Genomic DNA, 288,358 nt, shown 5'->3' with positions numbered 1-288,358 from the left:
AGAACGATATTTTATAAAGACATTTCGTAAGCTAGCAAAATAAATTCAATCAACCCATTTTACTGTTACATTTTCAGGAAAACTACAGTAGAACCGGCGTTCGTGTCCTCGTGTTGTGTCCCAGCTTCACCGACACATCGATCCTGAAAACTGTAACTCAAAGAACGCTTGATTTCATCGATGAGGACCCAAAGAAGAACACTTACCATCGCACGATACAGTCGTAAGTAAACGTTTATTTATTCCCTACTTTTACGCATTATTTTCCTACTGTTTACTTCGTCAGGGCCGACCACGTGGGAAAGGCCATGGTGGGTCTGATTCAGAAAGGAGGAAACGCTGGTATTTGGATCGTCGAGAATGCAGAACCACCCTACGCCGTTGAAATCCTTCCTGCCAAGCGGGTGGACACACCTCAGTGAAAACAAATGTACCGTTTAATATCTCGATTATCTATACAAACTTTAACTGTACTTGTGCTGTTGAAGAATCGATCTCCATTTTACACATTTGTCTTACAAAGTATTTTGTAACTCCGTTATTTCGGCAGATTTTACCTGAAAATTTTAGTTACCTCGTTTTTGAAATATATATTTGATTTACAAAAACACGAAATATATTTGAAAACTGATATGGGTGAATCCCCTCCCTTGACAGAAATAAATTTCTTCTTTGGCACAAACAAGTACTTATCGGTGTCTGATTTCACTCGCATAATTTTAGTTAGGCGTGCTAGAATGTGAACCTTGATATTTGTATTTCAAGGATTGATAAAGTTAAGACGGAAAACAATCAGCATAATATGGATTTAGTAATCTCTTATATTCGGAACGTAAATACAAAAAGTATCTTTGGGGATAGTCGGAGATGTGACTTGTTTTGCATAAAAATCCGATAAGCATAATCTGGCTTCTCCATACTAATCTAATCGCTCGAGTTAAGAACAACTGAAAATATTTATAATCTTGAGCGATACTACATATACATATTTATATACATGGTCTGTCTCAGAAGTATCAATGATTTCTCGTAAAACAATAATAACTGTTATTATCGATTATTATAAATACGATTAAAACGATAAAAAAAAAGCAATTGTAGCCATTCGAATCATTATTATTACACCGTTTGTATACTAATAAAAATATTTCACACGTATATTAAAAATAGACACTTTACTGCCTTCAGCTTTGCCTCAACGCATAACGTAGTGGGTTTTTATACTTCCGATGGTCCGATGTGAAAGAAATCAGAATTTTTTTGAAGGCTAGAAGAACTTATTGAATAATAGAGAATGTGATTTCGTGGCAAAATACCTAATCAGTTTCGAGAGAAATGATTGAACTATTCTAATCGAGATTATGTAATAATAATCACTTCAGTCTCGATAAACTTTCTGTAACTAATGAAAATGCTTCGATAGCAATTCTCTTTTGTTTCTTAACTATCTTTTCAATAATTTTCTCCCGGAACAGTTGCAATGATTCGACAAAATTTTAATTCTCGCAGTATTTTGCATCCATCCGTCGAGCTCGAATATTTATTACTTATATACTAATTAGCAGACTTTGTTCTATCGTTAACTTTTTAGGTAGCGTAATAAATCATATTTTCTACGATGAGAGCACGACTTTCGTTGCTATTTCACGCGAAACCGTCGAAACTGCGTTTCAGTAACGTCTCGTTCCTCAAATCTTCGTAAGTTGGTGCATCGATGCGATGGTAAACGCAAAGAATTCGCGACTAAAGAGACCGCTAAACTTTTGTTATCGTTTCAAACTTAGTCTTAATATTTTAAGAGCATTCTAAATAAGTTTTTTGGTCTGCGTCGATTCGAAATTCCAACGAAATATGATTTTCAGAGCATGGACAACATTAAGAACAAGTCTGCCGTGATCACCGGAGCCGCCAGAGGACTTGGTTACGCGTTTGCACAGATACTGCTGCAAAACGGAGCAAGGGTGAGCTTTCCTTATAAATTAAATAGATTTTATGATATAGCCATTTTCTATTCGAGCGTAGATCGATAGATTGTTTAACCACGTTAAATATCGGTGGACAAAGTTACACGTAATTTTCACATAATTATATCGTGAACTTACGTTGGATAGTTTATTCAAAATTCTTGATCCAATTTTCAGGTGGTGGCCATTCTCGATTTGACCTCTTCGCCAGGTCAGGCGTCGGCGGCCACTTTGGAGAAAGAGTTCGGAAAAGGGAGAGCAGTGTTCTTCCCTTGCGACGTGTCCAACAGAGAACAGTTCAAAGGTACTTCATTTTTTCACACCATTATTACACAAATGCTCTTTTAGACATATAAATTATTTCAATAACTCTCAAACTTCTTCTTCTTCGCCTCCTCTTCCATCAAAATACTGTAAAGATTCGTACAGATCGTTTCTTAGCAATTTAATTTCAGTTTCACAATTTATCTTACCATAGAAACGTTCAGGAGGGTTGTGAACGCTTTCAAAGGCGTGGACATTTTCATTAACAACGCTGGTGTGTACGATGAACTGAATTGGGAGAGGACTCTTCGTATAAATGTTGTAAGTATAATATTCTATGATCCAAAGAATATTTATGATATTTCCTTTGGTTTTATGAAATGAAATAATTTCGATCCCAGGGTGGAGTGATCCAAGGATCGTTAATGGCTATAGATCACATGGGCAAACACAAGGGTGGCAAAGGCGGTATCGTGGTGAATATTTCGTCGCTTGCTGGCTTGTTGAACCTACCTATAAGCCCGGTCTACTCTTCCGTCAAACAAAACGTCATCTCGTTCAGTCAGTGTTTACAGGTAAATTCCAACGTTCTGGTATCTACGATCAATAGAATTAATCGGAATAATAATAAATGTGTTCCTCCTGTTCATTTATTTATTTGTAATTCTCTTCTGATAAAGTAACGTTTAAATTTCTATGAATTATAATTAATAAAAAACACTTACAGGCGAGTTTTGAGACCACCGGCGTTCATGTCATGGTGTTGTGTCCTGGCTTGACGGAAACTACGATCACGGACGACGCGTCGATGAAATCGTTCGATTTTATCGATTTTGCCTCATGGATGGAGAAGCTGAATGCTGCAAGCCACCAGAAGCAATCGTTAGTAAACATTTATTCACGTCGATATTCTCTACTCTTATTCGATCGATAACTCTTATTTTTTACTCGATCAGAGTCGGCAATGTGGCTCGAGCCTTGGTCACTCTGATCCAGAAAGGCGAAAATGGCGCCGTTTGGGTCACCGAGAACGAACAACCACCCTATGGAATCGACTTTCCCCCTATCAGTACAGTGGACCTCCATTTGTGAAGACAACTGCTTACTTTATTTAATTACCGATACACTCCACTTACAGAGTATTTGAAAAATCATTTTTGCGACGATATTAAAATTTACTCGAACGTCCATACTGTATTACGAATGAAATAAAATAAAAGCAATTGTATCATAAATTGTAACGATCATCTTCAATTCCTCTTCTGTACTTTTCATTATGAGTCACAATTTATGACCTCGTTTTTACAGATTCGTTGCGTGATTTTTCTGCTCCGTTCATCGACATAATAATACGTAATCAAAATTATGTCATATGTGGATTTTGTTTTCCCAATTCTTTTTATTCACATCTCGCTGGTATTAGGTCGACTAACTGATTTACATTCGTACCAATGTTTCTTTTTACTCCGAGCGTAATGCAATCTTATCGTTAGCTTTTCATGTATTCGACGATGACCTGGCTAATGGTCGAAACCATTCATATTCGTCTTGCGCAAAGATACTGTATCTAAAGAAGAAGATCGAACGAATGCCTCGATCGCTATGGAAAAACCCTTAATTATCAATTAAAATTTGTTTTTACTCTCTTCTTCTTGTCTGTACGAAAGATAAGTGCCCAAGGGATACGTTCTTTTACGATAATATGCAACTCTTAAATATTAATAAAAGATATCTGCAACGTTATATATAAAAATATATGGATTTTATGATTTCTTGCATTTCTTAACGTACGTTTATGTAATAATGATTCTAAATAGATAATACTGTTAGTTTTAAAAGGTTCTCGTATATAAAATATGCAAGTAACTCTCAAATTTTTTTTCGAGCAAGATACATCAAAGTGAGAAATAGGAAGATAAGTAGTTTTTATAATCGTATAATTTCGTTGTGTAACTACTTTTAACGAGGTTCTTCGTAGACTGTTTCGACTCGTTTCGTCGTTGTTTACTTGACGAAAATAGAAATGTATCAAGATATATTATCGTTTTTGTACCATGTTACTTCACTCAACGTTCGTCCTACAGACCAAAGACCTACGGGTATAAATATTCAGCCTAATTTTCACGACAACAGAAACGACGCTACGTTCTTCGACAACGTGTCTAAACGCGATCAGCCAGAAAACACGATTATTAATTCGACTTCGTCTCGCAGAACATGGAAAACGTTACGGACAAGACTGTTTTGATCACCGGCGCCGCCATTGGAATAGGATACTCGATCGCGCAGAAACTGTTGCAAAATGGAGCTAAGGTAAATATTGTCGTGAAAAGTTCAATGGATTTCCCGTGTATAATTTCGTCAAACACAAATGGTCGCGTTGTAATTTTCAGGCTGTCGCGGTTGTCGATTTGAGCACCTCGTCTGGCCTAACATCCGCGAGCAATTTGGAAAAGGAGTTCGGGAAAGGAAAAGCAACGTTTTTCCCATGCGACGTGACCGACACTAAACAATTCGAAGGTATACATTGTCACCTTGCATCCCTTTTTACCGTTTCACGACTTTATTTTATCGCTTCCTTTTCGCAGAGACTTTCAAGGAGGTCGTGAAAGCTTTCCAGGGCGTGGACATTGTTATTAACAACGCTGGAATATTTAACGACCGAGCCTGGGAACAGACGATCGATCTAAACGTCGTAAGTACTTTCTCAAAACGCGCGGCGAAAGGTTCGTTAGAGTTACCGATAGCGCCTCGATAAAACGTACAAAGATCGTTGCGTTTTAACGAGGTAGTGGCGTTTATAAGGGATAGTCCTTACGAATCGAACCGCTAATTTCTTTCTAAATAATTCAAAACGATCTCAATTTCAGAGAGGCGTCGTTCAAGGCTCGCTTCTCGCCGTGGATCATATGGGTAAACACAAGGGTGGCAAAGGAGGAGTCGTAGTAAACATTGCATCGATCATTGGCCTGTCGATCTTCCCAGGATGCCCAGTGTATTGTGCAAGCAAGCACGCCGTGGTCGCGTTCAGTCGTTCCCTGCAGGTAAATTTTATTAAATTCTTAATAACATATACATTCTCGACATAAATTTTTCGTGATTTGTTCTTTCAGGAGCACCACCATAAGACTGGTGTTCGAGTTTTGGTGTTGTGCCCCGGCTTCACGAATACTACCCTGCTGGCTACCTACCAGACGAAGATGCTCGATTTCGTCAGTAACACGGACGTTCAGAAATTGGTCACCGACCATCCGTTGCAGTCGTGAGTGAAAATTAATTTTTTACATCGATAACGAACGATTCTTCTTCTTCAAAATTTATATTTCTATTCCTGTTTTGTCAGGGTCGAAAACGTAGCGAATGCTTTGGTCAGTCTCGTCCAGAAAGGTCAGAATGGAGCAGTCTGGGTCAGCGAAGGCGGAGAACCGCCGTACGATGTAGAATTCCCGCCAGTCAAGAAGGTGAATCACTGAGGACGTTAAACGAACAAAATTATGCACGATAATCGACGGAGGACCATTTGTATTTTTACATTAATTTATATTAGAATATTGTTCCATTTAAATAAATTACAAAAACCGAAAGTTTACCATCGACTTTGAGATACCTGTCCTCGTAATATACGTGATAATTTCACATATCTAATTTTAACTTCCACGTTTAAGAAAGACAAGAAATGAATAAAACTACCAGCTGTTAATGATACTAACGTATTAACAACGAATTCTAAGTACCGTCTTAATCAATATTTAAACAATCATGTAAGAAACACGTAACTCAAAACATTTACGATGACGAGACGCGAATAAATAAATTAAACAATAAATATTTTGTGAACTTTAATGTTTCGTTGCGTAACTTGTCTTATCAAGGTATACTATTTTATCACGAAAAAAGAAAGGGGAACGTTTTGACGCCGTCGCGTACGATAAACAGCGACATATCAACAAGCAACACTCGTGTTTTCTATTTAATTTGGCAAGCCACAGAAAGCTTTCCATTCTTCGTTTAGTAAACCTCCCGAACGCATCGTGTTTCTCGAAAATCCACGAAACAGCCACTACCAACCCAGTGAGTCGAATCGAACATTAATTTCTTTTAGTTCCGCGTATCGACATTCAACATTCATCATTTTTTAAATTGATAAAGAATCTAAAAATTTCGAAAATCTTACTTCGACTGAATTTAAAAAATTTTAAATTTAAAATATATTACTCGAGCGTCGACGTTTTCACGAGAAATTTATTCGCAGACCATGGACAACATTAAGAACAAGAATGTTTTGATCACGGGAGCTGCCAGTGGACTTGGATACACGTACGCGCAACGAATGCTGGAAAATGGAGCAAAAGTGAATTTTTTTTTATCAACGCCGGACGAATTTTCCGTTTATAATTTCGAAAGTGTCGCTGGAATACTTTTCTTATCGTTTTTAGGCTGTCGCCATTTTAGATTTGAGCACCTCGCCCGGCGTCGCGTCGGCAGCCAATTTGGAAAAGCAATATGGAAAAGGCAAAGCTACGTTCCACCCTTGCGACGTCACCAACACCCAACAATTCGAAGGTATTTCGCGATTTATAAACTGTTCTAACAACTAGCGTAGATTGTTCGATATTCGACTGTTCGAATAAACGAGATCTACTACTTGGTTAAAATTTGATATTAAACGTGAACGATATTAGGGGTGACTTAAATATTCAGAGTCTAGGAAAGTGTTGAGAAACGAGCTTTCTTTTCGCAGACACCTTCAAGAAAGCTGTAAGCGCTCTCAATGGCGTGGACATTGTCATTAATAATGCTGGTATGCTCAACGAGAAAAAATGGGAACAGATGATCCGTCTGAATGTTGTAAGTACAATGCAATCAAATACATTTGAATATCCTCAAATCTTTTAGAATTACAATATACATATCCAAGCTGATTAGAAACGATTCGTAATTAACAAACGACGTGAGTGATTCTTTTAGTTGATAGAGAAACATATTTATGCAAGAAATACTATAACGAGATAATAATTCCCTCAATTAGTTCTGCAGTAATTTAATAATAACTTAATATATTTGACTCGTAGAAAAAATAATATTGCGAAGCATTCGCTTGGAAACATGTTCTTTTTTTTGCTGGTTACTAGTTATTGCTTCAGTCACGTAACATGGAATAATTAAAATTTCAGGGTGGCGTGATCCACGGTTCTTTGCTCGCCATGGACGCCATGGGCAAACACAAGGGCGGCAAAGGAGGTATCTTAGTTAATATCGCGTCCATTGTGAGTCTCAAGATCTACCCAGTGTTTCCAGCGTATAGTTCCAGCAAACACGATGTGCTCGCGTACAGTCGCGGTTTGCAGGTGAATTTAGAAAACAATTGTATACGATTAAAAATTTTAACTGCGTCAAATGTAATTTTTCACTAATTCTCGTGTTTGTAATTATTATTCCAGGCGAGCTATAAGAAGACTGGAGTTCAAGTTCTCGTCATGTGTCCTGGAGTCACAACAACATCATTGTTCGACGAAATGGAGGCAACGACTCCCGACTTTGTCGACCTAGAAGATCTCCGAACAACCATGAAGAACCTGCCATCGCAGACGTGAGTTTGTCTGAAATAGAATTTTATTAATTTAACTTGCATCGTGCATTGTTTACTTACTTTTTATTCGTTCAGGGTCGAAAACGTGGGAAACGCCATGGTGGAACTGATTCAAAAAGGAGGAAATGGGGCTGTTTGGGTCAGCGAGGGTGGAGAACAACCATACGCCGTCGAGTTTCCGCCTTTCAAGAAAGTGAATCTCAAACTGTGAAGACAGATTCTCGCTTTTCCTAACGCATCTGAAAAATATACGCAAAACGATTGAATGAGCAAAATTGTTCTTGTAAAAAACGATGGGAATTTTAGAGTAACTTTTAAGACCGATTTGTATCGAAACTCTTTTTTTTACGATCGAATATTCGCTTGCGCTGAAATAATTTTGCAACTTTGACATTTGTCCACTGTCTTATTTCGATTAAAGTCTAGAAAATGTTTATGGGACAAAGAGACGAACGAAATTGCAATTATAACGATCCGTACTTACGAACCAATTTTTATTAAAAATTGAATGTCCGTTTGGAAGCTCAGAATGTTATTTAACGAATAATATCTCTGATGACATAATTTTTAAATATCGTCATTGCGTGGAGTTCGTTCTCTGTTTTGTAAGGAAGTTGAAAGAGAGTATGGAACGACTGAACTGCTTTTGTAGTAAATATATATTTGCAATAGAAATTAAATTTACTGTCTGCAACACCGTCTTTCGATTCATTTTAATTCCTACTGTAATGGAAAACAAGTCTCGATATATTCCACTAGATTTATAATTTTTTTAATCAGCATCCCCGAATAATCTTCTGAAGTTCAGATTCTTTAAATGGAATTTTTTTTAAATGCAAATTTAAAATTTGATAATTTATAAGGTATTTCATATTCCGTACGCGTGTACGAGAGTTCAATCTTCATCTCAAAACTCTATTTATTGTACTAGATCGCGTAGCATTGATAACCGTGATTATAAGTATTAGGTAAACAAAACTATTCGCAAACAAATCGGTTCCTGGTAAATTTGCGTTGCAGTGCTATTATGCTGAATCTAATCTTTCCTTCTACGGAAAATGGTGTTATTGCAACGCGATAAATATTGATTTTATTTATAAAGAAGTTTTCACTGTCAAGGACGTAAATTTCCTTATGACGAACGTATTATGAAAATGGCGCAAGTCCACGAACACAAATATTTATCATGTTACCTGTATAACTATTCCAAGAACTTTCACACTAGCAAACGATGATAATGAAAAATGAAAATATATCTACGAAACTCGAAATGTGGCTTTGTTTCCATATTATTTTCACAATTATTTTCAAGAATCAAATCAATTTCCATAGTGAAAAAATCAGCTTTCGTTCGGATTAATCGTTCGACGCGTTTGTTTTTTGGCGGGAACATCGAGGCTTCCGGAAGCCGGCGAAAGATCAAGGGGCGAATTGCGTTGCAATGCTGATAGAAAGAGACTCGAGCGTCCGCGAATTCGAAACGTCATGGCGCGGGAGGTCGAAGATCGCGATACGCGAGCCAAGAGGTTTCTTCCATATCAACTCGAAGAAAAGCAGCGAGAACCGAACGGCCACCAGTGACAACCGAGACGTTGCTTGCCTTGTCGTTCGGTTCTCGCTTCCCGTTAACTAAACCTTCCACCCTGCCCGACGGAAATCGAAATCTAATTCGCTCGAGGTGGCCATCTTCTTGTAAATGAACGCGTCGAATCGACGACCAGCAGTGAATGTCCCTCCAAGTTGCTCCACAAACGTTACGAGGGTAATTCGGTTCCAAAACTATAATCTTCTTCCTTAAAAAGGTAAACTGGTATCCGTGAATCATCTTTCATCATAATATTTCTTTTTGGAGTCACTTAAAAGGGTATTATTAGAGCGTCGAGTGAGTGTGATCTTTAAAAACGAGTCTAAAATAATTTCAATAGCTTTAAAAATGTTCTCTTTCTGTTCGTACCCACGACGTTTCTCCATTTTTGGAAATAGAGGAGTGTTTCGAGAGTCCTCGAGGAGTGTCCAATCGTTCTTTGAGGGGGAAAAGGAGACAGTCGAATCGAAATCATGCAGATCAAGGATAAAAGAGCGATCGTGACAGGAGCTGCGAGTGACTTGGGTCTGACCATTAGCAGAGAGCTGCTGCGAAATGGCGTCTCTGTAAGTTGTGGCGTTAATGGTCGCAGGGGGGGGGATCGCGACTTATCTGAACGAGATAAAATTCATGTGAATGCATTGAAGACACGTTTTTAAAAAGAACGTATACTGACGTCAGAAAAACATGATCGCGTTACTATGAATGCACCGAAGCCATCAACGTCGTATCTAAAAATTTAGCGAGGGGAGGGATACGATTAAAAATAACGGGGACAAATACGTCATGTTACTTTCCTACGTTTTACAAAATTTTAGTAGATAATATAGAATGGAATTTTATTTATACGATTTACGATCGTAAGAATGGGGTTTCAGATGGTCGCCATGATAGACATTCGCGAGACCCATGGGATGCAAGCGATGAACACGCTGAACGCGGAATTCGGTCGCAATCGAGCTGTATTCTTTCGTTGCGACGTCACCAACAATTCCGAATTCGACGGTAATTATAAACAAACTAAAATTTCATTATAAAACGAACGATCCTGCTCGGTTTCGTTTCGCGACGACAGGCGCTGCGGTGTCATCCGAATTGATTTTTATATCTTCGCGGATACTGGCTATCGAACTTTATAGTTAGTCAAAACAAGCGTCGTTAATTAAGATGAAACAAAGGTCGACGTTTGACAAACAATAAAGGAATCGTCCGTGGCCACTGATATTCGGTTCACCAGATTTTTCGTTGGTCAAAAAATCATTGCATTGAATTAAAAGAACTGAGAATATTTCGAAACCAAGTTCTACGGAAGCATTTGGAAAACTATAAATATCTATCACGCGAACGTTTATGTAATTTCTGAGAAGAACAATCGCAATCGAATCGTTTATCTGATACTGTGACAGAGACATTCAAGAAAGCTGTAAGCACACTGGGCGGTCTGCAAATTCTGGTAAACAATGCCGGCGTGATTAATGAAAGCGACTTCGCGAAAGCCATCGACGTGAACGTGGTAAGCAACAATGTTGCGAAGATAGTATATTTAAATCGAAATTGTCGCGATACGACGTCATAATGCGTTAATCGAGGTTGATTTACGCAGACCGCCGTGATACGCGGGACGCTTCTAGGAATACAACAGATGCAAAAGGACGCCGGAGGCAAGGGTGGCGTTATCGTAAATGTTTCGTCTGTGGCTGGTCTCTGCTCGTTATCGCAACTTCCGGTGTATTCGGCCACGAAACACGCAGTGGTTAGCTTCAGTCGTTCGTTCGCTGTAAGTTTCAACTTAATTTTAATCTAACTCTTAACTTAACACCGACTGACGAGGGTAGTACTGTACGAATGCATATATATTTTTTATTTGCAATAAAATATGCACTTAAAAAGCCTACCGTTTTCTATTATACTTACAATACCTATTTTGTTTCTTAACTTCAGCAACCCTATCACTATCGGAGAACAGGCGTCAGGATAATAGTCCTGTGTCCCGAATTCGAGCCACTTTCGAACGATCTTCCGGAGGGAGAACCGATAAACAAATACCAACCGCAGAAGTGAGTTTCATCGCGAATAGTTTCGACGATTCCAAGTTCTAGCTGAAACGATAATTAATGAAACGAATTTATTTATTTCGTGGCTCGTAATGGACCCTGGATATTATTGTTCTTACGGTGTTTTATTTTCGTAGGGTGGACAGCATCGCTCACGGGCTCGTTTACGTGATCAGGTGCGCGCAAAATGGAAGCGTCTGGATCAGCGAGGACGGAAAGCCCGTTTACGAGATTCAGATGTGCGACAGTCTGCCGCAAAAGCCCGACGATCTCGAAAATTAACATAGAATTAGGGGATTCTGTACATACAATCTTAGTATTATTATTATTATAATTCCTGATATTCATGATAGAATTGTAAATCGAAATACATTTATTTCGGAGCTAATAAAAGTTGTGTTAATAAACAATTTGTTAATCGATCGGATAACAATATTACTATCGAGACAACGCGTTCCGTGAATGAAAGAAAATGGATTTAATACATTATGAAACCACGAAAAGGTTCTAAAGTTAGCGACAGACTGTCGAAATTGTATAATCAGGCCCCCCATCGGTAATTTTGGAAATCCCTCGAAGCAAAATCCTCACGAAGCTACGAAATTCTCATTGGACCCCACATCCATAATGGCACGATATCAGAGACCACTAGAGATTCGATTAAACGAAAAAAATTGGACCGCTTGAACTTTGGTTCCCTATCTTTTATCAGGCATTTTAATGAGTAAAAATAGGATGGTATAAAGACGCGAGATTTTTTTAATTTCTTACGTATCTCAACGACTATTTAACAGAGTCTAAGATAAAATTATCAATAATGAACATCTGTAAAGCTTCTTTATAGACTCTATAACAGCATCGTAGGGAGAGAAGTTAAATCTTTGTAAAAAAGTAAGAAGTTGCTAACTTTTTAATTGGAGATTTCATATTGTACAGCTAAGAAAAAATAGTGTACGATTCATTAACTAATCTGTAATTATCAAGGCTATTAAATGATTAAAGCCAATTATAATTCCAATCTGAATTATAATAGAATAAAAAAAGTTGTAATTTCTTTTCCATATATACTTTTTAACAGCAGTGTCAAGATAGTAGAACCTGTTCCCTGAGTTCATTTTGTCAAGAATGGCTCTACTAGCAATGGTAATCCGTAGGTTTTCTCCGACAATTACTCACTGCAACGTGTTTACATAGTTGCACGTGGCAATAAAGAATCGCATCGTTGGCGAATCGTTTTGTCATGTGCACAAAACTATACAACCGGGTCGAATAAGCGATAACCCGTCAACACGCTATTCAACATTCTATGGAAACGTCGACGAGAATTAAGAGTGTCACTCTGCGGAAAAAAACATTTATCTATGAAATGCGCCAAGCACGCGAATTCTGTCGTCTCAGGTTGCTTTCTCGTTTACTATGAAATTTTTCACCAAGATATCTTGGTAAGTGTATTACTGTAAATTTCCAAACCCAACATTTTTATATCGATACTAAAACCGTAGGGATAACTTTTCTAAAAGACAGGATATCTTTCAGAGCTGTATTCTTCGAAATAGGTGTCGCCTGTCTCTAACAGCTATGATCAATTTCGACAATTTTTCATCGAATGGTGAGAAAATATTAAACAGGATCGTCAAGGGGCAACTCGATAAACACTGATAAATTTCTTCGATTTCGAGCGTCGATGGGCATTTAGAAAAATATATAAATTGAGAAGAGGAATGTTTTTTTGGCAAACGCCTGTTCGGTGAGCCTCTGCGTATACTTGGGCAGCGAGTGACGGAAGAAGAAAAACAAAAAATTGCGCACGCGTCGTGTCCAGTTCGTCGGTCGATTATTCGGAGTAAAGTTCACCGCGAACCGATTGCCACTGGTTTCTAATCAATTGCAATATCGCAAAGACGTACAGTTCCTCTGTGATTTATGGTCCGCGCGTCGAGACCGACATTAAATGCACTTCTCCCCCGATAACTGACCGCGGAGCACGAGCTGCGCGTACGTCGATTCTTTATCAGCCGTGCGCGCCACACGACTCTCTGGTAAATTATGTTTGTCCAACACTATTTACTCGCAACCGTCTCCGATCGAGGCCTCATAACAGAACAAAAAATTAAAAAAAATGCAGACTCAACTTACACCGTACTTATTTTCGTTATCGAAACTAAAATGGTGCGTTCCAAGCGTTTACCCCTAACGATACTCATCACCGAGGGTATTAAGTTCAAAAAGAGAGCTTGCAACTTTGTTGCAGAATGTGTACATTAGTCTGGAAGGTATCTAAATGTTCTATAATGTACAAAAAGAGCTGTAAGATTTTTGAGCATCGATGAATATTTGGCTGGACTTTGATAGACGGAGGAATCGGAGTAAGAAAGAAAAAATTACAATTAGTCGACGATTAGTTAGTAAGAACATTATCGAATATATCGATAGAATCTATCCACGCATAAGGAAAATGTTGAAACAAATGACGCGTTGGAAAATTCAGAGAAAACGAGTCAAATAAAAATACCCCTGATCTCTAGTTCTTTTTTACGCAATATCGCGTGGGAATTACAGAAGTCACGATCTCGAACGATATGAGGATTGACCTACGACGATAGGTTTTTATTACAAGGTCGTTGCACCAGGATCTGCGTTGCATAAACTCTTCCGCTAATCGAATGTTGATATTGCACGATGTTACGTCGAATGACCTTTACAGCTACCTTTTGACCACTTTCCGTTTCTTGGAATGATTCGTCTGCGACGCATTTACTATCTAGAAAGCAAGCATCGAGAGCAGGTGGACTCGATCTTCCCTAGAAAAAAAAATCCATGTAGAAATTTAGCAACAGAAACTGACAAAATGATCTAGATCGGTGGTTACCCCCTTAGGGTCCGTGGGCCACTGATTTAGGTCATAGGTTCCCAAAATGTGGGTCGCCAGCTAACTTCGAGCGAGTCCTATTGAATATTAATATTACTTTAGAAGTAGTTTCATATACATGAAATCAGTTATAAAACATTGAAACTCTATGGGAATATGAAATACAATAAAATAGAACCAATAACTAGGATAGGTACTTTTCCAGAAAATATAAATATTTTTACTTTCAAAACTTTCAGCCTACCAGTTTAAGTCCTTTCCAATAACATTGATAATACCTATCAAATAATTTAACAATATGATGTCTTCTAATAAAAAAACAACACTTGTATGATAAGAAAAACTAAGATCATCTGATCTCAAATCACCAAATATCGAATTCATATTCGCGAATATCTTTCTTCAATTATTAATAAGGATATCACCTCAATCTTCTTCACGCGTGTGAAAAACAAATAGTCAAAACAACGGATTAAACGTTATTAAATAACCATTGTGTAGTATTTTTATACTTCGATAAACACCGCGTTCTTAATGGACGTACGCACTTTAGCTCGCGTGAACAAGATTAAAACCGTAGCCAACAGGGAAAGGATAGCCACCATTACCAAGGATTAAAAGTATTCGATTACTGGGCATTTACCTTACAGATCCCGCCAACGATCCTGCCCACCGAGGGTAAACGCGATACGAACCGCGACTGAATTAATTAGTTTAGACGGGAATGGTTAATTAACGGCCCTATCAATTGTTCGAGATCCGTCTATCCCAGGGTGGACGCGGAGAGGAGCGACTGCACGGTCGTCAGCCATCCACGAGGCTCCTTGGAGATAAAAACACGCGCCCTGACGTTATCGTCGCGACGAGACACTCCTCCTAGAGTATAAATACCAAAGTAGAAGACCAAACGAGCTTCAGTACGCCGGGACACGTTGACCCTCCTCGTGACACTTCGCCTCTGACCGATCTATCACTCGTGCTTCCGGCTCGTCGCAAACTCCGAAGAGAAATGGGTACGTTCGATCGTACACGAAACAGTGCGAGGATATTCGGAAAATAATGAAATCTGGATGTAAATTGATTGCAAATTCGATGCGGCAAACAAAACACCTAAGAAACATTTCTTCTATCTCTAGACATACTTCGTTAACGTGATTATTGAGATTACTGCATAAGAAATCAGATTTTTCCTACCGGAATTTACTGCTGATTCTATTCTTCCTTGAATTTTGTAGACTTCTCCTCTTGAAGATTTTTAACTTCATAGTGTCGAAGAAGAGAAAACGACCCTGAAACAATTAAAGAAGAAAATTAGAATTTAAGCGCGGTGGAGCCTATTCTTTGTTTATTTATTCATAGACTATGGTGTGAACCAAGCTTGTTGGGCTTTCTCTTCTTCGGTAAAGATTTAATAAGCTTGCTAACGTCATGGTGTGCAGGAAAATGGTTCTGAAACAACTAAAAACCTGACTAGATTTGACTTGCATTTCTATTTCGGTATCTTGAGAATTCACGTTCCAATAACGAGTTCTGGGGTATAATTTTACAGAAAGAAACACTGGTAACAACAGACGCAGAAGTTCTTCTTCGTCCGACAAGGCAAAGGAAATGGAAGCGATAAACGGAGTGGTTTCTGGAAAGAACGTCCTAATCACTGGCGGTGCTGCCGGTTTGGGACACGCGTTCCTCAATCACTTTTTGAAGCACGGCGCAAACGTAAGAGTTTAAATAAACTATACATTACTCACGAAAACACTGCACTAATAATATTTTGCGTGGGTTTAAGAATCGAGTTAATCCTTTTCGAGCAAAAATCTTAGTATATATAATTAAAAGTAATTGAATAAAGTGGTAAAAGAGATTCTAACTATATTTGGAATCGCTGTACAAATTTCGTTCGATTTCAGAGAATAACTATATTGGACATCGACGCCGAGGCTGGGAAAAGGATAGAACTAAGCATAGAGAAGTCCTGCGGAGAGAAGAAGGTGCATTTCATTCACGCCGACGTGTCCAACTACGAACGAATGACTGGCAAGTCATTGATTATAATTAGCTCAGAGAGAACGCGATAAAATGTAATCGCCAACCCCAGATAACGTCGTCGATACCAATTACCGGGCTCCTGAAACGTCAGCAGTTCTAATCGCATAATTGATAACGGCGCATACGCTGCTCGAACCTTGATCTAATGAAAACATAAATATTTTGATTATTCGAAAAAGCCTGACTGCTTCGAATCGCGTGCACTACTCGTTCTACCTTTCGATCCATTCGAAAAATTATAAGATATTAACTTGTGTTTAACGGTGAAGCAGAGGGTTCAAAGAGCCTTCCTTCCACCCCTACACCCACTGCCAGCCGCGAGTCGACCGCGTTAGAACCCTCAGTATTCTAACTTGAAAATAACAAATTTTAATAAACGTAAAATTCTAATAAAAATAAATTTGTGAATTACAGAGGCTTTCGCAGAAGCCGTAAGACTGATGAACGATATCGACATTGTTGTGAACAATGCTGGTATACTGGACGAACGAAGATGGGAAAAAGAAATAGCAGTGAATATTGTAAGTGACGAGGGGACTGTTTTCTTTCCTATTGGTCAGTTTTCGATCCAGTGACGTCAACGTTTGCGATTAATATTTTAGGGAGGGATGATTTCTACCGCGTTGCTAGCCGTGAAATACATGAGCAGAGACAATCTTGGACACGGCGGAACTTTGGTGAACGTGAGCCAGCAGATAGACATCAGAAGCACGGCCCAACTTCCGGTTTACACGGCGACCAAACACGCCATCATCGGACTCTCCCAATCTCTCGCTGTAAGATAATTTATATATTATTACAAAATATTTGAATCTTTTTCGCAAGAAATAATATAAAATTTCATAATTACCAATTTTGGAGGCTCGAAATATGTTGACGTGCTGCTCCATTATAAAACACATTATTAGGTACACGAGACTAAAATTTTGTTTTACACTGTTCGTTCTTATTTCACTATTGAACACAATTAGACACTTGGTAAAAATTATTTTTTATTATCGTACAAAGAAATTCTTCGTACGAGTAAACATTGAGAAGTAAAATAAATTTTATAACTTTTCCGTTGGTTTAGGGCACACGAAGCCCGAGACAAACCCCTCCACTATCTAAGCAGTGATTCGCTACTGCATACACTATGTCTATAAAATAAGAGATTAAAACGTATCGCGTGTAGTATCGCAACCTGGTCAAACAATATTTGTTTAACCCTTAGTTCACGGATACAATACGTATCTGAATTTAGAACTTCGAACTTAAAATAAAAAATTTATGGAACATATACAACATTTGAATTTATCGATTCTGAAGAATAATTCAAATAACTTTTATTATTTAATAAAACGACGTTTTCTGATCGACAATATTGAAAAGCTTGGTTTCAATCTACCAGTTTATGAAAGACCAACTCGATCGCCTCACAAAAATTTTGGAAATCGCTGTATTAAATCGTTAAAGTTTTCATTATAAAATCATTGTGTATTCTATCCCATATACAATAATACAAGAGTACAATAAATGTTATAAAACTTGGAGAGCCACAAAGCAGAGGCAGAGACGTCGTTTCGTTACATAATAAGATTTGTTCGAATAATTTCGTACCGAAAAATCAGCTTAATTTGCTCATAAAGACGAAATTAATTTGTATCAGGATTCTTATCAGTACGAGAAGACCGGTATCCGCGTGATAACTCTGTGTCCAGGCTTGACGGAGACAGCACTCACGGTGGACAGTCCGAATAAATTACTCTCCAGGGTCATGAAGGCGGACTTCGTAAAGAATCTTGAACAATTCTCGATACAAACGTGAGTGTTTCTCCTTCGGATCGTTGGCCGTTGTCCAACAAAAAAGAATGCTTTTTATCGTGTTTCTTTATTTGTTATTCGATGTAGGCCTTACGTAGTGGCTCAAGGTCTGATGTCGATACTGAGGATCGGAGAATCTGGTAGCATATGGGTCGTCGAGAACGGTCGGAGTCCGTACGAAGTTTACGTACCGAATCCGCGCACATTGCGTCGCACTTACAAGAACAATTTCACGCTCGTCGAGACCAAAGTGACGTCGAGAGGTCGCCCGATAAGAGAGATCTGCGACAACACGCGAACAGGTCTGATGAGCTGCGCTTGACGAAACGACGACGGGACGTCTCGGTTACGATCGGGATATTCCGTGTTCTATAAGAACGTCAGAAACGTCGAGGTCGCTGCACGTTGAACGTCAGGATTTGCAGGGAATTGGCAATCTTTGAAAAGTTGTCAAAGGACGATCGGAAGTTACAAACACAAGGAAGTAGTCAAACCTTAAAATCTTCGAAGGAATTCTGAGATTTTTGCGTATCCCGAAAGCTTTCTATTTCGAGCACCGATGTCTTGAAAATTACGTATCAGACATGCAACATATGAAATGTTCGTTTTTCCTTTCGTTCGAAATAGACAGGCTTATATTTTTTACCACGACGACCTTACTCAACGAACAGAGAAAAAGAGAAATTTTAACAAAACATTAATCAAATGTTTCTCGGGTATATAAAGTTAACAAAAGGTCGATATTTCGTTCTAAGGCTTGGCTACCCCCTTAAACCACGCAGATCGAGGATAGAAATTTAAGCTATACTGCTTGGTATTCTTAGTAATTGATGTAGTGTAAAGCAAGCATGTCAAACTTATTCTGATCCGAGAGCCAATTTATTTTACAGCATTTAAAAACTATTTCAAACGTGTGTACATTTTTGTTTAACTAAGAATTACATTGTACACATTCTTTTATCAACTGAACGGATCAAACCGGCCACAAAAACAGGCCGGACCGTGTGTTTGACGTGCCTGGTATGAACATCGCACTTTGTACATAAATCAACGCCATCACACTCAATGTCATAAGATTAAACTGAAAATAATTATATTTTTATATATGATCGTGTCTCTTTTATTTCAAACTTTTTAGTACTGTCAATTTACAAGTATTTATGTCGAACAGTTCTTCATACGAAAAATCAACGATAATTGACAAATACTTTTGGACAAATCTCACTGTGTAATTGGTGGGCTTAAAGAGTACAATAAACGTTACTTTTATTATTTCAGTATTATTTCAGCATTGGGAATTCACAATATTCGCTGTAAAAAAACAAAAATTTATTATCGGAAAACCGCATACAGCGTGGATTCTTCAAACACGCAATGCATAAAACTTAAAAGTTAATTTTTTTTTTTTTGTCTTTCCCCCATATTCCTTACTTTTACTTATCTTTATTCATATATGCATTCTTTTTAACTTTACGTTGCAACTTTACTGATAGCTTATGGAGGTTTCTTTCGACTCACACGTAACTAAATCTCATGTTATGTATGTTTATATCTGTATACGCTTGGGACTCCATACGAGTCCATAAGAAAATAACAGTCGCAAATAATATACCTATTCTGCCTTTCTCTTTTGCGTCTTATATTTTTAAGGACATTATCATGCTTGTAGAGTCTCACTCACGTAACACTATCCGCAGTCTGCGCACAGCGTTCTCGTACATTAAACGATTTCTTCGAAACTCGAAGCTATTAAATGTAGTCGAACTACAGGAAGGCATTCGCACTCTCATTTTCACTTATATCTAACATACCACGTTCAATATTTCAAAAACTAATAGTCAATAAATCGATGTACGATTCGGCTTCGTTCGCCTACCTCTATGAACCATACAAAATCAATTTCTGCCTTTTTTTTTCTTTTTTTTTTCCTTTTCTCGTTTTCTTTCTTCATACGAAACAATTTAATGTTCCTGTTCGAAAATCAAAACTCCCCGGTAAATATACGAGTAAAATAATTATTTCACCTTAACCCGCATATATCGGTCATCATCTTAAATAAATAAAGTTTTGACTTTTCGAAATTAACCATAATATATTGTCCTATACTATTTGCGATTGTACGCATGTTCCACTTGTTTCCACTGTAATAATTTTTATTCCATTTACTCGCAAAGAGCTGCAATCGAGAATAATGTTTTACGTGTTTTCGTTTCAACCGAATCACAATACATGCAACACAAAAAATTAATTGGTCATTTTTATTACCATCCTCCTCGAAATCTTTATAGATACCTGTCGTATTACAAAAATTTCCCTTGAGATTCTTATTGTTCTCTTCTTAGTCGTAGTTGCATACTTGTCGAGTTAATGACGTTCGTACGAGTATAATTTCAAGTGTTTGCAACGGTTACTTCACGTATGTTTTACAAACATTCTACCGTCCGGCGTGTATTGTACTTGTTACATTCATAAGCATTCGACGATTTTTCTCTTAACTCGTAGGACACGACGGCTCTGAATATCGAGTTTTTGAAAATTAACTACTTACAACAATAAGATTCATATTTGTTTTGTCGAGAAACTCTAAACGCAAATCTTGCAAAGCATCGATTAATACCCTACGATATTCCTGCATGGCAATACAAAAGACTCTTAGAGATAAAGTTCTCTCAAAGAACTTTTTATCTTTCTTGTTTGTTCTTTTATTTTATTTTCTTGAAATCATTGAATCCTTTTCAAACTCGAATTCGAATCAGTCCGTAAGGGCAGAGCACGTACCGTAAAAATCTTAATCTAAAGTAAATACTTATATATATATTTATAGTAGCACGTTGCTCGTTCAAAAAGATACAACGCGACTATTCTGCTGCGATTGAGTAGTGGATTGTTCGTTGGTCGTGCATTGATTTTGACTGCCAGGATTATCCGGTTGTTGTTGGTTAACGGGTTTACGATTTCCGCCTTTGGAACCTCTGTAACCACCGCGGAAACCGGTACCACCACCGCCTCGATACATGCCTCCCATTCCACGGTTATAATAACCACGTCCGCGAAAACCACCACGCCTCGTTGACGATACACCAAATGTTTCCGAGTTCAATTTGCGCTCTGTCCTCCAATCCGTACGTTGGAAACGACTGTAATAAAATTTTTGAACGCAACTTTTTTATTTTGTTTCATTCATATAAATGAGCATATATAAATAAGCAACTTTCGATCATTTTCTGAATATGAATCATACAGGGTGTTTGGTCACCCCTGGGAAAAATTTTAATGGAGGATTCTATAGGCCAAAATAAAACGAAAATCAAGAATACCAATTTGTTGATGGAGGCTTCGTTAAAAAGTTATTCAAAATTAAATTCAAAAATTTCAAATCGTTCTGGAAAAATTATTTTCGGTTGCGGGGGTCAATTGCAAGCATTTTTGGTCAACAAACATACCCCCGAAATCCTACTCAGTTTCGAGAAAAAAATTCATTACCGAAAATTTCATGTCTGACCATAGCGTCGATATGTTTCACTGAAATTTCATGCGTATCTTTAAAACATCATAACTTCTGAACGGATTGGACGATTTTAATGTTTAAAAAAGCAAACTACGCGTATTTTGATGGAGAATATGTACAAATCGCAAAAATATTCGAAAAGTTGGTCTTTGACCCCGCAAAATGAGAAAAACCCCATAAAAATGGTCCAATTTTCAAACAGCCATAACTCCTATAACAGTGAATATATTTCAATGAAACTTTTTTCTGAAGTAGAGCCCATGGGTACCTACAAAAAAGTATTAGAAAAAGTAATTTTTAAGAAAAATCGACAGGGGGTAGGTGCCTAAATTTTTCGACGAAAAAAAAAATTTTTAATTAATTCTGAAAAAATTATTTTCGGTTGCGGGGGTCAATTACAATCATTTTTGTGAATACACATACCCCCGAAATCCTACCCATTTTCTAGAAAAAAATTCGAGAAGGTGTGAAATTTTTCGGCAGAAAAAAAAAATTTCAAATCGTTTTAGAAAAATTATTTTTGGTTGCGGGAGTCAATTACAATCATTTTTGGTCAATAGACATACCCCCGAAATCTTGCGCATTTTCGAGAAAAAAATTTAGTACGGTCGGAACTTTAAACGTTAATAACTTTTTAACGAAGCCTCCATCAACAAATTGGTATTCTTGATTTTCGTCTTATTTTGGCCTCTAGAATCCCCCATTAAAATTTTTCCCGAACACCCTGTACACATACCACTATAATAATCTACGATTATACTACATTATTAATACTTACACATATGGTCATTAGAACGAGTATTGTTTATGGTCTTCTTAGATATGCAATTATTTGATTTAATCACGTTTAACTTCAACTGGTACGCGGGAACGTTCACTTAAAATTTAACTTTCCTAACTGGTACATAAATTTGTACAGACTTCTTCTATTATTGACTTATTAATGGGAATTCGTAATAATTTGTGAATACATTCTTTTTGATTATATTTTAGTCAGTATAAAAAGAGTAATAAAATGATGATAATTATAAAAATAATGTACATAATTTATCGAAGACATTTCGATTGTATAAGTGTCACCTAACCCCCATTTCTGGCCGACGGCGTCATTTACCCCATTAGAAGTATATTTCAAAAGTATTTATGAAATAAAAGTAACAAACCGTTACAAAACTAATAAACTAAATTTGTATAAAACAAAATTACTCGACATAAAGTTATTTCACGTTTGCAGATTGAAAGCACACGTTGTCGTTACTTTTTTATTGGAATCTTTAGCGTGTAATAATCATACGTTACACGTTTGCCATTGCAGTAGATGCTTTTCGACGCAAAACATCGGTTTCATAGTTTACATTAGAGGGGATTACGATTAGATTAACAGACAACGAGTATATAAGAAGTAATCGATCGATCGAATGCAGTCGATCGTTTCGTGTGTATATCACGCTCAGAAAACCATGATTTGGCGAAAGTCACGCGTGGATTTAGCATGGGCAATCAACATCTTAATACTATATGTATGTTTATTTGTTATCTGAATATGATAAGCAATATATAGTATTTATTTAATCTATAAAATGATCCACTTACCCTTTACTTCTCTCGACAGCTTCGCAGCTAATGTTATCAAAGAATGATTTCGACTTATCGTAATGAACAATTTCCGGCTCCTCCTCAGGTTCTCCCTCCCCTGCTCCAGTCTCGTTACCGCTGTCATCCTTCTTCTCGTTATCAGCACCAGAATCAATCTTTGTCTTCGCCAACTGCGATCTGGAATGTATAACAAAAAAAAAATTGATAATATCACGTAATCTTGAATTCTTTCAAAACAAGTAACCATTACAAAAGACGAATGCATCTGTCGGTGCGTTGCGTAAGCAAAACATAAATCATATTATATGTATTACTTTAAAAACGCATAAGACGTTTATTTTGCATAGTTTCCACATTGCTCGTTTCGATAAGTGCTTGAAACGAATCCGGCACGACCATGCTAAATAATAGATTTGTACAAGAAACACAAGTGCATACCTCAATTCCTCAAACTCGGTGTTAGCTTGCTCGAAATCGTAGTCGTTATCAAATTTCAATGTATTCTTCGGTTTGGCGCCAGTATTACCAGGTTGATTTCTAAAACCACCGCGACCTCTTCCTCTTCCTCGCATATTTCCACGATTTATCCATCCACCACGATTCCCTCGGTTACCTTGCGCATGGTTACCTTGACCTTGCATTTGACCATCTTGCTTCATCGGATCACGCTTTCCTTCGTTATACTGGTGCACAATACCTCCGGGCTTGTTACCGCTGTGACTGAAAGCAAAAAGTGTGAAATTATAAGCACAAATGCGACGAACGTCTCTAGAACAGTAGCATCAGTTCAAGCGTTTTGAAATAGCGTAACTTGAAAAGAAAGACTAGTGACGGACACTGGTGTCCGCCCTAGCGCTTAGCCTAATAAAAGTATGACTCGTGAATTTTGAACATTAATAACTTAGTGCCGATAAAAACGAATATTATAATTTCATTACCTGTCGTGATCACGTCGGGTAGATTGAATGTTTCTCATGTTTGTCTTGTCATTGAGTTTGCCAATATTACCGCCTTGTTGTTGCTGCTGCTGATGGCCTACCTGAATACCCTGATCCATGGTTGGGCTTTTTCGTGTCAATAAGGATGAAGTTGGAGTTGTAGATCGTGAACCACCGCTAATAAGATCTAATACACCTATGACAATTAAATAAACTGTCATATATCTTGTATTCGATACATTGGATTAATAACAATTTCAAGGCCAAACATTTAAATGTTTATTTAAATATTTCACATAATATATGAAACATTTAAAAGGTGTTCAATATTATATTTTTATATCTAGCTTTAAATCAAATATGATTAAAAGGTACTACACTGAATATACATTACATGAGAATTAATTTAAAAAAGAAATTCAACTGTTCTTGCTATTATGTTACTTGCTACTGCATAATACTTCTGATATCATTTAAATAAAATTCAAACAGATAACTTAAAAAAATACTGTGATTAATGCAATAAAAAAAATTGTCATGCACGAATTTTTGGTGAAATAGGTAAACTATAATAACAAATTAATTAAAAATTTCGTAGTAAACACTCACTTTTACTAAAAAAAAGAAAAAAAATACATAGCTACATATTAAATAATAAATGTAAATACTAATTTCTATAACACTATTTGCAACTGCTTAAGCAAGCAATTTTTAAATCAAGATAATGTACAAATTGTTAAGAAAAAACAACAATAATTTTATTATAAAAGCATAACTATTAGAAAGTCAGCAATTCGAATTGTAATAAAGCATAAAAAAAATATACAATTGTATATTACTTTACATGTACTGCATATTTTTGAATATCTACATATATGTATATTGATAACTACAAATTTAAGTCTACTCAAAGCATTAATAGTTTCACACAAAATTCGCAATGTAAAGGTCAAGCACAAGCTAAGTAAGTTGCAATAAAAATGTAGTTCATAGCATAAGTGAGAGAATGTAAGCAATTAAAAAAGCAGAGGAAAGGCAATAATAGGCTTTTTGTGTTATGTAGGTGCATTAGATGTAATTTGCAATCAATATGAAAACAAAGTTTTGATTTTGAAAATGAAATTAACAAGCATTACCAAAGAGTAAGCAGCAAGCATGCCATTGGCAAAGGATAGGTCATAGCAAAAACAGTTTACCATCTTCCAGAGATTGGTCTTTTGGTAATGGGTTGACATTGGCCGTTGGTAGTGAGTTTGGGATAGAGATGGCATTGGGTTCGGCAGAGCCCAAGCTCAACTCACTTGGCTGTTTATTTATTGGTCCACGAGGATCCCTTGCAGCAGTTGGCATTCCCATTACCGGCCCCATGGTACCCATTGTCATGCCATAGGGTGTCCCATATTGTCCACCCACAGGACCCATCTGACCCATCATTGGATGAGCATAATTAGGTTGTGGCTGGTACGACTGCTGGCTCATAGACGGTTGCACCGTCATCTATAAATAACCACAATTATTTAGCAATCGTAATTACAGATGAGATCAAATTATATTTTTGTATATAATTTGAACACTGTTGATATTTGATTTAAAATACATTAACAGAGTAATCTGATATTGTTTATAATTACCTGCACAATGGCTGGATCATTTGGAATAGAGCTAACATTGTTAACCACTCGAATATCTTTTATATCTGAACCACGGAATAAAATATACTCATATACTTGATTCTGTGGTGCCACTGGTAGTTGGGTCTCACGATCTTCAGTTCCAAACGAACGTACTATATTACAAGAAAAAGAAAGTAATATATTACGTATTTTGGAAAAACATGGATTTATTATATTTTAATATTAATTAAACCTAAGAAAAATCTAAAATATATATCCATTTAATGTAATAACAAGAAATAAATTTTACATAATAAGTTCAATTGTACAAATAAATTCTAAGTATGATGTTATAAAATTCAAATTTAACGATTCATTGTAACAGTTTTGTAATATGGCTGAAAAAAGAAAGGACAAGAGATATAAACAAGACAAGCACAGAACAGAAACATTCCATACACTGGTGGATATAAGCAATGGCTTTCATACAACCTAAGTTGATACAAACAGTTATTATCATTGAAATAATTTAGAATTCAATGAAATATACATTTCATGTTTCAAATTTAACCTAGTCAATGTTTATTTTTAATTATAAAAGAAAATATAAAATACAATAATATGTTACAATAAAAATAGTAGAAAATTGGATACTTAGATTATTCTACAAAATTTTCAAAAAATTCGTATTACTAATCTTATTAAAAGCTCTATAACAGGAAAATAAATGCTTACTCAAATAATATTTAAATGATATAAGTTTGATATTTCTACTTTACTCCTTTGTGTTCAAGTACAAATTCTTATAATTCTGGAAATATCGAATAAAAGTTTGCAAAAGTTGAAAGATATATTAAACGCGGAATTACGTTTCGGAAAAGTACATTTAAATTACGAATATTGTGCAAAACACCCGTTATAAGTGACGGGTGACCCCGGTTGTTTTGTATCGAAGCTTGACCGAACGATCAAATACCGACAATTTCAAAAGCATTTTCGAATACAATATGTACAGAGAGATTGCCGAACTTTCGTGTACGATATGTAAACATAGCATATTAAACAAAGAAAAGATAATAATTGACAATTAATTGCGTTGGGAGCTAGAACGAAATAACCGGGAAACGGAGCAGCGGCAAAACTGTGTTCGGTATCCATCTTGATTTGAGACTCACCATTAGCTAAAGCAATCGTGCATTCTTGAGGATCAACAGTAAACAGCCGGCCCTCGTAACGAATATCCGCTTTCGATATTAAACTAATCTTCGAGCCTAATTCTGGCATTCCTCCGCTCATCTTGAATCTTTTTCTTCTGCGCGATGATCGATGTGATATTATAGGATTCACGATACCATCTGACGAAACCACCAGCTGATACCAATGGTCGACAGCGAACTGCCAAGTCTACCAACAGAAATTGCGCATGCGCCACACCCCTCCACGAATCCAGAAATGGTTCATAAGTTCCAAACTTAACAAAATTGTAGATAAATAAGATATTTAAAGTTTAACATAACCGAACATTGCAAAGAAAAATTATAACGATACGATTTACGTATTGTGCTAAAATATTACACAGCGTAAAAAATTGAATTGTTCTATATATTTATATCCATTTTAAATGTTTCATATACGAATAAGTTAAGTAATATTGTTATGCACACATATGAGAAATACAATACATACAATAATATTTTCAGAATTACAAAGGTATTGCTTACAGTGTAGACAAGTGTAGATAAATTTAATCTTTAATAGTTTTAAATTTAGTCTTTAATATTGGTATCCTTGATTAGAGTCGTGTTAGCGACTTGAAAGTTGTGTAAGTCCTTTTCATTTGGTCTAATCGTTGAACAGTTCTGTGTACTCAATTAAAAAATGTGTATATTGTAATAGAAAACTTTAAATGATACAAAAAAATATTGTTTTATCGATTTATACAAATTTTTTTTACAGACAATTCATTGACTAGTGGTCTGTGCACATTGTACCTTTGGCCAACATGGCGGCTTCGTTGGGTCGGTTTTGTAAATCTGGTCTTTTAAAGACAAATTATGGAACGTTATTTAATCAGGTACGTAATTTAAAATAGCTATGAGTTTTTAAGTCCATTCATTAGTCTATTCCAAGATTATCGTTCTTTGTTGAGGTGTTGACTTTATATTATTGACGTTCTGAACGGAGTCTGAAGGGTTCCTAAGGAACTGCAGAAGTTGTCGGCTGCTATGACATTTTTTTCCGATGATACCTTAGTTTTACGTTGTCTGTAATTATTTCGGTTCCAATTAGCTCTCTTTTATAGCAGGATAATAAATTAGTTAGGTTTCAAAGACTTTTTATCTCATGTTATGTAATAGTGATCAGCATAGAAAATTGTGATGCTGCCATGCATGAATACTGTGTGGGCAGTTCCACAAAATCAAATCTGTAACCTAAAGTATTTCTAATTTTTCATTATTCAAACAATTGTACATTTTACTTAAATGACCGATAATAATGCTTTTCTATAATTTTACCTATTTTAATATTGGAAGATAAACTTGTCTAATATTTACTTTAACGATATAAATTTAATTAATATTAATAATCAAATCTAGGATAGGAATACTTTTTTATATTCATCTAATAATGTAATTTCAATTTTAGCCGGTACATAATTTTTCCACAGCAAATCAATGGTCTAGGGGTAGGAAAATGGTACGTGTATATTTTTAGTTGTTTGAAGGTGTCCTTACCAATCCTGATCCCAATGTGCAATAAATAAAATGTTATTCTCGTTCAATATATACAATAATAGTAAGTTTCAGTTGTATATTAATACAAAGTAAGTAAAAGATAAATAACTATTAAAACATTGGTATTATTAAATATATTACAGTTGTTGACTTGCTTGGGAGTAACAGCAGGAAGTATTAGTGCACTGATCTATGCCTTGGATAGTTCTGTAAAAGCTTCTGCTAGTGCTCATGCACCAACTTATAATTGGTCCTTCTATGGTTTATTGAACTCATTGGATCATGCAAGGTAATTAAAAATAACAAAGCATAATGTAATAGATATAAGCATAATAAGTGTACATAAATGTCTTTTCATTATTTAGTATGCGACGTGGTTGGGAAGTGTATAAAAATGTATGCTCAGCTTGTCACAGTTTGCAATACGTAGCTTACCGCAATCTTGTTGGTGTTACGCACACAGAAAACGAAGCCAAAGAACTTGCTGCAGAAGCTCAGGTATTATTTTCTATTTTTTAAACAGAATAATATGATTTAATGTCACTGAAGTGGTCTAAATAATAATAAATCTAATAAGAAACACTTTTATCAATTCAGATAAAAGATGGACCTGATGATAAAGGGGAATACTTTATGCGTCCAGGTAAATTATCCGACATTATTCCATCTCCATATCCAAATGAAGAAGCTGCCAGGGCAGCTAATAATGGTGCCTATCCACCAGATCTATCTTTCATTATCAATGCAAGGCATAATGGAGAGGTAATATTATTCCTTAAAATTTGTTCTAAATTTTATTTAAAATAAAATAAAATGTATTTTTTATATATTTCAGAATTATGTATTCTCGTTATTAACTGGCTATTGTGATCCACCTGCTGGTATTCCATTAAGAGAAGGTCAGTATTTCAACCCGTACTTCCCAGGAGGTGCTCTTGGTATGGCACAGGTAAATAAGATTAATTATATAAAACATTTACATAGAACCGTTACTTTAAAAGTTATGCATAAAAAAATTATATAAATGTGTTAGGTTATCTTCGATGAAGTCTTAGAATTTGAGGATGGTACACCTGCAACTGCTTCTCAAGTAGCAAAAGATATTACCACATTCCTAATGTGGACATCAAATTGTGAACACGACGAAAGAAAGAGATTATTCTTGAAGGTAAACCAATTCAATAACTAAAATATTTTTCTTAAAAGATTATTAATTTAAACATTATATCATCGTTTTATTTCCAGGGTTCTCTCGTATTCATAGCATTATCGGCTTTAACAGCCTACTTGAAGAGACACAAGTGGACAACAGTAAAGAATACTAAATTATTGTTCACACCAAAACACAAAAAGTAAGGACTTCTGAATACAGTGGTTAGCTAAAAAGAACTGATTCGACAATGTTTAGCATCATTTATTGGAGTGTAGTTTTATATCTTGTTTGGAAGTTGCGGCATTAAAACGTAATTGCCAGCAGACTGACATACATTCACATTATCGTCAATCCTACGTTAAATCAAATTACACATTGTACATATAACTACAACCAATGATACCGTCGTCTGGTTTAAATAAATTGTTAAACACATTTAATTATATATTAATTTATTCAAGAAATATTCCTGAAATACTGGTATTAAAAGGAGTAAAAAGTAACAATGTGGAAATTGTTTCTAAAGAAATCCTTTTATTCTTTTCAAGCTTGACTTCATCGACATAGAGTAATAATTACTTAATATTTTTAGTAGTATGAATTGGATTACACTATTACATAACCTATAGTGTAATACTGAAATGCGAAGCTGATGAAGAGGTATGTATAATGTTTCAGGTAGTTGAGAATTTCATATTACATGATAAATGTGGAATTCTGTTAAAAATCTCATACTTTGGTTTGGATTTACTTTAAAAATAAGGACAGACATTGCTATAACTTGGATAACAAAACTCCAAAAAATTATATTATGTTTGAAATAATTTATGATTATATTTCTTTTTTTTTTTTTTTTTTAATGTAACATAATTATGGAAAACTTTTTTCCGTTCTCAACGTAACTTTATGGGAACGGTATAATTTTAGCAATTCATAGCAGAATTGCGCTAGCGTTACAGATCTGATTTCCTAATGATTGGAAAGCTATTTATGATACTTTGGATTGTTATTAAGAATTAAGTATGATTTTACTAATACATCAATTATGAAGCTCAGATCAAAAAGTGAGTAATATGCGTGCATTTCATCTGTATTATAATGTCCAAATAAACCTAAAGTATATTTCTAATATATAAATAGTGGAATGGAAAACTGAAGATTTTTAATATACTGCTTCATATATTGATGTACTCACTGATCCAACACTATACCATTTACCACATATGCTACTAAAAATCAAATTACTACTTGGTATGCATCAATCGTAACATAATTTGTTTTTTATATAGAATAAGAGGCCGTTCTTGGATGATGTCTCAACCAAACACGCTCTATACATGCTCATTTTTATGCTGCTTGCATAAAAAGGCACATTATTATCTCAAAATATTGATCTCAACAACCTGTTGTTAGCTAAAATTGTAATAACAACTAACAGAGGAAAAGTAAAGTAAAGCTTGGTAAAAATGAGCACACAGAAATATAAATTATTAAAATTTAGAATGGTCTATAATAGTAATTACTGAGACACCTCCACAGATTATGAAATGGCACTTATGCACAAACTGAAATGTATACTAATCCATATTCAGGCATTTTTTTTTTTTTTTTTCGTTTTAAAAAACTTTGAAGGCATAAGTTGTTCTTACTGATTATTACTTTTATTACACAGTCTGTGTTTCCAGTTTTTAAGGTTCAAAATATGACTCTTGTTTTAGATTGTATTTATAACCTAAAAAGTTGAAACAGCATTTTCATAAATTAAACGCGAGTGCATATTTATACAATAAAATATTGAAATTATAATAATAGTTTCACATATACATGAAATGTGCTTTAAAATTAGGAAATAATAAGTAAAAATGTAAATTTCCTGAATTTTGTAAGTAAATATTTCTGTAAATTGAAAACACCGATTCAACTTTTATAGTCATCATCACCTTCTTTTTTTTACACAGGTGTTACTTCTTAGCGCACATCTTTATTGGGCACCCATTTAATAGTATTTGGTACCTTCATTGAATCTCGCCCTTTGCTACCACAGAAAGGAAGAGGTGTTGAGTTTACATGTGGTTAGGCTAAAAAGTGCTACCTTCTGGAGGCTGAAGCAGTTTCATATTTTCCTTCAGCGTCATCAAACGGCGGAGCTCTTGAAGAACCGTCTTAATTGTGTATTCTCGTTGCCACTTTGCAAGCACCGGCACACTGCGATTATCAACCTATAAAATTTACACATTCAATAAATGTTACAAGTATGTGATTCTATTATTAATCAAGCTTAAATGAAATTAAATACTTACTGCACCAGTACTGCTGTTGATACAATTCATATTAATCTTGCTTAAAAATCTTACATTAGGAGCATCATCTGGATATCTTTGACCACAATCAATTTTCAAACTATACATCCTATTTTCATACGGTGTCTAAAAAATATTATATAAAGCTTCAATAAAAATATAGATTTTATTAAGACTGTTTTAATTTGTACAAAGAATAATAAAATTATATGGGTATTTGTAAATGATCAAAGTAATCCATTAAATTTAAACTTAAATGGAATTAGAAATTTAAGAAAAATTACTCTAGGTGGTCCAATTATCATTCCAGTCCAATGCGAAAGAGTCATGTCATCGTCATTTTCCAAGCCCCAACTGATTGTACCATCACCTACACCTTTCTGACCTTGTTCTAATTCCTCTAGTAAACGAAAATTTCGAGGCACAACTAAAAATGCAAAATAACATTTATCTCCCACAGGACTGCAAATAAAATACTTTTAATCAAAAAGTCTGGAACAAGTATAGGTTATGAGTCTGTGACTTTTAGGCATGGTGCGACCTGCTACTCGTTAATACTTTCATAAGCTTCTCTTAATTTCATTATGCTGCAAGAACAAAATAATAACGTTTTCTACAAAAACTTGACTCTAATCGCTGACTACGTTTAGACACGTTTACAATATTTAAGAACTTATTATAAAAGAAATACGACAGATCGTATATTTTTTCGAGATTATGTGAATTCAGTTATCGTCGTGAAATTCAATATATGGCTCATTTAATGTTTTCCATGGAAGTATTTGATTTCTGAGGAACGATAGGTCCGTCCGTCGTTTGCATTTTTAGCTCGTAAAGTAGACATAAAATACTTGCCTACACCGGTAGTGGGTACCGCCATGATATCTTATTTTTGTGAAGCGCTGTATATTTTTCTAAAGAATAGCAATTATCACCAAACAATGTACTGCGAACTGATCCACTTTAAAATGCGCGTATTAACTATAATAGGAATCTCTCATCACCCAAATCTAAGGCAAGGAAAATAATATTCAATATTCAAGCGAAATTCACTTTACGAAAATTCAGTTAACCTCCGTGAGGTTGTCTGTTTCCACAGACTACTCACTTTCTAGACGGGTTTATTGCATCACAAGTTTCACATCTCCGTTGCCGGCGTTGTTTTTACAAAGTTCTAGACAAGTTTTATATCTCTGTACGTTAAAATATATTCGTGTTTTTCTTTCATTCGAGACTATACATAAAGTTATAAATTGTAACATTTAATTTGTTTTAAGCGAATTCAATTTATACCCAACGATACAGTTCGTATCTTTACAAATCTAAAAGAGAAACATGATTCTCGATAGAATGTGTCATTAACGAATTTTGCTGTAAAGATCGTAGACGCGAAATTTTTAATGCGTCATTTGTTATCAATTCTCGTAAGTTAGCATATTCGTCGATGGGATTTAATTTACGACTAATTTTGTACGTGACATTCAGTACAGGTAACGAATTCAATACAAGGACCGGGTGCCATATTTTTTTGATACGGATATGAACAACGCGAAAGCTAGAGGGAAGCAAGGTTGGTACAAATGGCGTTGGCTAGTAGTGGGGAGGAAGTCGGTAGTATCGTGCCGGCTGCGCAAGAGCAGCCTGCAAGGTAGATTTTCCAATAATGAACAACCCGTGGTAACTGTCAGTCTGCTCGTGGTGCATTTCGTTGACTCTTGCTGCGCACAGTGTGTTCCGGCGTGTGTTAAAATGTGCTGTATGATTAATTAAATATCCCACCGAACGCGGATTACTCGAAGATCGTCGAGGGTCCTGCTGTGAGACAGGTATGTGGAATAAAAAAAAATATATAGATTTTTCACGTTATAAGGAATTGCCCCCAGCAACTCGTGTGCTGTTTGACATTCGAGCAGATACACCTACCGGAGTGTCCACCATAATAAACAAACGAACGCCATTGACCTTTAGGAACGCATTGTCGTCAATTTCGAAACATCCGAAAGGATTATTGTTTCGATAGACGATAGTTCCGATTCTAGTTTGTTTCCTTTTTATGCAAAACTTTTTAATTTAATCAACGTACCGTGTCATGTAAACTGTAAACAGAAAATATCGATAAGCTGACATTTTATACAAGCAATCCAAACAAGTTTGCATTTAATTACGTGTTTTGCGATAATTTCTGTTTCCAATGTCTCGCATTCATTCGCTAAACGAAAAATATTTCTTCCGATCGAAATTGACAGCATCATTTTTCATACACGATGATAGCTTATTATCATATACAGTGTGCATACGGCCTTTTTAAATCAACGCACGATCCAGAAACATTCGATTTCAAAGCATCGTAGATAAATATTAAATTTCCATTTATCGATACGCTGGGCAAACAGCACGCTCGTTTGCCGTCCGTATACACGTAAAAGAAGAAAAAAAAACGCACAGGTCGGCTATCCGAAAAGAATCTCCGCTGAAATCTCGCATTCCCGACAGCGTCTTCGAAATATTTAAACGCGTCGTTCTCGTAACAACTCTATCGCGTTTCGTAAACGTGCAACTGGGCTGTTACGAAGGCGGCCAGTAAATATTAGCCGAGAGTCGAAAGAGAGAGCAAACAGATAAATCACTATCGATGTAACCACGGTCAAGTTTCGATAGTTTCGTGTTTCCGGTAAACTCATAATTAACTTCACGCCAGTCGGCCGGGCCGTTGTCAATGAATTGGCTCGGCAACGAACCGTGAAAAGGAGATCAGAGGCAATCGACGAAAGTAAAAGAGCAACAAACGTGTCCTTCGGCACGAAAGCTACGACGAGTGACCGCTACACCTCGGGCTCAGGTGTAATACCGTTATAATCGCGATTAGCTTTGGAAATATTCGATTCCGTGCGGAATCGTCGGACAGGAGGCGTCCAGGGGGACCGTGTTCGACCGAAGCTGGTGCACGGTCGCCATGAACTTAACTTTAATTGAATATCTGTCGTGTCGTTGCGTGGCGTCGTCGGCACGCGCGTGTGGAATTGCATTCGCTAGCTTTCACCGAGAGCAGCACGCGCCCACTTTGCAACGTGGATTGACCGTTATCGTTCGCGTTCGATAACATTGTGCCGCGGACGACCAATGTTTCTGTTGCTGATTGTACGGGGTGTCTTCAAATACGCGAGTCACATGACCCACAGGTAATTCTTAACCAGTTAATAAGTTATCTATCACGAAGTAAAATCTTTTCGTACGAAACGAGAAATTCCGTTTGAAAACATCGAGGGAGCGCGCGCGCGCCAAACGAAACATGGCAGTGATTCCTAACCTCGATTTTTTTTGGAAGTCCCTTTTAACACTCGACTGAAATTCAGTTTTGGTGTAATATAACCTTGAAAATAAGGTACATTTCTAGCAAACGGACCGTTCATCGATCGAGGTGAGTTACACATCATTCGATTCGTCTAATTCAGTACATTATCAATATGCATTTCATTATTTGCGGAAATTCGTTATTTCTGTTTAAACTTGACGTAAAGTTGCAGTAAAAACGTAAGATTAAGTATATTTTAACAGGTTCACAGGTACAAACAAATGACTGTCGTTACTCAGTGTTTATGGCGTGAATTAGAAATGCCAGGTAGTCAAATGCTAGTTTGTTAAACATGTATGCATAAAACTCATTTTTTAATGCACATACTATACAGGAGTAGATCAGGTATACAGTATCTGCAGCAACACTACAAAATATAGCCCACCTCCCTCCGGCTCCTAACCTAACCTAGATCTAACTCAGCTACAGATGTCTTAAAATTAACATACAGAGAGTTCGGCTACCCCTGGGAAAAATTTTAATGGGAGATTTTAGAGGCCAAAATAAGACGAAAATCAAGAATATCAATTTCTTGACTGAGGCTTCGTTAAAAAGTTATTAACAATTAAATTCAAAAACTTCAAATCGTTCTGGAAAAATTATTTTCGGTTGCGGGAATCAATTACAATCATTTTTGGTGAATAGGCATACCCCCGAAATCCTGCGCATTTTCGAGAAAAAAATTCAGTACGGGTGGAACTTTACACGTTAATAACTTTTCAACGAAGCCTCAACGAACAAATTGGTATTCTTGATTTTCGTCTTATTTTGGCCTCTAGAATATAGGGGAACACCCTGTATATTCTAACAGACAATTATGAGCAATGGCATATTATTATATAACTAAAATTAAATAAAAATATTGTTTTGCAATGGTCTTATTTACGAACCTATCAAAATATACTTAACCTTACTTTTTTATTGCAACTTTCCGGCAAGTTTAAACAAAAATAACGAATTTCTGCAAATAATGATATGCATATTAATAATGTATCGAATGACGTATAACTCACCTCGATCGGTGAATGGTCTCTTTCCTAGGAATATACCAAAAATTTTCGTTGGGTGTAGGTTGATCACCCTGTACATTCGCCGGCGTGTACGCCTCAAACTTTTGCCATTGACTCGTGAAATGGTTCACGCTATCCGCGAACGGATCTGCGTGTTGAAAGTTGAATGCAGATTTGTTGTCTATTGTAGCAGGAAAATTGACCTAATTTCTCTCTATCACGATTCCTTTAAATAGCAGATCTGTTGTCGAATGCTTTTGGAACTCGTGCCGGAAGTATCGACATGGCGGCAATTAACTTTCTACGTCGTTCGCTCTTTTGTGCATCGGAAGCGATATGGAGATTTCAATTTTATTCGTACCAGGGAAATATTCATCAGGATGACCTCGATACAAGTAACACCACAATAATTAAATACAATGGGATCTCTATTATCCCGATGATCGATTATACATTATAAATTTTTATTTACTTCTCATTCTTATTTTTTAGGGCGTCAGGATTGTTAACGAAACCACTCGAAACGAGTAAAACGATCTTCTCTCTCGAAGTAATCGCTGTTTTTTCACTGTTTGCGATTAGGGTCGTTGGAAGCCCACGGTTTCCGGGAACAGGTGATTCCACGGCTGCTCTCGGCACCGTCAGAAATTTACGAGTGCTTTTCTCTGTCCTGTTTTATCGCGATACAGTAGGAAACGTGCTCTTTCGCTTGTGTACACTACGCGTGGCCACGTGCGTTAAAGTATCCTCGGATGCAACGGTATAAATGCTCGTTCGAGAGGTTGTTTTATCTTTTTGGGGGATTCGACGAACAGTCGGGCGTATTGTACCGCGTGGAACACAGGCATCGATACGCTTCACGAAACGGAGGACCGAGCGTAGGATTTCGTACGAAAAAACGAAGCAAAAAAAAGCATTAATGTAGGAAACGTAGCCGCCCAAAAATCACGGTCACTTAGCGTTCGCCGCCCACTGGTGACATTTGAAAGATACGAGACCACGCGCGTCAAAGTGGCTTTATAAATACAACGAGAGGCGTATTTGTGTCAGTTTCGAATGAGTTGCGTCAAAACGGTTATTAAGAGAAGTTTGGCAGGCGGTGGAAGTCGTAGCAACATCCTCACTGATTTTAGCTCCAGATGTAATCATCCTGGTTACACGATCAATTTTCATAAATCTTAAAAACTCCTGTCACGTTGCGTTCCGTGCATGGAACTTCGGTCGAGCGATCTTGCACGGAAAGCGGGGCAACGGAACTGAAAGTTTGCGATTCAGTATTGGGGAAAAGCGATGTCGCGTACATTTTTAACCGCCCGCCCGGAATAAGCAAAATACCCTGACTCGACGCGGTACGCTTTACGAGGTCAGTGATTACATTAATTAGGCGCGACGATGAATTGCCACGGGAACACGCTATGGAGATTTAGGGTCTTTCAGATCGCGTCCAGGCACTTAAGAGCTCTTAACGTCTTGGCAGTTTCAAAAGTTTAAAATATAATTTTTCAAAAAGAATTTCAGAAAATAGCTCCACTGTCTCTTATTACATTTTCTCGAAATAACCCTCCTCGTTTTCGAGTCGCGTTTTAAATGCAAAACACTGCACCTTGCGAGCACCGTCATTTAACGTCGAAACGAACCCATTAAGGGATCTTCTGGTGTCCTCCATTGTTCCACGGCCCGGCCATTGTGCTCGACTTTCGAAAATTAGGAAAATTCGTACTTCATTAGGCCTTTGCTAAATATTAGCTGCGCCCTTTGTTCCGCGCCCAAGAATTGACTCAAGTCTTTTTTTCTCTCCACTGTCTATTATAACTTGTTACGAATTAACAATTTTCCTCGTTTCATATATACTTTCGCAACTAGCTTGTTTCTCTAAAGAGGGTGCTCGAGAACTTTCGAGCGACAGTGTACATATTTCTCGACTCGAATCGCGGAACCCTGTTCCTCGTTTAATTATAGCAGTTAATTTTTTCCCCCCCGTTTACCAGCTGTAAAACGTTTCGAATCGAGGATCAACAGCACTCCTCGGCCCGGCGAGTTTGCTCGCGCAAAAGGCAACAAGCCCCAAAGGTTTGCACAACTCCTACGCCGTCCACTTGCAGTCACGCGGTAGAGTTTGTCGCGAATTTCTTGCCGTCCAGAACTTTTCGAGGCCCCGTAATTCAACCGGCCCGTCGTTGTAAATGCAATTTTTGTCCCTTCGTCGGCGATATTTACGGTCGCGGAGCGAATCCTCTGCGACCGGGAACTTCGTGTAAATCTGACCCCGCGCGCAGGACCTCCGGCGGCCGTTAACCGTAGAAACGCTTCCGTTGGATTCGTGCCAGTCGAAAGTCGCGATTTAGAGGGCGGATACGCAACCTGGAGTTTTCCTTTCTGTCGCGGAGGGTCCTTTGTGCCCGCGGAGACTTCATCGACTCGGTTACTACGGGCGGTCCCGCGTCCCGGAAACAAGCAATTCGACGTGTTTGCGCGTTTGCCGCGCTCCTCGTCGTTGACATTATCGGATAATAAGGATACGTACTTTTTCATTTAGATAATACGCCGTAGACGTACCCGTGTCAAATTTACAGGACCCTCTTCGACAAGGAAGTTATCATTTTTACTTGCCAAATGGTATCAGAGCTTATACCATACGTGTGAATTCAACGAAGCAGTCTTTTATCTACAATGATATTCCCACTTGTATTCGTACACTATAATGGTGATTATATTTCCCATTTATTTTTTTTTAAGTCGTTCATTACCACTGTGTAATTTTCTTTTATCTTTTAAATATTAATATAACAACAACTAATGTCCAATTACAGAATCCATCAAGAGGTAATTAATGATATAAACAGTAGTATAAATCAAGAACACGTTGTTTTTTTTCCCTGGAGCGGTCACCCATCCTAGTCTGCAGCACGCCGCCCAATGCAGCTGCACTTCGCTGATCGTACGAGGCCCAGTGTTTCTAACGTGGCCTCATTTTTGACAAGTTTTATTCTTACTTTATTCAAATATAAACCCTTAGATATCTCGATACATGGCAAAATGGACTCGTATACCAGTTTCATAAAACGCAATACGTTATAGTGTACGAACAGGAATGGAAGTAACTGTATACATATAATTAAGAATCACTGTTCCCACGAAATAGAAAGCGCAACTGCACGAATTCTCGATGTGTTTTTTGGTCTTTCGTTTCGGAGGGTTCGTGCACGGAACCTTATCGTTGAATCGTTATTTATTCGTAGACTCGGAATCACTTTATTCCCTGCCCCGGCACGAATTAAATCGATACTCTTTTTCTCCGGCGAAACATTCGCTAACCATTTCATTGCTAGACGCTCCCCCGTGCGTTATTGACGCAGCCCTGCCAGCGTTTCAATTATTCGCGCCGCCAATGGCGATACTGGAACGCAGGAATCGATTTATTGACCGTTCCGCGCGACGTTTAATGTAAAATAATATCCATCCGCGTAATTCCCCGCGACCGGAACAGTTTCGATGAATTCTGCATTATTAACACCGCGACCGGCGTAATTTGCGACACCAACGCGACAGATGTATATACAAGCGGCGTCGATAAGTTGAACGGTTGCTTGTTCAGCTTGGAAAATGCTAATTAAGATAAATACAATTTTTTCGAGCGACGTTATCTTACTTTCTTGCGTTTATTTACTTCAATCACGTGAGATTTGTACTCGAATCTTGTCGTTGCTCGTAAGAAACTAAACGCTGTTTATTCTAGGGGTGAAAACTACGCCCTCAAAAGATGTCGATAAAAAAGTATCTAGCTATCTAAATTTTTGAAAAGTTGAGATTTTTATTCTTCGATTTTAATGATGTTCCGAGTCTCGTCAGCCGTCGATGTCGTTAGCGACTGTACAAATAGCGGGTTAATATGCATAAATATCATTAAAAATATTTGATATCGCCGCGAAAATTAATTACGTTTCGTAGTCGATGCGAGTATCAGCGAGGTTGTCCTTGGCGTCGTATTTTCTTCTTTCTCGAGCGTATTTATGACGTTCGGTAATTACACGATTTAATGATAGGCTTGAGTTGCAGGCGTCGCACATGATAGGAGGGCTGTTATTCCATGTACGCGAATGAGTCATATTCGCGTGTCCTGATCGATTCTTGCCTATTACAAGGTACTATACGTACTTTCGAATCTTAAAAAAATCAGGGACTGATTTATGAAGCGGACATCCCCTGCATGATTTCCAGACATTTCACTGGGACTGTAGAAAATATTATTTCGCTCATATAGCCGACGAAAAAGCTTTTTCTTGTGGGTTGCAATGGCGGTTTGCTGTCTTTTACCGATGGATCCTGTTGTTATCCTTAGTCCAGTGTCGTGAATTATTTCAAGCTTCGCAAGAGTTACCGATTTGGCTTAGTTATAGACCATAGACGCATAGCTTGGAGAGAATTATCGATTCATACGGCTGCGAAAGGACGGTTTCATCTCCCCAATTATCGCCTGCTAGTGGCTTCATTATGTTCCAACAGAGTTACGGGTCTTTCTTTTAATTTTTTGTCGAAACGTGAACCCTGAATTTTAATATATCACCCAAAGAAGGTTTCCTCGGAACAATTATATTCGTCAAATTTGCTCAGAAGCCAAATATATAATCTGGGTTTCAAAGTAATCGTTAACTTTTCGCCAGGGTGGAAGTAACCGATTTATTTATCGATCGACATCGTTTTGTAACGTCAGTCTTATCTTATTTTGCAGGAACCAAGCGACTCGTGATTGTAGGTTGTTCCAGGATTAAGCCATTTTGTCCGGAATGGCGGGAAAATCGAGAACAATGCGTCTGCACCGATTGCCGATGAAAAACCTCCGGGAGAAATCGATCGTCGGCCATTCTCCTCGTTTTCTCCCTAGCCCCTGTCTCCAGGGGTTGCTGGGAACCCTTCTGTGATGCGTCCTTCGAGACCATCCTTCCTTCACCCTCGAAATAGTTAACGAGATTCGTTCGTCGTTGGCGGAAAGGCTTTCTGAAAAAACGTACAAGCCGCCCTTCTAAACTCGCGTTTACTCTCGCTTTCGCAGATCGATAGTTCTACGCGAGGCACGCGAACAGCTTGTTTTCGCTTCCCCCCTTTTTCGGCGTTTGTCTTGTAACTTTCGTGAAAATTGCCTTTCGTCCCGAATTCCTTCGAACGTTTTATTGAGGTAACAGGAAACAGCCGTCGATCTCGCTCGATAATTCGTTCCCCATGTTTCGCGCCAGAGCAAACTGTGTTTTCCGTGAAAATCCGATGAAAATTGCTTCTAGCAGCGCGGTTCTCTTCGTCGACGCGCCGATGGAACAAAAATTAATTCGTTATTGAATACCACCGAATCCACTCGTTTCTTCAAAGTGGTGAATAAAGCGAAGCATCGCGTGGGATTTTTAATTTCCTGCGATTCGAGATAGCTTAGAAACGCGTGACCCCCCCAAGGTATAGGATTAAGGGGCTCGATTACCTAAAATAACGAGTGTTATGTTCGATTAAGTAATGGACGAAATAACTGGGGTCGTAAAGGTAGTAATTTAGTAAACGGTTCTAAAATATATTTAACGCGTTCGCTACCAGGTCTCCGTTACAGCTTAGACGTTTTATTAGCAATTTAGCAATTTTATTATATATTATTCTTGTATACGTATAGAGTCGTTACGTATATGTGACGCTGTCAGCGAACGCGTTAAGGAACAATAATTTTAGAGGGTTTCCGTGAGAAGGTAAAGTTTGAGAAACATTGGTTTAACCATAAGCGTCAGGCAAATAGGTTGGCTGTTCTCATTAAGTATACGAGGTTGAAAGCTCGTCGTTCTGGCGTGTATATATGCGCGTTAAAGTTAGGGGACCCCCCATTGGGGTAGTTGTACTATTGATTTTTTTCGCCCTGTCCCGTTGAATTATCGAGAGGCTCTCTTATGTGGGCGATCCTGCTGGCACATTGTGCTGTCCGATGACGAAGGCGCGGAGAACACTGAGCGAGGAGAAGTGATAAAGGACCGCGATAACATCTGCGAGCGATAACGACGGACCCCTGCACGGTGGCTGCTGGAACGGAACAAAACCAGAAGATCTGGAGCGGACGAAATAATCGCCAGCCTTCGTTTACACTCGGTGTCACGGGATACCTACACGCGATACTTCCAATTTAGGCTCCTCTTGTCCACCGATCGTCAAACGTGGAACACTTCACTCTATAATTATAAGTTTTATTCGATTATTAATGGATAGACAATTGTTACGTCAGTTGGTTGGGAGACGTAAAGAAATTAGTTACTTCCACTTCGTATACTATAATGATGATTCACTATATATATGGGAAAAACTTATTTCTTATGAATTGAAATATTTTTGATACTGGTACGAGTTCATTTGTTCGTACATTGAGGTATTTGAGGGTTTATATTTGAATAAAGTAAGAATAGAACTAGTCAATGGCGACGCCATCTTGGAAACATCGGTTCGCGTACGATCAGCGAAGTGCAGCTGCATGGGTGACCGTTCGTGAGGAAAAAAGCACTAGTTTGTAAATACAAATAACACACAGTGTGTGTAATAATCAAAGGTAAAAATAAATGGGGGAAGAATTCATAAAGAAAGCAAGTTTCTTTCCAGATTTATAGTGAATCACCCATTACAATGTACGAGTACGAGTAACTAAAATTGCATATGGCGACGCAAAGACCGAGTAGAACGAAATAGGGATCTGTAGAGTGCCCATTTCCGAACAAAGGGTTAAAGAAATCCCCCGGTGGCTAATAATAATGGTAGTGAAAAGTAGAAAGAAATTGTTTAAACGTTTTAAAGAATAAATTAGCGCGTATTAGGTGTAATCGTGGCGCGAGAGCCGGTGTCTGGGACGGGTAAAGGTGGAAAGGAACGGCTGTCGAGGCGAGGACACGACGCAGGCATCATCCACCCCCGTCGCTTTCCAGTCTCTTGCACCACTGTATGGTATTACATCCAGCCGGGGCGCAGTTTAACCGTAATAACCGGCGGAGGTGTGTTGCACAGCGTTAGATTAATCGAGCGAGTCGCCTACGTACGGCGTATGGCACGTAGAACATTTCTCACCTGCCCGGGGTTTTATTTTTTTTCTTTCTTCCATCGTCGCGCGCATGGGCACGTGTGGCGACGAAGAACCAACCCGGAGCCAGTCGGCCGGCAAGAAGTGAACGTCGTCTCTCTCGCCGAGGCTCGTTAGGCTCGCGTTCGAGTCTCGGCCGATTTGTCGGTCGTCTCGTTGCGATTGGGAAACCTTCCAGCGAGGCTACCGCGTGTGCAGTCGCGAACATACCTGAGCGACTTTTATTACGAGACACGCGAAGGCCGATTTATCCACGGGAGACACATTCGTTTCGACCGTCGGAGCTCTCGAAAATATTAATTAAATAGCTTTACAGACTATTACGATTATTTTTCGTTACTCTCTGCCATTTAACGGTTCCTCGGCACGAATTGCTAAATCGTACACTTTCCCCGAACGCTACAATTCTCTTTCCACGCTCCCAGACATTATATCGCTCGTCCGTTTCGCTGAAACGCCGATCGAAAGCCAGTGTTCTCCGAGCGTTTCCCCGCTTCCATCCTGGCGGGTTTCGCGTTTGCATTAAGCGTCTTTCCTTTGTCCCGACGGTCCCGGGAAACGATCGATATTCTAAATGCATTTTCACGGATACATCGATCCGTCGTGGCCGCGGTTCGACGATCAGGCTCGCAACAAATTGGAAATCTCGTTCGTCGAGGCGAGGCCTTCAAAGGGGCGAGGGTCGAGCCGCGATCCTCTGCTTCGGCGAGTGCCACTCGATGGAGTCGAGTGAACGGTACAATTTCATCGACGGCTGGGGCAATAATCTCGTCGACAATACGGCCGTTCTGCCGTCAGTACCGAGTCAGCTGGCATCTTCGATCCGCCCTCCTCGACAGTCTTCGACGATCATTCTTCTCGCGCGCGATAGAACATTTTACATTTTATACTCTGGTACAAAATGTACCGATAATTGACCCAGTTACGACTAACGTCCTTCCAAAAGAATAGATTTAGTACCATCTGTGTTATTAATTATAATTCGTATTAGCAAGAACTTATTTACTATTTTTTTTTTTTTTGTCTACGAGCACCAAGAGAGGCCATTTTTGTAACATTGTTCCCCTGTACGTCGTAGACGTTTAATTCGCCATTGTGTCTCGCACTTTTGTCAAAAGAGACACGTCGTATCCGACAGATTTTCGTCGAGTGCCCGGCTTAATAGTATGCGATTAAACTGCACCGTAGCGGGGACAATAACTCATTATAATTTTAAACTCGCCGCTGGCCGTCCGGAGTCTATTTAAGGCTATAAGCGAAAACGTTGCCTCGTTTCGTGCAGCGGAGCGCGTTGCTTTTCGTTTAAATAGAACCCCGGCGTGCCCGGCTTAGTATACGCTCTTGCCATTCGTTCAATTATTAAACACGCCAAGAATTTACTTGCACGAGGCCAGTCTAGAAGCTGGATACGCGTTATCCGATATAATTAATCGGTCCATGGATTGCGATTAGTCGTTCCGGAAGTACCATTAAGATAGAGTGGAAGAAATATATGTTTAGCAATAATTTATTTGATCCTAGATTGTATCGTTTCTTAAAGCACAAAACTAACATTTATCATACTGTCGTATTTTAAAATTATCCTCGAGTTTCGAATTTCTGTTGCTCGACTAGAATAGGGGCGCCCAAACATGAAAGCGGGCACAGTCGGATCGACGACACCTCGTCACGCGAACGTGCACTTTTTCGTTTCCTATTATCAATCTTGGGGCTAAACATATGCTCGGAAATCGTGTAGCAACGCGGTTGTTAATCCATCGAAACGAACCGATCGCCCGTCCCCGACAGCCATTATAATATCGAAGGGGGTAGTTATTTCGTCGCGTATTACGAGTATCGTAATCATCGCGTTGACAATGGGCCCGACACGAAGCACAGAAACCGGCCCAGCTGGTCCCTCGATTTTTACCGCTTATTTACCACTTTCCTGCACTCTGGCCACGTGAACCGTATAGTCACCCTAGCCCACGACCACACTCACGAATCCTTACACACACACGGGTGTCTATATGCGTACACGCACGATCGAATCATGGTATATAGCGTGCTCCCTCTCTTTACACGGCTGGTAACACATGTTGCGTGGAGTGTGTCCCATTGTCTCGAGTCCCGTGGTCGTTCGCGTAACATACCGGGTGACTGACGAGGACACGAGGGATTTTCGATCGACTGGCCACCAGAGATTTTCGATACGACGTCGGAGCGCGTTCCGACGCCCGGTGCCTTCGCTCCGACGTCGATCTTACGCAAATTGCCCTCGTCCGGTTCGTATAATGGCCTCGTGAATATTTACCGCGAGTTTGCCACGGCAATCTCGCTGTTTGGAACGATTAGATTGTCTACCCGAACGAGGTAATTAATATCTTGAAAGGTAATCGTGTTGTACGAGTCGAGCGTTTAAGGGGGTTTCAATCATGTCTCGAGCGAAACACTCTTTTTTGTAAGTTTTCTGAGAGCATATGATTTTACACGACACGCGTTTGAAGGTGTTCTCAATTTGAAAGTTTTTCAATGTTTTCTAGTAATTTTGCGTCGTACGGTATTTAGCACTAGATTTATGGAAGCCGTGAATACATATTCTAATTAAAAGAAAAATCGTATTTTAAAGCAATCGTCAACATGAAAGGTATCGATAAATATACGTGCGATGTTAATAGAAATTTGTTGCGTTTCGAGTGTATTCTATGATACTTGATTCAGACCGTAGACAGGAAATCCTCCGACGAGAGGAAGTCGCGATACAGACGAGCGCTTTTCGAACAAACTGGAGGAACATTGAGCGTATCAAATTCAATTTCTTGTTTTACATCGGGATAGCGAATTAAATCTTATAAAAGTGACTGAAATATTAGTTTCTCAAGAATTAAGTTAATTGAAGAAAACTCGTAGACCCCCCAGGGAGCCCTAAGAGTCGTGTTTCTACAATATTCGGTCATTAGTCAAATATATTCATTGAAAAGCATTAATAACGGTCCCAGAGTAAGCATTTCAGGTCAGAATATGGTTGCATTATCCAGTCACACAGAATGAATCACCGCAAAGAGATTTTCTAGTTTGACGTCATCCGTGGAACGTCGGCAAGGGGACGTTGAAAAAAGAGAAGTTTAAAAAGAGCATGCTCGAAGGATGACGAGAAATTGACGAACAATCGCGACCGATTTTTTAATACGCGTTTGCATATTTTCTTAAACGCGATAATTATCCCTTCGTCAAGGTCTGACCCAGTTGCAATTAAACGAGAAAAGAGATCCGATTCGCGTGCCGATAAAAGACCGGAAGGACGGTCCTAACGACGGAGAGGAAACCGGTATCGGACAGTATTTATACGTATAGGCTGACGCACGAAATCGTAGCGATGATATCTTCCGAAGGTTCAATTCCAAATGTAACAAAAAAAATATTGGAAGAATATGCAAAATACTACAATTCGTGTACCTAATATTGCATATTGCATCTTGCATTTTTATTTCTTTTACGATTCTAATAACACCGTAGGACTACGTTTATCGGAACTCGTCGTGGTTCGTATAACTCGATCGTATATGTAATGGGAGTTCACTGATTCTCCCCAGTACTTATTGATCTTCCGATAAATAACCGGAGTCCACGTTCGGATAAGTGGATCCAATCTTGGAGGAGTTCACTGAATCGGAATGGAGTTCTACCGTAGTCTGATACCATTTTTATGTAAAACGAAATAATTGTACGGAGACCAGATGGAAAAGTTAGGTACTTCTATGTTTTAACATGTACAGTTGTATTCGTACACTAGAAGGGTGGTTCGCTATGAATAAAAAAAAATTTTTTAAGGGTTTATATTTGAATAAAGTAAGAATAAAACTTATCCACAGTGACGTCATGTTGGAAACAGTGGTCCTCGTCCGATCACCAAAGTGCAGCTGCATTGGGCGACGTGCAGACTAGGATGGGTTACCGCTCCGGGGAAAAAATACATATTCTTGATTTGTATTATTGTTTATATCATATCTGTGGCTTCTGTAATTGGGCATTACATGTTTATTAATATTAAAAAACAAAAGAAAATTACTATTGTAAATAGAAAAGTACCCCACAGTGTACGAATACCAGTGGGTTGTTGTAACTCTGTACAACAAAAAATTCCGGTAGTTTCGGGCTCACAGAGTACCGTCGAAAAAGATTCGAGAAGTCCTACTCCGTCTGGTCCGTCGTCGAGGTGGCGTAACCCCGTTAATTAACCTCTGGCCTAATTACCAAACTCCGCGGAGTATCTGGTGGCTGTTGGAAAGGTGTATCATTCGTAGATGTGTCCTTTGGCCCATTGATATTCATGGCATCGTCACGACACCGGACAATCAAACGCGACCGAAGACGACTGGAGAATAGATGAAGCGAAGGGCGAGCGCCGGAAGAGCCGATGGAAATAAATAAAACATGGAATATTTTCGAAGGGACGGAACGTTATAACTTACCTTGTACGGGAAGAAGCCTGTTTAGGGGATCCGGGGAACGCGTCGGAGGATGAGAAATGTAAAACATTGCATTTAATAGTATTGTATTACTTCTGTTGTCTTTGGTCTTCTATAGGGGAATCCCGTGGTAGGGGATGGTGTATTGTTTGCTAATGTTATTATCAACGATGTTAGGAAACGTCGAGCAGTGTTTACTTGGGAATGAGGGACAATTGTCTTGGAAATTATACTCAGCAATTTATACAGAAAGATCTTCGCAGGATTCGAAGTATTTCTCCATTCTTTGTTCGACCGTACTGAATTATCCTGTCTTGAGAAATTGTGAATTCATAGTTCTCTATAACATTGATTATCTGCTATTCGAAAACATCATTGGCAGTATTATTCTGTACGGGGGACTATTGTCCCGGAAATTACAATTTTCAAAATTTTTTGTAGACAGATGGAAAACGTAGAACAATTGCAATTGATACTATTATTTTATACGTGGCATTGTTTGGTTACCGATGACGCGAAAAAATGAGAAAAATGCAATGTTCGTGAAAGTATCAACGACCATTTGGAAAATGCATTTGTTCGTCGCTGAAAATGGAAAGACCAATATCGAACTGGCGGTCGTATAACAAAGAACATTATAAAGCAGGAGCAATTTTTGAAAATCTCAGCTAGCCTGTAACAATAGTTCCGGCGAACAATGAAATTTGGGGGAAAAATTGAAATTGTCGGTGTCTGCAAAAATTTCATTAGCCTCTAATTATTTTTTTTCTTTTTTCGATTCCCCTTTCTCGTTATCACTTTTATTCCAGCGCCGAATGTTTCTCTTTCTTCTTAAATATTTCCGCGTCGTTAAGTGGAACTATTAAAACTTTTAAATTGCCTGTTCTTCGAGGCACCAGAACTACGAAGATTTCTTCTCCCGCGATGGGTGTATTTAAGATCGAAAAGTTTCCTCGTCAGATTTAAACGCGAAAAATGAGAGTCGAACTTTGCGGGGAACGATACCCAGGGAACATTGTCTATTTCACCGATTCCATTATTCTTTAATCGACAATCGATAGTCGATTCCAAGTATCGCTCTCGATTGCATCGAGATACCGCTATCGAACTCGAAGAATTTCTCGCGAAAGGAAAACCAGAAAAGTTGTTTGTGCGTTCGTGCGTTTTCATTTAACGCGATCTACCATTAACTTACACGCGAATAAGAAGAAAACAAGGAGTCGTCACTTTATTATAATCGAGCATTGCTAAACCTCACGCTGCACTGGAAGCGTTAATAGACCAAAATTGCTGATAATTAACGGCTGTTGGGGCTGGATCGTTATAATTTAGCATTCTCGCCTTTCAAGATTTACGTGCAAGGATCGTTCGTACGATCGTCGATACGCGAAACTGTTGGCGTCCAGGTATGCAAATCGCGCGATCACGGTCACCGAAAAATGCAAGGAATGGCTATCGTTCGTCGGTAAATCGATCGAGCAAAGTAACCCGAAGCAGATAGGTTGGAAGTAATCGTCTCCATTCAAGTTAAAATGCACAGGGGCAGCTTGGGAGCGTGTAGGCGACACGTGTTTCGCGAACGGACGCGACTCCTCGTAAAATCGTCGGCGAAAATTCGCAAGAACGACCTCGAGCGCGAAACGATTGGCTGTTAAAGGCGCGACGAAAATGGTAACCGTTTAATTTCCGCGTTGATTGCGCGTTAAATATTAATAGGTTGTTAAGGGAGATTATATTGCAGAACAGGGATGCACGATTCTTTGTAAAGATTCGCGTTAAAAGTCAGGAGAAGTCTTTTATTAGGGATCGATGGAGGTCGATTCTGATTGAAGTGATAATGCAGAGTTCGTAGTTCCAAATTACCGATTCTTCTGTGACGACCAACGAACGTAAAACACGTCTGATATAAAACGGTCGTGAGTCGTGTTATTTTTAGCGATTAACAGAGGTGCCATTCCGGCCATAAACTATGGCTGGAACGGATACTTGGTATTCGAGAAACCCAGCGTAGAGTGATCGTAGATAATAAAACAGTATTTTAGTTGATTCGACGAAAGAAAGTTCTGTTCTTCATAGAAAATGGTACGAATTGGTAAATAGAGAAGGTAACACGAACGTCTAGATCCCGTTAATGCATTCTTGGCGCGAAACTATGAATCGCGTAGCCGCGGGGCACCGTATAGGGCCAGGTACGTCTTTGAGCACGTTGCGTTGATCCCATTGTAAGGTGAGCGGCCGTATACACCGGGTGGCCCGATGGATTATTCATGCGAAGAGCAAACAGGCCGGCACACATGGTCACGGTGGCACACGCGGCCAATGGAGCGCAGAAAATGGGCCCCGGTAATTCCTGGGACCAACGGGGACGCATCTGGACACCACGTGCTCGTGCCCCATCCCTTGGCCAGCGTGTTCCGCCGAGCGAACAGGGCAGTTCGTTAATGGCAGGACATACGACCGAGTGCTGTACAGATTTCGTCTTTTTCTGTTTCCATCTGGCCAGCCCGCACGTGTTTATCGGGGCCATTGGACGAAACGTGCCTCGAATCTGCCGATCCTCTTAACGCATCGCCCTCGCTCAATGGCCCAAAGAATTCCAAGACGCCATTGCTTGAACGGAGTAATCGGAAGACGAGATTATTACGATCGTTCATAGGAATTTGTTTTCGAAAAATTGCTGCAACGACAACGTTCTGTGAGTGGCCATTTTCTGGGATTTAATCGACGAAGAAATTTACTCTTAACCCTTTTGAATAATACAAACGTCGAAACGATACCTGATTCAGACCGATTCCATGGAAGAAACAGAAGAATTTCACGAGAACGCAAGGAAAAGTAACGATGATGTTGCAACGAAAAAATTTAACGAGCATCTGGTAATGTTAAAAGACATTAAGACGCTACGGGTCGAGTCGTCCGAGCGTAGACTGGGATTCTGGAGCATCTGCAGACGCTTATCGTGATACACGCTTGCGGAGTTTTGGATCATCAGCGAACAACATTCAAGTTCATTGAGCTCCTCGGTGACATCGTTAATAATAAATTGATCGGAGACCCAAGAGATGGATACGATAGTTCTAGATGAAAAATTTAGGTGATTTGCTAGACAAATGGCTGAATAAAATTTGTTACAGTACGCTGCAATCAAGAAAGAATGTTATTCGATCTATTGATAAATTGAAAGTTGTATATAAAATACCTTTATAATTGATACGGATACAACATTCTATCCGTCTTATTATGATTGCAGAATATAATGTGAAATTGTAGTCGAAGAAACTGTTATATAAAAAGTGCATCGCAATTAAAAGTCGTGTTCGATTACGTTCACTTTAGAAATCCGTTTTGCAAATGTTGCGTAGAATTTCCTGCGCCGCTTTTTAAACAATAATTCTGATCGTAGTAAACGTATTTTATGGGACTTTGAATGAATTAACGACGAAAGCTGGTCTTCTTCGCGAGTTAAACGAAGGAGAAACAAAGATGGCGGACGGTTTGGCAGCCAGTGTAGGTCTTCCGAGGTTCTTTCGTTCTGTTTGGGGGAATTAAAGTTTTACTCGAAGGAGGGTGTCGATGTATTTTCTGTGTCTGTAAGGTCGTTTAACGCTCGACTGGCGAAACGAAGCATTTGTTACGTAAGTGGGATCGAGTCCGATCGGACGAAGTTTGCGGAGTACACGGTCGATTTAACTAAATACGTAGCTGTACTCGGTGGATCGACTGCTTACGAAACGGTGAACTGTAAAATCGATGCAAAAATTGCCAATAAACGGTGAACTTATTGTTTATCGGAGATTTAACATTTTCGCGCTTCGGTCAAAGTTCAAGAACGGCTCGAAAATGGCGTCGTTAAAGGGAGAAGATTAAAATATGGTTTCTTTGACTTCGGGGGTTCGACGACGCGTACGCGTGAATTTTCCTTGTTCGAAGTAACGTGTGCTTGTGTTTTCATAAAGTAGGCGTTAATGAATAATTTATTTTCATCAACATCGCGCGTGCGTTACCACTGTGGCATTGATGGAACGAGTTCCGTGTTCTTTCTTAACAACATAAATATTAATTTCGATGGCCCCGATGACGACGAAATATTTCTCAAATTTTAAGAATTCAAGCCATTTGATCGCGACTCTCGATCGTAAAATTGTAACGTTCGATTTTTATTCGCGAGTAATAATATTAATTTCCTGGAAATGTATACACAAATCAAAGTCGGTTCTTTAATAACCGGGAAACGCAAACGCGTTGTATAATGGAATCATTTAACGAAACCGGGAAGTGGCATCGCAGAGCAACGAACAGGATTTTCGAAAGTACGGAATATTTATCACGAAAGTCGAGCGAAATTGTTAGCGCATAAAGTTTGATTGGTTCTCGTTGTCAAACTTTCTCGCGCGTTTCCTATGGCCGACAGTTCTAAAAATCAGTTTTTTATTACCGTTCTATTAATTTTCCAAACTTTTCGAAGGAAATAGAAAATATCCGAGAAATAAGTGGCAGAGTTAAAACGATGGAAAAATACACAACGACATAAAACACGTACAGTTCGTCGTGTCTGTTGCAATCGTATTTAATTTGATTTCCCAATGTTTCGGTTTCAAAATATAGACTTTCGAGCACTGTTTCTACAATAAATTTTTCCTTTAGATTTTCATTTTCCGCGATACCCAACCCGTATACTTTTTATTTAGTTGTTTGCAACGCATAAGGAAGGTCTCCATTTTGGAGAACGTTGATCTACGGAAATCACGGGTCGACTAATAAAAGAAAATTCGTAGGATTTGGAACAAACAGACCGCGAAGGGTTTTGTTATCTAATCTTGGATACTCCCAGCTGCGACCACTCACGAATATACACTGAGTTCGTTCTTTTTCTCCTGCTGTTCTTCCGAATAAGATATCACCAGAAGGGAAATGTAGATTAAAAGACTTGATTTAGGGAATCCCCGTCGCGCGTATTTAAAATACAATTCAGCGACAGATGCTTCGATATCGGCTGCTTTGAGATTGATAACGCGTCGTTATCGTCCATTAATCGAACGTGCACTGGTTAACCTGAAGTGTGACTTTACGAGATTCATTCAAGTACCATGCAAGTTTTAATTATTATTTTTCATATACGAATTGTACCCTTTTTAGATAAAATTCAACTGCATCTTGTACACTCGATCGAGCAACGAAAGAAATATTTTGAACCTCTGAATTCCTTAATAATATTCTACGTCGACTACTTTGTTATAGTGCTAATTCTTCCCTGTTTAAGCTCATCGATTTATAGGAAAAACCTTTTTCCCGACGTTTGGAAAGAGCCTGTTGGCAACTTTTTCGAACAAGGGTGGTTTGTTGTTTACGTTTCAAGGTTCGACATACCGTGCGAAAGTAGTTCGAGCCTCTAGGGGCGTGGCCGCAAATGGGGGTTGAATTGATTAGTTTTTAATTCGAGGCGATCGCGATGGAAACGATCGGTCAATTAGACGCCCACCGAGATTAATCGAGATTAGTCGTGATAAACGACATCTCCAATCTGTCATCGTCAACGAGCAATTTCCAACCATGAAAGATGCTATTAGGGTGTCCCGTGAAACATTGTGCGGTTTAAAATTAATTATACGTATCGACTTAGTTATACGGATCGTTTGGTTCACCGATATCGGGCACGATCGTATAATCAATTTAAAATCATTTCACTAGATTTCTCGTACGTAGAAAAATTACGAGCAACGGATTCCTAAGAGTCGCAGACTGGCGTAAGAAAAATTATGCATTGGTGTCCCTGAGAGACATCCTGCCATAGTATGCTAAAGGTTGACCCCCTAACGGATGGCTCGTAAAACTAGGAGAAAATAAAACTCGCATAAATCGCAGAATAGAGAGGCGTGCAAGCTATATTTTCCGCGGCTCGCATTTCAACGAGGTCTCGAACGGTCCTCGAAAGTACGCCAAAAGTTTTCGCACTTCCGTAACTTCTCGTCCCGAATTCGAACTGGTGCACGCGCGAGTTATGTTCCCCCATTTTATTTTTATTTTTTCTTTTTTTGTCACGTAAACAAGAGAGGGTAGCGCTCGCGTCGAAAGATCCAGTTTCCGACGAGCACTTCTCTATAGTTTCCTCGTCCACCCCTCCCCCTATTTTCTGTCCAACGTCTACGAAGTTCGGCGTTGCACACGCAACGAGGAAAGTTCGTTGAAAGGGCCGCGAAAAATGGCGGAGCGAAAAGTCGAGGTTGGCCGAGTTCCTCCTATTATCCGATTTCCGCGAGTTCCCGGCCTATTTTCATCCCTATTAGGCTCTTTATGGACGCGTCAAGAAAAATATCTCGCTGGGAAACTCTCAAATTTTACATACGACGAACGATAAGATTCTTATTTTGCTATCAACTCGATTTATCCGAGCATCGAATTACAGAAACTCTCTTGATTTGCTCGTAAAATTATCGATAGTTAGCGCAGGGGTTGCGCACCACTGACGTATAGATTAACCTATTTCGATAGTTTCGAAGACGGGCAGAAACGGTTGGCCGAAAACCTCCCAACGGGAATGACGAATCGGCTCGTTACGGTTGCGTTCGATGTTATTATTTTCTCTCTTTCCCTAAATACGGTAGAGCCCCGTGTCGCGTTTAACATTTTTACGTGTATTCAACTGGTTGCCGTTCGGAAGGGTTCCTACTCGAAAACTTTAATAAACGAGCCATCCAGCCGTTCGTTCCCCTCTTTTCTCCCCCCTTGGTCCCCCACCCTCTGGTCTAGTTCCCTCCCTCTGTTTCCACGGTGAAAGCGACGCGGCTGGTCGTTCTGTCTCCCTTGCTCCTTTGTGTTCTCTACGTCTCCGTCTCTCTCGGTCGTTCCCGTTCGCTCTCTAGCCCGCACCTTTCGTCTCTGGGACACGATCGATCGATACCCATTCCCCAGGGGGAGGTAAATTTTCGCACGGCAACAAGATATATCCGGAAATAGGCCCGCGACGTTAATAGACACCGGCAGCATGGTAACACACCCTTCTCGTCTCTATGTCGCTTTCACCAGGACTCGGACGATTTTCCAGGAGCGTAGTTCCGGTCTGAGATCGGTAAAACTTCGCTGGAACGATCGACGACGGAATAAAATTAACGCTTTATATGGCGAACGATTAAATAGGCTACCGGTCGGTGAAGCGTTAACGCCAGAAAACCGATTAATAGGTCACCGATCGGTAAACTATTAACAATTGTTTGATGTCAGAAGACACCATTTGTGTATTCTACAAATAATGTAATACTGAATCTAGTAAATATTATACTCGATGATTTCGTACAAGTGAAATTTTCCTAGAGTTTCATTAAAAGATCGTCGATGTTAAATAATTAATTAGAAAAGTATTCTACGATTCAAGTTCTAATCCTCGAGCAATGGAAATTTATTTATCTTGCATCCATTAATTGCGATTCTTATCTGTAGTTTTGCCCCATCTCTGGTTTCGATCGCGTGCAATTCGCGCGGTTTCCGATTCCACGCGTCCTGTTCGCATCAGGAGCACACGATTTGCTCGTGGGAACGAGGAGACCGACATCGATTCCCGTCGACGACGAATTAGTCTGTCCGGATGACCGCAGCGCGGAGGGACGGGGAAATTAAACGTAGCGGGGGATGTACGTATCTGCTTTTAATCGCGTTGTTTCTTCTGTATGAAAGTTTTCCCGGCCAACGTGGGAGAGAATCGAACGGTAGATCGTTATTAAACCACGCTTCGTTCGGAATCACAGTATCCGGATTTTCTATACGTAAATTAAATTCTTCTTTATCGACATTGTCGATGTTTAGATATCGGTCGATAACGTTATCGATAGGGGCAACAGGGGTCGCGATATATCGAACGTATCTCGATATCTGTAACATCGAGATTCCATCGATTCATCGAACCCCGCACGGACGGGCGGTTCTCGCCGGAATTCCAACTAATAATGCGACCGAAAACAATATCGAGAATCGTAATTACGCTGAAACGCGTTTCGCGCTTGTCTCGAACGATCTGCATATGGCAGCTTATTCGTTATCGAACTTGTGGTTTGCAACCTGTGTTCGTATCACGCGTACATTGTGCGTACACGATCGGAATAATGGCGCCGCGGACGTTTATCGCGAATTTACTTTCCCGCAAATCATAAATATCGCGCGCCGCGCACAAAACGGCCCCGTAAACAGCAAACGATCATCCTTGTTTCGAGGGCTCTTCATTAGTAGGCTTTGAACGGGCGAAAAGTTATTGTTCGACGTCCTTTCGAACGACCCAACGTTTCCAATGATTATTTATTCATTAAAAATAAATATTATACATATTGTCGTTTATAAATGGTCCCAAGGCATAAATCTGCAGCTAAAAAATTTCGGTTCGGGCAAATTTGATTCACGATGCGAACAATTCCGAGTCTCGTTCCTCTCGAGTTTAATTTATTTCGATGCTGAGTCGGTAATTGATATTGGAAATGCGTGGCTTACGACGCGGGTCAATCTTCGTACTCTTCAAGCGAACGATAACCTTTGAAAGAAAACTTCGTTCGATAAGTGGTTCGATAAGTCGTAAAAAAAGCACCCGCGCGAGAACGAGTTGACCGATACTTTATTTTCCGTCGAAGATAAAAAAACAAACGCTTTTTTTTAACGGTAATAAATTGGAACTGCATTCGTAAATAATATTACCCCTTTCACCGAGCAGTTTATTAATATTAAAGTCAGAACGACGGTTGCAATTCATTTTCCTTTCGATTTGTTTTCGTGGAAATCGGTACTATCCGAATTTTTACGACGATTAATTTTCCAAACTTAGAATCGAGAAGACGTTCGAAGGATCGAACGAGCCGGGAATAGGGAAACGAAAGGACGCTTGGAACTATTTTCGTGACCCAGGCTATTTCGAGTTTCCGCAAGTTAAAATAAATTACACTCGCGCCCTTATTCGAGCTGACGTCCCTATTCGTCTTTACAAATTTAGTGGGTAGCATTTATTTTTTATATTAAAATCAATTAGATATACGTTTGAAGAATTATTTGTAATTAAATCGTACGCGAAGGGGTTGAGTATCGAAGTTAAAAAAAGTATAAAATGGCGAGTAGAAAAATACTTACGCGACTCACTGAAAATGAGAACCTTGTGTTACCCCAGACGATACGTTAATTATTTTGGAGGAGGTATCTTTGACCCGAACAACTTGTGAACAACCACAAAGGTAGCTGCCTATCCAATTTAACCCTTAAGTAGGCGCGCGGCGGTCTCCCATAGACCCAGTTTGTTTTTTCTTCCTTAATTATGAATAAACACCAGTATTTCCGGCACCTTTCACCCAGTACAACGCAATAATAATCACGGTTACGTCAACTTTGGACATTTTCGAATCACCTTATGCCATAAGGGGCCATCATACTCTATCATCAAAATTATATCTTTACGACAAAATAAAAACTGAAAAGATCAATTTTTCCAAAGCGTCCATTGTCAACGCAAACTCTACTAAAACAAAATATTAAAAAGAGAATTTCTGTTGCCAATTACACGGTTTGCTTGAAAATAAATGGTAATGCAAGGGGTTAATGAGAAAGAGTGTTACTTGAATAGAGTATCGCTTGAATAGAATATTATTCTATTGGGCACACGGAGCAGAACGATCTCTCCCGCGCGATATCGAGCGCGCTCGAAGCATTATACGAATTAAATAAAAGCCCAAGCATATTGTCTAGTTAGGAGCAATGAAAATAACACGACCGGTTACATAGTCGAGACTTCTGTCGACGGTTGGTTACGCACGCTCGCTGTTAGGGACACGCATAGTAAACGCGGGACAGAAGGCGTACGAGCGGGGCCGAGACGAATGTTTGAAAGGCCACGTTGGTAGTGCTATCAATAGTTCACCGAAGTACCTACTTTACCCTCCAACCTTTTACACGCAGTGGCGTAGGGAAAACCGTCGTAGGGTCCAGGCGTGTGGAACGTCGAGGTTCAGACAAAAGGGACGTGCCCCGATGAGCGTTTCTTTGTCGAACCTGGTCGGCGTTAAGAAGCTTTGGAAAAAGATCGAACGACGCCCGGAAGGCTTCCTGGTATCGGCAACGATGAAAAATAGAAGTCACGATATTATTGGATACGGGATAGGGGTGAAAGGTCAGAGAAAGGGGCAGGGAAAGGTGCACCTGGGTTCTTCACGCCGGACGAAACTTATCCTCGTTTATCAAACGGTCGACCAGTGGGTCAAATGCTTCAGCCGCCATTTGTTATCCCCTTTTGGGGAGGGGAGCTGAAACATTCATCAGTAGGACTCCCAGACACTGGTACAAACTAGGTAGCTGATAGGGAACCATTTGCAACTGGTGAAATTAAATTGCTCCAGGTTTAGGAATTAGTCAATGATCCATAACTAACAGTGTATTTTGGTTCTTCCTTTCTTCCGAGACCTGAAACCAAACATTCATCCATGAGAAGAACTTGTACAAACGGTGACAAACTGAGTAACTGACTGAGGACACTTTTGCAACTGCAGTTGCACCAGATTCTGCAATTTAATGTCATCGGTTGCAAAACTATCCATCAGCTACCCAGTTTGTACAAGTTCTTTTCATTGATGAATGTTTACTTGAGTTCTTCCTTTCTTCCAAGACCTAAAATCAAACATTCATCCATGAGAAGAACTTGTACAAACTAGAGAGCCGATGGACGCTTTTGCAGCTGGTGAAATTAAATTGCACCAGGTTCTGCAATTAACCAATGATCCATAACAAGCATTGTACTATAGTTCCTGTTCTTTAGCGAGTGTTAAACAGTCACGGGGAGTTCCTAAGGCGTAAATTTGAGAGACACTGGTAGAAAGACGCAGTCGAACTGTTCAGGAAGGCTCGACGACGACGACGACGGTTGTTTTGCATCGCGTTGTCCTCGTCTTCCGCGATGCAGAAGGTGTTCTACGAGTCCGTTGTCGGGAAGCGCAGATCGCATCGCGAACGCTCGCCAGAGGCAGGAAGTCGTTTCGCTGGCGACCTAATAGCATTTTAGCGATATCGAGCGGCCCCGCGTAACTCGCGACGCTATGACGCGAGGTGGAAAAAGGTTGTCGACCTCTAACCCTTGTGTCGCTATCTTAAAACGGTTCACGGTTGCTCGATAGTTGGGCTAGCCGGGCCCGTCCAGGATCGAACAGATTTCCAGCGACGATTTCGCCGCCATACTGTCCTGAAAACTCTCCTACGATCGACTATCCACTATCGACTTAAAACCTAGTCCAGGTGATCCATAAACCGTAAATTCGCCGAGGATTCGATCTGGTGCTCGTCCCGTTTGAAATCGGGGATGACGGTACTATTTTCGGAGGGAGAGCTTACTTTACTTTTGTCGTCGAGTGGTCTGACGCTTTCGAACAGTTCGACCACTAGAAATAAGACGATCGTGGCGCGCGTTCGATGGGATGCTAAGTTTGAGATCTTAGAGAGCTTAGGGTCGTGAACGAAGGCTCTATTTGTAGGACATCGTGTTGCTATGGTCGCCTCGTCGGATATTCATGGCTTCTTAATCCGTGGACCAATAGTAGACACCCCAAAGAAAGCTTCTTGGTCCCGGGATGGGCTTAAAATGGTACCATGAAAATGTACTTCAACGATCGTTTCTCTTCTCTGCGGTTTCGTTCCGCTAATTATTTTATCCTTCTATTTCGGTTGGCGAACGTCACGATCGAAAGTTCGATTTCTGCCGGTCGTACGCGCGTGCCTGATGACACGACAGTGGACAGAGATGCGTTCATATGTCAAGCTTAAAATATCATAAAAGTAGCAGCGCCGGGATCGATTGGTTCTCGTCGAAGTGAATAATGCAGTCCTGTTCACGGTTAGCTCCGCCAAATTGCTTCCCCGTTCTGTCCCTGTTACCATGGCGTCAAAATTCTGCTCCATCCACCGTCCTTTGACCGGAAAAATGCATGGCCGATGCGATTACGCCCATCGAAACTCTGCCGTGAAAAATATCGATTTTTCTATCTTTCACCAACGGTAATAAAATCCCCACGAGTTTCGAAATTCACTGTTTACTCTGCATCTTCGAGAATTCATTTCAATCGAAGCGACCAGGTACTTCGATGCAATTAAAAAATGTTTCATTGAGTTGGTAATCGCACAGAAACGAACCTTATCGAATGATTTATGGTAAAGAAAAATATTGTAATTCTTCATTTACGCCATCTGACACGTATCTTTCGTGTTTCAGAATTCAGGTTATCTCGATTCATAGGTGTGTGCGCAAGATTCCTATTATCTTTTCTTAGTTCTTGATTTTACTTACAGATAAAGCGCGCGACTCGACGCCGCCATAAAACGATTATTAAATCATTATCCCGTTAGTACGTAGCGACGAAGATGATCGCAAACTCGCAACCCACAAGTATAATATTACGTTTTCAAAGGTAAAGTGGAGTCTCCTAGCATCGTTTAATATTCTATACTCGGGAATAATTATTTTCGTAAGGTTTAAAAACAGTTTACCGTAAATGCATCGCGTAAATATGGTTTCCAAGCGTAATGAAGCATTAAGATTCGAGATGGAGCGGCTCGAAATTAAATTCTGGCCCGATTCACCCGGAAGGATTTAATTCCGACGAGTGGCAGCGCCTTTTCGCGAAAGGGCTTGCGAATCGCCAGGTGTTTCAACACGGGACCGCGAATTTTCGTTATTTCATCGAGCCTCGGTCACGTTCCTGGGAACCGAGAAGAGCCTTTCAACGATGGCCGACTATCCCGGAAACCCCGAATCCGCCATCGAAATCTCACCACCCGATATTATAGTTTCGCTTTATCCTCGTATTCCCTTTTAATTTAATCATCGTATATTCATACGTCGAACAAAACACGAACTATTTGTCCAATCCTCGAATAAAAATTATAACGTTTCGCGTCGAACAAATAAAAATTTTCACCGTTCTATCGAGCAAACTGTATAAATTCCCAACACTTGATTGCACACGCGTTCTGCTGTTCGAATAAAATTTTTCACAGTCGATAAATTAGATTCTTTCGACCGTTATATCTTTATTCGAAATAATGGGTTCTGATTTTTTTTTCGCGAATCGCCAGATGTTTCCAAGCGTCCGTCTGAGCCTTTCAGAGATGGCCTACCGTTCCGGAAACCCCGGATTCGCTAACGAAATCTCGCGAACGACGTGCCTTCCGGTCAAATCCCCGGCGTTCCGTTCAAACGATCGCGAGCCCAACGGACCGTTTTCCCGCAGATTTATCTGTGGAAAGAAGTCTCCTGGCAAACTGGCCGCAATCGATGCGATTCACCGCCTCTTCCGGCATCCGTTCTTACACACCGGATAACCGAATCCGTTGGATTGTCGCGAATACAGTTCCTGGCGAGAGTTTATCGAGATCGGCTGAGAAAAAGTTGAGATTATTAAAACTCTTACTCGATTCGAAATTATTTACGATTTAAGATCGTACGATCGAAAAATTAAAATCAAGAACCAAAGTAATTTAAATTTGCAGCGGTCAATGAAACCGTGCAACTTTTTAGAAATATATCCCGTTCGCGATAAAAAAAATAGCGTCCGCAATTTCCAAGAGTTTCGAAGCCATCTGCCGCGTAAATGGAATCAGAATTTCAAAGGTCGCATTAATCTCGACTCGTCCGTGTTCTCTAAAGGTATTAATAACGAGGTTATCCGCATTAAAGGATGATAAATTTTCATGTGGGAAATTGAACCTGGGTCTTGCGGTATGCCGTGTCGCTGACCTAAGTTCAATTCCGCCTCGTCCGCTTTCTGCATCGTGAAAGGGTCGTTAACACTAATTTCATAGTTGCTTAAACTAAATTGCGAACGATAATAGGACGGAGAGCGACGATTACAAAGGCGTTGCACGACAAACTGTCGATAAAAATAGAGAGGTGGAGCCAGAGATTAAAAAACTTTGCGAGGGAGATCGACGGACTTAATAGAAAAAGGTTCTTCTCGCCAATTATTTTTCAATAAATAAAGACGTTTTTCGATCGATAATAAATAGGAAGAAACCAGTGATTTTGTTACGAAAAGGAGAAAACAATACATAAAGCAACGCTCGAGGGTTTCTCGTGCTGTTTCTGAAAGAGTCCAATAACTCTGAAGACCAATACTGCGAGGGTGGAAGACCTTTGACACGTTGGCACACGTACAGGGGACCCAACAGCGAGGCACACCGGGCTACTAATATCCTATGGGAGGTTTTGCTGCCCACCGGTTATAATTCTCGGAGGATATAACTCCTGGAACGGTTCGAGGCGAGTTCCGTGCACCGGACGCCCTCAACGCCCGAATCCAACGAAACGCCGTCGAAGGGAACAAGAGGGAACGAGGGACAGACCGAAGGAGGAAGGAGAAATCTCGACAATCGAGACTTAATGGCGAAATAGACGGTAAATTAAAAGTAATCGCCGAGTGGTCGATTTCCTGTGCGTGGCGCGGCGAAAATCAGCGGAACAAGCCTCTACCGACTTCTCCACTCGTCATCGGTCCGCCATCTTTCTTCGCGACGCAACGAAATATTAGAACTTCGATCGAAAACACGACGTAACAAACTTTGAAAATACTCGACCATTATTTCGATAAAACTCTCGATTCCGCCATGTTTTTCAGCTCGCGATCGGTCCGCCATCTTTCCTCGCGACAGAACGAAATATTAGAACTTCGATCGAAAACACGACGTAAAAAACTTTGAGAATACTCAATGTTCAGAACATCAATCATTATTATAATAAAACGAACGTTTACAACGCTGTTCCTTCCGAGTAACGAAGCATATCCCGATTCGGTTCCGCCATGTTTATCAGCGTCATTAAACGCAGTAAAGATCGTGCGTTATCGCGATGGAGGCAAACTTCTTTAGCGATGATTTACCGGCGCGTTCTTTGGAATCATTCGTTTACCCGGTCTAATAGCCGGTACGGTGAACATCAGAATTGATGGTTTGCTTAGGTTCGGAGAAGCTCGTAATGAATTATTCCGTGCATGCTCTACCGGACGCGGATCATTAGGTTTTTTTCTTCGGAGCGTCGTCTTCAGGGTCGACTGGCATCGTTGCAATTTTTCAACAACCGTCCGTTTCTCGCTGGCAGCGTCTCGTCGACGAACCTGGGGGGGGGGCAAAAAACACTCGTACGCGATACAAGGCGAGCTTTTCCCCCCGGTAGTTTCGATCGTATTCGTTCTCGCGGGACTCCGCGGTGCCCGCGAACCCGTCTCTGGTTTCCCATACTGCCGTGATTGCCTTTTTCCGCGCCTTTTTTTTTATCTTCGTCCATTTTTTTTTTTTTTTTCTGTACCGAGGCATTCATCAAAGCTTTGTCGGCGCGTTGGCCGGAACAACGAGCAGATTCGAAATTAGCACGGCCCGATGGAAGAGAGACGCGTTTCGCCATTCCCTCGGAGCAGTCGGTCGAATCGTACCTTTCCCTTTTCCAGGCGCCGTCGAGTCTTCCTCGAGAGCCTTTACACTCCTCGACTACGTCATTACCGCGTTAAACGTTTCTCCCCTTATCGAGGGAGGCTAGAGGCTATCGATCTTTCCTCGTGCACGAAGCCACGCGACTCCCCCGTCATCGACGAAGGGTCGACGACGGTACGATTCTTACGACAAGCGGAAGAAAACCTCTTTGAGATATTATATGCCCTTTGTTTTCCTCGATAACGATAAATTACTTTCAACCCTTTCGTTCTTTTTACCCGCCAGGGACACCGTAGAAGTGGATGACCGATCCCGAGCGAGGCTATAAAAATACCGAGGAAGTCCTTTGGTCGCGTTCGTCCTCGATGTCGGGGGATTCGTTAACGTCGTCGACGAGCATTCGTTTGCATCGAACTTGTTGCTTCGCGGCGCATTCGACGAGGAACTACTTTCGCCCGAAGTCTCTACGCCATTTTGTACCCCCTATTTCCGCAATGACGAACGATCTGATTCGTTTCGAAAAACGGGGACCACGGAATTGGAACTAGAAAAATTCTCAGATGGACAGAATTTGTCAATTTTAGCAAGGTTACAGATTTTAGGTTATGGTAGTTTACGATGGTCCAAAATCAAAATTTTAGTCTTGCAGAATATTCTACGGTAGGGTGGGAATTTACGTTCAGTTGGTTAGTACTGTCTTTTGAATTTCGATTTTTTCCCCGCCATTATGGTGCTCGAAAGCTAGTAGACGAAAGAGTTATGATGATAACTGTTGAATAATTACGGGAACTAGGATGAATTAGAAAAATATACAAAAAATTCGTCATCTAATATTCTACGATTTTCTTCCCACTCGTAACCCACATTTTAAGTTCGATTTGATTGTAAAAGCCCCCGGTTCGTCCTCCTGGCGTTCTCCTGTCGGTCGATGAAAGGAACGAGAGAAAGAGTAATGTCACTTAGCCGTGTCCGTCGCATCCGGATTGCTGTTTCCCGCCGAAAAGCAAAAAGAAAGAACCGAGCCAGACGACGCGATTACAAGCACCGGAGCATGCCTTTCCCCGGGTGACGCGACAAAACGTCCACGCAAAGAACTTCAGGATGTCGCACAATCGCTCGCGAGTGTGTGAATAGAGGGGAAAAGGCGCGGGGGGAGGAGGGGGAAGTCGCGCTTAACTTTCCTAGCATTACGATTCAGTAGACAACGGGCAACGCACAGCTTTTGGAAAAAAAGATATATAAAAAAACGAAGAAAAAAAACAAAAAAGAAACGCATCGATCCTCACCTTACTGGTTACGGGCATGGTTGACTATTCTTCGTTCGGTCGTCGAGTATGCTAACCGCGTGCGCGAGGAACTTCCTTCGTGCATCGGTGATGATCGGTCGCAGTTGGACGTGGCCGTCTGTGTTCGAAGACGTCCAAGTACGTGACGATTTACGTGAACACCGGAAGCTGGCACGAACGTGAGATCAAATTCAACGGAACAATACCGAATAATGGTAATCCTAGACAATGGCGCCGGGAAACGCATCTTCGTCGAAAGATGACGGGAAACTTGATTTTTTTCGACTGTGATTCGCTTGGACGAAACGTGTACTGAATGTTCGAATTGGGCCAGGCTTATCGTCTGTCTTATTACGTCTTATTATCCGCTATTAAGTAAATAAAGATTGAAAATCGTACGAGATCAATCGGAACTTATTTGCTGTCTGTTCGAGTAAAATGTATTCGTTTCTATTCGAGCTAGGCACGCTCTATTTGCCGCCTGAAAGAACTCTGTAGATTCGATGCCACTCACGGAGCAAACGAATGGCTAACTTTGTAGAGCTCTGAGCAGAATATAATGCGACCGTGGATCTGGGTTTTCCTTTCGCATCTCGTCGATGCAAACGTGTCTATTATTTTGAAAAGAAACGGAATCGACTCCCAGGAGTACTGAACATTCCACTGTAAAACTCTATTAAAACTTACATTGAAACTGTGAAAGAAATGTTTGAAATTTTGAAATTGTCATTGCTAGAAATTATTAGGTAAAACGCGTGACCGTCAAAGCGCTCAGGTGGTCCTACTAGGACGCTCTAAATGCAAATTACGTCCCACGTAAACTACAATAATTTAATCTCTGAAATTACCAAGCACCCTGCGGCTAATATTTCGCGAAAACCAGGAACACTGCACCAAAGGGGCATTTGGGGCCAGAGATGGGCAAGATTGTATTAGAATAATAGATACCCAACAACGTATAGCAATTTATTCGAGTTTATCCGATCGAAAGGTCAAGTTTTTATTCGTTGATCGTGAAATATTTTACTTTTCTTTGACTAGTAACAATTGATCGTCTCTGGGGGCCATTTTGGTTGTTCAAATACGCAGCGCGCCATCTCGAGTGGCGGGAAATTCGAAACAGTGGCCGCGAGCCAGCTGATCGGAGTCTCCCCGGGGTCGAGATTACTCGTGACCTTCGGTCAATTCATTCGCGATGGCCTTCGACCGACAGGGAACGATCGATTTCGTCGAAACGCGGCCGCCGTTATTCCAAGCAGCCGGAGATTCCTTTCATTCGAACCGAGAAAAACCGCCATTTAGTCGCGAAACGGGGTCAAGAGCTTTTCGCGGTTCCGCTTTGAGCTTTTCCGCTCTTTCCAGAATTAATAGACCGTCTCGCGGGAACACGGTTGCTACGCGGACTGTTTCCTTAACAAAAAATCGATCCTTTTCGCTCGCGACATTTTCTCGACTCTCGTACTGCAAGCACCATTATTTCGTTAATAATCGTCTCGATCGAACGAGTACTTTCTAGCTGGCGCAGAAAAGAAATGCTTTGACCTCTCACAACTGGCGGCCATTTAATACGTTCGCTCTATCCAAAATTGATACGAAGTCATCGTTATTTCATCGTGGTCCTCTATAAACTCCGTCGCGTACAGTGCGCAAAATGGCGTGGTCGTTCGAGGGTTGGTGTCGCGTGACTGATTAAAGGGCGGATATGGAACACGTTACTTAAATGTATTAATGTCCACGCCCCGCGACCGACGTACCGTGTAATATAAGAGGATATGACTCACCCTAGAAGCAAACATCTTCGAAGTAAGCTTGTCCAGCATAAATATGATTTTTAAATCTAGATTCTTTAATTAAAATTCAATTATTTTTAAAAGAGAATCACAGTTAATCGATAGTCGATTCGTTAGAGAATCGTGAGGGGTTCGAACGTCCCTAATACGTTCCTGGAACCAATTTCGTGGATCGTGAACTCATAAAAGCTCCAGATGGAGTCCATGCACGCGGGCAAAAGGAAGAAATTGCTGATTAGTCGGTCGTAAACGAAAATTGGAATTTCCCGAAGCACGAACCAACCGCGATGGTTGCTTTTACGAGTCCGGGTCCGGTGTTGAAACATAACAGTGCCAAGGGCCTCTCGAGTGGGTCGGTGAAGTTCCCTCTTCGAGCGTGTTCCGCGTTTCTGACGTTTTGGGTCGATAGGTCGTCGCGCGGCCGGAGGATTCCACGCCGGAAAAGGAGGAATTCCGATAGGTCGATCCATCTTCGCGATACATTTGCGTCGTGCGTTCCGGGGGGACCCCGGAAGGGCGGAAGATCGACGAATCCGATCACTCGCGAGCCAGGAACACCGTTTTCTCTCCAACTTTTCCGTCGCGAGGAAAACTCGATCCGAAGTTTCGTCTCGAATAGCGTACAAGCCTAAATAGAAGGTAAAGCGAATTCTTTTATTCGCCGAGATTGTCAGGAACGCTAAATTAATTCCTATCTCTGACTTCGCCACCTTTTTTGTTCCAGGTGAGTCCTCAGGGTGTTTCGATCGAGGACTGCCTTACGTAAGTAATGGCTTCAACGTGTTCGATTTATTATTCTTGAGAGACGGAATTAGTTGAACAACTATGCCATTTGGAATTCCCACTCGAGATAGCGCAAGTTTAATAAGAATCCCCGAGATAGCAGACCGAGCGTGAAGGCGCGATTGGCGGGAACGAGAGTAGGTAATTAGGCTATCGATTACCACGAAAGCCAGTGTTATCTGGTGCCGGTTAGAAGAAGTAGAAACGGTGTAGAATTATCAAAATTAATTGTCAGACGCGATTCTTCTCGGTAGCTTAGTGCAAAATTAATGATTTCGACTGTGGAAGTCTGACAAGGACTAATGTCGGACGCACGAATCTTGTTCCATTTGCCGAGCCATCGCCAATGCGATTGTAACGCCTGTGATCGATCGATTCCTTCTCCTTAAAGGGTCACGTTTGACGATTTAAAAAAAAATTTGTTAATTATTCAAAGAAATCGTACCTCCAAAGAAGGTACGATAGAATGCCACCTTGAGGACGCCGCCATTTTGCATAAATTAAAATATTTTTGTCTTTTACAGATTTTTATTGCAATTAAATCTTGAACAGAGTAAAAATCAAAATGGCGTAACCCTTTAAACGACCCACACACGATTTAATCCATCGTTATACCTCCAACAAATATATTATCGTACCTTTTGAACGATGCTTATCAGTGTATTGCACATTTTACGGTTCCAAAATGCAGTAACCTTCCAAACCATAGACGATCGAGATTCATTCTCGCGACAAATACATATATCGCATCTTCGAACAACGCCTATTAATGTATTACAACTTTTCGAACGCGCTGTTCCCCTGGCTCGGTCGATACGGTCGCGAAGATCTATGGAAGGAGATAACGGATCGAAGCGAGTCGGTCGGTCCGATCCCCGCGGGCCGATCAGCGATAGATCGATGACCACGTCGCGGGTCCAATTTGTGTTTCCAAGGCGAACATCGACCTCGTTTAACCTCATGACTTCGATCGTCGTCGGTTGTGTTGTACCTGCTACGCGTCTACGTCACCGCCTCGTCGAGAGAGAAAGAGGAGAACCGTGACTAAGTCACGGAACATCCGTGAGTCACGAGAGCACGCCGGGTCACCGTAGCCATCGTTCTTCCTCGGGGTGGCCAAAGAATAGACGTCGTTAGACGCGCCTCGAGAGCCCAACCCGAAGCTTTAAAGCGCCACTTAACCCTCGTCGTGTCGCGTTATGCGCCCTTGCGTGCTCTTCGTCGCCGCAGTCACCGCGATGGGAAATCGAAGGAACGACGGGAACGTAAACGAAACTTGGCGTTTTCGCAGCTCGTCCACGAGCACCTGGAGGAGACTCTGATTTTCCGGAATTGCGAAAGCCAACGACCTTGAATTCCCCGGGTCTTTACCACTTACTCTCTGGTTTCGTTTAGTAGGTGTAGCAGGGTCGTTCCGTGAGACATCTGTGTGCCAGATTTGGATGTTTCCTCTGGCAGACAATGCTTCGTACAAAGGCCAGATTCATGGGCCTGGTGGTCCTAAAAGGTTTTATGTAGCGGTTTTACAACCCTCGTTTCCCCAAAGTACGCTGGTCAACAGCTCACCCTGCCTGACGTAAGCAGATAGTTACTTGTTCGTTCTGTAATTCCTACTCTAAATTTTCTTCGCCTCTGTGTCTCCGTGAAAATAACATTTCCAGACGCTCGAAACACTCGTGGGATGTAAATGTTAGCGAAATATCCGACGCTTCCGGCAGGCCGTCAATATTTCTCGAGCACGCGTATTTTATAATTACAAACGTTCGGAAAAATTCGGTGAAAATACTAGGAACTGGGTGTCGATTTCACGCAATATCGGTATCGAATGGTCGACGGTGGTCTCGAGTTACTATTGACTTTTCCTTACGAGCCTAACTCCCCGCGAATGGCTGCACAGAGGTGTTTCCAGCTCGAGGGAAGCCCTCGGTGTTTCATAATCGATAAAGGGGTCCTACGCTTCCTCTTATTTATAAGCCCCGTGTCGATATCCGCGGTATTAAATTCGCTGGCGGGCTTAATCGCCAACTTTCGCGCAACTAATTGAGTCGCTTTTACGCCGGGCCAAAGTTAGCCGTGTTGGAAATTTCGCCTCGCCCGCGAAATTTCACGAAGAATTAACCTTCTGAAAACTGCGACGCTTCTCTGGTAAATCATAATATCGCGATACGACGGTGGCGAGGCTATTATAAAATTCAAATAAGAGCCCGTTTTATGCACGCGTTTTACGATAGCTGCGAGATTCTTTGTCTGCCAACAGAGATGGGCGAGATCCTAGGTACGGGCTTCGAAGAATAAAAGAGGGATTTCTTCGGAGGCTCTGTGAAGAAACATGATTTATTATTGGTCTCTTATTCATTCCGACAGATACACTTTTTTGCGAAAACAAAAAGGAATTCTAGTATTTTACATTTTTGTATTCTTGCGAATGGCTTTTGTTATGTGAGTAAAGGCGCAGACTCTTTTTACTGAGTGTACATTGAAATTGATGCAATGTAAAGTATCACAGGGTCATAAGAGAATTTAATGCGAATAAAAATAGGTCAGAAATTGAACGTAATCAGTTTCGAAAGGCTTAATGGTGCGTATTATCGTGGCAGAAATGATGATCGGCGTGGGCGTTAGTATTCGTCGCCCCGCAAAAGTACGGTCAAGGACCGCGCGTTTGGGGCAACCGATAAACCCAAAGGAGTAACGTTGATTTTGCCCAACGACGCGGAACAAAGCGTGTCCCGAAGAAACCCGGAGGTAGAGTGCCTCCGCTTTGGCTCCTCTCACGGAACGTTGCAGGGGTGAATCACCTCCGAAACTTATTCTTTCGGAATAGTGGACGCTGACCTGACCAGGTAAGCGCCACCCGCAAACTTCTCTCGACCCTCTCTCTCCCCTACAAACACGCTCGGAGAACTCGTTCGAGCGAGTAGACATTCATAATCTCTGATCAACAATTGTATGAAGAGATAGCAGACGTATCTATGCTTTCCTAGAATAAATTGTGCAGAAACAGACCCCGGAAGCGTAACTCATTCATATATTATTTCCAGTTACTGTTGCAGTGTTTATCTCGGAATACACGTTATGAATTTATTTAATATTATCTTCTCCTTAGTCACTCTACCCCCCTCCCCATTGTACTTTGGATCACTAATTGCATATTATCTTCTTTATCTACTTCCGGCTTGGCTATCGCAAGGACGAAGTAAGATAACAGGAAAAAAGAAATAGAAAGTAGAGCGTTTCGTCGAGCGCTTGCGAGAGAGTCAAAAGCGTGGCCATCTGGCAGCGAGCACGGGAACTTTCCCAACGAAAATTTTCCTTTGCTGAGAGGGAGGGTCGAATTAATTCAAGAAGAAATTTCAGACCCGTTTGTCGACCTATGTAAATGACGGAATATATTCAAGCGTGGTGCCTTTTTCTCGACCCTCTTAACGACCAGGCCAGGTAGGCCGACGCGTTTACAATGCGATTACGCGCGAAAGTGGAATATTAGCGGGTGGGCCCGTAGGCTGGTAGGAAACAGTGTCACCGTCCCATGAATAATACCCTGGTCATTAGGCCACGGTACGTCGAGGGCGGTCGTTAGCCACGGAGTTCGAAGTAAAAATACTACGGGTTCGGATCGCGGACTTCCTGTCGCGGATAATTAATCATTGGGTAGTGGCGGTGACTAAGGACGGGGCGGTTTTCGCGGAAATCCACGTGGATCCTATTCGTCGCGGAGAAGCACTCCGTGCGTTTCATCATCGACGATGATCCTTCGGGCGTTAGAACGACGAACTGGGAACAGCGATTCCCCGGTCATCGTTTCAGCTATGACGCATTTGCATTTCCATCGAAGTTGCGCGCCCGTGGCGCTTTCTCCGCCTATCGCCGTTTCTATCTTTGCATTTGCTCGGGCCTGGAAACGATCCCAGCGGCGCTACGACCGTTTCATCTAATTCCGTAAATGTCCTCCAGATACTTTGGACGGCGTAAATAAGACTCGTTGCTATTCCCGGAACCGTCCCTCTCGCGACGAAACGCTGGACGCCGCGATCGCCTCTGTCTTCGGTAACGAGGATCGTTTCCCATCAGATCTTTCGTATCTAAATTGCCAGAGATGGATTCCATTACGAGATATATGGCATCAATATTAATTTCTAAAAGAAAAAATATAAATTTATAAGCGAGTAGCAAGATCTCTGTAACGAGGTCTTAATTAGGAACCGTTCATTTTTATTTGCATTCAATTCGATTCCTAGACTCTCCAGAGTCTATTCACAAGTTGAAGAATTCTGTATTAAGGCAGCCTATGCGGGCAATAAAAGGATTCGTAGTCCGCGGTAGGGCTCTCGAAACATTAGGTTAGGCCTCTTAACCAATAGAAATTTTGAAGCTTTAGTGCTCCCGATCCGACTAATGTAGACCATCAAAGGGCCTATTATAAAAACTAGGGTCGCCCCTTAATGTGTTTGCACGCGCTGTCAGCCAACGGGGCACGTTACTAGATAAAAGAATTCGATACTGAAAAGCCCACAGTTCGGTTGCTCCAAGTAGGTTAATGTTCGAATCGCTCGATTCTTCAGCGTCTCAAAACCTTTGAAAGTTGGTTTTCACCCAGCGAATCGAATCTAGAGACTCGTAACTAGCGCTGCAATTATTTATTTTTTTATTCATCGAGGCTGAAATTCAATTGACGACGTTTGACACAAATTGGCTTAGAGGGATTAAAACTTCCCCCGTTGAAAGTCTGTCCACTGGACGATGGTGCACCAGCCATTCCAAATTATTCGTAATTCTCATCGTGCGTAGAACACGACGAGATTTCTGAAAATATCTACTAGCAATGTTTCGCAATAACGCGTGAGTTTAAGACACCTTTCGAGCCCCTCCCGAGGAACGTAAAATCGATCTAACGGGGGTAAATCGACTCTAGCTTATTGGCTATATTCCCCTGAATATACCAAGTCGAATCGGAAAAACTGAACGTATAAAGCGCGTCCCTCGGAACAAGTGACTCATCCGTACGACCCGCGAGGGAAGCACACGGATTTCCATTGCACTATCGATCGCGTCTAGAACGCGAAAGGGAGAATATTATGCGAAGACATATGATCCAGAACCTAACGGTTTCGTTAACCAAGACGATTCGCCAAGGGAGACGGAAGGAGACGTCGTCGGAGGCGTTGCAAATTACAGTTTCTGTCCCCTATGCCCGAAATGTTCGCCCGTAGTCGAGGGGAGAGAGTCTTCAACCCCTAATTTTCGGACGAAGCTGGGGGCAGCTCCGGGATTCGAAGCCAGTAACAACCCCCGGCGTCGTTTCCAATGGGTTCGTTTACTGGCCACCATAACTGGATTAGAAATATTGAACCTTTTTCCGGAGAAACTCCGTTGACGCCATTATAGTGGACAAACTATTTTAAAACACCCTCTACATACATTTACTCCCCACTCGTATTCGTACACTATAATGGTTATTCGCTATAACTGAAAACAAACTTGTTTTTCTTATGTTTGATAAATGTTTATTACACTACTCTGTTTATTCTATTTACTAAGTAGTTTAAACAAAATTTTTTCTTCAGTATTAAATAGTGAAGGTGATGCCCAATTATACAGTAACAGATAGAGAAGTATAATAGAAACTTTATACAAAATTAACAGGGGTAGGTGCCTAAATTTCTCGGCGAAAAAAAAATTTCAAATCGTTCTCAAAAAATTATTTTCGGTTGCAGGGGTCAATTACAATCATTTTTGGTGAATAGACATACCCCCGAAATCTTACTCACTTACGAGAAAAAAATTCTTTACCGAAACAATAATGTCTGACCAGAACACTTATTCTACTGATCCTACTGAAATTTCAGGCCTATCTTTAAAATATCATAACTCCTGAACGGATTGGAGGATTCTAATATTTCAAAGTGCAAATAACGCGTATTTAGATGAAGCATATGTAGAAATTCCAAGAATGTTCGGAAAATTGTTCCTTAACCCTGTAAAGTGAAAGAAACTGAAAAGCCAAAAAGACACATTGGCTGTAAGGTCTACTCGTATATCTGGTCTGTGGTACTGTTTATATTTGTCGCATCCCAGCAACGGTAATTGGGTTTCCATAGGCGACCGACATTCTAATGGACACGCGAGCACATTATTTGCTCTGCGCGATTCATCATCGCGTAATCGCGTTTCGTGCGCGAACTAGACGCGGAGAATTCATTTGTGTGTCGGATGGAGGGGGCAGAGGGAAATTCAACTGTGCACACATCGGCGCAATAATGCTCGATCGCCACCCATGGTCGTCCCAGAGTTGCAGGAATCGAGCATAAAGGGAGAAGGGCATAGTCCCCCGAAATCACAAGCTTATATATCCATTCGGGAAGACGATATTCGAGGGTTCGAGGCGAGCCAGACAAATCTGCAGGGTTGCTGGACGCGTGCAACCGAAAGCTCTCCTTCGATTCGTGCGTCGAAACCCCCGTGGATTATCCGTGTATATATTTTGTACTCCGTACGGAAGCCATTGATAAACGATCGCTTACTTACTCGGCGACGAGGGTCTTCGTTTTCGATGCTGCAACCATGGGGGTTGTCGAGATTTTATTTTTCCAAACAGGCCACGAACGATCAGACATACAGAATCATCGGAAGTGTGCTTTTTTTTAAAATTAAATACTCTGGTATTCGGAGGCTAATTACTTCCGGTGCACAAGACTCCGGAGGGTTTCTAAGGAGTGTATAAAATAATTTTTATTTCGCTTCTTTTTTATTGTAGTCTTGGGCCTGTTAGGAAGCCATATCGACAAGTCTATGATCTTTCGCCCCACGGCAGAAAGAATTGAACCCTTCAATAATTTATTGCTTTAAAACATACAGTAAGAAAAGGAAAATGAACCAGCTTGATAGAAAAGGTCGCCGCGACCCGGTGACCCAGCGACGAATTAAACGAAGCGAAAGGTTTCGATCGTTGACCTGCAAGCCGGGGTCGTTTGTCACGCGCATTGTTGGAACACATTTTTCCGGGCGGGAAAAGCGTCGATGCAGTTTCCCTCGCGGAGATTCCCTCCTTTCATCCACCCAGGTCTCCTCCCTCTTCTCATCTGGCATTCTCCTAAAGCGATGGCAAAGTGCGTCAGGACGAAATTTTAATTCGTCTTTGTCCATCGCGGCACGAAACGTCGCCATTGTTCGGCGCATAAAAGCCCCATCGGATACCGAGTGTACGCGTGTACGGACCACCGTGGGATATCGACCGTCCCTCTGGGTCCGTGCGTGTGTTTTTGTTGCGTGGGTGTACTTGCCTTGGCCCCGAACACGAACGCAAAACGAGAGAGGAAGCTTTCATCCCGATGGTGGCTCGTTTCCGTACGGGCTCGCGCCATCATTTCATGGGGTTCGTAGTCGTGGGGTGGGCCAGGCTACGTCCAAATCGACCGCGTCGTTCTGTCCACGTTTGTTGGTCGAATATTCGAGACACCGCCCCTCGGGCTGTTTAATTAAAAACTTTTACCCGCGAGCGCGAACGCTTGGCATCTTCTGATTTACGGAAACCCCCTACCGCCGTTCGTAAAGTTCGCACCGTAGCCCGGGACCTGCCTCTTCGACCCTCCTTTGTCCACCTTCGATTCATACACGATGACTATTAATTAATAAATTCATTTTGAATACCATAAAACTAGGAAACAAAATTAATTTTCTCTTTAGGTCGCTCTCGTCTTATATTTTATATGAAATTCCGCATTCATCCGGTGCAAAGGAACTGTTAAATAAGCAAACGAATAAAATTGATGACTCAAACCCTATATCGTAATTTTAATTTTTATCCAGATGTCTAACGTCTGAGTGCAAAAGTGGTCGATTTGGAGGCGGAATGGCTCGTTCTTTCTGTCTTGGAACGGTCCTCCAGCATTGCTTTTAAAGTCTCTCCACTTGTGCAATCCTCTTCTTTTCCCCCTTTTGCAGCCACTATTTATTTCGTTCCAGATTTCCGGCATCTTGTTCTCGCTATTAGTTTCTGACTGCGCCTTTTCCCAGGCTTTGTTAAATATTCCGCTTTCTCTTCGCTTAGGATGCATGCATATTTATTATTATACCTGGATTTCCTTATTCATTTATTGCGCTGGGTTTTGCGCATCCCTGCTTCCCCTGAAAATAATTCAGACGAGCCAACGTTCGTTCGAACACAATTTAATTATCCAATTTAGATTGTTTTTTTTTATCGTAGAAATTAAAAATTGGATGAGATATTTGTCCGCGTCAATACGCGTACCTCTTTATAAATTCATTGACGTCACTTTTGTACACCGTTCTCGTCGTGGAGAAACCGTTGCTTAGAATCTGTTTTCGTCACAGTTACCGGGAGAACTTTCGTCGTGTCGATCGATCTCGGTTCTCTCGGTCTTCTTATAACTCGTTTTGCTCGTTCAATTATTAACCGTGTTGTCCAGTCACGAATATTGTTATTACGCTGATAAAAAATAGAACACGGAACGCAGGAACTGGAGGAACGCGTGTTCTGAAACCTTTGAGGCTATAAATTGTTAAACTGTAAATTAAAAAAATAAATCCAAATACCAACGTTTATTTATGGATGTTGCAGTAAAGGTTAATCTGGAATGTCGAGATGCAAAAATAAATTGTCAAGTTAATTCCACGAGACTTGTCGACCCGTTTTACAGAAAGCATCGACGCTTCCTGTTACATGGTTCACAGTCAGCTGACATTCTCCATTTGTCAACCTTTCGCGAACCTATCGAATTAAATTTTCTTGAACTATCATTTTACGTTATATTTCTTTTACCTAAATTTTGACTTATTAAAATCTTAAATTCAAGGAAACCGCGAAAAGTCCTGCGAGAAATTCCAGAAATCCCGAATAACTGTGAGAATCGTCTCGACAGAAGCGGTTTCGACTATATTTACGAAGGACAGACGGACCATCGTGTTCTCGAGGCACCTTCGACCTGTCTGAAATGGTCGAATTAAAATTTCAACTCTCTGCGTTACGTCATTATTCTCTCGCATTCCTTTTAAGCGATGATTTCATTTCTCGTCGCTTCGACGCGACCGTAATTTGTTTATCGGCCCATCGGGAGTGTTCCGTGGTTTCCGGCCAGGAGAGAAAGACACTCGTGTGGGACGAAAATCGTGGAAACGTGGGCTAATTTGAAAATAACAAAAATTATTCCCCGATAGATTCAAGTTTAGAATTAATTTACGGTTACTCGACTTAAATTTATATATTTTCGTTCCGACGAGGAAGAATGACAATTCGAGTCGTGTTACTTACGTTCTAATTTGGCATGTTACTCGGAAACGCAGATTTGTCTCGCGTTTGAAAGGGACACGTGGTCTTAGAGAAGACGCGAACGCCCCAAAGTCTTCTTTAAATACAGCATGATCGATGATCCAACCGAGTCCGTAGAGAACTCGAGACCAGTTTCATAAAATCGAGATATTAGATCTGTCTGCGAAAGTTCCCTCGTTTTTCGTCCTACGTCCCGGAGATAATAAAACGCGTCCTGCTCGATCTTAGTCACCGTGAAAATCTCCACCGTTTTACACTGGAGCGATCGTTCATCCAAGATGGGAATTTATCAGAACAATTTTCTACCCCGCAATTGATATATTGGCGACGTTTTCAAAACTTCTTGTCGTCTTCCGAATTGTCGACGATATTTTTCATATGTTTGCAGTTTTCCCAGGCACGTAGTCGACAAGAAATCTCTAATAATAATAAAGCGTCACGGTCGAAACGTTATCGAGCCACGTTATTTTCCACGGCTGAACGATCGTCTCTCGTAACCGCGAATTATGACAACGCATCCTGTGCCTGACCTGAAAACTGTGTTCGTTGGTCTCGCGCAGCCCGATGGGCACCGGAGGAATCGCTTATGCACTTCTGGTTCACCTTGCAGGTGCGCAGCGTCGATAAACACGCGATGGAGAGAAGAAAGTGATCCGAAAAATCGCAACGGAAGCCTCCGTGGTACGTCCTCGAGAGTGATGGAGACTTTCCTCGGGGTCTGCATCGCTGTAGACGGCGCGTAGAGCCAGGATCGTACGACGAACATCGAGCACGAGGTGTTCCAAGATGGGCAAGTGTTGCAGCAAGCGGCAGGAGCCGCAACCCCTTGGTAAGTACCTCGAAAACTTGTTCCTCCGTCGTTCGCTCGCGGCTGTTTAGCGATAAGTTTTCTTTTACAACTCCATGGGAACGTTTTAAGTATACTTCGAAAAGTTTTGAGTGGCTGTCAAGGTCTTGAACGTAACGAACCAGAGGTTCGAGAATTCCTGGTATCCGCGTAGCTTGGAAACATAATCCTTCGATTCCATAATCGATCCAACGATGAAATTTTACGTGATTTACTACTGAATGCAACTGTGCTCGTAAAATTAATTATTATATAAGCTTATAGCATTTTTCCTTCGTTGCGTTGCAATGAGTTTTATTCGATTCGGGAAACGATATTTCTCGCAACCTTCGATATTTGTGTTTAATGATAATTCGCAGATGTCAGCGCTTGGCGTAACCGCTCGGACCGCTGGAAAATATTCAATTGCCCAGTGCAGCCCATTCCCATTTTATAAGAATCCTTACGATTCAGATAGAACGAAAGAAATTCAATACGAAGTTAAAGATAAGTATCCCCGTAAAATCTAATAAAAGAGAAAGGAGTTCTTGGATTCTCACGGGACGAATTCAGCCCTGATCTTGCGTCTCTTCGTGAATGTTTGAAGTCAGCGTGCATCGTTAAGAAAATTCGTGGTGCATTTTTTATTTACAATTTTGCTCGACTCCGTTACGCAGGTTATAAGAAAGCAGACACAGGACTGAGCTCGAAGCACAGCAATGGAGGTTCCTTGGATCGGTACACCGCTGACCCGAATCAAAGGGGTGTACAAGCGAGGGCGGACATCATTCGACCGAGGCCCACACCTTGTAAGCTACAGATTCCGCATCAACCCCGTAAAACAAGCTCGCCTGTCGTTATGCCTGCATGTGTGTATTTTATGTTATTTTATTTCGTTTCTTAGCATTATTTACGTTTAAGTTTACTCTTAAGTTTCGATGGATGATTTTAGCTTGTAAGCTTGCCGAGTTTCGCTCCGTCTTCCGATCAGACATGGGGAAAATTTTTATTTAACGAGAGAAACGTTTGTTCGTTCGACATTTTTCCCATCTCTGTCTTCGATACGACGACGAATTAGATTCTGTTACGTTGGGCTTAAGTAAAATTATATACACGATGGTGAGTTCAATGACATTGGTCGCAAGAAAACTGATTTTATTTGCCGACAAAACGCTTTTAAGCACACGGTTCAAACGTTAATATCATAAATGGCGGGAGGAAGAAAGATCAGTCTCGGGCTGAAGAGGAAGTAGAACATGACGGAGCAGTTACTCCTTAGTCAGACAGTCGGACCCAACACGAGTAATAATCCCCTTCCGATCTTTCTTTATTCCTGCAATAGCTCAACAAGCTTCGTAAGGTCCCTAAGATTACAGATTATTTTAAGCAATTTAAATAAATATTCTTGAATTTCTATATAGTACAGATGTTAGGTTAAAAATTGTCTGCACGAACGCGTGTAAATTGGTTTGTTCTGTGAAACAGCTCACTCGCAAAGGTCCAACAAGATCGTGGTGGCACTTTACAATTACACCGCGCGCGAAAGCACGGACGTCAGTTTCGTGAAGGGCGACCGAATGGAGGTATTGGACGACACGGAGCCTGACTGGTGGAAAGTTTTGCACTTGACGACTTTACAAGAGGGTCTCATTCCTTGGAACTTCGTGGCCGTCGAGCGTTCGGTCGAGAGCGAAGAGTGAGCATTTCCGTTGAACGCTAGTTTATTCGTCGACACCGGGTAACGTCCCCACTTAACGATAAACGAACTCGTTCTTCTCCCTTTGACGCAGTTGGTTCTTCGAGAACGTCTCGCGCAAAGAGGCCGGCAAGTTGCTCCTGGTGGACGAGAATCCCCGAGGAACGTTTCTGGTCAGACCCAGCGAGCACAATCCCAGAGGCTACAGCTTATCCGTGAAGGACTGGGAGGAGGGCAGGGGCCATCACGTGAAACATTATAAAATTAAACCGCTCGACAATGGAGGCTTCTTTATCGCCACCAGCCAGAAGTTCCCCACCTTGCAAGCCCTTGTCATGGCGTACAGCAGTAAGTATCTTTCAGATCTACCCTTTAATACGCTTCAGTTTCCTTCGACTGTCGATCGATAAATAATACTTTTATTATCCCTTGGGCTTGTGGGGTCCTGTTGATGAGAGATGGAGGAGCGCTTGCGAGAGAAATGGCCCCTCTGGCGGCGAGTATAGAAGGCGACCCCACAGACTCTACTTTAGCTTCTCGCGTTTTAGAAAACTCAACTGTTGCATTACGCAAGGAGAGTTGACTGTAATTTAATTATCTATTTAACGTTTCTTGTCTGTAATTTTCCAGAGAACGCGTTGGGTCTCTGTCACGTGCTATCGAAACCGTGCCCCAAGCCGCAGCCGGACATGTGGGACCTGGGACCCGAGTTGCGCGACAAATGGGAGATCAACAGGAACGAGATACAGCTGATACGGAAGCTGGGTCACGGTAACTTCGGCGAGGTTTACTATGGCAAATGGCGAAACAAGATCGAGGTGGCGGTGAAGACTCTTCGACCGGGGACCATGTCGACGGAGGCGTTCCTTCAGGAGGCAGCTATCATGAAGCAATTCCGGCACAGACACCTGGTGGCGTTGTACGCCATCTGCTCGAAGGAGGAACCGATCTACATCGTGCAGGAGTACATGTGCAACGGTAGCTTGCTGGACTTCCTGAGGACGGGCGACGGGAAATACATGCAATTCGAGGATCTGATTTACATCGCTGGACAGGTGGCTTCCGGCATGGAGCACCTCGAGAGCAAGCAACTGATACACAGAGACTTGGCCGCGAGGAACGTTCTCATCGGCGAGAAGAACAAGGCGAAGATCTGCGATTTCGGTCTCGCCAGGGCGATCGAGGACGACGAGTACTGTCCGAAACAGGGAAGCAGATTCCCGGTCAGGTGGACGGCCCCCGAGGCCATCGTTTATGGCAGATTCAGCATCAAGAGCGACGTATGGTCCTACGGTATCTTGCTGATGGAGCTATTCACTTATGGCCAAGTTCCTTATCCCGGTGAGTCCCGACGGATACTTTGTCATCCACCGATTCCCTCATTTTTTTAACGCATTGTCGAGACTATAATCAGATCTTCCTGCTTTAAGATTCCGTCCATTGTACACGATCGAACCGGGGAGATCTCTCCCCCTTTTATGCTCCGCGTTCTATCGTGCTAGTAATACGAACACGATGAGCGCGCGTTTAACTCGAAACTGAAGTCAGAAGATTTACCTCCTCATTTTTAGACGAATAGAGATTTTGATTGCTGTCAGGTTATAACGCTTCTTGAACTTGGACAAAAGCTGTTGCTGCAGCAGAAAGAAAGACAAGAAAAGGGAGTTTCCCATCCTAGTACACTCTTCCTTAGATTCTGGAGCGTTTGATACTCTCGAGAAGTGTATATACATATAGGAACAGATAGTCGGAGGAGTACTTGCGAGAGAGAAGAGTTGAGCGTCTCCCTCTGCTGGCGAATACGGGAAGTGTCGCCATAAAGCACATAACAGAAGATTGCGTTTCATCATTTTTTTTTATTTATTCGTAAGAAATTTTTTCCTATCTTTTTTTTTGCTTCGACACGATTGCTTGACCTAGTTCTGTGGAACATTCAGTATTTAAAATGTTATCACTCATTGCTTATCTGAACAATTAGACGCATGAAGACACAATGTATCCAGTGTTTCCAAGTTGAGTTTCTACCAGCTAGTTTAGCTAATGTATTAATTTCACAACAAAAATATTCATACATGAAATTGTTCTAGAAAATATCAAATGAGAATTTCTCAATCTTTGAAGTTATTCGTCGAACCAGTCGACAGTGTTCTTGTATTTTCAAGTGGCCTCCAAAGTAAAGCTAGTGGATTTAGATCTGGGGCACGAACAATACCTGCACAACCTATTCATCTGTTAAGAAATCGTTTGTTCAAGAATCGTCTGACTACTCGGCTCGAAATGGGACAGTGCACCATCGTGCATAATAATTCATGCAATTGATTACTCAAGAACTCGGGCCAGTGTGTTAAGAAAAATAACAACTGCTTATGGTCGTGAGCCCAATACAAAACCGAGGATTTATCGGTCGACGTTTCGGCCTTTGACGAAGGTCTTCTTCAAGACATTGAAGTACAGTCATACTAAACGAAGCCCAGTAGTGTGTAAAAATAATTAAGACTATCACGATGTTAAAAAACTTTGAATATCTGTACAGTGTAATTAAAAATTAGTCTAATAACAAATGAGAAAGGGATTAAGCCATTGGAAACTGCAGGATATTTAGGCTCTGAGGACAATTGTCTGTTCAACCTCTGCCATGTAGTTCGTAACAGACATCTACAGTTTCACGCGCGACACGTTAAAAGAATGAGATAAACAATGGCGTTTCCGGGCGATCGACAATGCGTTAATGTCACTTTCTCCCTTGCGCACGTTCTTAAATTGAATCGCTTTTGTTTCTTCAGGTATGCAGGGCCGTGAAGCTATAGAACAGATAAACAAAGGCTACCGAATGCCGAAACCATTGAATCACCCGCTGCCGGACAGCATTTACCGATTGATGTTGCAATGCTGGGACGCCAGCCCCGAGAAGCGACCCACGTTCGAGTTCCTGAATCACTATTTCGAGTCGTTCAACGTGACGAGCGAAATACCGTATCTGGAACCGCCAACGGACTGATACACAGCTCATATGCAGAGTCACCTGGTGCCGCACGGTCATTTTCACCCAGCGCACATCAATTGTGCCATGGAGTTTTATGGTATTTATTGCTAAAGCTCTCCGGCCAGATCTACCCGGGGGGGGGGGGGACGTTGTCGCCATTCATTTTGCACATCGCAGATTGTCCGGGCGAAGAGTGAATTCCAAATCGAAAAATTAAAAAAAATATAGAGGAAAGAAAAAGAGAGAAAGAACCGATCCAGAACAAAAATAAAAAAAAAAAAAAAACGAGTTAACATTTCGTGAGCAACACGGTGGCAAGAATTCTGTAAACGTTACCAGACTTCTCGAAGCAATCGTTGTTAAACGCTGCCAAAAAATTTCTACGACGATCGCGAGTATACCGACAAGTGTTCTTTTCGTTCGTAAATTTTTCTTAAATCCGGCGTCGTAATCGGCGCGAGCATCTCAAGAACAATGATCTTGTGTGCCATGGAACTTTATAAAGAGAGGGAGAAAGAGAGAAAAAAAAGAGAAATTATTAAGTCATGTTGATGCTCGTATAGGGCGTATACAAGGCTCTTGAAACTTTGTGACCAATCGTGAATAACTGCCGACTAATACTGAGTCAGACGACTGATAATAAGATTATAGAATCTCTATCCGTTACGTATCCAGTATCTATTAAGGTTTAAACGAAATCGTTCGTCGTTCGAGCTATTTAATAAGCATTTTCATAATTCGGAGAGTATAATAATTGACGAAGTTGGTATTGATAATCTTACAAAAGTGTTTAGAGGTTAGAACGGAACGAGTCGAGAACTAAACGTAGAGTTTTAAATGGTAGAAGATGTAACCGATTTATATTAGTCCGTCAATGTACGATCGCAGCGCAGAAAAGGGAAGCATTCGCGCCATTTTGTGTAATCCGCGCGATTACTTCTCATTGATCTCGAATCGGTCGCGACTGATTTTTCCTACGATCCAAAATTCCATTTGGATGCAGTCCTTGTAAATCCGGGAGCACCGTTTGTGCGTCGATGTACGAACGGTTTATCGAGTGCACAAATCTGCGATAGGACACAATGACGTTCTACGATATATGTAAACTAGGAGCGAAACGAGTTCTCGTTTCATTTCGAACGACTGTTCGCGTAGAACAATATTTTATACCAGAGATTAATACGTTTTATACGTAGACAAAGAAACTCTTTTCGATGTACTTTTGTTTTGTGAACAATGCGTTCCAAATACACAATTCGAAAGCACACGATCGTTTCTGTAATATACATATTATTATTTTTTACTGTGATTGCGCCCCTTAAAAGAAAACAGAAAACTGTCGTGTTCTGCGACGTCGGTAATACGCCTCCATATCGATCGATTTCAACATCGCGTTTCCCTGAATTTCCGTTTTTAAATTCGGTGGAGTTAAAATACAAAGAAGTTACTTGATACGAAACAAACGTTAACAGAAATGCGAGACTGTTTTGTGGAAACTATTCTACGCGTTAATATATAATTTATTTATTCAATAAACGGGAAGCCCCATTAGCGTACAGAGTAGTAGAACATGATAATCAAAATAAGGTTATGAAGGTAATTTTAACGTGAATTGCTCAAACAATGTAAGGATGGGCACATTGCATCATTCAAAAACTGTGTATTTAAACTTTTTTAATACTTTGCCCTTAAGTTGGTTACCCAATTCTCGTTAAAATTACCTTTATAACCTTATTTTGACTATCATGTTCTATTACATTGCCCACTGATGGGGCTTCCCGTCTATTGAATAAATAAATAAATAAATAATGTTAAAAGTTCATATACATGTACGTCCGACAATGTTCAAATTGGGTTTGTGCTTTTACCATAGAATAACCTCCAAATTTCTTAAATTTTTTATCGAAATCATAGACAAACATATGCAAAAGGAATGCTGTAAATCAAAAATAAATATTTCCCAACATGTTGTACTACACTCTGTAAGCAATTACTTTTTTCGTGATTCTTAAAAGTGTATATTTTTACTTCAATCGTAATCGAACATTTATGTGGCGCCCAGCAAGTATGGCAAACCAACTGATATATGTATACCGGATTTATAGTTCTATAGGCACTCCTCTACTTCGAAAATTGTTTATATTTAGAAAACAAAAGTTTAACGAACGTACAAGTGAGAGTGAACTTCTTTCATTATTTCGATATGTAGTATCGATTCATAAAGAATATATCGCGCATTTGTTAACGCTTTGTAAGAAGTACGTTTTCGTGTCGCGACAAGAAGCGACACCTTTTTCGATGTTTATGAGAATCTAGAGAGAAAAAAAGAAACTAGAAATACTACTTGAGATAAAAGATTAAATCATCGATGTTGCTCGTACAAAGTGTCTGAAAAATTGTAAATTTTCTACTAAACATACAAAAAAGATAGGTTAGGGTAGAGTTTAGACGGTAGACCCGTGAAGTAGGTGTAAAAAAAAAAAAACTCTCCTCGGAATGTGAAACGCGGTCGTGAGAATTTTTCTTTCGTAATTTCGTCGTGCAAGTGTTTTCGGGGAAGATGTTTCGATTCCGAGGACGTATTTGTTGTCATGGTCGTCCCCCGTGGAACGTATCGTTAGACTAAGTCCCTAGACGTACATTGAACTATGTCACGATAAACAGGATGAGCCATTATGACACTTTTAGATATTAACGTTTAAACGAATAAGAAAACAATTAAATGTATGGGAGGGAGAGAGAAAGATAGAGGAAGTGGAAGCGTGAAAGTGTGAGAAACGCGAGATTATTACGTACGTGAGTGTAGTGAATTGTTACACTTGTGTCTGTGCGGTATTTTTTTTTTTTCACGCGCATTGTGCCGTGACATTAAGGGACGAGCAATAAAATGTCAAGCTCTACGTACGCCCCGTAACCATTGCTCAATAGAAGAATCCATCGTTCTCACGAGATCACGTTTACGAAGCAAACAGTAATACCCTGAAATTCGACGAGCCAGACAAGTGGTAGGTAGAGGCAAAAGATTTTGACTACTCATAATTTTGAAAATCTGAAAACCAATCGGTGATTTCTGTGACAAATACTAAGGCACGCGGTGAAACTGTAAAGTTTAAGGTCGTTCCAAGCGTAATGCATATGCAAAGAAACAGTCTTGAGCGATTAACATTTTTTGCGACTACTTTTACGACCACGATCGTTCGAAGAAACGTCGATATTTATAATATCGATTCAGCGGAATACTTTTACGGCTCACGTTTACCGGGACTCGTCGCGAACTCGACATTATATTGCAACATTACATAGCGTACCGATAATATAATGTTTTCTACTATGATTAGCAAGGCGATCGCCATACCCTTCGTTGTGTGAGTTGACTAATTTATTCTATGTAGTACGATGCGGTGAATGCACGTGAAAAAGCATCATGTTTACGTAGAAGTTAGAAAGTAGCTGTATTTCGTCCAGTAAACTTTTCTATGAGCGTTTTATACCGATCAAAATGTTGTTGTGTTTCACACGGAGAATGGTCATTTTAAGGGTTCGTTGACGATCATGTTGTCGCCATAATTCGTAGACCTGAAGCAATTGTGGATGAATTTCGATTCGCACGAACGGTGGAGCGTCCTAACGGACAAGAAGTACGTTTGATTTCTCCATCTTGAATGTCGCTGTCGCGTAACATTATTTCATCCGAGCAACACAGAAAAGAGAGTGGTATATTTAAAAATGTTATACCGGTAAGGGCATCGTGTGGCCTTTCCACTGGACCTAGAGACTGATATTGTTTAGACGAAGAACAGAAACAGTTACATTTGAATGTATTAATATGCTCGACAAAATTTTTCCCGCGAACGTTGAATTATCGAACGTAAACTTAAGTCTTAAAGTTTTTCTTACGACCTTAGTACAAGACGATAAATTCTGACGGTAGTTTAGAACTGTTGTGATTTTACACGTGCCTGCTCGGCTATTATTATCCGTTTGTCGATATTTAAATGCCAATTATAAACAGGCACAATCTCTCCCTATCGTATTTGGTGTACTAGATATCGAGGAATTTTTCTAAGGAAAGGAAAATAATCGAAATTTTCCGCCGACGTTTTTTCAGATGCATTCGAAAACGAATTCTAGTCGGGAGACGCTGCGTGTTCCGATTACGAAAGTAGCCGTTACGAATGCAATAATGCTATTCATCGTTATGCGTCCGGTAGTCCAAAGCAAAGTATACTTAATATGCTGGCTGGTTTACGCAACAATGTAAGGCTATCAACTTTTTTAATACTTCTCGACCATTCGTTGCGACGGACAAATATAGAATATTAAGATTGTAGAATTTAAATGATTCGAGCTAAACTTTCGTAGTCTGTAAATGTTTGTCGTCATAGTTATCGATCGAGTAGCAATTCGTAACTTTAACTCTATTTTTACTACCATTATCAAGTAGTTATTTTTATCACTTTAATCGATTTAATTAGTTACGAAATCGTGATACATTGAAAATAATGTTTTCATTTTTCGATACCGTTCACATTAAATCTTTAATCATACATTTACCACCGTAGCAACCACACCTTCATGATTATTGTTAATACATATCGCGCAGCAGTGTTCTTAACTCGTCTTTCGGATCGAAAATCGATTTCGTTTTAATCGAAAGGTATTTTACTTTTTTTTTTTGTCTAAACACTGCGTCTCTCGGCTTGGAGACAAGTTTCGAATATGACGATAATAAACGACAAAGTTTTTTCGTTTCCGTATCGTTCGTAATGACTTGTCCAATTGTGAGTTGCATTCTTTCGAAGGAAAGTCTGATTTCTCTCTTGAAATTCGTTTCGTTGTGGCTCCGTTCAAATGAAATTTTAATAAATCTGTGATATAGCGACAGACCTCATGTTTTGATACAGAGTTTGAGTGTTGCGCGGGGCTACTACGAAATCATCGTACCAGAAAACTGCTGAATAACCGTTCGTAGATGTTAAAATGAAAACAGTCGTCACGTGATGCGCACACCAAATAGATGGATATTTTTTAATGCATTTAGGCTTTCGTCGAGGTTTTCACAGTACACGGCGCGTCAACATGGTTCACTCGTACCTAAAGTAAAATGGATCAATATATCGTCATTGTTTACGTACCAAAGCTTATTATCATTAAGTAATTTAACGATTACTTTGTATCATTGTATTAAGTATCATAAGCCTATGCAGATAAATATATTATGTATCATATTAACAGAAGGGTGTTAATGACCTCGTCAAATGATATATACATATATATTTTCTCCACAACACGCAACATTATTTTCTCGATATACGTGTAGTAGAAGAACGGGAATTTAAATGATACAATATATTAATTTCAAGAAATTTATTCTAGTACCAATCTTTCATCTCACAATACAAAAATTTGTAAATAAAGATATTAAATTTTTTTTCATTAGAAACTAAATAAAATAGCTGGACACAAACGGTTTTAGAAAACAAAGAAACCCGCACATCGTTTTATTATTTTCGTATTTTTTTCTTCATTTTTTTTTCTTTTTTTTTTTCTTAACCTTTTATCACTTTTCTCTAAACCGATATTGAAATTGTATCACTTTTAATACTTTCCTTCTACACAGATGCAGATTCTTCTTATCATTTTTTTTGTTTTTTTTTTTTGTTTTTATTGTATATTATGTATAATTTAGGTACCAAGTTAAATGGTTTTGTAGCAAACATATAATATTTAGACTCACGATCATGCATAAACACTGCATGCTAGTCCTTGAAAAACTGTGTAAGAAATCTGCCAGTTAATAATTCAATACATTACAATTAAATATACATCATTTCTGCCATGTGTGACATCTTCTTTGGAATATGAACAAACTCCTCAAAGTAGCTGGCAAGTTCGTCGATAGTGACGTCGCACGAAGGTGGGGATATTCTCGCTTGTACCGAACATGTATTTGAACTTGAAGGCTGACCGGACGAATTGCTCGTCTCCGACTGATTGCTATTACCTCCGCCTGGACCAGGCCCCCTCTTTAAACTCGGCATCGTATTGCTACGCGCTCGTTGAAAACTACTAGCTTGAAAATTATCTTGAATGCTGGTATCGTCTTTAGCTTGTCTAGAATCTTGACTAATGTTCAGTGCTTTAAAGTCCTTTGCCACCGAACCATGACCAAAAATTTTTGTGTTCTTCCAAGAAATACTAAGTTTACAAGATTCTTTAAAGAGTGTATTTGCTAGATTATCGCTAAGACAATTAGTGCCAGTATCGTTTAATTTTAAAACAGCCTCTTTGATTATCGAAGATTTCTTAGTTTTATCAAGTACTCTTTCATTTCTTGACGGTTTGAAGTTCGTTGTGCTTTTTATGCCTCTAGGACTGACCGTGGTTAACACCGGCCTGCCAGGCATCGATCTTCTTTGAAATAAGTAACTGCAGTCGGAACCAGTGCTTTTACTGGTTGTCCTGAATGGATTCGGTGAGTTTGTTTTATCGGTGGACGTAATACTGAAACAACAAAAAAGTAACGTTTACAAGTAATACAATTTTAAAACGAATATAATTATCATAGACATTAGCAATTATTTCAAAAATCATTTATTATTTCTAAATCCTTGGCACACAGCCTGGAATTAAGTATTGGCAAATATTTATTTCTCTGCATCTTATGCAATGACATGAATCAAGAAAATGCCCGTTTGAACTATCGAAAGTGTCGCGGTAAGCCGATTAAAAACAAATGTCAATAGAAATTTACTTCACAATAAACGCACTTTAACTAGTAATATAAACTTTAGCACTGCACTTGTACACTCGACGTTTTGCTACGCAGTTCTCTCAACGCGTAAATGATTCAGGAACAACAGTTCGTGAACCGTGCACAGCGTCGTAACGCTCTATCGAACTCGTTTCTATCGTGTAAACAATTCGATTGCCTTACGGGTGACAGTTAATCGTGTTGTCGACTCGCACCATCGAGATCAAGAAACGACAGTCGTTGAAATGCGTGTTCACGAGCGTTTGCATCGTTAATAACTCGAAAACACGCGCAATGTAAACAGAGATGGTCACGTACTTTGCGAAACGAGGCAACGTTAATCGAAGACCTTGACCGCGCGTGAAAAGGGGTTGAGTCGCAAAACCGCTACGATCCGATACATCGAACGTGCATACACATAGTAGGTTCAGCACGTTCGAGGGAATTGGGAGGGATGTTTGCGAGGAGCAGGCGCTTTGAATGATCAATGTCAGGGAACCGAGAACGTTCAGTGGTAAAATGCTTACTGAGGACAACTCGAGGAAAGACGATCAATTTCGAGTTTTTCCAAACTCGCCGGCAGTACTTCGTCGGCCATGCTCACGATTTTGCACGGTTCTGTGCTCAAAGTTTGCGGAAACATGGCATCGTGCCGAACCACTGTTGGCAAACAAACGTTGACAGCGCGTCGGAAAGTTCCAGAACGCAAGGTACAATGTTTCGGTAAATAGGTTAGAATGACAACGACGACAGGCTGAATTTGTCGACGACGGCATTCACCGCGTTTCCCATTTAGTAGCGTTTTAATTTTCAGCGTATGTCACGCGTGCACCATTTCGATCTCGTTATTACGAGGCACACTTAGCAAATATCGGTCGTGGATTCGACTTTGCGATCAATTAATCATCGACAGCACGTAAATAAACAGACTTTTGCGCGCAACTGCCATTCTACTGCTGCTCGATACGGGGAGCAACGAACTCCAGATGGCGGTTCGAGCGTATTTTCATCGCGCCATTTTAAATACTTCGAAGCAACTTTCTATCGATGGACGGAACAGGAACCAACAAGAAATATTTAAGGGGCTAAACACGGCACGTGACCTCGCCGATTCGGTAGGACGGTATTACAGCTTGCTATTCTCTGCACAGAAATGGTAATACCACCAGATACGCGGTTGCCTGAAGAAACCAGAGGGTGCTGCTTGCTATTGCCATATACCATTCTGAACAGTGTGGCCAGATCAGACATAATTGAGTGCATCGAAATCGACAATAGTGACGACGAACTTCCTTAGCGTCTAACGGAATGGTGGGGATAGCAGGCATGTATATACTACCGCAAGAGTCATGTGTACGTGAGCTCGACACTTCGCACAATTTCGGGAAAACGATAAAGAACGCTAGCGGGAGCCTTTCCTTCTTGCTCTTGTAAAAGAGAAACAGCTGAAATACAACCTCGATAATCGGCATACGGTTCCAAGTCTCGATTGCCCCAGCATTTTTACTTTCCGACCTATGTAAGATATAAGCACAGACGAGGTATATGAATAGACTTTTTACCTTATGGACTTTCGCGGCCGAATCTGACTGCCATACCGACGTGAAAATTCGGAGGTGAGTTTAGCGGCCTCTTCTCATGGATGGCGGTCAGTTGAGAAACTATTCACTGAGTTAAATTTGTCACGTGACTTGATCTGTTATTACACACTTAGTAAATATCGGTCGTGGATTCGACTTTGCGATCAATTGATCATCGACAGCACGTAAATAAACAGACTTTTGCGCGCTACTGTCAATTTACTGCTGCTCGATGCAGGAAGCAACGAACTCCAGATGGCGGTTCAAGTGTATTTTCATCGCGCCATTTTAAATACTTCGAAGCAACTTTCTATCGATGGACGGAACAGGAACCAGCAAGAAATATTTAAGGTCCGCTTATTAACGACAAATATGTAAGTAACTCGATACAGAATTTTGATTAGACATCTTAGAGTTATGGTGATATCATTAGTACTCTGTGTATTTGCTTCGATGTGCAGTCTTATGAAAAACGGAATAGGAAAATGTTTTATTGGTTATTAATGAATTCGTGAATATTTGTGTCAGTGAAATATAAAAGAAGTCAAGGAATACTTGATAATATAGTGGGATTCCAGCATACATCAGTTTTTCAGTATTACTCGTTATTCTTGGTAAAGAAACCCATTTAGGTTATGGCCGTGTTCGAACCAAGGTCATTGTCAGAGTTCAAAAATTGACAGCTTTGAGAACTGCTGTCGTTCGTATTTTGTATTTATAATACGTAATTATGTCACTGCGACGATATTCTTGTTTAAATAAATTCGCGTGTGTAGATTTTCTTATCAACGTACGAATTGTGTGTATACATTGCGTAACAATTAATTCAATTACGAACAAATGTCGAGGACGTCTCTAGACACGGAAAACTGGCAACAAACGTGTTAATTGCAATCGAGTTCTATCAATCCGCAATTTGCAATTACGGTTGATGCTAATTACGATTAATTATTTAATTGATTATTGTCCAAGTCTGGTAAAGTGATGTGTATCCTGTTAACGTAACAATATGGCGGTATCGCGTGCGATTCTCGAGCGAGCTGGTCTCTTGCGTTGCATTTGCAGCCGTCGCGTAAGTTGCCAAGATTTAAGTGGAACGAGAATATGGGCGTAATATTGATCAAACGTATCTTTGCGTCATTAAGTATGTCGTGATTACCACGATGCTCGGAGCAAAGCCTCCTGGGATCGATCTGAACCGTAATTAAGATCGAAATATCGCGAAACGAGGTAGAACCGATTTAATTCTTCGAACATGAAATCGTATCGCGCGCGCGGTCGCGTATATCGCGTGCAACTACCGAGATAAGACGGAACTGGAAACGAAATTCAACTCGCTAAGGAGGCCATAAAGTACAAAACAAGATATACATTTACCATATTTTACTCGTACCTTTAAACTGCACAACGCGTCGACCTTTACTAAAGTCGTAAAAGTACGTTCGAACGAAATACATACGTTACAAAATATGGTAGTTTTAGATAAGTAAATTTACTGCTTACGTTGATAAATTATTTATAACTACCGAATAAATTACAATTACCTGTTCTGATTTTTATCGCCATATTTGCACACGATTTTTAAAACAGTCCATTCAACGATACTCGTTTAGGAAATTAGAAATACGCGATCACGTTCGTTTTTCCGACCTTGTATTAGAAATAAAGTTTTATAAAATCACAAACGATTTCGAAAGACTCGATGGTGAGATTCTAACGTCGCTTCGCGCCTGGTTTACGACCTACATATTTAATTTAATCGATTCATACTCATTTATGAAACACATCCGAAAATGGGTCACTCTGGATCTAATACCCCCAACAGTTTAAATCGATTGATTTTTTCCTTCATCGCTTCCGGGCTGACAAATTGTTATTTGTTTATTTCGCTGGCAACCACGGTACTCGAGTAATATTTTAAAGCGAACCGAGGAAATTTACCAGCGAAAGAGTGTTCCGTTTCGCGTATAACAATCGATGAATCAGCCAGCGAGGCCTCGCGAGGCCCGATGCACTTCGCGAAAGACTTTATTTTAGCGTGCGAGCGAAATATTTACGAATTCCTCGCGCTGGAAAGCACTCAAGAGCCGCGGAATGCGCCAGACAGAAACAACGGGAGCGATCGTTGATTCCATTCAACGATTTACTTACGTTTCTTTGCTTGTTTCTTCTGTCCTCGGAAACTGGAGTACCGCGGGTCTGCTTTCGAACGATTCACCGATCCTCAACGTTTCGTAAAAATGCGATCGAGTTTCGTAATTTTGAACAAAGGTCAACGACATGCCCACGCACGAAAGAAACGAGGTTCTGTTGTGCTAGATTCGCGAAACGTAATCGAGCTCGAGGATAAATACGGTGCACGATCGGTCACCGAGCCAATGGCCGAAATCGTAAACATTCGAGATCACCTGTTCGCGAGCGTTCGCGGAAAAAAGCGACGTCGACGATCGCGATCGACTATCGTGTCGATAGTCTTGGTCTGTGACCGATAAAATGCGCTCCAAATATGCGTGTGTCTGTGTGTTTGTGTGTCAACTACAGCGATAACAACTGCTCTAAAAGGATTCTCTACCCCTTGGATCGCTAATTAAAAAAAAATATAGAGATGACAAAGTCGATGTCTTCATTGATTTCTGGAGAAAACACAATATGTATTTAGGGATTCGTACCTACAGAATAAATAAATAAATAAAATTCGGTTTGTACACGGTAATCGTGTTTCGTGTTCATTTTATTGGGCGTTGATTTTTTACTTGCAAACGGTACTTGGGTTCAATAAAGCGTATAAAGACAGCAGCGATAACTGTCTAGGTGTGCCACATGCGGCTCACGAGTCGCGGTTCAATCGCGTTCGATGCGTAAAGTTTGTTACGTGGCTATGCGCCGAGACTTACGCGAGATCCGCGGACAAAGTCGTCCCGACGAAACGTGTGTCGCATTTCTTCGTTCGAGCGGCTAGAAACACGCGTTGGAGCGACGCCAACTGCCACGGAACACGCACCCACGCTCAGGCGTCGTTCGTTTTCTACGGGTTTGCACACGGGCTGGAAAACACGAGCGGGAAATCCGCGGTACCAGCGATAAATTTGCGTTTCAAGATCGCGGGTCGATCGCGCGATCTTTACGATCCCCGATATATGTCCCACGGGGCAATAACGAGTCCACGTTTGTGGCAATAAACGACAGATACTCTTCCGTCGCGACGGAATAACTTGCCCAACGAACGCGAGAAATTGGGCTGCCGCATTCCCACGAACGATGCACGGAATTTTGTTTATTCCCCCCCCCCCCCCCCATATCTCCTCTGCGCCATCGCTGTATCTTCCACGTGCTTTACGCACAATTTTATTGCATCTTGTTCGGTCCTGATCCTTTATCAATCTTCTCTTGGAAATTTATGTAAAATTCTGTAGATTCTAGTCTAAAATCGTCAACAGTTCTAATAGAACTCCCGTTCTATCGTTTCTCAGTCTATACAATTCTTGTGGATTCTAGTTGTTGGATTTAATCGGAATACATTTATAAAATAATTACTAAATTAATGTGTATAACGTCAGAAAAAAGTGTTGCAGCTTTCGTAGATGTTCACAGTTATTCGTGCACCTAGAATATACAGCTTACCTGAGGAGTTGTCCTTTGTATTTTCTGTGGTCCAAGATCATCTAGAACGGAACATAGAATAAGCAAATAATTTCCAATGCTCCAAAAAATTGTATAGAATTTTAAGCCTCCCCTACCTCCAAGAGAAACAGTTCTCTGCCAGAATTTCGAGCCAAATCCGCCGCCCCCTCGTAATTCTGATTGGGCCAACGTCTCGAACGCCCTTTTCGACACTCCGATCAGTCGAATACCGCGTCCACGGTTGCAGTTTCGCCTAGAAAATCACGAAGACGACACGCATCGTCGACAACCGCGACCAAAGCCATCGGATGATATTTATGAGAGCCCTTATGGCGCGAGACTACGGCGGGGGTGGCACGACAGCCATGACGGAAATAGTTTCTCGCTCGAAACGACTTTCATTTTCGACACGTTCTCCCCGACCACTTCCTCGTAATCTGTCCAAAGACTATGTTTTTTATCCTTTGCCTCTACCAGTTTTCGTTTTAAATGTACAGGATGTTTGCGCTAACTGGGCCAGGCTATAGCCGAGTTTTATGCGAACATTAACCAGTATCTAACTTGGATCACAGCTGCAGCCTGACCCAGTTGTTGAAATCACCCTCTATACACCTCGTTCATTTACAATTTCTGTTTTCAGTTCCCAAACTGGACCACTTTCACCGATAACGGAAAAATCGTTGCTCCCCGAACACGTTCGAGGCAGGTTCGTGGGCTATTTTTGTGGAACAAGAATGATCGGTGCGGATAGGGAATAGCGAACGATTCATTCCCCCCAGTAAACAAAACGATTGCTTACACGGAGGAAACTAAGGACGATCTGTGCCGTGCTTAAAGCGGAAGCCCTCGTTGAGTGACGATTAGGTCTTAAGGAGTCTTCTCAGATTAGCCATTAAGAGAGTCTTTAAGAAATAATTTAAATCTCTGCGTCTAAACCTAGCGTAACGTTTCAAAGAGGTATTATTATCGACAGTATCGGAGGAAGATGTTCGCAGACAGTTATTTTTGACTTTCTAAACCAGAAGGCGCGCTCGAAAATGAATCACCGCCCGAAAAATTTTGATTCCGCGCGAGGTACGATCGAATAAAAGAACAGTGTCGCCGCGTGGATCGCGGTAAAATTAGACACGGATGCGATCCGATACGTCACGCGCGAGATACTTCTTTCTATTCGAAGATTATGCCCGCGAAATTACTCGGTCGTTACATCGAAGCTGGCGGCGAGTAAAAATAAAAAGCTTATCCCCGGCGTCGATCTCGAATTCTTTCGCAAAGACCGGGGTGATTTAGTGGCTGGAGACGTTGGTCGGATTCCAAGATTTTTCTACGAGGATAGGGTTGCGGTCCCTATTAGCCAGCTAGCGCACCAAGCGTACCTTAATACTTAAATAAATGACCAATAAAAACCTAAAAAAATAACGAAGATATTTTAGAAACTTCCATTTCATATTTACAAACTATTATAGCTAAAATTTTGTCCAAGAATTCAAGGGGGGGAGGTTTCCCCCTCTTGGCCTCTTCTAAATCCTCCATTAAGGGTGTTGCATATTTTTAAAAATATTTAATTGTTTCCTCTTAAATGAACTTTACCAAAATAGTTAAGAATCGTTGAGAATGGTCTTTTTTCGAAGGTAAGTTAAACGCGACAGGTATTCGGCCGCGATCAGGCGCGTTTATAATAAATCTTTTCCGAAATATAATTTTCAATCGAGGGGGCGCGTGTCGTCGTAAATTTTCTCTCTGACTTCGAAGTGCAAGTTTCGTGCCCCAGTAAAATTGCTATTCTCGTATCAACAATATGGATACACGATCTATCTTTGTCGCCACCACTGTGTATACTTCATTCAGTGGGAAGCAAGCAATTGCTCCGAAAAAGATGATTTACCGCTGTCCGGTCGACGGTTCAACCTAAAGTACCGCAAGATTTACGACTTACAGGGAAATCATCGGGGCGACCGTTATCTAAACCCTTAGATGACCGTTTTCCGACCACCAGAGTCCACATTATTTCCTTAATAACTCGTTAGCAATCATTAGTAGCTACAGGATCGAACATTTTTGATGCATCAATTTTTTTAAAAATTTCTCTTCATTTTTATTTTTTAATAATCTTCTACACTCGTTGCAAAAAGGAAAAATTAAATATTTTAACTAAAAGTTAGCACGTTTGGTAATGTTTATAGCTTTCCAAGAATCATCGAGGACGTCGATGGCGGATCTTTATTACGTTTCGATGGACAGGGTCGTAAAGCTTCCAGGAACAGGATCGTATCGTTTCCTGGGACGTTAGGAAATTCGCGGAACGGTTGACGAATATTATCGGAAGCCATTCGAACGACAGCAAAACAAGTACCTGGGACACTAACTCTCGAAGGTGCGTAAATCATTTTTACGACTGCGAAATAAAAAGGACAAAAAGAGGAACGCGAAGCTCGGCGATTCATTCCATCGGTGCGCGTTGGTCTAATCTCTGTTCCGTCGGAGCAAAGGACAAACGACGTTTAGGACTCGTAAATCAACGAACAGAGGGAAGTTTATCCCGAGTAGGTAGCAATTCAAAATCAACATTGACAAAATGATGATTTAAGGGCCGTTTCTGTCACCTTTCTCTTCGAATAAGCGAAAGCTTGTATCGAAAAATGAATTACGATTCTCGGCCACCTGTATCTCTCGATATAACCGATATCGTATTCTACAAATCTGCAGAAAGATCAAAATCGAAACATCAAACGTGACCTAAACCCGTCCTCGTCAGAAATAGAATTGTATTCCGTAATTCCATTGGAATATTTTTCGTTAGAAAAAATTAATCTTAAGCCTTTAGAATTTACAACCCCGACAATCGCGAGTTTTATTCGCAAACATAACCCGCGGTCTGCGATTACGAGCGAGCGAAGATTAGCGTAAATCAATCCTGTAGCACGTTTGAAGTGCAAGCGAGCGTAATACTCGAGCGAATCGTAACTTTAGCCTAACTAGACCAGAGGTACAAATCAAAGTTGATGCTCGATATTCGAACTTTACTTATAAGATTTATCTTACTATAAAAATAAATTTCTTCCGTCATCCAATCATTTTTTACGAATATAAAACCGTAAGCGTCCCACGCGCCAAACGGATCAACATGGCGGCGATACGCCGCCACCGTGTCGAAAGATCAAACGCGCTAATATTCGCGAATAAAACGTTCTCAAGTATCCCCCAGTTGGCTCACTCGTCGCCTATCCGTGTTTCGGGTAATGCACGTGGACTTAGCAGCGAAGTGCCCCGGTCGTATCTTTAAACGAGCCGGTTACCAGGCGCGAGGGCGACAGCGTTCGTCCGTGAATAATTCTACCGTTTGGCGACATTGTACAGAAGCGACGGGTTTCGCTTTCCGCGTGTGCGTCCGCCGTGTCAGTGTCCCGTATGTCACGCGCGGAACGACGAAACGCTGAAAGCGAGAAGGAGACACGTCGGTGACTGTCGCGACGAGCAAAACAGCGGGGACCCGTGGTATGCGGTTCGCGGACCGACGACCACCCTCCAACAATGCATAACACGCTGCCGGCTGGACCGCGTGTCGCGATAAAGTAAATTTCCGACCGCGCGTTAGGCGAAAGACACGGGGGGAAACCGCGTGTTTGTAATTGCACGGTTCGAATGATTGATAAACTAGCGCCCGCCGCTGCACTCTCGCCTAACGACGTCCACGAATATGGCGAGCCGGAGGGCCGTTTAAAGATTCGATTAAGACTCGGGGCCCGGGGGATCACGAAGCGTCGAGACTCGAACGGGGCGGCGGGAGAATTCGAGGACTCTTTGGGATTCGGTGGAATTCCGCGCGAGCGAAGGTGGTGGCACGAGACAGTGATTGGGAGAGAAAACTTGGATGCTTTTCCGTGGTCGTCGCGCAACGGGAGAATGACAAATACTCCCGCGGCCGTTGTCATTTGTCAGGAAAGAATTATCGGTCGTCATTTGACATCCCCGGGTGGCTCTTTGTTCGCGGCGATAATTTGCTAGCAAGTTAAGTTATTTGGCAGCGAACATGGACGAAACTGAAGATAGTATAAGCCCCCCCCCCCCCCCCCCCCCCCGTCTCTGGGAATCTGGTTGTTTTGGGTGGAATTACTGTTGAGAACGAGCAGAGACTAAAAAGACTGAATTTTTGTTTCAGATTCGATATTTGAAATGCGGCGGCTTGGAAAGGAGAAGAGACTCGTCGGCAAAGCAACTCTAGCTGACTCTGCCTTAAATGCGATGGTCAGTTGAGTGTATATATAGTACTCGCGAGAGAGAAGGGTTGAGCGTAGCCCTCTATTGGCGAGTGCGGGAAGCATCAGGTACCCACACGTTACAATAAAGAATGAAGGTAAGATTTGGATACTTTAAATACCACACACACACGATACGTGCTTAATGAGAATATTACTCTATTTAATATACAAATATCCGTGTCTATTTTCTAATTATTTTCGAATGTTCTAATTATCAAAAGCAACGATAAACAGTAGTTTATGGTTAGTTAACGTCTACGAATAGCGAAAGTGAATTCCTGCACGTTATACCGTTTCTCGGAACCATCTGTGCGGATATCAAAGCTCGGGAATTAAATTCTGTCTGACCAGCGACAGCCCTGATTCTACTAGAATTTTCATTGCTCGAAGACGCAGCGAATTACTATTGCAAATAATTCTGTGGACGAAGTGCATATGTTTACGATCGCGTGTGCTCGCATACTTCGTCAAATGTGTATCATATGCTAAATTAAAGACTTTATAGCCTCGCAAACATACTTTATACGTCCATTAAACCGTAAACGGTTCGACCTCTTTTTCAGGCCCCGGTACGGTCGTCTGGAACCATGTAGCATTGAAAATACAATAAATAATATACAATTTAGGCTTACAGAGCACGATCCTAGTCTATTACTAGCCTTTATTAAGTTAATCTCGACCATACATTTAGAGAAAATTAGTTTACGTTTCGAGATTCATATTTGAAAGTTCCTTCGACCACCCGGGCATTTAAAATATAGCATTTAACAAAAATTATGATCCAGAACGAAACGTGGCCTCCCATTGTTCGCGCCTCGATATAACAAACGGTGCAGTTGATTATTTAAGTTCGCGTAGAATCTCCTCGGGAGACCGGGGCTCGCGATTTCTTCGAATAATCATTTTCGACGCGGGTCGTTACCGTGCCCAGTTGTGGGTAAAATAGCGTGACAAGACGATAAATTAATTACGTTTCACTCGGGGTGAGCATTGTGCGAGCCGCTTGAGCGTTGAATGGTGATGCGCGAACGAATCTCGTTTGTCCTATTCTCCTCCTGCCTCCCGAACGTTGTTCGTCGAATGAAACGTCCTTTTCATACGACGCGTAAACGACGCCATTCTATATTCGACAAGTTTACGATCCGTTTTATGGACTTGCTCGGTGAATGCCGGTCGCGCGTCGAAAATAGCAAAAGGGATGAAATGAACGATCCTTCGACCGCGTTGGTAAGTGAAAGGAATGAATACCCCATTAACGTTAACGACATCGGACGCGTATCAAGGGAAACCATAAAGCAGACGGTTCCTTCGCGAGAGACGTAACAACGTCGCCTACCTGGAAGTATTTTCCAAATTGATGTGCAACTGGTCCCGATAAATACTGGAACACTTACACTTACACTTGGTGGGGACCAACGTCTCCCGTACTCGCCGCTAGAGGGACCGTTCTCTCGCAAGCGGTCGCCCAATATCTCAGCGTCTAAGCCAGGATCTATTAGGATGCCATGTCTCGAATATTTAGGCGTTTAAGACGCAGACTCGACCACTCTTCTAATCCACGAGACTCACGGGCGCTCTATAACTCACAGGCGAATATCCACAGTCGTTTTTAACGAAACGGAAACAGAGATTAAACGTAACAGGGTAATTTTGGCTATTTCGACCGTCACGCGAGCCACGCGGCATTTTAATGATCGCATTTGCACGTACTTCGAATCTTTCTGATAAAATGCTTCGACGATGGCGGGATCGGATTCCACGGAGGACGGCCTAGGCGTAGTTGCTTCCAGTCTTTAACCAGACAGCGAATTTCTTGGATGCAGAAGCAGCTCATAATTTACGACTATTCGCGAAAGGAAACACAGGGAGGCGAGCGAGAGTGAGCGACGGCTAACACGCGGTCCGAAGCAAAACGCTTTACACCAACATCGGTCTCTGTCAAGCGAGGGCGTCTGTCCCCCTTCCGGCTGGATAATGAGCAGAATCTGTCCTCGAGATATCCAGCGGAACGACAACCGTGTCTAAATCGACAATGTTCGCATAACTGCCGGTCAGCATCCGAAATACTGGCGGAACAGGTTTCCCCATCAATTTTTTACCTCGAAAAGCGTCCGACGTTTGACGGTCGTTTTTCGACGCGTTGCAAACACAAATTATCTATATTAAATAAACATTAATATATTATAGCGGTAACTTAATTCAAGGAACGAGGAACGATCTCGAAGAAACACCTGAAAGAGACAAAAGACCACTAATTTTTTTTAGAATTAAACGCAATGTTTTCTGAAGATCTCACGATCGCCATAGGGAGTTTGGAAGATTCTTGATGATGTCTGGATTAGACATCATTAGTCTGTAACAGGGAATTGGGAATCAATTAGAACGTATCGAGCGAAATCCAATTGTCTAATCGTGGCAGCTGAGCAAACCGCGATCGTTGCCAAACGCAACAGCAGATCGCGAATAATCTGCACACAAAACGAGCCTCGTTTCGCGATGGCGGTCCTACTAATATCGTTACATCGGTGGTCGTGAACAACGTTCCCTGTCAGACGAGAACAGATTCCGACCAGTACCCGAGATATTAAAGACTCTGTTTACAGACTGTTAATCAGACTAGTATAGCGAACGACACTAAACCTCGCCCCCCGACTGAAAATGAACGGACATTAAACACCTGTCGGACCAAAGGGTAAATATAACTCGCGAAATCAATCTTACGATTGATAATTAATTTGTTTTTGGCTTCTTGATTCTGCATACGTATTATTCGACTATATTTAAAATTTTGCTTTATATTTAAAAAGAATTAAACAGTACCAGTTAGCATCGCAATTGCAAAATGTCAGGTGTTAAACTATAATTAATTTCGACCAAACGAAGAAACTAGAGTTGAAAAAGATGTGACAATACGTAAAGTACAAATGCCCCTGTTTGCATACGTCACACGATTGCACGTAAACCGAAGCAAAGTTTAATTTAGTTCGAGGTACGTGTCGTAGAAGACACTTGTACTCCATTCTGTTTTTTTTGTCTTTAATGATTTCACGCGTTGCTCGAACAGCAAAGGAGTAAACACGCGTCGAGTAAGTCCCACTTGTCTCTTAATGTTCCGACGAAAATACGCGTCAAAGAGGCGGACAGTTCGCGCTAATTTCTTAGTTAATCCAATAAGAAGAGGCCTCTTTATCGTTCTCGTTTACACGCTCGAGCGACGCCCATCATGGATATAGACGTCGTTATTTCGATCGAGTGTTTCCATAAATTTCGCGAACCTGAACGCTTCCGATAGGATGGAACGAACACGGGGCGTCGTAACCCGATCGAAATAACAAACGAGTGCTCGAAACGGCGCCGTGTGTTCCCTCAATTTCTAACAACCATCGGGGAATCCATCGCTCTGTTTTTTATATTTCTACTCCCACGTCTATACTTCCATCTTCGACAGTTTACTTCGTACATTTCAACGATGATTCTTTATTAATGTTAGATTTAACGAAATATCTTTCTCGACAAATTCTCGACGAGCCTGTGAATTAGAAATTCGTGTTCCCACAGATGTTTGAAACGTGAATTTATCCAGGATGCACCTCGATGCACCTTGATTAGAATGCATTTGAAATCGATGGAGACGCCAATACCGTTTGCGCGCAATTTTCCCAATGGTTTAGCGTGACCAAGGACTGATACACGCAGAAAACACGAGAATATTAATAGAGTGATAAACAAGCCGGACGCGGATGCCGAAATTAGATGTGGGTTACGAGGAAGGCGGAGGATCGCCGGAAAATAAAAAATGGCTCGCCGGTATTTCGCAGCAGGTAAAAATATTGCCAGCTTACGCGTGGAACGTGGTAGTGTGATATTATCGAATTTATAGAACGATTCCAGCTGGCAATATATTCACATTTCTTCTAATTATAGCGTAGAAAACAATAATACTCGGTGATTCGATGATATATTTTCAGCATTCCTAACAACAGTAGTGTTATTTACTGTTTTACATAAATTGTCTCCTTCTTTGCGAACGATTTTGGAACATTGTTTCGAGTGTCGGTCACCGGTGACCACCATAGTCAAAATGTTAACAGTGCAAAAATTTCTATCGAAAAATTTTGGTACCACAGGAGACGAAGGATGAGATTTCTTACCAGTGATATTTTTCTATTCTAAAATTGTTTAACGATACGAGAAATTAAATAGTGGTGTTTTTAGTTTAATAGTAACATGCCCCATATGTGACTGGAATTGTGTAGTAACTCTGAAATTATTTTAATTGAAAATAAGATCGAATGACCGACGTGCACGTCCAGAATCTTCAACTTCCTCGCCATTAAACTTGCACTAACGAAATTTATTAACGACAAGGATCGCGCGATCCGCGTGAAAATGTAGTAACGGCAATAACCGTCGTTCTATTAACGCGCAACGGTGAAATTTATCGAGGAAAAAGACAACAGTTTATCCGTCGCGTGCCTCGATAATTTCGCGCGCTGAACGTCCAACAGTCTCACGTCTTCGAAGGTTTCGTTTTTAAATAAAGCGTGACGCGGTTCTTCTTGAACAATGATTTCAGTATGAGTTGCAATAATAATAATACAAAAAAAAATGCATCGATAATAAATATTTTTAAATTACTGACCGCGTCGGCGTCGCGTATTTTCCTACGTTTCGACGTATAAATTATGGTCGTGGATTAATAAATCGGCGGATCTCGATGATTTACGTGCCCAAAAAATACTTGGTGCAAACAAAATAAATTTTTACGTTCGCGTTTGCAATTTTTCCGTCACCGTATCACGCTGTCGATACGAATACCCGACTCGACGTATTAAATACATTTGACTCGAAACGAGATCTAGACATAGTGGCTGAATATACTATTTACACAGTGAAATAGCAGGAAAAATATTTCGAGTTTCACCCTTGCACTTTGACCCGACTCTGAAGTTCGTGCCACGTCCCAGCGTAAGGTTTAGAGTGTTCGTAAGTTTATAATTATGATTCTTTATTTTAACAAATTTTGATGAAGTTCGTAAGGGTCAAAATAGACCCGTCCTCGCTGGACGTTGGATAAAGGACTCGTCTCGCTCGTTTGGGCGTCTAATAACCAGCGGCGCGTTCGAACCGGGGTTGAGACGGTGTTTTTCCACGGCCCTAAATTACCCGTGCAGCAAAACAACCGTTAACGGCGTCGCGACGCCGCTCGTAGCCGGGACAAACGGCTGAACGCGAGCCAGCGCGAAAGAAACGGTGGTCGTTTCGACCTTAAAACTGACTTACCGGATTGACGAGATTTATATCGAAGAGAAAGTTGCGTCGGTTCCGGGGCGACGGTGTCCCCGATAAATCACTGTCGTCGAATATTATTTAGTTGGTGCGGGAGGGTCGGCCTGTTCCCCTTTGCTGGCGGACTCCATCTCAGCGGCAGCAAAGCGGAAAAAGACACACCCTCGGCCAACACTCCTGCCAGTCGGACGATCCACGGTGTCCAAAACGAACACCGTCCGATTTCTGCAAGTCTCTTCTCTTCTCTTCTTCCCCCTCCTCTCTCTGTTCTACGTCTTACCTTTTTCACTCGACGCACGGTGTCTCTGCCTCGAGCGTCGTCGCCTAAACGCCGCGCACGCGATGATATATAACCGATCCAACGAAGATGAAACGGCCCACGGAGAGTGAGACACGCTCACGAACAGAAATACGTATTTGCACAGTCGATCCTGCAAAGTGCCCTTAATAGCGCGATACAGCGACTCCAACAACCCTCCAACCATGTTTATTCGCGTAACTCGATATACACATTTTTGTTGAAAAACTCCCTTCTCTTCCGTCATGTAGTTTGCTCGAACCATGTGTTTACACCTCTTGTATCTCTCAGGGAGACATTTTCAAATGATCTTTCTTCTTTTGTTTATCCTTGTATTATTTATTATAGAGTCTCTTTTATTTATTCCTGTGATCGATAGAAGTTCTTTCTCATTTATTTGTACTACACTGTAATTACTTCTCTGTTTATGAAGTATTTTGTTTTGTTTTTTAATATTAACAGACAAGCAATTACCTAACTGATAATTGACAGAACAAATTAATAATACCATTGTTTTTTCTCAGGAACGGTCACCCATCCCACACTGCACGGTGCCCAATGCAGCTGCACCTCTGTGATCGGACAGTGACCAGTGTATCCAACGAAGTATGAGCATTGATAAGTTTTATTTCTAATTTATTCGCATATGAACCCTCAAATGTCACAATGTATGAAACAATGGACTCCCACCAGTTTCAAAAACGACTAAATTCATAAGCTTTACAAGCTCTTCTTCATTTATAGTAAAGAAATATAAATTTGTCTTAATCCAAAACAAGAAAACATTACCGATAATCCAAGTTATCGATAGGGTTCAATACGTTACGGTTCGTTCGACGAGGTATTTCAATTTACAGTCTCGTGTTTGTTAATTTGCGATGCACGGGGTACCCGATAGAGTTCCTCCGTCGAATCGACGCCTTTTCTCGAATTGCCGCGCACGTGTTCGCGGCCACTAATTGGACCACCCACGACGGACGCGTGCACACGCATCATTTCGATAATTGGATCGCATCGCGTTTTCCTTCGACGACGTTTCACCATGCCACGAAACCGCGGGTGGCAGTCATGGTCCATATACTTGTTAACGTTCGTTGACACGCGTCGACAAGTGGACGCGAGGATAATTTTACCGGATCGGAAAACGGTTCGCGTGGATATTGCGCCGAGAAAATTGCCCGTTCGATCGGATTTCCTCGATTTTTCGTGCTCATTCGCCCATCGATTCATTCGATATAGCGCCAGAAATCTAAAAAGAAGTCTGCAAAATTGTCCATAAATTTTATCAAATAAATTTCGTCTAATACATATTTCCTTTTTAAAAAAAATGTATACATATACAAGGTGTTCGGCCACTCCTGGGAAAAATTTTAATGGGAGATTCTAGAGGCCAAAATAAGATGAAAATCAAGAATACTAATTTGTTGATGGAGATTTCGTTAAAAAGTTATTAACGTTTAAAGTTCCGCCCGTACTGAATTTTTTTCTAGAAAGTGGGTAGGATTTCGGGGGTAGGTTTATTCATAAAAAATGATTGAAATTGACCTCCGCAAACGAAAAAAATTTTTTTAGAACGATTTGGAAAATTTTTTTTTCGCCGAAAAATTTAGGCCCCTGTTGATTTTTCTTAAGAATTACGTTTCATTTTTAGTAATTTTGTTTGACGCCCTACAGAAAAGTTGTGTAATACTTTTTTAAGGTACCCATGAGCTCTACTTCAGAAAAAAGTTTCATTAAAATATATTCACAATTGTAGGAGTTACGGCTGTTTAAAAATTGGACCATTTTTATGGGGTTTTTCTCATTTTGTGGGGTCAAGGACCAACTTTTCGAATATTTTTGCGATTTGTACATATTCTCCATCAAAATACGCGTAGTTTGCTTTTTTAAACATTAAAATCGTCCGATCCGTTCAGAAGTTATGATGTTTTAAAGATACGCATTAAATTTCAGTGAAACATATCGACGCTATGGTCAGACATGAAATTTTCGGTGATGAATTTTTTTCTCGAAACTGAGTAGGATTTCGGGGGTATGTCTATTCACCAAATATGATTGTAATTAACCCCTGCAACTAAAAATAATTTTTTTAGAACGATTTGAAAAATTTTTTTTTCACCGAAAAATTTCAGGAACTAATCGATTTTTTTTCTCGAAAGTGGTTGGGATTTCGGAGGTATGTCTATTCACCAAAAATGATTGTAATTAACCCCTGCAACTAAAAATAATTTTTCCAGGACGATTTGAAATTTTTGAATTTAATTGTTAATAACTTTTTAACGAAGCCTCCATCAACAAATTGGTATTCTTGATTTTCGTCTTATTTTGGTCTCTAGAATCCCTCATTAAAGTCTTTCCCAGGGGTGGCTGAACACCCTGTATAATAGTTCATTCACTCTATTGTAATTTGTAAGATAACTTTATAATATTCCACCTTGTTGGGCGAAACTAATTTTCGTCAATGAAATAACAATCGATTTACTCAGAAAGTAGTGTTATAAATTTGCCAATATCGTTTAGTATTTTTCCTTCCCGCGCTAACGTCGATTAATATAGAGGGAAACGAGTGTCCAAAATATAAAATTACGGTCGAGACATTATTCCCGGTCCCCGTTAGTTTCTAATTGCAAGCAAACCGCCAGATAGATGTACCCGACGGACATAATTTATCTGTCAGGAAAACGTGTAGCTACCTAATTGCGTTTAGTAACCTGGCTCCCGTGGTAATTATATACAAATTATTTTCCGTAATTAAGTAGCTGTACGTCGCCGGGGATCGCGTTTATAACATATAACGGGGATTAAATTGGTAGACGGGATTCATTGTTGAAGTCGTAGCCGGTAGCGAGCGGCCATCGCGCGAAAAGTGGCTAAATTTAAATTCCAAACAGCCTGCTGGCCTTCGAAAAAAGGACTGGCCTCGTCGATGTGGATTTTAGAGATTTTTCTCTTTCCTCCGCGAACATACTTCCCGCGTCAAGCTTTTGTATATTTTTCCGTCTCACTTCGGTCAAGATTTCTGATCTTACGAGTCTTTGTTTAGGTTTCCATGCCTTTTCTCGTCGTTTCTTCATTTAGAGTCGAAGGTTACTGGCAATCCTCGATCTTTTCCATAATTTTCGCTCGACGATAAGTCGAGGGGGGCCTTCTCAAACAACCGTGCGAGTAATTAAAGCCCTGGCGTGCCACGGAAACGTTCAAGTACCCATTAAGTAGCGGACGGTATTTAAATACGACTCGAAGCGGGGTCACATAAAACAATCAGTGGCGTCGCGACGCCCGGTGAGCAAATGGAATACCTGTTGCTTTTAACTGCCTCCCACATCGAGCGGCGATTCGACCGCCACGAGTTTACAGGCTCTCTTGCATCGTGTTCGGAATCTTGGCACAATTCGTTAAGTCTAAAATACACGTAGAAGACGCGACTGTCCGCCGATGCTTGTTTTTGTTTATTAAACCCGAGGGAAATTTCCGCGACCGACCACCGAAGTTTTGCTTCTGCGAAACCGGACTTTTTCTAAACCATGGGGGATGCAATCTTGGCTATTCCAACAAACCTGAACTTTGTTTCCTCGATATAGTACAGGAATTTATGCAAATTTTATACTCCTCTAGTAGTCGTTGACCACCCGCAATTTTCTCTATTCTCAACCATTTTTTCAAACTCTACCATTTGGACAATTTACTCCCACTCGTATTCGTACACTATGATTTTCTCTAAATTTTCCCTCCATTTACTTTCACCAAATCTTATTTTTATTACACTGTGTTAACTTTTCTATTTACAATAGTAATTTTCTTTTGTTTTCTAATATTAATATTCAAGTAATACCCAATTACAGAACCCATAGAGAGGTAATAATAATGTAAACAGTAATACACAAATCAAGAATACGTGTTTTTCCCTCCGGAGCGGTCACTCATCGTACGAGACACAACCCCTGACAAATTATTTGTAATTTATTCCAATATAAATTCTCAAAATATCTCAATGTACGAATACTAGCGCGACTAACTGTATCGTTTTTCAGTATTTCTAACGTCAGTATCGTTATTAAAGAATTTACAGTTCGAGTTCATTTATCGTAAGCTTTCAAAGACACGTCGCTGCTCGCTAAGGGAGACAACGCGTGAAAAGTTTGTAGACGATGCAGTTTCCCGGGTACGCGACGAGAGGATAAATCTTCCGACTCCAACGTTGTAACTTATTTGGAGGACACCGTTGATTCGTCGCGCAGGAACGCCGCCAGATAGTTCTCGGTTGCGTTCGTAATCATAAATTTCCATCCCCCGGGCGTCAACGCGGGCTAGAATCCCTCGAGGACGCGTCGCCGTGCGTGCGGATTAACCGTAACTCTGTCCACGTGTGGCGAACGCGGTTAACCTTAACTCGGGAATTCGCGTGACGCCGCGTGAAATCGAGTTTACGAAGCCGCAGCAGTTTGTTTTCACGACGCGACAAGTTTCCTCGCGACGCACAGAATACCGTACCATCCCCCAAAACACGACGACGCTCAAAAATGACACTTTACGTGCCCAGTAAATATTCAACAAAAAATCCTCATCGATGAGAGACAATTTTTTAGCGTCCCTCGAAGTAGAATCAACCCCTCGATCAAATATTTTAATTGCCAGCCTGTTTATTAAATTTTTTGACGTTGAATTGCTATTTCAAATTAATTTTCAGAACTCGATTCTGTGGAAAATCGTCGTGGAGTCCATTGCCTTTACTTGCCACCACCAGAGGGCTACGCTCTCGTCTCTCTCGCAAGCGCTACGCTGTCCTTTCGTTTTCCATCTCTCATCAACAGGCCACAATCGTTATATCGTAAATAAACTAAATTTCTGGTTATACTTAGCCCTAAGAGCAGGTCTTGATCCTGGCTACTTAGGCTACTTCTTAAACTACCGCCAAATGGTGGGAGTTCAAAGCGAATCGGGAATGAAAAAGTCTGTAGTGGGCATTCGAAATAGACGCTAGATTTCAGCAAGATGTGTGTTTCGACTCGTGCTAATTTTGTGATCACGATAACGCGATGGAAAGTGCAAGTTAACGTTGATAGGCTGATATTTTTAAACGTTCTCCAGTGCCTTTGAGAATCGGAGCTGTCGAGATTCAAGAGATTTTACTCGGCTCAGGAAATTAAGTTTCGACTCCCGGAATTGGGAATCTGATTAATAATAAAGGGAATCGAGGTTGACACTTGAGCGACGCGAACGACGATATTGACACGAAAATTGACGTTTAATCTTAAAAATTAAAATTCCCTGTAACTAAATATAAATACCCAAATCGTATTGCGTATCGATTTGGTCCAATTTCGCGTTGCATCAACCGCGATTCCCAACGATGGCTGACAATATTCCATCGTCGGTGAAATAACAATCGAGAATGGCAAACAATTGCTAAAGGGAGTTTGTGCTATTCACGATTGTGCTACAATTTCTTACAGAAATTTTCCAAAATGCAGATTGCATGACTTATATTCTAGCCTCTACGACCCAAATTGTTTCTACCTTCTAGACAAAAATTAGATACCTAGATAAACATTGATAATGGGGCGTGAAAGGTGAAATTTAATGGAAAGATTATAAATAACACGAGAAAATGACTGAAAGCTATATAAATTGCAAAATAATTGCTTCCAGAATAAAAACTATTCCAACGACGGGGCGTCTGGGCGGCCTCCGCGAAGGACGCGGATGACTTCCGGTATCGCGTGTCCACTCTCTCGGCGTTTTCTCTCCAGAAAACTCGTAATCCACGGCGTCCTTCCTTCACCGCGAACCCGATCCGCGACGGTTACAAACACCGTCCATAGGTTAGGCCCGCTACGTGCTGCTACGTGGCTAAGATCCAGAGTGTGTTCCCGCTATATTAAGACCGCCTTATATAACGTTCAGTCATATCCGCGCTGTTCCTCGTATGAACCTTTAATATGCTCGAGAGTGGACCGCGGACCGCGAACGACTTCCTGCGTGAACCTCGCGACGCCCAGCCACGCTTTCGGTCGCTTAATTAGATTTTCCGAGAAACCCCCTGCCAAACGGATCTTCCCGGGCACCGACCAACTTCCGGTCAACCCGTCGAACATGGAATTATCACGAGATTCGACCCTTCCCAATCATGGACTTAACATTTCTTTAACGCTTCGGTGAGATTAAAATTCACCAATTCCTCTTTTTCAAAGGATTAATCGATAAGTGTTGATATTATTGCAATCTTTGCGTCGATTTCCTCTTATTTTGATCTGCTATGAAACAGGAGGTTTATAAGAGGTTCGAAAATGGAGTTTTATAGAGGGGACGTCGTCGAAGGGGACAAATAATTCCCAGTTTGCCAGAAGTTGGCCGAAGTCGTATTCGGGGCGGTCGAATGCGCGTCACGTGGTAATCGTTGAATATATGAGCGACGGGGAGTGCCCCGGAGAGAGCAGCTCGTATTTTAGCTTGACAATTCTCCCGGTGGCAAGCAAGTGTCCAAACAATTAGCGGTGAACCGTGCCCGCTAATTTGCACGTCTCTAGCCGCGACACCGTACATCAGCCGCGCCGGCCAGATCCTAATCAAATCGTACGATTGTTCGCGTGTCTGGCCCGATTTCTGGTCGATCGTCTTCGTCAATCCACCGCGAAGCGAATTATACTTGGCCGTCGAACAAAATCGTACGCCAGATCCATTGATAAACGCTAATAATAGGACGCGGATTGAAATTTAAATTTCGACCAGCGAGAACTTTCATTTGTAAAATTGCTAAAACGTATATAGAACAAAATATTCTATATTTTCTATTAGAACGTAAGAATTAAAAAAAAGCTAGGACAAAAGTGGAGACAGCAACCACTCAATCTTTAAATTCTACATCAATATTTGATTTTGCTAGTTTTATTTTCACTCCACGTTGGTTGGAGTGTATAAATGTATATAAAAACATTCGTGTAATGAATAATTCCGTCCAGAGGAAACGTTTTCGGATCCTCCAGTGCAGAACCTCGCGGTAGAAGATTATTGCCAGTAACTCGGTTCGACGGTTACTTGTTATTTTAATATTATTTTCAAGGCAGCGATGCTCGATTGTAAAAGGAGTCGGCGAACGTCAAAGGATCCTATCTTCTGACTTTCCTCGAAGGCTGAATTGTTTGTTCGTTTCCGTTCGCGACGCTCGGTTTGTTTGAGTTTGCCGCCACAGAAACCGCAAACACGTTCGACCAGCCGCGCGATCGACCAGAAAGAAAATATCCAGACGAAACTGGTTCGCCGAAAAAGTTTGAAAAAACTGGAACCCGTAAACTTCGTATTTTCTTGTTTGATTTCGATTGTTCGAGCACGAATCTCCTCGCAGTGGATCGAGCGCGTCATAGTCAGACTAATCGATTTTTGGTAGATTAAAATGTGAAATAAGCCTCTGTACTGTTTCGAATAATATAACGATGTTAGTTTCATTGGATTATGTTTGAAATTCTGGACCAATATTTTTGTCGAAATCATTACTTTCGACGCCTTTTCCTAAATTCGAAATTACCCTTCGCTGTAATTCTTTAGCAGGATTTTGACAGAGATTAAGGTTTAGGTAATCGGTGAAACAATTTTTTTGGGATTGAAAAATTAATCTATCTTTAATTGCAAAGAGATTTTATGAGAAATGGGGAGTCCCGAGTTTGATGCGTTTATCTAATGTTATTCTTTCATGCAAAGTTGGTCAAACTTCGACCCCGTTACCTTAACGACGTGCAGATGGCGGAGCATTGTAATAATTCAGCATGGCCGTGGCGATATTCGCGTATATTCGTGGCGTATACATACGTCGTAAACATGCAAGGGTCCTCGTATATCACAGTAACCGTACTCTCCGAGAGCATAAATTGCACGTGCAAATGACTTCTTCACTCTCTGCTGTTACGCGTCCCCATTCGTTCCACGATTTTATCACGCTGTCCCCTAACAATTAATTAACTTTCAAATTATTTTCCATCTTTAGTACTCAAACAATATCCGTTTGCAAAAATTACGGATCCCCGGATCCTCGGAGGTTTCCATCGGAGTTAAATTTCATTCACGAACGGCCAATAGAAATTTCATACTCGTTCGTGAGCTTTTAAAAATCCATAAGTGAGAATTTAAAATTTCTATTTCTTATTCGCGAACGAAATATATTCCAAGCACTCTTTACGGAATGTCAGACAATTTTTAACGTCAAGACGCAAACAAGTTCCAACGATAGAGTATAAAAAAATCGTTAAATAGTCGTCGGTGTGTTCAAACTTCTCTTCGACACGGATGGTAGTACATTGAAAAATGAGTTTTAGACTGTCATAAAAATGTTCTTTGAAACTATAAAATCCCATATGAAGAGTATAGAAGTAATTTTGGATAAAGAAAAAAATTTTAAACAAACGACGATGATCTATTCCGAACGACCCATTTCCCGATGTGGGTTACGGTTATATATAACTCTCGAAGCGACGTGTGTAAAATGTACGAAAAAAGTGTTGCACCAAACGGAACGAAATTCTACGCAAAGATCACTCTGGCCCGGGGGCGAAAAGAAAGCGTAACACTTATTTTCAAATCTCGTAGCCAATTTCGATCGTTCGAGGAGCCACCGGAAACCACCGAAGCGTCCCCGAAAGGGCACGAGGACTGCGGAAGTTCGAAAGTTCGAGCGCGCGCGAATCGTCGCGGGTGGGTTTGAATTCGAGAGAAAGTAAAAGGAAAAAAATCGTACCTGCCTTGGTTCTGTTATCGGGACCGGGGAATGCGCGAACGGAAACGAGATTTATCCCCGTGGAAAATTGTCACTGGACCGTTCCTCGGCCGGAGAATTCGAAAATCCGTGAAAGTCGAAGCGAGGGTGGACGCCTTGATGCGAACTGACTGCAACGGTTTCATTCAAGAAGGCGTCGGCGGTCGTCGCGACGCCCCTCGCGCAAGCGCCCCGACGACGCTCTTTTTTCTTCGTTTCTACCTACGACGCACGCGCGCCAGCCTCGCGTCGCGTGCCGATTTATTTCGATTAATTGAAACATACCCCCCCACCTCCCCCTCCGCCCCCGATATTAATAGGCAATGGCCGCGACCGATGTTGGTCCCTCGTCGACCAAACGAAAGAGATCGGTGCATTTCAATTAGCCCGAATTGCCTCGTTACCGAGATCGTCTACGGGTTTCCAAGAGACTCCATTTTTAATTCAAAGGACGAACGGTTTCACCCGCAACTCGGGACGGAAACCTTCTTTGCTTTGATCATTTTTTCAATAGAAATCAATGGAATTTAGAGATTCTATAATAGAGAAAGAATTGCGTTTGCAAGTGAATTAGTCAAGGGTCATATTTTCTTTAGTATAATTTTTATTTTGGTTTCCCTTAGGTGCCTTAGGTCCCTGAATAAATAAATAATATACATAGCTAAGAAAACAAAATATTAACTGAGCTGTTTCTTCACAGTAGAAGAAATACTAAAACATTATAATATTGCAATAGTCTGGTCCAATTGATGAAATATTTTTTTAAATATTTCGAAATTAAACGTCGAATTAGCGACTCGTTGCTTTCCTGCTTTCGATTCGTGGTTTCCTATCATACACCTATGTTTATATATTTTTCGGAGCATCGTTTCCGCGATTTCCACGTACGGAACAAAGTTTGGCGCGCCTCCAGAGTCGACTGTGCATCGCGTAAAAATAAATATTATCGTCGGAAATGGAGATGCGTTTTGCACGTTGTCAATCTAAACCGTACCGTATTATAATTCTTCGACAACGGTTTAAAGCGATTCCACCGTGACCGTAGAATTTCGAAAGCGTGGCCAAACGAATTCCCCACCCCCGTTCCGGTCGATGAATAAATTTTACAAATTGGCAGCATCGAAGATTATCTCGTTACGAAGATATTTTTGCATCGGTTTACGACGTTTTGTCCTCGCTCGTAGCACAGTCTCTAGCAACGCGAACGAATAAATTAGGGGGAAGAATGCGCGTCATTTTACACGAATTTCGCAAGAATGCCAAAAAGCATTGTCGCTGATTAATCGCGTGTCACGGTATACTAGCCCGGTCATGCTGAATTTCAGGCGTTGAAGAAACACGGAGATTAATCAAATGCAACCATGTCGACAATTTTGATGCTTCGAATGTAACAATGATTTCACGAGACTCGAAACTCCCGCGTCAAGAATTTGTTTCGCTTGTTGTTGAGATTTGGGCCACCTGGATTTACTTTATTCCCCGAAATTAACAATTTAATGTTAATTTCGTACTTTGGTTTTAATCGAAGCTTAGCTTTATTATTCTAAGGATCATTAATATTTAAATAAAACTTTGTTTGGACCTGGGGAGGGCCATCGGTGATTTCAATAACTGGACTCGCCATTTTATTTTCCCTTCGAAGATAACTACGAGGTGATTTCATAAATTATAAATTTAAACTAAGCAAATTCTACAATTTAATGTTAATTTTGAACTTTGGTTTTAATCGAAGCTTAGCTTTATTATTCTAAGGATCATTAATATTTAAATAAAACTTTGTTTGAACCTGGGGAGGGCCATCGGTGATTTCAACAACTGGACTCGCCATTTTATTTTCCCTTCGACGATAACTACGAGGTGATTTCATAAATTATAAATTTAAACTAAGCAAATTCTACAATTTAATGTTAATTTTGTACTTTGGTTTGAATCGAAGCTTAGTTTTATTATTCTAAGGATCATTAATATTTAAATAAAACTTTGTTTGAACCTGGGGAGGGCCATCGGTGATTTCAATAACTGGACTCACCATTTTATTTTCCCTTCGATGATAACTAAGAGGTTATTTCGTAAATTATAAACTTAGACCGAGCATCTTCCACAATTTAACATTAATTTCGTATTCTGACTTGAATCGAAGCTTAGTTTTATTATAGTACGGATCACTACTAAAATTATTATTAAAAATTGATCGAAATGTTTCAATTTTCGCGATCGTAAGGTGACCGTTAATTTTATTCTGCGCGATTCGAGCGATTGATCGTCCCCTTTTATTGAGAATTGCAAATGGCGCGCAATTACAAGAGATACGGACTCCTGAATGGAGATATCGTGGAAGATCGCCGGGAACGGAGAAGAAAGTTAAGTTCGCGGTGGATGGAACGGAGGAGTCGAACGCCCCTAGAAGCTTCTACTGGTCAAAAATAGACGTGGAATGACACGGGGAAGCGGATACCGTAATATTTTAGTGTCACCGAAATAAAACTGGGAGCCATCTGGCCAATTATACGAATGCATAAATCTGTACCGAATGCCGGACGAGAAAACAAACCGATCGCGTTTCGTCCCAGTTTACAACTTCCGATCGGTCCGTGAATCCTGGACGCGTTCGTCTTGCGATCCTCTACCCAACGAAGAACAGGATAAATCGTATCGAGGAACGTTGGAAAAAATTACGAGATCCATCGATCGATACGCGAGAAGTCAACTCTCGTTCGTTCGAATGCGCGTCTGATCGACCGTACTTTCTCTACTTCCGACCGTACTTCGTGTCTGAAGAGGCTCGAGGAGATTGGTACGACGTCTGCAAATAAATCAGATACGTTAACGAGCTCCCACCTTGGATCGCGTGGTGGATCCAGATCTTTTTTAAGTTCGTACGAAACTTTACCGGATAGATCGATTTTAAAAAGGAACGAAGAAGCTCACGAAAAATTTCCAAACCGTTAATTCTCTAATGTGCACGATAACGCGGGCGAATATTATTCCCCAATTTTCTCGATGATTTGATAATGAAAGGGTTCGTCGCGAATATGCAAATTCCATCGTCGAGAGGAACGCGTCGCCCGATGATTTATGAAATTTTCCGCCAGCGAACGGTGGAAGTAATTGGCTCGGCTCCTCGCGGAGGACCCGCCATTTTTAACTTGGACGAAAATATCGATGTACTCGGTACGTTCAGATTATCGTTTCATTGTCACGCGATGACGTTTGTCAACTGGTCGGTCCGTTGACAGTGCAACACGGTTCTTGATTGTCGACCACTGCCAAGGGAATGATGTATTGGAAATGCAGCCATGGTATTTCACGCCGATTTCGAACTCGCCGCGAAAATATGATCCGCCCAACCGTGATGCAATATTCTTGATACGGATAAGAAGCAATATTTCCTTTGCTTTGGCTGCATTTCGTTCCGAAGCGATTAGTTGACCGTGTCTGAGGCAGAATTTGTTAAACGATGACGTATATTGGGCGATGCTAAGTCGAAAAATGGTACACTTTTCCTTGAAACCTACTAAATCAGTATGAAAGCTGGTAGCATTCCTTGGAACATTTGTATCGTATGATGAAATGATAAAAATGGCACTCTTCGCTTTAGGACATATTAAAATGGTCTAGAACTTAGTAACACTTTTAAATACCGAATCTTGCGTTGTATACCGAGTGTCACTAATGGCAAAAATGGCACCCTTATCTGAAAATGGTCTGAAACTGGACATATTATAATTTTGTAAGTTATTTGGTTGGCCTTCTCCTTAGAACATAGTAAAACGAATTGCCTTTTGATACCATTCTCCCAAATATCGACCAGGTCAATTTAACCCGTTTATAGGGAAAATGGTACCCCCGTTCGGTTCGAGAAATTCCAGCCACTTGCGTGCCATTCCCCGCTCGCTGAACGAATTCGCTCGCGCCTCGTTTGCTCGACGATTTCGTTGCACGCGTCTCGTCGACTTACACTTCCGGCTGAGAGACGCGTCGTTTCCGTCGCGCGGCGCGAACTTCGGTAAAGAGGTTGGTTGGTGCGTGGCAAACGGGGATCGGAAGACGGGAAAAGAGTCCACGGAACCGAGCGAGGGCAGAGCGGATCGCGTTCACAAGGTAAGGTAGGGAAAGACGTCTATTTCCGAGCGCGCGCCGCTCCAAATTTAAACGACGCCACCCGCCCTCGGGCTCCGTTGCTTCCACTTCCTCCCTTTGCGTCACTTTCGTTAAGCCGCAGCCACCCGTCGCCGCCTGTTCATTAAGCGCAAGGCAACCGCGCCCGAAACGTTTACGACAGTGTTTCTCAAACTCCAACATCCACTAACCCTCTCTTGAGGGGAACGTTTCGCAAACTGCTTCCGTAACTCCTACATTATCGACATTGACAACGTGAAAGGGAATCTTAACCTCTTACACTGGTACCTCCATGGCAACAAACAAAACAAAATTAATTAAAAAAAGTAATAAAATTACGATTACAAACGTTTTTTATTCTTTTTGTGGAAGCAAGGGAACTCGAGTTTTCAAAGTAACATTAAATTGCAAAGGGTTAAGTATACAGAGTGGTCGGCCACCCCTGGGAAAAATTTTAATGGGGGATTCTAGAGGCCAAAATAAGACGAAAATCAAGAATACCTATTTGTTGATGGAGGCTTCGTTAAAAAGTTATTAACAATTAAATTCAAAAATTTCGAATCGTCTTGGAAAAATTATTTTTAGTTGCAGGGGTCAATTGTAAGCATTTTTGGTCAACAGACATACCCCCGAAATCCTACTCAGTTCCGAGAAAAAAATTCATCACCGAAAATATAATTTTAGGCCAGAAATGCTTCCCATTTTCATGCGAATCTTTAAAACGTTATAACTTCTGAACGGATTGGACGATTTTAATGTTTAAAAAAGCAAACTACGCGTATTTTGATGGAGAATATGTACAAATCGTAAAGATATTCGAAATGTTGGTCCTTGACCCCGCAAAATGAGAAAAACCCCATAAAAATGGTCCAATTTTCAAACAGCCATAACTCCTACAATTGTGAATATATTTCAATGAAACTTTTTTCTGAAGTAGAGCTCATGGATCCCTACAAAAAACTATTAGACAAAATTCCCGTACAGCGTCAGATTTATTAAAAATCAAAAACGAATTCTTATGAAAAATCGACAGGGGGTAGGTGCCTGAATTTTTCGGTGAAATTAAAAAGTTTAAAATCATTCTGAAAAAATTATTTTCGGTTGCAAGGGTCGATTATAATCATTTTTTATGAATAGATATACCCCCGAAATCCTACCCAGTTTCGAGAAAAAAATTCGAGAAGGTGTGAAATTTTTCGACGAAATTAAAATATTTCAAATCATTCTGAAAAAAATATTGTCAGCTGTGGGGGTCAATTATAATCATTTTTGGTGAATAGACATACCCCCGAAATCCTACCCACTTTCTAGAAAAAAATTCAGTACGGTCGGAACTTTAAACGTTAATAACTGTTTAACGAAGGCTCCATCAACAAATTGGTATTCTTGATTTTCGTCTTATTTTGGCCTCTAGAATCCCCCAAATGTTTCCCAGGGGTGGCCGAACACCCTGTATAAAATTATTTTTATTCTCAGGTCGCGGAGTTTACGTAAGAATACCTTTGGGCAAAAATATAAAAATCGAAGAGCATTTCCAGATCGTTGGGACCCCGACGGGGTCCACGGGCCCCAGTTTGAGAGCCGCTGTTTCAGGACATTGCCCTCCCCTCCCCTCCCAATCCCTCCCGAACCACTACGCCCCCTCCACGCACGGTTTCCCGCGGTTTCACTACGTACGCGTTTTGACCTTCTTTCCGTTGGAAATTCAGTGGCCCGACGATAGGCATTACATTCACCGCGGGTATTATGTTTCACGTCAGTATTTTTGCCACGCGTGTTTATCGGGCCAAATTCGGCGTAGCACGGGAAACGCTCGTCGCGCGAATTACGCCGCCGATTCCGCGAACGTTCGTTGATCTCGATGAAAACGAAAGCGAGACGTTCGAGGGATTTCTCGAACGAATTCCGCGGCAGACTTGTGCGTTGTTCGTATTGACCAGCGGTGCGCAACTCACGCGTCGCCACAAATTAACAATTTACCAACAGTTTCCTTGGACTTTGGAATTTCGTACGCGATTAACGCCAAAAGGAATTTTTTCAAACCCCAAATGCATCGCCAAGATTGAAAAATCTAGTCTCCCGATGGAAAATAGAAATCACTCGGACTTATTTTATATTTCGAAATTACTTTTGAACGAGGGATCGTCTCGTTCTCGGTTGCATCGTGATTTTGCAAAAGTTAAAAAATTGATAGTTGCACGAGCGTGACGACACCTTTGAGTATCCAGATCTTATTGTTAGGCTTGATCTACCCCCTGCTTCGCTGCAGCCAGACGCTTTTGGATTCGAAATAACTAGCCCTCTCTTCGTTATCCGAGTCATAAAAGGAACGGGTTTTGGGAAGACCAAAAAACCACCCTAAAATGGCAGTAAGGACGTTCTCTTTGAAACCATTTTTAGTCTATGTATCAACTTCCCCAGAGACGCAACCCCCTGCACAGTCGCTGCACTCGAAATCTGCATTAAGAATGCTACGTACACGTTTTGCTACTCCTGAAAAAAGGCAATAGACACATGTCAGAAACGGGCGTGAACCTTTCTGACAACCTAATGCATCATTCATATTTTTATCCATTGAGAGTTTCTTGGGAAACATGTTTTTAATAACAAGAAACAATGTTCTATCGAATAAACTTTTATTTCATCGTTATAAAATTTGATGGAAATTTTATTTTATGAATTTGTGATATTCTTACTTAAGAAGCAGGATAAACAACCTAACTTATAACTCGCAGCGACCTATCATATCTGAAACATCATACGAAACTTGTAGCCATCGAATTCCTTGCTCCGCGCCATTCTTGTACTCTCCATTGAAAACTGAAATATCTGCGATTCGCAATATTCTTACCTTGAAGCATAATTCCATTGCCAACTCGACTCCTAACTCCTATTATAATAACTGGTAGTGGAGAAGTGTTATTTTCATGGATATACACGATGTCGGAGGATCTTACGAATTCCTCGATCCGACGACAAGCTTGACATTATGTATTAAATAACTTTTAGCTTGCCATTTCACTATATTTCTTGGGAATAACGTCACAGTTGCAAGAATGTTGAAAAGACTGGACAGGGAAAATGTATAGGAAGCAAACGCGACAGAGTCCCTTTGATTTTGTAATGACTTTGTATTTAGGATGACGTGTTTAAACAAAGCTAAAGGCCTCTCAACGCGTTAAAGCACTGGAGTAATAAAATATGATATTTATTTCGTGTTTGAGGTCAGGTGTTGCTGTCAGGTATCATCAGTGAAGTAGCAGACGTAGCAGCATCGGTAATAGACCAGTTCGAGCACAATATCGTTATCCAACTTGAAATAATATTATAATTGTTCGCGTCTACCTTACGTTGAAACATAAATTAACAAAGATTTGTTTGAGACGGATAATCGAGGTCCTGAAGATGAACTCGTTCCACGTTGTAAACTCCAACGCCATGATGATCCATATTCTCGTGATTATCAAACGCGATGCAACCGAATTTTTTTCATTCGTCGGAACTACCCGCTTGTCTTGCTCGATTTAGCAGCTCGGTATCGGTGGCTGCTGAATGAACGTGACGTTAAATTTAGCTACGTAAACGGTTTACATTACTTATATTTAGTTTCGTATAAATAGCTTCGCGTTATCCCGCTTCGCGAGTCCAGGTTGATCCCGGGTTACGATATTAAAAAAATTGCGAACGCTACGACGTTGCTTCTTGGACTTGGCCACCCTTCCAGGAACTAGCCAGCAATGGTTGCTTGCATTTACCACCCACGATTTCAGAAATCCTCGCTGCTTTCACACGGAAGTTCTGTGTACAATCTTCACTTATACCATCGGTTACTAAATTCACAAAAATGTAGTGATAATGTTAAAGAATAAAAGGGTTTGTCGACGTGAAAGTCGGTTCCTGTTATTAATAGAACTGTCTTAGTAATTCGTAGTAAGAATAGAAAACTTCTGTAACTACTCTACAAAGATGTCACGATAGAATATTAAACATTACTTTGCATCGATTACTCATTGATCAAGTACTATTTCGCCACAGACTAGGTATACGAGTAGACCTTTCACCTTATGGACTTTCGTGGCTCAAAACGACTGCCATCTAGCGTCGAAGACAGCGAACTATTTCACGACAAACTTGGACGTTTTCCCACCAGGTTTTTTTACATTGTGCTTTTGGGAAAAGAATTTTTTTCTCAAAAACGCATAGGATTTCGAGGGTACGTGTATTCACCAAAAATGATTGTAATCGACCCCCGCAACTAAAAATAATTTTTTCAGAATGATTTGCTTAAGATTGAAAATTAATAAATTAAAATGAGAGACCACTCTTTGCCAGTATCGTGCACACTGTAACATTTTTCAATAAGAAGTGTTCTTATTTTTATAATATGAACAAAACAGAAAAATCAATTGTGGCAGACATTAATTAATAATGATTTTCCTCGATATGTTTTCAGATAACTAATTAAGTTTCTGCTGGCCTCTAACATGCCTCCACTGATCTCTGCTTGTCTCTGCTGGACTCCAATGGCATCTGTTAACCGCTACTGACCACCCCAGATACTTCTGACAACATATAACGATAACGACTGGATACTGCCAGCCTCTCCCTGCCTCTGCTGACCACCACTTATATTTCTGACAACGCATAACGATGATTACTGACTTCTGCCTGTCTCCGCTGGCCTCTACTGACCGCTGCAGACCACTTCTGATACTTCTGACAACGTATAACGGTTACTACTGTCTACTGCCAGCCTCTCCCAGCCTCTGCTGGCCTCTGCTGACCACCGCTTATATTTCTGACAACGCATAACGATTACTACCGACTTCTGTCAGCCTCCGCTGGCCTCTGCTGACCGCTGCTGGTTTCTACATGCCTCTACTGGTGGCTAACTTGAATTAGCAGGTAATGTCATAAAACTGTTTTACACAGTTATGCCCCTTTTTACCTGAAGTATACGATTAAAAAGTACGAGGTACAAGATACAGCTACATGTACTTTTTAATTTTCCTACAGACCTCCGCTGGCCTCTGCAGACCGCTACTAGCCACTCCCGTTACTTCTGACAACGTATAACGATTACTACTGGCTACTGTTAGCCTCTCCCAACCTCTGCTGGCCTCTGCTGACCACCGCTTATATTTCTGACAACGTATAACGATTACTACTGACTTCTGCCTGTCTCCGCTGGACTCTGCTGACCGCTGCTGACCACTCCCGTTACTTCTGACAACGTATAACGATTACGACTGGCTACTGCCTGTCTCCGCTGGACTCTGCTGACCACTCCCGTTACTTCTGACAACGTATAACGATTACGACTGGCTACTGTCAGCCTCTCCCAGCCTCTGCTAACCTCTGCTGACCACCCCTGATGCTTCTGGCAACGTACAACGATTACAATTTGCTACTGCTTGCCCCTGCTAGCCTCTGCATGCCTCTGCTGACCTCTGCTGACCACAGCTGACCACCCCTGATGCTTCCGACAACGTATAACGATTACTACTTGTTACTGCTTGCCCCTGCTGGACTCTACTTGCCTCTGCATGCCTCTGCATGCCTCTGCTGGCCTCCGTTGGCCTCTGCTGACCGCTGCTGACCACTGCTGACCACCGCTTATATTTCTGGCAACGTACAGCGATTACTACTGGCTACTGACAGCCTCTGCTGTCCTCTGCCAGCATCTCCCGACCTAAACTGGCCTCTGTCAACATCTCCCGACGTCAGCTGACCATCGCTGACCACTGCTGACCGTTGCTGACAACTTGTGACATGATATAATACAATATAATATGTTTATATGTATTAAAGTTTTGTATAATGTAAATCTATGACAATAAATGATATAATTTCAAAGTATTCAATGTGTTCTCATCATTTTTTACCGTCCTTTTCCTCTCCAAATCATTCTCCTACCTACAAGATGCGTGCCACCTTCTTCGCAAGTTCACCAGCATTTTAGAAATGTTCCGGGAACTTTGGAAATCCGAATTTGACCTTGACCTTGGCCCAGTTTCGAAAGTGGGTCAAGGCCATTCGAATCTTAGAAAAATTCCGGGCGCTTTGGAAATCCGGATTTGGCCTTGACCCAATTTCGAAAGTGGGTCAAGGCCATTCGAAATTTTAGAAACCTTCTGGCCGGCTTGGAAATCCGGATGGCCTTGACCCAATTTCGAAAGTAGGTCAAGGCCATTCGAAATTTTAGAAATCTTCTGGCCGACTTGGAAATCCGAATGGCCTTGACCCAATTTCGAAAGTAGGTCAAGGCCATTCGAAATTTTAGAAATCTCCGGGCCAACTTGGAAATCCGGATGGCCTTGACCCAATTTCGAAAGTAGGTCAAGGCCATCGAATCTCAGAAAAATTTCGGGCGCTTTGGGAATCCGGATTTGGCCTTGACCCAATTTCGAAAGTAGGTCAAGGCCATTCGAAATTTTAGAAAAATTCCGGGCGCTTTGGGAATCAGGATTTGGCCTTGACCCAGTTTCGAAAGTGGGCCAAGGTCACCGGCATTTCAGAAAACGCTCCGGGCACTTTGGAATTCCAGTTTTAAGTAGAGAAACGGTTTCTTATAACTAAGGGAATAATGGGGAGAGAAAAAGAAAGGTAAAAGTGATGAGAACACATAGAATTCTTTGAAATTATATCATTTATTGTCATAGATTTACATTATACAAAGTTTTAATACATGTACATCATGTTAGAAGTTGTTAACAATGGTCAGCGTGGTCAGCAGGGGCCAGCAGAGGTCAGCAGAGGGATGCAGAGGCATGCAGAGACTAGCAGGGGCAAGCAGTAGCAAGTTGTAATCGTTGTACGTTGCCAGAAGCATCAGGGGTGGTCAGCAGAGGTCAGCAGAGGCTGGGAGAGGCTGACAATAGCCAGTCGTAATCGTTATACGTTGACAGAAGTAACGGGAGTGGTCAGCAGAGTCCAGCGGAGACAGGCAGAAGTCAGTAGTAATGGTTATACGTTGTCAGAAGTAACAGGAGTGGTCAGCAGCGGTCAGCAGGGGCCAGCGGAGGCTGGCAGACGTCAGTAGTAATCGTTGTTGGTTGTCAGAAATATAAGCGGTGGTCAGCAGAGGTCAGCAAAGGCTGGGAGAGGTTGACAGTAGCCACTCGTAATCATTATACGTTGTCAGAAGTAACGGGAGTGGCCAGTAGCGGTCAGTGGAGGCCAGCGGAGGTCTGTAGGAAAATTCAAAAGTACATGTAGCCGTATCTTGTACCTCGTACTTTTTAATCATATACATCAGGTAAAAAGGGGCATAACTGTGTAAAACAGTTTTATGACATTACCTGCTAATTCAAGTTAGCCACCAGTAGAGGCATGTAGAAACCAGCAGCGGTCAGCAGAGGCCAGCGGAGGCTGACAGAAGTCAGTAATCATCGTTATGCGTTGTCAGAAATATAAGCAGTGGTCAGCAGAGGCAGGGAGAGCCTGGCAGTATCCAATCGTTATCGTTATATGTTGTCAGAATTATCTGCAGTGGTCAGTAGCGGTTAACAGATGCCAGTGGAGGCTAGCAGAGACAAGCAGAGGTCAATAGAGGCAAATACGTTTTTGCGGAGATATTTTTTAAATAAATGATGTATTACAATGTAAAATAAAAATGGAAGATTTGCGGTACGTATCAGTGAGATACATCCTTAGATATTTTAATAATTTTGAAATCTTTAAATAATCTTAATCGATTGATTACTCCAATGAAATTAATGATGGACCGTACAGCTTTCATTCCGTTAAAAAATAATAAAATTTCTGTAATTTCATTCTCTGTCTCACTTTCTCTTGCCTTCATTTCTAAACAACGTTGCGAATGACACGGAAATGGTAATGGGGCTCTAGTGCCCCAGAAAAATGGGCCGAAAAGACATTGGCTGAAAGGTCCACTCGTATACCTCGTCTGTGATTTCACGTTCTCCAGCAGAACCTAGAATCGACCCAAAGTATACCATTGGAGTTGCATGCACGTTCAGCGCCATCTCACAAGCAACGCGTGCAACGTATTACCGTTCAAAATATTCGATAACGTCGGGTATAGCTATTTTTTAACGTTCAAAAGTGTAATCGGGATCAATAACGTTTCAGGAAGCGTGGAGAATGGTGGAAGAACGGTAGCGTGAAACAATTCTCGTCTTTTTTTTTTCAAAATCGTTTTCTTTATTTTGTAGAAAACTGCGTGATAAGTACACCAATAATCTTGCAATGTCGAAATGTTGCCGATTCATACCGGGGGCACGAAGGGGACTGTCCGGAGCAAGTTCTCTCGAATGAATTACGCTCGTTTATTGGTCAACAGTCTTTTTGTTTATCGCGCCTCTCCTGGTCCGAACAGCCTCCGAGAGGCCCTAGTTATTGTTTTGCTGTTTCCTAGCAAGCCAGAGCAGTGAACAACGAACATCATTATGTTTTTTTTTTTTTTTTCATTTCCTATGTGGTACAATTGGTACAATTCTACTGTATAAAAAATCGTTTACTTTCCCGCGCGTTCGTGGCACGCTCGAAGAGCTCGAGACCTTTCGCGCGGTTTCGACGCGCAAAGAAAAAAAGATCGAAGAAAAAGAAGAAGACAAAGAGAGATCGAGGAGGAGCGGACAGAAGTACGAAACGGTCTTCCTTCCCGCGCGTTTTTCGAATCTCGCGCCGCTTCGAGCGCCGCCACGCGGTTGGCGCGACTTTCGAATTACGTGAAACCATTTTTTACTCGTCCCGAGATGTGACTTTTCTTTTGGTAGAAGCAACCTACTACTTTAAATGACACTGTTCCTACAACATCGATCGATTACCTTGAAAAAAGTTTCTCCAATTTCTCCCGTATTATTATTATTTTTTTTTCTCTTATATCCCTTCGTTCTCCTGCTCGTACATCACGATAACGAAACGATGATTATTCGACTCGAATGACACACGTTGGCTAGTGATTCTTCTTCCCTTTAATCGTCTTTTTTTTCCTTTCAATCTTCCATACATTCTCTCCCCCTCCCACGCACACGCGCACGCATCCTCCTCGTTCTTTTGGTACCCAACACTCTCTCACACGCACGCTTGTCTGTCTCTCTCTCTCTCTCTCTCTCTCTCTCGTTCTCTCGATACACTTGGTAATAGTCTCGCTTCCGTCGAAACGTACCAAAAGACGTTCATAAGACACTGCGTCCTCGAGTAACCACGAGACGGTCTAAAATTTTGATTCTCAGATTTGCATCCATATCAGTCTGCGGGTCTGTGCATTGATTCGTTTTCAACTTCCACCTCGACCTACACATTTTCGGTTACCTAACAACGTAAATTTAAAAAAACAAAGAAACGTAATTTACATCCCAAGACGTACGGGGATCCCCATCGCGTTGCTACGGTGATTGGCTAAAGGGAACGACGAAATATTCTCGATCGTTTCGCGTCGGTGAAATGAGAGCAACGCGAACCCGGGACGGTCGGATCCCCTAGTCGTGGTGGACTAGACACACCAATCTTATCGACGTTTACGATGATAATAATTGCAGCTTCGCTGGAAGCTCTGAAGCAGAGTCGAATTCTCGTTAGTTGGCTTTGAGCGGCCAATACGCAATTTTGGAACACCTCGTGTAATCACAATCATACTTGCGCGGGATCCAATTATTCGGGATCCAACGATTAATGAAAACGACCGATTGATTTCATCTTCCGATGGTACGCACGGCTCAGCATGACTAGACGAACCGGAAGCGGCCAGTCTGATCGACGGGATCGTGGACGTCCGGTCGATCAACCTGAACACAACGCTTCCGCGAAGACATACGAACGGTGAGAATAAAGACAAACGGGCTTTCGTTCGCTCCTGACGCTCGAAGAAGCTTTTCAAAATTCTCCTAGGAGGATCTGCCGTATTCCGGGCTTTGATCTACCAATTGAACTATCCCCCAGATCGTTAACACGTTCGGAAGGTGCTGAAGGACAACTCTAGCATCGTCCAACCTTTTTAAGGTGCCCGGGGCCATCGTGTTCCGAATTCTTTAGATTGCTACTGCTTGAGATTCCGAAGCTTAATTCCTTTAGAACAGTGCCCCAATATCTGAGGATCCACTGACTTAACTATTACTTAAGGGTGTCCACGTTTGCGGTCTACTAAGTGACCTAATCTCCAAAACACTGGTCTCGCGCGGTCTTACAGTCTGGGTTCGTTCCAGTGGATACTGTTTGGATTTTCGTATGTGACTCTAGCAGACAATGATCTGCATCTTGGAGGTCTCGACTATTAAAGATCCGTGTTTACGTCACTGTTCAACGATGCTCTAGGGATTGAACTATCCTCCAGGCCATCTACACGTTCTCAGTCTATGCACAGCAACACACAGTCTGCTTTTTCAATATATCTAAGGCCTTTACATTATTAACTCGTGTATCTTTAGAACAATGCCCTCCTGTCTTGCAGGCCTACTATTGCTTAAGGCTGCCCATGGTTATGTCATGGTTCGATAATGCTCTACCAAACAATTCGAGGCCTCTCTAGGTTTAGATAATTGGTGTGGATTTTGAGATTGTCCTCTGTTATGTACAGAACTGGTCAGCAATCGCCATTAACAGTTTTCAATTACATAAGAAAGCACAGGGAAACCTTGAGAATGTTTAAATAGGCTCTCGACCACCGGCTAGGAAGTTCTTAGATAGTCATCCATCCGGTGATCATCCTAACGACAATAAGGACGCAAGCTACACCTTAAATATCATTCTTTTGAACAATTCAAGTTGGGGGGCCTACATTTAGGAACCCAAGTCAGGAACAATCGAAGTCAAAAAATAGTCGGTGAGCAACGATATCTGTCTACGAATCTTCCGCACGTCGTCATCCACATTCGTTACACGACATCGCGACCGTGTTTAATCGTACCACAATCAGTATCCACGTTCTATGTACAATTCTCCTATTACGATCTGAAATTTCGAACGCGTACCACCTACGACCAGTAAACACGCCCTTAAGTAACAGACAACCATAACGTGTTCATCAGGGACACCCAAGACACAGTTTAACACTTGGGAACCTTAAGCATAATTTTCTTATTTTCTAACGGCAAGATTGTAACGTCCTTGCAACGCAACTGTCTCCTTTGGCTTTAGAAGATCGTTGGAAACGTGGCACGAATTAGGCCGTGGAACGTGTTAACGTGCAATATTCCAAAATGGCTACGGTCTATCTACACCGAATGCGGTATCGAGACTAATCGCGCGGCAACTCGATCCGAAAAAAGAGTACACCGCTCCGAGCGTCAGCGTTTCGAGTATCGATCCGTTCGTTCGAGTCGAGACCGCGTCTCGAGACCGGACAAAAATTTGATCGGCACCGGAGCCCGATTTGCTCGTGATTTTCATCGAAAGGCCACACGTAACGATCGAATCCTCCTCGCTCGTATCGGGATCGTCGAAAAGCTCGAGAGTCAACGAACCGTTGAATATCACGATACTCCAATGATAATATTTATAATATATATATATTTATATATTTATATAATATCGAGCTCGCTGGAAAATTTTTCGCATCTCCAACCCCGTTAGGAAAAATTTCGCGCGCGGTTTCCGGAGCTCCGTTTTGGCGTTTTAAAATTTAATCTAAGTCGATAACAGCTTTAATTTAACCGAGGCTTGCACAAGACCCATTGGATTTAGCCGCACCTTTCCCGTAATCTTATTCGTTTTCTTTTCCTTTCTCGTTCTCGTTCTCGTTCGCTCTCACACACACTCTCTCTCTCTCTTTCTCGCTATCAATCACGCGCAGTCTCTCGATCTCTCTCTCTTCCACTCTTTTCGTCACATTTTCTCGTCGATTGGTCGCGTTCAATCGCGAGGTACGCACACATATATCTCGTTAGTCCGCTATTGTTCGTTCCTCTCGTCTCATTTCGTTTTCATACTACTCGTTTCGTCACTCTTCCCCCCCCCCCTCCCCCTCCCCCACATAGTTTTCTCATATCTTCGCGCAGAGTATACGATTTATAATCCTTCATCGCCTAATATTGCATGCGCGTGAACACATTTTTCCTTCGTTATTGTTTTTTTTTTTCCTTTTTTTATTCCCTTTCATTATCGAAGATGGAGAACTGATAGACTTCCCCGTCGCTGCGCTCAGCGCCGCGGCGCATAGAGAGACGGTCGAGTGTCGTGTGTAGAACTGCCCGGACATTTATCGAAATGACAAATTCGCGATTTCGTTTCACCGATATATATACATATATATGTACGCGTGTGTATATGTGTATATGTATATATATATCCTGTACGATTTTTCATCGGCATTTGTTCGTTTTGCGCATTATTCGACGCCAAATCGTGGGTTTTACGACGGCGGGCGCCTCCGGGTCGCGTACGATCGCTTCTCCCTTCGAAAACGTTCAGATGGCGCTGGACAATGTTCGAATTTTCGCGTTCGCGGTGTGTTTAACACGCTCGTACCGCGACCCGGATGCGAGACCTGACGGTAATTTCTTTGCAATTTTACCCCTTCGTCTTACAGTTTTAAGGATTACAATAATTGGTGACTTCTCATGAGATACTTCAGTAGTTTCGTTCTGTCCCGAGGTCGAGAACCGAAGTCGACGCCGCCATTTTGCTCGTCCACGCTCGAGGATCGCGCTCGTTCGCGAGACGTGCACCGATAGATCGATCGATGCGAATCGGATAAAATGAAAGACTCTTTTCACGGAGTGCGATACTTGTAACTTACAAACGTAAACGAAACATGTTCTGTCGAGTTGCTGACGAGAGTATCCGTAGACCTCTATGCAATCAAACTTTATTTTAGTATATTTTAATTAAAAGAATTCTTTCGGAATCTATATTAACGAAATATTTAGCGAGTTACAGTGGATAAAATTAATTGCAATTAATTGCGTATAAATTTCACTGAACCTTCGCGTCCTGACACGTTCGCTATCAAAGTCCAATTGGAAACGCGTCCACCATAGTGACTGTACTTATAGTCGTCTTTATCTATGTACAAATAATACGTCTCGTAACTAAATATTCTGATTCATACGTGACGTTGGCCTAGCAGCAGAACGTCACGCGTGTGCGAAGCGTGCTAGCGAACGTCTTAAGAGGACACTTTTGTAATTTATTTTCATCGAAATTTACAAGAGTGCAATTGAAATCTCCTATTTCAAACGTGTCAATTTAATTATACTGCTGGGTTAAACTTAGTTACCGAAATAAATAAATAATAGAGTATATCAGAGTTTCGCCTAAATGTAATTGTTTGTGTTGACTGGTCACTCAACACGTGTCAAAACTTCCCCTAACCAAAAACGAATAAGATATACTCGAACTCGCGTCTCTAAAAGTCTAAATTCGAGGAACTTGATCGCCAATCAATTTTTAGCTCAAAATCGAAGGGTGAAGGATTGGAAATTATTTCGCGACGCGTTTGTATCGATCGTCGTTTCGCAAGAGATCCTCGAGTGAATCTCGGTCAGCAACCGGACGGGGGCCAATTTTAATCTAGAACGTTCCCGTCGAACCGCAGAGGAAAGATCACGAACGGCGACAAGAGCCGGCCGTCGACTTTCGGTTCGTCGTCAAGGCAGATCTCGTCCTATTTCGTCAAAAACTGAAGCCTTATCTATCTGAATAATAATAAAGTAGCGTTTATATCAGACATCGTTCGAGCCGCGCGAAACACGGCGGGACGCGTTGCGTCGACCATCGATCGAAGCATCGACGAATCGATATTTCCCCGCTGTCGTTCGTCCTCTCCCCGAGATCCAGAGAGACGGGCAAAGTTCCACGACCGGACGAGCGTGTCCACGGGCAACGAACAATAAGACAATAAATTTTTTCGTCGTCGCCCCGGGTCGAATAAAACTATCAACTTCAATAATATAAAACGGAATTACATTTAATTATCGCCGTTCGATGCGAACGGAGCGTTGCCCGTCCCTTCTCGAGGCTGTTCGTTACACAACCAATCACTAAAACGTGAATGCCAATCGTCGCCAACAAATCGTCACTAGTGCTCCAAAAGAAACCGGTCACCGAGACGCCCCGAGTCGAATTTTCTGGGAAAAAATGGCGGATCGATGGAAACACCGGGGCTCTCGGTTCGTCCGGGGAGAGATCGACGCGTCGACGTTTCTCGATAAAAAAAAAAAAAAAAAAAGAAAATGAAAATACAGTTCTCGTGGACCCCGTGGCGCGTCCCAGCAGCGATTTCGCACCGCCCGTAAACTCGTGTTTATGCGTGGTGTAAGGTATTACTTTTTAATCAGTATATAGCATATCATTTTTAGTCGTAATAATTATATTGATATTGAACTACCTAACCTAATATTTACAGAGTTTTCTTTTTGTTACGCTCTTGGCACTACTTTTCCTCGGTGATTCTCTCTCTCTCTCTCTCTCTCTCTCTCTCTCTCTTGCTCTCATCATTCGGGCGACGATCCTCGTCCCCAAGTCGCCTAACTCCTGCTACCCGATCGCGTCCTCGTCCCATCGTTTCCCCCGGGATCCGAGTTGTTCCGGGGTCTCTTCTCTCTCATTCACACGGAGACACTCACACACAAATAGACACAATTATTCGTCCATTTATTCCAGGGTCTGGCGGCGCGTCGTCGCGCCTGATCCATCCAGGCTCTCCCTCTCTCTCCCGTTTGTCTCGCGGTCTAACCGCGAGCGCAGACTCGCGATCCAACCGCCAATAAATAATTTACTAAGTCTTTTTCGCAGAGAACAAACTTCCACGATACTCGATGATCGACCCGTCCGGGTTGCCGGACGCGGCGTTGGCTCCGTCGCTGGTCCCCCGTCGTTTCCGGTGTCCACCAAATGCTCTTCTCTCCGTGCAAGTCACGATGTGTATTCTTGTTCTGCGAACGGCGGGACCCTTGACCGTCAACCATCCATGGTCCGTTCGAGGCCCTCGGAAGACCTCTCGTAGGATAAAAACCGCGTCTGGCGAACACCGGGACGTTCTCCAGGGACACTAGGCGAAAGGATGGTTGGCATTCGTGTTCGCTGGGGCCTCTCCGCCGCGGGGGTATTCCGTCGCGACGCTCGTCGGCTGTCTCTTCCCTCGCCCGCCATAGTGGTTCTTCGCTCGGTAACCCCCTTCTCCGCGTAACGAGCCTCCGCGTCTCGTCTTGGGTGCTTTGGAATCGTCTGAGATCTAGGCTAGAGACTGGCCCTGTTTAGGATTGCTGTTGGACGACGAGCGTCGAGTGTTCCGGGGAACACGGATCGGATCGAGGAGCACGAAAGCCTCTCGTCGAGTCTGCCGAGGACGCTCTCCTGCCTCTTCCCGAAATACTGTGGAGGACCATCCACGGAGTCTTCTTTTCTTCTCCTCCCGCCGTCGACTCCACCGACGACTGGCGACGCCGTGTGCGTCGGCTGGCCGAGAACCCGTACCGAAGTTTCTCCTGCGGAGTCAGTCTTGAGGGATCCTCGACGCCTCGAGGATTCTCGAGGGCAGAACGACGACGACGATTTCGGCGCCAGCGTCCTTCCTCGCCACGTCTTGTTCGCTCGGTTGGTCTCGTCGACGCTTCCGCGTGATCCTTCGTCGTCCGTCGACCTCGAGGAACGCTCTCCCCGGGGGCGTCGCGGCCTCGAGTGCTCTTCTCCTTCTCGGCCGCGCCGCGGATCAGACGTGCTGCTGATGATGCTGTTGCTGATGGTGATGGTGCTGCTGCTGCTGGCTCTCGTCCGCCTCGCAGGGCACCACCGTAAGGCTGGACAGGTTGCTCAGGTTGCTACTGGACTCGGAATAACTGGACAGGGTCGGCCTTCTCGGCGGCACCACCACCGCGGGCGTCGAGCTGCTCGGACTCGGGAACTTCCGGAACACCCTCAGTAACGAGCTGCCCGCGCTGTGGCAACGGACTATCCGCTCGGGCGCGTCCAACAGCGCCGACTGGCTCCTGTAAGGCGGCGGGCTCTCGCTGTCGAACACCGTCCGATTCGGCGGCGGTCGCACGCACTTCTGGTAGATCTCGCTCTCCTGCAATACACACCAAACGCTTTAGTCCTCCGCTAAAGAAACGTTAACTTTTAATACAATAGCCGCTTGCTCGCGTGGGAGTTGATCTCGCTTTGCCTCGGACGCTGGGGACTTTCCGTGGCCGGTTGAGCAGTCTATACGAGGTGTTCGGCCATCTCAGGGTAAACTGCGAGATGTTGGAGGGCAAAATAAGACGAAAATCAAGAATAGCAATTTGTTGATCGAGGCTTCGTTAAAAAGTTAACGCTTAAAGTTACGTCTGTAGAACGGCAATCTGCCAACAGCTGTGAGCGTGCGATAGCGTGCACGCAGCTGTTGGCAGATTGCCGTTCTACAGGCGTAACTTTAAGCGTTAACTTTTTAACGAAGCCTCGATCAACAAATTGCTATTCTTGATTTTCGTCTTATTTTACCCTCTAAAATCTCCCATTAAAATTTTCCCCAGCGGTGGTCGAGTACCCTGTATATACGAATTGTCACTCGATCGTTTGCGAGAGAGTTAAGAGCGTAGCCCTCTAGCGGTGAGTACAAAGAGTCGCCAGAATACTACTGATCATTTTTACCGAATTTGAGAATCTATTGTGGAAAATGATGATTGGAAATTTATTGGAATTTGCCGAATATTTGTGTTTTTAATTTAATTTATTTACAATGTTTTCAATACCATGAACCCAACTACAAATTAATATACGGAAATTTACGTTGATGATAGTACGATCGACACGGTTGAAACCATGACACATGCACGATGTTTATGCGCTAAGAAAATGTCGGTGGCCAATGGCCGACAACCAGATGTTGGAGCATTTTAATATTTCTGGGCTCTTGACCATACTGTTTATAGCTTTATGGGCAAATAGTAGGTCAAACCTAAGCCTCCGACGTTCGAGAGGCGCAAGGTTCGAACGTGAACAATTTTGCAGACTCGATGGTACTTGTTGCGCAACAACTCTGCTGGAACCCACTTGGGTGGTGAATCGAGGGACACGAAAACAATGAAAGCACCCATACCACGCTAGAAAAAATAATTATGAAATACCACCGGGGTTCGTTACTTTATTTTGATAATTAATACGTCGGATGATTTTACTCCTATAATTGTTAAACCGTTTCCACGATAATTGCCCCTTAAATTTTTAAAACTGGTTTTGACCGGCAGAAAACGATGAATGGACGTTTAATTATTTCATTATAAATGTTGCGTTTTATCCGTGGTCGGATGGGCGGAAGCGAGGCTCGTTCGACGCCAGCAGGTCGAGAGTCCGACGTGCCATTCGCGGGTATACACGCGCAGGGGCGTAGAATTACTGAAATTCTAACCCGTGACCCTCGAACGGTCCCGAGGGCGCGCGTGTTTTAGCTCGATCCCGGCATCCAGAAGCCTCAAGAGGGTAGAACCCGATCCTCCTTTGGTTGGCTGTCTCCAGACGCGAGCACGCGGCGTCTCCATCGTCTTCCATCGAATAATACCACCAAACACCGGAATAAATTCTTATCCCCGTAACAATTTACAAATTTGGCCCTTAACAGTCCAGGAGTATTTTAAATTTACTTATCGCTGGGTCCAAGCTATTTTTCAAACGCAGAGAACTTCTAGAGAACAATTTGTAATAATAAACGTTCGACTGAATAAGTAAAAATGATCGTAAAGAAGCCCCAGGAGTTTTCAAAGTTTCCCGTACTCGCCAGCAGAGGGCTGCGGCTCTCGACTCTCTCGCAAGTGCTCGACCGACCATTCAATGTTCTAGTGTCCAAAGCAGAATTTGCTGGAGTTATTTAAAAAGAAACCAAATGTACACAGAATTATGCTCGATGAAAATCCAATTTTTCAATACTTTCGAACTGAGAGGGTTAAGTGGAAGTTGCGGAGGGGATTTCTGGGTGGAATTGCGGGCAATACAAGGGAAACGCACAAAGGCGAAAAAAAAATTGAAAATGGCGGTCTCCAGCGTTCTCGAGAAGCTCGAGCGACGCTTATCGAGGATGCTTGCGCAAGCCTCCCGTCGAGTAAAAAGTACCAGGGCAAGCGTTTGAATAGTGCATTACGTCCCCGTGACGTTTCGAGATGTCGAACAAGTATTATCCGCGGATTATTCCGCGGGGAAATCAACTTCCCGTCGAAGTAAACGCGATTAACGGCCTCGAAAAAAGCTCCTCCATCGGGAATATTTTGAGAGCGTGTAACGCGCGCGGCGGCGGCGCGCTAATTGCATCTCGGAATATTCCGAGCCAATTAGCACACGGTTCGGGTCGACATTAATTACGGGACGATCCGTAGGAAAATCGAGCTTCGCCGCGCGGCACCGGGAATCCCGAAAAACTTCGAGGAAACAAGCGCCACGGTTGGTTAACGAGCAACTTTGTGCCTTTTGACGCCGGCATCCGAGAGCGCTCGTAAATAATTTCTAAGCATCAACGATCAACGCAGCTAATTACCAAGCGAGCGATTAATGAACGCACTACGATATTAAAAGGAGCGTTTGCGTGTGGTTGTTTTTTTTTTTTTTTGGAAAATAAAATCGATTTAATTATATCCCGGGAGCGCGGGAATTCATCCCTTTTCGCGTGTGTTATTAATCAGCCGTTCGAAAACGCGCGGTTATTATCGACTAATAAGCTACCGTATAATAAATGAAAATGAGATTGGGGAAAATCCAGCCATTCGATCGGTAGAAAATTTGCGCCACCGCGGTGGCGCTTAATGGCATTTCACCGCGACGCTATTAATCCTCGGTTGACATAATCACAGACGAGGTATACGAGTAGACCTTACATCCAAGAATTTCTAAATATTCTTCACCAAAATATGCCTTGTTTGAATTTTGAAACATTAAAATCCTTCAATCCGTTCAGCAGTTACGATGTTTTAAAGATACGATTGAAATTTCAGTAGAATAAGTAGAATAAGTGTTCTGGTCAGACATAGTTTCAGTAAAGAATTTTTTTCTCGATAGTGCGTAGGATTTCTGGGGTATGTCTATTCACCAAAAATGTTTGTAATTGATCCCAGCAACCAAATATAATTTTTTTAGAATGACTTGAAATTTTTTAATTTCGCCGAAAAATTTCTCCACCTACTCGAATTTTTTTCTCGAAAGTGAATAGGATTTCGGAGGTATGTCTATTCACAAAAAATAATTGTAATTGACCCCTGCGACTGAAAATAATTTTTTCAGAACAATTTGAAATTTTTTAATTTCGCCGAAAAATTTCTCCACCTACTCGAATTTTTTTCTCGATAGTGCGTAGGATTTCTGGGGTACGTCTATTCACCAAAAATGTTTGTAATTGATCCCAGCAACCAAATATAATTTTTTTAGAACGACTTGAAATTTTTTAATTTCGCTGAAAAATTTCTTCACCTACTCGAATTTTTTTCTCGAAAGTGCGTAGGATTTCGGGGGTACGTCTATTCACAAAAAATGATTGTAATTGACCCCTGCGATTGAAAATAATTTTTTCAGAACGATTTGAAATTTTTTAATTTCGCCGAAAAATTTCTCCTGCTCGAATTTTTTTCTCGAAAGTGGATAGGATTTCGGAGGTATGTCTATTCACAAAAAATGATTGTAATTGATCCCAGCAACCAAATATAATTTTTTCAGAACGATTTGAAATTTTTTAATTTCGCGGAAAAATTTTTCCTGCTCGAATTTTTTTCTCGAAAGTGCGTAAGAATTCGGAGGTATGTCTATTCACAAAAAATGTTTGCAATTGACCCCTGCGATTGAAAATAATTTTTTCAGAACGATTTGAAATTTTTTTTTTGGCGAAAAATTTGTCTACTGTAAAAATTCGAAGCATTGCACGTAGATTTTTCCTACAGACAGAGTCTGGATTTATTGTCTTTCGAGGGTTAAATCACTTTGCATTCGAAAGATTATTCCCAGCGGGTTATCGTATTTGAAAAACTTATGTATTCTTAGCACGGTGGAATTATTCTCGGAAACGAATTTTATGACAAGTTACTTATGATCAGACTCGAGTCAGGTCTCTGCACTGACTGACGTTTATAGACGAAAGTGAATTACACTCGAATGCTATAGGAATGATTATGAGGAACTATAAACGTAAATACGACAATGAACGGTATAAAAAAAAGAATTCGATACAAGATTTCCATTTTCTAAAAATTATCCGACGAGCACTCTCTTTCTTACTTGTCTCGTGCTTTTAGGATACCCGAGACATCGATCGTTTCGTTAGTGGGCGTAAATCTGTCACGCAAGATAATATTGTTGTTGACGTATTATTAGTCATAACACACACAAAGCAAGCGTGTGCGATCTCGTGCCCCGCGACATGCGTTGATAACACGAAAATAAGTATCGCATGGAAACGAATCGCGAAAAAAGTCTCTAGAGTGTTTTGAAAAAGGACTGTTCTTCGATGCATGCCCGCCAAATTTAATTTTAAATTACGGAGACGAGGAATTCAGAATTCGACCCCTGGGGCCCGGTAAAAAATCCAAAAGTTTGCGGGAAACGAGGCTCTTCCGAGCCGTGGAACGCGACGAGGAGTCCCCGAAGAATCGAAGGGTCGAGCTCACCTGCTCAGGGTCGCGCAGATGAAGGGCGGTGTGCGCCCCGTAAGGACGTTCCTCGCCGTCAGGAAGCTGGAGCCGCGGGGGCAGGTCGAGGGCGAGGTCCTGCCGGACACTTCCGGCGCGGATCGCCCGGTCCCTGGCGGCGGCGACCATCGCTTCCTGCATCCCCTCGGTGGCTCCTTCGCCGACACCCCCGCCCCCTCCGACGCCGCCGCCCACGCCGGCGCCACCACCGCTCGGATCACCCTCCAGTCCACCTCCGAGGCCGCCGTGACCGCCGCTGCCTACCTCCATTCCTGGGCTCACCGACAGCATCTGCGAAACAACCAGAGGAACCCTGTTAAATTCCACCCCCAACGAGCCGACAGATTCTCCCACAAACGTTCTCTTTTAAATATTTCGTACCAATGTCTTGGCATTCAACATGGCGTGTCGAAGTACTCTGTAGAGGAAGTGAGGAAGATCGTAGGAAGGTAGAAAAGGAAAGGACGTTTCATCCTGGGCCTGCTCTAGTAGACTTCAGTGTCAGTTTCAGTTTTTCTTTATTTAGGTACGTACGTACTCTATATTCAGCCCTTTGACACCGTATTTTCCCTTTCTTACATTGATTACATAGTCCCATTTCCATTTTTACTTATTATATTTTGGGAGTCCCCTGTGGATTATATGGTAAAAGATTAGGGAAGCGTTTCGTCCCGGGTCTGCTAGTGAACTCGTTGGTAAGGCATCCTAGCAGACTGCTTTAGACGCCGGAATATTGGGAGTGGGTCGAGTGCTTGCGAGAGAGCGGTCCCTCTGGCGGCGAGTACGGGAGGTGACAACTCGAACGTTCATTCTAGGAACAATCCTAAATTGTGAGACGAGGCGTGCGTCTGGGTCAAGCAAATTCGATTACCGGGCCAATTAATAATTTATCAACCACCTGCAGTTAGCGTCGTTCAACGCATCGCGTAACAGAAACGACCACTTAACGGTAACGACGCTGTTCCGAGCAGGCAAGTGGACCGTTTCGACGGCTACTAAATATCATAGCTGCGAGTTTCGTCGTCGCGAAACTTACCCGATGTACTTGGGGACAAGTTGGAGCCATCTCCTTGGTCCCGGGGTCGCGAAAAATTAACCATAGAAATCGATGCTTTACGAGAGATATTTCATATTTCACCCTTTTGCTCGAAATTCTTTATCATTTTATTCGTGGATACGTCGCGTAGCGTAAGATTTTATGTTACCGTAAAATTCTTATGTCGTCGTAAAAACTTATTTGCGATGCATGTTTTACGCTTGTAGTCGAGGATTCAATTTTCGTGTCAGAAGTACTCGTACTCGCGCGTACCACTGATAACATTGAATTAAAACCAACGGGAGAAAGTCTCTGATAGTAATTAGAATTATTCTTTTTAATTTCCATCGTTCATTTGTCTTGTATATCGGAGAATAAAACTATTAAATTGACACACAGACGATTATTAGTTAGTAGTTTAAATTCATTTAAACTCGTTTCTCGTTTCTACTAATGAAAAAAACAAGTTAATAGAATTAAAATCAACCAGTCGAAACTTTATTTTATTAAATAACTCTATCTATATGGATTAACGTTTTGAAAAGACAAACTGTGATAATTTGTAAATGAAATAATTTTCGATCCCGGTACGCTTGTGAATACCCCTGAAACTGGCTTTTGGTTTACGATCGTGGGCGAGAACCGTGACCATGGAAATAAGAAACGATACAAACGCAATCTGGGATCTCGAGACATTTGTCGGGCATAAAATTTTTAGGGAACCGGGCAGCGTCGATCGGATTTATCGCGTGGACGGAAAATTTCATGTCTCGATCGTAAAACCTGCGCACAATTTAACGAAAGTGCTCTACGCCGATTGAAAACCGGTGGCTTTCTTATCAGATCGTCTCCCGCGACTTCGAATTCGGGGCATAAAATCCTCCACGAGGATTCACGGGGCTCGGTGTCGATGAGGAGACGTTTATTCCTTTGTTTACGGGCTGGGAATGTTTTTTAGGGAGTCGAAACACGAGAATAACCAACCAAGGGAACCTATATTCGCCAAAATGTATCTAACATGACATGAAATGACACCTGTTTTTCAAAACTTCAAGAATAGAGACTCTATTATCATCGAACTGGAAAATTCTCCCCTAATATCCGGCTTTGATCGACACACAAGCGGAGACTCGATTCCCAAACCATTATACGTAATCTTCGATTCACTTTGAACACCAAAGTTCGTCTAGCTCCGTTAACGAATCCTCCAGCGGCACCCACATCAAATAGACACCTGGTTCTCCAAAATTTCGCCTCGATCAACGCGAGGGCAGAGACGCAATTCCCAAACCATTATACGCCATATTCCATTCACTTTGTGTAGGAATTTTCCTCCAATTTCGCCATAGGATTATCCGGTATCAGCCACACCTAACGCACCTACACTTGGTTACCCAAACTGTTGCATAGTTTTTAATTTTTATCCACGCTGGATACTTTGTCAAAAGTTAAACTCGATCATCCTGTGCACTACATTTATTTCACTTTATAAGTCTCAAATATCAATTTAATATCGTTCAAATTCTTTAAACAAATCCTTCCAAGCACCATGCACATTAATCAGATTCCTGTTCCTCAGAAGTTGGACTTGGTCATCCTAAAGGCACACCTAGACTCGACCATCGACAAACCACAACACTCTTTCCAATTTTTCCAAAGAATTCCTCAGCTCTGACCACGAGACACCTGTTCCCAACCGAACACCTGATTCTCAAAACTTCTCGACCATCCTTGGCAAACGCTCAATATCCCCGAAACCAGGGTACGTCTCGTTCCTTTGCCAACTCCGTTCACCAAACTCCCGGCACTCTCCGGGAGGGCCATAAATCCTCCGGATCGACAGAAATGGACGCTCCCCCCGAGTTCGAGTTCCTTCGATCCCCGGAATCGTTCATCCTGTTGGTCGTCGATGGCCAACGATTCCTCCGTTCGCGTCCGCGGCAAGGTTAAACACACGCTCCTCCGCGGGCGTCGTTCGCCGTCCGCGTCTCATTGCCAATTCAACGACATTGTAGACTGCTGACTAGAGGAATCTATACGATAATAACGCGCAAGGCCAGACGCGGACAACAACGGCCGTCGCCGATCCGTCTCGAGCCGCAGACCACGGGACCGTCGTCATCATCCGCGTTGTTTCCTCTCGGACGTTTCGGCGTGCACGTATCACGACATTATTCTGGTCCGTGACGAGCAGGGCAATTGCCCGTGACCAGGCCCCGTCGTATAAATTCCCCGTGTCCGTCATTTCGTGTGCCCCCTCTCGCTCCGTTTCTCTCTCGCGTCTCCGCGCGCCTGGTACTTACGTGATCCATTTGCCGCTAAATGACAGGAAACATTCGAGGAGACCCCGAATATCGCGCCCTGGACGACCTGCCCTCTCGACTCCTAGACGACCGACGCATTTTCGGGGGGTTACGCTCGGGGCGTGTCTCTGTCTTTCCCCCGGAAACGGGGGTTCGCGTAACCCCTTGTACAAAGTGTAGTTGGATTCACCAGTAACGTCAAATTGTACCCAGAGTTCCCGGGGAGTCTTCTATATTTAAATTTACGCGAGAATTTTTACTATATGAATTACAAAGTGGTTTCAGACCGACTGCTAAACGATCGAGTCTACCGAAAAGAGTGTTGATTTCGTTTTTTTACTCTAGAGACTTGGGGTTAGGTTTACTCGATTGGTCATCTGTTTTTATATGTCCTGACAATGCTAGCAGACCCTGCCTTAGTCCGTCGAGAAGTATACGTATTAATAGGTGGAAGGTCGAGTGCTTGCGAGAGAGTTAAGAGCGTGGCCCTCTGGCGTCGAGCGCTCAAAGTGTCGCCACGTTACTTTATTTAACGGGCTTTGCTATATCTTCGTTCGTTGATTTATCTACAACATTCTCCAGTATACAGAAATATAAAGGAATTGAAATTAAATTAATTCGTTTCACTATAATGAATTTAATGTTTAACAGTCGAAGGAAGAGAGTGTTAGGAAGTTAGTAGTAGTAGGTTTGATTTACGGTAATATCTGGGTTAATTGTACGATAAACGTTTACCACTTTATCATTTTGTGAATGGGCTCGATAAATTCTCTGGCAATCGTCGAAGCAGATAGGAAGTCTAAGGACACTGGCGACGATAGTCGTTCTTATTGAACGTTTGACCGAAGACTACTGGGGACAAATCGACGCGGCACGTTTTGTGCGCACGGAAATACGAGGATACGTGTGCAATACGGTCGTAGGTGAAACGTGGGACCGTAAGCAAAATGATCGCGGTTGGTAACGCTACCAATGCACCACGATAAACTGGAAGACGGAACGAGATTACGTGGCACCGTTCCTCGACCAGCACGATGGATTCCTGGCGAGTAATTTATATAGAAATCGCCACCATTGTACGATCTGCGAACGTTTCGAGTCGCGTACACAGTCCCCCATAGAGAGGAATAAAAATATTTATGCGACATCGAGGGAAAAAATGCAGTTTCTAGGTTTCTTCATTATCCTTGTAAAGTTTATTTTACTCAAATTGAAATGTATCGTTTAGATTTTGCCCTTTACACTTAATATTCATTCGGCGATAAAGACCTATTAATAAATATATATTCTTTCGATTGCTTAATACGACCATTATCCTTGGGATATTTAAGGAATGTTATCGTCGTAAGTTCGATAACAATTTGATGCAAGTAGTTATTGGTTACTAATTCAATTCTCGGTTAATTTTTATCGTTCGAACGATGAACGATTGTCATAGGTTATCAAAGTACGCCACGATATGGGGAATATCGTCGTATTAAAAATACAGATGCTCGACGAGAAATTCAATTACTTCGAGCTTCGCGATTCGCGAAAGAAAAACACGATGACCATGAAAAAAAAAAGAGAGAATAATCCCTGCAAAAGTCATGTTTGTCTTCGCGAAAATTGAATCCCCCGGCGGGATTTTCGGTATTTGCAGTAGCATCAAAGGCGCGCGATGCTATTTTAGCGACACAACTCGCATACCGCGAATACAACAATGCGCGCGATAAGGTTTCTATATTGATTGCGTCTGCAACAAGCAAACAGAACTTAGCGATTTCAACACGGTCTTAACCAGCTGTTAAACTCGAAAATTAGTTTACAGCTTCCTGTTTTCGAAGTATATCGAGGAGAAGCGCCGTGACAGAGGAAGAATATTCTTTATAACACTATAAATTTCATGGGCTTTAAATTTACATTACTAATAATAAGACTGTGCAGGATTTTCTGGTAGTCTTAAAGAAATATATTTAACCTTCGAGCTTGGTTATTTGAACGATTATAATACAATAATTAAGGAGTAAATTTTATAAGATATATTTGCATGTATTTTTACATGCTCATCTGCGAAGAAAAGCGTTCGTGTTGTTTTTAGGGTCACTGTTTGCTCGACTCTGGTAACTCTTGCACCGTGAGAGCAGCCTAACGCGTTCTCGCGAGCGTTGATTACCGACCTAATTGCAAACGCAACCGAGCAGACGCGGTCCTGTTTCGTCCCATGCCCTTTAAACAGTCGTGCAGCGACAGGCGCGGTTAATTGGCCGATTTCCACGGACGACTTCCATCGAATTTCCATTAGACGGGGGACCCGAGAAACGTGCCACGGTACGCAGTCCTCGTAGATCAGACGTGCGACCGCAAGTAAAACCGCTGCAATAGCCAGTGTTGCGTTTCAACGCATCCTCGAGTAAACAGGGAAAGTGGTACGAGCGCCGACTACCGACGAACCGGACGTTTTCCTTTTCGTTCGCGTCCGCCATCGGGGATCGGTCACTCGATCGTTTTTAGACTTTACGCGAGGAATAAAAAACGAAAAACCTTCTGCACGTCGCTTAAATCCTACCGTTCGATCGATGAAATAGCTCCAAACAATTTTTTTTTTATCAGCCTCGTTATCTACGAGCGTGAAATCATCGAGATTCTTAATGATTAGTGTATCAAGATTATCGAAGCTTCCTGTTGTTTCATGATACAACAAATTTTTCCTCTCAACAAGGTTGTTGGAAACGAATAGTAATTTAAAATCCAGATTCGATATTTTATTCGATTGATAATACGCGTCTATTTGAAACTTGAATTTCTATTCCACGATTTGTTATTTTTTAGACAGAAAGAATCCCCGATTCTGAGGAGGTATCGATCCGGGGCGTCGATCGCGCGTCGTTCGGTGCATCGAAGACGATCGCCTCGAAAACATTTCCTCCGCGTCCGTGCTCTCGACGATTGTCGTCGCGATAACCGCGTCATTATCAGCGAACACACGCTGCAACGTTTCGATTGCACGACGTATCAAACTGCACGCCGTATCGCCGTTGAAATTGTTCCCTGACTCGACGGAATTAATCGCGGTTCCGATAAAACGGCGATAACGCGACGCGGTAGAGGGAAAAACAGAGAAAGAATCGCCTTGGCAACGTCGTCGCGCGACTTTTGCGCCATTAGTTCACAACGCGTTCTCGCTTTTGATCGTCGGGCAGAAAAATTTCCAAAAACTCGTACACCTTTCGAAATTCGAACGTCCAAAATTGAAACTTCCTCGTTCAAACATCGGCTTAACAATTTATAATTAAATTAACCAGTTAGCTGTCGCGAAAATCGAGTGATGACGAGTATACTCGTCGATCACAGAGTAAGTGTTGCTGTTAAAATATTGGATCAAAAGGATGGGTTTATATTTACTTGTTAAACGAAAAACTCAGCGCCTGGTGATCACAATTTAAATAGCCAATGGTCACTGTTTGTTACGCATGACGAGTATACTCGTCAGTCAGTAAAAAGATAACTGGTTAAGGAGTCTCGATATCGATTCTATTTTGTTCTATGTAGAAGTATATTTTCTTTTGTAAATTAATGGGGGAGCGTAACCGTCTAATAAATAAATCCAAATATTGACGCGAGAAGATATTAATTTACAAGAGGATCGAGGGATGAAGTCGGTCGAGATCCGTTTCTAGGAAGCGAATAAAATGTTTCTTGGAGGAAAGGCGGCGCCGATTGGCGGCTGGTCGCGTTAAAGCTTTAAAGGGGTTCTCCATTTCCACGGAGGCCGTCGAAAGGGAAAGCTGGCGGCCGTAAGGAGCAGTAACGAGCACCAGGGGATGGTGGGCTCGTGGCTCGGTGTGCTCGCACTCTCGTATTGATCGCACACAATGGTCCCCGCGTAACAAAGACGCGCACAATGTCCACGGGATAGGTCGCGAGCGAGATCGAGCACCGGGAGCAGGGACTCGGCTCGATAACCAGGGGGTTGCCTGGAAATTTCACTTCTACACTGCGAAAAATAACCATCCGGGACTCGGCAAATTTTTATTTTCAACCCTCTGAAGTTCCTAAACCCTAAACGAGCCCCAAAAGAATTTTCAATCCAGAGAAATCGGGGCAAATCCGATGTCTGGTTCTAACATTAACAGTATCAATTTTAATCGTATAAAATTATTTTATTTAAGCGATTTCTCCGAATAGATAAATGTACCGTGGAACGACTGTGACGATGATTGTTTATTCAAGTATTACTCTCGATCAATCCTAATGAAATATTGCAGTATTTTATATATGGAGACTATTCCAACCCTTGGGGGCGTCAAGAATTTTCAATGTACAGCAAACGTGGACGATTCAAATATTTATTCCGAGACATTGTGCACATTTTTCTCCGTCGAAAAATTTCGCCAATTTAAGTATCTACTTTAACCCTCCATTGTAGTGCTGCGCACAAATTGGGGTCGCGACCCCCAGGTGGAATGTCTTGCGCTTCAAGGAGGGTGCCAAAGAAGATTTTTAACGAGGAAGAACGTGGACGCTTTAAATCTTTATTTCTGATACGTACGTATCGATTTTAACTCTGCGTTGCAATATCTCAATAAATATTAATAAATCAGAGTTTCGTTTTCGTGGACAATTCGAGGGGTTTGGTGTGCCCATACGCGGCGGTGGACGTTTTAAATCGAAGAAACGTCCCCGAACGAATCGCTGCAGCGTTCAAGTTTCGTTGATCGTCGGGTTATTCGATTAAAATATTGTCAATTTGTTCTCGGTGAGTCTCGTCGATCGTTTAATCGCCGCGAAGCACTCTGGCGACCTCGACGTCGCGTGATCGAACCGGCTGCTACGATGTCTGTTCTATTAACGGAACGATGACGTCCCGACGCGAGATTAGGAACGTTGCAAGCCATCCTCGCGATGACTTCTCGCAATCGGGGGTGGCTTTTTTTACGGCTGGCGGGAAGATTGCAGATTGCCGCGTATCGGTTCGAAGTGAAACGCTAGACGTTTCGCGCTGACGCTTAATCCACTCTAACCCCGCGTTACACTCGCTCACGTGTCTACGTTTCATCTTTAAAATAATATTTATTTATTTAATATTCACGGTGTGCCCGTTTCAGTACATACTTACGTTGTGTGAAGTTAGAAAAAAAAAACAAGGAATTAATTTGAGAGTGCAAACGAGGCGTTAGAGTTTTGCGAAAAGTATCGGGTGTCTTGAAAGTTTCTGGGAGAGCGTACGATGACGGTGATTCGAGGTGCACGTGCGTGGTGGATTATAGGAGTTTTAAAGTGCCCCGTTATATACTTCGACGGTACGACGACTGTGCCGCGAGATTACTTATCGTCGAGGGAGATGGATCGATCCACGGATGTTAACCTTTTAAAATCACTTACCGGCATGGATGGGGGGAAATTCATATCCAGATAAAAATTTCGTACGACGAATAAAAGATTTACTGCTTTCGTTCGCGGTTCGATGAAGATTACGATCCGCGAGGCGACAAACTTCGAGCTGCTGGCTCAAGTTTAAGGGTGGAAAGTACCTTTCGAAATGTCTTTATCGAAGTCTCGAAACTAGATACAAATTTTTTTACGATTTACGATTTTGGGACTGAAAATAACAGCAATAAGGAAATTCTGCTATCTACGGAACATGAAAAAAGAAAGACGACGAACTGTATTATTATGAATTCGCAATCTGAATTCAAACAAAAAATATCGTGTGCACATTGACAATTAAAAACATGGAACGAGCGATTGTAGAAATCTCCGTCAGACAATAAACGGTTGTCAGTCGCGCGTGCGTCACACGAACGTCAGTGTTTACAACCGATTTCTTAACTATCCCCATTAATTCTGTTTACCGATACGTGCAAAATTTGTTTACAACGCTGCTTTCTATACGTACGATAGTTTCGACTTAAAATTTTATACATTTTTCTATCGTCCGTCTTAGAGAAAGTTTGCAGAAATTTCCGGAGGGTAGTTTCGCTTTTTAAGCTCAGGAATCATCAAAAGAGGAATGCAACCCTTATTTTTAGGAAACCGTATACCCGAAAAGTTTTATAAAAATCGGAGGTAGTTCGTCGATTTTTTTCGTCAGAAGCAACGAAACTTTCTAACGTTTATTCGCGTCAGTCTCGAGTGACAAGTATACGACGCGTATCGTAAACGTAAGTTTAATGTGCGCTCCTCTCTTAACACTTCGAATGCAACTCGTGTACCGGTGACACGTATATTTCATCTAACCCATAAACGACTGACAGTTTCATTTAGAAAGCAAAACGGGAGTTGACGCTACGCGGAAGAGAGAAAGATAGAAATATGCCGCACCGATAGGGAAAGTAAAGGAGAAGAAGAGGGGTGGGTGTTGGGGGTGTCATTACGCTCAATTACGAACGGTATTAGTCAAAATATTAAGCACGATCCGTCGGAATCGATATATTACCACGCTAACGAAGATTTATACGAAGCGAAATTGGGCAAAATTTTAATCGTTTCGCGGCCATACAAAATGGAATCTGCAGACGTATTAATGGCCCTAAGAAATGCTCCGGATGAGCGCGACTCTTTATTTATAGAGTACTCGCCGCGAATTTAATTATTTTTGCATCGTTTAACGAGCTGTCTGAATTTGTAACTCGATATCAACCCACGAACTTTTTTTTTTATTAATAAAATACAATTCTACTATTCGAAAATGTACTGCATTGCTTCGCACCGTACGCCCAGATAATTATTTTATTTCAGCCGGTGTTCAAACTTTCCACCGTTACAGCTTAAACATTTCCATTACATTATAAAATTATTGTACAATTAGTTTCAATCGTTAACTTTTACGGCATCCAGCGAAACAAAAGGCTGCTAATGCACTCTTGAGAGCCTCTCGTTTGACTTTTCCTTGTTCGATCGACGACACGAACATTGAAATTGAAAATAATTGGTCGAATATAATTGCTACGCGACTTGAAAGGGCAGTGAAAAATGTTGAAAAACCAAGCAACAAGATCACCTTAATTTCGCGAGCAGAATTGTGGAAAGGATCGATTTATAAAACAAAAAACATAGACGACTGTTGCGTGGAACGACTCGTTGTGCCACTTCACGTACTCGCCCACTAGAGGGCTGGCTCTGTTCTTATATACAGGGTATCCGGCCACCCCTGGGAAAAATTTTAAGTCAAAATAACTCGAAAATCAAGAGATTTCGTTAAAAAGTTATTAACGTTTAAAGTTTCGCCCGTACTGAATTTTTTTCTAGAAAGTGGGTAGGATTTCGGGGGTGGGTCTATTCACCAAAAATTATTGTACTTGACCCCCGCAACTGAAAATAATTTTTTTAGAACGATTTGAAATTTTTTAATTTCGTCGAAAAATTTGTCCACTTTCTGAATTTTTTTCTCGAAACTGGTTAGGATTTCGAGGGTATGTCTATTCACAAAAAATGATTGTAATTGACCCCCGCAACTGAAAATAATTTTTTTAGAACGATTTGAAATTTTTTAATTTCGTCGAAAAATTTGTCCACTTTCTGAATTTTTTTCTCGAAACTGGTTAGGATTTCGAGGGTATGTCTATTCACAAAAAATGATTGTAATTGACCCCCGCAACTGAAAATAATTTTTTTAGAACGATTTGAAAAATTTTTTTTTCGTCGAAAAATTTAGGCACCTATCTGAATTTTTTTCTCGAAAGTGGGTAGGATTTCGAGAATATGTCTATTCACCAAAAATGCTTATAATTGACCCCTGCAACCAAAAATAATTTTTCCAGAACTATTTGAAATTTTTTAATTTAATTTCTTAATAACTTTTTAACGAAGTCTCAGTCAAGAAATTGATATTCTTGATTTTCGCCTTATTTTGGCCTCCAGAATCTCCCATTAAAATTTTTCCCAGGGTTGGCCGAACATCCTGTATATACACTCCTCAATTGAGTACCCAATATCCCAACGTCCAAGACAGGGCCTGCTAAAAAGCTTTACCGATGAATTCACTAGCAGAGATTGGTTACGGATATTCTAGTTCCCTAAATATCCCCATAGCTCCTTCTAATATAAAGAAAAAAGGTATTTAGTATTGATCAGCGAAGTAATTTCGATCGTCTGACAGAAACTGGAAAAACAAGACCCCCAGTGTTTGTCTCTAATGAACGTTAATAGTATTAATAACTGAGGTAAACACGAAGAATGTTCTATCTATAGTGCTGACCCTTGCTTACGTACCCCACTCTAGCTAATAAAAAGAAAAATAATCAGGAGACGTCTAGCATTTATCAGCGAAGTAATTTCGATTGTCTGGCAGAAACTGGAAAAACAACAGGACGATCGCCGCCAATAACGAGTCTTATTGGCCTCTCGCGATTCCAGGATGAATCTCGCGAGCCCGTTATCAACGTCGCGGTTGAAGTTCTCGACAAACAACGGAGTTCGGGATGTATCGACACGGAGTCGTTCACCGGCGACCGATTAAACGACAAAACACGATCGTTCCTGACTTTCTGGCTTAAGTCTCCTCGACGCGATAACGCGTCTGCAGCGCCGATTGTCTCCTCGGAATCGTCGGGGATTATCGAGGCACCCGTTATCGAGCATCATCGTCTCTATTCGTTTCGCGGCCACTACGAATTGGATTTTCAAACGGAAGCAATTAATTACGAGTTTTAGTTCGAAATGAACCATCGATTCCTAGATGAAAAATTCAACTTCCGATGCTGCTTTTAAACTTTGAGAATTTTTAGACATCTGAATTTTATCCCAAAGAAGAATTCAAGCAATTTGTTAGCCCCTTTACAGCTTCCCGCGCTCGCCAGCAGAGAGCCACGCTCTCAACTCTCTCACAAGTGCTCGAGCAGGACCGATCATTCAATGCCCCAGCGTCAAAAATATCCAATAGAATAAACAGCAAGCCAAAATGATCAAAGAAATACAACTAAAACTACAAATAGAGAAAGAGAAAAGCGACGAACGAAAGACTGCGTGTAGAAGAGAGTTTTAATAGTTGCTTTAACGAATTCTTGCAACGGGACCAAGGTTGATTAGATTAGTTTTAAAATTATAATTGTATTTGGATTTAGACACTGTATCGCTGCGAAGTCTTATCGTTCTCCGTGAACTTCTCCGAAGAAGTAAAAATTTGTTGATATAAACTGTTGCTTAATAACGAAACGGTTGCTGTCACTTATCTGCAATACGGTGTCGAAGTCAAAACAACTAGATAACCGATCGCCAGAAGAGTTTCGTTCAGCGAAACCACGCGCGTTCCAACTCGATACTCGCTCCGCCGAGAAAGGAGAGCTTTCCACGTTTTTCCAGACAATATTAACCACGCGCAATTACACCTGACTCCGGTTCGAGCAATCGTACAATTTGTAACGCGATATTAAAATGTTTCTGAGCGTGTAAATTCGCTCGTATTACACTAGTAGAAGAAAACAGAGTTTTATTTCTGCTCGAAAGTTTCGAGCAACGACTCCCAGACATAACGTGATTCAAAATTTGCGAATTCCCAGCGACAGGTGACAGAGCTCGTACCTTCACCTGGCGTCGACGCAGGTACAGTTACGATTCTCACGTGTTAACCGTTCGGTATTTCGAGATTTCTCGAGATCTTCAAGGACATCTGACTGCGAATTAACATCTAGAAATTCGTATCGCTTTCTTAAGCTGAATACAAGCACGCCTCAGCCGGCGAGCATTACCGAGATCGAGATAACGAAGTTTTCGGAGTTCGAGAGCACCATCGGTTCTATATCTCACCGTATTTACAATTTTATTTTTGTTATTTCTCCTCTTTTTTAGAACTTTATCGCGAACACGAAGGAACGAGGCTAAATTCTACAAACAAACCGACGATCACGATCCTGCGAGCGATCGTCGCCGGGGTAACGGAGAGTTTAGACGACCGCGAGAATATTTTTAATAGACGGACGGGAGACGAGCGAAAATAATTTCGCGGGTCGATGGGAATGAAATTACGAGGCGTCGATGATTTATTTTATCGCGAGCCGTCGTGGGGAGAATGGATACGATTCAGCTACGTGGAAACTTTGTTCCGAGTATATTTAAAACACAGACGGCTAAACTCTCTGGGCGGCGATTAGCATAAACCGCATTCCGAGGATATTAGTAAGCACGCGCAAGTCTTACTTTTTTAAGTCCGGCAGCGACCTATTTAGAACGAAATAACAGTTTTGGGGAAACGAAACGTGGCGCGAATATTTTCGTTCGAGTGGAACGCGAATGTCAATGCCAGACGACGAACACTTCTATAAATTTATGCGAATAATTATTTGGACTTATTTTTTTACTATTTTTATTTTTTAAAATTTTTAGTCTATTGGTGGAAATTCAGAAAAATTTCAGAGTTCGGTGAATAATCGTGTATCGAGAAGATTTAAAAAATTCTCTTCAATGGAAACAGGTGGTTACGTGTTGGGTTACCGGTGGCCTCATCAGAGTCCATCATTGTCCACAAGTAACCTAGGACGGACACACATTTTATGGGAAACCACCTGTTTCTTTCGAATCTTCTCTACGTAGACCGAGATGACCATTGCTAATTCTTATCTCTCTTTTGTGACATTAAAATACATAAATACGCGATTAACAAGCCCTCCATTTTATTTAGCTATTTTAGAACTCTCGAGGAAAAGAAATTTAAAATATAGCCCCTACTGGTAATTCTAATCTCTATTTTGAGAAATTAATAGAAACTGGATTACACGATCGACGATTCCTCCATTTTATTTGTCAATTACATATTTAAAATTGCAGAACGCGTAAATATTTTTTAACAACTTACGTTGAATTTGTTTGATGCAGTGGCATGAATGCATATTCTAATTAAAAGAAAAATCGTATTTTAAGGTAACCGTCAACATGAAATCTAGTGTTAAGAACTATCCTACTAGGAAAAGAAATAAAGAAATAAATTATAATTGTAATATTTAGTCTTCGCGAAGGTTCAGATATTAGGATGACTGAAATAAAAAATATTTTCCACGATCGAGGATAATTTGGTTAAAAAATACGATGGCGGGGGGACTCGCGGGTACCGTTTCAGGACACGACGGCAAACACCGTGCGGAGTAATCGAGAATTTCCAAGCTACAAGGAACGATCCGCGCCGTGGTCGAGGCAAATCGATCGAGAAGCATATTCGCGTCACGAGGGCAATGCACTGGCGATACGATGCACCAGTTGCACCGGCCTCGTAACTAGGATAAGCCTCGATGCAGAACCGGCGTCGTGCAAAAATTGCACCCAGGTTTCGAGCGAATGCAACCGTTGCAATTCCGGCTTGACGTCGATCGTGCCCCTCCCCCCTGGAATCTTTCCCTTCGACGGTACAATAATACGAGATCGTTGTACTCGAAAATTTGCAAAAGTGGCCACCGTCTCGTAAATAAGGTCACACGGATTGGAAGACCTTTCATCGACTACGTGGGGGAGTCTATTTAGACACGAACTGCAGGGTACTCCCTCTCTAACGTTCGCTACTCTTTTCCTCGATACTGTTCGCGGAGTCATCCCCACCAATTTTTGGAACTGAACGTTGCAAATCTGGCCATTAAATGTTCACACGTAAGACTAATACTTCCGCAAAAATATGGAAAATTAAATTTAAAAATAGGGAAGAAGAAATATACAGGGACCAGATGTCGAAAGATAGCGTAAAGCTATTGGAAAATTAGCCTTCGCTATTTTTAAGCGGAGCTATCGAACCAAAAATTTTTACGATTTCAGAATTCGTAGAATGAACGAACATTGAACATTTCTCTCCGTTTCACTCGTTCTTGGCGCTAAGAGATAATAGAAATTTTACCAATATTAACACTAGACGAGCTTCATTGATAAATAAAGAATTGTTTCAGCGTTTGAAAAAGCGTTTAAAAGCGATTCGCGTTGGAACGGGATCGTTGGGATTCAGAAAATCACTGGACAGCGAACGAACTAACGGTGTCGAAACGGTCTGTCGCGGATTTACTTTCGGTTTCGACGAGCATTCGCCCCTCCCCCGCGGGTCTAACGGTGTCTTTTTTTTCGCGCAGGCCTTGAAAGACCTAGGACAAACACGATAATCGACTTTTCGGTTGCGCAAGATTCGACACGATCAGCGAGAAAGAACGTCGACCCCCTCGCGACGCCTGGAGTCTCGTGACTGTTCTCGAGTGTCATAAACTCGTTGATGGCTGTCGATCTTAATCTCGTACGAGGAGCGTCGCCGCGTCTTGCGTTTCCGCGACGCGATATCGGGATCCAACGAATCGATTTAATCTGCAAGGATCCCTAAGCGCGATCGAGTCTTCCTTGGCGTCTTCGACGCGATCTTCGGGAATTAATTCAGAGAAAACCAAAGAACCTACCGGAGTCCACGCTTTTCACACTTGTTCATGCATATTTAGAGTAATGTTACAAATTTTTACGGAGCATTCTATGGAAAATTGAACGACCTACGAGAACCGGATATCCAGGTGTCACCGGAACACCTGTTCAATCGATATTGTGGATTTTATTTGATAGTTGAAATAAAATTTTTTTAAATTCTACACTATCTTCTTGCACTAGTATAAATTGTGGAGAATGGCCTGGTGATTTGGAGAAGGGAATAAAATAAATGATGTTAGTCAGTCGGTCGACTGTGGGCGTTCAACGTGTGTATTGTTCAAGGCGTTAAAGGTTCTCCTCTTCGAAGGTTCGAGACTATTCCAGAATGCAGTATAATTACAAAGGTGTCCGCAGAATCCAATAAAATACAGTATGTATAGCATACATCAGAAGCAAAATATTTTCTTTCCTCTTTTTCGTCGATGGGTTGTCTCGAGGGGCCTGAAGTTGATGAAAAATCGACGAAATAAAATTTTCTAAGCTGCAGGGAGCTCGAGGAAAGGGTCAGATGTGCAGACCGGAAGTTCGTTGGGACCTCGAAGCGTGGCCCACGCGCCAGTCAGCGATCGCGAAAGCGCAAAGTGGCCTATTAATCTCGATCGCGGAGCAACTATGCGATTCACCGACGTGCGTGGAGTGGACGATATCTTCGTCGCGCGACCGGTGTGTGTCCGCCAATTATCGCCAAGGCCTTCGTAACGAATCGGTACCGTCGCGACGAGAACGCGTCGACGTACGAGCGTAGCTGACTCTCGCGACCGATTCGAGAAGAGGGCCAAGATAGGACGATTAGGTAGACGAACAAACAAAAGAGGAACGACGAGCGTGACGGGGACAGGGACGGGACGAAGAGAGAAACGCGTCGCCTGTCTCTCCACTGACGCAAGCGACTCGTTATCGCCGCGACCTTAAGGCCAAACAACCACGACCGCGCCAAGAATCCGCGCGATTCCCGTGCCCGCGATCCTACACTCCGCCGACCAGAAGCTTCCCGGTGCAATTGCACTGACCCAAACTGACCCGTTTACGCCCCCAAACGCGTCAAAAAATCGAACTCTATCTCGTATTTTTATTTGGGTCGTGAATAGACGATTTGGGAGCGGTTAAAAGGAGAATAAAATTGAAATCAATTTCTTAACCAAGCGCAATTTAGGTCTGTCGGAAGTAACACCTATGGGAAAGTGATACAAATGGAGTCTATGGTGGTATGAACCACAGGAGGAATCGTGTAACCAACAAATTATGTTACCAAAAAGACTCTATTGTACATTAGAGTCGAAATAACTTGGGATCTTGGACTTACAGCTGTTTAATTCTGGTACAATCATAGTTTTAGGTCTCAGAGTCCAAATCTGACCCAATTGTTAGCTAAGTAACCTAGAATTCAGCACTCAAAGTAGTTTAATTCTAGCACAATCTTAGTTCCAAGACTCAGAGTCCAAAAGAACCCCCCCAGTCGTTAGCTAAATAACCCAATTTCCAAGATTCAAAGTAACTCAATGAACTCGAATCTTGGACTATAGCAAATCCAATAACACAGATCCCAAGAATTGACCCTAAAGCTGATTTTGGATTCGCTACGTTTCAAGAATCCTAATACAAGTAACCAACAAACGGTACCCTAACTCTGATCGATACTCTCTGAGATGCTTCGAGAATCTTCAGAGATTTCTTCAACCGTGACCTGGGATGAAACATGGCGGACTGATCGTACTGTTAGGTATCATCTTTCGAGCCAGTTACGTCCCGACCTTTATACTTTGGAATTGCGGACTTTCACGCCCTACAGCGCTCCCAACGATGGGATGATACTCCGGTACGTAAAAGGTTCAGGTTTTCCCAGCGTGTACTAGCGACGCTTCGAGACATCTGGCGATGTAATAATAATAAATATAATGTCGACTTTACTGCCTCGTAATTATCGGTACGCGGAACGTCATCGACGGAAGTAACGTGAGCGTAACGGTGCGTGGGCGTGGTTTGGCGTCCAAATACTGTTATAAAACCTAACCCTGGCGCTACAGGATCGTCGACTGCGAACAGCGTTCTTCCCAACGACGTTTGGCTGTTTCATGGGGTACTTTTCTACTTTGTACAAATTAGTCGATCTGCTCTCCATGTCGCTAGCTTACTAGAAAGCAAGAGTAAAAAGAATATTCGAATATCTTTAATTTACGATATCGTAAAACGGTATTGTGAACCGAGCTTCGCCGATTCGGATTTGCAATTATACACAAAGGCTGCGTCAATTATCTGATACGGATTATCGATCGTTTCGTATATCCTCGAAGTTCTGTTTCATACGATACCGCTCTGTTTCGTTAATGGCGATTCACGATTACACGTGGCCGTATCGACATTGTTCGATAGATACGACCCGATTATATTCGATATCTCGAGAAGCTATGCGATTTTGAGCGAGCTGTAGACCCGCGGTACGCTCGATCCCCGATTGTTTATGGTCTCTAGAAAAAATTGCATAACGACGATATCTCCGTTCGAGGATCCGCGGTAATTATACAACGAAATCGACTCGCTTCCGACCCGTCTCGAGCCTCTTATCTAGCTGGCGAAAGAATCGATTCGCTCTTTTATCGAACGCCGGTCAACGTTTACGTAGGTTTAAGGCCTACGGATCCCTCTGTGCGTTCGTATCTTTGTCTTCCCTCGCGTTATTTCCGCGAACACGACGCGACTTATGAATATTGAAGAGGCCCGAGTTGAGTTCATGAATACACGCAGACGTTCGAATACCAAGGGAAACATTTAAAATTGAAACTCAAGTGCACGCGTATCCGTCTCGAAGAAGTCGATTGTCTCGATAACGGAGCCTCGAGAATGCTTCTTCGACGAGATTACGCTCCTTGGAGAACAAACAACTGTCTTGGGGAGGGGGGAGCTTGGAATGTTTGGAGCAAATTCAAACCACTGTTTTTATCTGCATCACCGAACGGGGGGAATTTTTATAAAATTGATTGAGTTCGAATCACGTATTTAAATATTTGAACACATGGAGGTCCAAACAAATGGCTTTGAAATAAGCAAATGACAAATAAATAGAGCTTCAAATAAAGAAAATTCAAATAAAATTCTTTTAAATATTCTAATATACAGAGCTCGAACAAATGGATTTAAAATAATTTCAGAGAGGCCTGGAATAAGTTTTCCAGAGTAATATTTGGGGAAAATCGGTATCTGGGGCCAAAGCAACGGACTCCAGATCGCAAAGAGTCACCGAGAGTTTCAGTCGCGAGCGTTGGGTGGGAAATTCTTGGACGATCGAGGCGTCTGGTTGATTCCCGTTGCAATCTTAATTATTAATCGTCCGTTTGGAGTCGGTTTCGTGAATCGGTGTCGAGCATCACGGCCAATAAATCGCGAAAGTGTCGAGGCCCGATAGCGGCCATAAAGTTGCGTGACGCGTTTCGCGCCGGATAAAGTCGTGTTTTCGCGTTTATATTTCACGCAACGGAGCCGCGACGCGTTTATGTCCGGTCGGCACGACAATAATAACTGCGATACAGAGGTTCCTCGGCCACGTGGACTCGCCAGAGACGGTGGCGCGTCGAGTTTTCCACCGACGGAGAAACGGAATACGGGATAACCCTCTCTGTTATTCAAATTCCACCTGCTCGTCATTCAGCACTCCGGCGTCGCGGATCCTTGTATCAGATCGTTCCATAAGTAACGCGTATTTTCTCTTCCACGGCTCCCGTCGAGGACGCTGCACGGTCACCGTACAGAACAGACGAAAAGAACGATGCTAATCCTTTCATTCATGGCGCGTAGCGTTCGCCGCGCCGATTAATTTCGTCCGCCATGACAGCTGACGATCTCGGTGGCGGAAAAGATCGATCTTCGACCTTATCGCGGAGTTTTCGCGACGTTAGATTTCCTGAATCGTATCACGAGAATTCTTTGGAACAACCGACGTTTTAAGACACGCGAATGACAGAAATTTGTTCTCCGGGTCGTCGTTGATTTTGTGGGGTTGCTCTATATACATTCCTCGAATGATTTCCCAATATCCCAGTCGTCTAAGGCAGGGTCTGCTAAAAAGCCTTACTGATGAGTCACAATTTTTTAAATGAGATTATAGTTTTCTGTGTCTGAAGTTTTAAACTTAAGCGATGCCATTTTAACACTGACTATGCCACGTCACTATGATACTAGAAAGATTAATTCTCAAGTTAAGACGTAGAGGGAAATAAATTTGGATAGAATTTGTGAATTTTAACAAGGTTACAAAAATAAGTACTGAAACAAATTTTAGATTGTGTAGCTTACGATGGTCTAAAATCAAAATTTTACTTTTGCGGGATATTATACGGTTTTGATCTGGCAGTGAACGTGTTAGAGGGTAGAGAAGTATTTTCTCTGGGCGATCAATAATTTTTTAAAGTGGAACTGTCTATTTTTCTGGCTCCAAAAGACTTCTTTCAGTGACGTGACAATTTTTTAAACGGGATTATATATTTTTGTCACACGAATCGCGAAGTATTATATTTGAAATTCGATAATGTTGATCCCCAGGGACTTTTACGAGCGTCGTTCTCGAATGAATTTTTTAAAGTACGATAATGATCGTTGGTGAATCGTAATCCAGGCGAGTCACGAGACGAATTCGGTGAGTCGTAGGCGACGTTCTTTTCCGTGGACAAATCTAGGCCGACGAGCCCGATCCCGCGACCCCATAAACGAGCGAAAGAAACCTCCGACGATAACATCGTATCTGCACGCTGTCCTCGATCTGTAAAATAAGGCCGAGGACGGTACGATAACGTCGTCGATCGCGTCTCGAGAGGAGAAGAACTCGTCTCGAACGAATCGCAGTCGATAACCCTTTGAGAATCGACGAGAAAAATATCGTCGATCGCCGCTGAAACGTTTATCGAGTATTTGCACGAACTACGCGACCACCGATAATGTATCGCGCGATCGGTATTAATAAACTTGCTGGCTGTGGTTTGTTATAGTTGCCTCGATTACAATTTGTCATCGTTTGTCGCAGACGTCGCGACGACGGCCGATAACGCGACGCCCACTGTGTCAGGAATTCGCTGCAGAAACGGGCATAATTCTTATCTGAACTTTCGAACGAAAGACTACTTTTTAAATCGTTATTTTTATTTATAAAACCACACCGTGTTAGAAATTGAAATTTAAAAATCCTGAACACTGTTTTCATTTTATATTTGTCCGTGGATCCAAAATGGTCGATCACGGTTCTATGAATTTAGGTTTTGGAACGACGTATGATTCTTTCTACCTAGTTTCCTCAATGTCTAAAATTAATTTCGTCAACGAAAATTCGTCTCGATTTTTGGAGTTTGAAAAAACCAGTCGTCTCGATCGCAGTCCAGGGAAACAAATATTCGCGAGGCAACGAGATAACTTGAAATTTAAAAGTGTCGAAATTTGCATTATTTTGCATAAAACCGAAGCGAACGAGATGCTGAAAGAAATTTCTCGTTTTCTGGAACCTTTGTCCCCGCGCATAAAATCCGCGTATGCGACAAAATCGATAAACCGAGTTTAAAAAAAAGCTACCTCGAGAGGATCGACGATCGATCCCGAGAAAAATGTACGAGACAACAGAAGCTTTTCTTTATTCTTAATTTCTGCTTTCGAAAACACAATTTTTTGTTCTCCCCTTATCTCTTTGTAACGCTTATCAGCCGTGAATACGATTGTTTCCCGAAACGTTCCAACAATATCGACGACGACGATTACCGAAGATGTTCGATTATTTTTATTCCGACGAAAACATTTTATATTGAAAATTCTCTGACGCCGGGTCAGTAGTCGGGTGCGTTATGCAACCGAGGAAAAAGACGCGTCGCGATAAACGGCGTGAATTTCCTGGAAAGGCGATAATTGCGCAACGATTCTGCGACACATTTTATAGACAACCTTACGGAACTCTCCTAGTTCTCCGTTGAGAATTAAGAACCAATTGGGAAGCTTCCATCGTCACGGATAATCGCGTTAAAACGAATCGACGAACGTTGGAATCTAAAATATCCTTTGACTCTCGAAAGATTTCTTAATCGTACGGCGAGAACGCAAAACGATAAGTATTGTCGAGAGAAAGAAAGATCTTCGAAGCAGAAACGGCCGGAATTCTTACCCAAATAAAAATTCATAAATGCAAATTATCAACTTGAGTATATTAGTGAACGAAAAAGATAATATTAAAAGTCATCGCGATGGAAAGAAAAGACTATCTTATCTTTCTAATTATTAGTTACTATTTTTCCAGAAAACGCTTGGTTGCATTGCGCGAAACAGTTTGGGAAACCCCTGGTTTAGTCTGTCGGAGGGTAAGGCAAACTGTTTGGCCTACAGGCAAGATAAACTGTTTAGACCGTAACCTCTCCACTCGCTAAACAAATACAAGCAGTTTATGTAAACAGTAGATATGAAAAAGAACGTCGAGCAACATTAGAAATAGTTTAATAGTTCGTAACGACGTTTGAATCGCAAATGTACGGACGATACAAACCATCGATTCTCAAACATTTTTAGACACGAGGGTTGAATTTTTCTTACATCGTGAGTTATGGTTAAAATTAAATCGACGAACGGGGCACAGTTTGAGAACCACTGATAGAAACCATCCGTTCAATTAATCGAGAGTCTCTAAAATCTCGTATCGTCCAGAGTAACGTGAAAATTAATGCTCGATCCTATACAATCCATAAAATTTTAATTTTTATCTCGATTTCGCCAAGTACAATGGCGAGCATAGTTGCCCTCGGAGGGCAAATCGTGTCAACGCGAGCGGCAGTTTTCGCCGTTGAAATTTTCGTAAGCGGCGTTCGTCGTCGCCTGTCCGCAAAAGAGGCCAGCACGCGGGAATCCTTCGGTCGTTTTCGAGTTCGTTAATTGTCGAAGAGGCTCTCCTCCCCCCCCCCCCCGTCCCCCCGTCCGCGAAAGGTTCGTTGCGGCGAAACTTCTGCTGCCACCTGAAAGAGTACGCGGCGAGGCTGAAAGCGCGCCCGCTCTCGCGAGCGCGTTGTTCCAAAGGACTTCTTGTAATTAACTGTCTAGACTGCCGACGTTATTATCTGGGCCTCGTTAGCGTTATCTCCGGCAAGCGAGAAACGTCTGCTGGAAATTACGCTAGCGTGTGCACCGACTGCTCGTGGCCGACTCGCAGGCTCTCGCGAGCCTCGAAAATTGCCCGCGCGCGACTCTCGCGCCCTTCTTACACACCGCCCCCGCCTTTCGACCATTTTATTTCATTTTACGATCCTCCAAAACTGGCCCCCGTTGATTGCAAACCAGTGTCTACGAGCCAGAAATTTATTTGGATCTAATGATGCACCCGACATTTTTTCACATTACTCGATTATTCGATAGCGTAGCTGTTTTTTTTATAGCTATTATTTTGCAACGTGTGGAGTTTCAAAAGCCTCGGTCATCGGTGACCACCATGACAGTCAAGGTATTAACACTTTGACTGCTTTGACAGAACTTTCAACAGTGGAACTAAAACAATTAATTCTCAAGTTGAAATGTTAAAGAAAATAAATTTCAATGGGATTACGAATGTAACTACGACAAATTTTAAGTTGCGTAGTTTACAATAGCCTAAAATCAAGGTTTTGATCTCGTAAACAATTTTAGGGTTTTAGACTGGCAGTCAACGTGTTAAACATACTTTCACATTTGTGAGATATACCTGTGAAACGAATTCTATTTCGCAAGCATCGTATGCACGAACACATTTAAACAGAATTAAATAATATATTAGTATATGCTTGGGAAAATTGCTTACAATTAAAATTGCACACTATGGCGGTTTCGCTGTTGGTTGAAGAAGTGAAGAGGGGAGATGCTGGGACACTGAATAGTCACTCGAGGAGCGTGTATGTACGAATGGATGGTCGAGCACTTGTGAGAGAGTCAAGAGCTTGGCCCTCTGACGGCGAGCGCCAGGTGTCACCGGAGTACAGTAAGATAATTGTCCATCTCGCGATACTTCCGCGCCAATTACAAATCGATTTTCCAATATTTCCGATATTCGATCCCGAGCGTCGTCCAAGTTGCATCTGCTTTTTGATTCTCTTGTTTTAAGGCCATGGCTTAAAATCATCGATACTATAGGGGAAATCATCGAGACGTAAAGGCTTGATGGTTACAGACTAAATATAAGCGAACAAAGTGACCGTGTCCCGCGACGATTTTATTATCAACGGGACCGATTGCGAGCGCGACCGATCGACGCCGGCTCGTCGTAATTTCCCGTTGATTTCCTGCTCCTCTGTCGCGGCCCAACGAGCCACCTTCGGATCGCGAAATTAAAGCTATTGTCGCCTGTAACGAGACCCGACGTGCCTCGTCGGTGAATGCGTCCTCGTAAATTGCGCCCGGATCACAATGGGGATCGCGGATGGCAATGACGCGCGACCGTGTTCCCGCCTTAACAGGTGCGCGAACCGCGACTACAAACGAGCCTCGTGTAATGCTCGACCGATGCTCGCGTTCCAAAAAAAGTGACAACACGCTCTTCAAACTCCTTGCTTTCGTTACATTCAGAAATTGGGTTAAGTCTCGGAGTGCAATGTGTCTCTGTGATTACGCTCCGCTACTTTCGTTTCCTTAACACGTTGACTGTCGCGCGCATCTTACGTGGTTTGCCACATGTTGTATAATCATGTTTAATGCATTTTTCGTGGCGCGTTCCGTGATTATCAGTTTTTCCAAACTGTCGTGCTCCAGCTGCCAAGCACTCTGATGACTTAGTCTGGTTTGAAATTAGCGATCTAGTGAAACGTTCTGACGATGAAGCTTGCGTTAAAATTAAAAGAGATTCGAAGCAGCTAGGGAGAATGAGAGCAAAGAATTCTACTAGAAAAGTGGTTCACCTTTTCTTTGCCTATTCAAACCATTATAGTAACAATGGTACTATTGAAAAATTTATCAGTATCAATATTTACGTCAACGTATCGAATAAAAAATAAAATAATAAATAATCTCGTTGGACCTGCAACTATTTAGGTTTTTCGCGGCGGTCGACGGGCACGCACGAGGAATTCCGGCGCGTATGAAAGAGAAATATGGCGGTCCGCGCCGTGTGCGCCACGCTAGGAGAGAAAGGAAATTCCCACGGGGAAAACATAACGCGATATCCGCGGGGCCCAGGGGCGAATTATCTCGTCGATCCGAGAATCCGGGGCAACGTGAGCGAGCAATCGGAACAGGGCCCTAACCGCGCGTACGCTCGCTGATTTATATCGCGCCGCGGATCTAACGGTTCGTCTAATCTGGGCTCATTAGTATCGAAAGCACGCCACGTTCGTTAACATACGCTGTTGCACGCGCCCCGTCTCCGCGTACGTGCGACGCGCGCGTGCCCCGAACAGAACCGAGCTCCCCAGTTTTTCCGACGCGAAATTAAGGTCAGCCGGCTCCGTTTTCCCTTTTTCTTCTTCATTTTCTCCGTCCCTCTGCCTCCCCTTCTTTTTTTTTTTTTTTTGTCCCGACGAGGAGAGAGACGGAGATAGGCCCGGTCGGCCCGTGGGAAACTCGTCGGAGGCTGCAGCCAGCCCATCCAGCCGCGTCGATGTTACCATTTTTTCTCCTTTTAACTTTTTTGTCAATCGATGGGAGCTTTGGGACGCGACGATCCCTTCGGGAACGCTGAATCCGACGAACGACTGTCGGGATTCGAGCTCGATGCGTGTCTTAAAAATTTCTGGAACACGCAACGTCTCGTCTAGCTCGAAAATTAACCCTTAAGTGGACTCTCAGTTCGACTGAGACTGTTTTACTTAACGTTAATTTTTACCAAATGGAGGGTTACGTCGATTTTCAAATAATTACATTTAATTATTAGTTTGAACTTGCAGAGGGCCATTTAAGGGTTAAATAATAAAATTGATCCCATCGAAAACCTAGCAAGAAAAAGAAAGATTAATATTTTTGTCTGTTCCACGTTGATTTTATAAGTTTATTAAGGCGTGTATTTCGTGAGACTCGAGAGATCATTTATTTTGGGGGATGCATTAGGGTCGAACAGATGCACGAATCAAGGGGTAGGGTCGGAAAACGAATCCCTCGGGAAGGATCGATCGCGTGGGATCGCGCGGAGCGAGATACCTGAAAATATCGAAGATCTTAGGGAAGAGTTTCCCGGAGGCACAATGGCTGGAACACGGCTGTCTGCTTTGGAGAAAAGCCCGAGTTCCAATTCTAGCGGACTGGATCTGAATGCCTCCATTTTCCCCGGGTAGGAAAAAACCGTAAATCCCCGCACGGTAGACACACGGAAAGAAGGACAAAGAACCGGAGGAAGGTTCTGACGATCTACGAACCGAACGACCTAGCCGAACGGAGGAGAAAAAAAACCTGTATACGCTAGGAAAATCGATGAACGCGGCAGGGACCAAGAAAATTGCCTCCCTTTTCGTGGATTCCACGGAAATGGAAGCGCCCGGGAGTCTCCTCTCGGCAGGAAAGATATTTGGAAAAATTAACGATGCTCGGGAGAGCCTCCATAGAGGCTGTTGATGAGGATACAAATTGGAGTTTCAGCGATGCGGCGTAAGCTTCGTTCGTTCTTTCAATTTTTTAACGGATTCCAAACTGGAGGGAATATTCCGGGGCGACCTGAATCGAGGTATTTTTCGGGCATTTAATTAGTAAAAGACAGTCATTAATTCATGGTACTCGGTACACGGTTAGAATCCCAATTTAGGACGTTCCAAAAATGCTCGATCCAAGAATTTATTCACCCTCGTCCGACACGATTTTAATACAACTTTACATAAAAACATTATTAGCCCTTTGACTACGGTCAAATGGAAACGCTCATAGGAGTTTGACGCACGCAGTCGACTGACTGGCTGCTTATAGGCGCTTTTAGTAGTCAAAAGGTTGAATAAAAATTCTTACGTAGATAATCAACTTTTCGTTCCACCTTTATCCCCGAACGCAAGTAAAAATAAAGGAGCTTTACGATGCGCAAAAGAAACATCTCCATTGCTACGAAGGGGGACGATCCCCCCATAGAATCGCCCCACGTGCTCGCCAAAAGAAGATAGAAAAATTGCGTGTTGCTCGAATACAATATGAAAAAATTGTCAGAATTTCCGGGTTCCCCACACAGCTTCCCTCGCGAGGGGTCGAGACCGCACGGACCGGTTCGCGTAACGCGCGTCTCGACGCCGTGCGTCCCCGGTGTCACGCAGCCAATTATCCATATTTAATCGAAACGCCTGTCGTCGTCGACCGAGGCCAAAACATTTTGGGCACACCCTGTATAAGGAGACGTCGAGGCCGTGCTCACGATCGGGCTGATGACATTTAAAAGTACGAGACGGGAAGGTATCGACCGGCTGAAAAGAGCGAGGGAGAGGCTAGCGAGCTTTGTCTGTGTGTGGCTGGTGCAACGGAGAAAGAGAGACAAGAGACGGGACGGGCGCAAGGGAGACGGACTGTCGACCCAGACGAGAAAACTGCAGTGAAAGCCCGACTCGCATTCTGGGCCAGACGGAAGAAACACGAGGCAGACGGTGTAACGGCCTCCCTCTGTCTCGCTCCTATCGATTGTTCCCGTCTCGATTCGTCTCACGGCTGCCCGCGTCCGTGTCCGCGCCGCCACGCTCGTTTTTCCTATTTTTCTTCTCTACGTGCCCCGGGGGTATCGTCGACTTTCGCGCTCTCGAGGGCGAGGGCCGAATTCTCGATCGCGGGGAAGAACGACCGAGTCGAGATTCGAGGGTTACGCGATTCGAGACGGAACGATTACTGCGGGAAACGAGCCAGACCCAGACACGCGCGGGTCGAGAATTCCCGTCCGAGCGCGAATTTCCAATCCCCGATAAAAGATAAACGACCCCGTTCAATCCGTAATTCCGTTCCACAAAAATTCTATTCCGACCAGACTGGGGATTCTTAATTTACAGAAAAATTTATATAAATGCTCGTGTATTGAATTTCGTTAATTAAGTTTCGTGGCACGTAGCGACGCCATTGGAGCACAGAGAGGGTTGTATTATGCAACGAAACACGTCACGACGAACGGATTACTATTTAACGTACGGAGTACATACGTATGTGGCGACTTTGGAGGTTATGTATTATTCGGGTAAAATTTTCGATCGATTTATTATACGTCGCGAGATATTGTGACGCATTGAAACGAGGATATTGTGAGATTTAAGATCTTCCGTACCCGTAAGATAGAAGAGATCGTTAACACCACGAAAGGAGCGACGCAGCGAGTTCGAAACCCCCCAGCGTCCATACCCCTCCGCCATCTTTGATTTCCTACAATGTTTGGGCTTATTTCATCAGATACCAAGGGCCAAAAATGTGTACAATTAAACATTTGAAATTATTATCCGAATAATGTCTGTTGGAGTTGGTGCATCGAGCGTCCACAAGAGTAATAAACAAGATGTGGAATTTCTAGATTACGAAAAGGAAAACCAAACCGATTTCGGGAAGATTTCTGGGCACCTGTCTTTGGAAAAATCACAATAATAGCCCAATTACGCGCACGTATCTTATCGAATTATTGTTCCCGTGGATTGAAAAAGTCCGATTGCGTGGATGGTACGACGCTCCAGATAAGAGAGAAACGGAATAGCTGACGAATGACCAAGATAATAAGAGGCGGTGGGCAGCGCGATATTAAACGATTAAAGATCAACGTTTTTGGTGTATATCAAGTTTGGCCCATTTTCCATGCAGCGAGCGTCGACTGACGTCGCTTCGAGTTGCGTTTAATTGGTGACAATATCGACGTCCTGATTAACCAACACACGGCGTTAATAGATATCCTCCGTGTGTTTCGCGCGAATAAATGTCTAATTCAACACAGCCGCGGTGAATAAATTACCACTGTACGCGTCTAAGTATAGGAAACGCCGAATGCTCCTAAAATTCGTGACGTGATCCGGAAGTACCGACCCTCCCCCCGGGTCAATTGTCGAACAGGGATGCCCAACGAGTGACCCAACGATCGAGTACAACGTCAAAAATGTCGGGTGAAATTGATAAAGAATTTTTATTATTCATTTTCCAAAATAAGAAACTGATCGAAGAGTAAATTTGGGTCGAAATCTTCATATCAGATTTACCGATACGTTAAATATATTTAAAACGTCGAGATTGTGGTATATCTAGTGAGCGAAACTAGCTTCGAATAGTTTAATTAAGGAATAATTAAATATAATAGAGCTACTAAAATAAATATTCTTCATAAAATCTGACGCAGCGTCGAGAAAACTTTTCTTTATTTTTATAAAGAAGATGAAATTAATCGATAACAAATTCGTCAATAAATGAAAAAAGAAAAAATTTGCATCGATGACTTAGGAAGATTAGTAAATACAAATCTAATAAAAATTCTGGGAACTTCGCCAACCTGTTTTCGTATCTTAATGTAAATACAAGCCAGTTTCTTCGTTCAAAAAATTTTGTTAAAACTTTTAAATAAACCTGTTTCAGACCTATGTTTATATAACATTTTCATTTTATTTTTATTCGCAGAACACGCTGACACAGTTCGATCGTTTATTTTGGGGACACCGTGTATATGCAATACAGATGTAGATCAAACGTAAAACCAAACCGCAGATATATTTAGACGATAGTTCTCGCTCGAGTGGAAAGGAATTAATAAAAAAATTATTACTTTTATTGGAGTATTAACTAACACACGTATTATTAATTTTGTACGAATAACTGTATAGTTATTTCTGCATTTAAACGATGTTTTCGATGATTTTTGGAATGAAATTTCATCACTGGCTGAGGTCATATTGCTAAATAAACCAATAATCAGAAGTGGAAAGAATGGAACAGGTTTTGCAAAACCAAGAAATTGAGTAAAGGAATATATATTAAATAATTTATAGCTTATGTTTTACCTAGAAGAAAATAGAATATAAGATTACAAAAATGACTTGGTATAATATAAATACCTATAACAATATAATTGTTTGGTATAATAAAAACGAAAATCATCCACGTAAATATAGTCGTATCGAAAAATGTTGATCCGTTTCCGAGTTACGCCGGAACAAACATTTAGACAGACAGACGGATAAACAAAAATTCTGAAAATACATTTTTGGGCCTCGGTATCATTAAACGAACACAAAAGTATCGAAAATTCCGAGGAAAAAACAAAGTTACAAAAATATCTGCTCTTACAGATTCATTCATTCTTATAGACGTTATTCCTGTAATTCTATATTCTATTTTTTTTATCCGATGATGACTGTATTGTTAGTCGAAAACATTTATATTACACAAAGAAGTTTTTATCGAGTATAGAAGATATTTTTTAATTTCTAATCACTTCATCTTTCAGGTTGTTCCTTGTACTACGTTATTGAACGAAGCACTATGCACAAATATGTTAATAATAAAAAAAATTAAAAGAAACGTCAATCAAGTCGCATGATTGACATGTCTGCTGTATATTTTTGAATCATCGAGAAGATTAGCTTATTATAAATTATAATCCTGTACAAAGTCCGGATAGGCCGGCTTATTGTTAGTTTTAAATAAACGTAATGACGATAAATGCTTGTTTCGTCAAATAACTAATAAATAACTTGACACAATAAGGGGCATAGTTTATACTAAAAAGTTTCTACGAGTAATTGAGCAAATAACCCTATGGAACGTGAATTGTTGTGCTTGTTAGTTCTTATCTCAATTTTTACAATACGGTATGTAAGTACCACTTTAATTTTATAAAAATTGTTTTTCGTATCCTTTGTGGCAGAGTATTCTTATTTAATCTTGATCTCTTATTAGACACTTTATACTCCAATCCATCATATTTAATTTATTCCACGATTACTCAGACCGAGATACGTATTAGTAACGAACAACCGTATCGGTAACTCAGAAATTCACACGTATATACCTATACATAGTGCGCGTGAACGATGTTCCAAGTCGGAGGAAAGAAAGGGTAAAATAAAAGTGATTCAATCAACATACCACAAGGGCCATGTCGCGTGGTTTCGAACCCTGTACGTGAAGGATTCGTGCGCCCAGCTCAAGCAGCTTTCTCCTCAACTGTTTCACGGAGACGCCGAGCGTCTGCATGCAGCGACGCCTCAGCTTCATTTGAACCGCGCCGCCAGATTGTCGACGTGCTGGAAACCACTGACCGTCAGCTGTCAAGCTGGCATAAACACTTCCGACTCTCGAGCCGTAGCTGCTTCGCGCAACCTTCTCGCCTCTGCTACGAATTCCTTCCTCACTGGTCACTTTTCCTCCCACCTCCGTGCCCGATGGAGTTCGTTGGAAATTCGTCGAATAACGGGCGAACGTTTCCGAAAATTCCTCTCTCTGTTCGGGCGTCGTGCGAGCCACGCGCGCGACTGTCAAAGCGTCATGACAGCGATCGTTTTCGCGCGTTCGCGTTCGCGTAAGAAGGGAACGGTTCCGTTTCTGTTCAATTCGATCCGCTAGCCTCCGCACGGTGCTCCTTATATCCCACTCGACCGCAGACCTTACGGACTCCGTTCGACGAGAGGTCTGACAGCCGCGCGAGCCTTCGTCTCTTTCCCCGATCCTCTCCTTTTATTTCCCGCGTCCCACCGATATTTACAGAGCACTCCTACGGACGCCGCGTATGGCGCGCGGCTCGGGTCGCGCGGAACAAAAAAACCGAGGAATTCCAGCGAGAGACTTCTGCGATGGAGGCCCCCGCGCGCACGCTGCGTCCCGCGGCGACGTCCTCCGCACGGAGAGTGGAATCTCTCGTCGCGTCGAACAACGCGCCCGGCACACGCGTCGTCTTTTGACAGCCGCGACCTTGACTTTCGAACGGCCACGGAGAGACTCGTTTCTGTCGGCGGGACTCGACTCCGCGCCACGGTTCCTCGATTCCCTCGTACAACGTTCCTCTCTCTCTCTATCTCTCTGTTTCACTCGTACCGTCCAGAACACGGCGAGACACCGTCCTCGAACTGTCGTTTCGATCAGGCCAGTCAGCCTGTCGCCGTTTTCGTAGCTGCCCGTAAGCACGTATCACTCGTCTCGCGAAACAAACACACGAGAGACCCGGTCGTGGAAAAAGACGGGGCTGGTTGGCCGACTTCCCGCCCGCCGACTCGGGCAGAAACGTCAGCGCGTTGCGAAAGTCGACGGTGTGTCTTCGATGTCACGAGTCTCTCTCTCTCTCTCTCTCTCTCTTCCACGCGAGTCGTTCGTGCGAGTCGGGGGACGAATGGTTGCGCGCGTGTGCACACGCACGCACGGGTCGAAACGCAATGAAAATCACGCACTGGTATAACTCGTTTACTTTCCCGTCGCGAGGTCTCGTTTCGTACAGCGACCGAGCGACGTACGTAGGCCTGGATAAGCGTAACCTGTTCCGCGATGGGGAAAACCGCGGACAAGGCGATCGATACGTCCAACGCGTTCCAAGTCCAGCGGCAGACTGAATTCGTCCGGTGGCTGTCAGGCCGCAGCACCGTCGACGCCGAGCGCTTCCCCCTCCGCCGCTCGCGCAGCCCTTTCCACCGACCTCCCACCACCCACCGTCGGCGCAGCGGTCGCATTTGCCCCCTCACCGCCCCTCGCCCCGTCCTCGCCCTTCCTCGACGAGCAGGGACTCGCGATCTATCGCTTTCTTTCTCCGTCTGGTGCACCGGTAGACGCCGCTGCGCGTACACACGCACACACACACACACTCACGCACCGTACACTTTTCCCATGGTGTGACGGGTTGTGTGCGGTTGTGTGGCGTGCAGCGGGTGTCCTGCGTGCGGCGGTATCGACGGGTCCGTGTGTGGGACACGCTTACAGACGCGGCGCGCGCAACGCACGCCTGACGGACCCAGCCAGCAGCCGGTTAAGCCGGTATGTCGTGGCGCGACGCAAAAATCATCCGCGTGGCGGTGTGTCGACGATGATATCCCCGCGACAGGACGGCGCGTTGTTACGTTCCGGGTGGAGGGGGAGGGACGGGGGGTATCGGGGCGACAAGGACTCGACACGGTGACACCGCGAGGCGAAGTTTCATCCGGGGCCAGGAAGCGTTCGATTAATCGCGCGTAATCGCGCGAACTTAATTGCGCACATGGAAAAGAATGTACGTACGAAAAAAGAAATTGAAAGTTACCGTTCGTCTCGAGAGGTGTACGCCATTGTTAAAAACATGGGAAAAAATGTATGTTTTGATTTGACGTAGTTTAGAGATTGCAGAGTCCAGCAGATGGGGTTAGCTGTACAGGGAGGACACTATAGGACACACGAAAAAATTTTTTTATTAAACGTTGCCAAGTCTTTGCTAGTATATGTAATAAGTATTAATTTATTGTAAAAAGAGTCTGAAAAATACTTCACGGGGTCTACTAAATAAGAGATAAAAGAGTAGATTATAAGAGCAAGTGGTCATCGATGTTAATCGCTATGCTTGAATGGATATTTTCTAGGTGGTTACCCGAGCTAACGCTGCAAAAAGTTAATAACGGTAATTTCGTAATTTCTTTGGCTAATGTCTCCTCGGTATAGGGGGTGGCGAACGTCTGCACGCGAGACGATTTTATTGCCACACGGCAGGATCTATACCGGAGTGAGGTTTAAAACTGTTGGTCAGTCAGGGACACTTCCCTACAGACGCGCGACGTCATGTTTCGCCTCCTCGATGGTTTTCTTTAGAAAAATGTGTGGGCACGTTGGGCGCACAGTAGCGTAGTCCAACCTTCGTCAGGCTTCTTACTGCCAGTGAAATCTATTTGTTTTCCTCTTTTACTTTTACATTTACTTTCCCATTTCTGTCTTTCAAGGAAACTAGGAGCGACAGGCCAACAGCCAAAGAAACCGAGAAAACGTGGAGACTATTATATTACATTTAAATACAAAATTATTGGAGGAACGTATTTTGTCACCTTTAACCCTTTTATCATTTCAGGGTTCTATGGCTTTACTCACAATTCCCGTTACTCAAACCGGACAAAAAGCTTCTTGTTTGAGTACAATTAGCCGACAAAGTGAGTAAAAGAGTGATTGATGCAAGAAGAAAAGAATCAGACCAGAAAAGAAAACGAAATTGTGCCCCTTCGACATCTCCGAAAAGAATAAAAGTTTCCAATGACCATTCACCGTTGAAGAGCATGCAACGTCGATGCACTCGATGCTCGAAACAAAAAAGAAAAGTCAAGCGACAAAAGGACATTCTTCGCATGCAAGCAACGCGAAGTTCCACCGCGTTTCGATTGTTTCTTCCCGTACCTACGTGTCGGAGAAACTTATTTTCACGAACGTTCAATTTGCTCTGTGTACCAGAATTTCGATAAAAATTGAATAATCGTAAACCTTAAAATTGTCTGTTTTAGCCACGCAGCGGAATGCGTAGTCGAAAGGGTATCGGATCAAGGATCAGGGTGGAGGAATCGACAGGAGGCTAAATATCGGGGAACGTTTATTCTTTCACAGCGCGTTACTCCCCCACCGTAAGTTCCCGACGAGAGTTACCTAGAGGGTCATAAAATTTTCACCGACGATGAAACGCACGCGGTCACGGGTGCCGCGCGCGCGGAAAGTAATTACCTTTCGCCGTCAACGCGGAAGGTAAAACCCCGGAATTTCGAGTGCCGAAATCTCCGAAAGGAGGAAGGAGGTACAATATCTCTACGACGGGGAGGGAAAGCGCGCGTGAGAGCGCGCGCATGCGCCCAGTTACGTGCATTCACTTGCGCGAATTATTCTCGTCGACGGTGCTCCAGCCGGTTCCATTAATTCGAGTGCGCCACTCTACCCTGTAGAGGGTGAAATTACCCTTGAAATTATAACAGGTTGATACTCGAACCGCACCGACATCGACCGTCAGCTTGCTCGGGATCGATAGCGCTCGTTCGATGCGATATGGCCATCATCGGGTACCCGACGCTCCTCGTCGTTCGGGGAACAGTTTTCGATTTAAGCACGCAAGAAATGACAGCGACAAAAGGGAGCTCGACGATCGAAGATAATCGCCGGTGATCGTGACAGCGGTGCCTTTATACAAGTTTTTTAAGTTAGCCTGCGATAACCAGATTCGCCGCTATTAGCGTCTCGTCGAGCGCCAAATTCAATTTTTTCAGTCTCTTTGCTCAGGCTATCCTGATCACCGACGCATTAATAGTCCGGTCGAGGGAACTGGTCGATTTTCAGCGGCGTATTCCAGGGCCAGGCATGGCTCCATGCATCGTGGCGCACCAGGAACGCAGTTTGCTTCGACCTCGATCGTCGCAAAGGATGCGGTGTCTCTTCCTGGAGGTTGTCTGTTCGCCGAGGCTGCTACTCGATCGCGAGTGAGCGCGTAGCCAGCCGGAGCGATGCGACGCGACGCGCAGCCAGACACGGCCACGCACACACAACTTCTCCGCTGCACCACCAGACGGTACTGGCCCCCACCACGCGCGGCTCACCGCCTCACACCGAGAGGCCAAAGTCTCACAGACGAAATCTCACACCCGCGCTCCACGGACCGAGGAGGAAGAGGAAGAGAGGGGAACGGGGGGGGGGGGTGGGGAGAAAACAGGAGGTAGAGATACGGATAGACAGATAGACGGAGAGAGATAAGGAGGGAGAGGTTACGGGCAGACAGAGGCAGAGAAAAAGACAGTCTCGCAAGAGTTTGCCGCATACGGGCTCGCTCGCGACGACGTCGGTATAGGCGCGCCTTAAGGAACTTCGACGCCTGACCTCACCTCGGCCAAGGTCGTGCCACGACGAACCGTCTGCCTCCGATGTCGTTTTGACTGACTGCGATCCGTGTTTTGACGACCGTGCGTGCGCCCGGCCACGACTCTCGAGCGGCGCACCGCTAGCCTAGACGCGCACCAGTGTCGGGATCGATTGCGTAATCGATCGTAAAAAGTAATCGTGATCGTTGGGACCGTCCGGTAGGTAATCATGAAGCATATTCGTGGTCCGGTAGTTTGCAATCGTAACACGAAATGTCATTAGATACAGTTCGAGTCTAGACGTTTACGTAACGATCGATAGCGGTAATTGTATTTTTATGCGAACAACAAGCGTCATATATGCGCGCGATCGTAAATCAACAGTTTGTAAACATTGGATGGAAGACTATCGTGACTTTTATTCGAGTTAGCGACATGCATAATCCAGACTGCGTTTCGTTTTCGATGCACGATGGACGGCGGACCTTGTTTTCCGCCTTAAAGCGAGGGACTATACGTGCCGCGGCGCTGCAGCTTCGTCGAGACAGAACTTTTCCATTAGACCGGGTCTCCCGCGGACCTTAACGACCCCGACTCTTGTATTAAATTCCGATTCGCGGGTAAAAGTATTTCGATACGCGAGGGGTCCGAGCAACATCTTCGGAGGACCGTACGAACCCTACGTAAGACGCAACACAATTACGTAATTAACTTTTCGAGCTTCCACGAAGCGACCGCGAGTTTCCAGGTAGTCGTCTCTCCTTGGTCGTGCACGACACTCGCGAGGCCCCCTCTCCCTCCCTCTTTGCCCCTGTGTCCCCAGGCGAACTTTTCCCCGCTTGTTTCGCGCTCGTAACCGCGTTCCGCGCGGGTAGGCGCGCGCTCCCAGAATCAGCCAGTTCAAACATTTTCGTGCCGCGGCTGACTTTCCCTTTCGCGAGATCGCGGCGAGAGATAGAGATAGACAGATGGATAGACGGATAAGTCATTTATTGCATGCCCCGGGACAATGTCCCCTAAGACCATTGGGCAACGATACGCGAACCATCGCTGGAGACCGACCGGAATTATTTTGTGTAGCTCGTTGAAAATCTTTCGACATGGAAATTGTGAGAACGGCAAATATAATAGACAGGGAAATAGAAGACGGGGGGTCCTTATATTTGGTGGTTGCAGGGGTAGCGATCAAAACAAACGAGGCGAATACTCTCTTTCTTTTGTTCTCTCTATCACCGTATCTACGGTGACGACAGCGGTGCTGCTGGTAGACGTGCTGATGGTGGTGACGACGACGATGGCGGCGGCGGTGACCTTATCGCTCGCAAGTGAACGAGAGAGCGGGCGAGCGCGTGTCTGGGGCTGTGCGTATGGACGCGGCTTAATACACGCTGCTCGAGCGAGAGAGAGAGCGAGAACGGAGCCGGGAGCGAGTAGCGAAGCGGTGTGCGCGCGCGAGCGTACGTCTGTGTGCGCGTGTGCGCGCCGTCTAGACAGGAGGTTGTTGGGGCCGAACGAGGGTCGGCGGAGAGAGGCGAAAGACGACGGGCTAGGTTGGAGGGATTCGTGCTGGGAGAAGGTGGGGGGTGGACGCTGGGACGGGAAAGGACGCCCGGTTGGAGGGGTGAACGGGGAAGGCAACGAAACGAGATAGTGGGGAGGTATGATAACCGGCTATCATATCTCAGGGCCGCTGCTACGAGTCCTCCGTTTCCCCTTTCTTCTCCGTGGTCGATCCTTCTCCTCCGTTCGCCTCCGTCTGCCCTTGTGTATCCTCCTTCGCCCTTCGGTTCCTCGTCCAGACGCTGGCTGCACCCGATCGGTGCAGAGCAACCTCACGACGCAGCTTCTGGCTCCTTATCCCCCTTGGCTTCCTTGCTCCTTTTCTTCCTCCGGCTATCTACGTCTTCTCGTCCTTCTTTCGTGCTAATTTTCCATCTCCCTCTCCTCTCGCCCTTACAAATCGAATCCGACCGCGCGCGACGCGGCTCAGACGGAACGCGATAACTCTGTCCCTGCGCGCTCCCTTTTCTTTTGCTTTTTCTTTTTCTTTTTCTTTTACCCCTTTTGCCCTTTTCTTCTCCTCCCCCCCCCTCTCTTCGCCCCTTTATTTGCCCTTCGCGAGAGACATCGCGCTGCCTTATCGCGGGGATGGGGGTCGCGCCGGCTGCGTCGCGCTACCAATCAGACCCGGGGAACCGGTACGCGTCGTTCCAAGAGGGTATCGTGGCCGAGGACGAGTCGAAAACCGACGCTACACGGTGCGCTCGATAACGTCCGTGTCCGTCTTCCGTGGAAACGTTGCGTGGGTCTTCCCCTTTGTCGCCCCAAGAATGCCACGCGTGACGCTACAGACGCCTCGATAATCTTTTTTTACGTTACGGACCTATTAAGGCACCCGGATGTTTGTTTCTCGCTTTTTGGAAGTACACTTTGAGGGTCCTCTGGATCAGATGGTAAGAAAAGAATAGGAAGAGGCATTTCTCCAGAATACTGTATCGATATACGAATTAACCCTTAATATATGTCAATGTAATTATTTGAAAATTTATGCAATCCTCCATTAGTTCATTATATCTGCTTGAAAGGAAAGTTGATTTCCATTTACCAATTTGGTAAAAATCAACATTGAGTAAAATAATTCTATCGAGATTGAGAGTCCACTTAAGGGTTCAAAAAATATTGACTGCTTCGAATAATTAGAGAATTTGGTTGTTTCATGCATCACGCGTTGTATCATGTCTTTGCATCGGATGCTTTTGGACACGATACCATCTGCTTCACAGTCTATCCTAGAAGAGATTAAGATTAGATTAGCAGAGCGTCCAAAAGATCGTGCACGCTAACCGTCGCGACCATTATCTATGCTTTTAAAGTCCGGTTTAATCATTCTATCGATGTGCGCGAATTGTGGTTTTAAAGCAATTCGACCCTCTCTCAAACCACCCCTCGTGACTGCGAAATCACATACCTGTTATCGACGTTTGTTAATCTAATGTAATCGTATTATCAATATGTATTAATTGTGGCTTTGAAGCAATAGCGTGGTTTTGGCCAGTCCGGACCGAGTACCGGTGGGGAGTTTGTGTTTTATGCACTCCACGGGATTATTATTTAAATTGGTAAAGGCAATTATAATACGTAGACCGACGCTTCTCGATAACTATTTAAACAATTCGATTCGAGCAACAAATTCCGGGAGAACCTAACCACCGTAAGTCGAGGATTTACATTATCGGGGAAACTCACGATTATTGGGATTAAGAACAACTTTTTATCGCATTCTTCGAAATTCTACTATCATTGGTGCTACGTCACTGTTCGCACAGGCGCCAGCTACGAGAGATAACAGGATATTTATTTGTTTACGAACAGTAAACAAAACAACGTAAATAAGAAAGCAGAATATATTATGAAACGTAATATTTGAAATATGGAAAAATTTCGCTCGTGCGTTCGTCGATTACGTAGAAACGTGCAAATGATGTTAGGACGCGAGCGTGGGTGGATACACGAGCCCGACAGCTTTGCGTCAATGGAGTAACAATCTGCGTTCGAGGAAAGAGAATTAATTGAACCCTTCATAATGAATCGTGAATGTAACAAATTTACGCGCGATTACGCTCCGACGACCGCTTAAAACGGCGCCACATTTCGATCGATTAAATTTCATTCACGGATAAATGCGGCTATTTACCGAGCTTTCAAGATGACTCGCTTACGTAACGCGGACGCGGTGACTTCAATGCTCGGCGAAGGTTTCCATAACTTGCAAATGGGGTCGGGAGCCTTATTGTTTCGACCACGCGACGAAATAAACGCGACTCCAAAGACCCGAGAGGACTCGTAAATTCATCGAACTTTATCCTCGAATCGTTATCGTCCGTAAAATTGTTTCGCGATTTAATCCGATTCAAAATCTTCGCCCCCTTTCTCTCCCATACTCGATTTTAATTCCGTGGCGCGGACGACGCCGGGCATAAATTAAATTCCTTTTTTTCCTCGCGCCGCTGATAAATATCGACGCGTGCCAATAAATTCCATAATTTATTCCCTCGACTGATGAACGCGGACCGACGCATAAATATAAGGAGAACCGCAGAAACTAGCATTTTATTAAATTTCGTACGATATTAAAAAGCAATTTGTACGTGAAAAATTGTCGAAAAAATCACAAGGTTCGAAGGTTGTTGGAACTTAATTTTTAACGAAGGAATTGCACGTAAAAGAGCAAATTTTTCGGTCTATTTTGATAGCATAGTGTCTTGAAAATGTGAAAACAGTTGAAGTCGAGGCGTTTGCATCGGGTTCCCCTAAGAACTGCTCTGCACGCGAGCCCTGGGGGACCTTATCGATGTCACGCCGGTCCCCGGTAGACTCCTGGTGGCTCTTATCGTTGTGAATCGACAATATCCGCAGCCTTCGGCCGTTACAATGCTCGCGAATTATCGCCCGGGCTCCTCTAATCTCGAAAATCCTCCGCGATACTGGTTTTATCGGCAGAAGCGCGAAAGGGGGGCCCCTGGCATAGATGGGAACAGCGCGCCGGAACGCCGGGCAACACCCATCAAAACCGAGAGGGGGCGAGGGGGGGTGCCAGGGGATTAAAATTTATAGCGCGGATATCGCGGTATAAACGTCTTCTCTGTCGAATATTCGCCACCTTCGTCGACGTCGTTACGGCTGGGCCCACGGGCTTATAAAAGATTTTACGAGATTTCCGAGCGACGCATTCTCGCGTGACCGGGGTCCGACGACGTGCAACGGGGGGGGAAAAAAGACGAAACCGACGGTTGTCGCGCGAAGTTTTGATGAAATCGATAGTCTGCACCGGAGGAGAAAAAAGACACCAAGAATGCCCAACCTACGAGTCGAGGGCATTAACGCTCGAGAAGTTGGCCAAAATTAATTTTCTAGTCAAATATTTTTGGGGATTTTATCCCGTGTTTGTTCGCTAGGACAACGAAAATCGCTTATTAATTTGATGTTTTATTAATGATCCATATGTGGATGAGAGGAATATACCAAGTTGAAACGTCGAAGGCAAATGTTAGGTTACACTGTTCACGATTGTCTGAGATCAAAGTTTCGACGTCGACGCGTCGAACAAGATTTCGTTGCCGATATGGGGGGTGTCCAGGCTAACTGATAATAAAGGGAATATTAATATCGCGTAAGAAACCGTTGTTTCAATTCGAGTTGAGAATGTTTCGGGGTACGTAGCGTGTGTAATCTGCCGCGCGCGAAATGGACGTGGGCCGATATCGGTCTCCCGGGTGTGCTGGAGCCGGCGAACGACACCCGATCGAGAGTCTGCGAGGGGTAGAAAAAATAAAAACGAGCGCGTCGATATCCCGTGCGTTATAGCCTGGCCGGGAAACGACCGGGACGATCAGGGATACGTTGGATGGCTGCCTCGTGGCCCGAGCGAACGCGAGACGCCTGGCTCCGGGGTAGACACGTTTTCGAGTTCACGTTTCACTTTGTCCTGCGTGCACGTTTGCTCGTGACACCGATCAAACTGGATTACGATACCTCGTTACCCGACCGAGGCTTTTCGCGAGGGAGCGACAGAACCGTGATATAATCGACCAGACGAATAGCGTCTCCGCGGACGATTGACATAATTGCGCTTCGGGATTTCGTTCCCCGATTGGACGAGCATTCCGACAATTCCGCGATATTAGCATAAATAAGTTCGGTTGCGAGTCACGAATCCATCGAGCGTAGCAAAATGATCTAAACGCGCTTTTAAAAGTGTGGCGAAGCTTCCCGCGCTCGCCAACAGAGGGCTACGCTCTTAACTCTCTCGCAAGTACTCGAACGACCTATTCCTATAGAGGGTGTTTGACCATCTTTGGGAAAAATTTTATTGGGAGATTCTAGAGGCTAAAGTATACCAATTTGTTGATTTTCGTCATATTTTGTCCCCTAGAATCTGCTATTAAAATTTTCCCCGGAGGTGGCTGAAAACCCTGTATATACGCTTCTCGACACGTCGTTTACAACAGCAATTATAGAACGGATCGAAGCGAGCTTAATTGTAGAAGAATTAAACGAAGGATGCAATGATCTCAAAATACAATACGAATGTGGACAGTGAGTAAGATAGGATTAATTAATGAACCTGCTTTCGCATTTCAACGTTCTACCGTGGACGATGTGTTTAAGTAACGAAAACGTGTATATATGAGAATGAAAATCGGTCTCGCGAGTCGCGGGAGGGTTCGACGACACCGACCCTCGAAGGGGGGGATCGATAGTCGTCGAAGGGGTAGAAACTGTCTTCGACCGACGAAAGTGAAAGTCGCGACGTTGTCGGTCGATAAACGAACCGGGGGGGAAAAAAAAAGTGAAAAGGAAAGAGAACGGGGGAAAGTGGGAGGCGAAGATAAGAGAGACAAAGGGGAGAACGCAGCGCAGCGTCTTTTGTTGTTCTATTAATAAACCAATCTCGGCGAAAATACCGGGAACGAAAAAAATATTGTGGAAATCTCGGGCGATATCGCGGCGAGTCTCGCGCGTTTTATCGATACTGCGGAGCGATTCCGATCGGTCCGTCGATGACTCACGGCGGACGCGTCGATTCCTCGTTCGCGGTATCTCGACGCGTGAGTCGATTTTTATCGCGATACGCTCGCGTCAGAATCGGGACGCCGATAAACAGACGCGACGTTCGCCGCGAGTTTTCGGCTATTTGCGTGGCTCCACCCACGTATGCACTGGTTATCTGAACCTTTTCGGTCGCTTTCTTCTTTTTTTCTAAAGAAATACAGGCGAAACCTCGATAAGTCCAAGTCGAAATCGAAAGGATGGCGAAACGTGTTTCGAGTTGCAGTTTCGTCTTATCGTGCTCGAACAAAGTTTGGGCTTATAGGTGTTCAGGAAGCAAGATTTCGACTTACAGTCAATTGCAAAAGTCTTCGTACGCTTCGTGTGGAAATCGTTTACGATTGAAATAAAAGAATAACTTCGTATCGTATTAATTGTTGGGATTATCAGTCTATAAATTAAGGTTTTAAAATACACAGTATCTTCTTCGACGCCCTAACAGATAAGAGTGGGCTTCAGAAATATCGCAAACGCGGAGGATGTTGTAATCATTCGGTAGTTTGGCAAATCAGTCGACCCGATGACGTTCGAAATTGATACTCTCGTATCGAAACGTTCGAACGAATATCTAGACACGGTTTCTGACTTATCGGAACACGCGACTATCGTGTCGATACACACCGATTACATCAAATTCGTCACCATTTTCTTTGCACTCGCGACTTATCACGAATGTAAATTCTCAATTAAATACGAAGAAGGGAAATTTATTTATTCTTTACCTGTGTCAATCTCAATTTTCTCCAAAGAAGCCCAAGTAACAAATACAATGACTGCACGATACAAATAATCAGGTGGATATGTTGAAAATTAATCGATACGATTATTAGTAAGAAATTAGAGAATTAGTTCTTAAAAATGAAAAATTGCGCAAATAAAATACGTGTCAGATAGCTGATAATATTCCCCTATTTAAAAAAGTCTCACTGTCGTAACCTTTAACACCGTTACGATTATTTCTTTCGTGTTGGAATTTTCTGACTAATACATTGGCCCGTATAACAATTATATTAAAAATCAATGGGACTATTTTGAGAAATCTATCCAAATAAAATTGATAGCAACGTTGCAAATGATTATTGACTCACCCTCGTGGAGTAGTAAGAATTAAAATTGCAACCAAGACGAGTCAATCTCCGAGTTTCGAAACTCTGTTCCGGCGAAACAATCGAATTCCATCATTCGTGGCTATCGAGAAATAATTCGAGTAACCTCGACGCCATATTTCTTCGTCTCCCGATAGACGTATCTCGATACCAAGAATTCTCGCGGTAAAAAACAGTCTGTCGGGGAACGCGTACGTCGCCAGTTTCGCGAATAACAAATTTCTGCTCGCCGTCGAAGCGAACGGTTGATAATTAGCCGGTAACGGTTCATTGATTTCGTCAGCGGTCCGAAAACATCCTCCGACCGCCCAATGTTTCCGGGGTTGTGTGAAGTTCGCGAAAAGCTATCGCGATTACGCGCGTATCTACGTTCACTTGGAGTCTCGCGAACCCGTCGATGCCCCCGAAAATATCATCTGGTGGGTAAACAGAAAAAAAACGAACAAAATCCCCGCACGGAACGCTCCTATTGACCACATTCCTCGACAAACGCGTGTACTTTTACGAATCTTTCGGCGTCTGACGCACGCGATTCGCCATCTACAGGGTGTATCGAACGTACGCGCTTAACGGAAATAAATTCACCAGCTTCCCTCGTCTAGTGGCATTTTTTTTTTCAAATTATGAGGCAATGGAAATATTCGATATTTGTTAGTAAAATCGTTTACGATGGAAGACTCTACGGTAACTAGGAATGGACGTAATATTTTTATACGTCCAGCATAATTCAAGCAACTGTTTACCTTCAAGACTAATTTAATTTAACTGGTAGTTTTGGAAAAGTCTCTGGGAAAAAATTGTAATGAGAGATTCTAGAGGCCAAAATAAGAGGAAAATCAAGAATACCAATTTGTTGAATCAGGCTTCGTTAAAAAGTTATTAACGTTTAAAGTCACACAATCGCACGCACACAGCTGTTTGCAACTTTAAACGTTAATAACTTTTTAACGAAGCCTCGATCAATAAATTGCTATTCTGGATTTTCGTCTTATTTTGCTCTCTAGAATCTGCTATTAAAATTTTCCCCAGCGATGGCCGAACACCCTGTATATGGACGGTCAATTTGTCCGCGTGTTTTTCGCGGTGTCCGCCCACGGAAATAAATAAAATTACTAGACGGGGCGGGTGAGGGAGGAACGAGGGGAGGAGGGACAACGATCGTCAGATACGCCGTGTAGTATTTCACGCCGCTATCGATCGATCAAAGCCGACTAGACGCGTCCAACCGCGACGTTTCGCAACCTATCGCGCGAGAACGTGTCGTCGCGGGGCTCCGATCCGTCGGTATTCCTGGAGGACAGGTGTCTGTCGAAATCGTGGGATTACTGGTCGCGACACAATACGCGGTCGCAGCGGCGCGTACTCCGTGGCTCCGCGTGGAATTTCGCGTTCCGACATCGATCGACGGATGTCGTTCGCATGTGCCCCTGAGCAAATCGCGCTGACAGCAACCATCCGGGCTCGATGGACCAGTCGAAAATCCGTCCATCGATCCCGTTGCCTCGAATTTTCTTCCTAGCATCCGAGTTCGCGTTGTTGAAAACCGAGAAACACTTTGTATTAATAATATATTTGATACGGAACGTACGGACCCCCCAATTTTGACTTGAATAAGTTTGGTTGCGAGACACGAGTCTATCGAGCGTAACAAAATAATCTAAACGCTTCCTGCGCTCGCCAGCAAAGGGCTACGCTCTTAATTCTCTCGCAAGTACTCGAAAGACTACCCATGTTTCTATATATACGCTCCTCGACCGATCGTCGAACGCTTTTTGCATCGTTGCTAACCGAGAAACCCTATCTATTAATAATATATTTGGTATGAAACGTATGGAATCCCCATTTTGACTTAAGCTACAGGGGACTCATAAATAAGTTAAGGTGGTGTACTAGCTCGATTTTGTAAAAGAAAAATCGTCCGAGATATCCGTTTGATATTTTGTTCCATTATTTCTACGTATCTTGGCAAGTAACGTGAATTTTTTATTAAATGTTTGGGTAGGCGAATAAATGCTTACAGGGTACAATACCACTTAAACGGTGCACGTCCACTACCTACGGTCATTACTACCAGTTACTTTCCCCTCTAGCTTCTCTCATTGCTAAGTGACCATCCCTTCCACTTACAATAATAGCAGAGACACTTACCCCATGTTAATCGGCAAGAATTATTGACACTGAACGAATTGGCATACGTACCTGCAACACAATTGAAGAATACGATTAGAGTCGAACAGTATACCAGTGGCTTAACACGTTCACTGTCCCCTTTTTTAAACGACATTCACGGTTCTTAAATTTTAACTATGTTTAATCGGACACACTGAACATGTTAGAATCTTTCAATCCTTAAGTGGATTATTATCCACAAGTTTAAACTAATTATTTGAAAATTTATGCAATCCTCCATCAGTTCATTATTTTGTAAATGCTTTAAAGTTGAATTCCATTTACCAATTTGACAAAATAATTCAGTTGAGATTGAGAGTCCACTTAAGGGTTAAATAGACGTTTCTTACAAGCATAGTAATTCGAAGCTTGCTGTGCCTATTATATCCAGTACCGTGGATCGCACAATTCTGAAAACATTGAAATACCATCGATCGGATTTCTTATCCTCGGTCTGGAATAAAATTCCAATTTTTCCCCTCCCAGGTCTGGTGAACGACTAGAAAGATGGCGAGAGGCCAATATCGTAGGCAAGAAGCGTTATCGTCAGGAAGACCGTGAACCGTGATTGCTCGATTCCCGTAGCTCACGAACATCGTTGTGTTTGGTAAGGTTCGACGATCTCCGTCCCGTTACGAAACACACCTCTCCTGTCGATCGACAACACCTCGTAATTTATTAACGAGATGACCAGTCGATAGTCGGAAGGATTAAGCGTCCGTGGACGCACAGTAGCCGTCGGGCTTGCCAAAGTCCATTAAGCGGATCGGGCAACAGCTGGGCGGCTTCTTTGTCTCTCGGGGACCCGATAACTGGCAGTCATCGAGTCATCGCTCGTAATAAATTTCGATTTTAAATAGAAACGATAGCCGATCCCGAGAAACCGAAGCGACGCGTTTCCCTCGTTTACGTTCGCCGGTTCTGCTCGCGGCTGGGAACTCGCGGCAACCGACTACCATTTTTAAATCTTCCGACGCTTAATCCCCTCTAATGGGAGCTGCCCCGGTCGTTTGATAAACGCGAAAGGGGGAAGATAATGGCCGAGCCGGCGTTGAAAATATTCTACGCCCGATGATCGCGGGCTCGCGCGACGCTACCGCCATTTTCCTTGTATTTTCGAGTCCGAGAGAATTTTATTAAAGTTGTTTGAACGCGCAAATCGCGTGGCCGCCTAAACAAAATGGGAGTCGCCTACGTAGGATTACGCTTCGAGTCGTCTTCCAGTTAGAATACTCGAGTTTCCAATCCGGTTAAAACGAACCCCAGACGCGATTCCGTGAATTCGTAAGTTGAACGTTTCTATCCCTCCCAATCGGGGAGGAATCACCCTCGGAGTCGGCGAAGCGTGAAAGACGACGTTTAAAAAACGATACGAGCTGAGAGTGTCGGTGACCATTTGTACATACAAAAGACAATGCTTTTTTTAAATATCTACTGGTGAGGAATCCTCCACTGTACTTATGAATCGTTACCTAACTAAAAGCGACTTCTGCGACCTCTGAGCCATTTTTCAGTCGCTGCAATTTCTCAGATTAGAAAGACTTGGACATCCAAATGCCCCAATCTAGACCCAACCAATTTTTTAAACTAATTAAAAAGGAGAGTATCAAGACTTAAATCTGTCGATCCCTTCGCTGTTTGCTCTTCGTGGCTTTCCTTCGACTCGTGTTTCGAGTTAGATAGCTCGAGTTTTCCGTCCGAATCGTTGCAGTTCTCGTTAGGGGGAGGGGCCCTGGAGGCCTGAGAAGACGTAGCCGGAGGTTTCAGGAGAAACGAGCACCTCTTCGGAGAAGACACGAGAAAGGGGAGACGCAGTTGACTGCAGACGCAGCGACTGGACGCGACTGGTCAGCCTCTTTCTTCCATTCTTCTTCTTCTTCTTCTTCTGGCGAGTGTTCTTCTCCTGGCGATGGTTCGCCAGGGTGACCGACCTCGGCGTCGCGCCTGCCAGGCTACGAGAAGCGGATCCGTAGTATCTGCCAGGTTTTTGCGGGCCCAGCACGAGCACCAGCCGAGTCGAATTGTTGATACTCGTCTGGCCGTAAGTCGGATTAAAAACCCGACGGGGGATTTACGCTGGCGCGAATTTATTCGACGCGCCGCTAGGAGCGAACGGGACGCGCCCGTTCGATGGTCGCAGGTGAATATTTTCGAAGATTTTAATGGCGGAAGGGGGCGTCGAACCGAGCAATTTTTTACCCGTTCCTCCCCGACCGGCCCGAGCTGGTATTTACGCTCAACCGACGAGACGCGTGGAATTACGTTTTACATTTACCCGTTTGCCCGGGGACGCTACGCCGTTTACATTTACGCTGTCAGCTGTACAGACACGGGAAAGTAAAGTTTTAATTTTCGACCGTGTAATTAGGAACGACTCCTTCGTTGGGGGGCGGAACCAAAAGGGGATGGTCCAAAGTTTCGATGTATATTTCTGTCAAATCTTGGGTTTAATATTATCTTTGTGGTTTCGAAATTTGAATGGGAGACTCTAAAGGCCAAAATGAGACGAAAATCAAGAATACCGATTTGTTGATTGAGATTACATTAGAAAGTTATTAACGTTTGAAGTTCCATACCGACTGGGAAATTTTTCAGTTAAAAAAGAACTTTCGAATTGTTTTGAAAAAATTATTTTTGTTTGCTGGGGCTAATTACAATCATTTTTGGTGAATACACATACCCCCGAAATCCTATCCACTTTCAAGAAAAAAATTCAGAAGGTGCTTAGATTTTTCGACGAAAATAAAAAATTTCAAATCGTTCTAAAAAAATTGTTTTCAGATGCGAGGGTCCATTATAATCATTTTTGGTGAACAGACATACCTTCGAAATCCTACGCACTTTCGAGAAAAAAATTCTTTACCGAAAATACAATGTCTGACCATAAATGAAATTTCAGGCGTAATCTCCTTAAATGTCATGCGTATGTTTAAGAAGTCGTAACTCTCGAATAGATTGGACGATTTTAACGTTTCAAAATGCTAACAACGCGTATTTTAGTCAAGAATATTGAAAAATAATTTACTCCAACAATTTCCACCCCTGTGTTATGAACACCTTTGGTAGAAATAATTATAGAATATCCAATTATCGAATAAAAATTGTAAATTACTAGATTTATAAATTTCTAATTGGACATTAATTTATCCGATTAAATATACGTATAATTTTATTTCTCGACTGTTATTTGCTTTCATCGCCGCCATAGTGTATTGTTCTATTGCTTTATTATTTGAGGAGCGGAATAAATTACCTGCCAAGTTACTATCTGAAATTTTTCCGAGACCCGTTACGCGTTTAAACAATTTCGCCCGGCACCGAATTATTTTCCATCGATTAGCGAATAATTTCGCCGCTCGGCCAGAGGCTGTTTCCGCTCGTCCGTGAAATCGCGCCGATTTTTCACCTGGCAAAAGGAACGCGTTAATATGCAAATTAAAACCGATTACATTATCCCAGTCCCACGGCAGTATTTCATCGACAGAAGCCCCCGACGATATTTTATTTACAGTTTGTTCCGTATCCCGCCCTCCCCCCTGTCGTACTAATGTCACGCGCGTCTTCCTCGATGCCTAACTACGCCCAGCAATAACACGAACGGGCTACAAATTAATCGTATTTTATTTCTGCTTGGAATTCCGCTTCTTTTTTATCTGACCCAGACGACTTTCTGTCACCAAAATGGTACTATATTCGTTTCCTAATACGCCTATATCTTGCAACAATTTTAAATGTATTTCAATCCGTAGAAGCGATTCGAAATAAAAAAGGCTGTTTAAAATATATACAATTTGTTGTTTCGCGACTGTTTAAAAAAAGGTCCTAGCTTCCGACCACCGACACAACAATTCGAAGAACCCGTATCGTAACATCTCGCCTCGAATAATATTTTTCTCCTCGGGGCTTCCTCTAACGTCACCGAGACCCATATTCGGGCATCAGCGGCGCTCCAAATATAATTTCGGAAATTTCCAACGACACAAGAGCAAACGGAACAGACTGGTCATCGAATAAACACCCACGACTTTCCGTCGACTCTTTCACCGGGACCGTTGCTACAATATTCCCCCCGACGTCCAGCCAGATACAATTTCGCGATTGCCTTTGCGGCCAGTAAATATCAAAGTTCGAGAAAACAACAGAAACGGACTCGTTCTCTGATCGTTTCGAGCAATATCTGTCGAAACGAGTCTCTTGACCTTTCTTGTTTCGAACGATAGTCCGTCTCGTGACGGCGGACGATCCACTTATCGTCTCGAGCCATGATTTTATCCTTTTTACAATCGTCAGCGTGGTCCAAATAAAACGATCTTAGAAGCAATAAATTCTTTCGGCTAGTTCCCACCGAAGCTTCATAATATTTACACGAACCATTCCTTAAAATTTCAATCCTGTTTTGTAAAATGTGCCAGCAATTTTAATTTCTCCTAGCTTTGCAAATATGCACTTTCTAAATAATCGTTCGAGTAAATACTCGGTTTGACAAGAGCTCCTGAAATTTTTCTGTGTTAAAAATAATGAAAGTCCCCCTCATTCCTCTCAAACAATTCTGGATTGTAATAAGAAGTCCAAAGAATTGTTGTTTGAGGTTGTGTTAAAATTTTTGAGGACCGAGTCATTGTCTGTGACGAATAACTGGTTCTTTATTCGCGTATTTTTATCTAGATAAGAATTTCGAGCGTGTCTGGTCAGCGGGAGCATACGCGAGCGTTCGACGTCGATCCGAATGACCGAGACTAATAAAAGGCAAAATAAGAGGAACGCGCTGACGTCTGGCCACTGTCTGGGGCCAGAGAGGCCAGGCAGATGGAAAGAGAGAAACGACGGAACGTTGCATGCGAGTCTACAGTCAGCGTCTGAGTCATTAGGCATAATAAGCGAGAAGTCGCGTAGCCCTGCGTGTACTCGACTTTGATTCACTCGGCGTCTTTGCAGAATCTCCACTCCCCCCTCGTCCCCACCCTCCCCCTCGTACAGGCTGGTTTTCTTTCGACGTACGACCCCCGTCGCGATCTCGGTTAGTCTCGTCACTCGAGACTTTTAGTCACGATGACTACATAGTCCCCGAGATTACAAGTGGATAAGTGAGACATTAAATCGGCCCACGATTTCCTGCGCGAGCCGACCGTCTCGAACTTCGAGACGATTTTTCGGGGAACGGAGGGGATGAAAGGGGGTGGGCCACGGAGATCCGGATCGCCTTCGAAGTACGTACAGACGAGATCGGCAATTTCGTCGAGTGGCCAGCAATTTAACAGCCCGTGCTCGCTAAAATTTAGACGATTTTTTCTCCCGGTCAGTCATTAATTAAATCTATTTCTTCAGATATTTCAAATCGTTCCGATCGAAGGGATAGAATTAATTTTGCGACCTTGACGGACACTAATTATCGGTAACATTGAGAAATATTTACGGACGAAAGTAACCAGAGATGTTTCTCGTCCTGGATATCGGTTACGGTCGACCAACGAAATGTTTTCGTCGTCGATATCGGTCAGCCGGGCCCAAAATAAAATTCCCGTCTTCGATAACGGGTTATCGTTGAACGAAATAAAACACCCGGCGTCGACGCCTGGTTGTTCGTAATTGGAACAGTTAAAAATTAGTGTCCCCTTCGCGACGAACTTCCTTCGAGATTCAACGACTTCCATTTGAACATAAAAATTGATTTTTTAAATAGTCGAGTCTCGACAACTTCTTCCGAGGAATAAAAATAAATTTTAGCTGTACGATTATTCGGAGAACATTGTTTCGAACGACTGGGGTTCGAGAAAAAATTATTTGAACGAATTGTTCAAGTATAAATTTCCTTTCAGCGGATAAAAATTAATTTTTAGCTGAATCAAATTGGAGGAAGTGTTCGAAGTGGCTGCCAATTTAATATAGATTGATTTCCCTCGATCTCTATCGACGTAACTGCTTATGTTTGGCGCGTGGAGGCGAGCGAAAAAATTATTAGAAACGATAAACGGCTGGTTTTCATAGGGGACTCCTGGATCTCGGTGGCTTTCCTACACGGTGATCCGTGACAGGCTCGCGTTCACGGGGATCCCCTAAAGAGACGGCCAGAGGACAATGAACCCCGCGCGTGTGCGCGTGAAACGTGCGTGCGTGCGCGCGAGCACCGCGGGGATGGATAATGGGTAAACAATAATGAGGGAGAAAACGCAGGTGGAACGAGGTAGAAAAGGAGGTGGTGGAACGGCGTTAACGAGCTAGAAAACTAGCGGAAATTTACGCTCCGAAAGATCGCGGTTGGCTCCTTCTGAACGCTATAATAATAACTATAATAACGCTATCCGGACGATCTGCTTAAAGATGCGGCCGTGTCCCGATCTTGTCGAACGAAGAAGAAAAGGAAAACGGGCGTGCGCGAGCGGAGGGAGCTGTCTTCTCTATCGGTACGCGCGAAACCGCTCTCGCGATCTGACGTGCTCTGTCGAGCGTGCACTCCTCGGTGGCTTCCATAATGACAGTGCCTGGCCGCGTTAACCATCGGCCTTACGATCGTTCCTTTATTATGCAACGTCATCGAAAGGAACGGCCGAAAGTGAAAAATCGTCGATCGTAATCGGAACGGAGGGATCGTTCGACAAACAGGATCGCCAGAGAGCGAAATCTTCGAACGATCTGCGGACGAAATTTTTCTATTTGTCGAGCAACGGAGAGTCGGGCAAATTTTATTCGGAATCGAGGAAGCAATATTTTTATATTCCTTTGCATAATACAGCCCACTGAGTGGTTTTAAGTAACATACAAAATTTAGATTAGAAGTGAATCTAGAAATGAGGACTTAGTGGAGGATAGAGCCCTCGCCACCAGAGGGCTACGCTTTCGACCACCCCTGGGAACAATTTTAATGGGAGATTCTGGACTCCAAAATAAGACGAAAATCAAGAATACCGATGTAGGTTTGTCGATTGACTATTCGATGTCCCAGCGTCTGACGCAGGACCAGCTAGGATTGCTTTACCGGACGAGTCCACTAGCTTCCTCTTCTTAACTTCTGTTACGTCTCGCTTACCATGTTCCTTCGGTACAGACGCCACAACAGGATCATAAATATCAATTATGCTTATTAACGGTGGACAGTGTGGGGTAAATGATGGTTCCAAAAGTGGTTTTAGGCAGTCTCGGACGCGCACCTGATGGATGGTAATCGAAATACCCATATAGAAGGAGTATCGAGAGAGGGCCAGCTTTCGAGATGGCAGAAGGTGCGAAGGACGATGCCCGTGAAACCCTTCCACCCCGCGAAACCGCAGGGAACCAGCCTCTCGTCGCGATCATCGGGAACTGGTTCGACCTCCGAGAGGGTCGTTCGGTATACGGTGGAGGGGAGGGAAGAACGGAGGTGACAGGACCGGTCGAAATCCACGTAGCCGCGGACGACACTTTTCGCGACGCTTTCGTACACCACCGTACTTTTATTTTTATTTTTTAGTACCTCAGGCCTGTACCTAGGAACATTTTTCCCGATACCTATCGTATTCAACACGAATCATGTTATCGATTACATCGAACGATGGCAAAGTATTATATTTGTATTACCTATAGCAAGGATCGTCGATGTTGCAAATTTTACTATGCCTTGTACAATAATTTAAACGCACTTTAGCAACCCTTTGCACTCGGAGACTTTCTTACGAAATAGTACATTTTTTTACATTCTTTGCTCATGTATTTTGTCCTATATGATCACTTTGAAACAATAATATCGTTGTGTTTCCTTAAATCTGGGAAGCCCAACAATTACATCGACCCTAAACAATTGTATCACCGATGCCCAACAGAGCCAAAGATACAATTAAAAACTTTATTACAACTATTTGTCACCTATCCAAAGGCCTACTGTATTTTTCTGTTCCACATAGTTCTGTTATTATTTACTAAGCGACGTTAGTCGACGGTTCAGATAATTTTCCGTTAAAATAGATGGTTTTCGTGTGTTTCTAGCGCGCGCGTGCGATCTTGGTTTTTATGTACCCGGGCCCAACAGCCTCGACCCAGTCCCTGACGAGGCCGCGACCCGCAACGCACCGTAACCGGGTCGTAACCTCGACCTCCTCCGCGGTTGGTGTCCCCAGACCAGCCTTTTCGAGTAGACGACGCGTACGAGGCGCTCGTCGCCCCGGTCCGCCACAAACAAGACGGACAAGACCGGGAATTTGCATACGAGACCGAAGGAGGCTCGTGGAACGACCTGTCGCTGCTGTCCCGACGGACGGGTCCCTCTCCTCCTGGAATCCTGAAAGAAAAAGTCGCCGTACCGTAACCACCCCGCCGTTCCTCCGAGATGCGTCTCCATTCGTGAATCGGACATGTTGTTTCGGCGCTCGAGTCTACGCTAGATCGATAAGGGTAATTCTTGGACCGGTTCAATCTCTCTTCGATTCAACACTCGAACCTCCCCATCATTCAAACCTTCCCTGCACGTGTACAGCACCCAAATAGCGGAGCAGTTGGGAGATTCAAAATAAAAATATTTTCATATACTCGACAGTTATATTTAACCACACTGGTATTTTCTAATTTCGCACTCAACGAGTGAATTTTAGACGTTAATTTACTTTCAACTTCTATAGAAGCTGCCCTCTTAAGGGATACTCAATATTATTAATATAAAGAAATACCTAGGGGTCACATTTTTTGGATGTTACCTGACTTTGAGAAAACAGTTTCCTCTTTGGTAACCGATGAGACAGAGCTTCAACGAGGTATCAAAAATCCCGCGATCGAGCTACGAATTTCGTGTACAGTAGAAATCTTAACCAGGTTCCCGACGAGCAAAGAACGAAGGGGTTTGGGGGGGTTCGTACCGGTCGGGAAGATGAAAAATTCCATACATTCGTGAAAAGCTGGCCGTGATTTCCCTCGCGTCGCGTGATATCGCTCTGTTTGAACCGCCTAGGATCCCAGAGATAACAAGGGAAAGCCGGGCGGAAATATTCCGATGCGTGCTATCGCGCCGCGCAGACCGTGTAAACCACGGTTAAGCAGTAATTGATTACTGCTCGATTTACCAGCGTTCGATTTGGGAACGTTCGCCAACACTACGATGGGTTTGTGCAAACGGACCTGATCGAACCACGATTGGGAGGGCGAAGGGAACGAAAAATTCAATTTACTCGAAGTTTCGTTAATTCCAACCGTCTCAAACGTGCATCGTACTTACTCAAACAGTTCCAAACCACGGGACAATGGCGATTGCCACATCGAGCAAACTGTCGTTCGATAGAAAGTCGATACTATGAGCCTAGCCTAGGCGGTACACCTTCTTTCTGGTTCGGGCGTCGGCGTCGACTATGAATCAACCTTGGCGGGGCCGATAAGAGCGATAAAGAGGTCGGCTAGTCTAGACGATTACGCAATTCCCTGAAAAGGCATTGATTGGCGCTCTCCCCCGGCATCCTCCCGTCCGCTGGCTAGATGAGAGGCTTCGGGTACTCGTCGCGTCCCCGTCCACTGTCCTCGTTGGCGGCGTCTTTGTCGTCGTTCTGGCTCCCGTTCATCGCGGTGTCGTCTGTCGATCGAGATCAAGCCATCCGCTCGATGCTAGCTACTCGGGAAATTTCCGTCTGTATCGTCGGAAATGACCAGGATTTCGGGGGTCGACGGATCTTCGAGACGCCCGCGAAGACAGTTATCCGGGTACGCTCGAATTTACGTGCGATTTCATTCGATAGAATTTCGAAGTTTGTTAACTAATTGCGCTTGAATATTCACGGTGGATGTTTTAGATTTTCTTAGAGAAGCGGGACGATTTGGGTTCGGTGATATTTAACGCACAATGGCGTCGAGGCTCGCGATCAACCGGTGGGCCATTCGCGACCCGACGTCGCATTTAATCTCCTCGGTTCCGCGCGACCTAATGACGGGTCTTTCACCTCTGGCTCGCGCGGGAGCCAGTTAAGGGGTTACACCAGCTCGGAGACGTAAAATATTCACGGTTCTTTAAACATTTATTGCAGCCGGAACTACGCGTACGGAAAGTTTATCCTCGCAACGCAAAATTTTCAACGTTTACAATTTACGAAATCTGATATACTCGAATAGCCATTCACGAGGATTCCGAAATAAGTAGAAGGGTTCAACGCCATTTTCCAATCGAAATTTTCTCCAAATACTCTATGAACCGGTCACATTCGTGCGTACAAATTTAACTCATCCCTGTTGGACGGTTCCCTGGATACAAAATCCGTCCGCGTTAAGGGTTAAATCGCCACTCTGGGACGAAACGAACGATCCTTTGGAGATACGTGCACGGGATGGCCGAGATCGGTACCGATTTCGCGGACGATCGGGCTCGTAAACGACGGTGCAATTTGGAAAGCGCGCGAGAGACAGGGGGGAGGGACGCGTTACGCGTGCGAGACACGTACGTGGCGATTGTGGGTACACAATGTCCCCGACGCTGCGGAACACACGCTCGAGTGGCCAGCTACTTACGAGGAAACCGACTTCGTGCCCGTCCATCCGAGGTCCCCGGGTTGTCGCAATGCAGCCGCGATTGCGGGCGTCCGACGCGCGGGTAAACACGTCTAGACGTCCGACTTTCACCTCCGTCGCGAGCCTCTGTTGTAACGCGAGCTTCGCCTCTAACTGGCTTCCCAGGCGAGAAGAGTCGAAGGACGTTCTGGAATCCGCGATACAACGCTTCGAAACCAACGCGAACCGTCTCTGTTCGGACCTGCAACGCTCGCTTAGGTGCATCTAGACTGGGGGCGTCTATGAGGATCAGAATAGGGATGCATCCCTTGATTCACCCACTATTTGGAGGATTTGAGGCTTGGAATAGCAGTCTTCTTCTCATTATTTAGGTCACACAGTGTCTTCTGGGTCTTCTTGCTATTAGAGTCTAGTTCAGTTCCTCAGGAATTGGATCCTTCAGTCTACATGACAGATGCCACAATACTAATATGCTCAATCCCACATATCCGTGTGAAAGAACCATTAGGTCAGTTCAGTACAATATTATTTGGCAGAACTCAAGCTAGAAGCCTATATCTGAAGATCAAGAAGATCCCTACATATCCGAGTCAGAAAGTTTCTTCAGAGTCTAGTTCAGTTCCTTAGAGATTGCATCTCCACTACGAGGACTCTAGTAATTGTGGAGGCCTGAGAAGATCGACAAAGACGGAACTGAAGATCATTGGACAATATTTGCAGTCCAACGATGTTTCTCCAATGGTTAGAGTGAAAACTGACGGAGGGGTACAGTTAGTTTCACCTACTTCGGCGATAGCGACGTTGGAAGAAATTTCGGTGATGTTTGCGAATAGTTGGGACGCCGAAAGATTGGTGTCAGTGACTTCGACCCGAGCTCTGGCAAGGTGAGGAAGGAGATTCCAAGTGGCGCAATCACCTAAATAGCTGAATGACACCAGAATGCCGAACATGTAGACCAGAGCATCGTTAGGCGCTATATAACGAGTCTCGAGAACCTTTCAGACTCTAAAGGGGGCGCAAAAGTGCAGATCAATTTGTTGGATCGAGATTCGAACTTTGCAATTTAACCCTGACGAAGTTAAAGGTTAAAATTCGCTTGGAGAAGGATTTGTCAGGACTAAACATTCTATATTCCAACAGTGAACGACTTCTTTCGCCTAGATCTGCGTTCGTCAACGCGAACGATCTCCCCACCTGTTGTCATGTCCTTCGAGATACTCTAACGACGGTTCGATCTATGTTTCCTGCATCTTGCGTAGCTCGCGTCGTGTCTGTTGCAAATGGTGCCAATCGGTCCGATGGATCGACGCCACGAGCCGAACATTTCCCGCCCGTGCCATATAGAGACACCTATTCTTAGACGAAATCGGTGCAACACCTACGTCAATCAGACGGCTTCGGTGTCACCGTGACAGGAATAAAATCACGGCGTCCGTCGCTCTAGAAATAAATACGTCTAGACGTCCAACTTTCACTTGGCCGTCATTAACAGGCCAACCTTCCGCGGTACGGTTTTCAAGAACAAGCCGACCGAGCTTTCCGGGATCGCATTCTGATCGATTCGTTCTCCAACCCACTTATTGTATCACGCAGGTGAGTCGATGTTACTGAAGATGATCTAAATCTAAATCTAAAATCTCGTATCGAATCCGATTTACTCGACAAAATTTACTCTTCCGCGTATCCGCTTTGAGTACGCCACCTGAGTTGCGATCGTTTCTCCGCTGGCGGCGCTAGCGTCTCGTGAAAACGTTCGCGTAAAATTAAAAGTAGTCTAATGAAATTGACTCGATAAATCGAAAAAGTTGCAAAACATTCTTTTTAACAAGATCGAGTAATCGTACTGTTTCTTCCAAACGATTTCTGCTCTTTTGTGACGAGATATGACTGGGCGATGTCCCGTTTCCTGTGAACCAGACGCGTGACGCAAATCGGGGAAACGGTCAATTTTAAAACGGAAGGCGATCGTGGACTTTGCGTTTGCGGCGAAGGGCTTAATTCGCCGTCCGGATGCTGCGACGGTGGACGATCGATAAACGCGTCCGTTGTAGGAAAAGTCCAAAAAGTAGCGGAGCGGCAGGCGGAAGGACCGCAGACGCGGTCTGCGGTCTGTTCCGACCGCGCCAGCCTTCTCACGGCTACGCAACACTCGCTGTCGAGTATTTCGACCGCGCGAAAATTCCGGTTAACTTCCCGCTCGGCCCTTGGTAAAACGCTCGTAAGAGACTCCTTACTTTGGTGCTCCGGTTTCTCTGTAATTCGAGAGCTACCGTTGCCCTGCGGAATTTTCGGATGTTCGACTGTCCAGGTCGAGCCAACGACGACCACGTTCTTACCCTCGATCGAGGCGTTCAATTATTCGCGATAAAAATTACACTATCCTTTTTACAGATCTTGTCTACTGGTGTCAGTAGGGGGAAATAACTAATACATTAAATCATTAGCTACGTTTCGTATCGTCTCGACTCTTCACAGACGTTCAACAAAGAATGACAAGTTCCCTGTCGACGTAATTGCCTAGACGCGCAAAAATCATTGTAAAGAAATAAATTACCGATAAGGTCACGACCAGGAGGATATAATTTCTCGAGCTGCGTATGTCGCGCGACCGGCTACCGGGATGTATTCCGCTCAATTCCTCTAACAAAAGAAACCGTGACTGATTTATTCGCCTCGGGCGCTTCCGGTCGCATCGTTTTGTCAGGAACTGAAAAGAATCGCCGCGAAGAAGGTGAACGCATTGTGTGCAAACAAATTTTATTTTAAGGGGTTCATTACCACGCTCTTCATAAATATTGATACGCGCTGTCGGTTTCGGAGTTGTGACCGTGCTGACGAAGCACGCACGAAATATTACGACTTCCACCTATCGCGAAACGAACGAACCAAGACCGGAAAACTGCAGAAATTAGCGCAGAAATAATCACGAAAGAGATAAGAAATTTCTGACTCCCCCGGTCCTAAAGGGGGAAACAATAATGGCGCTCCGTTCCCGATCTCCTCGGAGGTCTATTCGACAAACTTAATTTACTTTTACCAACCCAGAAACCGCTCGAAACGTAAATATTAATCGAGCTAATCGAGAGCAGCTCGTTCGGTATCGCTCGAGTCGCGTCCGGCCGGATCGATCCGCGGTTCCTGGCGAGAATCGATAAGTTGTGGTCGAAAGTCGCGATTAAATAAACCCGCGTAACGTTTCCCGACGCGGTTGAATTCTTAACGCGCGCAATCTCCGCAGGCGGTCTCCTCCTATCGCTTATCGCGGCTTTTAGCCCGGGACCGAAGCGTAAATTTCCGTCGGACAGGGCCCAGCAAATCGCGGTCTCGTCTGGCCGAGTTCCGGTACGGTTCGAGCGTGGCCAAACCACGCCCGGTACGAGCACCGGGGTATCCGCTCCGCGTACAGTCGCCACGAATCTTTTATGGGGGCTGAAAAATTCACTCGTCCGCCGATTACGAGGGTCGATGTCGGCCTCCCCGTCTCGCCTCGCCCGGCCACGGCCGAATAACCTAATTCCCTGCCACCCTCGATGATCGATCATCGTGTCGTTCACGTTGTTAAGGTTACGCCGATGTGGGTTAAGCTCCGCGATATGGGCGTGATTCCTCCGGTACCACGGTTTTAATTGATATCCGTTCCGCGTTCATCCATCGCGATTACTTTTTAATACCGAGGACAACCCTTTTTGTTCGATTTTGCTTCAAAAACTTAAAAACACAACGTGACTTTTAAGCTGGAAATTTATCGAAATTTATGGATGGTAATTGTAATTTTCCTCGACCAATACAGTATTTTATTGTTTCTGTGATGATAGAATTAAGTGGATAAAACCTGCTCGAATTATCTGCATGAGACAATGTAGTGATAAGAATAACTGTCCATGGACTATCGTTTGAAAAATAGTCCTCGATATCAAGCTTCGACCGTGCAACACGTGCCGTGTGCGTGGGTCAGGTAATTGCCTTTGACGCGCGTATATTTTCGACTCTCATAGGCGTTCGCCGCACAGGGGGCTCGACTAACGCGTCCTCTGCCAGTTTACGCTACCTAAGGATACGCTAAACACTTTTTCGAAGTCTGAACAAGCGTCGGCCACCGGTGACCAGCTCGACGCTGAAAGTCGAGGTTCGAAACTTCGAAAAGGAACGTAAAAGTCGAAATAACTCCGCGATGACGGTGCCTCTGGTTCGAGACGGCATATTTTTACCCGAGTCGAGAGAAAGAATCGCGTCGAGCAGTACGAACGGACGCCCGGAGTGGTAGATAAGGCCAGACTTCGACAAACACGTCTACGTAATTCGCTATCTAATCGGGGCTAGCCATTTTATGCAAACTAGTTTTTCGAGACTAACGTTCGTCGTTTCTATCGTCCGCGCCGACAGAGATCTTTCCTCCGTTCTAAGCGCGTTTATAGTTGGCTTCGATAAGGGGAACACGTACTATTAGGGGCCTTATCGGTTGCCACCGGTTCGTTATTAATCAGTTTACGTAAGCGGAGTAGCGAGATCCACTCTCGGGCGAAGACGGTGGGCTCCTGGTCTCGACGATCAAGGTCGTTCGGATCGAAACTGCTCCGGGGAGTCGTCGATCGATCTTCCGCTCGGGCTCGTTTCTTTGCGACGCTGTCGTGTCACTGATCGTTTCAAATTTACAAGAGTCGTCGTACGAACGAACGAGAATAACCTTCGACGACGTGCGCGCGTGTAAATCGTTCGATCGGGGGGAACTGCAGAACCACGCGCAGATATCCAGAAATATATTCGTCATCCGCAGACGTTGCTTCGACGGAGTTCGACAAACGTTTCCCTTCGACCGGAGTCTACTTCTTCGTTCGACGTTGGCCTCGTTTAATCGTAGCGACAGGGGTGGGTCACGACGTCCAATTCTGCGACCGATCTCTTGGAAGTTAACCCACGTTATATTGCACGTATGCGATTAATTGTCTTTTCAATGCATTCCAGCAAAAACTTCGCTTGCAATCAGCAAATTGTAACTGTTTTTTCCTCCGTGACGAGTATACTCGTCGTGACACAAAGTGTGGCTATTTATTTCTGGCGAGTATATTCGTCGTGTTACACAATGTTGCTATTTTCTCGCGACGAGTATACAGGGTGTTCGGCCACCCCTGGGGAATTTTTAATGCGAGATTCTAGAGGTTAAAATAAGACGAAAATCAAGAATACTAATTTGTTGATGGAGGCTTCGTTAAAAAGTTATTAACGTTTAAAGTTCCGCCAGTACTGAATTTTTTTCTAGAAACTGGGTAGGATTTCGAGGATATGTCTATTCACCAAAAATGATTGTAATTGACCCCAGCAATCAAAAATAATTTTTTTAGAACGATTTGAAAAATTTTTTTTTCGCCCAAAAATTTACGCACATATCCGAATTTTTTTCTCGAAAGTGGGTAGGATTTCGAGGATATGTCTATTCACCAAAAATGATTGTAATTGACCCCCGCAACTGAAAATAATTTTTTTAGAACGATTTGAAAAATTTCTTTTCGCCCAAAAATTTAGACACCTATCCGAATTTTTTTCTCGAAAGTGGGTAGGATTTCGAGTATATGTCTATTCACCAAAAATGATTGTAATTGACCCCCGCAACTGAAAATAATTTTTTTAGAACGATTTGCAATTTTTTTTTCCGTCGAAAAATTTCACACCTTCTCGAATTTTTTTCTCGAAAGTGGGTAGGATTTCGAGTATATGTCTATTCACCAAAAATGATTGTAATTGACCCCCGCAACTGAAAATAATTTTTTTAGAACGATTTGAAAAATTTTTTTTTCGCCCAAAAATTTAGGCACCTATCCGAATTTTTTTCTCGAAAGTGGGTAGGATTTCGAGGATATGTCTATTCACCAAAAATGATTGTAATTGACCCCAGCAATCAAAAATAATTTTTTTAGAACGATTTGAAAAATTTCTTTTCGCCCAAAAATTTAGGCACCTATCCGAATTTTTTTCTCGAAAGTGGGTAGGATTTTAGGGGTATGTGTATTCACCAAAAATGCTTATAATTGATCCCTGCAATCAAAAATAATTTTTCTAGAATGATTTGAAATTTTTGAATTTAATTGTTAATAACTCATTAACGAAGCCTCCATCAACAAATTGGTATTCTTGATTTTCGTCTTATTTTGGCCTCTAGAATTCCCCATTAAAATTTTTCCCAGGTATGGCCGAACACCCTGTATACGTCATGATAGAAAATGTTGCCATTTCCTCGTGACGAGTATATACGTCGTTGCACAAAATGTTACACTTAAAATATACTGCAAACTGGTTAGCTATCGTAAAACTGGACGGTATCATCGAAAATTTTTGCCGTTCGAGAGACGTACGGCGCGTTTGGCGTCTGGTCGATCGTCCGATGAACATTTCAACGCCGGACGTACGATCGAGGTGGCAAAAAAGCGGCCGCCGACACAATCGATTGGAGAAAACCCGTCTTCTCTCGCGGGGAAGCGTCGACTCGGATTAAGACACGTCCGTCGGCGTTCCCCCGCGAAAGAAACCCGTAGCCGCGTGAATTCCACGAAGATCCCCGAGAAATCCACCGTCTGTCCATGAAGAAAAGGGGGAGAGATCCGACTGGCGCTGACAAAGGAACGCGGCGTCGTTGCCGGGATCGTCTTATCGGCCGCTCGTTATCGAGACGTACGACGGAGTCTTCGACGAAAGAAATCCGTGAGGGAAACCTTTCGAGGAACGGATCGAGTTCGCTTTTGCTCGCCCACGCGACCATCTCGGGGATAATCGTGGACACGTGTAGCGCGAATTACTTCGATTTCGGCGAGAAAAATCATTTATCTCTGCTATTCTGTTCACGATATTGGACGACGGAAGATATATAACATATATTTCTAAACGTTTTTCAGAGCTGACGTAGGGGAAAGTTCGCTACAGTTGTCAAGCTTCCACGATTGAATTTGTTACGCGTACGTGGAGAACCGAAAAGATGGAACTTTACGATTTGCTACGGCGGATCAGGCACACCCCTAACGTCTTACTTCGAATCGACGAGTCCTTTGTACGGATTTCGTTTCATCGGTTAACATTGTTACAATATCGTGTTTCACCCGTTGTAAGTATTTCTCTGAAGAAATATCGCCGGGGGCTGTGAGTAGTATCTCCCTCGAACAAGTTCCATGACTGCTTCCAGCGGTGGAGCAAACGTCAAAAATGCTTCGTGGGGATACAAAAATTTTAAATCGTATATTCTAATAAATATTACGTTCGATCAATATTTAACGAATGGGGAACTTTTTCAAGGGAGACCAAAGAATTACATTCTTTCTATTTACAACAAACAGAATTCCAAAGTCTAAAAAATTTTATTCCTAATTCTAAAATCGATTGCAAAGGAGGCCCATTTTTTACGAACAGTAAAATATTATCTATTCGATGCAATAAAAGTCAAGCAAAACAATTTATGGTTCTACGTGCGCCTGTCTTTCGCGTTTTGTGATAAGACCTTGACCACTCTCAAGGATAGATAACCGCGACAACCAAAGAATTTCTCCCTCCTCCCCTCGGGGCGGCGGTCGGTTGAAAGCTCGCGACGCGGAGCAACAAATGTCCAAAAATACAGCATACCTGGAAGTGTCTAAAAATACGTGTGTGAGAGCGCGCGGGCGCGTACCACTGGCGGGAATACGAACGCGAAAGGAAACAGAGAGATCGTGTGTATCAAAGAGTGTGGGGGTGCGAGTCTGTCGTTGGGTCAGGGTCGACGCGCGAGCGAGAAAATCGAGAGGGAAATCTGGCTGCCGCCAGTCGATATATATCGCCCCGACGTAGCCCTACCCCATATTACACCGCGAGGGATGTTCGGCACGTCCCATTCACGAGCCATTATGAAATATTCCGCAGGGGCTAATACCACCCCTCTTCGTCCGTGTCAGCCAGCCAGCCGTCCGTGCACGTGACCAGATCTCGCATAAAAAAGAAAAAAAGGAACCGAGAGAAGTTTTCGACGTCGTAGCGACGCAGGAAGATTTCCACCCCTCGTAAACTAGAGAGATCGTCGGCTGGGATCTTGTTTAGGGGAATACAAAATTTTATACGCGCCGCCGGTAGCGTTCGCGGCTTATCGCGTACCTGGGGGCTTCTCCCGCGCATAAACAGACGCGTATGTGGACGAAAGTTAAGAAATTCTAGGCTCACGCGGTCTACGGAGGGTGGATCGGTCTGTTACGAAACGGGGACGGAGAGTGGAACGTTTTTATTCGAGTCTGCGGAGGAATCGATGTTCCGTCGAGGCGTTCGCTGTCCGAACTGTCAACGGCGTATCTCGTAGCGTGGAGCTGTGAGCCGTATACGAGTCATGGACAGTGAACGCAACGATGAAAATGGTTATCGAATAAAACTGTAAATAGAACGGGGGGTGATATTGGGAGTCGCTAGTAGAGCAGATTTCTGGAACAATGATAGGCTATAATGATGAAATGTTTGGGGGTTGAAAACCTGTTCAGTTTAATATTAAGGAATACGAGAGCGATTCTCTGATGGAAATTCTGATTTTTAATCGCGGGGTTCGTCGGGGCGGAATAAAATCTAAATATCGTCGGTTTCGTGTTCCACATATGCGCGTCGGAGCATCCCCGAAACGGCCGTCAGATCCACCCCCGTCGCGATTCACACGCGCGAACCGTGTCGGTTCGATTGCTTCGCGCACACACGAAGCCCGCCCGACCGCGCTGCCAGAACCTTCGACAATGGCCAGACAGGGTAGGGTTGCAATCGGTGTACACACCCCCGGCGACGGACATTTCGCCGGCCGACCAGTCGAAAGAGCCACCCCCGTAATTGAATCCGCCAGACTTTATTTCGCGCCTCGAAATTGTCCTTGCGCCAAGCGCGAACGCTCGTCAAGGACACCGGTCCTCGACTTTCAAACGAGCATTATTTCTTTCCGGGGAATGTTGCGTCCACCCCATTCCCTACATTTCCATTCGTACGAATCGCTGCAACGATCATTGGCGGGGAGAAGATTTCAAAATTTCACGAAATATGAAAGAAGGCGACTACGTTTCAGAAACTGTATCTTGCACTCAATAGTTCCCACCGAGTTATATAAAAATAATAAGAAAGGAACGTGTATAAAATATTTGTAACTATCGACTGTAATTTTTCATTTTGTAAAATCGATGGCGAGGGATTTGAGAATTTTTATTCTCACGAAACGGGAAAGACGATGACCGGTAGCGCCAGAAGAGGATGAAATTGATGTCCTCGAGGATGGTGGTCGAAGAAGAGGACGACGGGGGTGGTGGCGACACCGTCCGACGTTTCCGCTTTAAACGCGACCCAGACAGCCGGTCCTGATCCAAAAAAAACCACCCTCGAGTCCTGGCGACCCTTCTGCCGCCGTCAGACTCGCTCCCCCCCAACCCCTGCGTCATCGGTGTCTGGTCCTGGATGCTTGAATACGACCGCGACGCGGGGGACGGAGACACGGACAGGGGATGGAAAACGGGGACGGAGGAAGACAGCGCCTCGGGGGCAGTTTTATTTAAATCGGACTTGGAGAGAAAATGTGGCCTCCGGAGGGCTGGTGAAGCGCACGGCCGCGGTGGCAACTTGGACCGTATATTTTTGCGAGTTATTCCAACGGGTATGGGATTGTAAAATGTCTGTGCCGGTTTCCCGCTGGCACGCGGACGTGAAAGACGCCCAGGATTCCGGTCGCACAAAATTACGAAATGGATATTTATGGATTCGGTATTTGGTTTGGAAATTCGCGTACCACCCTGGCGGGAGAGGTGTATCGTGATGCTTCAGGAAAATATATAATTACTCTAGCGTTAGAAATTATTTTGTTCCTTGGAAAAAAAAGTCTAAAAATATTGTGTATCTTTCCTATTTCTCTCTGTCAATGATCACTCGTATGATTTTGCATTTACGCTAAATCGGTGGAGCTACTTCCACTTTAATTCATACACTGTAATGGTGATTTAATGTTCATGGAAAATACATAAGTTTGTATTTGAATAAAGTAAGAATAAAACTTGTTAAGGGTGGTGCCACGTTAGGAACACTGATTCTCGTCCGGTCAACAAAGTGCTGCTGACCGTACGGGGTACAAAACACGTATTTATTAATTTGTTATACTCGTTATTATTATTGTACCTCTCTATCGTGTTTCTAATTGGGAATTACTTGCCCGTTAATATCAAAACAGAAAATACTTGACAAATAAAAGTAATACAGTGCAATAAACAACGTTTGATAAAAATAAATCGAGAAAGAATTCACAAGAAAAGAATTGCAAGTATACGAAACACTAAATAACTATATTTCCCCCGTTTCCTGCAACCTAAAATCTGAATTTTAAATGAAATTTGCCAAATTTGCGCTCGAGAAGGCCGACACCGGGGAGTCTATGTATATTCGACGCTGTCCCAGTTTCTGGAACCACCCTGTACGCTCCCCCGCGTATCCCGGGGGGTCTCTGAAGATTTTAAATCAGGATCACCCCGGAAGATCCCGGGGCGCGTTTTAGAGAGCCAGGAGACCCGGGGATCGCGCGGCTCTCTCCGAGGCTTTGACGATCGGTTGAAAGGGGAACGCGCCGAGGCGGAAAATGCTGATGCCTCGGCGTTGCTGGAATTCGAAATCGATTCCGGGGGGGGAGGGGGCCAACACACGCCCCGAGAGTACGCCGAGAAGGTACGAGAAACTCGGTTACAGAGGGAAAAGGGCGTAGCGCGGCGGGGGTGGTTTAGAGCGGCGGCCAGGTCGTCTCTTCGAGGGCCAACGATCGCTTTAACGGGGCCGAGCTTTCGAACGGGCGGTTTTCCAGCGCGAACCACCACCCAGGGAAGAAAGTACTTTTACTGCGGTCACGGGCAGGATGCTATGTTCCCGGGTAAATAGTTCAGAGAATTTTGTGTCTGCCATACCCTCCCCCGTGATCCTTTCGAAGGATGTACTGGATGCTTCAACGAAGGGAATTTTCAAAAATCACGAATCCGAGAAACTAAAATTCCAACTAAATTTGGATTTTCTAGCACTAAACGATCATGTTCGATAAATTTTTTAACGTTTCGAGCAAAGGGAATTTGACCGTTTGAAATTTATTAAAATTATAATTTGCGAATCGTTCGTCCGATATTTTGACTGGTGGAAAAACCAGCACGAGGAAGGTATTTTCTTCCGCGCAGGATACTTCGTATGCACCGAGCTAATGCAACGCGGTCGGAGGCCCATCACGAAGGTTCACCTCGCCGTCTCGGCTAGATGATTCACAGGGACGTGCCGCGATAGAGCCCCCCGTCTAGACGGCGTATATTTCCGGAAAAAGCAATAAAGACGACTGCGGGAGGCCTCGTGCGAGATATTTGCGTCAACCTGGGTACGGTCCTTGCAACGCCATCGCGGTTTCTAGCGCATGGATCGCCCTCGTCCGCCGTCGTGACGCAACCGCGAGACGTCCTGGAGAATTTACCTCCGAACAACCTTTATCTCAGACAATAAATCGATCGAAACCTGTCCCAACGCTAACAGAGGAATAAAAATGTACATTTCCAACGTTCACGGATACTCTAAAGTGTCAACGACAGCCATTTTATAGAATAAAAGAAAGTCCATTTTTTAGGCTTCCCAGGTGCAACCTTTAAAAGTTGTCTTGGGCCTATGATTTAGAAAAATGGTGTATACGTTTCGCGAGATTCCCTTATAAGCGTTTCCGTGGCTACTTCAAAGGGGGCTTTCGAACCATGGATCCGAAACGAACGATCTCGATGGTTCGTTTTCCCATCGTTTTCTAAAGAACCATCGAGATCCACCGTTTGAGACTCAGGGAAACGTTCGTATGCCACGATCCCTAAGGGTTCTTTCACTATAATCGAGGATGAGAATGTTGAGGCGCACGTTTATTCCTATCAAAGACCTTTTAACGTTCGTCGTACCGAATGTTAACGGTAAAATGTGGACGTACCAAGTGTCAACTTTGAAATTCTACTCTCGCCAATAGTAACATTTAAATACATTTATTATCGTTAACTCGTGGCGATCATTTATTTTATTCCTTCCCCGAATTACCTCTACATATTAGTATCTGGTGGTCAAAAGAGACCAGAGAGAAAACTTCCTCGACACTACCCCTCGTCCTGTCCACTACCGGGGGCTCTGGACGGAATCAGGGGGGGCAGGATGCGAAATTCGATTCATCCTTAGCTCCCCTCTAAACGTGAAATTCTAATCCCCCCTCCGAGGCTCGCTGGAAATGAGCAGTTCCGAGAACTGGCGGGGGTAACTTGCGAACGAGAGGGTGAAATCTGAAATCTGGACTGAACGAGGGGGTCCTATTGTAGAGTCCTGCAGGACTTCCCGTTGAATCAGAGGCTAATAATTACAAGTATATTCCTCCTATATTCGTATAAACCTAGCATTTTTGTGTAGTCTTCCTGAAAGACCCAAAAGCTCGAGATTCCCGAGTAATTGGCACGATCTTCTTCGACTTGCTCTGGTTCTTAGCGCTAATCGACAATTGTGGGAACACCTAGGTGGAACGGTGTTCCCGGTGAACGGCCAGGTAAATCGCTGCCCGTCGATGACCTGGATATTCGAGCGCGATCGAGCGAGCGAGCAGGCGCGCGTCGACGGGCGTGCAAAGTTTCGACGGGCCGACAGAGCGGTAATCCGCTTTGGACAGCTTCAAGGCTACTTAGCAAAAGTCACGCACGCGGATAAGCTGCCGCGAGACACGAGGAGGCGTCTATCGCTGGCTGCAAATAAGAGGATTCCGGCTTATTTACGATTCTCGCTGTTCCTGCCCGTTGCCGCCTTTCGATACTTTTCTCTACCGTTGTTCTTCCGGCTCGCCGGACCAACGCTACGAACGCTAGAAACGCTGGAAAGATGGCGCCTGCGTTTGGGGGACAACGCCATCTTCGAACGCTTATACTTAGGAATTCCTGACTATACGGTTTATACAAGTTTTATTATACAATTATTATCGAATAATATTATTAAATAACGTCGTCATAAGCGATCGTATCGAGAAGTAGGATTGTTCTTGTGGTTTTGGTGCGTTTCGAAGCATCGTTTTACCGATCGAGCGTGACCGTACTTTCTTCACTTGAGAATCTTTCGAGAAACTCACCATTTTTCGAGGGAAATTTTTCCAGAGAACAAACATTCGAATTTTTTTCAACGTTTCCAAGATCGTAGAATGTTCCTCTGTTTTTCGAGGGTTCCGGGGCGCGTCGTGTTCGAAAGCAAAGACGTACGAGCGAGCACGCATTCTCCCTGTTTTGCCGGCGCGCGAAAGAATTCGAGGAACGAGGCGGCGTACGATCATCCTCTGTTTTTTATCCGCGTGGGGTTCTCTCTTTTTTTTTCTCTTTTTTTTTTTATTTCCTCGTTCGATGCGCCGGCTGGCCCGGCCCGTTTGCTTTTGGCAGCCGATGCACCGCACTTGGACGTCGCCCAAACGTAATAAATTTCAAATCAGGTCATTGCTTCTCTTTGCACTTAGCGCGATGCGACTAGACGCGACTGGACCGCGACGCTACGCGTCCCGACGCTTCCGAGGGACCCGCAGCGCGAAAACAAGCACCGTTTGCGTTGGCTCCGGGACCGTAGATGACCGGTATTTTACTCGAAGTTCACGAATCTACAAGTTCCGTTATTCGAACACTCGAGTATCGTTTGTTCGACCCAACAATTATTGACAGAAGCTTTTGTTACGATAGGAACTCTTTATTAAACAGATGCTGCATCGAACTTTGTTTATTTTTCCATTGTTCCACGGTTTTTATCAGGAGAATCCGAGAATTTTGTGCAAAAAAAGCAGAGAGGACAGAGTAATGTAAACGATAAGTTTCATCGAGGAAACAACGCATCAAACGGTGTTTGCGTTTCGTTGGTTATTCTAAATTTTTATTTATTTATTTATACCCTGGACCGAGCAACACCCGTTCGCGTTCCCTTCCCGTTCGTTCTCTTTATCTCTGTCCATCGCACCCTGACCCCGCATATCCTGTACGCGCGTTTATCAGCCGCTTCACCGGCGAGATTATCGTCCAAGGCACGATTGGCGGAACTGACGTGAGAAACGAGACGACGCGGCTCGATTGGCCTGTCCCGATGCGCGAAATTGATTTGTCGCGAATAGGTGTGTTAACCCTTCTGCGACCCAAGCTTTTCGTTTCCTCTGAACATAAACTTTGCTAAACCCGTGCACACGACAACAGATACAATTCAAAGTCTAAAACTATCCTTGTCAGCGTATTTTTATTGTTAATAAATGAACGATAATAACGAACCACGCGGCAGGACGTTGGTAAACATTAATAATAAGTGTCTCGTACTCGTCTCAATTTTAAAACAATTTTACAAATTTGCATCGAAGGAAGAAGTCGAGAAAAATTTGATTCGAACAATGAAGCACGAAAATGATCGACTTACACCTTATTCGATCAGATATATTTAATCGTTCGCTGTGAAATATTTAAATCTATTAGTCAAATTCGAATTTTGCACGCGACGGATGCGATTATCGCCCGAAACTCGAAGACTCTCGAGGAACAGCACCGAAAGCCTTGTTTGCAAAAAGAAATCGCGCGAATTCCGTGATAACAAAAACATTTGCGCACCGTCTCCGAGATAATGCCTCCGTTTACGGTCGGAGAACAGCGATTCGGGGGAGGGAAAACTCGAACGTCGCGGCGCCGCAAGGTTGCGCTCGAAAACATTTCGAAACGCGACGCGGTCTTCGAGACCGTCTGCGACTTTTCGTGTTTAGTGGGATGCAAATTGTCGCGAGCTCGCCGTGACGCAGACTGATACGAGAAATTTTATATTTACGACCGTCGTCGATGAGTCACGTTAATCTTTCGTAAATATAGCTTGTTTCCACACTGGTGTCGACGAGAAAAAGAAATTCCCTGTTTATTGTAGCAATTTCACATATTCGCACGGTACGGTTTTTATCGAAACGTCTTTATTTTAATTTAATCAACCACTTCCTGGGAGTGCAACATAAATATTTAGTAATTGGGTGTGATTATTACGTCGCCAGATTTAAAAAAAAAAACATTTTTACAATTCGTAAATAAAAAAGGTTCTATAAAAATAAATTTTTAAAAATCACCAGGGGTCGAGTCCAAGAGTCGAAAGTTTCACGAGTTTCTCGAGTTTCTCGAGACGTTTGTCGTAATAGAGAGGCAAGCGGGGGTGGTTGCGAGGGGTTGGAACGGATTCCCACGGACAGTGGAGAAGGTAAACGCGTGGATCCGGTGCACTCGAGGAACTGCAGCGGACAGAATAGACTGTTCCGAGACGAAGGAGGTGTATTTCGCGGATGGATGCCAGGGCCATTGAAAAGGACGAGGCGGAAAAACTCCGTAAGAAAATCTTATCGTTGAACGGGCCAGGACAAAAGGAGGGTCGACGGGGTTCGAGGGGGTGGAAAGACGAGGACAGGACAGATGGGTGCTCCAGGGTGCGTCCACGCGGAAGGAAACGCCGCGACAACGGAGCAGCCACCGGGGAGGGCCCCGAGGTTTCTAGGAAAACTCCTGAGTGGAACGCGAGACGCGGGGAACCGTTGTAAAAACGCGTTCGCCAGGCGACGCCGCGTTGTCGCGACGCTGGAACGTTTTCCTCGAAGGTGAGACGACAGACGTACGTGACTCTCTCCCGTTCAAACGTCTTTCACCCGGACTCCTTCCGCGAGGCAGCCACCGGTATTATTATTCCCAAGAATCATCGCGAGCGAGGAAAGAAACCGGGGAAGGGAAACTTCTTCGTGAAATCGTGATCGACGATCCGCGAGAAACGTCGGCTCCGGCTGGGAGACGAGAAAAATCCGACACCCCTGGCTCCTGGAAACCAACGCTTCCGAGAAATAATTTTTTAACGGATTTCCTATCCATAAAACAATTCACGAATTCCTTGGGCAACGTTTCCCAGGCTCGAGCATTTTTAGAAAATATTGTGCGTCGAGGGATGAATAGTTACGAAGAATTTTCTATAGAAATCATTTTTTATTTACGTTGTACGACCACCTAAGCTTCTCGTTAATAAATAATAAAACGAATATAGAAATTTATCGCTGAGAAATAAATTCCTAAGGCTGTGATGTTCTTGGGAAATGAGCAACGAAAGTAACTTCCTTTATCGCGGAAGATTAAGACAAAGTTGTTTGTCTATTTTGCGTAAAACTTTAACAAGAATTTAAAGAACAGATTGTATGGCGGAGAAATCACGGAAAGGAGCTCCGGATTTTTCGCGAACCGGACGAGAAGAGGGCACACGTAGAAGAAAAACAATCGCAGCCAGCCGTAACTGGAGACTCCCACTATAGCGGTAGACATAATATTTACTTCTGCCCACCTGCCCCCTCGGTCGGCCACCTACAACACGTCGGCCATCTTGGATCGGGAAGGTCGGTCGGAAGGTCTAAAGTGCACACGCGCGCACAACTGAAGGATTATCGTTAATCGCGTCGCGGTTTGAAACCAACGGTGCCCAGCTTGCGTATGACGCAGTTACATATAATAATTTAGGGTCACGTTGTAAACCAGTTTTGTTTGCTATGCCTCGCCCTTTCGCCCATTCTTGCATCCTCGTTTCCCTTTTCCATTTCTACTAGACAAAATAGCCAAATATACGAACTACACTTTTAACTTAACACTGTGGTCCTTCTTCGAAGTATGCAATGTGTTTGGGTTAGGTTTTTTTCTCGTAAAATGATTGTAATTGACCCTCGCAACTGAACATAATTTTCCCAAAATGATTTGAAATTTTTTGTTTCGCCGGAAAATTTCAGCACCTAACCCCTGTCGATTTTTAATACATTTGTTTGTCGCTGTAAGGAAATATTGTTTAATACTTTTTTGTAGGTATCCATGAGCTCTAGTTCCACATTAAATTTCAATGAAATCCATCGACTATTACAGAAGTTATGGACTTTTGAAGATTGAACCGCTTTTATGGGGTTTCTCTCACTTTATGGGGTCAAGGAACAACTTTCTGAATATTTTCAGGATCCCTACATATTCTCCAGTAAAATACGCGTTGTTTGCATTTTGAAATATTAAAATCCTCCAATCCGTTCAGGAGTTATGATGTTTTAAAGATACGCATGGAATTTCAATAGAATAAGTAGAATAAGTGTTCTGGTCAGACTTTATACTTTCGGTAAGGAATTTTTTTCTCGAAAGTACATAGGATTTCGGGGGTATGTGTATTCACAAAAAATGATTGTAAGTAACCCCTCTAGTTAAAAATAATTTTTTCAAAACGATTTGAAACTTTTTATTTTCGCCGAAAAATTTCAGTACCGATCGATCAACAAATTACTATCCTCGATTTTAGTCTTACTTTGGCCTCTAGAATCTCCCACTAAAATTTTTCCCAGGACCGAACACCCTGTATAATAACGTTTTCTAAGATCAATTCCAAACATAACTTTAAATTGCAAGTCTCGAAAAATTAACGAATGATTCTCCGACGATTGATGAACCCAGCCGCCATTTTATGGGATTTCTGCAGTAACTTCCAGCAACTCCGCAGACGCGTTTCGAGACGAAACTTCGCACAGCGCGGCCCACCCCGACGCTTCTTCCTCGTCGTCTGGTAGCGTCGAGGCGTCGGACAATCGTTGATTTATTTCGTCTGGGCGAAGTAACCCCGCGCCGGCAATTAAATTTGATTTACGAATAAATAATCGATGTGCCCGCGCGCCGCATGATTAATGAGCAAAATTAATACGCGTTCTTAATTGACCCGATTTAATTCCACGTTACGCGCACGCCCCGACAGGCGAGACGGCCAGACGTTCGAGAGAAGGTTGGGGCGAGGGCGAGAGAACTTGAAATGGCTTCCAATTACCCGACGCGTAACGATATCGCCGATTACAAAAAAAAAAGAAAAAAAAGAGGAAAAAAGGCGTGTCGCGGCCGTGTAATGACCGTCTGTGCCGATTTTTCTGGCGACCGTCGGCCGCTGCGGCTCGTCCCGCTTCTCGTTCCTTTTGCCCGCGTCGCGTCGACTCCGCTGTCGATGCCCTCACCCCTAAAACCATTTACCTCGTCGTAATCTATGCGTGCCCTTGCGGACGCAACTGGCAGGACTGGTTTTGCGTGATGTAGCACCCGCAGACTAGTTCCAACGCGAAACTATCGCGCCTCCGACGCTGATAAACCCAAGGGAACGAGTTTGCGTCGAATCGTAGAACCCTCGATGGATCGAAGAGAAATGTTTTAAAATTACAATTGTAGACGCGGTGGAACAACGGACGATTACAGAATTTGGCATTTGGGTGTGCCCAAAGTTTGAGGTTCTCGGGGTGGAGAAGCAACAAAGTTTCGTCGAAGTTTGCGATAGTTGTTTTACGACGAGAAACCGAGGATCGCGAGAAGAAGGAGCACCGAAGGAGGACGAGGACGCGAATCGTCGTCGTCGTCGGTATCCAGGATTCCCCGTCGTGGAACGTTAGCCTCCTACGAAATCCGACCTTTCACTTCCACGTGTCGAGCATCTTCTCGCGGGGAGGAGGACGCGGGGGCGGAGACGAGGCGCGCGTGCACCGTTGAAAATAAGAGAACCGCGATGGATCCCGCTACCGGATTCGTATCACGTGCGAGACGAACGCTCGAAAATTCCATTTTCCACGTACCGCGAGGATGGTATCGATATACTCCGGAGTACCAAACACGCACGTCTTCCACCAGCCGATTCCAGGGGGCTTCGAGAAGTCTCGCGCAACTTCTCTCCCCAGCAGAGTCAAGGGAGTCCTGGAGTCGGGCTGAGTCCACCTCGTAAAATTGGATTTTTACGCTTCGAATAGATTCGACGACTTCATTCTCATCCACAAGTTTTCCCCTGCAGCCCGTGTAACGGGGGCCCCCAACTGATTGGCTGTAGAATTACAAGTCACTTTTAACCCATACGAGCTCTTAGAGAATAAACTTTAGGACAGTTGGTAAACAGGATAGAATTCTACGATAGAGGATCTAGTGAAATTTATGCGAGTAGTAATTATATAATAATACGTAGAAATCGAAGAAAAAATCGGGGCACGGGGCTGGGGAGTCTCGAACTCGCGATCTTCGAATTACTGGTCCAGGCGATTCCTTTTGTTATACGAGTATGGAGGATCTTCGATCTCACAAATATATTTGAATACAAGGGGTGAACGTTTAAATTCGATTTGAGAGGTGAAAACCTTTCCCTTATCACCTCTTAAGAATACTGACCCCAATTTAAAATTTCTACAATGAGGGTGCAGAAACAAGCTAATCGTTATCGCTAGATACCGAGAAGCTTCCAAGTTTTTCGATCGCGAGAGCTCGTCGTAGTCCGTCCGCGAGAGTAAAATAAAATGGTGGGTGGCATTCGTGGAGCGATATCGATTACGAGCAATAGCCTTTTGCTTTCTCCCGGACAAGGTTGCCCGTGGAATATACGTAGGAAAAGTCTTTCGACGTCCGTGTTCGCGGCGAGTCGCTCCGACGTCCGTGGAACGCCGGGGACCTTTTTATCCAGCGAAAGGAAGAGTGAACGCGCGCCTCTCTGTGTACCCACCGAACGAGTTGCTCTATCCGTTGACATTTCTGGACGCCGAGTCACTTTCGTTGCACGAAAGTGGCGTAATAAAGCGTCTCCTTTGGAACGACATCCGAGGCGGTGCAACGAACCTCGACCGTACTTGAATATTTACACGGATCTGCGCTCGAAATTGCACGATCGGGGGAACAGGCTCGAGATTCCGCGGCGAATCACCATCGTCTTCTTCTCGAAGCAACTTTGATTATACTCGAGAGAAATAATTTCATTTCTTCGATGAACTTCGATGTATTATACGCCTTCCACCGTTTGATTAGTCGCGATTAGAAAATTTGTTCCCTGGTTCGTGCGCCATCGAGAGTCGAGAATATTATTATTATTCATTTATTTATCTTTAGCACAAAAGATGTAATATGTAAGGAACTACAAACGTGGATTTTTCATAGCCAATCGTTTATAAAATTTTAACAAAATAAATTAATTTACACTACGTTGCAAGGATAATTTCAGACTTTCTAAAGTTTAAATTTGAATAATTCGAGCATCGGTTCGTCGTAAGTGTACCGCGGATATAATATAATTAGGACGTTGTATAATATTCCCCGATAAAATGGCGTCGTTGTTACTCAATTTCCCCGAGAGGCTATGGCACTTCGAAAACTTGGAATTCGCCCGGAGTTCCGGGTTCCGTCGGTTCGTCGAAGTCTGTAGGACGACCACCCTTGCGCCCTTCTGTGTTCCACCCACCGGGGCCCCCCGTTTGCTCGCGACGCGGACCATTGTTGTTCTAGATTGCATTGCAAATTAGATCACGGACAGCCGTCACCCTTCTACCCTCCCGTCCCCGGCTGTTCAAGTTGCAATATCGTTGCCCGGGTATTTCTCGGTTCGAGCTGCTCGTCGTAAACCACCTTCCACCCCTTTCTGCTCGTGTTTCCGCCGCTGTACCCCTCCGCCGTCGACGTGCTTCTTGCGAAACCGCGTCGCAAAGCGTTGTACGCGGGCTTAAGCTCAACCCGGGGGAAAAAAGTAAATTGTTTTTCGCTGAAAGTGAATTACCGCGGCACGTCGTTCCCGCCCACGCCTCTGCACCGGATAATTGTCGGACTGCTCGTCTACCGGGGAGGGTTTCGAAAGAATTTTAAGGAACCGGAGTTCCTTTTTGGGATTAACCCTCCACCCTCAAACTTTTCGATCGTACTCGTGTGCAAAACGATCGGGAATATTAGGTTAATGCACAGAAAACACCGACGAGAAATTACGCTTGCAAAGCTGATTCGTTTACGAAGACGTAAAACATTTATTTCTAAACAGGAACATTAATCTTTATGGAATCGAGTCTTTGCAATCTTTGGTATTCTTTTTCTATTTTCGTTGGCGAGGTTTTAGCGTTGTTACGAAGGAGAATTCTTTCCATTTGTAGAATTCTACAAACACTTTTGTAATTAGGCCGCGTTCTGGAATGGTCTCGAACAATCTAGACACCAGTGTAACATCAAAATATATTTATCATCGATAACCCGTGGCTTTTATTTATTTTATTCCTCCCCCAAAACACCGAGGGCACATTATAAATACGATATAACCGAATTCTGTTTTCGAAGATGTAAGTTTTATTTGTCCCCCGAGGGTCCAGAGTGAAAAAGCTGATAATTTCACTTTATTAAACCCGTCCTCGACGGGCGAATCGTTGAAGGAAACGACAGGATTCGCGTGCAGACGAGAATCCATCGACTAATTTCTATTTACGCGACGGGTCCGCGCGTAAGCGACCGGAGAACAGATCGATACCGTCTGCGACGCTATCCTCGACGGCGAACAATACGTCCCGGTGTTCCGGAAGTCCGACGTCAGGGCCATAAGCACGTCGTAGCGCGAGACAAATCGAATCAGGGACATTCCCACTCCTCTATCCGTACGTCTTTCCGTTTCTCTCGGTTCCCGTGTCTGGCGACGGTGATGTTATCAGGTCTTGTCGCGTCCGCTGGAAATAAATCTTTTGTGGAAGCGACGGAGAAGGATCTCCGCGTCCCCTCCTCCCCGCCGTAGGATCCCGGAGGCGGGAAAAACCGAGGAAAAACTCCACGGAAGTTATAAACTGTACCCACCAAACGAAACTGAACATTTCCTTTGGATCGCTACTCATTACTGGAATATTATTTTATTACCCGCTAGGTCAGACGGTGCTCTTACCCCTGGAACTCTCGTTAGAATATTTAAAAAATTCTCATTCGATGATTCGAAATATAAATTCGAAACGAATAATTTTGACAAACTCGTTTCCTTTGTAAATCGTAATTTCTTCGAATCTCTGCTGTTTTCTCGAGACCAAGGAGTTCCAAAAAATTTTGAGACCCTTTTGAAAGACGTGGTCGAAGCAAAGTAACGAAATGGCGGATGTAAGCGTTACGACGCGAGTAGAGGGAGCTGGAAAATCGGAAAACGACCGGGAAAAGCTGCGCGAGATAGACGGAGGAGGGGCGGAGGAAGAAGAGGAAGGAATGTGGGCGCGAGACCGCGGTCTGGTTTCCCCAGACGGGGACGGGGAGGAAAACATGTGGGTTAGATAGACGCAGCTGCGCTACCATCCGAGATTAGATATCAGAGGCTTTTTTTCCAGACAGCCTTCGACGTTCCGCGAATCGCGTAATAATCTCGTCGAAGGTCGACGACGCGGCTACCTCCGTCGGATGGAAAATCGCGTTTCCGTTCCCCACCCCCTCGTCCTCGTGTCTTTAGCGCTCGATCGAACAACGGAGACGATCGTTGCACCGCTGCACGGGAATCACGGAGCTGCGTTTGGTATGCGACGGAATGCACCGAGAGGGAACGCGGAAAACGCCGCTGCCGGATTCCTCGGGTTAGCACCAAAGCTGCCAAAGTCAGGGCCAGATACAGCCAGCTTACACCACGGGGTGGGAGAAACACCGAAATATGCAAAACTATATTTTTAGACACCCTTACGCGCGATTTAGAATCCCCCAATTTATGGGGATAGGGGTTCAAGATTTCGAGAACCTCGATACATATTATTTAAATGAAAATTTATATTTTGTTGTTCGATCTTGTATCATTCGAGTACGATTGCATTTTATTTTTATCAATAGAACTTAACTCGTTCTTCGATTAAGTAAATAAGGAAAATCACCGAGTTAGGAAAGCTCTATTTTAACTCTATTTTTATGACAAATTTCCTTTCCATGGCACGATATTAAAAGCAAGATCGAACAATTATCTACACGGTGATTCGATGAATTTGATTTTAAATCCGTCATGTCACTCGTTTAAATAATTGCGATTCGTTGGGTCTGGTAGAGGAATTAATGAGTTATCTAGTTTGTAATGGAGGACTCACCGGCGTGCCAGGATGACGATGGTGATCTTGCAGCAGAAGACGTCGTTGATGCGACGCCGGCAGTTCCTCGCGATGATGATGATGATGGTGACGATGATGATGATGCCGATGGTGATGCAAGATCGAGGCGGAGGCCGGCTCGTGCAGTAGCAACCGACGATGATGAAGATGATGGGATACAGTCGCCAGGACACCCACCAGTGCTCCGACTACCAGGACGAGCACCACTGACACTATGTAGCTGCTTGCGCTCACTGCAAACATTATGCAACCATTTTATGACATTACATTCGCTCGTTCAACGATTTTATTCGTCGAGCAACAAAAAGCGAACCGTACGTAAACGAATCGAAGAGACAAGGTCCAACAAATAATTATTAATTAAAACGTGTTTACACTGTATAAATTGTGGGAAATAAATTTTTTAGCCGAACGTATCGTTGTCACTGGTAACTTGTTTAAAAATAATATTATTTTTCGAATATAGTTAAGAGAGAAATACAATTTCTGCGCGTTTCGAGTCCTTGCGACGAGCACTGCGAAGCCGTACTCGCGGAACCAACAAACGAATAGGTCGTAATCTGTGTTGCAATGATAAGTGATAGGCGATTTTTTTTTTTCTTGCGGGAACGTTCCTTCCTATACCGTTTCCTGGGGGATCTAGACGTTGCTCGGTGAAATATCGCTCGAGATAACTGCCGGCTCTAGAAAATGGCATCGCCGTACAGCGAGAGACCGAGGTATTCTATAAAGAATTTCACTCCCAGAAATGCAAACGTCGAAATTCCTAATTCTGCTCGTTGCAATTCAATTCACCCTGCTCTAAAACTCTCTACAAAATCATATTTCTATTCTCTATCAAAAAATGCATCATACTAGGTTATCAGTAATTTAAATTTGACAATGAAACGCAAATCACAATGAAAAATCTGTTCGAACCAGCGATTGGAGAAAATGTAGAAAACGATATTTTTTACTTAGACTCTGTTTTAAATATTATTTAGACTCCCGATTTAATAACTTTAGTTAGATAATTCTTTTCACAGAAATTTTAAAGTCGATTCTCAGTCCTGGATTAAAGTGATTTATGGGTGAATTAGGTTCGAAGGGACGCAGTCGCGAACGGGATGAATCGGGGGAATTTCTCTGGTAGAAACTCGAACTGCGAATGCCCCGCTCGCGGCGAGACGTTCCCGTGCGCTTTTCACCGCACGACGATGTACGAAAGTATCGACTAACTTCCCGCTTCCAGTCAATTTCGTACGCGATGCGTGAAAAAGACTCGAGGCGCGAAGTTCTGGCGCGAGTTTTCCCTCCGCCGGGGATCTCCGGGCCCTTTGCGTCTCCTCCTCGATTCAGAAAGTGTACGAGACTGGAAAATTTCTTATAGTCACGCTCGACGACGCTCGTCCAACGTTTTCGAGCACTCGGAAGGATTGACTCGACCCGTGCGTCTTCTTTTAATCGCCCAACGATTCGTTCAGGGTCGTAAACCATGAATAAAAATTACTACGGACGAAAAACTTCATATTTATTCATTTACCACCCTTTGATAAATACTCTTTGTGCACGTGCCACGGGTAAAAAGACTGAAACAGCGCGTATGGTGATGACAACTGTCCATCGGAGTCGACCATTTTGGATTTCTGAACGAGTAGCATAGGAGTCGTAGAAAATAGATGGATGATATTAAAAAAAAAATATTTGGAAGACATAGAAAGTTTCCTAATGTTTGTATCGTGTCAATTATAGAAGGTGGATCTGAAAGAGTGGTATTTAATCTTGCAAAATTAAATTTACAATGGTGCAGAACAATTAATGAGCACAAAATGGAGCTCACGCGTTTCTTGAGGAACGAAAATAAATATTTGCCGAATCGAAACTCCAAAATTTGTCCATGAAACCTGCTTGGAATTAAGGTTAAAAATTGCGCGACCGGTCGGAGGGAGAGCAAGGTGCATCTTGGAGGAAGAAAGGGACAAAAAGAGGCGAACCGACGGCGTCGTGCGATCGTAACTTGCCGTGTACTCGAAGAGGTGAGCGAAAGAGTGTGTTTGCGCGCTCGACCGAGGACGCGATTGGTGGGACAGGATGAGACACGACCATAAAACCTTATCAACGTTCATCATCGCCGGTTCAACGGTTTGAACCGCTCGTCACCCGGCGCTCGTTAAACGCTCTACGAGTCGCGACGGTGCACCCTGTGGCCCCGTGGTCACGTCGAGACGCTAACAGCGACCACGACGAAAAAGAACGGACAGGAAAGGGCGAAAAGAGGTCCCTGACCCTCGTCGGGCTCAAACTTCTGCGAAATGGTCGCGCACCGGTCGTCCCAACCGTGGACAAAGGACTACACCGTACGCTGGAAATTCGGTGAACGGTCTCTTCGTACAATTCCACGACACGAGATAGAGGCACCTGTAAACTTGGCTTCTTATCGTGGACTCCGTTTTTATTTTCGCGCGTGGTCGAGATTATATAAAGTTAATTATTGAACCCGAACGCACGGAAGTTTTAAGCGGCCGGTGGCTTTTATCGCGGTAGTAAAAAGTAGGAGAAAGCGCCAAGAAAGTAGGTAACGTTGCACGTCTTGCAGAACGAAACTCTTCGGTTCTAGGAATAAAAGGTTGAATGATAATGGAACCGAGTATCTCGATTCAAAGCGGTTCTCAACTCCCCCAAACGGTATGAAACTGTAAAATTCTGTACTCGACGATCCGGATCACCGGAAACGTCCAAGACAATCGCGAGTTGGGCAAGACTATTTTTTCCTCGAGAGAATACGAAATTTATGGCTCACGGTGGAATGGATTAAGATAAGATTACGGTTCTGGCGTCGCGTACGCGTGGCATAGCATTGACCCAAAGAAGTCAATCCATTCATTAATTAATGTGACATGTGTATACGTAATACACGACCGTCGACGTCCAGAAATCCGTGGCCTTGTGGGACTAACGCGCGAATTTAGCGTGACAGTCGACGTGTTAACCCTTTATGGTCCTATTATGTCTAGACTGTCTGGTCGTGGCGTTTCGTTCCAGCTGGTCCTACGTCGCGACAGGCCGGACAAAGAAATTGACGACAATTTGTTTCCTCCTCCTCCAAAAACCATACACACGAGCGTTGGAAGAGTCTATTTTTCGGTGGGGTCGAAAGTTTGAATCGATTCCGTACACTTTCGCGTTGGAATTTGTTGTTTAGTTCGCAACGTCGGAACGAACATGATATTCCTAGTTATTTTTCTTCGCGAGATTAAGCTCGGTCAGTTTGTGGTCGAAGCCGCACAGTAATAGTAACATAGAAAACAAGAATATTGGTTTCGATTACCTTGCGCCTATAAAGCTGCACTTATTATATCGAGAGTACAGGTGACCGAGACTAACAGTTTATTAATAGCGACGTGGCTTCTATTTTCTACAACGGGACAAAGTTTTAAGGGAAAACGTCAAATGCGAAGCGTTTTTTTTCTCAGCGAACGGATAAAGGTTCGATTTAAACGCATCCGATAAAGTGCTATGCCTTGGTTTTATCGGTTATTTATTAGTGGAATTAAATTTCTCCCATTTTCTAGATTTCGTTCGTTTCGCAGATCTATATCTGTTTTCGAGGGATATTACACGTGTGTTGTAAAAACGAGACAGAAGGAAAGAATTTGAACAGATGTTGTGCCACGTTCCCAGGAAAAGTTATAAATCGTTGAAACCGAGAAGGCACACAACACGAGGAACGTGAGAGGTGTGCCAGATTGGTACGTGTACCATCAGGCTTAGCAGAGTATTAAGAACCTGCAGGATAGAAAATACTGTTTGGGGAAACTCGGTAATAACAAAGCCAAACAGCTATTTATCCAAAGACTACAAGGAAACTCTCGGGAGTGCGAGTCATTTCAATGGACAGTAACAGAAACGCTGCTCGCCTCTTCAAAGCCATCCGAGGAATCTTTTTTCCTTTTAGTCGATTAGTCACAGCCGTTACGAGGTGTGACTGGTTTGACAAACAAAAAATTCGCGACGCGTACGTACAACGTTTTACTTTTATTTCTGGCAGGGTGGTTCGCTCCGAGACAACGAAACAGAATGGAAGGAACGTTTCTCTTGATATTCCCAACCGTGGATCTAATCAATTAATCCATCGAAACCTGCCCCCCAAACTTTTCGAGACTGCCAGGGGATCGAAATCGTGTTGCCAATATAAATTCTCCCGAAGCTATATTAATTTTTGTTTCGACTGAACGAACATTTTCAAACTTGTTCAAGCATGCACGAGCTTAACGAGATAATCATAAATTTACTTCTAGCTATTCCCAAACACGGTAGAGAAATACTTATAATATTTCCTTCGAGTTTGCACAAACACGTTGCTCGTAGTTCGAAACCAATATTGTCCAGAGTGTTTTAATCTTCCTAAATGACTTCGACAGGAGTACGATCATGTTTGACGGTGAACGCGCGGAGGGGTTTGTAAACCAGTGTTCTAACGCGAGTTTGGACAAAGAAGAGCCACCCTGCGTCCTAGAGCGAGAGTTTCGATAGCGCTATCCGTCCACTCCCGTACATTTACGACATTCCACGCGCGACAGGTCGCAGCATTAGCGTTATTAACCGCCACGCCCCGATCCTGACGTGTTTGAACGTCGAAAGCCCCCGTTCCATCGGCTTTCTTCGGTCGAAGTAAGTTTCGAAGGGAAGGCAAGGTCGTCCTGGCAAGTTCGGGCAGCGCTCGGGGAGCGGCCAGCCCGAGACCGAGCAGTGCAGGTCGCCAAACGTTTCGCGTGTCAATATTTGACGGAGCGTTTAGGATGTCTGGCGTCTGGACGCGTCGGACGCCCCGAAAGGACGAAGGTCCTTGCACCTTTCTGCTCTCTCGGCGGGGCCAGGTCGTTCGCGATCCCAACTATGCTCACAATCTCTCGAACGACGATAAAATATTATTGAAATACTTTGGTCAAGAGATCCCGTTAGGAAAATATTTCCAGACGCACGTGGTGCGGTTCGTAGGTCTCAAGGTTGTCGATCACCGTACCCGGACTGTAATTTGTAACGCAGAAATCTAGTAGGTTGATATGTGGGTTCGTCCGTTGATCGATGGCGGAATTTACCTTGCTAAGTGGCTTCGAGTAGGCTGTTGCCTCGCGGAATAATGAGTCTGGACACGCGTTTCGATCGCTGCGAATTTTTTATTCGACGGTGTCTCGAAGAGTCTCGTAAATACGTTGCGATAGCGCGGAGGCAGAGTCGACGGAGGAGTATCACTCGCGAGAGAGAATCTTTCCGAGACCCGGTCTAGCATCCAATTTACGTCTGGCGATGGTGGTTCGCAGACTTCAAAGACCAGTCGACGAAAATAAAACCGAAACACTCGAACCGATCTGATACTCGGAGACAATAGCGTGTAGTGAATTCTTTACTCGTTAAACTTAATATCGCAGAAATGTTACCCGGGTGTCTCTCGAAGCCGAGGACTTCGATTCTATTATTTTCAAATAGATTTCCTTTATTGGGTAAATAAAGGAACTCGACGTTCTATATTATCGCGAGACTTTTGTCCCGTGCTTTCTCGAATTCTGGTGCCCGTGGACCAATTTGCGAGGGTCGTGTTCTCGTTTCCGTGTTTCAAGGAGGAACGCTTGGCATTCTGGTCGACCGCGCGATCAAAGGCGAGCACAGGGTTTTTTCCTCGTGGCGAGATTTCCCTGAAGAGGTTTCTGAAAGACGGCCTTCGTGACTCCGCGCGAGCCAACTGTTGGGCGTTCGTCGGATCGGCCACGGTTCTGCTGAGAAGAAGGCGCTGCCATATAACAGGATCCCGGCGCATATTATCCCCCGGATCCCCGAAGGGGCGGCCTCCCCTCTCCTCTACTCTCCGTACACCTTTTTACTTCTCTTTCTAGCCGACGCGAAAGGGTCTTCCCCGTCAGGTAGCCGGGGGCTTCGGACTCCCTCGCTCCTGGTCCACCTTCGAGAAACCTCCGGACAACGGCGACAGACCCGATCACAACCGGTCAATCCTTCCTCTTCCATCGACACCACAATTTTATACGGCTTTTAACCATCAATGGGTATTTCCCCTCCCATAGAACAAACAATTCCATTGCACCAGAACAACAGAACTGTGTTCTACAATTTTTAATTCGACGATCGGTTGAGTACTTGCGAGAGAGTCGAGGTTCGAACCCTCTAGCGGCGAGCGCGGGAGCTACGCCAGGCGTCCATTGTCTTTCACTCTAGGTGAACATTTTTACGACTTCAGGATATAAATTAGGACCCCCTGAACTAAATTATTGTTCGCACAAATTGAAAATGCATTTTAAAATCGATACAGATAGTTTCAATAGCTTATCTCGAGGCAAAATGTTTCAGGATTGAACCCTGTTGGTAATAGGAGCTTGTAACTAGTTAAATAATTTAATGTTACAAATGTAAGATATTTTTTCTGGGCTCGATACCGGGAATGTGAGGTCTTTGATAGTAATTTTAGGAACAGTAGCGTCCCTTCAGGCTCGCAGAGTAAAAGCCGGGCGCGTCCTTAACGCGTTGATTCATCCAACGATGGCGGAGTCTGCGGTTTTGTCGATACGCTCGGTTTCGATGGTCAATTTGAATAGATTTTCGGTCGCGACGGCCGCCATCGATTGGAACGGTTACGAGGCGACGCTCTAATTTTTATTGCCCCGGTGAACGAACGCGGAATTGGCCACGGACGATTTTCGTAGCGTGGGATCGGCCGGCATTCCGTGGGACTCGTTCGTTCGCTATCTCCGCCGCTGCACGCGACACTCGTTCGATGGAAACGATGTCTGGGAGTCGTGTCGAGATCATCGCGGAAACCAGCAACGGGCTAAACTCTTATCTGCGCGCGAATTTCCAACGACAGACGAGAAATAAACGATCCTCGGTCGGGAGTAAAAAAAAATTTCAGGACGCGGCCAGCCAATTCGTTTCTCCGATAAAAATAATCGCGGCCATCTTTATTCTTGTACGGCCTTTTTCAGGTGTATATAGTGATCTAATATGAATAGGAAATACTGGTAATACTTCTTACTATTATTTAGCTGTTGGGTAGTAAATTGGGATAATATGATTCCAATTTCAAAAAATTCTTTTTCACGCGATATGGGAGGACGTAAAATATTCATTTATTTGTGAAAATACCTTGTTAAACTTCTAATATATGTAATTTATGCAAACAACCCGTAATAAATATAGTTGTTTTCTGTATCATACTTACGTACACATACATATACATATCTATTCTTTGCTCAAGAAATTGAAGTCAAAGTAAAATAATATAAATCGTAAATTATGGGACAATGCAACAGTAAAATGATAGAAATTATCACTTTCGTTAATTCTACGATAACAAATAAAACTAATAGTTTCTCTTTGAACGGAAATTTGATTCCCAAAAATTCATTTTAAAATTAACATAGTTTTAGTAGTAACTGATAGTAGTTCCACGTTTCCCGAGTAAAAGATATGAAAAACAGATTGAACGTCTAAACGAGCAACGTATAAGGGGAAAGACGGTCAATTTGTTTGGCGTTTTCGAAGACGGGAACATCGCGGTGGGCCGAAAAAGCCAACGGATCGAAGGAGACGCGTACGGACGTCGAAACTGGGCCCGAGAGTCGACGCCTTCGGCCTTCGGCTCGCGTTTGGTCGGTGACTGGAAATCGGCGTGACACGGGCCCGTCGGGACGACACCGACGGCAGGTGCATCGCGAAGATCGGCTGCATCTTCCGCGGGCTTCCTCCCCCTCGGCCGCCTGCCCCTTCGAGCGATCATAAGCACCGAAGAACGTGTGCAACGAGTCGGCGTCCTCCTCCTTCCAGCGTCGCGTTCGATGCACGATCGTTGCACTTACGAGCACAGACACGCGGAGAGGACACGGACACACGGACAGGTCGGTGGTCGGTGGTCGGTGGTCGGTGTGCGTGCACTTAGCCCGCCGGTGCAGCGGACGCGGTACATTGTGGTGTAGCGAAGACGAAAGGGGCTGAGGGAGGAAAGAAAGCTAGGGGAGGGGAGGTGGAGGTGGAGGAGGAGGATGGGGAGGATGACGGTCGACGGCGGCGGGACGGGGGGGAGCAGGGTGCAAGGGGGACGGCGGTGCAGCGCATGCAGTGCACCAGACAAAAAACGATGAGCTGCAGTGGGGGCCAGACGGGGGGCAAAAACACGCGACGGGCCCCAAACCCAGGCCCCTCCTGCGCTGCAACCGACTCCCTTGCGTACGCGAAACCTCCGTGATGCCGTGGGTCCCGTGTGCCGGGGCTCTCTGCGTGCAACGCGTCTGTGGGTTTGTGCGTTCGTCTGCGTGGCTGCGCGCCGGCGAACCTCGATGCACTTTAAGCCCGACCGGCCAGGATCGTATGCACCGCGACGGAACGAGCTCCTCCTCGGGGGTGTTGAATATCGCCGTCGGGAACGAGAGCCATCGTGGAAAGTTCCCCCGACGATTTTGCGCCGCTTCGCGGAAACGCTACGAGCCGCTTTTACGATGGCCCGATATAGCTCTCGGGGCCAGGCCCACAGAATGGGAACGTTCGATACCACCGTTCGAATGCAGTTCGATGCGTTTTTACGTCGAACCGAGAATTCATTCAGAATTAAACATTTCGCAATACCTAATCTAAAATAAATTTCTCTCCCATCAATACAAGACCGTTTAATAATGGTTTAACCATACGAATAAATTGCACATTTCATCCCAACTGAAATTTCCACCACCGTACGAAGAAGTTGTAATCTTCTTGATCGACCCTCGTATTTTATTAATGGTACGATATACCCAATGCTGAAATTCCTTCCGTCGGAAAGGATTTGCCCTCGAATCGACAAGGGTTCGTTAGACGACTGCCCGCTGGCTCTAATAACACTGTTTCGAAATTCAATCAATATTTCATTCGGGGGGGATTTCAATGCGTTTTAACGAGATACAAATAATTTCTTCGTCGTGACTCACTCGACTGCAACTTCGCCGAATCGAACAAGTAGCAAAACGAACTTCATTCTCTTTTATACGCGATAGCACAAGGACGACGCGACAATTCGCTGTCATTCCGACTGTTACGCAATCCTCGTCGTTCCGTTCCGGATTTCCGATGGTTCTGCAGGTGGAAAACTACGTTCGTCGCGCTGTCGTAATCGAGACGCGCGTCCAGGTGCGACCTTTGATACTTTTTTCCTCTTTTTTTCTTTTTTTTTTTTTATGTATTTCAACTCGACGTACAAATGTCGCGACTCCCGGACGGGCAGTACATCGCAATTAACCGACGTTGTAATCTGTTTATGAACTCAACCGACGACGAGCAATATTTTGTGAAAATATTTTCCAGCAGCGAGACGCGTCTTCGAACTCTTTCGATCGAAAATATTGCAGAATAATCTAAATTAAAGAGAAAACAAACACGAACGGTGCAGTGAATTTTAACAAGCCTCGAACAAGGTTAAAAATCAATTTTCGTGGAAATGGAGGCTCGTGCGAAAAAAATATATTTTCGAAGCTATTCTTGGACACGGAATCGTTTCGTTTCTGCACGTAATATTTTTTTTCTTAATTTAGATCCGTCCCGCTTGGATGATTGTGCATAGAAATAATAAATTTTCATACGATTTACAGTTGTTCGAAATCGATTCCAGCTTTAAAGAAACCGTGCATCGGAGAGCAAGTAAGCGATTCGGTATTGTAGTAGAGTCGCGCCAGCTAAGAATAACAGGGATAACAGTTAAAATGCAAATACCTTCGGTACACCGTGCATAAAGTCCTCGATTTATTCGAAACGAACATTTAACATCGCAGAAACACACAACGGCGAACACACACGAGGCAAACAGGATCCCGTCGATAAACTATGCCACCCCGAATTTGAATTTCACGATCCTCCTGTTCCCCGACCCGACGACGTCACGAAAAAAGACCATCCCCGATCGCGAATCGGGAGGGGAAGGGGGGAGGAACAAAATAGAAAAAGAGAATCTCGCGAAGCTCGTCAAAGAAACTAACAATTTTACCATTAATTTCCCATAACGCGGCGCGTAATGGCGCCGCGGTGTTCGACAGAACCGCGGGCCCCGTAACACGCAAACTTTCCAGGAAACAGAAATTAATTTTCTCCGGGACGCGGTACGGAGCTTCTTTATAAATTATTAAAACTTTCGCGCCAGACTTCTCGGGGCAGGATATCCACCTTTGTCGGTAAGGCTCTCATGAATATGTACCCAACTGTAACCGGGCGTCGGCAGTTTTTCTTTTAAGCCGACGCGAACTTCGTTAATCCGCGATCCGGATAGCGTTTTGCATTTTGATATCAAACCGGAGAAACGGACACACTGGTTCTACAATAATGAAAATGCTCGAGAAAGTTGATTCGCCGATTACACTCGGGCTTACGTCTCCTCCGCGATTTTAAAACACCGAAAATGTTCGTTCGTTACCGAAAAGATTTTTTGGGGCCCTCAAAAATGGCGAGAAAATTGTCCGCGTTTGAAATTTACCTTATTTGTAATTGTACAATTTTTGGAGCATTTTAAATTATGGACTAACCCTTCAACAAATAGCTGATAAACTATTCTGAAAGGCCATCGAGTAAAGAATTAGCAATTGAGGACTTGAGTTGAGAAATAATTAAAATTCTAGAGGGAGAATATTTAAAAAGAAGAATAGTAAATATGTAAATTGGAAATCATCCTAGGCCTAGTAGGCAAGGATTAAATAAATAATAATGTAGTTTAATTATCGTCGAACCACCGAGGCCAGTTTTGGAGAACCGTAAAATCGCACTGACGAAACCAGCACGTTTCATTTGTTTTCTAAAGACAATATAGAGTTCGCAACTACGAAAACCAGCACGATTTTGGTTTCGAAAATCAGCATACTTCTATTTCGAGCGACGAAGTGTAGCGTGTTGTGCTTTTTCGTTACGAAAACTGGCACGTTTCGCCTTCGCTTGCGGGAAACAACGTTAAAAGATAAATATGTCGCCCAAAATATGCGATAGTTAATACCAACGAACGTAACGAAATTATTTCATTCTTTCTAAAAAAAGAATCTTAAATACCACTGGCGACAGATTTTCTTTTTAATGGAAACGAACCGTCTAAAACTTTGGATTACGCGCGCTCGCTGGAAATCCACCCGAATTCCCGAGCACTATGCTCTCTCGAAGTTCAGGAATAAGTGTGTTCCCGAAACTTTTCGACGGTTCGTCGTTAAAAATTCGCGCGCCACAGTTTCTCTACGCTCCGCGAACAAAAACTTTCAAGTTACTAAGAAACCGCCGGGTGAGTCAATTGTCGCCTTGCTAAACGAAGACAGGAAATATCGTCTCTGTGTCGGCGTTGTCCACCTGTCGACGGTTTAACATGCTACGCGAATTGGCCATTATTCGTTACATAAAACTAGACGTCACGTGCGCGAAATGGAAAACCGCGTACATGCGGGCTACACGCTGACGTCATCGACAGATGGTACCGCCTATACGGGTCGTAAGACATCGAAATATTTTTACCCGTGGCTGAACATCATCGATCGCGACCACCGAAAACCCGGGACACGACGAAATAAATCTTGTTTCGACCGATGGCAGAGAAAGACTGCAAGAAACTTCGCGAATCCAACATCGGAGGAAACTCGAATTTTTTTCTCGAAAGTGCGTAGGATTTCGGGGGTATGTGTATTCACCAAAAATGATTGTAATTGACTCCCTCAACTAAAAATAATTTTTCCAGCATAATTTAAAAATTTTCAATTTCGCCGAAAAATTTCAGCACCTACACCCTGTCGATTTTTCTTAAAAACTCGTTTCCGATTTTCAATACATTTGTTTGTCGCTGTACGGAAATGTTGTTTAATACTTTTTCGTAGGTGTCCATTAGCTCTACTACAGAAATAAATTTCAATCAAATCCATTGACTATTGTAGGAGTTATGGTCGTTTGAAAATTGAACCACTTGTGTGAGGTTTTTTTCAGTTTATGGGGTTAAGGAACAACTTTTTGAATATGTTTAGGATTTCTACATATTCTCCACTAAAATACGCGTTGTTTGCATTTTTAAATATTAAAATCCTCCAATCCGTTCAGGAGTTATGATGTTTTAAAGATACGCATGGAATTTCAATGCAATAAGTAGAATAAGTGCTCTGGTCAGACATTATACTTTCGGTAAGGAATTTTTTTTCTCGAAAATGCGCAGGATTTCGGGGATATGTGTATTCACCAAAAATGATTGTAATTATCCCCCGCAACCGAAAATAATTTTTTCAGAATGATTTGAAACTTTTCGATTTCGCCGGAAAATTTCAGCACCTACACCCTGTCGATTTTTCTTAAAAATTCGATTTCGATTTTCAATACATTTGTTTGTCGCTGTACGGAAATGTTGTTTAATACTTTTTCGTAGGTATCCATTAGCTCTACTACAGAAATAAATTTCAATCAAATCCATTGACTATTGTAGGAGTTATGGTCGTTTGAAAATTGAACCACTTGTGTGAGGTTTTTTTCAGTTTATGGGGTTAAGGAACAACTTTTTGAATATGTTTAGAATCTCTGCACATTCTCCACTAAAATACGCGTTGTTTGCATTTTTAAATATTAAAATCCTCCAATCCGTTCAGGAGTTATGATGTTTTAAAGATACGCATGGAATTTCAATGCAATAAGTAGAATAAGTGCTCTGGTCAGACATTATACTTTTGGTAAGGAATTTTTTTTCTCGAAAGTGCGTAGAATTTCGAGGGTATATATATTCACCAAAAATGATTGTAATTATCCCCCGCAACCGAAAATAATTTTTTCAGAATGATTTGAAACTTTTCGATTTCGCTGAAAAATTTCAGCACCTACCCCCTGTCGATTTTTCTTAAAAATTCGATTTCGATTTTCAATACATTTGTTTGTCGCTGTACGGAAATGTTGTTTAATACTTTTTCGTAGGTGTCCATTAGCTCTACTACAGAAATAAATTTCAATCAAATCCATTGACTATTGTAGGAGTTATGGTCGTTTGAAAATTGAACCACTTGTGTGAGGTTTTTTTCAGTTTATGGGATTAAGGAACAACTTTTTGAATATGTTTAGAATCTCTACATATTCTCCACTAAAATACGCGTTGTTTGCATTTTTAAATATTAAAATCCTCCAATCCGTTCAGGAGTTATGATGTTTTAAAGATACGCATGGAATTTCAATACAATAAGTAGAATAAGTGCTCTGGTCAGACATTATACTTTCGGTAAGGAATTTTTTTCTCGAAAATGCGTAGGATTTCGGGGGTATGTGTATTCACCAAAAATGATTGTAATTGACTTCCTCAACTAAAAATAATTTTTTCAGAATGATTTAAAAATTTTCAATTTCGCCGAAAAATTTCTCCACCTACCACTTGTCGAGTTTTCTTACACATTCAACTTTGATTTTGAATAAACACAATCATGAGTAATATAGTAATATAATCTATTAATAACAAATAAAATCTATAAAATTTCTACGCTTTATTCGACAACTGTTTAATATCAACGTCACTCCTGAATGCATGTGTCTGTGACTTCTTCGATTGTATGAAATATAATCCATAATATTTACCAAAGAATCTGGATAACCGTGTGCCGAATAATCGAAACTCAACCGTGCAAGAACCCTCGACTGTTTCTCAACCGTGCATAAATTTGTTTGCGAGGAACAATTTTATTTATTCTCTGGATCCATTATCGAGAGGCTGCACGTCGAAAATATTTTACAACCTCGCCGTTTGTTCGAACGTCGGGGATAAATTTTCCACGTTAAAGCTACCCGACGTGGCGTCGACGCATTCCGGGCGATTCTTTCGAATTTCTCGCGCCACGAATGGCGGCGAGGAGGTCGTCGTCGAGGCCGGGGCGAAGAGTTCGACCGAAATCCGGTTTCCGTTTCGCTCTCTGCCCTTCGTTCGGATGGCCGGGTCAAACACGCGTCTAACCCGTCGGTAGGCGTGGAAGCTCCTCTCTCAGACCTCTCCTGCGAGAGTATCCGTCCCCTTGGGGAATCTGCGAAACGCGAAACCGCCGGACGCGGCGCTTATCCGCGAGCACACGATTCCGGGATTTACCTTTTCCGCTCGGTAAGAGAGCTCTGAGATGTCGACTCGTCCGGGGGATCAGGGAACCGCGGGACCGAAAGAGGAAGATTTTAAATTCTAAATCGACGGTAGGAACGAGGATCGAAAGGACACGACGAGGGTTTGAGACTCCTGATCGCCACAGCAGCCGGTGTTCGAAAGCTCGTCATAAGTCGGTAAACCGACGCATTCGACGGCGCAGAAGTTCACGGATAGCTTCCGTAAGCGCCAACCGGAAGCCGTAAAACCGATGTTTCCCGGCAAAGTAGACACAGGTGTAGTTCCAGGTAAGCTCCGAGTGGCAGAAACTAATAGATTCTCGGGGCCTGGATCCTATAAGAGGCTAACGGTGTTCGAAAGCTCAACGTAAATCATTAAACTGATGTTGCCAACGTGGTTTCCGGCCGAGCTCTAAACCTCGCAATCGATAACGTGGCCAGCCTCTCTAAGCATTGACATCGTTTGGGAAGCTTAACGCTAGTCATCGTACCGATTCTACCTAATACACGCGGACGGAAGTTCACGAATAAGCACCGAATATGCTCCCGGAAACTTTATGGTAGCTGATAGGAGTCGTAAAGTTTACGTTTTATTTACTGTATCGTCTAAAACAACCGACGTTTTCTACATCCTGGAGGTATGGTGTATCTTTAGGTAAATTGCGATCCTGAAATAATGGGACTGCTGGATCCAGGTGGAAGGAAGATTTCTGGGTGGCAGATAGGATTCGAAGTTCCCAAGTAGTCTGTGATTCTTCCTCGAAGAATAAACATGTAATTTAACATTTTCTGGAAAATCACGAAAGATCGAAACGTTTCCAGCCGCGTCCTGGGCAGACAAAGACGAACAGAAAGATGGAGACGGAGATACAGAAAGACGGAACTACGGAGGTACCAAGATGGAGGAAGACAGAGACGCATAGGTGGAGAAAGGCTAGAGAGATGCTCGTCTATCTGGGTGCTTTGACGCCGCGGTCTCCACGCAGAGGTTCCTATCTAGGTCAGAGGACAAAGAGCACGGCTGGAACTAAATAGCTGCGTAGAGACGCCGTAGGAGAGTAGATCGGAGCAAAGGGAACGCGAGAGAGCGCGAGAGAGAGAAGGATACGACGCCCCCGGAGTCCAGGTCATCTACCGGGAAAGAAAGACACGATTCTCGGTAGCGGGTCCCCGGCGATCTTCCTTTGCAACTTTCGCTTCTTCTTTTTCATCGCGAGTCTCCCGATGCCGCAAAAACAGGCTCGCCGTCTCGGGGAAATTAACGCGGCTCTTTGCGGCCAGGCCGGTAAAAAATGAACAATCTCGCGCAAACGATCGCACAGTACGGTTATTGTTCCAGAAGGATCTCGCACGAGACGCGTCCCCGTTCCTTGTTTGGTAGCAGAAACGATAATTGTCGGCGGCGATCGTCGCTCGCCGCAAAGGGCTTAGGCGTCGATCGGTTATCTCGCTTTATTTGGCTTAAAAAAATGCACGGATAACTTTCGCAAAAACGGTTTTAACGCGCCGAGACCAAAATTTTGATTTCAGACAATTGCAAACTATGTGACTTAAAATTTTTCTTGGTACTAGTTTACATAATATATTTATCTTATTTAAGGTTTCAACTTGAGAATTGATTGTCCCAGTTACCTTAGCGACAAGCCCCATCGCGTATGTATGGTTATCGATACGAAAAGTGTAAACAGGAGAGTTTTCTAGGCGTTGGAATCAGTGTGGTGCCTCCGGGTGCATCCTATCGTGAACCATAAACGCGTTGGTACGGGCACCGCTAACAACGCGCTCGCACTTAGCGCGCTATCAGCTACTTGTTTCCCCTGTCGAGGCGAGGCTGACAAAGGCGGGACAGGAGTTACGATCGACGGTGAAACGCGGATGAGGCGGGCAGTAAAGATGGCCACGAGCAGATAGCGTTCGCCGAAGACGAAAAAGCACGGTTTACGGTCGCGCGTACGCAGCGTTACGCGGATATTCCCGTTCTGTCCGAGGGATTTCTTTCGCGAAACGCGCCGCTCGACGCGTGTAGGCAGCGACCAGACGCCAAGATAAAAGACCCCCCTCGAATACATTGTACCCCCCGACGGTAGAGCCGCCGCGAGCAACACGCGATGCCCAAAAGGCAACGGGCGATGATTCGTCCCCGGGGGGCATAATTCATCCGCGGTTTCTGCATTACGCGCAATTTCGCGGTGCAACGTTTACGATCTAAATGAAGAGCTATTTCAGCGCCGATATCGTCAAGACATCGCGGCCAATTAATCCTGGCCGTATCGTAGACGTGATCGCGAATATAATATGCGCTCCCGCGCGGCCTGGAAACGCGAGCGCAACCCAGCAACGGTTCTCTTCTGTTACAGGCCGTACGAAATTGAAAACTATGGAAACGAGTATGTTAACGGGTCGAAATTGCAAATTTCTGTTGCATATTATTAATATTATTTGACTATTGAATATTTAAAACGGGAGGATCGAAGACAATGCCTCGTTTAATGCAATTCTTCTCTTCGACTCTCAAACGGGGCCATCGTGATAGTTTCCATGTTTGTAATATTCGATTAAACACTCTAGTGTTTTTTAAATATTATCCTGAACCTAATCTCAAGTTAATATATTCTATGTAACGGCTTGCTGTTGTAGGAAGAAGTGGGTGAGACGTCGCCACGTTTATTTTTCTTCGTTTAACGATTGAAAAATAATTGCTCGAAACAAGAAAGATAGAATATATTAACTTGAGGTTGAGTTCACGGTGATATCGAAGAAATACTATTTAGTCCTTAAATTCACGACCAGTAAATATTCGTTGTACGGGGATTTGCATTGATTTTTATGGACAAGGTGTCAAGTAGCGGGACGTTCAGCCTCGTTTGTTTCGATCGAGCAGACGTTCCGCTCTATTCCTTCGGAGGCGAGTTCCGTCGCGCGTGGATCCGATCGCGTTGCGCGTCTAATTGACGTTCGATCCCGTTAAACGGTCGCCGTGGAGGCGGTCCGTGGGAGGGAACGGCTGAAAAATGGAGAAAAACGAGACAACGGAGCCGATGCACGCGTCGTTGATTTCGAGGTTAACCTTTCGGCCCACGGAACCGTTCGTGTACGCGCTGTTGGCTGCTGGTGCACGAGACCTAACGGACCAAGGACGACTTTCCGTCTCGCTTGGTACCGATGGAATTCGTGGATTTCAGCGACGCGTGGGCTCGCGGCAACGGAATTCCTTCTCCTGCCGCGAGAAATACGAGGAAAAAGGTGTTCGATTCGCCCATCTTCCCTACGCGATTACCCAGGCAATCCGGATCATTGGGTCCCCCAGAATTTTCCCGAAAACTTCCATTACTAACACTACAACCTGGGTGCCTCTTGACCCGATTCTGAATTTTATTTCGCATTCCAGTAGAAGGAATTCTTATTGCAACTTCGCCTAGTTAAAATGGCCGAACATTAAGTAGACGCAAATTGACTAAGGAGTGAATTTCGAATGCTGGAGTATAGGTGGATGGGAAACCGTCGGGGAGAAGAATTGGACGAGCAGTCCGGATGGTCGTGACGCGAGGTTCCTGTTCGAGGAATCGTGTCGCGGTGCCGTTGCACCGTTTCCTCGTTAATACGGTCCCAACGGGGTCTCCAGCGGACTCTGGCGGAGGGAAGAATCGCGACCAAGATGAAAACCGTGGTAGTCGTGTCGTTTGCACGATCCAAGGGGCAGGCGGGAGAGCACGCGTCGCATAGAGGCTGGACGACCGCATCGTGGCTCTTTTCTATTGTCCCCGGCTGCACGGCTCCTCGTTAGGGGATCCTTAACGATCGCTCTTCACCGACGGGTCGTGGTTGTCGTCGAAATCGTCGTATCGTCGATCTTAACGAGACTCCTAGTTTATCTCCAGCCCCGGCAGCGGGGAACGAGCTTAGCAGCACCTCGTTTTATCGTCGCGATGGAAGCCGTAAGAGCGCGCCTTCTGTCCGCCAGTCTGACGCGCCCGGGGGATTTCAACGGCCGACGATAAACACGCACACACGGTATACCCTAACTTCCGTGCTCGATCCAAATCGAGAAAAACGATCGACGATCTTTAAAAGAATTTTTCCAACCGGTTTCGACCTCCTTCTCGAGTCATTTTGCATCTACGAACCACTATAGGTGAAATTTTCTCCAAGAACTGACTTTCGGTCGTCGAAACGTCAATATTTAAAGGGGTGGGATTTTCGAATCATCGAAATCTTAATTGACGCAACGAATCGAATAAAAAAATTTTCTTCCCCAAAATGGCGTCTCGAAATGACCGTCCAAGCGACCAGTCTGTCGAATTAAATTCTTAAAATAGGGGAAGAATAGATAGTTTTCGAAACTCGAGAGGCGACGAACGATTCTCAGCGACTGACGCCGCGATAATTAAGAGGAACGAAATAATCCCCCCCCCCCCCCCCCCCCCGGGCACAAAAGGCACCTTCGACGGAGAACGCCTCCGTCGCGCATTCGCCTTCGGAAAAATAGAGAAGTCTCGTGAGTCGCGTTTAAAAATAGACCGCGGACAATGCGAGCGCATTCTGCAACGTAATTATCTATTTATTAAGTGCGTCGCCGGTGTTCGACGAGGCGCGGAGAACAAAGAGAAGGAAACGAGACGGAGAGAAAAAAAAAAGAGTAACAATGGGCTGATAAGGATCTCGGTGCAACCGAGCGTACAGAATGCACCGAGGATGACTGCGTGACCCGTCGCCGGTGGTTGCTGTCATTTCGTCGACGTACGTCATCCACGTTCTCCGTGGCCGACGGGGGAACGTCCGACGTTCCAACGTATCCGCAACCGCGATCGATGCGCGACCAGAGGATTGCTCGATCGCCCAGAGATACCGAACAACCGTCGACTGGACGAACTGCCATCGCCAGAGACGGACCAATTTTATTTACAAACGACCAAACGAAATTATTACCAATATTATATTTTACTCTATCTCTATAAATTATAATATATTACATCTGTATCTTCTTAGTACACTATCGATACCCGTTTGCAAATCTTGACAATCTCGACCCCCGTTTAACGTATCCAACGATTAAAAAACTATAAAGGTGAAATTCGAGTCCAAACACGACGAATTGCGAGCGACCGGTCGCGGCGACACTTACACGCGTCGACGTCCATTCGCGAACGTGAAAAATCTAAAAAAAATCTTCATTGAGGAGAAGAAACTGACCATTCTCGAGAGCAAAGGGGCGTTACTCGCGGAGTACGGTACGGAAGAGCAGGGTCGAGCGAAACAGAAGCAATATGAAAATTGTCTGGAGCAGGCAACAGGGGGAGGGGAGTCCCAGAGTTGGTAACGTGTAACGGTGGACTCCCCCGTTGAAGCAGCCGCCTAGACACTTGACAGACTTGTGCTTTGCACAATAGTAGGAAGCGCTAAAAATAATCCGGCTCGGTTCCACGACGTTCTGGCCTTGGCCAGCCTCGGTCCTCGCAACCTGGTGGTACCACCTTCCTCCTCCTCCGTCTGCTATCTGGCTCTCTTCGTTCGCCACGTTCTTCTCGGCTACAGCGTCTCCCGTCGTCGTTTCGCTCTCGTCGACGACCTACCTTCCCGTCTGCGCGCACAGAGAACCGTCCACCCACGCGTGCCCCGACAGCAACACTGCGTGGGCGACGCAACCTTTTTCCTCCGGGTTCCTTCTTTCCACGTGGCCTCCCCGTCATCTTCGCCCCCGACAATTCCGACGAGCATCGGCCGCCAGGCTTCCAACAAACCTCGATCGACTACGATCTCGATCAAACTTCCCCAAACATCGACAAACATTGATTCTATTCATTTTCATTTTCATTTTCCGATGATTCTCGAAAACCACCCCCCGCACGATCCCAAAGATTTCGAATTTTCACTCTTTTAAATGCATCCCTTAACACTGAAGCTACCAAAGCAGTCGAAATGACCCACTCGTAATTTCTAACAAAAATTGTTATAAATTTACTTAACTGGATTTTTGCCAGTTTACTGTAGTTCTCTGTGAGAGTTATTTGTCTTAAATACGACACAACTGTCGGTAGTTCTAGTATCAAGGGGTGGTTTTCACTGTTGTGGCGAATAATTAAGTTGTTTGTTATGTTTCAAATAAACTACCAAGACGACAGACTCGAGTTTATAAAATGATCATTTACCCCCTAGGAATATCGACCGAACCACGGATTATTCGGTCCATCTGGCAAGTTTCAATAAAACGGATTGTCAAACGGGGAGACGACGAATACTGTATCGTCCTCGAGCCATTTTTGTCCAAGTAAGATCCTTTTCTCGATCCTTTCCCTACCCTCTTCGAGCGAACTTTGGACCACGAGGGAAGTAACGGAGAATTGGGGTGCGAAATTACGGCTGCTGGCCGACCATTCCACCCCCTGCGATAATTTAGCGAGGGCTGGTGCAAAGGCGAACCCCGGCGGCCGCCGAAGACCGTTTCCTTCATTGTGAATTACGTTCGTTTACTTCTCTGTTTGGGAGACTAAGAGCGCGACCGCTAGCTTCGAGAAAACTTCTGCGTGCTATAAATACTCCCGAGTCATCATCAATCAGCTAGACTGTTCAACAGCATTCCGCCAAACGGATCTCGAAGTGCGTACACGGGTCGCGTGCGATTAGGTTGTGCAACAGCATTTTTAGTCGACTCTTACGCGCATTCCTTCGTCATCCTCTCCGACGACGAGACTTTCTTCAAAGTTTTCTCCGTTTTAATCGCGAAAGATCGCAACTTTGTAAAGAATTTTTCTTTCAACCCCTATCAGTTGAACCATTTTGTGTCCAGCAACGACTCGTTTCCATTTTTGTTACATTGAAATCAATATTTGGAACGTTTTCGTCAAAATTGTGAGACTGGCGGGAGATTCAATTGCATTCAATAAATTTTTCTAACAAACCTCTAGTGCTCGAGTGCCGAAAAGGTGAATTCTCGAAAGGTGAACATTTGTCAAATAATCGTTAATTGTGATCGTAGGAACGCAACGTCGTAGAGTGTCCGCCAATTATATGGATCCGATCGAGCGCGCAGGGGTCTCATAAATATGCAAAAGCGTCTTTATCTCGCGAGGATCGTTGCGTCGTCTGCCGCGAGGAAGCTCGTTTGCCCGCTGTTAGAGAAACTCGCGACGAAGTTAATCGAGCCACTGTTCGCGTACGAAATAAAAGGCAGTCGCGACGTGGGAATTGAAACGCGAGCGAGCGTACTCGCCTCGTTAAATGGAACAATCGCCGTACGTGAGCCGAAGAAGAACGTCTTTTCTAAAGATACGTCGGATTCCAGGACGCATCGGCCTTATGGTGTGCGCCTTGCGTATGGCCTTAGCCTAGTTTGCGGAAAAGGCCGAGCGTCGCGGGAGACGGTCTTAAGTAAATCGACTAATCGCGACTGCGGCGCCATGTACGGACAACTTGCCTCTCCGTGCTTGTTTACCGGATTAAAGCCGCTTCTTGCGCCGCGTGGACCTCGACCGGCGTCGCGACGACGCGAAACGAGCAACCAGAAATGGGCAACGAGTTCTCGCCAACGAAATTCCGACGTTGAATATCTGGCGAACGTACGCGGAGAACGAGAAATCGACACCCCTAATGAGATTATTAATCCAGATGAGTTTCGATCGACTTTTTTGACGCGCCCCAAGGAAGATAAACGCAAAGAAAGCTAATTACTCGATACGCGATTCAGTTTATTTTTCTCGATCGTACCAACAGTACGAGGAGAAGCAATATGGCCGGCAGACTTATTACTCTTTTATTTGATACGAGTTTCGACGGGTTTCTCGAAAAATAATGGATGTTCGATATTCGACTAATAATGCGCTGTCAGATAAACTCGTTCGTAACGTAAATAAAAAATTGAGAGATTAATGGGCGAGTATTGATTATCGGGAACACGATTCTCTCTGTTTCCGGGAACGAGTTATTTTCTATTTTCTTAAATACGTTGCGATTCGGTATCCCGTAAAATTGATTAGCAATTATGCAATTTTAAGAACGTCGATGAATATTTTACGATACCGTCAAACGCGAGCGTCTCGCGGGGTTCGGGGAATAATTTTAAAATGTAATCCGTCGTAAAAATAGACCGTAGGTTTCGTCTGCTTGGGAAAAATCGAACGATAAAATGGCGCCGTGGCGCGTCTTTAGCGCGATGCACGCGGAAATTACGCCGCGAGCCCGTTTGAAGGACAATGGAAGCTAATTGAAGGTACTTCGTCTAACGAGCAGCGGGATTGAAAAATGCATCGTCGAGCTCGGTGCATCTCAGTCGGTGCAACGGCACCGAGTGACGGTTTTCGGTGCAACGGCACTGGGGCGTGCAATTGCTAGCAAACGTCGTTACTATATGGCTCGTACCGCACAAAATTGCTCGCATTCCAGCGGGCTGAAATTGTTCCCGATCGGCGGAGTAAAGTAATAAGTCGAGGGGGAAACGTAAGAAATATTTCGAAACAACTTTAATGGAGAAGAAATCGTCGATCCAGCGGCTCGATAAAATCAGGAAAAATGGCTCCAAAAGTAATTGCCTCTATCTTTAAAACTGCTATGTTTCACAGTTAAAAAAAACAAACCAAGGCAAGAACAGGACTATTTGAATGGGGGATTCTAGAGGCCAAAATAAGATGAAAATCAAGAATACCAATTTATTGATGGAGGCTTCGTTAAAAAATTATTAACAATTAAATTCAAAAATTTCAAATCGTTCTGGAAAAAATATTTTCGGTTGCAGGGGTCAATTAGAATCACTTTTGGTCATTAGACATACCGTCGAAATCCTACCCACTTTCGAGAAAAAAATTCGAGGTGTGAAATTTTTCGACGAAAAAAAAATTTTTCAAATCGTTCTGAAAAACTTATTTTTGATTGCAGGGGTCAATTACAATCATTTTTGGTCAATAGACATACCCTCGAAATCCTAACCAGTTTCGAGAAAAAAATTCAACAAGTGGACAAATTTTTCGACGAAATTAAAAAATTTTAAATCGTTCTAAAAAAATTATTTTCAGTTCCGGGGGTCAATTACAATCATTTTTGGTGAATAGACCTACCCCCGAAATCCTACTCACTTTCTAGAAAAAAATTCAGTACGATCGGACCTTTAAACGTTAATAACTTTTTAACGAAGCCTCCATCAACAAATTAGTATTCTTGATTTTCGTCTTATTTTGCCCTCTAGAATCTCCCATTAGAATTTTTCCCAGGGGTGACCGAACACCCTGTGTAAACTTTAATTTCCTAAGAAACTACCCCTTTAAATACAAAGGATGGTCAAGAAAATCGACAGTATTTATTATGTTCTTCGGTTTGAGAAACATCGTGAATTTTTTCTGGGCGTAACACTGTCGTTTCCACCCACGAAAACGGTAATTTCGCGCGGCAGACGCTGATACAATGCCGCGACGAGAAAAATGGACGCCAGACGCGGAGACGCTTCAGCGACGAGACGCGTGTCGCCTAGTCTGCGTCTTCGTGCCAAGAGTAACAAAAGCTGTCTCGTTGGCGTGCCGCGAGACGGAGGAGCCCGGTGTTTGTTTGAAAATGCAAATGCGATCGAGCTTTTACGTAACGACGCCGCGGAGGCGCGGCAGCGTCGCGACGTTCATCGCGACTACGCCCGGCGTCGAGGCCCAATGACCCGGTTCCCGGAGCGTTCAACGAAAACACCGGGCCCCCGTCCGGAATCCAATTTCCAACGTCAATAACGACCAACGAAAACACGCGAGATCGAAGTGTCCGGGGCTGAACGGGTCCCCGCCGATAATCGAGTGCGTCGTTTTCATTGTTACGCTTCATTGGCAGGAAAATCGATCTCCAACGCGTCCCGAGACCGACGTATTATTGCAAGACTATCTCCGGGATACGTAACGTTTCCCATGGACGACGACACGGGTCGCAAACTCGCCAAAATTCTATTTCCACGAGCGCCATCTTTGTTTCGGGGCTCCAAAGTCTCTATTTATGGGTGGAATACCTTTGTAGACGAATAATGGGAAGTAAAATATAAAATATATCTATAAAATTCTTATGAATTAACCGAGGTTTATACTAGCTATAGAAATCTGATGGGTTACTTAAATCGTAATAGCTGCTTCATCGAGTTGTGTTTTTAAAATAGACAACCTCAAAATAAAACGAGGAAGGTCCAATCGATTTTTTGGAATTTTTGCTAGAGTAACTATATTTGTTGGCCCCCAAAACGAAAGCATTCGAACAAGTACTGGTGTACAATGGAAACCACATTTATCAAAGGGGATTACAGGCAGCTCATAAAATGCAAATGGATGTGCAAATGAACTACTTGCAATTACGGTTTGCATATCGCGAACGGCGAGTTGCCGAACAAAGGAGAAAAACAGTGGAAATTGTGACGTCGGGTCGGCGACGGTGGATGGATTGGAAGCTCGCGGAGACGCCGAGCGTCGTCGGTTACGTAAAGTCGCGGGTGGCGACGACGTTGCCACGAAATTGATCGCAATTTCCGGGAACGTCTCGTTTCTTGGCCCGATACGGGCAAAGCTACGAGGAAACGAGTCCAGACTGGCGCGACGGTAACCCACGCGCGTGTAACGTTATCGCGCTAAGTGTTACGTGTTAACCCGCTGTTAAGCGACGCGTCCTTGGTCCGACGACGCATTGCTGGACGCGTACAGTTGTATGGCACGTTTTTACATAAGGCAATTACGGAGCAGCCGTTCGCCGCGTGTCGACGGAGACGAAGATGCGGCACGCTGAATCATCGCGGATAACACGCATCGGGAAACCGTTCGACGTAGTCCCTAAACCTAAAATTAGTTTCAACCGTACGCCAGGTACCCTCAACGGGTCGTTCGTTTCGCGCGTCGCTCGAATTCCGGTCACTGGTCTTCTCACTGATGAAAGGAACAAATTCCCAAACTTGGACGACGCTACAGAAGTAAATATTAAAGAAATTTTCCAGGCTTAAATGTGGAGGAAAATGTTACGTTGAGTAAGTGGGAGTAAAATGATAACGACTCGGAAATTTGGTGGTCAATTTGACATGTCCCTTATCCAACCGGCCCTATGAACTAGTGTTATTTCCATAAAGAGACGTCTGAACTTTTTACGGCACGCTCGAGGGCTGCAAAGATGTTCAAAAGCGACGATAAGTCTTAGAAAATGTAAAACTTCCGTCGGTTTTACACGTCCTACGATATGCAAAGAGGAGATGGAATTCGCGATTTGCATTACGAGCCCTACGTTTCGAACATACGTAGTGTCGCGATGCTCCGAAGGCTGAATTTACGATCTCGGGGAACAGCTGGAGAAAATGTTTGTGAATCAATCGACTGGCTAAACAAGGAGTCAAGGCCCTAGAAGTCGCTTTAATTCACGTTTCCGTTCCGTGAACTCGCCAAGACGGAATTTTAAATTCGAACCGAGCCGCGATCGAGTATATTTTATCGCGATAATACTACCAACGGTTACGTAACAGTTATTAAATACATTACTCGGTGGGAAACCAAAGATATTTATGATTTAATTATGAGTCTCAATATCGATTCTGTTATGCGTATTTCTATATTGTTTGTTCTCTACCGGAACTGTTAAAATTTATTAGCAATCACTTTTTCATAAATATCTTACTATCTGAAATTTGTTCGAACTAAACAATAGACAAAGGTAATAATATTTTGTTGGATTATTTAATTCTTCCCTAGCATAATAGTCAAGTATAATATAAATAAAAACGAATGGAATATAACTTCGACTATTCCGACGCAATATTAGAGTCGCAAATGTGATTTGATACATTATTGCTATTCAATGACATTGGAATTTTACAGAGACAATTTCTCAGGCGATAAATTGTCGTAAATGTAAACGAATTCAATTTCCGCGCGTCAACAAGAGCGACACTTTCGATAGCTTATCGCTCGTCGAAGTAAGTACCTATGACATTAATACATGGAAATTGCTTTAACAAACATGATGTAACGAGCGTTCCATGCAAACATAGCGATAGTCAATACGAAGGATCGTTGCGGCGATAATGTCGACGCCGCGTGTGCCATGCAAATTTTTAAAGTCAACTTTCTGAAAGAGGAAGTCTGGCGCGAACAACTGTCTTCTTACTTCGAGTTCGCATTAGACTTTCAAAGAAATCCATGGACAATGATGGTTATTTCCGTTCTTTGGTTTCCGTGACACACATTCAATTTCACGTACAAAAATTTACTAAATATTTTCTCGACATCTCCAATCAAGAAGAAAGGAATTCTTAATTTCTCTTCGAAATAAACACCCTCTATGTGCAATACATTATAAGTAATAATAAAAATTAATTTCACTGTAAAAATAACCCACTATAGTTAAGTAGAATGTAGACAGTATTGTGTCTACCTAGTTTCGTTCCTCTCGAAGACTAAAATGTCTGACCCAGTACGATCGATTCTCCTTCGCGTTTACTACTCCATTGAAAAAATCAATCCAAATTAAGCAAATTGTGAAGAATAAAGATCGAAGAGAGCTTTAATTTCTACACACTTCAACTCGTATTTGGAATTGACTTTTGGGTTGCGTTACAAATTACCGATCGTCTGTATTTTCGATACGAAAAGTAACATGCAAGGGATGCGTGCGCGTATTAGGATTACGAAGGGCTTACGCGGGATTACGTTCGTCCAACGTACATCCGCTTTTCACGCAGTGTTTCCTGTTGTTGTAGGTATAAAGTTAATTGCACGATCGTCCGGACGACATCCACCTAGAAAGGTATGGATTTGAAACCCCGTATACCGCTGCCTAAACCAACGTACACACATCGACCAGGTTCGAGCTCTGTTTGTCCCTGTTCGATTAGGGCTGATCGTTTCCGCGAGGAAAAATCTGACAAAAGTTCGCTCGAAAACGTTTCGATTAAATTTCGGTCAGCCTCGGCATAAAATATAATAGAAATTATATTTAAAAATAATTTTTATCGAACACGAACTGGTAATCTCGCGAATAGAATTTAATTTCCTTCTTCGAAATTTGTCATTTTGTGATTCGCGTTTTAATTTTTGCAGAACGAATGATGATAGATAGAAAGATAGAAAGTTTGTCGTTCGTTTTGGGGGTTTCTGGTGGCTCGACGTACCGGAGACATTTCGAGAGTCACTGATCGTCCATTCGGGAGGGACACGGGATCGAAGACCTCGTCGAGTACGATTTCGTCCTGTACCGGTGCAGTGCCTGTATAATATGCATCGAATCATCCGCGAGTACGTTCACCTCGCAAGGCCAATTGCATTGCATTACATCGGCGTTACCCCTCCCGGCCCCTTTTAAGTTCTTCGCAGGCATTCAATTCTAAACGCCTCCTGAATAATATCGTGTACTCGTGAATGGTCGTCACGAAACGAACACGTGGTGGACCAAACGACGCGAAAACCCCGAGGACGCTTTCGGAAAGCCTGTTTCGTTAAACATTGCGCCTGGTAAATTATTTCTGCCTTTCCGGGGGGATTGGAAAACGGTCAGATGGTACGAAGTTGGGAAATAATGTCTCTCCGTGTATTCGAACCAGTAATCTCAATGGACAAATAATTTTTAAATGGTATACAGACGCAAAATATTTATTTGAACTAATCTTTCAATAGTGTCTGAGCCTAGAAGCAATAATGACACGTAATAAGGCTCGTAACAGGGGTTTCGAGAAACATTTCTACGTTTAAAAATTGTGAAAGAAATTTCGAAGTTTCGTTCGACAAGAGTCGCTGAAAATAATTCCCAAACCTACTTTCTACTTTAAGATCCATATTTTTGTACATCGATCAAACTCGATGTAAATTGTTAACGATACTTCGGAGCTCTATTTCATTTTACTGTATTTATATGTATACTCAAACGAGGTTACCCGTGCAATTATCGTTATCTTTAACGTAAAAATCCTCCAGTATAAAATTTCCAGAGAATCTTTCTACCTTCTTCGCGATTCTTTCGAGGTTTCTCGGCGACTGGGAAATTCAGAGCCCCGTAGGAAACGGTTTAATTGAAGGCAAAAGGGGCACATCCAGCGGCCTCGAGGGGCTTGGGAGGCGCCTCGAGACACAACCCGTTGGAAATTTCTATGGCGTTCCACAGAATGGATCGTTACTCCTCCCTCGTGGACCCGTCCGCACAGCCTCGCGGATACCTAATTATCCCACGAGCGTGAACGCCTGGGCCTTCCGATCGGTGTGAGAAAAGAGAAGAAGCAACGTTCCTTGCGAGCTGGATCCCCGAGACTTTCACAGCCTGGATTCTTACGGTCGAAACAGTTAGACGCTTCCGGGTAAGGCGAGAGCTCCGGTAGTGGACACCTTTCAGGCGGGAACCTCGTGTAACGGGGCAAAAAAAAAGAGCCAATCCTTCTCTCTTTACGCGAAATAAACGCTGTTGCGAGTCGAGAACGCGTGGAATCGGGCGCAGATACGAAGTCATCGCCAATCTTATAACTGAATTTTCAATTGTTTTTGGAACCATTTCTGAACACGTTATATGTAAACATTGGAAGAACCCAGTGCTTTTAAAAATTACTGTCTGAAAGAAAGGGAGGACTTGATCTAAATGCATTTATTATCGTTAACCCGTGCCTATCATTTATTCTATTCCTCCCTCGGCAGCAATGGTTGACCAGAATCACGAAAGGGTTTAAAAGAGTTCGATCGAACGCTGTTTGGCGCTATTTTCTCACTGTTTCGAGGGACAGGGCCGCGGATAATTTACGAAAGAATCCGTCGAGCGTTTTGCAAAGCAAGCTTCGAGCCAGAGTCTCATAGTCGTCGTTAAACGGAAAGCCTAGCTTGTCCACATAGCAAACTCCGAGGCCGCGAAAGAGGCAGAGAAAGAGAGGAAACGACGACGACGTCGGGTGGGTTGGAATGGCGGCGGCGGCGGCGGCGGCGACGCATACGCGCATAGCAGACCTTGAGCCACTATTACCGACTGTTTATGCCGTGATGTAATCGTATCCTAGCCTATCCGAGCCGGTCTAGGCTGCACCTAGGGAACCCTGTGTCGTAAATAATACTCTTGGTGCATTCGACGGTCTAGGTGCATTGAAATAATTTACGGCTGACCACGTTCCGCCTCGCCTCCGTGGCTCCTCCGCATATAGCCTAGTCGACCAAGGTACCCATTTCAGCGAATGGGAAAGTCTCGAATTTTAGCCAGATGCGTTTATCGAGTCGCTATAAAACGATACGCGTACCCAAGTCTCGCGCGAATCGGAATTTCAACCGCCATCTTGGAATATTCGCGTTCCTTCTCAACGTATCGCGAATCTTTTTGTTACAAACCGATTGCTAATGAAACCGGAAGCTTTTCAGAAGCTTGGCGAGAGGTTCGACAAATCTTAGTAATTTATATCGAATTTCATTAACGTAATGGTATGTATCTCTGATTAAAAGAAAAAAATGCATTTCAATGAAATCGTCGACAAGATACTGAATAAAAAGGCGTGCAATTAATGTCTGTAAATCTAAGGCTAACGAAATAATATTCTAGAGTTTTCCTTATTTCCCGATAGAAAATGGTTTCCCAATTTGAGAAGCGCTCGTTGTTTAACCCTTTTGGGAAGAGAGTCGAACCGACGTTTAGCCAAATGTAATTCAATTACATTTGTCACATTACTCCCGGAGAAGTAACTGCATCGTGATTATACCGTAATTACGTTCTAATTAGATGGTAATTGCGCAGCATTTATATGGTTTCACGATTTACAATTATAATTGCACGACAACTACCGTGTAATTAGAATGCAATTATGTTACAATTACTTTGTAGAAGTAATCTCGTATGTAGTCGAATTACATTTTGCCCCGAGTCATTCTGCCCCGCACAGTTCATAGAATAATAAATGAAAAGTAACAACGATGCACAACGCAGCGAAGAAACTTTTTCATCCAGTCGAGAACTTCCTAAGCTACCACCGATGGAAAAAGAGGAAGATGAAACATGGGACATGAAGGTTTCGAACCATGCTACAAATTCCAGAGGCCATTGCATCACCCCTTGAAAAAAAATTAGTTCTCAAGATTGAACGTTAAGGAAACCAAATCTAGATAGGACTCTTGGACTTAAACATTGTTCGTCTGTAAAAATAAATATCGTGGGTACGCTTCCAACGGTCTGAAGGCAAAGTTTTCGATTTCGTGAACAATTCGAGTTTGGTGTGGCAGTCGTACAACCGTCAAGCGAGCTTCGTCGACGCAACGAGGTCGCAGATGATGATCCGGCCTAAATAGGAAGGACCATGAACGAGCCGCTTCCCTCGCGTTCGCGACACTAGAAAAATGTCGAAACGTATCGTTTCGCGGCGACGCGGGGCGCGGATTTAATCTCCGTGAACGTGTGTGCGTGTGCACCCTCGTAAATTCCTTTATTTATATCGTTTCACTGGGAATAGACGCGCCGGTAAGAAAAGTAATCGAGCCGAACGCAGCGGAGTGCGACGTCCTCTTTGTGGCAAACGCGCATTATTAATAGCTACACGCAACTACGAGGATTACAACTAATGGCCGGAGTCGCCGGGTATATTCAACCAGGCCTCGCCTAGAATCCTAGAAAAATCCGCGAAACGAGTTTCCTCCGGCGCGGCTAGCCTCCTGTCTGCCGTCGTAGACGTCCAGGGCCTCCTCTCTCTCCTTTCTGCCTTCATTCCTGCATAATCGGACCGCATTCGTTCGATGCCCGACAACGCGTTTCGCCAAGCATAGCGAACGCTCCTACGTTTTTTCCTCCCGTCTTGAAATGTTCGCCCGTCGATGACGGGAAAATCGCCTCGCGCCCCTAGCTAGGAATCTCGAACCGGATTTCGACGAGGAAAGTCACAGTCGTTAAAGTCGACCATCATTCTCACTGATTCCGACGACCTCCGCTCATTTTTACGCGTAAATCTTTGCCCTTTATAGCGTTCAATTTTTTATTTCGTGGACATCGAGGGGTGTGACTGTCCTTCTTTCTTTAGTAGACATCTGCAGAAGTAGCAGTGTAGGATTTTTGCTTGGAAAAAGTTGTCAACGTTCGTGAAACATAAATAAATATGTATAGAACATGTTGAAATTGAAATTGAGCTAAAAAGCCCAAGAGAATGAACCTACGATAAACGAAAAGTATAGATCCGGGAGTTCGCCACTCGAGGGTCAATCTAAAGAATCTAATGTTCTTCGAGACTGTCGAGGAAAGGGTCCACAATTACTTTCGTTCTTAAATGAAATTTAGGCTCGTGAAAGACCCAAACAGCGCCAGAGGGCCAACGATACAAAAAGTATATTTTTACACGCTCTTGCATCCCAGATTATCGATACTTGGGACACTCTGGTACGCGAATATAGAATAACCCACTATATTTATAAACGAAAATAAATACAGTGACTCTTATCGTAACGCAATCGAAAAACTTCAGATTTTTCTATCGTCTAAAGTATCGATACGAAAAATATATAACCGAGAGTTAACGATTGACGAAGAGCTACGAATGATTTACGAATTGTAAATTTGAAAACCGTACGGTCGATCAATATCGGCGTCTCGATTCTCCGAGCATGGATGATTTCAGTTCGCCCCGACGATCTCCATCGGTTCTAAACGCGAGATAACGTTTCATCGCTTACAAAACAACGACCGGCGTAACGAAATTTATATTATATAGGCTGTCGTATAAGTTCCGTTAGTCGATTTCTTGCTGAATGCAAAGTAATAACTATCCGACGCTGCTTCTGAGAAACCATCGCCATAAACGCGGCCCGCGGAATAGAAAGAAATCCACGGGTTACAATCCTCCGTGCATCGAGTCGTTTTATCGATCCTCGCGTCGGTACTCGGCGATTTTGATGCGATACGACCAGACATAAACATTATCCTACTTGCTCAAACAGCGAGACGATCGGATTCTTTATACGCGGTTGATGATCGTTCCGGCGAATCTAAATTTTTTGCTCCTTCGCGTGGAAGGGGAAAAGAGGAAAACGTTGGAAAAATTTATATTGGACACGATCGAACTTTACACTGGTTATACAACCTCTTCAGGGACGAATTATTTTATTCGAATAAAAATTCAAATTGTCGTTCACCTTTGACGCTTATCGATCTTCCGACGACGTTGCAGCGCTATATTCTCCTGGAAAATTTCAATAACAGTATCTATTTTCGTTCTTGACAGTTTCTTTACATTATTTATTCGAATCTTCGGGCCTTGTGTAAATCAAAGACTACTTTAATTTTTGTATTTCTCGATCTTCGTCGAATCGAAAGACGAGCGGAACGTTTCTGTAGCACGTCTACTATCGTTAGGATCGAATTTTGTTAATCTTTGCTCTGGACTGTCCCGCTGAGAGGACACGTGCACGCGTGACCAGAGCCACGAAGAGAAGCAGCGCGCGTCCTGACAGCGGAATATAAATTATTCGCGAACGACCGACGACGTGCGCCGATATCGTACGCGCGTGGTTGCACGTAATAATAAGATATCATCCGTGCTCGTTCCGATAGGCTAGTTATCGTTAGCCGCTGATAAGCCACGCCAATATGCAAATCGAACGCCACTGTTTCGAACGCGTGTCGAACATCCGACGAAAAAATATTCGAATCGCGATTCGTCTCGGATAACTGAAGGAAATCAGGACAGCCGGAGTCCCACTTATCCGGGTTGGGTCAGGTTTGACTTTATTTAAAAAAATGTTTAGAAAGATATTGAATTAAAATTAAATTAAATGGAGTTAAGCTTGCGATTTTCGACAAAACGGAAAGAGAAAAAACATTGTCGGTGATTCTAAGGGGCCGCAAATATTTATTGCGCTTTTTATGTTTGAGATTTACCAATTTTTTTGTTCGATCGTTTGCTACCCAAAGGAGGACTTTGCGTCTCGCGAGAGCTTCCTTTGCCTCGCGATGTACATCGAATCGCGCTCGGTACGATGCTTTCTGGCGAAGCCGGGGCAATTAAAATGCTTTCGACGGGGCAAATGCACGGCACTAAAATAATACGGAATCGCAGAAAACGATAATTGGCGCGCACGGTCGGGAGCTATAATTTTCACCGAACCGCGTGCGATTTTTTTTTTCATTTTTTTCTTTAGCCTCCGTCGAGCTGATGCTGGCCACTCCTGTTTATATGTTAAGCAGTCTGTGAATATTATCGCGATCATGCGGTCCAGCGCGAAACCAGACGCGAGAATGTTGCAGCGCAACTTGACTTGTGCGGTCGCGATACTTAAAGCCAGATTTATTCGCCGATGACCGAGTAATGGATGGAACAGTCGTTCCTGAAGCAATACGACGCCAGGGGTTTACAGGGGATCTTTCTGGGAAGCGTCTTCCAACGTTTATTCACCCGGATACCGGATCCTTCAGACTTGGTCATGGAGAAAATTCGCGAGAATAACGCTGGACTCTTTTACGACCTTTGCACGACGATTGAACTTAAAAATTTTAAAACGACGGTACCTCGTTTCCGAGGCAAATCATTAGTTCATTAGTTCGAATACAGTCGGAGATATTTTTCAAATATTTATAATTGTTTCGTTTCTTCTCAATTTGCCACAATGATATTTTTATAGACACATAACTTTATTCTCGTGCAAAAGAAAATTGAAAAATCCCTTACCATTTTGTGGACAGAGGCTCCTCTGTGTTGACGCTGGAAATTTACAGGCGTGGCTTCCGGCATGGGCTGTTTTAATCCACCGTCAGCTGATACTAACTTCAATATGTTTTCGCACCATTTTTAATAATTTCTCGAACACCGAAACCACGCGTTTCTTATATCTCACGATGTTAAATTTTTATTTGCAATACTAAACATTAAACCACGATCGAAATAATTGGTTGGTCCCGAAAAATGTACTACGAAATAAAATTTCACCCGCGTATTGGAGAATTGTAATATTTTAACTCGTACGGAACGTACGTAACAATTTGTTTATTTCCAGTAACCTAGCCTTCAGATTTTTGCTTACTTATCGCATGTCTGCGGTTTAAATAATCTTTACTCCACTGATAGTTCGTTTAGTTTCGATTTTAATCCCGACGAAGCTGTATGAAATTATGTGAATCGTTATATTCGCGTTCGCTGCCGAAATAAGACTGCTTGCCAGAAGTTCCGCTTGACTTTACAGAGACATTCGTGCCGTCTCGAGACCCTATGTTTTGTATACGTTCTAAGTAATTGGGAAAGGTCGGTCACTGCTACGACGGTTTCGTGGCTTGTGTACAAGATTCGTGACAGGGAATTCTTGGGAGAATAAGCTCGGCCCAGGTCTTGTATACGTTCTAAGAAATTGGGAAAGGTCGGTCACCGATACAACGGTGGGATTGTATAAAAGATTCGTGGCTGGAAATTCCTCGAAAAATAGACTGAGGTCAGGTGCGGGCCTGATCGTGCTAACCAGATAAAGAGGAACCCCACCGTGTGGCCATAAAACCTATTGTACGCTCGAGGAAAACTTTTAAGTATTTCCTTATTGGCCCGGGTTTATCGAACTCTGGTAAAACAGCGAAAACTCTTTCGAACAACGATTCTCATAACTCCATCCTATTGTGTCGAGATTATATAATAATTATTACAATTCACCAATCTATTACATCAACGACTCTAGGGTTAGAATACAATTGCAAACAAATGTTTAAAATCGTAAGGCAGAAGAATGTTTTTCGTACGTGAGCTGACGGGGATACAAAAATGGCAGAAGTCACCCCTTTTAAATTTCAAGCGTCCTTATTTCGGTTAAAAATTCTCGAACCACAAAATAGCAAAGTATCGATCTTCCTCCTCATAATAAATTTGCATTTCTTGACCGGCTGCATAAATATACTACCACAAGTAATAATAATCTATCGTGATTAATTTAAATATAAAGACGTAAATAAATATTTAGTAAAATACTAAAGCATTGCTAATTTTACCTTTTTTTTAAATAATATTTTTAATAATAGTAACTGTTCGAGAATCGTGAGTCTGTGCTTGCGATTTGGTAGCTTTTTTTTTATCGTACCGCTCGAGGGTGAAAAGGTTTCGAGGTCTAACGACGCGGATGCGCGGATCGAATGCGTTTCTTCCGCGTCCGGGATTCCATAAAAAAAAGACGCCTCCGGGTTTGTCGCGGCGTCGCGCGTATTTCGGTCATCGCTCCCGATCGCTCGAATAACGCGCGATTTTAATTCGACCTGTGCAATTTCCGCGACTGGTAGACGACCTTCTGACGCAACCGTCGCGCTCCGAACTTAGAAATCGCGTCGTCGACGTCGGGACGCGACCCACGTGCTACGAAGAGGATAATATACAAATAAATACTAATGGAAAAACCAAGTTTTCCCTTCCCTCCTCGTTGGAGGACCGCAGATCGACCCGAGACATAAAAATACGCCATAAAATTATTGAAATTTATGTGCATCCTCTAGCAAATGGATTTTATAAGCTTCTGGCTACTTGATATTATACAGCATATTTTTATTTCGTGGTGCAACAAAGACGTTAAATAGAAAAAGTAAGGAAAATAATCATCTTGTGAAATTGTAATTGGAAACTCGTATGGTGTAGCCAATGGATTTATTTATATAGTAGGATTCGGATTTACGGTGGAATTTTCAGAACGAATTGACCGGATAAGTCAAGGATTCACTGTATGATAAAAAAAATAAAAAAGAATAGAGATAAAAGTACTGTCGGATCAGCTGCAGACTAATAAAAACTCGACGGGCAAAAACACCGGTAGCCAGACACGTGAACACCTTGGCAGCGTTATCGGCGCACTGCAACGTGACGCGTCGCGGCGTAGGTTTTTTCTGTCTAGTCGGCGTCTACGAGAGACCGCGCGCACCGACCTATCGATAAAGAGACACGCTATTAGTGTCGATCGCGACTATCCGTGTCGCGCGTCGCCTCGTTACGACACGCGCTCGCATTTTATTCGCGCCTCGTCGTTGCAGACTGCTTTTAACCCGATTCTACCGCGACGCTTAAACAGTCCGCGACAAAAAGACGCGACGAACACGGCCACAAAACAAATAAAATCTTATACCTTGAAGTACACGATCCCCACGAAAGTAAACCGCAACATTTTTTATTGCAATTGTACGAAATCCAATATTGTAATTCCCCGAAATAATTGAATTTATTTTTATTACAGGAGCTATGCCAGGTCCACGTTTCTACATATATTGTTCTTGTTTCATTTGGCGAACGAAGTCGTTGAATGAAAATGCTAAGTTTCATTTTCCGCGTTTAGTCGCACTTTACCCACTAAATGGCTTTTATTAAGATTTTTCTCGCTACCGAGTTCGATGTAAAGGCTCCACGCATAGAGGATGGCTTTCAACTAGTAGGCGCGACTAAAGCAGGATTTGCAGAAAAGCCTTCCTGAAGAGTCCTCTAGCTCCGGCGCTTCTTAAACTTTTCTTCGCTCGCGACCCCCTTTCATAGGGCGAAATTATTAACGAGCGCCAGTTTCACGAGGTATACGCACTCTGTTAATTCGAACCATCGTACGCGCCGCCATTTATAGAGACCAGTATATAAAAATAAAATATTCTGACGCTTTACTGAGAATAAAACTAACCTGAAAACGACCCGTGACGTTAGTTTTCAGCAGTCCAAATTCTTGTGACGTCAATGCGTTAATAAGAATAAAATATTACTGATCTTTTAACACATTTCAAGTGAGCGTCTCTATGTGCGAACTATGGCGATACTTCTCGCGCTCGCCAGTAGAGAGCTTCGCTTTTAACTCTCCCGCAAGTACTCGACCGAAATCCTACTTGTACATATGCACCCCTCGACAAAAATGGATTCGTAACGAAAACTTCAAATTAACTGAGTCTTTTCGAGCTGACTATCATTTCGGCGGACCATTAAACTAACGTTATTTAGAATGTTACAATTATTAGGATCCTTCATCGCAAACAATATTATTGTAAGCTTAAAATGGCGGTGAGCAATGGCCACCGTGTGTTGAATTTCGACCACGTTTCAGAGGGAATCTGTGCGTGCTTGGCCACCGGAATCCGGAGATGGGAAACCCCCATCGATCGCGATTCGTATTCCGGAGGAAACGGTCTCCCCAATTAGTATTAGCCCAAGTTGGTCGAAGCAATGGACCCCGGGTCCATTGTCGGGTTCGAAAGGAGGCTCTCGACGCGTGTGGTGCCCGTCGCCCGGGCGTAGTCGCAATCGACGATCGATGCAGCGTCGCGACGCCCGACTCGGATCACCGGCGGCCGGTTGTTTATCCGTTTGCGCGCCCTTTTAAAAATAGTCGTTCATTCAAGGATCCCGGCGGCCAGACGCTGGCCAGACGCTCGACGAAGCGTGTACCAGACGGGCAGCCTGCCGACTGCAGAGCCACGCCACGCGATGCTTTGCTACGCGCCAGTGTATACAAACGCCCCCGTTCGAAAGGAAACAGACACGACGCCGATGTACGCGCGTCCGTGGAATTTTTGTCGTCAAGGAACAACGCCGGTGGGATTTGGAAACAGAGGCGACGAACGAAACGGTTTCGCGGGAAAATTTGCCAGACGGGCCGGGACCCCGAGACGGTTCGGATTCTTGGCTTACAAGGGGAAGGCCAGACGGATGTGGAAACATCGATTTTGCAACGAGGTTCTAATATACGTTCAGTGTTACAAAACTCTCGAAATTGGGCCCTTATTTTTCGGGGAATTCGTGTCTAAAATTGCTCGTGTCTCGCGACTCCGGCCGGAACCGCGTCGAGCAGTAAACAAGTTCGCGAACCGGGAAACAAAACGAAACGTCGACGAGTCAGCGTGTAAGCACGAGGGAGCCGAGGGAGAGGTTTCGGAGGTTCCGAATGGGGCGACAGAAGGGCTACGGAACGCGGCACGCGGCAATACGCGTAACCGAATGACCTCGGCTCGTCCCGTCGTTCAACGGCAATATGTTAGATTTCCTCGCACTAGAAATATACTTATGTCACTCTCTTTTCGCGGCGGGAACGCGCACGCGGCGTGAGAGGTTATTTTTGTTTAGTCTGCCCGTCCCTCCTAAACGGCTGCCGCTACGCTCGGCTTGCAGGTACCACGGGGTGCTGCTGGATTCCGATGAAACTAATAGCCCTCGATATAACGACGCACCCCTCCCTCGATATAACAACGCGAACCAACGTTACCGACACGCTGAAATCATAGAACCCGTCAATTTCATAGGTCTTAGATCCCATACTTAAAGTTACAGAACTCGTAAATATTACTTGTTGGCAATTTATGCTCAATTTTATCGATAAAACAATGTAGTGTTACAAAATGTTTCAGACAATTTCTACCAAGTATTAATTTTACGATCTTCTTCGATAATAGAACCATTAATTTTACGATCCAAATAACAAAACTATTTGCAAGAACATAACAAATATGTATTACACATCGTATAATACATTGGGCGAAAAAATAGTTGTCCTCCATACCACTAGCGTCGCTAGCGGACGCACTAGTTTTATCGCGCCTCCGCTGGCGGCGCTAATAGTAGGACTATTCTCTGGCCCAACGTTTAAAGCCAATTTTATCGAGCTTTTACACGATTCTATGGAGTTTAGCTAACCCTCGATGGATCTAGTCGAAATATGCTTCGGTAAATATGAGAACCGACAACGCGAGAAGAGTAACCGATATCTAAAAAGCCAGGAACGCTCGTGAATCACGAAACGGGTCAGAAAAAGTCGGATAGATTCCCTTTCCACCGAAAATGGCGGTCTGGTCCGATACGCTAACAGACTACTCAAGGCTACCAGCAGCGACAGACCCTCATCCACATCGTGGGAAATCACTAATGGGAGGAAATCTTTACGAGCGAAGAGAGTCCATTCTGTCACGCGGAGCGTTGCAAAGGCAGTCGCAAACAAGCAGTCTTGCAAAAACATTCCTCGAGTCTCGTATTCACAGTCACGCGGGGCACACTCGTCCACGCACGGTCGAACCTACACACGCTTGGCACTCGCTCTTCCATGTCCACATACCAGGGGTGCTCGGGAAGTAACGATAACTTTATTAGAAAACTGTTATTCCTAGTCAAGAATGCAGCATTCGTCCGCGTGTGTCCATCTTGCAACTGAAATAGCCAGTATCCGTGTTCTGTTATGTTCCCACCCCCGCGTTTATGGGCGAATCCTCATCTGTACAAACATTTCCCTGCACGGAATCGCTCCGTACGTGCTAACGCGTCCCTGTGTTCTACGAAGTTTCCTAAATCTCTATCGCTTTGCTTTCAAATATATATAATAGAAGGAACCGTGGATCGTTGCCTTTGGAATCGCGAATGTGAATATGGACAAAACGATTTTTTCAGCTGCAGTTTGTCACAGTTCCCCGGGTATAGCGTTAACGAGACCATACGTAGGTGTAGTATAGCGGGGTTGAAACGGCTGTTTTTGCAACGCTCCGCGTAGCAGATTCCACTCCCCTCGTAAAGATTTTCTCCCATTAGCGATTTCCCACGATGTGGACGTTGTCGCTGGCTGGCAGGCCTGAGTGTTTATACGTGTATCGCACCGAGAGCTATTTACAGTTACTTCGTCTATAAACTTGTTTCTTAATTCAAAGAACTGACGAAGAGCGTCTTTGATCTACCGCTTTCGCCTCGTCCAGAGACCGGGGATGGAATTGCAAAATTATTACTCGCGACTAAAAGTCTAACGATAAAACGAATTCGACAAAATATTTAACAATCGTTCCCTTTCGAAACGTTGTTAAATATAATATTTAACGAACCGTGGCATTAGTTTAATTTTTCAGTAAGTTTGCGTATCGATCGCTTTGTTTTCGACTGGTTTCGAAATTGGATGTTCGATCCGGACGTAGGGTTGTCGCGCGATGGAAAATGGCCAAGAGTATCGGACCAACGACAACCGCGAACGACGGCTGGTCGATGCCCCAGTGCTGTGCACTTGGCACCATTTTCCTACCCTACCCCATTGCACCCTCTCTCCGTCCTCCTCCAACCCTTTTTCGCTCGGCGCGTTCCTCGTTCCGGAGGAATAAAGAGGGAAAAGGGAGAACGGATTAAATCAAAGGGAGGAGGGTCCGATGCGTCTACGGGGACTACGGTGGCATGTATAGGGTGGTCGTGAAATGTTTCGCCAAACTTTACTGGCATATTTATCGCACGGCATAATTCCATACACCGGTGGGGTGAACTAGGGTCGAAAGTACCAATTTGTCTTCGCCGTACGGTTTTATAACTGTCACGGTTATGGAAAGGACATTTATACATCCCTGGCTGACGTTCGTCTCGCGTTATTGAAACCCGTAACATCGCGATAAATACAGTCGAAATTATTAATTAAGAACGGAGACGATGGAAAATTTATCAACGAAACAAAATTAAATTAATGAACTTTAGGTTTTGGGGTTGAATTTAATTCCGCGCAAAGAGTGACACTTGGAATTCAGACTGCGAAGGATAACTTGAATAATAATAAAGATAATTGTACGAAAATTGCACTGTGTTCTCTCGACGAGCGACCAAACGCGCAAGAAAGTTCTGAAAACCTCAGATCTACGATTACGTAAAAATTATTTATCTGAAAAATCGACTACGAGAAATACGAGAGGGATTGCTAAAAATTCCATCGTGACGCGTCGGTCCTATCGGTGAACCCGTCGATCGAATAAAATGTCCGTGTTCCAAGTTCGGCAAAGGGAAAGTAGGAACGCGCGTCGTTCCAACGTGTAAAATGTCAGCGACAATGGCGCAACGGACGTGGGTCGACGAACCCGGCTTCGAAATCGTGTCACGTGCTTCCCACTACAGATTACAGCCTAGACGCACCATTAGACGGGCGCACGGAAGAATCCCTATTGATAAAACGCGGTAATTAGGCCGAACATCCCGTTTCTCTGCGCACACTCGTCGTGCCCCGGAGCCCGTTAAATCGGTCGCGTACCGATCACCTGCACCGGCTGGAACTTTTTTCTCTCTACTCTCCCGCGTTCCCTCCCACCCCGGCCACAGGTCGCGCGCGATTTACCGCGGTAATTAACATTTACATCGCCAATTAACGGCAACGGGATTTAAATTTCCAGCGCGTCGCGACGGGGCGCTCAGCATCCGCGCGCTCGCGAGGAACGTTTAATTTCCGGCGGCAATCGAGTCGAACGGTGAGCGAGGTCTCGCGTGTACTCTCCGCCGATGACTTTTCGAGTTAACCCCTCGACGATATTATTCTACTCTTCCGGTTGAGAAACGTCCGACTTCTGCTGAATTAGCCGCCGAGATTAGCGTCCTGGGATCGTCGCGACCGCTCGGACTCTTTAAACGCAATTTTCTTTTAAACGGAATTAATGGAACGCGACGCTATCGTGCCCGTTGCTTCGCGCGCGCGCTAATTTTAAAATACGGTATCGAGGATTTATCGCGGGAAACGTTAGGCGCGAACGGTATCTCGGAATTACGATTCTGCGATATATTGTACCGTACGAGGTTCGATAGTAACCCTTCTGTTCGATGACGTTATTTAAAATAAAATAAATTGAAGACTTATCATTATTACAGATAAACAGTAGTATAAAAACTTATAATGAACGCTCGTTTGTTTGCATATTTAAATTAAAAAAGAAAAATAGGGTCAGAATTTTGAAAGAAGAATACGAGCACTGATCGTCCATAAAATTGTTCTTTTTTGTTTTCGGTGGACTCCTGAAAAAGTGTGGGCGACGACTGTTATGGGGTCCGGACACACGATCCAAAAGGGTTAAAATAGAGCGCGCGAGACGTCGGAGCGACCGAGCGTCGCCGGAGGAACCGCCCCCGCGTCGGGGCCATCCGAATATTTGTATCCAAAGGGATTCCGTGCATTAACGAACCTAGCTGGAACTCCCGGTTAGCTCTCTTTTATTTTTCCTTTTCTGGGCCGGATTCCCGCTCGGCGCGGAGCTCTTAAAACGTTGAAAGGTATTTCCTCGGTTCCGGAAGTCGCATTATTCCTCCTGGCTGGAGGCGAGGGCCGAGTCTGCCGGTATTATAGGGCCGGGGTACATATAGTTCGCTGTACAACAGTCAATACTTTATAGCACGAACCAACTTCCCCGTCTCTCTGGGCTCCCTCTCCGCGGTTCCCCTCCCTCCCTCACCCCTCAACCCTCCCATTCGCCCCGTAGACCGGTGGAGGGTACGCCAAACCCCGCGCCGTCGTTTTCCTCCCCGTCCTTTCTTCCACCACCGGGGGCAAATACGAGCGACGGTTTCTACGATCTCCCATCGGTCTCACCGGCAGCTAGCAATATTCCTTGTATCCGTACAGCGTTTCCCAGACCCGCGGGGAGGACGAAGGGCTGCGCGAATTTTGCCGCGGCGACGCGCCACGAATAAAACTCGGGCGTAACTCCGTTGCTCCTCCGTAAGCGACGAAAAGACCGAGATCCGTGGCTCTGGATCCTGCTTCGATTATGCTACTTTACGTTGAGACGGTAGATTCGATCCATTTTGTAATATCGACGCACGGGCGAACACAAAAAGTCGGTACTTCGACTCGAAACTATCGAAATAGACCTTCCCCCGATAATTTGGCGTAGTATTAGCGAAACGATCCTCAGCCAGTCGAAATTGGACCCTCCAAGAATTTGGAAAATGCGAATTTTTGTTGGATTTTACTTGCAAAGTTCTCTGATTCATTTGTAACGAGCCTATAACAAATTAGATATTTTTTCACCAAGGGTTCAACATCCCAAACCGTTCGTTCCATCGAGTTTATTTAGTTTATCGCGATCCACGCCCGGGAAGGACAAGATTAGTCGGTTTAGCGAACCGTGACTCGAACCCGGAACCTTTCGGCTGGTCGGGCAAGTCCGATTAGCCGAGCCTTACATAGATCGTCCGTAGATCTCTGCTCCCCGATCTTGACATCCGAAAGAATGTTGTCTGTGACTACTCCTACCATAAATTCTACCACGAACATACCTACGTCCAGAAGATTAGTAGCCATTTTCACCCTCGAACGCATCGCGTCGCCATCTTGGAAAACGTTGCTTTGAATTTTCAACCCTTAAATGGATCGTGTCGCTATCTTAGAAATCGTTGCATCGAATTTTTAAGCCGCCACGAAAAAATTGAAAATTGAAAACTTTACTTCGCGATTTCGGTTTTATAACGTGATTGCGTAAAGTTTTCAGCGTCGAGGGGGTGCGGGGAACGGGGTCTCCCTCCGCGGGAGGGCGTCGAGGAGAGCCGAGAGTACATATCTAGGTCTGTGTAACGATTTTTAGAGTCCCGACCCTCCGACAATCGTCCAGGCCATAAAAAACTTGAGGCACCCCACAGTCAACGCTGTGCCAGGGTTTCCATAGCGACCGAAGCCCTTTCGCGCCCCTCTGTCGTTGACCTATACCTACGCCGCTACCCCTTAGATCCTGGCTGCCCTAAATCTATTAGACAAATTCAAAGATACACACAACGTCGCCGGAGGAAGTATCGCGCCCTGATGAAATAAATCAGGACACGCCGGGACGCGAACGAGAAACGACGAGACGCCGCGAGAGAGTGTTTCCTTTCGGCGTTGTTCCCGGAGAATTTTTCACCCGACGCGCCCGGGGTTAAGGGTTGATTCTGGTTTATTGCCTCGGTGAAATTTATTTCTTTTTGCGCGGTTCATTCAATTTTCGCGACGGCGGTAATTTTGGGAACGTACTGTGACTTTGTTCGGACTTTATTCTTCGGATTCTAATTTTTATTATAAGTCTATGGGGGGAAAAATATTGTGCATTCGATATGGAGAATATTGTAATTTTTTTTTCAATCGATTTAAACGATACAAATTATCCTGCTGCGTTCTGAATTTAGTATGCACCGAAATAATTGGGGTATTAGAGTATTTCAGATCATGTGATCGATACTGTAAGTACTGCATTCTTTCGCTTGAAAATTTTACAGTATTCGATGTTCACCCGGAAAATGAGAATGACGTAGGAATAGGTGAACATCCGAGTCCACCTCGTAGCGCTCCAACTTACAAAATAGTCATTTGGAAGAAAATGAGCTGGCAAAAATATTCAAGCATTGTTGCAGATTTTTAATCATTAATCATCGAAAGCCAGAATTTCGAGTCTCTGAAATAAATAATTCGTACAGGTCAAAATTGACTCAAGCAAGGGTGGAATCTTATAGCATCAAAATTCATTAAAAAAACAAGCGTATAGTGTACAATTAAACAACTCGACTGTAAAAATATTACATTTTCTCTTGTACACAAATGGGTTCTTAGTGATTTTTAGGAGTCGCTGTCTTGTCCTTCCCTCAAAAAACTATTTCCATTATTAATGCTGTTTGCAGAAGTACCAAAGTTCTAAAAGCACGTACAAGTTCCGCAGATTTCTGCGCGGCCTCGATTCGTCTAAAAAGAAACTAGCACGAGCCCTTCGCGGCTATCGTCGAGCTCGCGCGCGAAGCTAAATAGAACGAACGCGAAAAAAACCTGGAGAAAAATTCCGAGGATGCGCACGATCGTCGTCCAGGGTTCGCTAACATCAGACATGTAACGCCGACGAAAAGTAAGAAAAAAAACGGATGGGGGGAACGAAAAGAAAAAAAATTGGAGAAAAAAGGTGAGAGCCGCGGAATCGTAAATCGAGAATTAAGTATGACGGCGAGCGCGGTAAGACGTATATAAATTTTCCTTGCCGATGAATAATAAATGGCGGAACCAAGGGAACAAGGGGAGGTAGGAGACAGTACGAAGTGGAACCGTGCTCGAGTCTCGGGCGCAAGAAGGGCAGCCGCGATAAAGAGGGAAAAGGAGAACCGTCGCGGAGAGCAGAAAGGAAAGGGTGTGCTGGTCGAGAGAGGCACCGAGACTCGGAGAAAGAGAAAACCAGAGCGAGAGCAAGGAGCGAACCGAAAGGACGTTAACCCTTTTCTTGTTTCTCTCCGGCCCATCCCTCCGTTCCTTCTCATCGCAGGAGTGCTCCTTTCCGCAGGAGAGTTACCTCGTCCCTTTCTCTCCAACCTCAGTCACTTTTTCCACCTCGCGACGTACCCTTTCTCTCTTCTCTCCGTTCTTCGTACTTCGTTCCTCGTCCTCTGCCCCGTCGCGAACGGCTCCCTCTCTGCGCCACCCGCCCTCCGTTCTTTCTCGCTCCTTCGCGCGCCCCTGCCCCCTTTCTTGCCCTCCGCTCGCGCTCGAGGGGGAGAACAAAAATTACGAATCCGCGAGGCATTCGTCGAGAGCCACGGGAGAAGCTCGATCGAGGGGTTTCGCGCGGCCGTGGTGCGCGACGTTTCCACCGAACCGCCACGGAAATGCTTTAACCCTCGGCAGCGCGAAGGGTTGACTGTCGCGCGCGATCGACTGTCAGCCGGGGACGGCTTCTTGCCGCCGCTGAAAAATCCTGGCAAACTTTCCGCGCCGTTCTACCGCACTGGAAAACGACTTTGCGTTCAGACTAAATTTTCGACTCCAAAACACGTTGGTTTTATTCAGACGATTCTACCCCTTTGCACTCGGAAACTTTTCTTCGATCGCCTACTGATAACTCAAGCACACTTTCTTACGAAATAAACAGTATATACTCCAAGCAAACATATCTTTTTTCACATTCTTCGATTATGTATTTTGTCCTATATTAAAACAATAATATCGTTGTGTTTCCTGAGAGGATACATCATTCAGAAGGATAGATATAGATTTATTATCATGGAATAATAGAAAATTAATTGAAACTACCTTTTTCATAATTTAACTATCACATCATAGACATATTGATTCTCAAGTTGAGATGTTGAAGGTTACTAAAATAAGTAAAACAAATTTTAGGTTACGTCGTTTGCAATGGTCTAAAATCAACATTTTAGTCTCGCAGAATATTATGCATTTATCCATAAAAAATTAAAACCTTGCAAGAATCAAAATGTACCAATTCTGCGAATTCTGCCCACGTTACCATAATTGCTTTATAATACGCCGACGAGTCTCCGCCCGTTAAATAAATAAAATACAATCTACGATGCCTTCGAAAGTCCAAGCTACACTCTGAACAATGTAATGTCCGCCTCAAATGGAGCAAAGGAAAAGTCGAAGTACCGGAATCCAAAAAAAAATGGCGACCAATTCGGTTGACCGAAATCGACGATATCGTTTCCGGTCGCGGCGAGCGTAAATTTTCATAATAACGAATAATCGCCGCGGAACCGAAAGCGCGAATAAATCAGCGACGGGTGGGCGGGGAAAAAGGCGTCGCTCGTGCCTTGCAACGGCGACGAGGATCGCGCGCGAAATTTCTGGGACACTTTGCATATTTTCGCGTGACCTAACCGCCCAGCCACGGACATATCGCTGCGTTTCGCCGTGCTCGTGGGAAGAAACCTTCGACGTTATAATTATTAGGGCCAATTTGTCCGACTAATAACACGTCATTATATTATTAAAAAGTCGTAAAGATAATCATTGGCGTCTACCCGGTCTTTGCCAACCTATTGTTTTACGACCGTGGGTTCCTCGTACTATTATTCCCGTTGATCTTAAAGCTACGCTCGTGCACGCGTAATGGCTTCTGCCCCGATTATCCCGTTTTCGTTCCTCGCGTTACAACCCCCTTCGCGATTCGTTCCACCTTTCGCTTCCTTTGCATTTTCTCGGACCGCTCGGAAATACTGGCAACATTCGGATAACGGGATTCGTAGGTCGGTTGGAGCAAACGATTAAAAGCGACCCGAGAAAACTAGATCCTAGATCGTCGAGCACGAGGACCGGAGTGGCGAGAAAATCGGAACGAGCCACGGTTTTCGATTCGACCTCGGATCTCGGAGAGTCAACGTTCCTTTCTGGCTACAAAAATAGCGACGTTACGGACCCGTCGTTGGAGAAATCCTAAGATTAACGGTCCCCCTCGGGGGGTGCGTACACGTGATCCGCGAAACGACTATTATTCGATTAAAACGGAGTTACGGGACGCGATCGCCGTTATTATCCGGCGTGTAATCGGTTCCACGAACCCCGCGGCGGCTTAGCGCGTATCCTGACAAATCTCGACGTGGCGAGAATAGCGGCGAACGTTTAAAATAAAGTCGCCGCCCCGGTAAATTTATCGTTCGCGAACGCAAGATCTGTTTACCCGTCCCTTGGGGATCGCGTGTCGCGATGAAAACCACTAAAATACCGGGCGGAATTCGCGCGCGCGGCCCTCCTCCCGCGAAAAACCGCTTCTCTGCCCTCCTTGTCACTCACGTGTCACTTCTGTTATAGCGGTCGAAAATAAGGCCGCGGGTTTTGGAATATCTGACCGGTTAGTCAGACCATTTAGTCATTCCTCTTATAACGGGGTACTCGGTATCGCCCGCAGTCACCAGAACTCGCTCTTTGGGAACTATCCAGATCACGAATTAGCTCGCGAAAAAAGCACCCGAGGGTTACAGAAGCACACCGAAATAAACACGTTAAGTAACAACATCGGAATACATCTTCGCGATCGGGGCGACGCGTACGACGGGCTACGCCTTCCACGCGAATTACCATCCCCGCTATTATTCGATATTTTTGTCCCGGACCCACCCCCTGTCGTCGTATCTTCACGAACACGCGTCTCTTGCCAATACTCCGCATCGATCCTTCGATTATCGGCTATTTTAGGCGCCGTTCCCTGCCCCCCGACTGGACATTACCAACGCTTACATCTGCTCATCGTATGTACACGATTTATCCTATAGTATAGGATACCTTTAAAGTACGTCACTAGCTTGATTAGTTCATCCCAACTCTGATAAAAATCATGGTTTTCAACTGAACCATGGAGTTTTTAAAACCTGTCTACTTTGAGCTAGATATTACCGAGAGTTGAAACTGGTGTTAGGTCTTAGGGCTCCATATTGAACCCATTCAATTTGACCTTTCTAATAGGTGACTTGTCTTCTCTCTTAGATAGCATGCCTTGACTCTACAGTCGCCATTAATTCGATTACTTCATTCTAACTCTGCTAAAAATCTTGGTTCTCGCGGAACTTCGGGAACCCTATTCATCTCGTCGTCTCCCTTCCCAACGTACAAATCCTAACTCAATCCTTTGACTTATCAGATATTGGAGAGGCTAACGCGAACTAGATATCGCAAAGATTTCAAACTGATCCCCGCCTCGTGGCATCGCATTAAATCCATCCGAATCGTCCTTCCTAGTTGGCCTTATCTCTTAGACAGGTTGCTCCTAGTCGCCATTAATTCGATTACTATTCCTTCAAACTCTGTCAAGAACCTTTGGCAACCTTGATGCCTCCAGTTCGTCTCATCGTCCACTTTCCCCCATAGCAAAACTTACTTTCCAATTGTTGCTTTTCTAATTGACCGGCGATCGTCTACGATCCTGAGTGACCAAGCTCCGTTTATCCTATTCATTTCACGAATTTAATATTATTTGGTCCATGTCAGCCTTTTTTATTATTCTGATTAATTACCCTTAGGTCCTCTCATCCGATATTCCAATATAACTAAGAAATAAAAATACCTATCTCCAACCCTAATCCGTCCCAATTCTAATTTTCAGTGCAAAACAACGCAACGAACCACCTCTGGGAAAAATTTTAATGGGGGATTCTAGAGGCCAAAATAAGACGAAAATCAAGAATACCAATTTGTTGATGAAAGCATATGTTTAAAGTTCCGACCGTACTGAATTTTTTTCTAGAAAGTGGGTAGGATTTCGGGGGTATGTCTATTCACCAAAAATGATTATAATTGACCCCCACAGCTGACAATATTTTTTTCAGAATGATTTGAAATATTTTAATTTCGTCGAAAAATTTCACACCTTCTCGAATTTTTTTCTAGAAAGTGGGTAGGATTTCGGGGATATGTCTTTTCACCAAAAATGATTGTAATTGATCCCTGCAACTGAAAATAATTTTTTCAGAACGATTTAAAATTTTTTAATTTCGTCGAAAAATTTGTCCACTTGTTGAATTTTTTTTTCGAAACTGGTTAGGATTTCGAGGGTATGTCTATTCACCAAAAATGATTGTACCTGATCCCTGCAGACGATAATAATTTTTTTAGAACGATTTGAAAAATTTTTTTTTCGTCGAGAAATTTCAGCACCTAACCGAATTGTTTTCTCGAAAGTGGGTAGGATTTCGGAAGTATGTGTATTCACCAAAAATGATTGTAATGGACCCCCGCAATCGAAAATAATTTTTCCAGAACTATTTGAAATTTTTGAATTTAATTGTTAATAACTTTTTAACGAAGCCTCCATCGACAAATTGGTATTCTTGATTTTCGTCTTATTTTGGCCCCTAGAATCCTCTATTAAAATTTTTCCCAGGGGTAGCCGAACACCCTGTATAGATGTATGTATGTATATTTTCTTCGCCGCGCAATAAAGACGACAAATAAGTAAATAAAATTAAGGATTCCTGGCCGACATAGGGGGCGTCTAATTAGGGGAAGCAACGAACCGTCGCGGTTACAAAGATAACGAGAGGAAAGAAAAGAGGGAGAGAAGGAGGGAAAAAGAGGGCGGGATATATAGGAGAAGACGGACGAGTAAAAAAGAGAAGAGAGTAAAAACGGCGGGCAGAGGGCTGGCAGAATCCAGGAATGTCCAAATTTTTGGCGCGTCGCCAATACGCGGTTATCTTATTATGATCGAGCGGAATTAACGAGCTATTTATCGAGATTACACGCGGCGATACGCAACGTTATAATCTAAAATAAACCGCGGCCCTGTTCCGCGAGCTTTATCAGAGGCTTTCCAAGCGGCGTTCGCCAAACACGCGATACAGATATCCGTCCCGTGTTATTGCAAACAATCGCGACGCCTGTAAAACACCAGACTCCCGGCTTCCCCAAACGTGTCCGCCTCTTCGCGTCGCTGGTGTACGTTTAATCGGACCTTTCTCTACCGACCGACACGATTTGACTTCGAAACGTTGATTGCCGCGAAAAAATCTGAACGTCTCAAACAATTAATCGATTAACTCATTGGCTGCGTAGCATCCTAACCCAGAATGATCGCTTTTATGCGATCGCGTGACAGTTGACGTCGAAACTGAGACTGAATTGCATATTGATCCTTAACTGGTAACGCGGGGGGTATTTTAACACCCCAACGATTACACGTGGTTTATTTATGAATATTGTGCACTATTGTTTCGTACGACCAACTTTACTCGAAGAGTATTTTCTATGAGAAACTCGTTGCTTTTTATTTTTCTACTTAATTAAAATTCTAACTAAATTGTGATATTCTTGTTGGAACCAAGAACTCCGCTAAACAATTGATATATTATTTATCAGGGCTGAGAAACAAAAAGAAATGCGTCCAACATGGTTCACACGTGACGCGAGAGTTTCTGTTGTAACTGTGAAATAAGGGGAAAAAATTGGTAGCTACGACAATGGAAAAGTAACGAAACCGCAGTCGAATGAAGAATAATTTGTCGTTACGCCGATGGGTCTTCCAGACAACCGGAAAAAAAACGTACTACGTGCTGAGGCTAGACGTTTTTTTTCCTATAGACAGTTCTTTGCTGCGCGTACGCACGGTCAGTTTTTTTTACTATTCCTCGTACGCATTTCCAGGAATTTATGAAGTTCATTTAACCGGGCGTCATTCACTGCGCCCGATCAATTGGGAAACTTTAAACGGCCACGAATAGGCGTAGAATCGTCGGATTTGCTCCAAAAAATATTATATCAAATTGAAGGCCAAGAATTTCACGATAAACTAACAGAATTTTATTATTATTTATAGACGTACCTAAAAAAAAATTAAGAAGGTGAGTTACTTTATTCGATTCACACAGTTAATTTACAACAAAAAAATGAGAAATATTGTTTTTAAAAACTGAAGTTAACTAAAAGAAAAATAGAGCATCCACGTTTCAATGAAATAATTGTAAATAATTCAGTTAACGAACTATTGTTCGTGAAGAAAAAAAGAAAAATTTCGCGAATATCTAACACTTCCGTTATCGTGTCAATAATTAAAAATAGATTTTAATTATTTATTCGAAGCGAGGAATCGTGGCTGTTGCGTATATGTCGGCGTACTCAAATGAGAATTAAAGTGTTACATAAATAATATGATAAGCCGTATGCGTGTCACATAACCTATGTGATAAGCTAGATGCGTGTCACATAACCTACGTGATAAGCCAGATGCGTGGTACCGAACATGTTGAGCACCAGTCCATAAATCGTTCTGGTTCAATTTAAGGAATAAACTTCGTAATTGCTTTCCCCTTTTCGATCTTATATGGATCAAAGGTGATCGAGATAACTGGAAGATTCTTGCAACATAGTATTTATAATTATTAATGATAAACAGGTCGAAGAGGTGCAACTATAGCCTGCCAAAAGTACCGAGACTTCATACGACGTTTAATTGTCCCCTACTAAAGCCATCAAGAGACGTAAAAAGCACTAAACTCGATACAATATGCAACTACCCCGTCTCAAAATGGTCACAGAGTGCAAAAGGTACCAGATTTCACCCCGTACGATATTTAATTATCCCCCATAAAAGTCACCAAGGACCACATAAAGCACCAGATTTGTCTCGATGTGTAACTACCCTCTCAGAGGTGCCACCAAACGTAAAAGGTACCAGACTCGATGGAAATGCAACCGTCCCCGAGCGAAACTACCAAGAAAGGTAAAAAGTACCGGATTTGGAGGTACGGTACCAACTTTGGCGGCCCCCGGAGAAGGACGGGAAACGCACCAGCGACGGAGACGTCGGTTGCAAGGATTCGGTCGCGTTCGGTGTTGGTCGATTCGCGTGCGCGGGACGCGGACGGTGCAAAAGCAGAACAGAGAGTAAGAGAAGGCGAGCGCGATCGCGACGGAGAAGGGAAACCGAGTCGGCGGTCGGCCAGTGCGCGAAAAGAATAGCTCGGCTGATTCATACGCGAAGTCACGAGCCGTACATCGTACGCAGCCGGCGTACGGCCGTGCAAGCGTAATCGAAAACACACGAGATGCACACGTTCCACGGCGAAGCCTGTTCCCTTCCCATCCTCCTCGTACCGACACGGCCGTGCGCGCTTTTATACTCCTGTTCCTTTCCACCTTCCGCGAGGCCAACGCCGCCCCGACGAAAAAATCCTCCGCGAAACGCTTTCTCGCGAATTTTACGGTCGCTGGCCCGACCACGCTCGCCACTGTTTCGCGAAACGACTACTCGCCAAAGATCTCGTCGATCTACGATATATTTTCTTTTTGCACGGAGACCATTTTCACCGGTGGAAACGTTACTTTAACCGAGGGGACTTTCTCAAATTTGAAATAATTTTCAACGCTAAATCTAATCAGTTCCTATTATTTACACGTCTCTCCTGAGACTCGACCTAACAATTTATTTTTATTTTTTTGTACTTTAAATACAGGTGCAGTACCGGTTTAAATTATGCGACAGGTGTTGTACGAAATATAAACAGAAACTATCAATGTTTACAAATACTATGTGGATAACGAAATATTTGCAGGGGGAAAGGGTGTATTGGTACAGGATCGAGTTGTAGATTTTTAGGGTCCCCTCTCCGCCCACGTTCCGACTGTCAATAAATTGTAATTATCTATTATTTTCTTTTTTTCGTTTCTCTTCTGCTCCCATCGCGCCTGACAACAGGCAACCCGAGGCTCGCGCGAGTGCAACTTTACGCTCGTTTAGGCATCGCTTCTAGCAGATTCCAATATCTTGATAACTAAACATCGACAAGCTTACTCTTTAGGCCAAAATGCTCAAAAACGAACCCTCCATCGGATATATATTTGACAAGATCAACCTCTAAAAATTGAGAACAGTCAAAATTGCCTTACTCTCGCGTTTTGTCACGAGATGACAATAAATGAAACTACCAGACTCTTCGATGGTTTTTCCACAGATTTAACATTTTATCTCGGAACTAGTATCAAGTTTACGTACACCCCAAATTACTATCTACCGTAAAAAAAGACCAGAAAGGGATATTATTCTTTCCTACGAGACGATTCAGTGGAATATTCTTTCGGATTGAATTACGGTTTTGTTGCACAGCGTTATGTTTTTCGAATGACAAAGTGCATCGTTGGATGGGCATGGATAGCTTGATGGCTTTTAGTTGTCGCGGACGACCCGCTATCGAAAAGCAGCGCTATGGCGCGAACCATTGGACGTTTGAAAATTTATTCGATAAAAGCTGGACCTGTAAAATGTAGTCGGCGCCAGGGGGATTTCTCGCAAAAATCCGTGCACCGAACAACGCGTTAAACAAGAAGTTACGTAAAGATTCCACTGGATGAATATAATCCGAAAATAATGTCATATATACGAAATAGTGTCGGGAGGTTCTAAAATGTTATTTTCGATCGTCTTGTCTGTTATATTAAGCGAACCGTGACGAAAACAAAACACAACGCGGCGATTCCAGGCGTTATGGACCACTGGTAGATCAGCACCGATCTTCCGCTAACGTATAAATAGCGCATTTTTTAAATCGTACCACGGTTCTTTCATTCCAGTTGTATAGCGTAAAGCTACCCGTATATTTTTATCGCGAGTTTAGTGCCGGTTATAAATATAAAAATAGTGGCTAAACGATTGATGGTGCAATCGGGGAAATTCGTTTAAACGCGAGCGACTGTATCGAGTTAAATTTCTGTGGTAAGATAAGAAACACGAATAACGGCAACAATCGCGAGTCCCTTTTTAGACTGTGACGCTTTTAAAACGCGAGTAAAAATGTACAATTCAACGGAGAAATTTTCCAAATATTTGTTGCGACACTGAAAAAAGAATTAAATAGTAATACATAAAAAAAATTTAATTGCACTGAACATGTGCGTGGATGTGCTTGATCAGATAAAGGTCGTTAAAGTTTGTATTGTGTTTGCTTAAAATAGAGCAACGGTACTCCCTCGCTTCAAGTCGAAAAATCGGATCCATCGTGTGGCGAAGGTCGGTTCACGTTCTTAACGCTATACATACTCTATTCCGCGCAATTCCATTGGTCGTTAACACTCACGATCGTAATTTTTATGATCTTTTTGTTTCGCGACAATCTGTTTATTTGTTACTGATAAATAAATAATTATTCTTCGAATCCTATAAAGTGTGTACGTCTGATGCTTTATATAAATTTCTACTTAAGCTACGAAACTAGTTGTTGTCGGTGAAGATCCAGAATATTAGCGAGGCAGCGAACGCGTTAAAAAGGTGAAAGAAAGACTATTGATAGAAGGGCGATCGTTTCCCTTGGAGGGGGAAAGATCGGACGAGTGTAGTACGCGTGTCGTATAGTCGCGTTCGAGCGCAGAAGCTGTCGAGACGGGAGAAGAGAGAATAAGACGGAGGGAGGCAGGGCGAAGGGAGGCCCGGAGAAAGTGGCCGCACGGTTAGAATAGTTAAAAATAACCCGACCAAGGGTCCTGCGTCGAGCTTCGGTTCCTGTAAACACGCCCGTGGGGAGAGGCATGGCAAAAGGAGCAAGAGAGAGGCCGGTGGCTGCGTATCCGGCACACGGGGAACGACACCGAGAGGGGGAGTCGAAACCGCGAGGCCAGAAAGGGTCGGCCGAGCAAATAGGGAGTGAATTTTGCGGTACTCACGTGGTTCCATAGAGGTGTCTTGACTCGGTGGTGGCAACTGCGTGGTCGTCGACGTGCTCGTGGTCGATGGCGTCGACGTGGACGAGCCTTTGGGCTGCGGCACCGTGACCTTGACCTGTTCTTCGCTGCTTTCGGCCTCCGCGTCCTCGGTCCGCGCCTCCTCCGGGCTCGGGCGTGTCCTTACGCTTCCAGCTCCCGGCTCCTCATCTTCAGGATACGACCACGATGACATCGGCCCGGCGACTGTTGTCGTGGTCCACTCGACGACACCACCACCACCACCACCTATGATCTCACCACTACCGTCCCCCGCGACCGCGAACCTACCCCCGTTTTTAACCGAAACACCTGATGCTGCTGCTGCTGCTGCTGCTTCTCCTCCTTCGTCCTTCGACTTCCTGTTGCGCCTCCCGTTCGACGCGGTCCCACCGCCGAGCGGACGATAGGGCACAGTGGTCCGCGTTACCGGTGCTGTCGTCGTCGTCGTCGCCGTGATAGAGGAGTCCTCGACTCCCTCGACCAGCCTGGAGAATCCCGTCCAGTACGGTTCCAGGCGATCTACCGTCGATCCCTGATCGTCCAGCAAGCTCGCCGTGACCTGCCGTCGCCTCGACTTGGTCCTCCCGCGAGCCAGGCCTCCTCCCGCTTCGCCCGACGCGGCCGAAGATGAGTCCTTCGTCCCGACGGCACCGATCGTCGTCGGGTCCTGGCGAAACAACGATCGAGTCCCGTCCCGATCGTCCGCTAGTTCGGGAATCAACGACGCCACGTGGCGATCCAGTTCTGGGCGCGGGCGCAGGCTGGAAAAATGCCGGGTGGCGAACCGGAACGCGGCCCCCGACGGCGAACGGTCCGGCGATCGAGGCGGAAGACGAGGAGGCGCAGCGTCGAGGGACACGTACGTATCGGACACCACCGACGCAGCCGTCGTCGTGCGCGTTTGATTGCCGAGGACAGCGACGACGAGAAGAAGCAGGGGCAAGCCCACCCCCGCCCCCGTGGTGGCCCCCACAACCCCCGGCCCTACCACGAAAACTCGCGAGGCCGTCCAGTCCAGCTGGTTGTAGGCCGACCTTCCGCTGCTCCCTCGTCCTCCTCTTCCTCCAGGTTCCTATTTCTCTCCTCCCTGGGATTACCAGCCGCCTCTTCCTCCCCCTCTTCGAGATCTACATCCAACCTCCCGTCGACGCCGGTGTTCCCCGTTGCGCCTGGTCCCGTACACTGGTGCGGTGGTTTCCGCCTCTCGCAACCACCCGATGATTCCGGCCGTCTCTTTTTCTTCTTCCTCTTCGTCGTCGCGACAACTGGTCCACCCGCGAGATTACGGTCTCGCATTTATCCCGTCGCGCGTCGAACGTTTATCCCGAGGTGCGCGCCCCCCGCGGACTCCACCGACGAAATCGCTGCCACGCGATCGCGTTCCGCCATCATCGCGAGCGCCGCTGGCCGATCACGCGCGCGATCGACGGACGATCCACCGCGATAACAACCGCCCCGAACACTCGCCCTTGCATCTCCTCCGCCGACGGCAGACCTCACCACGCCCGTACCCGCGACCCTCCTCGACTGCTTCTCGCCACCGACCTCGCGGGAGAGATCACGACCACCGTCTGGAAACAAACAATATGCCGCGTTAAGGAGGGTTAGGCTCGACCAAATCGATCTTTTCCCCCCTTTTTTACATAGAGTTACTCTCCCTCTCGTATTCATAATATTCACTACCTGATTCACTATAAATGAAAAGAAACTTGTTTGTTACAACTATGTTACTCCTATTCACAAAGTGGTTTTTCAAAATGTCTATCTGTTTTAATATCAACGGCCAAGTATAATGCCCAATTACACAATCGATAGAGAAGAATAAAGACCAGTGCTCCACTGTCGAGAACCGGTGTCTTCAACGTGACACCGTGACCGTTTGTTTGTAATGTATTCATACACAAACCCTTAAATATCTCAACGTAAGACCAATTCGTAAGAAACAGGTTTTCTTTTTCATATAGCGTGGGAGTAACCGTGCATGCGTTTTGAAATATACGATCTAAATTCTTCTATAGGAACAATTATAAAGAAAAGCAAAATGTGCACACAGAGAAAGTATGGCAAGCAAGATGGAGGTTCAGCGAGCGAAGCTGTTTTACAACCTAAAAACATCAATCAAGCGAGCTCTATTGAGAGGTACCATTATTACACAAGGGAAGAACACCGATCAAGTCGTAAGGGGATCAGGATACAGGAAAATAACAATAATGCTATTAACTTTATTGCCTCCACCCTAATATACTGCCTCTTGCCGCGCAATCTACCTGTGGCTCTTACTCTCGCCCAACTACTGTTTTTGTGTGTTCGCAAATTAAAAAGATACGATCCAGAGAAAGAACGAAATAGTTTTTTTCGTAAATCCTCTTCCCCCTCTTTAGTGATCCTAGACGACCTTGAACAGGTAGATGCTTCCGTTAGAAGATAAATAAAAAAATACAAAGTATCGTTTGAAAAAAATTAACGACCTTGAAATGTCTTTAGTACTTCCACCTGGAGCACGAATAAAACCTCGCCACAATATGTCCCCCATGAAACCAAACAACTTCTGCTACAAACATTCTCTTCGATCTTTAAAAATAAACGAGTTATCCAGGTGACCTGTTTTAAGTGTCTCATCTTGAATGTATCGAAAACTGGTAGGGTCGATCTAGTGCAGCTTCCAATTTAAACCTCGCATACGTATCGTTAAAAAAAATGTATTTAACAAATTTGGCACCTTTAAAAAATGATATACACTTCGACCTATTTATAAAAATAAGTAGGAAAAGTGGAATGTGTTTAAGCTACCAAAAGACAAATTCGTTTGCACCCGTTTCCAAAAGAGGAAAACTGTTTATAATGCACTGCACTCAGATTTCGAAAGGTAAAATATATTTGTTAAAAAAGAGGAATTCGGATTAAAGTCGTGCGGAATGAAAAATAATGCGAAAAGCGTTCGAACGATGTGAAAAATTCCAAACAAGTCGGCCGATAAACAAGAGAAGACGATGTGAGAGACGAAGAGAGACAGAGTCCACGCAGCATGCACTGTCTTATTCTGGTCCATGGTCTCATGCTTCCTACAACTTCCTAAAATACGAGCCCCCAGGAAATAGTTGGCGAACAGATTTCGAGCGATTCGTTTCGTTCTATGTTCTACCCCTTCCTCTATCTCTCTCCTTCTTTCGCGCTTTGTCTCCTTTCCTCGTACATGACAATATACGATATAACGAACAACAATGTCCAACACACGGTTACCCTCCCCTGCGACGCGCGTTCACGTACGACATAAAAATGAAAATGTTGCCCCGCGGAACGCTCACTCGAGATTCGAGTGGTCCTAGGCGAGTCGTACCACGCGTTGCGTGAATTTATTATTTATACCAGTGCTTCTCAAACTTTTCAAAGTGAGAACCAAATCACGCGGTGAACAGTTATTCGCGACCCACGATAAGATTTCCAATGAAAATGACACATCTTTCTTGTATTCAAACATGTAAGAAAAGTCAAAGAAGCGAAAACAAAATTAACAATATAATACTGAGTCTAAACCTTGTCGATAAGTCGTGCAGCTCAGCGACCCACTTTTTGGTCACGACCCATAGGTTGAGAAACACTGATTTACACCCGAGCATCGGTGACCCGCAGGTCCGTTTTCTGGGGCCCTTTTACCCGAGACCCCGGCCAGTACGCTTGCCGAGAAATAATTATTCGAACTGCACAGACGACGATACTCGAGATAAATGACGATCGATATTTGCGATGACGCTGATAAAAGGAAAAACATAGACGTCGATCGATAACGCGCTAAACGCAAACAAATCAGGCCGATAGAGGTGTAAAGTGCAAAGTTGTGGAAAATTATACGATTCAAATGACATCTGTCTGCGAATCCGAACGATCACTATGCTTCCTCTAACGGTAAACAATTTTTATTCGATTCGCAAAGGGGCTTGCAAAGTATGAATCGAAACACATTTTTCAGGATTTATTATCATTTTTAATACTAAATAACGTTTCAACCCTTAGCATGCAATCATTTTCAAATTCAAATAAACATATTCGTTTAACTACTTGCAAATTTCCTGTATAAAATTCTATTACTAAATAAAATTTAAATTAATAAACACCAAGGTAGACGGGAATGAAAATCGCGTAACGTTGTTTTGAAATCAAGAGGAACGAAGGAAAGAATTTTTCTAACATTTATTTGCCACGTACGTGGACTTCCATTAAGCGCGGCATCGGAGGAAGAGGAATCGCGAAAATCCTATTTTTATGAACGCTCTCGTCGGGTATGAATAGTTTCTGCCCACCTCTTCGTCACAGACACCGTCTCCTAGAGTACGCCAACATAGAACCGCGTAAGAGGAAATGGAAAGGTGGACGAGAACAGACAGAGTGGTCTGTTTCTACTGTCCACACTCTCCTAATGCAAAACTCGTGTAGCATCGATAGACGTCGTGGGTCGCGACACCCATGACTGGTCGACAGTCGTGTTTTGCGGTATTTATTCAGCGTACTCCAACGAACAGGAAATCACGAACAACAGTAAAAGAGGCTACGCCACGCCACGCCACGCCGCGACAGACCGGCGAATATTTGTTTACGCAGAAAACGCGAATCCCGCTAATTATAGTCACAGAGTCGAAGGGAGGAAACGGCGAAGACACTATTTTTACGAGTCTCCCGCCAGAATATCGTCGGACGTCTGCCTCCGTCTGACCGCAACAAAGTCAACGCACGATGAACGCAAGACGATATAACCTTACCGCTTCTTCTCGTACCCACGAACAAAATTACTATTTTCATTTCTTTATTAAACACACTCCGTATCTACGTGAAATATATACAACTGTACAACAACGTTTCACCGAGAAGTACCGCAGGCGCCATATTGAAAGTCGCGATATTCCGTGTATCCGTCGAATCGATAGATCGCAACGACTGTAAATAAACGATCGATCGAACGAAAAGATGCATGCTATGTGAGGTATTAAATGATAGAATTATTGTTAATAAAGCAGTTTGTATTTTTAGATGTATTTAATTCAATAACAATAACAACAGTCGAAGACACTGGATAGGTTACAGGGGGGGATTTCGGACGCGTCAGCTAACGCACGATCCTCGCAATTTTTCACGGAAAGTGAGGTTAGAATACGACACGAGCGCTCGCTTAGCCGGTGTCGTGCGCGCGTGTCAGCGAGTGGGAATTCGCTGTTTTCATGAGGAAAAATGTGCGCGGCACGCGTGCTGACGTTCTATTTTCGAATGAAAGGCGCGATCAGGGGACAAGAACGAAAGAGAGATGCAGAAACCGGGAGAGAAAGGGAGCGAAAGAGAGAACGGAGTGACGCGGATAGAACGAAAAGCGAATGGAGGGAGCGTACACGCGGGACAAAGACCGAGGGAAGAAGCGAACAAGACGGACGTAGGAACAAACTGTGAGGGAAAAGCGTGGAACAGAAAGCGAGAAAGCGACGCAGCGAGAGCAACAACATTGTACAAAAACGAAGACAGATTGCGATGCATCTATATGCGTATGTGTGTGAGAGCGAGCGAGACAGAGGGAGGAGAGTGTGTGCATATACTCTTTGAATACACGACGGTAGAAGGCGGACAGAAACGGAGAGCGAAAGGGATGCAGTGAGAAAAAGAGACGGAGAGCATGCTGCCGTTGTAGTGTGGACACCGGTGAGGAACTCTGACTCGTCTCGTGCTAGGCGGCCATGCTGGGTCTCTCTCGCGTTCCGAGAATGGGTACCCTTTACGTACACGGTGAAAACTCGCGAATCCACTCGCAGAAAATTTCGTCGTCGCGCCCGTAGCCGTATCGCGGTTTCGCGAAACGGTCGGAAGTAATCGCGCGTCGCGATCGTTCGACGATCGACGCGTAAAAAGAAAAACAAAAAGGTACGAGCAAGAGAGGAAAAAAAATGGAAAAAGAAAACGGTAAAACACGCGAACCGGGAATCAAACGAGAAGGAAAACCACGACCGCGACGACGACGACGACGACGACGCGCGCGAGACGAGGCCGGCGGTACGGAAAAAGACGAAAAAGAAACGAAAGGAGTAAAAGTAAAAAAAAAAGAGACTAAAGCGTGCGAGAAAAAGAAAGGAGAGAAGCACACGCACCGTGTTGACCACCACGCGTTCGCCGTTCGGGATGAAGGGAGGGGGCACCTCTGATCACGAGCACGAACAGCGTATATACGCAGTACACGTAAAACTACGCGCGGCAACGACACACACGACGAGTGCACGCGTCTTCGCGGCGGCTCCGTGTTTTCCACCGTGTGTACCGTGTCGATGCAGGCTTTTCCTTTCTCGGCATGGACGCGACAGCAGCCACGCCAAGACGAATGAGTAGAAATGAAGCGGATCGAGCGTGATTCGTACAGCGAACGACCGGAGCTCGAAGCGAGCGAGCCGAAGATCCGTGGAGCAAGCGGTGCTGCCTATCGGATGGCACTGCGTTCAGCGCCGCGGTGCGCGACCCCCGTCGGCCTTCATCGTCTTTCCTCGTCGCGCCTCGTCTCGTCTCGGCGACGCTCGTCACTTTTCGCCCCTTTCCGTCCCGCGAGTTCTACCGCCGCGTCTCACGCCGGTTCCGCACGTCTATGCTACCTAACTTCACCCGTCTTGCTTCTCTTCTCTTCGTGATCTCGCCGATCCTCTAACCCCTTCTTCCGTGTGCAACACCCTCTCGCTCTCTCCTTCTCTCGCCACCGCCGCTGCCTCCGTCGTTTCTCCATCTCGCCGCCATCGCCCACTGTCACCACCACCACCGCCGCAGCCGCCTCCGCCGCCACCATCGTCACAGCTGCTGTCGTCACCCGCAGTCGTCGTAGCAGTCATAGTCGACGAGTGCTGTCGCGAAAACCGTCCGGTTTTATGGCACTCGCTGGCCCCGGTTCAACCTGACGACTCGATCGCGCGAATCGCGTTCCCCCGTTGCGATCCCTACCTTCTTTTTCCCTCCAATACGCGCCACTTACATTCACGACCCCTGTCGTTTCCAGTTTTACTTTCCGACCTACAACGAACGAAATTTCCGAAAAAATACGTTTCGAGATCGCCCGATCACATTATTATTATTAAGAATGAAATTCGTTATTGTATACGTATACAGTGTACGTCAAGACTAATGGATGTTAATAAAACTTTATATTTCAACCCTTCTCTCATCAATTGATCCATGGATAATGATGTTACCTCTTATAGTTTTATTGTTCCCCTAATACATAGGACGTTTTAAGCATGGTTGTATAAAGTGCAGTTTCAAATGAAAAAAATTGAAAAGAAATTCTTTCACATTTTTGTTTTTACTTTGACGAATTGTAATCTGGGATCCAGGATATGCTTAATAGAGCCATTGAAGCCTATTAGCGACGCTCGGATCGATGAATCGATGCCGAAGCAAAGTGTGAGACGCAAAGCTATGCGGATGTCGATAATTGATCGTTGTTTTGTGTTAAACTCCCTAACAAACTATGGCCTCTCAACATCGTCGGGAATACTTGGGACGCTCGTTTCCAGAAATTCTGGAAAAACCTTTCAAGTAAATTTTGGAGCATGAGTGGGGGAGGGGGGAGAGGGTTACAGAGATAAATAATATGTACTTAAAAGTGGGTCATGAGCCAAAAAAGGTTGAGATACACTGTCCTAGACAATCGAACGACCGAATCCGAGATTCTCCAATACAGACGAACCTATGCATATTTGGCACATCACTCACGGCACGTTCCGTTGAATCACCCTTTCGGTCTCAAGCACGCGCAGCAGACGTAACAGGACACATGCCGGCCGTACAACCGAATTTCGATACGTCACTGCCTCTGGCACGCCGATACCTTGAAATCGAACCGCTTGTGGGTCACGTTGTTTCGTTTCCCACATGATTTCACGGCTAGGAAAAGAAACACGGTGCACCAGGTCAGCGATAATGATTCGTTGGAACGATCAACCCTTTGCAACGCGAAGACTACATTAGGCGACCACCTACAACATCCCCAATTTTCATTTCTTTTATATTAACGTCTTTACTGTACTCTAAAGAAAAAGATGAAGTGGGTGAAGTTCAGAAACATAAAGTTAATAGTCGAACGGACGGTTTTTCGTTTCCAACGAGCTCTTTCCACCCCGTCGAGAAAGTGGCGAGCATCGACGTCACGGACTCGCTGTTCCTCATTTAGAAACGAGGACGTCAGAATCGTTCAGTCGACCAGTTTTCAATAATTTGTCACGTAACGATTTTATGACGCCTCCTGGGCGAGAGACGCTTCTGCCAGAAGCTCAGCGAGATGCTGGAAATTTTACAGGATTCCTCGCGGCAGCTTATCGATCTGAAAACCGGTACCTGCACGGCTGACCTGGAACTACGGTTTTCTGACGCTTTCTCGATACACCCGACCCTTCGGACCCGTCCATGCCGTAAATACGTAACATCGTTCGGATTTAAGCCCTTCGTGCCCATACCTAGATGCAACGAACATTACGTCTGAACATATTCGAGCTTTTTCTCGATTTTTCTATACTTTCCTCGTTGGACGTTCTAAAAGAACGATCGAGAAGCGCACGAAATTATTCATCCCTCGTTAAGCATCGTTGCTTTGATCGTATATGCGATCGTAATTGATCGTTGTTTAAGGAGTGACGTACGAACGGTTGTTTATCTTTTATTTGAAATTTTTGCGTAGATAAGAATCGTTCCCATCTCCGACTCGCGCCTAGTCATACACACGTGACTGGGTACGCGCGACGCCTACGTCGTCAGCGTCCGCAGACTCTCGCCAAACGTCTCGTTGCCGCTACCGTTGCCCCGCTACTGTACACAGCGAATCTTATCTGCGCGATAAGAGGTCTTCGATCTCGTCGAGGCGGTCGTATCGTTAACGGAACGCTCGCGTAACGAGGAGGATCGACGACAGACACGGTCGCTAGTCATCGACCAGGAGGGAAACGTCGATCCGAGAACGAGCCTCGTCGGCGAAAGGCGAAACACGCAGGCTGATAGGCGTATAGATACAGCTACCAAGCAGCCTGGCGGGGGTGGGGTGAGTAGGGGGAAAGACACCGAGAGGAGGGAAGAAAATGCAAAAATGCACTTTTACGCGGCGCTCGGACACCGGCATTCCACGGACATACTTGGAACCGGACACCGAGTTCGTGGAATCGGGACGGTCACTCGAGAACTATGCTATTTAAAGAAAGGCACACCGTGGAGTACCCCGTTTACCGTTACCATCAACCTCTCCGTCGACCTTTTGCCCGTCGTGGTCGGCGTCGTCGACACACCGAGAGCCGTGTCGCAATCGAGCACCATGCTTAAACCCCCCCTAGTGAGAACCTATGCTAACTCGCGATAATTATTGGATCGTGACACTATTACTTCCCGTTTACCAATCAGATTCACGCTACGAATCTTGTGGAATTTATCGACGAATAAGAACCGTGGATCTCTATTTAAAGTAGGTTATTCTATGCGTCAAGAATAGGGTATCGAAACAGGAGCAAACAGAATCAGAGATAGCGAAGAACGAACCGGGGAAACAATAACAGCGGAAAGGGTTAATTTTGTCCCCGACCGTAATCGTCGAAATACGCGAGAAGATGGCGTCGAGTGCCCCCGAGAGCCGCCAGCGCCCTCCGTGCCCCGAGCACTGCCCGCCGCACCCGATCACCGTAACCGTGAATCGTCGCTTCGATGGAAATTCGCCCGTTGCTGGTCCACGAGCCGCGGCCAACGACAGCGTCATTATTTTCGCCGGAACGACCGTGGCAGATTAGACGTATCGGTCGCCGCTATCGGAACCGATTGGAATATTTTTCTCTCGCATCCTCCCGTCGCGCGGAGATACGCTCGTTCGCCGACGATTGCGTGTACACGGAGAGAAAACAAGAGCGCCGTCGATGCCCGGGGGGCGCGGGGAACGGATAGATGTCCCCCCGTTCGAGCAAAGGGGACGAGGGGGAGGGGGAGAACGGTAAGAAAAATAGGGAACGTCGGCGGATCGTGAGATAGGCAGAAACACCGAACGCCGTGGAGGGAATTTCGTGGGGACGAAAAAAATGGCGACAAAGCATAAGAAAGAGGAGAGGAGGAAGACGCGGAGAGATGCGAGGCGCGATGAGAAGGAGCGAACGTAGTAAAAGGAGGTGGAGCAGAGAAACGGTCGACCAGGGGAGAATAGGGGGGACGTTTAAAAGAACCTCAAAGAGCATAAAGACCAAGTGATAATCGGTCAGAGACCCTCTACAGGGGCCAGACGGCTATGCACTCGGTTGGAGTGCCAGGGCAGACAACGGACAGACGTACGGACGTGCACAGGGACGAACGGACAGACCGAAGCAACCAGAACACATTGTGATGGCCTGCGGCACAGGCCTGCTCTCTTTCCTCCTCTCCGTTCCCTCGCCCCTCCGCCCTTCCGCCCCTCCCCCTCCTAACCCCCTTCTGCATCGCTCTTCTGGTACAGTGCAGGCCATTGCCATTCACCGACGCGTCTCCGTCTCTCGTTTTCCAACCCGTGGCCTCTCCGGCTCTTTCCTCCGTGCTCCTCTCTCATCCCGGTTCTCTCCTCTCCTCGTTTCTTCCTCGCCACTTTTTTTTTTTTTTACCTCCCCTCCCTCCTTTTCGCCATTTCGCCTCGACGCGCTCTCTTATCTCTCGGCCGTGCCCATATTTCATAAATAATACAGCGAACACGACCGAGTAACGCGCGAACGACTGAAAGCAAGACACACCGAGGGGCCCCCACGCCCCCGTCGCCCCCGTCGCTGATTTTCATTTCTCACGGGGCCGCGACTCCGTTCGCTTAAACCCCATTCAACGGAGCCATTCCGACTCGGTTGTCCCCCGCTCGCTTAGCGTGCGTGACTTCTTCTTTTGCGCGGCGGGCTACGTCAGTCGACGGGGAACTCTACGCGACGGGACTCGAACCACCGAGAACTACAGCAAGAAAATAGGTTAAACAGAGACGATTCAGATTCGCGCGGTCCCCCCAGGAGTTCGCGCGATGATCCTCCGTTCGACGCAATCCTTTTCTCTTCCCGAACCTCGTCAACTGTGCCAAACCTTCGTCCTTTGTGCGGAAGTCTTCAATCCGAGGAAGATAACCCTGCCTATTGTCCTGATTGCGCCGCGTGTGACTTTTTCATCTTCCCTATCTCCCTAGGGTTATCGTTCCCGCGATAAAGACGAGGCTCAAAGGGCGGAGGTTCGGTACAGTCGAGGAGGTTCAAGAAAGGACGAGGGTTCCGTGGAACCGCGCGAAGAAACAAAACATTCAGTAGGCGTTCTAGCAACGACTGTCCGAGACTGTAGCCTCCCAAGGGGACTTTGAAGAGGATGCCCACTAAAATCACAAATCAGTCTGTCACTTTTCATATCCTCGGTTTCGAAACCTCCGAGCGACATCAAAGATGATCGAGCTAAAACGAGGTTATGGCTTACGTGAACCCCTTAATAATTTGAGAATTGATTTAGAAATTATCAAAGGACGCGAACGGAAGAAGATTCCCGTGAGAAACCAACTCGAAAATCCTGGAGACGTCTGATGGCGAGTTGTTGCAGAAACTCGAGTGCGTGCAGGGTCAAATACTCGGTTGCGTGTAATGATCCGTCATTTAAGTTGGTTTCGTGTAACCTGTCGTAGCTGGTCCTGCGTGCCGCTGTCCCCGTCCGCGTCACGAATCTTTACCGGCTCGTCCTGTTATTATTCCGTCAAATACCGAGGGCAGCCAAGGGTATAGAAGGGACGCTCGACGGAAACGAGAAAAGAGGAGGGTTCTCCTCCCTACGGGGAGAGGGCTTCTTCTCGCGAACGGTTCGGAGTTTTTGCGGCTGCCTTTTTACAGTTACACCTGCCGCTCTCGAGGCACCGATCGCGAACGTCACGCACCGCGTCGTATCGCTTCGTACTTCATGCGTGGAACATGAGGACGGGCCCTGCGTACGAATCGCGGGGAGCGTGGGGTGCCAGCCAGCCACCGGGGAGCAACGGGGGAAAAAGGAGGAAAAAGAAGGAAAGAAAAAAAAGAAACGAAGAGGGCGGCTGAACGAAGGGGGAGCCGAAAAGAGAAACCGGCGACTGCGAAAGGGAATATACCCGCGACGAACCCAGACGTACATACTCGCTCTTGAAGTTGTTTTTTCGAAGTCAATGAACTTGCTCGATTATGCGAAATCAGCCGCGGGCCGGCCTCTCTCGCTCGCTCAAATATTCAATTAAACGGCCGGATGAAATTTATACGCGACCGACCATCGGACGAGGCTCTCGCGACGGAAGGACCGGAATCGTCCGCCTTCGATTTCAATCTAGTTTTGCAAGATGGCGTCGATTGAACGCCGTTATTCGATAATTATAGAGACGCGATTCGAGCAACGTACGAACCGCTAAAAAATCTGTCGATTTTTTGCATTTCCGCGAACGCGATTCCTCGTGTATCGCGCGGCTACACCTGTTGAATGATTCCGCTTAATGGGTTCGCGCCGCGAAATTACCAAGTCCGTTCGATTTCTCGAAAGTTGCTCGCCTCGGTGATTTGGGATCCCCCGAAGCAGAAGAATAGGAGTTTTCGGATTTGCATGAAAATTGGTACCGGTGCTACGGGAAATCCAGAAGAGGAAAGTAACCTCATCGTCCCTGGGCTTATTTTGCTCGAAAAACTACGGGCTGTCCGGGGAAGGGGCAGGTTGCATAAAAATAAAATACGTAAGCGAGGAGGCACGAAAAGCGATGTTTCAAAGTCAGACCTCAATCACGAAGAGAATAGATCGAACCCAGGAGATAACAACGATGAAATTTCACCCTCCCTGGCAAGTTGTCGCGAGCACGTCACGGGGCTGTAGCGTCCTATGCAAATGTGGCCGCTGTATTTTCATAGAACGGAGGGTCGAAAAATCGTAATCAGTCTCGGGGGTGTTCCGAAAAATTCTGACTCGTCGAATCCGCGCGCTGCTTCCTCTCCGTCGACGGAAAACGTTTCGCCGGCGCGAAAATACGTCCCCATCCCCTTGCCCCGTGCCGCCGCGACGGTATGCATGATTCTAGAAAATTGAACGGCTCTACGTCTGACAGGGGGCATCTATTCGACTGTACGGAGCAGACGGTGCACGCTCGTTGAAAAATACATGCCCCCCTTCGCCCCACCCTCGCCGCCCCGGTTGTACATATGTGTGCGCGTGTACATATGTATAAAGCTCACCGAGCGTCGAGGATAAATTGGATTATCGACGATCAAACACGGAATCCGATCAAATCGCTCGGAAAGGGCTTCATCCTTCATCTTTATCGGTTCAACGCCGTTACTGCACCGTCGACCCGTGACACCAGCACACGCGCGACCCATCCAATTCTTCCCGGTGATTGCAAAATTCCGCGTTCCGCCCGACGGATCGGTGTCCGAAGACACTTGTCTGGCTCTTTCTAAATCGCGTTAATCGCGCTCAATGGCTGCCGCGAATACCCTGAATCGGGGCTGCCACCCGTTCGTCCCAAGATCGCGGAGCAATGAATCCTCCCTTTCGGAGCGAAACCTGTGCGTCAAATTAATATTTGTGCCATCTAAAAGTTTTACATGTTTGTTTCTTGTTCGCGTTAAAGCTCCGTAGAGTGTCGCGAGTGCAACGAATCAAACGCAACCGGAGACGCTCGGTTTGTCACGCGTCCGTCCGGCCGACGAGAGGGTCGTTTCGCATTGTGTTGAAACCGCGAGGAAAAATCGCATTCCGTATCGCTGGACGCGCTCGTTCGTGCGGCGGCGGCGGCAGCGGAGAAAGGAGGGCTGAGACGAGGATAAAAAAATAAACGAAGGCAGAAAAATTACACGAAACGCCGGCGAGCGATAAGCCGTCAAAGGGCATTTGCCGCGGCTGGACCAGTCCCCGGAACGTTCCCGTCGCGTTAACCGCGCGTTGCCGCGATGACGAGAGGGGCAAGAAGAACCCGGCAAAATGGACGAGGGAAGAGGGGAGGGACGCGAGGCGGCAAGGCAGAGAAGAGCGAGAACGAGAAAAAGGAGAATGAGAAAAAAGCATCGCCGGAGCGGCTAGGTAACCGCCAGGAGTCGAGAGTTATCGTCTGGCGATAAAAGTCGATGGCGATAATAACGGCGATATACTCGTGCCCCACCCCCCCTCCTTTCCACCTATAGCTGGTGTCTCACCACCGCCACCCTCCCTCCGTCCCCCCGGCGATGCTGGTCGTAGCGGCTGTCCTTGTTTCTCTCTGGTTCGACCGGGGTGATGCACTGGTCTGGCCTGCGTCCGCCTGTCTGGCTGTCAACGGGTCGTTGAACCCCCCTCTTGCCCCTCTTATATCCCGACCGACCGGTGTCTTCAAAGCTTCGAGACTTATCGTCGTTTAAATGCAACGCCGCGGTCTCCGCTCCGTGGCTGCACGCAGCCGACCCTCCTCTTTGCCCTTACCCCCGTTGCCCCCCTATCAGCGATACAAAAGTGGGCAGCCGCCTCTGAACGAACGCGATCCACCGATTCGATCGTCCTTCGTGGGCTATAGACGGGAGAAAGGAAGATCGGACCCGGGAAGAATCGCCGGTTCGTATTGCTTTCGAGGATTCGATCTGCGTTCCGGAACTCCGGAGACGCGGCAAAAATGGCTTTTGACGTTCGTATCCACCTTGGATACGACGGGGATAGAATGACAAAGTTCGGATTCTGATGGGAACCGTGGATCGCGTTGGATCGAATGCTCTAGTTAGTTTGGTAACCAGGGTTGAAACTAGGTACAGTCATGATTCTTGAGATGAATCGTACAGCGTGAAAGTGACTATGGGGTTCCCCCAGTTAGAAGAGATTGAAACGTTCAACTCGTCCGTGAGACAGCCTAGCAGGCCCTTCCACGATTGATCGAGGAACGTGAACACAGGAATTGGAGACACCTTTGATAGAGATCGCGTTGACGTGTTTTAATATTTGTTCTGTTACTACTATTCGCGCGGACGATAATAATCGTTCCGATAGCCGGCTGAAAGATCCAACTCCGGCTCCGCGCTTCCCAATCCAAGAATAACAAAGTTTTCCGTGACCAGTCTCGAAGTTTCGTCTCCGATCGGTTCCCCGATCCCGGTGAATGAAACTTCCCCGCGACACGGAGGGCGGATAGCGAGCAGATGCGACGCACTTTTCCCTCGGAAACAATTTAAACGACGCCCGCTCCCGGTTACGTCGACGTAGCACGAAGAACCGTGGAAGTCACGAGGCAGCGGAGGGGTTGGCGGTCGCCGAAAGAGCGACAGAGGCAAAGGAACGGCGAAAAGAATGAAAGAAACCGAGGTGGAAGCGAAAGAAGGTGCTTACTAGAAATGGTAATAATAAAATCTGGAGGAGTCGAGAGTTACGGGAGGTATAGGTGGACGGGAGGGGGGGTTGGATAAGGGGTCGCGAGTCAGGACGGTCGGCGTCGGCGGTTGGGACAGAGGGTAGGTCGACGGAGGCGCGAGGACAGAGTATTTTAACTTTTTAAGGGGGTGTACGGAGCAGTAGGAGCGGAGCAGTTCACTCGAACAGTTTGGTTGGCTTGTCTGCCGGGGGTGAATCGGGGGTTAGTCTAGACGGGAGTCCCCCGACTTCTACCACCCACCCTCTGGCCCATCCTACCCCCCGTTGCGCACCACCCTCGCCGCCACCACTACCACCACTCAGACTGCGAGCAGACAGGTTGCGACCAATGTCGTAACAACCCCTCCCCCCGGTCTTTCTCCTTCTCGTTCTCTGCACCGTTCTCCTCACACCTTCGCCGATGCACTCGTCCAAAATCTCTTAACCGTTCTTTCTCTCTTTCTCTCTCTTTTCTCTCGCTCGGGCGACGCTCGACGCTCGAACCGACGAGTGGATGCACAGGAGAAAAAAAGAACGAGTGGGAGGAACAACGCGGAGGAGAGCCGGGGAAACGAGAAAAAGGGCGCGAAGAAAACGACCGAGGGAAAGGAGCGCGTCGCGACCGTATCGATGGGAAAAATGAAGCGCTCTACAAGCGATTCTCACTGAAGCTAGAGCTCAAGCAACGCTAGCACCGAATTCAAGACGTTTCGATTCGGTGTGCGTTAAGGATTTTGCCAAAATATGTAGTTCGAGTGAAAACAGAGGGGATTTCAGTATTTTGTTGGTATCGAATCTGTCCGAGGAATATAGGATGATGGATGTTGCAATTTTTACTTACTTGAACGGATACAGAGGGGTAGCCATTTTAGTTTCGAAGCGATACGCACACGCGACCAAATTTTAAGGCCAACAAACACCAAGTAACATCGAAAATCAAAGTAAAACACTGTCAATGAACACGACTTTTATATTTATATTTCCTTTTGAGCGTTAGTGGGAATGAACACTATTATTCGAAAAACCGTCACTCCCGAGCGGATCATGGCACGCGCACGCGAGTCATTCGACGCTTCAAATGAGAAACACGATGTTAGAATACTAATAATAGAGGCGCTTATTTGTACGACAAGCCGCATTCAGCTCGATAACTGACGACGTATTTGTGCTGTCCGAATGGCGTAAATAAATACAAGCGCGGATTCCCGTGACGTCGGGAATGCTTGAAAATAATAGGTCGCCCGTATCCATGAGTTTCGGAGAATTTGGGCGACGCGATTGTTCGACCGAGTCGCGCCTCTATTTCGGGAAACTTGGATCCGTCAAATGTGAAAGATACGGGGACAAAGGCAAAAACGTGCCCTGTCGTCGCTGTGCGTGCATTAAAAATTCTAATTCCGTGGAAAATTATATCCGTCGAGCGCCGCCGGAAAAAAGCACGCTTTATTGCGTACGGGAATACCTACGTGCATGCGAGATATGCGCGAGACCGTAAACGAGGGCAGAACCGCGTAACGCTATATCGTGCTCTGCAATTTTATTTAATTATTGTCCCCGGGCGAAATATTCATTTAGCTTTCGGAATGGACTCCATTAGCAATAGGACCAGTTCGTGGTAGTTTGACAAATTTTCGAGGGATCTGAACCTGACAAACGAAGATTAATAATCCTAACTGGGGTATTACAGTAATGATTCTTTAAATGAACATTTCTATTCCCCCTTGTAGCCAGTGAAACGCAAGGAGCTAGTGTATCATTTTAAGAATCATTACCGTGCCTCGAACGGGATCGTCCATAATCTGACCTAAACGTTCGATAAAAATCTAATATCGTTCTATATGCAATATTTCTATAATTGTCGATATTTCGATAGCAATATTTTCGAAACGTCGGATAGTTTATCGGGCGATAAAGTCGGTCGAGTAACTCCAATTACTTTCACGGTCGCGGTAACACTTTTACTGCACATCCAGCTTGCGTAACGCGCTGGGTATTTTTAAAGTACCGAGAGTACCTTAGCCGAGCAATAAAGTCACTCGAGTGTTTCGAGTGCCGTTATGCAAACTTGGATGTACCGTTTATCGCGGAAGAAAATTCTAACCACTCGATCGGCCGATTAAAAGCCCGTTACGCGAAAAGTAGAAGAACAATAAAAGGAAGGTTCCTCGAAAAACCGTCCGACTCGTACGCCCGTGATGCTCCCCGTACTCGTTACATGCGTTTATGCGAATAAATACCGTCGCTGGGTCCCTCGACGCGCGAGCGTTCGAATGCCAGCCGATCCGATGAATAATAATATGCTCACCGACAGCCTCCAATAATGCGCGCATTGAATCTTCGCGTGTTCGTACGTCGCGATTCCACGGCGGACGTGTAAATGTGTGCGTGCCCGCCACGTAGAAGCACGTCATTGTTCCATTGGCAACGGCCAACAACCAGAGATACAGTAACAATAACATTATGTGTGTAAACAATGGTGCAACGACCTGGCGTGGATCACGCGGTTCGGTCAACGAGTGCACACGCGATCCAATTGTTCTCGCGCGAAACTAGAGTCGGAACAAAATCATTTGGCCGCCGAAGGTCACTTCAAACTCCCTGCTCCTACTGGAAAATATCAAGTTTCTATTTTTCTTGCGAACACG

At 43.8% G+C, this 288,358-nt stretch overlaps 10 protein-coding genes and 1 long non-coding RNA gene across 17 annotated transcripts in view; 7 read left to right on the top strand and 4 right to left on the bottom strand.

Annotated features, from left to right (window-relative positions):
- The window catches only part of LOC143351634 (15-hydroxyprostaglandin dehydrogenase [NAD(+)]-like), a 3,587-nt gene extending 2,478 nt beyond the window's left edge, over positions 1-1,109 (top strand). Inside the window, exons 5-6 of the mRNA XM_076783412.1 lie at positions 78-223; positions 287-1,109. Coding sequence (XP_076639527.1) covers positions 78-223; positions 287-422 — 282 coding nt within the window. The 3' untranslated portion in view covers positions 423-1,109. The remainder of the gene's footprint in view (positions 1-77; positions 224-286) is intronic.
- LOC143347260 (uncharacterized) overlaps positions 1-5,716 on the top strand; it is a 10,739-nt gene extending 5,023 nt beyond the window's left edge. The window contains exons 7-19 of the mRNA XM_076776309.1: positions 1,678-1,722; positions 1,863-1,961; positions 2,142-2,268; positions 2,443-2,549; positions 2,630-2,803; positions 2,956-3,110; positions 3,185-3,317; positions 4,425-4,541; positions 4,622-4,748; positions 4,817-4,923; positions 5,099-5,272; positions 5,342-5,490; positions 5,572-5,716. Of these exons, the coding sequence (XP_076632424.1) occupies positions 1,678-1,722; positions 1,863-1,961; positions 2,142-2,268; positions 2,443-2,549; positions 2,630-2,803; positions 2,956-3,110; positions 3,185-3,317; positions 4,425-4,541; positions 4,622-4,748; positions 4,817-4,923; positions 5,099-5,272; positions 5,342-5,490; positions 5,572-5,701 (1,644 nt within the window). The 3' untranslated portion in view covers positions 5,702-5,716. The remainder of the gene's footprint in view (positions 1-1,677; positions 1,723-1,862; positions 1,962-2,141; positions 2,269-2,442; positions 2,550-2,629; positions 2,804-2,955; positions 3,111-3,184; positions 3,318-4,424; positions 4,542-4,621; positions 4,749-4,816; positions 4,924-5,098; positions 5,273-5,341; positions 5,491-5,571) is intronic.
- Positions 1-8,512, top strand: part of LOC143351621 (protein FAM135A) — an 81,719-nt gene extending 73,207 nt beyond the window's left edge. Inside the window, exons 18-23 of the mRNA XM_076783387.1 lie at positions 6,481-6,579; positions 6,665-6,791; positions 6,970-7,076; positions 7,403-7,576; positions 7,670-7,818; positions 7,894-8,512. Of these exons, the coding sequence (XP_076639502.1) occupies positions 6,481-6,579; positions 6,665-6,791; positions 6,970-7,076; positions 7,403-7,576; positions 7,670-7,818; positions 7,894-8,029 (792 nt within the window). The 3' untranslated portion in view covers positions 8,030-8,512. The remainder of the gene's footprint in view (positions 1-6,480; positions 6,580-6,664; positions 6,792-6,969; positions 7,077-7,402; positions 7,577-7,669; positions 7,819-7,893) is intronic.
- An 862-nt stretch (positions 8,513-9,374) lies between these two features.
- LOC143348457 (uncharacterized) lies at positions 9,375-19,447 on the top strand. The gene is made up of 14 exons (XM_076778677.1): positions 9,375-9,700; positions 9,802-9,969; positions 10,282-10,408; positions 10,810-10,916; positions 11,007-11,180; positions 11,345-11,460; positions 11,595-11,736; positions 15,207-15,339; positions 15,876-16,042; positions 16,234-16,360; positions 16,787-16,893; positions 16,975-17,148; positions 18,021-18,175; positions 18,263-19,447. Exons 2-14 carry the CDS (start codon positions 9,877-9,879, stop codon positions 18,495-18,497), a joined length of 1,857 nt encoding a protein of 618 aa, XP_076634792.1. The 5' UTR covers positions 9,375-9,700; positions 9,802-9,876; the 3' UTR covers positions 18,498-19,447.
- Positions 18,823-27,217, bottom strand: Tral (LSM14 family protein trailer hitch). Of its 2 annotated transcripts, none has more exons than XM_076783403.1 (7): positions 27,006-27,217; positions 25,849-26,003; positions 25,414-25,714; positions 24,218-24,413; positions 23,718-23,999; positions 23,277-23,456; positions 18,823-21,312 (listed from the first exon to the last, which is right to left on the bottom strand). In XM_076783403.1, exons 1-7 carry the CDS (start codon positions 27,124-27,126, stop codon positions 21,015-21,017), a joined length of 1,533 nt encoding a protein of 510 aa, XP_076639518.1. In that variant the 5' UTR covers positions 27,127-27,217; the 3' UTR covers positions 18,823-21,014. The 2 variants fall into 2 exon arrangements, with proteins under 2 accessions (XP_076639518.1, XP_076639520.1); XM_076783405.1 differs by having other exon boundaries at positions 25,519-25,714.
- Positions 27,218-27,614: 397 nt separating this feature from the next.
- Positions 27,615-30,153, top strand: Cyt-c1 (Cytochrome c1). Its single transcript, XM_076782176.1, has 9 exons — positions 27,615-27,652; positions 27,787-27,904; positions 28,477-28,527; positions 28,709-28,854; positions 28,931-29,063; positions 29,163-29,327; positions 29,401-29,514; positions 29,599-29,733; positions 29,811-30,153. Exons 2-9 carry the CDS (start codon positions 27,833-27,835, stop codon positions 29,919-29,921), a joined length of 927 nt encoding a protein of 308 aa, XP_076638291.1. The 5' UTR covers positions 27,615-27,652; positions 27,787-27,832; the 3' UTR covers positions 29,922-30,153.
- An 81-nt stretch (positions 30,154-30,234) lies between these two features.
- On the bottom strand, positions 30,235-33,113 carry Uev1a (Ubiquitin-conjugating enzyme variant 1A). 2 transcript variants are annotated; one of them, XM_076782192.1, is made up of 5 exons: positions 33,092-33,110; positions 32,874-33,028; positions 32,303-32,445; positions 32,019-32,144; positions 30,235-31,937 (listed from the first exon to the last, which is right to left on the bottom strand). In XM_076782192.1, the coding sequence occupies exons 2-5, from the start codon at positions 32,896-32,898 to the stop codon at positions 31,797-31,799; spliced, it is 435 nt and encodes a 144-aa protein (XP_076638307.1). In that variant the 5' UTR covers positions 32,899-33,028; positions 33,092-33,110; the 3' UTR covers positions 30,235-31,796. The 2 variants fall into 2 exon arrangements, with proteins under 2 accessions (XP_076638307.1, XP_076638302.1); XM_076782187.1 differs by having other exon boundaries at positions 32,874-33,113.
- A 514-nt stretch (positions 33,114-33,627) lies between these two features.
- On the top strand, positions 33,628-82,523 carry Src64b (Tyrosine-protein kinase Src64B). 3 transcript variants are annotated; one of them, XM_076783401.1, is made up of 8 exons: positions 33,628-33,844; positions 67,139-67,176; positions 77,094-77,312; positions 77,987-78,178; positions 78,795-79,005; positions 79,100-79,353; positions 79,636-80,346; positions 81,789-82,523. In XM_076783401.1, the coding sequence occupies exons 3-8, from the start codon at positions 77,270-77,272 to the stop codon at positions 82,001-82,003; spliced, it is 1,626 nt and encodes a 541-aa protein (XP_076639516.1). In that variant the 5' UTR covers positions 33,628-33,844; positions 67,139-67,176; positions 77,094-77,269; the 3' UTR covers positions 82,004-82,523. The 3 variants fall into 3 exon arrangements, with proteins under 3 accessions (XP_076639516.1, XP_076639517.1, XP_076639515.1); XM_076783402.1 differs by lacking the exon at positions 67,139-67,176 and having other exon boundaries at positions 77,987-78,118; XM_076783400.1 differs by lacking the exon at positions 67,139-67,176.
- A 4,817-nt stretch (positions 82,524-87,340) lies between these two features.
- Positions 87,341-89,672, bottom strand: LOC143351633 (uncharacterized). 2 transcript variants are annotated; one of them, XM_076783410.1, is made up of 2 exons: positions 89,270-89,672; positions 87,341-88,492 (listed from the first exon to the last, which is right to left on the bottom strand). In XM_076783410.1, the coding sequence occupies exons 1-2, from the start codon at positions 89,383-89,385 to the stop codon at positions 87,805-87,807; spliced, it is 804 nt and encodes a 267-aa protein (XP_076639525.1). In that variant the 5' UTR covers positions 89,386-89,672; the 3' UTR covers positions 87,341-87,804. The 2 variants fall into 2 exon arrangements, with proteins under 2 accessions (XP_076639525.1, XP_076639526.1); XM_076783411.1 differs by lacking the exon at positions 89,270-89,672 and adding an exon at positions 88,926-89,060.
- Positions 89,673-89,831: 159 nt separating this feature from the next.
- On the top strand, positions 89,832-104,659 carry LOC143351635 (uncharacterized). 2 transcript variants are annotated; one of them, XR_013081781.1, is made up of 4 exons: positions 89,832-90,696; positions 96,127-96,317; positions 98,103-98,297; positions 104,314-104,659. It is a non-coding gene; the product is annotated as an uncharacterized LOC143351635 (long non-coding RNA). The 2 variants fall into 2 exon arrangements; XR_013081780.1 differs by lacking the exon at positions 104,314-104,659 and having other exon boundaries at positions 98,103-100,919.
- A 20,134-nt stretch (positions 104,660-124,793) lies between these two features.
- Positions 124,794-271,313, bottom strand: LOC143351630 (uncharacterized). The gene is made up of 4 exons (XM_076783406.1): positions 270,345-271,313; positions 215,758-216,011; positions 137,171-137,482; positions 124,794-132,621 (listed from the first exon to the last, which is right to left on the bottom strand). Exons 1-4 carry the CDS (start codon positions 270,574-270,576, stop codon positions 132,265-132,267), a joined length of 1,155 nt encoding a protein of 384 aa, XP_076639521.1. The 5' UTR covers positions 270,577-271,313; the 3' UTR covers positions 124,794-132,264.
- Between the last annotated feature and the right edge of the window lie 17,045 nt (positions 271,314-288,358).

This window comes from Colletes latitarsis, chromosome 2 (assembly GCF_051014445.1).
Source record: "Colletes latitarsis isolate SP2378_abdomen chromosome 2, iyColLati1, whole genome shotgun sequence".
In the NCBI taxonomy this organism is placed as follows: Eukaryota; Metazoa; Arthropoda; class Insecta; order Hymenoptera; family Colletidae; genus Colletes; species Colletes latitarsis.
This window is presented reverse-complemented; position numbering and strand designations above follow the sequence as displayed.

Bases quoted from the DNA above. Each gene is read 5' to 3' on its own strand.
- LOC143348457 (XM_076778677.1), top strand. From the start codon at position 9,877: ATGCAGATCAAGGATAAAAGAGCGATCGTGACAGGAGCTGCGAGTGAC. The intron at 11,461-11,594 runs GTGAGTTTCATC...TTATTTTCGTAG, and splicing joins AACAAATACCAACCGCAGAA to GGTGGACAGCATCGCTCACG. The intron at 15,340-15,875 runs GTACGTTCGATC...ATAATTTTACAG, and splicing joins CAAACTCCGAAGAGAAATGG to AAAGAAACACTGGTAACAAC.
- Tral (XM_076783403.1), bottom strand. From the start codon at position 27,126: ATGAGCGGAGGAATGCCAGAATTAGGCTCGAAGATTAGTTTAATATCG. The intron at 26,004-27,005 runs GTGAGTCTCAAA...CTTGTAATATAG, and splicing joins CACGATTGCTTTAGCTAATG to TACGTTCGTTTGGAACTGAA. The intron at 24,000-24,217 runs GTAATGAAATTA...TTTTGCTTTCAG, and splicing joins ACCCGACGTGATCACGACAG to TCACAGCGGTAACAAGCCCG.
- Cyt-c1 (XM_076782176.1), top strand. From the start codon at position 27,833: ATGGCGGCTTCGTTGGGTCGGTTTTGTAAATCTGGTCTTTTAAAGACA. The intron at 28,528-28,708 runs GTACGTGTATAT...AATATATTACAG, and splicing joins GGTCTAGGGGTAGGAAAATG to TTGTTGACTTGCTTGGGAGT. The intron at 29,328-29,400 runs GTAATATTATTC...TATATATTTCAG, and splicing joins ATGCAAGGCATAATGGAGAG to AATTATGTATTCTCGTTATT.
- Uev1a (XM_076782187.1), bottom strand. From the start codon at position 32,898: ATGGCGGTACCCACTACCGGTGTAG. The intron at 32,446-32,873 runs GCAAGTATTTTA...TTGCATTTTTAG, and splicing joins GGTACCCACTACCGGTGTAG to TTGTGCCTCGAAATTTTCGT. The intron at 31,938-32,018 runs GTAAGTATTTAA...TAAATTTTATAG, and splicing joins TCAACAGCAGTACTGGTGCA to GTTGATAATCGCAGTGTGCC.
- Src64b (XM_076783400.1), top strand. From the start codon at position 77,270: ATGGGCAAGTGTTGCAGCAAGCGGCAGGAGCCGCAACCCCTTG. The intron at 78,179-78,794 runs GTGTGTATTTTA...TCTGTGAAACAG, and splicing joins GCCTGTCGTTATGCCTGCAT to CTCACTCGCAAAGGTCCAAC. The intron at 79,006-79,099 runs GTGAGCATTTCC...CCTTTGACGCAG, and splicing joins CGTTCGGTCGAGAGCGAAGA to TTGGTTCTTCGAGAACGTCT.
- LOC143351633 (XM_076783410.1), bottom strand. From the start codon at position 89,385: ATGTTTCCGCAAACTTTGAGCACAGAACCGTGCAAAATCGTGAGCATG. The intron at 88,493-89,269 runs GTAAGCATTTTA...TTGTTGTTTCAG, and splicing joins CTTTCCTCGAGTTGTCCTCA to TATTACGTCCACCGATAAAA.
- LOC143351630 (XM_076783406.1), bottom strand. From the start codon at position 270,576: ATGTCATCGTGGTCGTATCCTGAAGATGAGGAGCCGGGAGCTGGAAGC. The intron at 216,012-270,344 runs GTGAGTACCGCA...TAATGTTTGCAG, and splicing joins AGACACCTCTATGGAACCAC to TGAGCGCAAGCAGCTACATA. The intron at 137,483-215,757 runs GTGAGTCCTCCA...GTTGTTTCGCAG, and splicing joins ATCGTCATCCTGGCACGCCG to ATGCTGTCGGTGAGCCCAGG.